The 258316-nt window shown below is 45.8% G+C and overlaps 3 protein-coding genes and 1 pseudogene across 4 annotated transcripts; 3 read left to right on the top strand and 1 right to left on the bottom strand.

Moving 5' to 3' along the window:
* The first annotated feature begins 24485 nt into the window (after window positions 1–24485).
* LOC146198756 (uncharacterized) lies at window positions 24486–67558 on the top strand. Of its 2 annotated transcripts, none has more exons than XM_084594257.1 (9): window positions 24486–24815; window positions 27394–27578; window positions 33752–33942; window positions 35736–35800; window positions 43076–43184; window positions 56641–56700; window positions 58446–58576; window positions 58983–59014; window positions 66185–67558. In XM_084594257.1, exons 1-9 carry the CDS (start codon window positions 24629–24631, stop codon window positions 66239–66241), a joined length of 1017 nt encoding a protein of 338 aa, XP_084450383.1. In that variant the 5' UTR covers window positions 24486–24628; the 3' UTR covers window positions 66242–67558. The 2 variants fall into 2 exon arrangements, with proteins under 2 accessions (XP_084450383.1, XP_084450382.1); XM_084594256.1 differs by having other exon boundaries at window positions 56638–56700.
* LOC146198757 (uncharacterized) lies at window positions 50119–55463 on the top strand (annotated as a pseudogene).
* A 9275-nt stretch (window positions 67559–76833) lies between the features above and the next one.
* Window positions 76834–196814, top strand: LOC146198754 (uncharacterized). Its single transcript, XM_084594255.1, has 7 exons — window positions 76834–77245; window positions 183270–183504; window positions 189621–189694; window positions 190728–190933; window positions 192101–192205; window positions 193137–193272; window positions 194655–196814. The coding sequence occupies exons 1-7, from the start codon at window positions 77008–77010 to the stop codon at window positions 194822–194824; spliced, it is 1164 nt and encodes a 387-aa protein (XP_084450381.1). The 5' UTR covers window positions 76834–77007; the 3' UTR covers window positions 194825–196814.
* Window positions 125422–151553, bottom strand: LOC146198755 (uncharacterized). Its single transcript, XM_084594254.1, has 11 exons — window positions 151373–151553; window positions 140933–141135; window positions 138816–139002; window positions 137406–137537; window positions 137074–137198; window positions 135427–135594; window positions 133193–133340; window positions 130840–131000; window positions 129320–129497; window positions 128246–128468; window positions 125422–125749 (listed from the first exon to the last, which is right to left on the bottom strand). The coding sequence occupies exons 1-11, from the start codon at window positions 151551–151553 to the stop codon at window positions 125590–125592; spliced, it is 1866 nt and encodes a 621-aa protein (XP_084450380.1). The 3' UTR covers window positions 125422–125589.
* Window positions 196815–258316: the final 61502 nt, after the last annotated feature.

Genomic DNA, 258316 nt, shown 5'->3' with positions numbered 1-258316 from the left:
CCGGCCTCGGCGGCCGCTTTTCGATGGAGGCGAAAAGCAAAGCGCCCGTGTGCTGAGAGATGTCAGTGCACGTTAAAGAACCCCAGATAGTCGAAATTTCCGGAGTCCTCCCCTACGGCGTCTCTCATAGCCTGGGTCGCTTTCGGACATTAAACCCCACAAACCAACCAAAGCCATGAGTACTCGCTCGAAAAGCCGATGTCGGATTTTCTGAGTATCGAGCCCGTTACCGCTATCGCGTTTAAAAATATGCGCAGCACGCATGCGTTCCTGATATGTGAACGTGCAGGCTTATCGCTAATTATACCGCAATTTATTTTTTACATGGAGGGCTCGACACGAACTCGCAAAGGGAAAACAAGACCTAAAAAATAGATGATACTATTACATTGTCATATCCCCAGATATGTGTTCGCCAACTGCCGTCTGCACAGACCCAAGGCCTGAGACCGTACCAATCACTGCGCCGACTCATACGTGTCTCGGGGGCTGAACTAAACCGATAACATAACCTCGAGTACGTGGATGTAATCACGGTGTGATGTACCCTGCCTTAAAATCAAAAGATTACGGTTGACCGGCAAATGATATGTTCACTTTGTGATAGACTGAAGCAAACTCAGGGAAAGTTTTAAGGAAAAGAAAAAAAAACGACAAAAATGTAGCAGTGATAGGAGGACTGCACCTGCCGTGCTCAACTCGCAAGACTTTACACTCATCCACCGCTTAAAAAACACCAGACACGATCGCCAGAGTTGCATAGAGGACAGCAAAGTAAAACAACACGCCGCAGTAGGCGCTTCACAGAAGCGCAATTAAATCTTCTATTCTAACACAATTATTGGCGTAACAAAAAAAGCGCTGAGTTAGGCGCGCAGGCCAGAAAACGTCCCGTATAATAACGACTCCCATCAATCACAAGAATCTGCCAGTGAAATTCTTATGGCCTTTTGCACAAAAGGTGCTCCCGATACGTGACCTGTGGGACACAAAGATGTGAACAAGGTGCTTGGCGGCAGGAAGCTGAGGTATAGCTTTCTGAATGTCACGCCCTTCACAGCGCGTATATAGGCTTTCACCATGTTTTAGAAGACGATCATAATAATCAAGTATATGCTTCGCGTTTCTTTAATTATCATAGATATCCAAACATGGTCAGGGTCGATTCTTTAGGGCCATTAGAGCTAGTTTTTCATTACTGAAGAAATTCGTCTCGGAAGAAGCAAACCGTTTGATCTTCAAGCTGACAGTTGCACTCGCCGGTTGTAAAGCTGCTTATGTGAGCCGAGACAATGGCTGATACAAACCTACGGCCTTATCATCTCTACTTTACCAGCATAAGAAAAAAAAACGCGAACAGCGAACTTCTCAGAGACCATCGCCGCACTACGTCTCCGCCGCTGTGGACAATTATTCACAGGACACCGGAAAGCATTGTCCCACTCGGAAGCTGTCTGTACATTTCACGTTGACGTTAGACATGCAGTCGACTCATTCTTTTGTGAATATTCTGATTCATCGGATGGAAACAATCCTTTTAGAGTCTTCTCGCGTCGCCTAGGCAACAAGGTCGAGTTGCACGCCGTTTCCACCGATGGTCATTTTGTTGGTTGGTAATATTGGGTGCAATTGTCAAGTGCCAAATGCGGTGTCTCACTGATCTGGCGTATGAGCGAACACCTCACGCCACTGATCGACGCTTTGTTTGTCCAGCCTACATCCGTCCCTCCTTTGTACCGCGTTTTGATAGAGTGCAACCATGCTCTATGCGCGTGCAGCCTCGGAGACAGCCTGATAGCAATAGCCGTTGTTTCGCCAAGCATCGAAATCACTCGCTCGCATGTGAGTAGGCGCGTGGGAACAGTGAGGCGCCAGCCAGGCCCCGTACGTGCCGTGAATGAAAAGCCGCTGGCGATGCGTCACAGCGGAAAGCTCGTGATTTTACTCCATAGGAACACCCGCCCGCTCTCTGCGGTGACAAACAAGCCGGGTAGAGCAGGACAACACGCGACCAGCGGCAGACCTCCGGAAGCGTGCATGGGCGTCGGGCACTTCGCGCTTGGCCTGTCAATCACTGTTCTCGCTCCTAAAGGTGTTGCAACGGCAGCTGGCAACCGACAAGACGGGCGCGGCTTCGAGCTGTGGGGATCTCCAGGAAACTTGAGCTTCACGTCGGAACTGCGTCGTGCAGCCGGACACATAAATCTTCCTCGTCCTGACATGCGCCATTGCAGCCACGTTGTTTCGTTTTCTTCACTGCCTTAAACAGCGTGTCAAGCCCTATAGTGTCCGCTAGCTTTGCTCCGGACGTTGCAAACAAACAAAAACGAAAGAAGTGCCGGCCGAGTGAACTGATTGCGACGCGGTGGGAGGATGCGCCGCTTAAGTGAGCTGCTGACGCCCAGGGCCTTTCCCGCGCGTGTGGCAGCCCTTAACGGCGCACCTTTGGAATGCGGACGCTCATTATTGCGGGCTTGTTTGGACTTTGCGTAGCTGAGGCATGCGGACACTGCCGATGCTGAAAGGGACTAAAGGTCCCTCCGTCGGGATTTTACGTTCACGCAGCCGCGAATCTGCGGCATAATCAAGTGACGTTCTTGCCACCGAGCTGTGCAGTGCCAAAAAGTGCACATTTACTCCGCGCGTGATTGCAAAACTAAAAAACGCGGGACTCGAAGTAGAAGCGCAAAGATCCAGAGAGGCAATTTAAACTTGGGACATGTTTGTAGAGGCCATGGATAGAGCTACGAAAGACATGGCTTGCCAATCGCTTCATAAAAACTCCAGGTGGTCAATGGGGGAATCCACGGCGAAACGAAATGGAGATTGTGTTATTTCAGATATCCTCATCTCACAGGTTTCTACCTCGTAGAAGTGGACATACTGTTTCTGATTTGCATTATAGTGGAAGCACAAACCAAACAAATAGAGCTAGACCTTAAAGATGTTCCTCACTCTTTTCTTCGATTAAAATGCATGTGAAAGGTTCATTTTGGCACTAAAAACGCCACAAAGGCCCCACGTTTCAGTCAGTAACCTGAAGGACAAACAAGAATGTTTTCTGAGCACCTAATTTTTGACCCGGTTCCACTCAATGTGCCGTGATTTATTATGCAGTTCTCTCTTAACTTGGCCATGCTTCGTCAGTATTCTCGTATCGGTGATCTCAGGTCTACAGAGAAAAAGTCGTTCTGAGCGACAGCCTTAATTTCCGGACATCGAAAGTGATCGCAACGAAGACAATTCATTCGCGAGCCGTGGATCGGAGACTGCCCGCTTTCATCTCTAAGCATATTTGGGACAGCACATATCACGGCGTCGCAACGACTCTAGACACTTAATAATTGAAATCAAAGATGATATCTGCTAACACTCCCGCATGCTCGAACTATCCTGAACCTTACGCTTATTTAGAACACAGCAAATTCTCCTGCTCTTTGCAATACAGTCCCCTTGTTTTCCCCACCCTTTTGCTTCAGCGTGGCAAACTTGGCTAGCCCCGGACCAGCTGATGAACGTTAACCTTGGTGGCCTTGACTCAAAACACACTCGACGCTTAATACTTCGTTTTGGTGAAGTTTTTCTTCCTCCTCGATATCTACTAATAAAGCAGGCTGACCGTTACTGTACCACTGATTCGCACGTACTACGTACTCGACATCGCCCTGTCTCCATGTATCAGCTTCTATCTCAGTCTTCTTGCTTTGCTTCGTTTTTTCTTTTTCTGTTCACACACATGCAGAACAACAAAAAAAAAATTGGCAGTGGCTTAGCTCTGGTTAAGCCTGGTAAATTGCGTTAGCAATGGCCGCATCTGGCCGCATGGCTATAGGCTTGTGGCGTAGCTTGTGTGGTTCGATAATTTGGCTATAGAGTAACACATGACGCACAAGGGTTACGATTGTTCTTCCGGAGATTCTCCAGCGCGCTGTCTTCGCTTGGTGGCATTGCGGCGTTCCTGAGCAGTCATGTGCTCATCAGTAGCCGACGAGGTGGAAGCCCTCGGAGAGCTAGAACGCAGTCGCCGAGCTTCATCTTGAGCACGACGCTTAGTACGACGTTCTTCACGTTCTTCCATTGTCTCTTGTGCACGTTGTCTCTGCCTTGCCGCAGCTTGTCGCTGACACCTCTCTTTAGCAGCCTGCATAGCAAAGTAAATATGGCGAGGCCGAAGCAGCGACGAACCATCTGTTCGGCGCGGCAGCGGCGCCGCTGCAGCGCGCGGCGCGCCGACGGTGTCGCCATCTGGCGGAGCGCGGCTGAAGCGGTTGCTGTTTAAGGTCAAACACGGCGACCGGCCGGGGATACGCGACGACTCCAAACCTGGCGCATTATTGCTGTCGCAATAAAAGCGCGCACACTGTTTTCCGAGTTGCATAAAATTTATCGGGCTGACTCATAAAACTGAACCGGGGACACGAAACCTCGGTCGGAATGCGCGCTCGAAAGAGAACTTCGCTTCTCTGGTTTCGAATCTAAATGCTCATTTTAAAGCAGTGCCCAGGTTTGGGCCTATCTGAAGCTCTCAGGACTGCCGATCAGGCCCTGCCGGAAAGAGCGCTGTTTCGCCTTGCTTGGCCTGATGTTAAGAGCTGGCTAGGTACGGAGTTAGGCCAGCACATATAGAGGCCTGCATACAAGAGCTCTGGATTCAGCACTGCGGGATGAAGTACACAAGTGGTGTTCTAAAAGCAAATATAGCGGCAAGGACCAAAGAGTTGCCGCGATGTAACCTAAGAAGAAAAAAAAACTGTCAACGTTTATTTGTGAAGATAACAGGCTTCGGTGTCTGCTATATTTGTTTTTCTAGATGTAAGAAACGGGCAAGTTTTATTGGTTTAATGACTGAAAAGCTGATCGGACAAGCGATGGCCAAAAAGAAAAAAGAAAGGTATAGTTTCAAACGACCGCCCTTTTTGATTACCGAGGTACTTGTAACAACACACACCTTGCAGCAGTAACGGAATAAAACTGAAAATAAAAACGATAAATTCCTCTGAACTAGAGAGATCACTTGATCGCAATTTCTCGACGCGCGAGCTCTTGTCTTTGCCCCCTGAGACCTTTTTCTAACCTGCGCATACTGTGCGAAAAACAACAATACAAAGTAGTTGATGGATTATCGTGACCTATTTGAATCTTCCTCCACGCAGGGTCAGAGAGGGCTTTGCGATGTTCTTGATTTCACTTTATTTCGAAGCGAAGTTGTCTGGGACTACAGTCCCAGTTGAGAATGAGAACCTGAACAGTCAATAGTTCACGACGTCCGTAATAAAAAATTACGAGGGACTAAAGGCGAAAGCCTGAGTGCCGCATTCTGCTACGCAGCTGATACTAATTGGGCAATTAGTTGGCTCGTTAATGAATAATTTAAATTGATTGCAAGGTAATTTATTATTGCAAATAAACCATTAGTTCAGTAATTATTTATTAATTAAACATTAAATAGTAATTGGTCATTGATTGACATATGGTCATATAAAGCACGCATTTGTGCATAATGTGGTGGTGCTCTGTGATTGGCCGATACCTTTATAACGTCATTCCGCCTCGGCCAATCAGAGCCGCCGCAAAAGCCGGACACTTTTTGTCCACGACAGCATGAGCCATTAAAGGCTTTCGCCATAATAACGGTGGTGTACGTGTCTCAGCCAACTTGGTCCGCTCCCAGCCTCATGCTTTGTCGTATTTCCTGGTTCCAGTGTGCCACGGAACACGGCGGACCTTCGAGGTCGGGAAAGGAGTTTCCCCGGTCGTCCTCTGTACATCGGTGGCCTAAGAGGGCAATGATAGACGCGAAGTGCTAAAATATATGTACACCAGTCCAATTCTTTAACAGTACCGCGCTACCGTTGACTGCCCGGCGCTGCTGTGCTGGAACACGTAGGAAATGACCAAGCAAGCGAGGGCAGGGGCATTCTCATAATTCCTGCGGCTGCAGTGCGCCTCCTTAGCAAGGCTGTTCCGATAAGTACGAAGCAACCCCGCCCACAATCGGCTGGAATGCATCGGCGCCACAAGAAGTTGTTACTACTTATTTTTATCCGCTGCATATGCGCAGATAATATATGTAAAAAACGCATATTTGCAATGAACGACTTAGCATACTCAATAACTATTTGCACTCGTTACTTTCGGAACAAATAATTGTTAAGGACATTAAATATCCACACATCAATTATTTCAAAAGAAACCTACTCGAGAAGTATCTGAAGAAGAAACTGGGGACAAGTGTATAGTTACTTGGAACGTTAAAGTTGTCACCAACCAAAGCCAGAAGCCCACAGCTTTAAAAACAAGTGCTCTCTGAACTCGGACATGAAACTTGATTCGAGAGGTTGCTTGCGACAGAGCAGAACAGCAGATGACACATCACTCGATCAGCAGAATGATTAATTACCCTCCTCCCCCAACTCCGGCTCGTTTCCTCTTCTGATTTCCATTTGCTTCAGCTTTGCGCCGCTGCAACTGGGCAGTCGATGGTTGCGCGATACTGTTAAAGAATTGGCAGGGTGTACACTTAATAGCTCGAACATATCGATGACAGCGTGCGAAAAATGATTAATTACAAAGAACTGTCCCACAGCACACCCAAACGAAATTAAGTGAAAAGCGACAGAAGAGCCTGGTGGTGGTGTTTATTTCACCGCAGATTGACTGACAATCATCCATCCACCTCTTGAAGACAAGACGAAAAACACTTGCGACAAATATCTGTGTGCTTGTTACAAAGCATCCTGTACTGTTGGGCTCAACTAGCCCAGCGGGCCGCGAGCTTACTTGACCGCCCCCAGCGTTTCCATTTCCTATCCAGCTCGCTTTGCTACCTGTTGCTCATATCTGTTGCTGTATAGCGATCGAAATGAATGGTATCTGCTAAACACCTCATATCGAAAAGCGCCTTCTCCTTGGAAATGGCAAGTGGGTAGCACACCATATGCAATTCATGATCCCTCAGAGAAAGGAAACATCTTCAACGACAGCTTCGCTTTGGAACCCCCTTCTGTACCAAATAAACCATACTAATTTGTGTAATACATTTCTGACAATAAAAACCTGAAAACCTGAAACCTGAAGGATAAAGTGTGTCTTTTCGTCTTTCAAGCGCCATGGTTCCGGTTAATCGTGTGACGTTTTCCTTGTGACAAAGGACTGACTTTCTTTTGTAAAATTAACTCCACAGAGAGCAATATACTTTCAAAGCACGTGCTATATTATTCGAAACCAAAGCAATGCAAAAAAAAAAAAAAAGATGCATATGTCGTTTACTTTGGGCTTACAACTACTTTTGTGCTTCATGGCAGGTGCTATTATTCAAGTTATATTTTTCTAAGATAAATAAAAAATGATTATATTCGCATATTGATGACAACCATTAATATTCAAAGCATAAAGTATAGTAAACTTTTATGTTTTTCGCATTGGTTACTCAACAGAAAACGCACAAAAATTGTTGCGTAAATAAGAAGTGCCCCGCCGATGTGGTGCACAGGTTAGGGCGCTCGACTGCTCTGCCCAAGGATGCGAGACCGAATTTCGGCGCGGGGGCCTCTTTTCAAGGTAGGCGAAAAGCAAGGCGCCCGTGTGCTGTGCGATGCCAGTGCATTTTAAAGAACCCCACGTGGCCGAAGTTGCCGGAGCCCTCCACTAAGGCGTCTCTCCTAGCCTGAGTCGTTTTGGGACGTTAAACCTCAATTCGAATCAGACCAAACAAAAGCTCCTTTCTATTATTTTTTTTTTTTGGTACCAGGAAATCTATCCTGCTCCTAAAACCCCCCTCCCGGAATAACCCAAACCCAAACCCAATCCCTGCGACCGCCACTGACCGCTAAAGAGCATAGCGATAGCGGTGTGTTCTGGATTCTTTGCGTACGGATAGAGGTGAAGAAAATGACTTCACAGGGAGTCCCTCCACAAGATTTTGGCCGATTCTGTCAGTTCCCATTCTTCTGTCATTCGGTACGAACGCCAGGTATTCTGTATCCCAGTCGTAAAAAAACTACAGAACTGGGTCAAAAATACGACAAAATATTCTGTAGTTCTGACGTTTCCGCAAAATTTGTGTCGAAAACGTCAGAAGTTTATGTAGTTCTGTAGTATTTTCCAGTTGCACTATGTAGTTCCGATGTTACTACAGAAATTCCTGTTGTCACACAGACTAACTACAAAAAACCGCAAGAAATTGTGTCGTGACAACAGAAATATTTCTGTAACGTTTTGCAACTGGGATATTTAATCCTTTAAGTCAGCGGTATAAAGCTACGCACAAACGGACAGCGGCGGCTTCTTGACGGAATGGAAGCCTTATTGCTAACTCATGACTGTTCAACACACACAATTTTTATATTCTGATTTGATATTATTGTGAGGGGACATATGCATTGAATCACATAAGGATTTTTAGTCTATTGTTTGACGCTATCGTCATGCGACCTCAGTATTTGCATAAAGAATTTAAAGCTTCCCTGTTTGTGTCTGTACGAGACTAAAAGATATGCCGCGGCGCGAAACTGTATTACACGTCGAACAATGACGCGCCGAAAGAGTGAAGTTGTAACACAAAAACAGTAAGAAAGAGACAAGTATAACACGTGTCGCACAAGTAACGCTAGTCCCACTTTAAATTTATGGGCGCTTGCAACTCCTATAGCCTTGAATGGAGCGCGTTTACGAAAGAGCGTGAGTTCACTGCACAGAAAACTGACTAAAACTCTGCGTTCCATTCTCCTGTTTGTAAGCCTGGCAGACTGGACGCGCCAGGTGTAAACAAAATTACTCAAAAGAGTTATACGGCACCTCCGTGCTCGCGGAGCGCTGTACTTTCCCGGAATGAATTATCCGTTAAACAATAAAACAATAGGGGCAGGTGAGGACAGCGCTTGTGCGGATGCATGCTCTACTGACCAAGAAAACTTCTATTCGTGTGAGACAGAGCAACCTTAGCGTGGCGTGGCGCTAGCAGAGACAAAGAGGGAGTAAGAGAGCGTGCCAGGCTGCGTTTTGTTCCGGAAATTACGACCGTGAGTGCGCACACACACTGCGAAGCTCATCCGGCCAGCTCACCTATATCGCCGCTTCAAAGCCGAAGGTCGTTCGCTCAAAGAGGCACAATTCAAATATACACGAGGCGACCCTGACCAGGCGTGCATTGCGATGACGCTGGGTACGCTTTCGGTAGCCGCCTTTTGTGCCACGATCTGGGAGTCGTGTTCTGAATACCATTCGAAGCTCAAAAAGCAAGCTTTGTTATACAGCGTCGGAGGACGAATTAAGTAAAGCGCTGGGAAATTCGCAGCGTTTTTCTTCGCCGCGTTCTTTTTTCTATTCTGTAGTCTGTCTAAAGTGCTCCACTATTCAACAAAAGAGAAAGAGTGTACTGTTTCCCGTTCACGCGTGCTTCCAATTTTTGTTTCCTTTTTCAGAAAGCTGGTTTTTGCTCCCGATAGTAAAAATCCTCTAATATTTCATAAGCGGCCAAGTTCAGCATGAAAACCTAGCAGCACTATGCAGCATATTGTTTTCATTGCTACTATACGACCCCGCCGTGGTGGTGAAGGGGTTAAGGTGCTCGACTACTGTGCCCAATGATGCTGGATCGAATTCCGGCCATGGCGGCTGTTTTTCAATGGAAGTGAAAAGCAAAGGCGTTCGAGCGCTGTGCGATGTCAGTGCACATTAAAGAACGCCGGGTGGTCAAAATTTCCTGAGCCCTCCAGTACAGAGCCTCTCATATTCTGAGTATGTTTGGAAAGCTAAACCCCATAAACCAACCAAACATTACTACTAGTGTCATTATTACCACCACAACGACAGCACAGCTACTTATTCTCTTACTAGAAAAAAAAAATGCACGGAGAAATAACTTCTAATAACCTACGCAGTTGTATTACAGCATTGCAGTCATCACGACAAAAGCCCCGGCCACAGCCAAAAAATTAAATAAGCAAAACAGTATCATTTACTCCGATTACAAACCAGGTCCTTCAATATTCCAGCGAAGTTTCAACTTTTAAAGCCAGAATAATTTTCAGCCATATGTAAATTTTCTCGGCAGAAAGCAGATCTGTACCGTGTGGTATGTGCGTTCCAGGCTAATAGTACTTTAGACACTATAGACAGAGCAGCCAACGTCGGAGGGATGGGAAGCAGCTTTGCCCAGCTCAGACAACGAGGACTAGCGAGTTTTCGGAGAAAGATCCAGGACGTCGACTTTAGCCAACGGAATCCTGGACTAAGAACCTTCGCGAGTATTGGAAATCGCTAGTCTCAAAATTCAGTTCGTCGATGTATGGGGGGGGGGGGGGGGGGGGGAACCTGGTGCCATTTTGGTCCCTTTGCGATTCAGAATGCAAAGTTTATCATTTTCCGTCTTGTGGAGCTGCAAGTATAGCGCCACGTAGACTGTATTGCCGATTACGAAAGATTGAACTAGCCTAAGCAGGTTTGCTCCTTTCATGATCACATGTTGGTTTGCGATCCGCTTCAGGAGTCTACGAGTTTGACTTGTGCTAGCCTCTAGCCTCTGAATTGCTTTCGAGTTCCTGCCGTTGGCCTGAATTCGTAATCCCAGAACTCTAATGCTTGCCACCGTTGGCGTGACGTTACCGTCGACCCTGAGCTTTATTCCCGAGTTATACGGTCCTTCCTGCTTTATACGCCGACGATGGAGCGATTGCATTGACGCGAGAACGAGCACTCCTGATTTCTCGGCGGAGCACCCTTTACTCGTCAAAGAACCCCAGATGGTCGAAATTCTCGGAGTCCTCCACCACGGCCCCTCTCGTAGCGCTAGTCGCTTTGGGAGGTGGAACCCCGTTAACAAAAACAAGGACCTTCCCGGAGTATTACAATTTCCCCTTAAAGAAGGAAGATATTGGAGGCAAAAAAGAAGCATCAAATGCAATAATTTTATCAACTGATCAGTCTATTCACTTTCATTTTAAAGTACACGTGATGAAATGAATAAAGGAATATGAGATGCTGCCTACAAAGAAATTGTGAAAGCCATCCTTTACAGAGAGAAAGAAGTACTGAATTAGCTGAAAAAGCAATTACTGTATGCTGTGAATTATAACTATACACAGAATTCTGATAAACATTGATGTAAATAACCAATACCGACATGCAAGCTTGCATTGTGCTAGGCATATCCCAGTTAAAAATAGTAAAATTTTTAAAATCACAGTTTTTCCTACGCTAATGAGGCCAACTGAGTGATGGAGTCATGGCCCAGACCGCGGTACGTTTTTCAACGAACCGACAGCGTCAACGGTCACATATTCACCCGAAAATCCGACGCCGGCATCGGCGTTGCGGGCGAAAAATAACAAGCATGGCGCTGACATCTGATAGCTGCGTATCTGTCATGGCCAATCACTGATTCCTGGATGGTTTGTGCGACTTAACGAGACCACATGATGTCAGAAAGTAGGGAACAGCTGCCAACTCGGCTTGCCCATTTGGGGTGGAGGGGAATCGACCTTTCAGTGTTGTTGATGCCGAGTCAAGCAAGCTACTCTTAGGCCACAAGGCACGTTCACACGGCTTGGTTAAAGCGGGGCTTTATATTCCGGCTGGTAGCCTATATACGTTATCGCGTAATACCCTTGAAGGCGGAGCTTAAGTGTCCGCCATAACTTTTTGTTATGCAACAGTCAATGTACTAATTGAGAAATTGCAGGTTTTGTTCGAAGACACCGTTCGGACATATTTACAACGAGATATCGTTTGCACACATATTTTGCCATCTTAAAAAGTCTGTAAGATGCGAAAGCTATCAAGTATTAGGCTTTGCTGATAGTGCTCAGCCTGTCACGTTCTGACGCCTTACAGACAGTGTCTGGGAGCGCTCATTCACCTTTTCTTGACGTGCAGCAACGCAGATTCAAAAGTCCAGGGGTGGGGATTATAGGTTGGATGAGAGGTAGCACGAAATCCACAGATCAGATCAAAGCTCCCTTTTCGATGGCGCCCGTGCGAAAGCACTGGTCGTCCATCTCTAAGGGCGCACTGCATGATAACATATAGGCTCCGCGGGGATCGATAAGATGCTCGATTAGCTTCTGAATGAAAAGATCTCACCATAGTGAAATGAAAGGGATGAAAATATCCCCAAGACAATACAGCGCAGCACTTTCACTGCGTACCCCACGCAGCAAACAACAAATAGCCGTAAGAAAGTTTTCAGCCATTTTTATTGCTGGCCAACACTGCCCAGACTACCTCAAAAATACAGCGCGTGATGCGGCCTTAGCAAACTTCGAAGTGATGCGAACACCGTGTATCATATAGTGCACATAATCAGGCATCAAATGTTAACGTCTGATACTCAGCATTTGTGCGCTCCAACTGGTCGTCCTCCTTTGCTTCGCTTAAAACACGTGATGCATGCTGGTCATTTGATCGTGGGCGCTGCAGTGGAGACGCGGGCAACGCGGAACCTGAGAGCTTGTCACTGTCGCCGTGCAATCGCTCATCAACTTCGTCCAGTTCGCCCTACTGACAATAAGGCATCCAATCATTCAGCTCTATGATTCCTTCTTATTGTTAGAAAAACGAGCAATGATTTGACTAGAACTATTATTTAAGAGATTGAGAAATGCATGACGCCTCTCCGAAAAAAGAGCACTATGAAATAATAAAAGCACGTCGGTTGTTATTGCCCGTTTCACCAGTCAGGCACAAAGTATACAAACTGTTTTACAACGTTGTAGCAGCGCAGGTTAAGTGCTGACTCACGCCGCTACCCTTGAAGACACTTTGTCCTCTACCGCTGCTGGTTAAACAACGTCGCCAAGTGACAATAACGAAGAGCCCTAAGCGCCCGTTTGCAATGTTCCTGCGCCGGTATGCATACATTGTCAAGCGCTGAAATACAAAATAGCAGTTATTCTCGGTTGGTTTGTCCCCGCTCTTCGAAAGAACACTGAACCCTCAAAACGTGGTGTTTCTGCAGAATGAATAATATCCCTGTCACACGGTCACTTTCGATCCTCATTGAACTCGATCTGCAATGAACTCAATGCAGATCGAGGTTGTCACACGGCAACTTTCAAGTGCAGCCGATCTCGAGCCTGCTTGAATCGAAGCTGCTCCCTCAATCGCCCTTGAGATTTCATGCACACTCGAAAGCGGTCGTCGACACCGTCGTCTTCAACAAGCTCTAAGATTAAAAACGAATGAATGCAATAGAACAGCAAAAAAATAACGTATAAATGTATTAAAAGGCATGATAGAACATTTTAAAACATTGTTAGAACATTCTTAGGACGTTATGCTAGTTTATATTGAGCTAATTGTATAATCTTTACACCACGCTCCACCGCCAGTGAAAGCAAAGATGGCGTCCTCTTCGACTGCGTCGGCGCTATAGTGCACTAGAATGCTCTATCGTCAGCGCGGAAACTGTGGAGCGAACTGCAGCACTCATCGACTGCTGGGAAGATAGATTGGGTAACCTGAGGCGTCAAAAGCGAAATGCTGCTGTGTACGCCGAAATCGCGCCGAAATTACCTCAATCTCGCGTTTCCTTTTGAGACTCAATGCGGCTGACGGCAGACGACAGAGACTACAGACCACCGTGCTTTGGCTGTCGGCACAACATTTTGCGTCACCTGAGGCACACGAAGCAAATTTCTCAATGCTCATTGAAAACGCCCGTTTAACACCGGATGCTTCAATCATTCTTAAAAGCCTGAATGCAGATCGAGTTCAATGAGGATCGGAAGTGTTCGCGTGACAGATGTGTAAGATGAAAATTAATTTAAATGTTGATAACAACCAAGCTGCAAGTTACAGCACAACCGAAAGACAATCGTAGAAAAATTCTGCCGGGCAGTTATTATATATCGACAAGTAGTAATTCGTTAGCTCATCATCATCATCATCATCAGCCTGATTATACCCACTGCAGGGCGAAGGCCTCTCCCATATTTCTCCACTTAACCCGGTTCTGTGCTAGCTGCATCCACTTGACCCCTGCGAACTTCTTAATCTCATCCGCCCACCTAACTTTCTGCAGCCCCCTGCTACGCTTTCCTTCCCTTGGAATCCAGTTTGTTACCCTCAGCGACCATCGGTTATCCTCTCTTCGCACTACATGTCCTGCCCATGTCCATTTCTTCTTCTTAATTTCCACTAGAATGTCGGTAACTTGAGTTATTTCTCTGACCCACTCTGCACGCTTTCTATCTCTTAATGTTACCCCTACCATTTTTCGTTCCATAGCCCTCTGGGTTGTCCTCAACTTAAGTAGAACTCTCTTGGTTAGCCTCCACGTTTCAGCCCCATAGGTGAGTACAGGCAAGATGCAACTGTTGTATACTTTCCTCTTGAGCGATACCGGTAAGCTGCTAGTCATAATCTGCGAGTGCTTGCCAAATGCGCTCCATCCCAATCTTATTCTTCTTGTTATTTCCTTTTAATGGTCCGGATCTGCGGTTACTACCTGTCCTAAGTAGACATATTCGCCTACTACTTCCATTATTTCGCTACCTAATGTAAACTGCTGTTCCTTCCCGAGGCTGTTGAACATTACCTTATAGTCTTCTGCATATTGATTTTAAAGCCTACCTTTCTACTTTTTCTGTCTAGGTCATCAACCATTATTTGCAGTTCATCCCCCGAGTTGCTTAGCAAGGCAATGTCATCAGCAAATCGCAGATTACTGAGGTATTCTCCATCTACCCTTATCCCTAACTGCTCCTATTCCAAGTCTCTGAATACTTCCTCTAAACAAGCTGTGAATAGTACGGGGGGATTGTGTCTCCTTGCCTAACACCTTTCTTTATGGGAATTTTGTTACTTTCTTTATGCAGAACTATGGTTGCTGTGCAGCCACTATATATATCTTCCAGCACTTTCACGTACGGCTCGTCTACCCCCTGATTTCGCAATGCCTGTATCACCGCCGAGGTTTCAACTGAGTAAAATGCTTTTTCGTAATCAATGAATGCTATGTATAAGGGCTGGTTATATTCCGAGCATTTTTCTATCACCTGATTGATGGTATGGATATGATCGATAGTAGAGTACCGTTTCCGAAACCCTGCTTGATCCTTTGCTTGATTGCAGTCTAAGGTTGTCCTGATTCTATTAGCGATTACCTTAGTAAATACCTTATACGTAACAGACAGTAAGCTGATTGGTCTGTAATTTTTAACGTCCTTAGAGTCCCCTTTCTTGTGAATGAGGATAATGTTTGCGTTCTTCCATGGTTCCGGTACCATCGATGACACCAGGCACTGCGTATACAGGGTGGCCAGTTTTTCTAGCACGATATCCCCCCCCCCCCCCCCGCCCCCCGTCCTTCAGCAAATCTGTAGTTATCTGATCCTCTCCAGCTGAATTCCCCCTTTTCATAGTTTCTAGTGCTTTCTTGACCTCGTCCTTCGTCACTGGTGGAACGTCTGACTGTTTTTCCCTACCGCAAATCTCAATACGGTCCTGACTGCTTTGGCTACTGTAGAGATCTGTATAGAACTCCTCGGCTACTTTGGCTATCTTGTCCATATTAGTGATGACGTTGCCCGCCTTGTCCCTTATCGCATACATCTGGTTTTTGCCTATGCCCAATTTCTTTTTTACCGCTTTAAGGCTTCCCCCATTTTTTACAGCATGCTCAATTTTCTCCATGTTATACTTCCTTATATCGGCCACCTTGCGCTTATTGATTAGCTTTGATATCTCGGCCAATTCGATCTGGTCTGTTGGATTGGAAGCTTTAATACTCTGGCGTTTCTTAATCAAATCTTTCGTCTCCTTAGACAGCTTACCGGTATCCTCTCTAACTATCCTACCGCCTACTTCTACCGCGCACTCAGTAATGATATCTCTGAAAGTATTGTTCCTTGCCTCTAGGGTAATGTCGCCATCCTCAGTTAGAGCTTAATACCTATTCTGTAGCGAGATCCTGAACTCTTCTGCCCTCCCCCTCACCGCTAATTCGTTGATGAGTTTCTTTCTTACTAATCTATTGCGTTCCTTCTTCAGATTTAGGCTAATTCGGGACCTCACCATCCTGTGGTCACTGCATCGCACTTTCCCGATTACCTCTACATCCTGCACAATGGCGGGGGTTGAACACATTATGAAGTCTATTTCATTTTTAGTCTCTCCGTTAGGACTTTTCCATGTCCATTTCCGGTTCTTCCGTTTGCTGAAGAAGGTATTCATGATTCGTAAGTTATTGCGCTCTGCAAACTCAACTAGTAACTCCCCCCTGCTATTCCTAGAACCAATGCCATAGTCACCTACTGCCTTGTCTCCTGCCTGTTTTTTCCCTACCTTGGCATTGAAGTCGCCCATTAGTACAATATACTGCGTCTTTACTTTTCGCATTGCCGATTCTACATATTCATAGAAGCTTTCAACTGTCTGGTCATCATAACTACATGTAGGTACATAGGCCTGTACAACCTTCAGTTTATACCGCTTATTAATCCTAATTACGATGCCTGCAACCCTCTCATTAATACTATAGAATTCATCTATATTACCCGTTATATACTTATTGACAAGGAAACCTACTCCTAGTTGTCGCTTCTCCGGTAAACCTCGATAACACAGTACATGCCCATCCTTCAGTACAGTATATGCCTCATTCGGCCTCCTAACCTCACTAAGCCCTATGACATCCCATTTCATGCCCTCTAGTTCCTCTAACAGCACTGCTAAACTAGCTTCACTAGCTAGGGTTCTAGCATTAAACGTTGCCAGGGTCAGTTTCTTATGGCGGCCTGTCCAGCGGAGCCAGGCTTTCTTAGCACCCCCTGCTGCGTCACAGGTCTGACCGCCGCCGTGGTCAGTTGTTCCGCAGCCGCTAGTGACTGAGGGCCGGGGTTTCGTTAGCTAAAACATAGATAAGCCCGGAGCCTTTCCATAGACAGCAGTGTCTTCATTTTCATATTTTGGATTCCCTATGAAAACTAAGAAAAGCGATAAAAAGGGCGAGGGAATACCTGCCTCAGCATATCTATCGCAGCCATGGTCGGGGCTGCTTATCACACCTTCTCTTGCATCTTTAACGATGAGCTAATAAAGAAGTGGGGTCCGTCATTTATGATGACCCGCCTGAACTCTGTAAACATACATCACGCGAAATGAGACTGCATAGCTAATAACCGGTCCTTAGCTACTGTCGTGGAGCAGCCTCCTCCCACTAAATATACGGAATATTTAGTATTGAAATAAAGGCATATTCTAACCTCAGAGCGTAGTATGGTGAAGCAAATAGAAATTAAATGATACTTTAAAACGCGTTGTTTTATAACTGTCTAATCAGAAGAGACTGAAACCGCGCTCAAAATTTCGTAACTGCAAGAACTTCACAGCCTTTGATAAAGGAATCTATTTTCTTTGCCAATCATATCGGAATTTCGCATTCTTAGTTATAGAGGTCTACAGTAAGCTTGAAGCATTCCCTGCCTTTAAAATGTGTGCGCTAGAGGGTCGTTTACTTCCTTTTTACTTCCTTATATAGGGCAAATTGTTTTGATGACAAAAGATTTGAATGACCGATAAAATCTTCATATGAAGAAGGATGGATAGCTGGGCGTGTTGGAATGGTGGTTACGAAAGATAGCAAAGCTATAAATGGGGCTAGTTGGTGGTTCATACTGGCGTACATGTGCGCTTAAACGAGTACACAAGTGACAACACAAAGTAACAAGCGCAAACTGTCAACTAGATTTTATTTTCGAGAAATGCATGTTAATATACCCTTGTTATCTGAGCATTGCAACTGCGCAGATGAAAGCAAAAAAAAAAAAGAAAACAGTACCAGAAAAATATAAGAAGGCTTCCACTTCTTTTGAAAGTGCAATGCTCAGATAATAAGGGTATATTAACATGCATTTCTCGAAAATAAAGACTGGTTGACAGTTTGCGTTGGTTTTGCATTGTCCTTTGTGTATTCGTTAAAGCGCGCCTATATGCGAGTGTTATGAAAGATACAGCACGAAAACAGACGAAACACGATAAGGAAGGAAGCCAAAAATCTTTTTTCTTTTCGCCCTTAGTCTGTTTTCCCACTATAGCATGAAGAATGAATCCTCATATGACCCTACCGGTACCCTTGAGGCTTACACAGCGACTCGGACTCTAGGCCCTGATAAAAAAGAAAAGATCTGAAAACATTCCTAACGTCCCTGCACTCATGTGTTTCTACTCGTGACTATAGCGGTGCAGAGAGGTGGGAGAGGCCTATCCCTTAATGGAACACTGCTCGAGCCTGGAGGCAGCAGATAGGGACGGGGAACGTTAGTGGCCATGGTAGGAATCACAGCGGGCCGCTGACGACTTACATTTACAAGCTGAACTCAGCCTCGTATAAAAGGCGCCGCAAAGCTGCCATCTCATGGCGGCTGGGAAGAAGTGGCTTTTGTCCGAAGTGTCTGGGAATCTGAGTTGATATCCGCTCACCAGTGTCCGTCGATTTCACGAGGACGGAAGGGGATCAAGAGTATCGCAGATGCTCCGGCGTCTCAACCGCTCTGCAATAGGAGCAGACAGGGGAAGGGCACCTCTTAGCTGTCGCCGCGGAAGGCCGCCCAGGAGCTTATTGTGCGGATTCGGAGCAGGAAGGACTGCATGCGGCTTGGTGTCCTCACCTGGAGGCGTTGGAATCGAGCGTCTGGTGTGATCCGGCAGTCAGGGTGCATTAGGGGTGACGGGTGATTACAGGATGACCCACCGGAAATGTAAAATTGTGGCCGCCTCTGGGGCATCGTTACCATGCGAAGCCTTAGCAAGCTTGTTGAATTTCTCGTTCACGGTAATCCCGCGACATGAGGGGAGCAAGTGTAGCGGCAAGAACCTCTCTGAGCCCGTGATAACCAGAATGGTGGACCGCAGCAGAGCCACGAGTACCTGCTTATCACAAGGTCGCTACAAGGTCTAGCAAGGAGCTGTTCATTGAAGATGGCGACAGGAAGAAAACAAGGACTGAAGGGCAGGAGGTCAGTGGCCTAGTGAACGCCCGATAACTGCACTGCCATAGAGCTGGCCAGGAAGGTAAGGAGGAGGAACCTGGACGTCCCAAGAAAAGGAATGCCAGGCTGCGTAGGCCTGCCCGGTGGACGGAGCCATCCGTAGGCACCAAAAGTCTACCCTTCAGGATCTCTTTCAGCAAGCAAGCCCCAGAGTGCGGCAGGGCGGAGATTACTCTCTGCTTTTTGCTATAATCTTGGATGCTCACATTGATCTTCAGGGAGGTTCTTAGGCAGCTGGGATGAAGGCGTTTTGCGGAGGTAGGTCAGAGTATTGATCCGTTGGGGGTGCTATGCAGCCCATCATACGCGGCGTACCATATTACTGGCGTGGCCCTAGTTGGACCGCCGCCCGTACAGTACCTTCATGCCTTGGTCGTGAACATCTGTTATTCGCGAGAATACGTCCCGGGACCGAATTCTATAAGCTTACATTTTCCATTTCACATTTAATTGGTCCTTTCACATTGTCAGTGTCATGCTTTTCAGTGATTTCAATGCAAAATTTCAAGCAATAACAATAGCAAATAACAAGACGTAAATAACAAGGCCGCGAATAACAAGGCGTGAAAATCTGTGCAAGCAGTACAGATACGCTTGCCAAAAGTATCGCCGCATACTCCAGAGATAAATTGCATAAATCATAATCAACTTCTACATCTCGCTCTCTGTTCCCGCATACTTTTGCACTTCATGATATCAGGTCCCCTTCTAGTGCGGCACGAAAGAACCTTCTAAGCGTCTTGGATAGTTTCAGCCTCTTTGACACAGAGTAAACGATCAGCGAGATACCAGATTTCTCTCTGAAATCTAAAACATCCTGGAATCTATGCCGTACAAATCATGCAATAAAGCGGATCAAATGACACACAAGGTCGTTCCTCAGGGCGCACTGAAGGCAGCCCACGGTCATCTGCATGTTTAGCGTGTTTCCATTTTCACTATGTTGCTCGTAAGCTGCACGCAGCTTGCGCATTAACTGTATTCCTCAGGGATGGGTGCGGATTTCTTGATCTCCATTGACGAATATCACAAGGCGCCACCTTGCCCTTGTCTAGATGTCCTTCTGGTTTGTTTTGGCTTGGCTTGTGGGGATTAAAGTCCCAAAGCAACTCAGGCTGTGAGAGACGCCGTACAGGACTCCGGCAATTTCGACCACATGGGGTTATTTAACGTGCACTGACATCGCACAGTACACGGGTTCTTTGCGTTTTGCCTCCACCGAAAAGCGGCTGCCGCGGCCAGAATTCGATCCCACATCCTTGGGAACAGTAGTCGAGCCTTTCTAGTTCCTGCAGCGTGTGGTTGGCGGATCGTTTGATGGTTACACTCGAGTTCGGCTCACTAGGTACACCGTCAGTGAAATGAAGAAAATGATCCATGCACCATAGAGCAGTCGCCTAGGCAGAGTATATATTTCAGTTGTTGGTTCAGGCACACTAGAGGAAAGCAGCGGTGCCAAAAGACGCATCGGTCTGTCACTGATGGTATTCGAGAATGATCGTGATTTACAGCTCCTACCGAAACCAAAGATGCGAGTACCAAGGGGCCGATAACGGCTGAGAGCCGTCTCCAAGATTCATCCCTTCACTTCCACAAGCGATTCGACACGGGTTACACTCGCGCGGGCATAAAACGTCGCATGGCTGATCTGCACGTACAGATAATCAGTAAGGTACATATGGCTCGTCCACATTAGCGCTAACGAACGCGGCATCAGCTCCGTGCAGAACGATCCCTCGAAACATCTCGTCGACGTTTTCCAAACCACGAACTACAATTGAAACATTTCTGCCTGTGAAAAAATTACTCAGCCTAAGGGAGTAACTTGCAGTAACTTGCCAGGGTCTTGGTATATTTGACATTCAGGCATGCCACGGTTAAAGACCGCCTTGAAAGCTTTTTCATGGCTCGGTAGTCCAACTCCAAGTTAGAAAAGGTTTCATTACACGGGCTTCAACCATTTTTGAAACATCCGAGGCATAAACAGCGCCCTAATGCATCCACCTTGCATGCTAAAAAAAAAAAAAAACAGTTTTAAGAAGGATCAATATTAGGTAACTCACGTGCCTGACGGGACAGTGAGTTCGACTGAGAGTTGTGACGGCTCGTGCACGTGCACGAGACTCATGGACACTGCTGACTATGCCCAACTCTGGGCATGCCCGTATTTGGTGTCACGGGACGAAAATAGCCATATATGGACAGCCACCGACTATTCCCGACCTGTGAAAGGGCGAAAGGGCAAAAGCCGCGGGGGAGCTAACAAAGGCAGCCGGTGACCGCGGAAACCGGTCAACCTGTGAACAGGAGGCACTACAATGGAGCGAAATGGCTTAAAAAGAATAGGTGAACGGGAGAGCGGGTACAGGATTGCAGGCAGCGGACGAGACGGTCGAAGAGAAGACGAGCAGGGCAGAAGACGGGCTGCGCCTTGACTTTCGAGCCCGGGGTCTAGCCGCCGTTCAAGTTCGGTCCCTGTCATCCTGCCTCCACGCCTCGTTGCTCATCTCCCCGACAGCTGGAAACAAGTAAGCAGCGGCAGCCCTCGGCATTCCACCATCTGGCCGTGACGAACACCCAGCCCTTCTTCGGGGCCCGAGCAGCACCACGCAGCGACGCAGCCCAGTGACGGCGAGTCATAAGCGAAACTGAACCTGTTGTTTTAATTAAATATGTTTAAACTATATCCCGAGTCTGTGCCTCCCTCCATCTCCTCATGCCCAGTGTGAACCCAAGACCACTTTAAGTAACTAGAGTCATCGCATGGGTGTCAGAAATCGGGTATTTACAGTGAAGAATACTATTGAAATCATGCCCTGGCGCTGTGCTCAGGACGAAGAAAAACGTGATATTCGTTAAATCATACTAGAAAAATTGAGTATGCGTGTGTGTGTGTTTGTATGGTCAACTCTTAATGTTCGGCGAACATTCTTTTGACGGCTCGTGCACGTGCACGAGGCCGCGGACGCCGGTCAGTGACTCATGGACACTGCTAACCGCGCCATACCGGCGTCTAGTAGCCCAACTTTAAGCATGCTCATATTTGGTGTCACGGGACGAAAATAGGCATATATGGACAAGCTGATTTATTTATAGGAAGGGAAAGGCGCGGTAACTGTCTCACTTGTTTTCTGTGGACACCACAACCGCGCCTTAAGGGAAGGGAGGAAGATGGGAGTGAAAGTGGAAAGAGAGAAAGAGGAGCCGTAGTGGAGGGCTACGGAGTAATTTCGACCACCTGGGGATCTTTAACGTGCGCTGACATCGCACAGCACATGACACCTCTTCGTTTCGCCTCCATCGAAACGCAGCCGCCGAGGTCGGGTTCGAACCCGGTACTCCGGCACAGTAGTCGGGCGTCTTACCACTGCACCACCCCGGCGGGGCATATATGGACAGCCACCTACTATTCCCGACCTGTGAAAGGGCGAAAGGGCAAAAGCCGCTGGGGAGCTAACAAAGGCCGCCGGTGCCACAAAAACCGCTCCTTTTGCCCTTTCACAGTTCGGGAATAGTCGATATCTGCCCATAGTCGATTGCTGCCCATATATAGCCATATATGGACAGCCACCTATTCTTCCCGACCTGTGAAAGGGCGAAAGGGCAAAAGTCGCTGGGGAGCTAACAAAGGCCGCCGGTGGCCACAAGAACCGGTCCTTTTGCCCTTTCACAGTTCAGGAATAGTTGATTTCTGCCCATAGTCAATTGCTGCCCATATATGGCTATTTTCGTCCCGTGACACCAAATATGGGCATGCCTAGAGTTGGGCCACTCGTACACGAGCACGAGCCATCCCAGAGCGAAGAAATACCCACACCATGTGACAGGGGGGAATTGCGCTGGCTGATATAATCGGCAGTGCAGTTTTCATATCTAATTTGGAATCGGTCTCAACTAGTACAATGTTTCGCCCCTAAGTGCTGTCAGTAGAATATAAGGGCCTATTCCATTTTGAACAGGCCATGCATGCTGTTCTTGTTTGGTTTAGCAGTCGAGCAAATGTTGTGGTCTTCATTCCATCTTTTGCTAAATGAGACGAGAATAATATTAGGCTTTTGCTCAAGGACTGCTAAGAAGCTCGTAATTTCGGTCATCATCCCACTGATAGTTTCAGCCATCAGCAAATTTAAAGCTAGCATCATTGCCAGATTGCATTATTGCGGACCTCGATATTCAATTGTTCGGCTCGTTGGTTTATTCAAAGGTCGAGGGAATGTCTGGACCGGGCATAGAGCCCAAATTCAGTGGCGTGCGATTGCTATTGCCATTTGTTTTGTTTTCTAAATGTAGATGATGCGCGAAAAGACCTGCCCTCTCTGGTTGTCTTGTAAGCATGGCAGTTGTTCACCAACAGGCCGGTACTCTCGCTAGCAGCGTTTCTTCACACGATGTTCCGACTTCAGTCTACCTCATAATCGTCCACATTCCCTTATGTTCTTTGAAACATCGGAATCTGGTACCAACCAACAAATGCTAACAGAGTCGATGCTACGTTGGTCCTGTGTGAGCGGCGGCGGCCACTACCGTCACCCTTATATCCAATTAGCGGCTGCTGTGTATGCATTGATTCATCAGCAAGGACTTAACAGAGAGGCAGAAGGCATTTTTCCGCCGACACCTTTCTACTAGTTCAAAACTGAAAGGCTAGCTTTTCAGAATTTCCGCTTTGTACAAAGTTGATAGATCTGCATGCCATTAGAAGCGCTACGTTTTAAGCATTGTTTGTTGTTACATCAGTTGTTTTAAAAGCAAGAAAGGTACTAAGAAACTGAATGAATTTCATCAAAGTGTCTTTCGTGAGCAGCTGAATTGTTCTGAAGCACTTTGTTGCGCATGGAATGACGAGCGCCCACTTCGCAACTGACGCATGCCGGCACACGTACATATTTTTTGAACACTATTTATATCCGGAGTCGCATCCGGCAATGAAGCACGTACAATTCTCAGACTTTTTCGTTGACGTTGATTGCATCTTTGTCAGCATGCAGCTCGCGTAAACAAGCAATATGCGCAGAAACTACACAAAAGCCCGCTTCTCTCCGTCGTCTGCTCCTGAAGCGCTAACGACGCTGCCGACAGCAGCGCTCCATTTTGCCCTAGCGGCATTCGGTCAGCAAATAAGTGGACAGATAAGAGGATCGCATCATTTGTTGCCACTGTTGCCATCATGTTCTTTGTGTTCTTTCAAAAAATATCTTGAAAGTTGCTGTAAGTTATGACACCATTTGGTCATTTAAAATACTAAGTTTTTATTTCTATACAGCTAAGCTTCAATGGCAATCACTAGTCGGAGTAGTAGCAGCACCACTAACAGCAAGAGAGTGGTAGTCACAGTGGTGGTACTTAAAAGTGCACTCTAAAATAAATATTTAGTAAAAATAAAACATGAAAAAAGTATAAAATATTTTTTGACTTCGATTTGTGGGCAAAGTGGCACTTAAAATTACTTTGATACAAAAGGGGACGCCAAAGTCACCAAGGCCTAGTCTAGTGCGCCTCGATGCCAAGGCCAATAGCTATCCATCTATCTAACTAGGAGGCGATTTCAAATTCTAGGTTGTCGGTTGTCGCCTATTATCACTGTCGAGCAGCTCGGGCTGTTGGTGCAGGGTTTTCTGAAACGTTCTTTTCGCTGCGCTATGAGTTCTGTGTCGTGTACCCTCTCAGAAGCGTCCTGCACGCTGCGTAATGACTGCTTTTTTCGTGACCGGCGACTGTTGCGTGCTGAGGCTGGCCGCCGCAATAAACGGTTGACGATTCTCAGTGCACGGAGGCACATTGACGCTTCCGTCGGTCAAGACGCAGCAGAGAGTAGCGAGGACGATGGTATGCTATTCATTCTTCGTCGTTCTGTGCCGGTTATTTGGTTCTTCAGAAGTCCATGTCTTAGCAGCTGTCCGGAAACGAAAGCTTGCAGCGCGAATTAAAAGTAAAGACGCGTCCTTTGTTACAGCTTTTTCCTGTTCAGTACACGTGTGCACGGTGCACGTGCATCGAGCCACCGCAACATCCATGCACCAGCCTGATAAAGTCTCTCGAATGTCGTGCTTCCAGCTCCATCGAAGGGAGGCAGGGGGCGTGTGTACACTGTAGCGTAAACTACGCCGTTGTTTTAGTGGCGCTATTTTCGGTCTTGCTTAAACCTCAGCGCGTTGTGCTAGAGCACGCCGCCTCTCCTCGAAGTGGTTTTATCATTTTCAGTTAAATGCTCGGGCACAAGTTTTCTCGATTGCAGTGCCTCAGTTCGATATTTACATTGTATTGTATTGAGTACTTGTTTATTATCCTTGCTCCAAACTGCTGCTTTGCTGAAATGCAGAACGGTGTGTACAACTCAACTACATGCTTTTCAAGCGCAATTGATGTTATAATTTGGGCCCGGGTTTGACACAATAAACTGGTATGCTTTAAGGAATTTAACATGAACATGGTAATGCATATTTGCTTAGAGAGCTTGCATTTGCTTTTGTAATATTAAATGGATGATCACGACACAATGCGTGCTAATTTTTTAAAATCATGATGAAGTTTGGTTTGTGTTGCACAAGTCTATGAATAGAACTAGCTTCTGGAGCAACATTTCTCTGAAATTCATAACAATTCTAACTAATTTAATTCTTGCACTAATACCAATGATCCCAGTTTTAGTATATTGTGGATGCTGTGTTACATGGTCTGGATTTGAGTTCGTTTGCAGCCCTGCTGTCAATCTTTTTGATGGGCTGTTTGTACTAGTGCACAAGCCTGGCGTCCTTTCTGTTCAACATGCACATGAGTTCATCCACAGCAGGTACACATTGTATGACCATCGGAAGCCTATACCAGCCTGTACAAAATGTATTCCTCTAATTACAGCTCAATTGAGTTTGACTTGACCACACAAAAGCAGAGCTTCAGCATAAGTGTCAGCCAATTATTGAGCGTTAAATGAACCACCTTTCCTTTAGTTGTGCTTCAGGGCTGGAATAATATAGAGATTCCAAAATCTATTCCATTCCCTTGTCAATGACGTCAAGATTGCGTATGAGGTGACGACTACATGAACTTCCGACATCCTGTGACGTTCTGCAATGCAACCTTATTATGCACAGATTCAAGTTTTAACCGGCCAATAGCAGAGAAAGCGATGGAATGGAATAGTTTTCGGGTGAAATAGAATCATTATATTATTCCACCCCAGAACAGTTAGAAGTTGACACAAGAAAGGTATGTCTTTCGTCTTGCTAACAATTCATCACATCAAGTACTCAAGCTACTGATTGTCACTTATTATGAATGCATAAAGCTCATATTGTGTGCATGAGGCACAACTACAGTACTTTGATCTACCTGATAGATTGATTCCCAGTGTTCACTTTGCTCTGAACCATACACTGCTGGCAGACATTGAAGGTTGTTTTTGCTTTCATGGTGAGGCTGCTCTTATAGTGGAGTTAATTGGCCCCTTGTTATTAGTGGGAATGTTAGCGTATACAAAGATGGCACCAGAAGACTGCTAGTGATTGTTTTTCTTTATTGGAGGAGGGAGGGGGGTCTAGGGTCTCTGCCAGATTTACAAAAATTCTTCTTGGCTCAGTTATGTCCAGGTGTAGTGTTACGATTCCTACAGCTGTAGTGAGCACTCAATGACGGCCAGCGTCATGCATCAGTGACGCCTATAATTGAATGCAACTCAAGAACTCAAGCAGGTGCCGCACAAAGGAGGCTTTTAAGCCAATGGCAGCGTCTGATTTTCATGATTTTATGGATGATCCCCTTTCATCTGGCGCACCTTGTGATGTTACACTAATAGACCATAGGGGATTATTCACCTTCACGAAAATTAGCTGGCTTCTTTTACTGAAGGGCCGCTTTCAAGGGGCATCTGCAGCTTCATTCTTGAGTTGTATCTCACAGTTGTAACTTTTTGGTTCAGGCAGCTTATATGAGGGTGATTGTTTAGCATTCTTACCTGTTCTTTCAGTTTCATCTGACCAGTAGCGTGCTCTGTTTGCTGCCAGAGAAATGCGGAAGCAACAATGTTCCTTACATCCTCCATGCATCCCTACTCTATACGAAACATTGCGTGTCACCACATCACTAAAAACAATGTCTCTGGCAGCAAACAATGCACACAGAAAATGTTGCTCAGTCACTGTGAAGAGACCTAATAGCCATACAAGCACTCCCTTTTTGAAGTACTGTGATGAGACAAAAAAGGCCAATGCTATCTACTTCTTACACACTGCAAAACATGTTGCCCAAAAGCTCATGTACAAAGGAATGAGAATTGCCTTTACGGTAATTCTGTTTTGGGTCTAATGACTACGAATTAAACTGGTGACAAGGTGCATTGTGGTAAGAATCAATCTGAACTACTGGTTACCTGGTGCTTTTACCTTTCTGTTTCAAACCTACTGTGCAGACACTCCATTCACTCGTCGCCTCAAACGTTGGAAAGAGCAGAAGAAACTACGAATGGCTGTCGCCACCAAGCAGAAAGTTCCTTTCCGGCCGCCAAGTCGGGAGCCCAGTCCACTACCGCTACCGTCGGACTATGCATCATTCCGCAAGCAACATACACGCTATTATGATAGCATCCGCCAGTCGGTAATGATCCTTCTTTACAGGTATAATATGTAACGCTAGATCATGGTGCATTCACATCACTACTAAATTGTATGTACTAGGTAATAGTATTTTTAAAAAACACTAGATAACTGATATTCGACATTCAAAATCACCGTAGGTGGATGATTTTGTCCCATTGTACTAGGCAGGCTAGTCCTCTAACGTTGAACTGCAGCCAAGCTAATGCACGGCTGCACTTTTCAGTGTGTCGCTGCATCTGCATTAGCTGCACACTGGAGCAAAGTAAAGTGGTGTGTCAATGTGCAGCCTCTTTAAAGTGCTGTTCATTACACTGCAGCATTTTGTTGGTATGCTGTGTGCGTTTTGCACTAACAGGTTGCTAAGACCTCTATTTTGCCCTCATTCAACTGCCGGCAAATGTGAAGGGAGACTGGGAGGATGCTTCCCATCAGCGAAGGTGTTGTTGTATTTGTATCGTGTTGTGGCACACACCACTTAAGCTGGAGTGTCTAACGACTTCAAAAGCCTGGAATGGTCACGAAAATTTTGCATATCTGGAAAAACAGGGGAAATGTTAATAGTACATTCAAAAAATTCGACCAAAAGAGGGAAATGCATTGGCTGAAATTGACACGATGGCCTGCATTGGCTTCAGTGGTGCGCCAAATGCGCATGATATGAAATGTGTCCGGAAGTTGGTGCTGGCGCAATCACTGTTTCTGAAGCTCTGGGGTTTAGAGATAACAGTGGCCGGGTGAATAAACCGGCGGTGGAAACTAGCAAAAAACGACTGGAAGATTGGTGGCTTAAAAGCAGAGAAGGGACATAATGTTAGTAATGTAGGAACAAAATTTAATAAATAGAATGATGGATTAGTTAACCAATCTAAATCAATAATTAAGATATAGGGAGAAAAATGAGCATGATAGCTACTGCTACCACCCCGTTTCAAAGGGGACGCTCCTATATTCCATCCATCCATTCCATCCATCCATCCATAGTCCATGCATGTTGATTTTGCTTTCCATGCATATCGGCATAAACGCCAGCGCCTGCAATAATCTTGGATGCATTTTTCTCATTGTTCACAAAGTAAGCTCTGCATATGCAGTTTGTTTTTTGCACTGGTTGCTGCACCTCTCACTATGTTTGAGCTGGCACAGATCAGGAAATGTGTATTAAGGTCAAAGTTAAGTCCCCACAGAGAGCCAGAACTAGTAGAGCATGGAATCTGCAGTTTCACTTCTCTCATGTCAGAGGTCATGACAGCCATGCAGCCCTAACATAGTATCAGAATTGCATATTCTGAGTATATTGCTGTGGAATGCTTGCTCCCCATGTCCTGTCGATTTCATAGGCTCTACACGAAAGTGGCCAAAGACGTCAGCTACTTGATGTCGTGTCTGCCCTCTCATCTCATCATATTTCTTAATCGATGACCATTCTGGCTTAGCCTTAATGAGAGTGCAGAAATTGGATTTTTTTTTTTTGTAAACATGATCTTGTGTTTGTCTTATATTAGTGCTGCTGGCGAAAGAGGCATCTAGGTAACCAAAGGGTGCCATGTTGAAAGCCTGAAAGAAGCTCTGGGTGCTCTGACTTGTGTACAACACTCGGACTGATTTAGAAAATTTTCCGAAAGCGATTATGAACTGGTCTGTTGCTTTGTGAAGGGGCGTGTAACTTCATCTGAAATTTCTGCTCTTGTGAGCCATTGAACGAGCACAACAGTTTGTAAGCATGATTTTCATTCCCCCATTCAAAGCTAACAGCTCAGATCAGTCCGGCATTCTTAGTGTGCTGAGGAGGAAAGTGCTGCCAGTATTGCTGTGTTGATTTTAATCAAAATGTGACAGCCTTGGCCTGACGTGCGAGGTCAGAGGGCTATGTATCCTTTAGAATGCCACATTAGTGGTGAGTGTTATTCAGTGTAGCAACTATGCCTTGAAGTGTCATAATGGGCGCGGATGATTTCATCTCGCTAATGGTCTGGCTTGCATCGTAGGCCAAGCTACCATTCGTTGTCCATCTTGCAAGCCATATCGTGTGTCACAATAATGGGCAATAACCAGAAATTGACATTGGAGAGCCTTAGTGGGAGACTAAACTTGGCATAGGTTTTGTACTTTACTCTAACCCTGGAATTGTGCAGGATGTGGAGGCCATCAGAAAGGCATGATGCAGTGAGACTAGGGTGGTAAGAATGGAAGAAACCAGTAACGAAGAAGCTCATCAAAGAATTAGCAGTAAGAGGGAAATAGAGGATTTCAGGATCTCACGGGAGAACAAACATTCAGCTTGAACTGAGGAAAATGCCTTTAGTGTAGAAACAGTGAATTATTACTTGTGCGATACCATTACTGGGTGCACAGTAGAAGTAGGCAATAGGATAGTTAGAGTGGGTACTGGTGAAATATTCAAGAAGATGAAAGATCTGATTGAAATGCCAAAGCATGAAAGCAGTGTCATTACCAATATGGATAATATTTCAAAGTAGGTGAGGAGTTCTATGCTTCTCTGTACTGCAGGCAAGGTAACCAGGACGGTAATGAGAATACAATTCATGCAGTGCAATCTGACGTTCTGTCAGTAATGAAGAAGTGTGTAAAGCTTTAGAAGCAGTGAAGAGGAAAGCAGCTAGGGCGCATTAGGTAACTAAGGATTTGTTGAAGAACGATGCAGAAGTTTTGCTTGAAAGACTGGTCACACTCTAAGCTCAATGCCTCATGACCTCAAGTATTCTGGAATCTTGGAATAACGCTAACATTATCTTAATCCATGAGAAGGTGGATGTCGGGGGCCTGAAAAATTGCTGATCAGCTAACTATTAGTTGCATGTGAGGGATTCAGTAAGGAAATTTGGTAACAGAATGAGGACAACCTTGACTTAAATCAGCCAAAGGAGCAGGCAGGCTTTCTGAAAAGCTTTACAGTTGATCATATCTACGCTATCAACCAGGTAAATCCGCTCAGAACGCAGCGAGCCTCTATACATAGCTTTTATAAATTACAAGATAGCATTGGAATTGGTTGAAATTTCATTAGTAATGCAGGCGTTGTGATATCGGGGTGTAGGTGAGCCATTTGTGAAAGTACAGGAAGATGTCTATAGTAGCTACACAACAACCATAGCCCTTCATAAAATGATAAAATCCCCATAAACAAACTGTGCTAGGCAAGGAAACACGATCTCTCCAGTGCTATGCACTACTTGCTTACAGGAAGTATTCAAAGACCTGTATTGCAGACAGAGATAAGGGTTAATGGAGAAATCCTCAGTAAGCTGATATTCACTGATGACATTGCCTTGCTAAGTGTTGAGGGGACGAATTGCAAAGGATGATTGACGCCCTGGAAAGGCAAAGCAGAAGGGTATTTCTAAAATTTAATATGCAGAAAACTACAAGTAATACTCTTGTTTGGGTGAGTTGGTTCATCTTTGAAAAGTTTATATGTTCTTCGTTCACTTCATGCTTCATCTTCCCTTTTATCCGTATCGTGGCCTTTTCTTGTATTTGATTACTGTATATCGAAGGGTATCAGTTTTTAGACGTTTGCTATCTGGCGGAACACTTGGCGGCGGGATGCTATGTGGGCAGTGCGTCTATTTTTATTTTTTCTTGTGTTTGCTCAGTGCCGGTATAAATGTATCGGCTTTTTCAAAATTAAAACCAGTTGGAAGTTGCGCTCCGTACATGTCGTTTATGTGCCTCGTTGTGTCCAGTCTTTTTTGCGCAAGTATACGTAACCTTTCAAAGATAACTACAGTAATGTTTGACAGCCGCCTCATAAGGGAATAGCTGTTTATGATAAGTAGCAAGTCACTGGGGGATAAGGGAATATGTCTACATAGGGCAGGTAGTGACCACAGAAAGTAAAATAAGTAGAAAAATGTGATTGGAGTGCATTTGGCAAGTACTCTCAGGTAATGAATGGCAGCTTTCCGGTATTCTTCAAGTGATAAGTGCAGTAGTGCCTCGTTAATACGACCCTCATTAATATGAGCAACTCAAGTTATGCACAGCTTTTCTAGGCTCCAAAAGTTTTCAATGTATTTATTACTCGTTAATATGGAAATGCTGTCTGGATAATGGGCAGTTGGGAAATGTGCAGAGCGCATCAGGCCCAATGTACTTTTGTCACATTTATGGAGACATTGATGAGAACAGACTATCTACTGCCCGGTCCATATGATTCATTTTGAATGCTTGTGAGTGCAGGCCAGTTGAGGAACGTAATTCAGTTTTGTAAATAACTCAAGTGATGACTCTCTTCTTTTAAGGCAAAAGCCTTTCTATGCTCATAGGTAATATCTCGCATCTGTGAGATGTGTCTGTGAGATTCCGCAAGGTGGGTCAGTGAAACACCAGAAACATGGCAATAGGTTCTGACATTAACATAATTTCCCCAGTAAGGATGTTGCAATAGGCTCTAATTGCATGATTGATGATAGGTTCTGTATTGCATTATTGGATGAGTGTCTGCGGCTGGAGCAAAGCAGAAAGCTAAATTTCAATTGCTTTCACCTGACTGTGTGGTGATGGCATGCATTGCTTGAACAGTTGTCATAGAAGTGAACTCATTTATTCATGATATGCCTATAACATATCATAGACAACTAAATTCATCAAGTTGCAACCCATTATTTCAGTCATTATGCTGTCTGGGGAAATAGGCTTGCGATCCACAAGTTGTCTGCTTTCTACTTCATTGGCCATTACTGTGCAGAATTCTGGCATGTTGTCGTTAACATTTTTTCTTCTTGACTCGTTATTATGGACAACTCGCTTCATTGACTGTTTTGTTCCGAGAACTATAGTGTCCATATTAATGAGGCATGACTATCTAACAGCTCGATCTTACCAGTACTCACATATGGGGCAGGAACATGAGGCTAATGAGAAGGGTTCAGCTTAAATTGAGAGCAGTGCAGAGTGCTATGAACAGAAAATCGTTTATGTAAAGTTCAAAAGCAGGAAGCATGCAGAGCAGATCAGGGAACAACCACGTGTTGTGGACATCCTTGTTGCAGTCTGAAGAAATGGCGATGGGCAGGGCCCGTAATGCAAAAGTAAGATAACAGATGGCCACTAAGGGTAGATATTTGGATTCCAAGGGGAGACAAGTGTAGCAGAGGGCAGCATAAAATTAGGTGGGCGGACGAGATTAAGAAGTTCATCGGGATCAACTGGAGGCAGCTAGCACATGACCAAGTTAATTGGAGGGATATTGGAGAGGCCTTTGCCGTGCAGTAGGCGTAATCAGGCTTATGATGTAGTCCCTTGTAGGCTTTTAAGCAGTCCAAGAGAAAGCTGCACCAATCCATTATTGAAAAGATATCTGGCCATATCAGCCTTTAGCAAGCAACTCCCTCTTTTTCTGTCTACACTGTGACTGGAACAGCACCTCTAGGTACTTCCAGAATGTGGTGTTTCATGACAATATTCAGTAGCACCCCTCTAATATGGGCATACTAAATTCATTGTGTCATATTTGATCGTATTGAAATCTGGATTTGGATTTTCTTGCGGTTTCTGGAATTTGGCAAAATGGTCCTTTTTTTTCTGAATGCAATCACACGTTATGTGACTACAGATTGAGGCACAATTTCCCTACCTCATTATATGATGGCAAGTGGGCATCAACGCATGATGAATGATGATGAAGAGTAACAAGATATTTCTGTGTAATAACTCTTATATTTTATGAAAATGCATTTCTGAATTGAAGCTCTTTCTGTTTATGTCTGAACTATTGAAGAATATTTGATATTATGCAATCTCACTTTCTAAACTGATCCACAGTCAAAATTGCTGTCATGTAGAAAGCGGTGCTCAGTATTAAAATAAGCTATCCTCATTAAAGAGCTCAAAGAGAAACGGCATGCTTCATTAGTCACAACTCAAATCTGGAATTCCTTCAGAAACAAAAAATGAAATAATGCAACATGCAAAACAAATTGGTTTTCAGTGCAACGTTTGCAGTTTCAGTGACATTTTTTTCCTTCAAATGGCCTTTCTGTACTGGCCATTGGCATTACTTGTTGATTTTCTATTTCTTCGGTGGTCAGGGAATTTTGACATGAATAGCCAGGGGACGCATTGAAAAGTTGAGGATCTTGAACACAGTTGCTTGCTAGACAAAATGAGTGTGACTGATCGGAAGTGGCTGGCTTTCTGCTGTTCATGCAGTTCAGTACAACGGCTTCTTCATCCATGACGTGTGGTGATCGGCACGCTGGGTGCAAGGCCTCCAAGGAGTCAGCTCGGCCCGCCTGGGATGACTCGACACAGGTGTCATTTGCACCCCCTGGTTTCCTGTTTCAGTGCCAACCGCTTAACGTGAAACGAATCGGCACTGCTGCTGCCAAGGCAACTGGAAGGTACTGAGTGTTTTACGTGTTCTTCTCGCTAGTGTGCTTTATTTCTGCGTTCTTTGATCTTTGAGTGTAGTTGCCATGGTACCTCTCCTACTGTGCACGACAATTTCCATTCATATCCTCCAGCTCAGTGACATTTACTTTGCAAGATTTCATGTGTTCTGACCCTCTCCAGTGTCTTAAGCAATGTACTGCATATATTATCGTAAAAATGCATTCTTTAAAAACGTAGCGAAGACAAATCGAAATGCAGCACATGACATAAGCGAAGAAAATGTGTAGAACTGTAATTGGTAATTAAAGACAGCTATATTTTTTTTAACTCCAAAAGAGCATTTGTACCTGGCCAGCAGTTTTTCAGCCAAGAGCTTCCTCTCTTTATGCTGCCCTGTTCTCCAGAAACTGTGCCATCGGCACTGCCTACTGTTGCAAGTGCCGTCGTTGTAGCAAGTAGCAAAGTGCATGTCTGGGAATGAGAATCCACAATGAGAGCTGCAGATAGGAGCCATTAACATTGTTGCATCATACCTGCTGTTACAAGCTTGTGTCCTTGTGTCCTCCGAATTATTTTGTGTTGTGGGGCAAACAGTGCGTTTGCTGCCATTGTGCATTTACGATTTATACGATTTATTTCATTGCATTCTTTTTCGAGTTTTTTGCATCCATTCGTTATTGCTAAACAGATTTTAGTGATATAAAATGTAAAACCACTTCCACTTGCACTCAGTACTTGACTTTGGTAGGGATGTTTCTGGTTAGCCTGATGTACTGCTGTGTTCCATGCAACTTCTTGAAGTGGACTTGCAGTAAACTCTCCTTAATTTGGCCTTCAAGGAACCAGGAGAAGTGGTCAAATTAACCAAAGTTTCGAATTATCAAATGGGCTTGAAAAGTCTGCCAAAAACCATTTGCATTACGGTAATTTTATCTAATGGACAGTTGTACGATGGTTGTCTGTATTTGCGGTGAAACACAAGTGGCTCCCCACTTCCGTGCACTCCTCTCTTGTTGCTTTTGCTTTGTGAGAAAAAAAAAATGGGGGACACTTAGGAACACCTAGGAGTATGAAGATGAAAGCTGCCGCCCACAATAGTTTGTCCACATCTTCCATGCCACTCACAGTGTTGCATTGTAAGTCTAAGCAGTTTGAAAACGTAAGGTAGTGTAAAACAGTCTGGGCCAATTATTTGTGGTGAATGAGCGACGCAACCTGTGGAAATTCTTCGTCTGCCACTGCTGCTAAACGTGCTGCATGAGCAGAAACTCAAAGCAACAGCTAGGCACTGCCTCTGCGAGGACCGTGCCATTTGCAACACCGCAGCCAAAGAGCGGCACCCAAATTTTGCTTTGTTGGATGTCGTAATCGTTCTCAGAATTCTTTAAGGGAATCTTCACTTGAGGTAACGAAATTCCATGTGTTTGACTGCAATGTTCAGCTACCTTACACATAAGTCAATGGTGCTTAACACACTACTTTTGCCAGCAAACTTGCATCTTCATTCATTGAACCTTGAGCATGCTTTTGCTCTGAACTGAATAAAAAGTAATGGCCTGGTTATCTCATAGATAGCCAATCGATCATTCCTACTTGCAGCTAAATCTGGCAAGATTTATCATTTTTAGTACCAAAGAGATGACCTGCAGATTATGTTGCTGCTCTAGTATCCCTTTGCTACCCTGGTATTTCATTTTGTATCTGCCCTCTTCTTCTTCATCTCTCTCCATAGTAGTGCATCAGCATGGAAAGCTAAAGGCTTTAATGGCAATCTGCTTATACTCAGTGTGGTTTCTTGCAGAACCAAGAAAAGTCGCAACAAGGTGGAGGGAGAGAAAGTGGAGCCAGAGAAAGCTCAGGAAGCAGGCAAGTTAATGATACTATATTTGGCAGGCATTGCACTTTAAGAGAGTTCGGTAGCCCCTCTGGTCTGATGAGACAGCCACTTTGTAGCATTTGGACTCTCTCATTGTGTTGGGTGTGGTGCCACTTAGCTCATGAAAGGGCACCTATTGGACATCACATTTTTGGTGGTTCGTTCGGTCAGACATTGATCGTCTGTTCTAGCCCTGGAAACACAGTAGAATCCACAGTACTCTAAAACAGCCATATAAGGACACTGTAGCCACAAGAACAGTCCTGATATCTACAAGATTGTGAGTCTGCAGAATTTTTAGCCTCGGCAAATCGCAGTGGCTTTTAAAAAATTTTGGGTAATGCCACATATTTTGGCTTTCGTCTCTTTGTCTAGCATGCATGCAAGAGAGAGCATGTAGATGTACTACGGCCGCCTGGAAGAAGGCCCACGTTCATTCATTAGCTTGCTAAGCCTTTACAGCGTCATTAGCAGCCTCAGAAATAAGTAGGTAAAATGAAAGGCCAGCATTGATGTGCACGGGGAAATGTGGGCATTGAGGTACATCTGGATTCAGCACTTTACATCTGCTTCATGATGCAGTAATTATCGACATAACTTGCAGGGATCGAGTTGACTTACCCTACCAGTTTCAGTGAAGCTGTTCTCTACACTGCAGACAGCTTTTGCATGCCCTTTGTCAGCCATTGGAATAACAGTGCTAAAGTTATGCAGCAAACATTGCCGGGAGCTGTTGATCTGCATGCCTGCTTTTTACATTTTTACATATGTGGGGAAACCGTCTCAGGCATAGGTCTGACATGGTTTTGTCAAGCTACTTATTTCAAACCCTCCGAGGCTGGCACTTGTCTTGCAAGCCATGTTTACGAACATGCGTAGCCGTGAGTGTTTGAAATTTTAGGTACAGTCTTTGTCAAAAATATACGGCCCAAGGGTTTCGCTTCTAAGCCCTGTAACGCAGCGCCTGGTCGCAATACTGGAATATGAATGTATGCAAGAGCAGGATGAGGACGAGCTTTGTCATCTATAAGATTTTGAATGCCAGTGTTGTGATACGAGCCCCGTTATGGGGCTTAGAAGGAAAACCCCTGGGCCGTATACTTTTGACAAAGACTGTACATACACGATCATTCGAGGAACCCTGACAAAATGGTACCCCCTTGTACTGGATGTACTAGGTAAGTGTAACTAAACTTAAGAAAAAAAAAAGGCAGAGTCCTAGTCCAGTGAAGCCAACTGAGGGCTGCTGGGGGTTGCATGGCCTAGTCTTTTTTTTTTTTCAGTCTCCAGATTTAGTTACTAATTAGTAAATACTATATAGTTAACTTTTTGTTATTGGCTTTGAGAAGAGAATTCCAATTGCAAAGTTGCAGAGTATCTTGAAAAACAGCTGCCTGCAGTGTTCGCACCAAGGTGGCATTTACACAGTGTTCTTTGTGGGCCTGAATGCTATCACATGAGCAGCTGGTGGCTTATATCTGTTGCTCAGTCTATGCGTCAAGCCCAATCGAGGATGTGTTCCTGAGGAAAGCAGGTTTCGTTCACTGAGACACATCCTGGGATGGTGAAGTAGCATCATTGTCACGGAAAAATCTTTTTATTGTCCGAGGTGTCTCCTAAAGCTGGTGAACGAAAGGGACCTGAAAATATTGTTTTTATTATTAAAAGTCAAGTTATTACATGTCTCTAAAGAAGCCGATTTTATTTTATCAGCACTTATACATTGGTCGCCATTTGCCAGTTTAGAACTTTCTATATTTTTTTTTTCTTCATTTTTTCCCCGTTTCATTAATTGCTTTGCTTTGTGCACCCTGCCGAGAACATTGAAAAATTTATACAAAATCGTAAAGAACTTGTTACACGATTTGCAGTGCAATGCAGTAGCAGTGGTGTCTCTTCACATATGGCTCTATCGCATTTTTGAGGATGCTTTACCACACGGACTGTGGTAAAGCTTGTGAATAGCTTGTGAATAGCTTGTGATTGCAGTGTAGTTTCTGCATGCTGGAAGAATGCGTATGTGCAGCGGCATTGTTATCGGCAACGGCTCATTAGGCCAAAGCGAGGAGGAGGAGGAAAAACATTTATTATGTAAACTTCCTTTTCTTCCTGAGTGGAGCCCTCAGTCCAGGGCTCCATGTGCCGCCTCAATGCTGCAGGCCCGCCAGAACAGCTGTCGCTGGTCTTGCGGTTTGGTGCAAGAAATAAATACACGTCAGTCCATAAGCCCATGGGCCACGGCAATCCTCTCGGCCCGCTCGATTAGCCGGCGTTGTTCGGCCAGCTTCGTGCGGGACAAGGCATCTTCCCAAGATGAGAGGGTGGGGTGAGGTACAGGTGGAATGCCGCCGGGTGGCTTTGGGCAGGCCCAAACAGAATGGTATAGTGTAGGTTGGTGTTGTTGGCAGGCGGGGCATTTATCTGGGTAGCGGGTGGGGAAGAACAAATGTTTGTGGTACAAATTTGTATACGTGTGAGTCTGAAATTGTCGCCATGCCACAGCTTCGGCCTTGGTGAGTGTTGGGTGCGGCGGTGGCAGAGTTCTTCTTTGTGTGCGGTAATATAGTGTAATGTGGGTGTAAGACTGTGGAACTGTGCTGGCGTCCTCTGTGTCTACTTCCCCCTCCGCTTCCGTTGACAGCGCCTGGAAGGTTGCTGCTCGGGCGAGCTCGTGCGAACGCTCGTTGCCAGGAAGGGAGGAGTGACCAGGAGTCCAAACAATTTTAAAAATGGGAAAGGTATGATAGTTTATAGGTGAGAGCACGCTTGAAGCCTCGAAAGATAATGTATCCTTCGCGAAGGCGCGACACGCAGCTTGTGAATCTGTGATTATTGTGTATGTCGGGACTGGTGGGATGTTTGTAACATGTGTCCATGTGGTGTATGAAGCCGTCGTGCTCGAGTTCCTGCCACGAACGGAGCCCGTAATCTTAATTGAGCCGTTGGCGTCCGTAACAGCTAGCGCCATAGCGTCTGTGCCCGATGGATATCTCGCCGCGTCGACATATAAAACAGTTTGGACACCTCTGCACTGGCGCAGGAGTGCCTTGACTCTAGCGGTCCTACGACCAGTGTGGAGTGCGGGGTCCATATTCTTTGGAACTGGCGCGACCCTGATCTTAGCTGCCAGTTTGGGCGAGATGGCATGGTACCTCTGTTGCAGTGGTGTTGTCGGCTCCGGGCAGCCTAGTCTACGGAGAACAGTCCGGCCCACTCTAGTGTCTCGAAGGCGCGTGAGTTGGCCATTCCTTTGGGCTTCTATCAGCTCTTCTGCGGTATTGTGGAGGCCAAGCTGAAGCAGGCGATGCGTCGAGGTGTACGGGGGAAGTCCGAGGGCTGTCTTTACTGCCGATCGTAGAAAGATGTTCAGATGATTGAGTTCAGTTCGATTGAACTTGTGATAAGGGGCGTGAAACGTCATACGGCTGATTAATAGCGCCTGCACGATTCGCATGGTATCTCTTTCCTTGAACCCCCCACGTCTGTTGGAAATACGGCGGATCAAGTGCGCCACCTGCGCAAATTGCTTCTTCAGCAGCTGTATAGTGTAGGTCGCTCTGCCGTTGCTCTGCAGATACAGGCCCAGTACCCTTAGTCGATCCACTCTAGGGATGGGAATTCCTTCGAGATGCAAGTCGATTTCCCGGTTGACTACTTGGGTCCTCGCTCGTGCACGAATCACAAGCAGTTCTGATTTCTCAGCCGCGCATGTAAGCCCGCACTCAGATGCGTACTGCTGTGTCATCTCAATTGCTTCTTGAAGGCTGTCTTAGATGTGGCCGTCAGAGCCTTTGGTGATCCATAACGTGATGTCGTCAGCATAGAGCGCATGATGCAGATCAGGAATTCTTGACAGCAGCAGAGGACGTCCTGCCATCGCCACGTTGAAAGCGAGGAGCACCAGCGCATGAGCTTGTACGCTTGTGAATTGGAATCGGAGAACAGACTAGCAAGGAATCCAGGCAACAGCATCACATCATCAGTCCACTCAGTCTATTGACCAGCCGTGGCTATCTCTACTTCCTTTTCAACGAACAGATGTGGCCTGCAGTCACCAAGCAGTCTTCAACTGCAATAACATTGACTACAGATGCGAGTGAGGGAAATATGCATCGGTGTTAAAAATGCTCGAACAGCATGATGTCATTTTGTATGAAAAACAGTTACGCACCAAGCAGCATCCGAAGTGGGGCCGATGTGGAAACCCTATCTTCACTGCGAGGTGGCATTAAGTTAGAAAAAGTGAGACTGTGTGACTGGACTAAGTATTTTGGAAATGTGGGTCTTCAGTTCATCGTCATCACTGCCATAGTGCACTCAAAGTGTGCGGGCACCACTATTTTATGCAATTTAAGTTCGGGAAGGTCTAGTTGGACTAACCGGTGACTTCATGAGATTCTTACCTCGACTTGACACCCCCTCCATCTCAATTAACTAGTGTGAGCCTGTCCATGATCAAAATCCCGTACATACTCGTATAAGGGCCATACCCTCAGCTTGGTGGCTGGTAACTAAAAATAGCTAGGAAAACTGTTTTATGCGTGCATAACTTCGGCCACATAAACATACTTATGGCAGCGAAGGAGTTCTCGTGTGCCGGACTACACACGATGCCTCAGCGATGTTAACGCGGCTTGTACGCTCGGCATTTGCCCCTGAAAGGACGAAATGTTATGCTGTGCAAAAGCTAGAAGGGGGTGCATGCACGTCACGTGCGCCCTGACAGGCAAGGGAATCTGAGTGATATGTTTCCATGCAGGGATAGGCTCAGACACCAGCGGAATACACACCGTACTAGCTCACCATTTGCCTGGTAGCGCCACGGCCACCTTCCAGCGGAAAATGAACACCCTCCTCTCGAAACATCAGGCTTATGCGGCCGCATACCTCGATGACATCGCCATTTTCTCTTCCTCGTGGGCTGAACACTTGCGTCACATCAAAGCCACAGCGAAGGCATTTTGCATCTAGTCAACACGTACTGATCAAATGTGTTACATTGCAATTAGCTCGTCATCTGACAATAACATACTATTAAAGTGGGCATGTAATTGATTTCTGCAAAAATCGGACAGCAATGCACAGAAATGCAGGCCAGGGAAAGGCCAACCCACACAGACAGCCGAAGGTCGAATGTGTGAAAAACCGCTGGCCAAGCACGCACAACTATGAGACCTTAGGAAGATCGTAACGCAAGATTACGTGACATTTGCTGGTAAAGTAATACAGGAGTTAAACAATTGCTAATAACAAGGTTTACTCTGGGTGGCTCGGCTTGATCACACTGGCATATGCCATATCATCCGTACTTTCAATGCTCTGTATCTGCAGAATTCGCTGTGGCTGTGCTAATTCATCATATAAATGCTTGTCGCCGCATTAAAAAATGGACGAATAATTGGGGCTGCGCTGTCATCTGAAAATTTTAACGAGAAAATGGCTCTCATGTGTAAGGGCCGCACCCCGTCAGAATACAAGAAAAAAAAAAGTGCGGCTCTTACACTAGTATATACTGTGTTGAGTATCTGATGCCATGGACTTGGATGGGCGTCCGTCAGTACTAAGCTGCTAGCTCAGATTGTCTGAACTTCTTAATGGGGTTCGTAGTGAGGTCTTACTGTAATGATGATTGCAGAACAACAAAATACTGCAGACAAAGCGAATGAATTCCAAACAGCCCTCAGTTGGCTTCACTGGGCCCAGCGTATGCGTGCGAAAGAAGTGTGCTAGCCGCTTCCTTGAAGCATTTAGACAAGAGGCCTCTGTCTGAGGAACTGCTGCTGGGTGCTTGGCAGGACAAGGGGAAGGGTGTCCAGGCAGTGCGTATTCTTTGCCGTTTTTTGTGCGCCAGCGGACTTGATTCGTGCTTGTAAAACAAGCTACTGTGTCTGTATATGTATTTCATATGCCTTCTCCCACATCGTCACCCATCATGACCTTCTTTCTTCTCTCCTTCCCCTTCCCCAGTGCAGAGTAGCAGGCCAGATATGAATTATTCCGGCCAACCTCTCTACCTTTTCCTTTCAATAAATCCATCTATCTATTCACTGGGACAGAACACAGTCTGATATAAAACCTTGGGGGCATTTCACTGAGACACCTGGTGAGACACCTAGCACATATAACAATACAACACTCAAGCTTCAAATGCAAGCAGTTTGTTTCCGATAACCAGAATGGGCCCATGGCAGATTGCCCCATTTGACTAACTTTGTTGGCTTATAGTGGTTATACTGCTTGCCACTGTGCATATCACTGTGACTACATGGGTTGATGCTGCTGATGTGTAAAACTGCAGAGCAATGCTGCAGCTGCGGTACGCACTTTTCTTCTTGGTGCAGCCGAGAAGCTGTCCAGGTGCAAGGTTCCGTGCTGTTGAAATTAGCTTGAGAAAATGATCCAAGCACACCTGCACCATGCTCTCGTAATAGAGTTGCTGAATGTTAATAATACTGTGATGGCTATATAGTTAGGCTGACTGTTTCAAATATACTATACCTACGTGGGGATTCATACTTGGCTCATAAATTTTTCTGTCCACCGCACGTATTCGTTGTTGACATAGGCCGCCATATTTAACACTTTATGGGGAGTGATAAAAAATGAACAATCTTCAGCCTTCGACATTTCTCGTGCATCGATCGCACACAGCACTCATTGGCTCAGCAGCTTCTTCTCCTCTGTTTGTTACTGCATTCGTAGGCAATGCAGTACTGTCTAGGTTACTTCTTAAACTTGCAAGAGAGACTGTTTAGTCACTCGCAGCGGTTAAAACACCCACTTATTGTGCATGGTGCAAAGGCAGTTCACAACATTTTGGCAGGCTAAGGAAAGATGGCGCTTGATGCCAGAGTTTGAGTTTTGGTGTGAGAATAATATATTCTGGTATAAAATAGTATGAAGTTTACCATACTTGTCTGCAGTGTTCAAGCATTGTGATGCAGATCAAATTAAGTCAAGCCTTAACGCAGCTGCTTTGCTAGGACAGTACACTTGTGTCTGTGTGATTCGCGCAACTTTTCACCTTGCTGGGACGCACTTATCAGCAAAATTCAGTACATGCCTTAAGTGAATTATTATCAGCAAAATACAGGACAGCTCGTGTGTTGACAAGTACGATATACTCTGTAGGCTTATGCAAGAACATGCTGACAAAAGCCAGGTGTGCAGCCAGGGGTAGTGACACTGATCATAATTAAAGCCCTTTCAGTGTTTCGGGGAGTTTTATATTGTTGATTTATTGTTTTATTCTTTTTGTTTCGCAGAAATGGCAACAGCAGCACCGAAGTCCAAGAAGCCATCACTCAAGCTGCCAGATTTCACATTTCTTTTTCAACCGTCTCGTTTCTCACTTCTGTTCTCCGACTTGGAAGAGTAAGCGCATTTTCTGCTCGGGCACCGACAGCAGCATGGTGTCAGGCGTTAGCACTGGTGTGCTGCTTGGCTGCAGTAGTGTTAGAGTATATTTTTTTTAGGTCTGCATTGGCATGCTGCCTTGCTTCAACGTGAACTTATGCTCTCGCATTCAACCAGAGATCAGCTTGGCATGCAGTTCGGTCACTTGCTGAATGCCTGTGCATGGTTTTTAGGGTTGCAACTTTGCTTGTGCATGTCTCTGTTCTTTTAATGCCAAGTTCCGGCCTGATTGTGGTTTTGGTTCGTAGGGCATGTTGATTGAACTTGCATCATTTCATCGTGGCAGTTACACTGTGCCAGAGAAGCTGTGGTATCACTTGTCAGCTGTCTCACTGTGTATGAGATTGCTGTAATTTAGGACTACTGTCTACCTTGAATTGCAGCAAACAGCATGTCAGATCAATTGCAATGGATACATATTTGCACTAAATCTTAATGACATTGTTTCAAAATGTTGTTTACATATTTTTGTAAATGTTGTTTACATTTACATATTACACTGTTCTTCATGCTGCTGTAGTGGTGGTGGCATTTAATAAAGCGTCTTGTGTTAACTGTGGCATATAGTTACTGGTGGCTCGGTAAAGTGGGTTTCCTTTCTCCAAAATCTAGGTTCGGTATGCTCATTATAGGTCAGCGGGAAGCTGTATGACAGCCCTGTTGCCCCTTTGAACAGAGTGCGGGGGAAGGCTGCATGCATTTATAGTTAATAGTCAGGCTTTCTAATGCAATAGCATTAAAAGCCCCATTCACTGAAAATCTGGCTTTGGCGTTGTGAGCGAAAAATCACGAGCATGGCGCTGACAGGCAGTAGCTAGCAGCTGACATGGCCATGCATTGACTGGACGTAGGGAATTGCCTGACGTTACATTTGGCAGGAGCTGCTAACTCGGGCCTGTACTTTCTTATGGAAGAGTTTTATCAGAATTGGCCTGCCAGGATATTCGAATTCAAGTTACCTCTAGGCTGCACAGGCATGTTCTTACGGCTTGGTTAAAATGGGGCTTTATGTGTGGGTTGGTAGCCTATGCTGATGTGTCGTTTAACCTTAAAGGCTGCACATAAGTGCCCCCTATAATTTTTTGCTTTATATGTACTTTGATACTACAGCAACTTGAGGTGCTTGTACTTGCCAAAGTTAGCATTTTTGTCGGCGTCCTGTTGCTGTACTCACAGGTACAGTTGCGAACAGAATAAAATGGACCACGCTTCAGGATTCAAATGCTTTTTTCCCGTCGTCTAATGGAAATAAATAAGCTTGCCCATCTCGTGGGAAAAGACAAAAGTAAATATTAAATGTATGTAAAAAGCATGTTATGTTTTGCTAAATAACGCGTCAAAAGATTCTGACCTCCAAAGCATGGTCCATATTCTTCTGTCCGCGACTGTACATCATGACTACATACTATATTAATTCAATAGCATATAAGGTCCCATGCAGCGGAGAAGCTGGCATAGTTGTCAGGCATATTGAAAAGTAGGGATTGGTTGAGAGGATTATGACATCAGATGGATTTGACAGTGATTAAAACATCAGATAAATTGCGATTAAGAGGCATTATGACATACAAGAATGCGAAACAGATTAATTTCACTGATAATAAAATTGGTGTAACCGGGTGGGACCCAAACCTGTGACCCTTACATCATGAGTGATGCGCACTACCCTTAAGCCATCGAAGCATGTTCATTTGTCTTGGTTAAAGAGAGAGGCCTTATGTGTCTCGTAGTACATGAAACGAAATTTCGAAAATGAGACATCCTGCCCTTTGGCCCTTGTAATACCCCAGCGACTTTTCAGTACATGACTGATTCTGTTTTGTGCAGCCTGAAGCGGAAAACATGTCTGTGATACTCAAACGACATTGTCGTATTCTCTCCTGATTTTAAGACACTCCTTTGTCTGCTCGGAGAATGGGTTGAAATGTCTAACCAAAGGCAGGCTCAAACTTAATACAGTAAAATCTCTTTGCAAGAGACATGGTTACAAGAGGCTCGGTTATACACGATTTTACAAAGGGGTGAAGGGTGCTGCCATATTGGGGAGCTGGGCTGCTCTCGTAGCACAGGAAAGTGTTGACAACTTCCCCCCTTAACAGCCCAGCCTAACCGGTTTCTCCAAAGTTCGTAAAATGGTCTATAAGAGACGCTTGAAAGTGGTTTGGTTGGTTTTCTTGTGCTCGCCGTGTTAGCAACTCCTCATACAAAAGGCACGGTTGCAAGAGGCTTTTGGTTACTAAGGACCACTTTGTGGGCACCTAGAGTAAATTCTTTTGAGAAGAGACACAACTCGGATACTCGCACAACGCGGCCGACATCATACTAACTCGTATGCTCTTCCCTTCTTGTTCCCTTGGCTGGATTCCATTTTGTTCTGCAAGTGGATGCTGCACATCACATGGTTGCTGGGCTATTGTCTCATTGCACTGAAATTTCCATCATTCTGCTTCCATAGTGGAAGTCACACTCCTGCACTGACTGTCCAGTTGAATTTGCGTTGGCTTGGATTTCCATCCTAGCTTTCGCAAACGCCGGTCGCTTTGTACACCGGTAGTCGACCGGTCGGGCTCTAAAGCTGTTGCCATTTACACGGGAAAGTCTGCTCGACAATTCATATGCATAATTGCGCGTCAAACAGAAACTCAAATGTTTAAAAATTGGGTTCAAGTGAGTTAAATAGTTACTTATACAAAAATGAAAACACGCATAATAGTCAATTACTATATTATGTTATGCTTACCTTAGAGTGCTTCAAAGGCATTGTGAGCAAAAAGAAGGCTTGCAAAGTGAAGTGGTTTACCTCCGAACTTCGGAAAGAAGCTAGTACAATCTATATTCACAAAAAGACACTGTTGTGGAGGGTTTCTTTAAGCCATTCTCAACAATTCCCTGTTAATGTGAGTGAATTTGTTTAAATGCACTTTTATGCTGGTGTGCAATAAACTGGCCTAATCCGACTCCTCAGTTATTTTAGAATTTTCGTTTTCAAGAGGCCTTGGTTATAAAAGAGAGAGAGAGAACTCTTTAACAAAAAGCAAAGAATTTAGCCGGTGTTTAGGATTCGCTGACATGCTACTCTGCATAGGAAAGGGAATTGGGAAGAGAAAGCGGTATTAGAAAGGTGTTGAAAATAAAAGAAACAAAAGTAGGGGGAGATAGAATGCAACCATAAAATGCATACTAATAAGGTTCATCGTCGAGTAATTTTGAACAATGAAGCGATGAAATGCATAGTCCTACTAATGGGCTTACAAAATTCACAGCGTGAAATATGCATGACAGTGACCAGCAAGCGCACCAAGTTCATAGCGTGAAAAATGCGTGAAACTATAGCTTGCCAAGAAGCCCAATGTCTTCTAAATATTAAACAGAAAGTCTATTGCTCGTCTTTGTTGCCTAGGGCAGGCTAAGGGACCTAAAATACTGTCCAATGCTAGAGGCACTGGGGAGAACTTCTCCCTGCGGTGTTCATAGGAAGCACGCTCGTCAGTATATGCAGGACACTCAAGCAAGGTATATTGTACGGTTCCAATCGCACCACAGTTGTCACAGTGCAAACTGCTCGTCTGACCAAAATGGTATCGCATGTCATTTATAAATGACAGTTCAAGTAAAGTCGTTGGTGGTGGTACAGAGTCTGCACATAGTGAGGTAATCTGGTAGGAAATCTCGATCTCAGATGTGGGTCTACTGAGTGAAGAAATTGGTAGTGAAGTGTTGACAAGCTCCAGAGCTGATACTTTTCTTTAAAAGCTAATCTTTTAGCCAGTTAGGGCGCATCAGATTTTGTGAAGGTGGTACGAATATACCTCTGATGTTGGTAACCTTTACGAGCTGCTTCATCTGCTTTTTCATTGGCCAGAATGCCACAGTGAGCTGGTATCCACTGATTTGTTATGCAGCGGCCTGCGGTAATAGCCAAATGATGTAGATATCCGATGTCAAGGGAAACAGGTTGCTGATTATTAGTTTTCTTGAGTGGGCTGGAGCGGATTTGCAAAGATGCTTTATAGTCTGTAAAGATAACCCAGCGACCATGGTTTTGGTGCAGGATATAGGAAATAGCCGATTTAGCACTGTGAAGCTGTGCTGTTGTAAGTGATGTCTTCCGCTGCAACTGGTAAGAAAGGACATGACTTGTTGAGGGCACGTAAAGGCCACAGGAAGAAGTTTCTTGAATAGTTGAACCATCAGGGAATATGTGGGTGTACTGCATATATTCCTCGGTTAAGTGGGCGAGAGTAGCTTGCAGTAACGCTGCCTGTGGCATTCGGCTGTTTATAATTACACCTGGAATAAACATCCTCAAGTTTAGAGGCGGGACTGTCCAGGTGGGAAATGTCAGAGGCTGTAGTTTGTTTGGCTGATTAATATTAGGCAGGGGCAGAAGCTGCACAGCTTGTCCAAAGCCAGAATTACGATGAGTTCGTTTGACACAGTATAAAAGTGCTGCTTCCCTTGGAGGACATATCGGAGATCGGAATGCATAGTTTTCTTTGCAGCAATCACATCCAGGGGCAAACATCCTGCTTCTGCTAGCGTTCGTGATGCAGAGAAACCCTTTGGGAGTCGATGGAATATCCGCAAGCAGTTGTTACTAAAATCTATCATGTATTCAGTCTATTGTCAACTTTCAGATTGCATGCACATCCTTGAGCCTATCAACATGCCAGAGGCAAAGACAGGCTACGTTAAACAAGCTGGCGACTTGGGCCACAAAAAATGGATTTGTTTTCCCCGCACAAAACTGTAGCTGTGCTCTCCTCACTTATAAATTCCTGCAGATACCTAAATGAAACCCCTTTCTTGTCTGTAAAAAAAAAAACAAATTTTTGGGAATGACATTCAACAAAAAAACTCTCCTTTTGTGCCACACATTAATGATCTCAAAAAGAACGCTTTGCAACCTCTGAATATACTGAAAGTGCTCTCAGATAAACACTAAGGATCTGACCGGACGTGCCTACTACTCATCTACCGCTCTCTAATATGCTATACTCTGAATGCATAGTGTGTGGTTGAGCAAGACCATCATACCTGAAGAAACTAAATCCAATACGTAACACAGGGCTCCGCCTTTCATACGAAGTCTACAGAACAGCTCCTTTCCTAGCCTGCTTGTATGAATGAATGAATTCCCTCTTGAAAGTAGAGGAACCACAATTACATTCGCATATATCTTTAAAATCGGATCCCTTCCAAAACACATCTGCTATTCAATATTAACACAGTTTACGTCTTGAACAATTTTCGCCAATAAACCTCATGCCACTAGGCCACTTCTCTTACGATTTGAACAAATGTGTCGAGATCTCGACATACTGCATTGTTTACCTGGCATTGCCAAAAGACATAAACCTCCATAGTATGATTTTCCAGCAGTCTGTGACCTCAACCTCACATGGTTCTGTATAACACAAACTCCAAGACATGTCACTCAATAATTCTACGAACTCAATGAAAAATACAGCACCTTCATAGTCTTCTGTATTGACGGTTCAAAAACAGCTGATTATCTTGGAAGCGCAGTGGTACAAGGAAGATGGGAGAAAATAATACGACTTCTGCAGTATGCATCCATCTTCATCGCCGAGTACTACGCCATCTCTGTCGCTGTAAAGAAAATAGTGAAAGAAAGTATTACAAACAGTATTATTTACACAGACTCCCTTAGCGTACTCACAGCCCTTCACTCCGATAATGCAGTCCCACCGCTGCTTAGGGACATCATACACATCATAGCAGCTGCCATTGCACATGGACTAAACATCAAATTCTGTTGGATCCCAAGTTACTTTGAAATCAAAGGAAATGAAGAGAGCAGATGTATGCGTGGCTCAAGCTCGAGAGAAACAAATAAAGAAAATAAATGAACCATTTAAAGTTTGCATAAAATAGCACATTGCAAGCAGAGAGATTAATGGCAATCCACTTGGAATAATGCCGTAAATAATGAACTTCACTTGATGAAGCCTGTGTTGGGAGAATGGAAATCATGTACTCACTAGGAATTTTATAAGAAACTAATTTTATGCCGCCTTCGTATAGGATGCACACAACTCTCATAACTTCCTACTCGCAAAACAAGACAAACTGATTCGTGATACATGCGGTGATGACCTCACTGTAAACCACGTCTTGTACTCATGTAAAAAATTTCAAACACTGAGGAGAAAACATTGCACAAAGTTCTACTACGAACACATACGTTTACACTCGTCATTAGTTGTAGGTGAAAATGCCATTGTTGACTTATCCTGCATTCTTTGTTTTTGGAAAGAAGCTAACATCATAACACAAACTATGGCTCAGAACAATTACAATCGATAAATACATCAAACTGGTATTTAACCTTGTGGTTGGCGCATGATAGCCTCTGTTACTTATCCCTGCAGGGGGCACCTGTTAAAGCAGGGGTTTGCGTGTACTGTGCGACACCACGGACCCCAGCACCCACGCTTAGCCGTGCGTGGCATCGCTGGGTCTGGGGAAAAGGGGATCCTGGTGGTTGAGCCGATGCCGAGTGCTTGGACCTTTAAGGCCCCTCGGCGGAGGCAACACACCACTTTGGCCCACGCTTCCCGTAGACGGCACCTCCAGGCTGACCCACCCGTGGGAAATCGGCAGTCGCCTTTCCCTATCCTCCCCTCCATCTTTTGGTTTCCTATCTTCTTTCTTATAACTGTCCTGTCTTCTCCTATCTTCAATTCTTCCTGCTTCCTGGCGGCAAGGGTTTACCTTGTGTGGCTAACCACCATGCGTTACGCCATATTTGGTTATAGTCAGGGTGTACGACTGGCGTGGGCAGGGCTATCTTCCAAGTTCCTGTCCCGTCCCCTTGTTGGACTCCGTGGTGGGTGGTTGCCACCCTGGCTGAAAAACATACTATTTTATGGCTTCTTCTAAACTTTCAACCGATCGCCTCCCTGCGAAGCGGGGGCGCACCGAGTTCACTGCTCAGTTTTTTGTGAAGACTGCAAACAGCTTTCCTCGATACCATGTAATTCATAGTGAGCACACTGGAAAAACTGCAAGACACGTCTCCCCATTCATTGTGTCAAGACTCTAACCGATGCCATAGGGCAAGGATACAAAATAAAGAAACTAGGAAATGGAGACCTTCTTTTGGAAGTGCTGTACCGCCACCAGTTCGAGAAACTCTCAGCAGTCACTGCATTTGGAGACACACCAATTGTTATAAGCCCGCACAGTTCATTGAACACCGTTCGTGGTGTCCTCTCAGACAATGACCTCAAATACATGACCGAAGAAGAGCTTCTGGAGGGACTGAAAGATCAAAACGTCACAAACGTCCACAGGATAAGAATCAGACGAGACAACAAGGAAATCGACACCAAACACTTTGTCCTCACCTTCGCTTTGAGCACACTTCCAGACTCGGTGCAGGTGGGGTACACAAAAATCAGCCTTAGACCCTACATCCCTAATTCGCGATGTTGCTTCAAGTGTCAAAAGTATGGTCACGGTGCACAGAGCTGCCGAGGCCGACCCACCTGTGCTAAATGTGCCGCTCATGAGCATGAAACTGAAGATTGCAATGTTCAACCACACCGTAGTGCAAACTGTGAGGGCGCCCATCCTGCCTACTCACGAAGCTGCTCAGTATGGAAAAGAGAAAAAGATATATTAACCCTCAAGGTCAAAGAAAACCTAACATTCAAAGAAGCGCGGACAAAGCTTAAGAATCAAAACCCAACATACTCCGTTGTGACGCAGCAGGCAGTAGCATCACAGCGGATTTCGGCGCCTGCCCAGGCCACGCACAGTGAGCCAGGAGCAGCGCCATCTGCGCCCTTGGCGGAAGCAGCTGCCGCTGCTCTGCCACCCGCAAAGCAGGCCGCTCGAACCTCTCGGTCAGCCGGCCCCAAGGCACCGCCACAAATGGGGAAGTCTAAAACAGACCTATCCATCCCCTGTACACAATCTTCCAGCACATCTGACGATGTGATGGATACAACCCCGCCTCCGCTGCAGCGGCGGCAGAACTCTCTGGAGCGTAAAAGAAGGGACAAAATCCCTATTACAGGTCCAAAGGACCAACCAACATGTTTTTTTTTAACTTTTTCACCGTTTTCTAAACATGTCATTCCTAATCCACTGGAATTGTCGTGGCCTTTTAAAAAACTACAATGACGTAACAGACCTTTTAAATTCACTGTCCCCTGTGGTCCTATGCCTACAAGAGACCAATCTGGGACCTCAACAAAAAAAAATCTTAAAAAAGCACAAAGTGTTTCTATGTGACAGAGAGCAAGCAGGTCGCCTCTCCGGAGGCGTTGCTATTGTTGTGCAGAGCAGTATTGCAACGCGAGAAGTCCATCTCAAAACTAATTTCGAAGCTGTTGCAGTTACTGTTGTTCATTATAAAACAATCACAATATGTTGTCTACCTTCAACCTCATGTCATTGTTACCCTTCACGATTTAGAGGAACTTTTACAACAGTTACCTGAACCATATATTTTAGTTGGAGATTTTAATGCACACTCCTCCTTTTGGGGGAGTGAGCAAACAGACAGTAGAGGACGTATTTTTGAAGATTTTTTGCTGTGCAACAACGTCTGCCTCCTGAATACAGGTAAACAAACATATTGCTCCCCAAGCTCAGGAAAAATGAGCTGCTTAGATCTATCATTTTGTTCACCATCAATCTTCACCGATTTTAAATGGGACGTTCTCGACAACCCATATGGAAGTGATCATTTACCTGTCATAATAAGTCTAACATCCTCGCCCTCCATCACTCTAACCAAACCACGGCGATGGAAACTTCACTTGGCAGATTGGAAACTTTTCCAGTCCAAAGCTGACCTCATAAAAGTATTTTCAGAAAATCTCAGCATAGATGAGCTGAATGAAGAGATTACAGCTTGTATTACTGCTGCAGCACACCTAGCTGTTCCACAGTCCTCTGGAACTGTACAGCCAAACCATAAAGTGTGGTATACACAAGAGTGCAAAGAGGCAAAAAGAAAACAAAATAGAGCTTGGGGAATATTCCGGAGATATCCCACACATGAGCACCTTATAACTTTTAAAAAGGCCAGGGCTAAAGCACGGTGCATTCACCGCGAAGCTGAAAAAGCCTCATGGCAAAATTATGTGTCATCAATAAATAGCTCAACCACATCTAAAAAAATGTGGGAGCAGGTTAATAAACTAGACGGCAAATACTATCCTTTCACGATTCCACTTTTAACAACTCCTGGTACACAAACGAGTGTAGAAGAACAAGCAAACATATTGGGGGAACATTTCGCTACAATCTCTAGTTCGGCACACTATACACATTCCTTTATAAAGTATAAAACAGCAGCTTAAAAACAGACTCCCAATAGCTGGAGGCACGAATGAACCTTTTAACTGTTTAATTACACTTGAAGAAATAACAAGAGTATTAAATGCCGGTAAACAAACTGCACCAGGACCAGATGGAATACATTATGAAATGCTTGCTCATTTGACTCCATTGTCAGTAGATGCATTATTGAAATATTTTAATAAAATATGGATATCTGGAACAATACCAGAAGCCTGGAAGACCACTCTTAAAGCCTGGGAAGCCCCCGGACTCCCCAGGCAGTTATAGGCCAATAGCCCTGACGAGCTGCCTTGCGAAAGCTTTTGAAAGCATTGTAAATACAAGGCTCATGTTTGTTCTTGAATCCCGGAAATTTCTTGATACCCATCAGTGCGGCTACAAAAAAACATGTTCAACTATTGATCACCTTGTCCGACTGGAAAATACTATCCGAGAAGCCTTTATCCATAAACAGCATTGCCTTGCTGTATTTTTTTACCTCGAAAAAGCCTATGACACCACGAGGAGGTTTGGGATCCTGCGTGATTTGGGAGAGCTTGGCATTCGCGGCAGGATGCTAAAATGTATAAGTGACTTTCTCTCTCAACTCTCATTTTAAGTACGTCTCGGTTCTACCCTTTCTAAAACCTTCATACAAGAAAATGGTGTGCCTCAAGGATGTATTTTAAGTACTACTCTGTTTATAGTAAAAATTAACAGTATAGCAAAAATAATCCCAAAATCCGTTATGTACTCTGTCTACGTAGACGACCTTCAGATTGCATGTACATCCTCCAATGTGTCAACATGTGAGAGGCAAATACAGCTCACAGTAAATAAACTGGCAACGTGGGCAGATAGGAAAGGCTTCAGGTTTTCTACTCAAAAGTCGGTAGTTGTTTTGTTCTCTCTCAGAAGAGGACTGCACATTGATCCCACCATCCACCTTAATGATGTTAAGCTACCTGTAAAGCACGAACATAAATTTCTAGGGCTAACTTTTGACAGAAAGCTTTCATTCCTTCCCCACATAAACAACCTAAAAAAGAAAGCTTCAAAATCTCTCAATATATTGAAAGTCCTTTCACATAAACACTGGGGATCTGACAGAACATGTCTTTTAAAAATTTACCGCTCTGTGGTTCGCTCATGTTTAGATTATGGCTGCATAATATATGGATCTGCAAGGCCGTCATATTTAAAACGACTGGACTCCGTACACAATTCAGGCTTGCGTATTTCAGCTCGTGCATACAGGACATCCCCCATAAACAGCTTATATGTAGAAACCAATGAACCATCACTTACAAGCCGAAGAAACATGCTCACATGCTCATACACTCTAAAGATCCGTTCACTGCCAAACCATATCTGTTACCCAATAGTTACAAAGTGCCAGTCTCGAACACTGTTCATAAACAAACCCCAAAAAATAAAACCACTTCTGCTCCGCTTTGAAGAGAAATGTCAAGTTTTAGACTTAATAGACTCATTACCTAATATTACCCGAAAACCTGATGCACTTCCACCATGGTACTGCCTGCCGTCTGTATGTGACTTCACATTAAACCAATTCCAGAAAAAAGAAACACCACATGAACACATATTGCAGGAATTTTTAGCCCTAAGTGAAAAGTACAGAGAATATGTGGCATTCTATACAGATGGTTCAAAATCTGCACAATACGTCGTAAGCGCAGTGGTCCAAAACAATTGGAATAGAACGGTACGGCTACCACACAGTGCATCCATTTTCACTGCCAAGTGTTATGCAGTCCTCATGGCCCTAGAAAAAATTGAAATTGAAAACATAGAGAATAGTGTCATTTACACTGATTCTTTGAGCATACTAACAGCATATAATCATAAAAATGCAGGGAAATCGCTTATTGGTGACATCATACACAGCATAAAAACAGCCACAACCCAGGGACATACTGTAAAGCTTTGCTGGGTTCCGAGTCACATAGGAATTGATGGAAACGAAAGCGCTGATATATGCGCTGCACAAGCTCGACATATAGAAATGAAGAAAGTGCACGTTCCCTACAAAGAAGCAGTCAAATTAATGCAGTCTAAGCTAAGAGACAGATGGCAGTCTAAATGGAATAATGAAGAAAATAATAAGCTACACCTAGTAAAACCTGTCATATCTGAATGGAAGTCATGCACACACCAAGAACGATTCACTGAAGTCATTTTATGTCGCCTCCGTATTGGACATACACACCTTACACATGGTTATATTCTTAGAAAAGAGGAAATACCAACATGCGACCTTTGCGGAGAAACAATCACAAATAATCACATTTTATATACTTGTACAAAGCTAGAAGAACTGAGAAAGAAGCATTTTACAATATTTTATTCAGAACATATTCCTCTTCACCCTAGCTTACTCATAGGAGAAAATGCTCTTGTTAATATATCATGCGTCTTTATGTTCTTAAAAGATGCCAACCTTCTTAACAAATTGTTTTTTTTTTTTAACCATATTCAATACATCTGCTGCATGGACAGCAGATCTCATCATGTGTTTGGCGCATGATAGCCTTAGATGCTTATGCGCCATAAAACACAACACAACACACAACAACCTCTTACTTATGCGCCACTAAACCCAACACAACAAAATATTTCAGATATTTGAGCCACAATCGAGCAAAGGCAAGTCTCCAATACTTCAGTGCACTCAGCTTCCTACACAGCTGCCACCATTGTCACTTTTGGGTGTTGCCCAGTCCTGAGCTCATTTTTCTTTCCTTTGCTTTTCTTACTCCATTTAACTCATCCAGGACATTTCCTTCCTCAATGTCCTGTGCCTCCTTCATTCCATGTCCATAGCCACCTTCTTTTTTGCACTTACTAGCCTTTGTGATGTGCCCAAGACTATTGGAAAACTACCTCTTCTTGTAGCAGCTCTTGAAGGGACACTGAAGAGAAAATGAAGTAATGAAACTTGTCTGTGGTATCTATAAAATATCGGTTCCCAATCATATCCTACATGAAAAGTTCTTGTAAGGTCGGTAAGAACCGATTCTTTCAATGGCAGAGCTTAAGTGCCCCTTAATTTTCTTTGCTCACTTTTGAAGGTTGCTTTTTCCACTTTATCAGTTATCATTCTTATCACACCAATCAAATATGATAGTCCTGATATCAAATTGCAACTTAAAAGGGGCCAAAAGCTTGTTTTTAATCGTTCTTTTCCAGCTCCTAATCATATGTATCCGGAAGTACAGATTCTTTCTTCAGTTATTCAGCTTTAAAGTTGTCTGACATATCGTCTATCATCAGATCACAAGGTGATTGAGTTGTTAATTGGAAAAATGAACCTACATAGATGAGGATTGGCCTTTTATTGATGAAACTGTTACCACAGCAGAGGTCAGATGCATTGCATTAGAGCAAACCTGTGCATTGCTCTCAAAAGTTTAAAGCAGTTCTCATCTCGCAGCCAAATACAAGTATTGCACGTTTAGCAGTTTGAAAGAGTCTTCAATTACATGTCATCTGGAGAAGTCTTCAAAAGTGTGCCCCTTGTTAAACGGTCTATATTTTTTTTATCAATTTCGACAGATTTGTTTCCTAAACTCTCAAAAACGTGTCCATTGAGTCAGAATGTATGCATTTTTGGCCTTACCTTCTAAAATAATTTTTTCAAATACCTACGTGTTTCTATGGACTAGGCCATAAAGAGGTATTGGGAGCCTCTTTAAGAATATTCGATGCTAACAGTACCAAGATATCAGTTACGGCAAAATGGATAACGAAATTTCGTTATGATAATTGAGTGAAGCGCAAAACAATGTTTCTGTGCCTTCACAGCTCTTGTTTTTCATGTACTTGTCTGATGTCGTAAGTTTAACATTAAAAAGTTCACATCTGAGATAAATTTTTCGCCACGCTTTTTTGGAGCCTTGTCAAAAAACTCAGGTCTGAGAAAAATTTTCAGAAGTTCCTGCTGATATATAGGTATCAACTCGCTGTGTAGTAGTAGTTTTCTTCTGATTACCAGCAATGTATGTGCTCGCCTGACCTCGCTCTCTTATTGCATTGTGCTTTTTGTTGAGGGTGCATTTGTTCCTTGCAGCAGGACTAAGGTGAACCAGGGAGCTTCCACGAAGAGTGCCCTTTCAAGTTTCGCCAATGAAAGGTGAGAAAAAGGTTTCAGTTATTTATTCCTCTAATGGAGCTCAACTCTACAATGAATGGAGCTAGTCACTGATAGCTTAACGTGACAGTTAACCTATAATTAGCCAGCATGCTGACTCCAATTGGACCCCAATTGTGTGTGTCATCACACTTGGTGTACAGTATGGTCCACTCTTAGAGTGAGTGCTTGAGTGTGCAGTGGCTGTATGTGAAGATCAAGTTGTACTTTTAAGAACTGCACATGGTGTTGTCCAGTCTTTATTGTATGTACCAACTAAACTAGACTAGCATAGAATGCTGCACTTATGAATTAAAGGGATGCAGCGCTGGCTACCGGTTCGTGAATATGAAGATTGACCCATATTCCCAATCGATTACACATATTTGAGTTGACAGGAAAAATACTGCTACCACATTGCATTCAAGCTCACAGTGTTCTGTTCTCTTCTGCTTGTTCTGCAGCTCTCAGGACGCTTGTGGTTCTCTAGAATATTTTTGCTCTTCACATCGGCTTCATCAGATGACATTGCATAGTCCTACAAAAGGTGTTGCAGTGCAGAAAGTGGCTTTGCCAACACATTTCTTGTTGCTGATCACTCCTCCAACGTCGGCCTCAAGTTTTATTGCATGATGCAGGTTCTTTTTAATAAACTTTTAAAGCTTTATTTTGTTCCTGCCCTTCTGCTGCAAAAACTACATGAGGCCCATTGTCACTTCTGCCAATGCATTGTTGTACACTATTGCACTTTTAGTAAACAGGCATTTATCTAATATTCCCATCACTTGATGATCACTCAAAAGCGTGTCCTTGCGGGATAAAAGCTTAAATGGCTGCTGCAGTAGCATCGTGCTCTGTTGAGCCTTAGCTGACATCCTGCTTTAACTGCGTTTCTTTCTTGTCAAGCTGCTATCAGCTAGTGATTGTGAAGAGCTGAGACCTGGGCCACAGCTAAAATATTACAGCTAATATAATGTGAAAGTATTGCTTTAGTAAGGCTGCAATGAGTATTAGACAGAAGAAAATTTTAGCTCATGCAGAATTTTCAACAAAAAAAAAATAATAATATTGTACACACGAATTAACAAGCAGCACAGCATGATATATGAAAGCTGGATAGGATGAAAGGGTTACCCTTATGAAGCAAAGAAGGAGAGCAGCACATGAAGAAAGGAGGAAACTTAAGTTGAGGTTGTCCCAGTGGGAAAATGTCCTAGAGGGAAAAAAAATGATCCCAGGTTGAACTTGTGACATCACAAGCAAGTAGCCAATGATCTATTAGACTCGATTAGCAAAGCTGGTTAAAGGGAAAGGCTGTCGGGAATGATGAAAAGTCGGGTGGAGAGGTGAGATGAGAAGTTTGTAGGGAATAATGTGCCTGCACCTTTTTAGGATTTAGGGATGCAAAATGGAGGGCTTTAGGAAAGGCCTCTGTCCTACAGTAGATGTAAATGAGCTAGTGATGACTCTAGTGATGGTGATCATTTTAACAAAGGGCCCGAAGCTGCCTTAATGTTCGTGGTGAAACTGTGTTGTTTGTTGCTGTGATGCTATGGCAGTTATGAGCGTCATTCTTTAGTGCATTGCTATTTTTTGGTAGTTTTGATAACCTGAGAACTGTTTGTATTTTTTTTTTTTTTTACAGTTTGGAATTTTTTTTTACTGGCAACCTTGAACAACATTAAACATCTCATTGCTAAGGTATAGGTATTTAATTGTTCATTTGTGTCTGGTCTTTTTCTCTTCAGATCCGCCGCCCAGAGAATCACCAGGCTTGGTAGCTCCAAACAAAGGCATCTAGCTCTCAAAGAGAACACACCAGCTGCTAAGCCTGAGCATTCCTTGACAAAGGCAAATGTTGGTTTCATCAAAAAACAAGGTGAGCATGTTCTACACGTGTTCTCGCAAAAAATGTTTTTCTCGGCCCAATTTTTGTTTTGTTTTTCTGGCTTTAAACACTTTTCGTAGTCTCAATGACTTCAAATTAACAAGATTTCACTGTATTAGTGTACAAAATAGTTTTTTACTTTTAGTACTACAAGGTTCTCTCAGTTTCTTTTTCTTTTTAATGCTTTATAGTATTTAGAAGAACAGCTAATTATTCTGATGGGGGTGAAAACAATCTTTTTTTTTTTTGGTTTTGGTTTGGAAAAGTTTTGGTTTCTAGCCTGAACTGACTGGTTCTGATATTCATAACTATTGAGAAATATTCAAAACTACTATTAGAAAATGTTTAGTTCCTAACCAAAAATTTGATATTCACACACCTCAACTTTTTATTGCAGCTATCCGTGGCGCCGTCTACAAAGACAAGGAGGTAAGTTGTAACATGTATTTTTTTGCGTGCATACATACATACCCTATTTATTTACATAATGATTATATTCGGTATTACAGATGTAAGGACAATTTTTCAACCCCTGCATAATAAGCAGTGCAGAATCTTTATTTAAGTGTTCTTAGGAGGGACATGTTGCTAAGAAGCATTTCGGCATTGAGAGCATTTACGTTAAGCAAGGTATGGGCAAGGTGCACAAATACTGCTGCTCGATTTTTTGCGGGGGTGCCTTATAACACAGTACAGCCATGCTGGCAACATGAGCACCCCGATGGTCTGGTTTTGCATTGTCCAGCAGGTATTAATAAGCATAGCTATTTCTGTGTAGAATTCGCAGTGATTGATACATTTATGCTCATCATGAAAGAACTGCTTTCACCATCTGCCTGCAATCAACACAGTTATCTCACATTTGTAAATGAAGGTACTGTTATTCTCATCTATACCTCTGGCAGTGAATTGAGCCACATGCCGGTAGATATATTTGCGTTCATGAGCACTTTCCTAAACTATCAGCCAAACTGTCCTTGGGGGCCTATTTACCAAATAGCATCATACACTCACACTTCTGCCTTGATGCCTATATAAAAATTGTTTTTCCCACCCACTTGCCTTATTATCCTATGCACTCGAATCTAAGTCGGCCTCATTTCTAAGCTGATACTCGAATGATGGCATGCCATTTTTTCCTCTTTCACTGATTTGTAGTTGTGTATATTTAAGCTGGGCATATTGATCCTAGACACGTCAATAGAATCTACGCTATATAAGTGAAAAGCGACACGCACAGGGATACAGGCACTTCAAAACGGCAGCACACAATTCACTTACCAGAACATAATGCCCCTTCCTCGTTAGTTGAGATTCAGCACTTGGCCAAAGCCAGCACTAAGTCTTACATGTGGGATGGGACCTGTAGACGGCACAAGGTCGGTGATGAGCATACCCCTCTTGCTCCCCTGATGATACTGGCTGAGTCATGGCCATTGCCACTGATTGTGGCATTGCTATATCATCTGTAGATAGTTCGCCTGTTGGCTGCTTGTCTGGCAAGCAGTCCTCACACAGATAAACCAAACTTGCACCGGTGCCCCGCCATGGGGGTGCAGTGGTTAGGGCACTCGACTACTGTGTTCAAGAATGCGGGATCAAATCCCGGTTATCGTGGCCGCTTTTCGATGGAGGCGAATAGCAAGGCACCCGTGTACTGTGCGATGACAGGGCACGCTAAAGAACCTTAGGTGGTCGAAATTTTCGGAGCCCTCCACAACGGCATCACTTATAGGCCGAGTCGCTTTGGGACGTTAAACCCCACAAACAAACCAAACCACCGACGGGGGGCTCTTGCTCTGGAGAGAGAGAGAGATATATTTTAATGGCAACAGATGTCTGCCTGGTGGTAAGCCTAGCATGCTACTCCTGATGATGGTTGAGGGATGAGGGTGACAGATTGTGGGAGGGGAAGGGGAAATAAATGAGAAAAAAAAGAGAATCGGTGTCGCACACTTTCACACGCACATAAGCACACACAGATGAGTTTTAAAGGGTATTGATCAACCCTGTGTCCTTAAGAAAAGTTAACTTTCACACGCACATAATCACACACAGATGAGTTTTAAAGGGTATTAATCAACCCTGTGTCCTTCAGAAAAGTTAGTAAGGCCTTGGTAGCCCTCGCAGCAGACGATCCGTCGCACCAAGGACCCAGGACATGTTCAAGGCGCAAGGTTGTTTCTTTAGGTAAGCTTAAATTATTGCGCAGTGTCCTGCGATGTGCAGTAAACATGGCCCAGCTGTTTCCCAGGCTAGTGGAGGAGCGAGTACTGGTACCCATTTAGAAAAATGGTCCAACACAGCATATGAGGCGATAACATCGGTGGCGTCTGGCGATCTGAGGGGAACAGATCTAGAAGCGGCTTGCTGATTATGTGGATCTAAAACGGGCAGCCGAATTCATAATCCTGGAAATATTTTTACATCTGCATCTACTGCTAGCGCTTATTTATCAATCTGAGTAAGATTCCACTCTATGGTAGACAATGTCTTTGAATAGAAGGCTATTGGTGCTTCACTGCCATACGTGATTTTATGGCTCAACACAACTCCTATTCCATACAGAGAAGCATCACAAGCCAGGATGAAGGATTTCTTTTCATTGAAATAAGTTAATATCTGGCTGTATGACAGGAGTTTCCTCACATTATCAAGGGCTCTGTTGTACCTGGCCCCCGACCTGTGTAACTTTCTTGTTCAATAGCCAGTTTAGAAGTTCTGCAGTAGTTGTCTTGGGCGGCAGAAAAGCATGGTAAAGTTGAAAGGCATGGTGCATCTACAATGGATTGAGTTTTTTTCATGCATTGAATGAATTCTCTCGGTACCTTGAAACCTTACAAACCCTACTTATCACCCCGGGTTTTCTCTCTTGACCTTGAGCCCTACATCTTGAATCTTTCAGACTTCACTTAGGCAACTGAGCAGTTCTTCATGTGAGGCTCTAGTAATAATCACATAATCAAAGCAAGCTATAACACCAGGTGGCCTTCTTAAGGCTCTTTGTGATACTGGAAAATTCCTGTTTCAAGTCTGTGGACGTGAAGGCCTCCCCAATGAGTTACGATGGTCTGAGATTCCGCCTCTTCGGTCACTGACACGTGCTGGTATGCCTGTGCCAAGTCAAGCTTTGCAAAGGTGATACCAATTGGAAGGATATGCCAGTTGGTAGCTCACCACTTCTACTGGATATGCATGTCGCTGCAACACCTTGTTAACCGTACCCTTGCAGTCTGCACAGATATGAACCTCCTCATTAGTCTTCAAGTGGCCTGACGCTGTGTTACAGTGGTTACGGTGCTCGGCTGCTGTGTCCAAGGATGCAGGATCGAATCTCGGCCTTGGCGGCCGCTTTTCAATGGAGGCGAAAAGCTAGTCACTTGTGTGCTGTGCGACGTCAAAATTTCCGGAACCCTTCACTACGGTGTCTCTCATAGCCTCAGTCGCTTTGGGACGTTAAACCCCTTAAACCAAACTAAACAAGACCTTCAAGAGGGTGACAACAGGGGTTTTCGATTTTGCAAGAACAGCACTATATAAGCTTGCCCAGCTCTCATTGATCTTTGGGCAGATAGTAAAGGACACTCTTCTTGCCTTCAACTGCACAGGTATGATCTCACTATTGAGCGAAAACTGCTTAAGTGGTCCTTCGGAGTATCCCAGTGCTCCATGGAACACAAAACGGTCACGAAGCATGGCTTGGAGGAAGGTGAAATTGCATTTCTGCACAGTGGTACAAAGGGCTACGAGGTAGACTGCGCAGGCTCCCCCTATACCCGCTCACAGCGGTGGAACTCATATCACCTCGCAGGCTTCGGTGGTTTCAGAGCTAGGTGCTGCTTAACTCTTTCCCTACCGCGCTCATTGAGCACTTCGCGTGCCGATTTTGAACCCTTCCGCGTCGCTCATGGACACGCTATACCATCTAGTTGTGCAGTCGAATAACTGAAGTTTCGATTTTGATGCTGTTCACATTTTTCCCGCGAAGCGAGTATTTTTGACCACGCTCCAAACACGCGGCAGTGTCTCAGTCGCATGCGAGAATGGCAGCATCTATGTCGACTATGCGCTTTGAATGTCGCAAATCTGACGACTACGACTGTATACGATCGATTTTATCGATGACCCAAGCAGAAGTGACTCAGAAGATGCTGCCTTATCGTCAGAATTCAGTTCTGACCCCGATGACGATGGAAACCAGCCAGGAACATTGGCGGTCACATTTTGTTGGCCCATTTTGCATTCGTCTGGGACCGCTCTGGTTGTTTTGTTTGTGTTGCTGGTATCATTTATCACATTCCCAGGGTGTCAACATCATTTGGGCACGATATCTTGCCTCCCACAATACAGGGAATGGTGTTCTGGCCAAGAAGGGAACCGGGCATCCATTTCAGCATGATGCTCTGCAACGGCCCTCGTTGATTGCTCATTATGCATCAAAAACACTATTCAATACTGAACTTTTATTGTCTCACAGGGTGTGGCCAATATAATGCTGTACATTTCTTATATCTCGAAAAAATTTTAAAATTTTTGTCGTTTCATTTACAAGTGCATTTCGTCAAGTTTTGTTCAACTTTTTTCTTGGTTGGTTCTTAGGAAGGGAAAGGCGCAGTATCTGTCACACTTGCTCTGTGGACACCTGAACCGCACCGTAAGGGAAGGGATGAAGGTGGGAGTGAAAGTGGATAGAGAGAAAGGGGGGTCGTAGTGGAGGGCTACGGAGTAATTTTGACCACCTGGGGATCTTTAACGTGCGCTGACATCGCACAGCACACGGACGCCACTTCGTTTCGCCTCCATCGAAACGCAGCCGCCGAGGCCGGGATTCGATCCCGGGAACTCCGGCACAGTAGTCGGGCGTCTTACCACTGCACCACCCCGGCGGGGCTCAACTTTTTTCTAAAATCTGGTTTTTGGGAAATTATATTGTGTGTTACAACCCACAACTTTATATTCAAAGTTGCATGTCTAAAAAGGGAATCTATTTAGCTTTCTTTTCATGTATTGCATAAAATTTTAGACATGATAGTTTTTACAGAAAAAAAACATCTACTGAAACCTACAGAAAACGGCCAATTTGCCTACGGTAGGGAAAGAGTTAAGCACGCTGAGTATTGTTTCGAGCGGCATATCCTTGAGCTGGGCCGGTGTTGTGAGAGCTTTGGCCAACTGGACGATGGCGGAGTTGCAACGGCTAAGGAAATTGACCACCTGTCACCAGCACCTGTGATACCTGGTGCACCCAGGAAGGATTTGAACCACTGAGCACAATCTTCCCTGTCCTTGAGGTGGGAGAAGTTAAGAGCATCCATGCAGACCTCAGTGGCCATGCTGAGTGGGTGGGTATCGGAGCTCTGTCAGCTTTCCTTAGAGGCTGCAGTGTTGTTGTCAGGTAAGGACACTATCCTCATCATCAGTGTTGGGTCAGGTTCATCAATTTTGGACACACTGTGTTCGTCGACATTTATTGCAAAACAACGTCAGTGCAAGCTGCACTACAAGTGCAGGTACATGGGCACTTCAGAATGGCAGCACACAATAGGTTCGCACGGCCATGGTTGCCACACTTGTCTGCTGCTGGCACCACTGCAGGGGCACACTATACAAAAAATCCACTTATTAGTAACATAAAGTGTATTCTTGTTTATAAACCTTTGATTCTGATCTGAACTAAGACTAGTACCTCTGCCATAATTTTGAAAATACTATAGACCTAGATCCTAATAAATAGGATATTGTAGCTTATGAGAAAGCACCAAGAGACCTTGCAACAAATATAGAATAATGTATGTATGGTGATAACATCGTTTATTTTCCTTTGCATTTGAATGCTGCTTGCATGTACAGTACGTAAGGCCATGAAGTGTGCAAGCATTAAATAGTTTCACATAGGAGATCCCAGCGAGGATGGATGTGGGAAGGCGGGACATCACATCACCAGCTGTGCAAACTTGCCCTCTGCTACGGGCTGGCACATTCACATGGGCGACAGGGAGTTGCCGAGAGCAGTATTGCTGATCCAAGCCATACGCAGCACGATAGGAAGGGCGGAAAAAAAAACATAACATAAACAAACTCGTTCGAAGGAGAAGGGATGCACAGAAGAAAGGACGCATGACCAGGGTGAGGCAGATGTTATCTGCTTGGACCTTGTCACGCATCTTCTTTCTCCTCCCTCGTGGGAGTGTTCATGCAGGCCGGCTGAGATGTCCCTTTCTCTATAGACAGCGGCCAGTGGCGCAAAACCAGAAGCTGCGATGCTTTGCGGCCTCTCGAAGGCGTGACGTGAGCACAGTCGCCCTTGCTTAGAGAGGGATTCCATTTCCCGTATGAATACCGCTTTACTGGGAGACGTGCAAACATAAGTCAAATGCATAGTCCCTCTCGCTGGCCACACTCCATTGTGCATAATCCTCTGTGCCATCCAGTGTGCTGCTAATGCTGCATTTGCTAAAATTGATACTGGCTGCCTGTGCGTTTTCGCATTTATCATCTTTTATTGAATGGTATGATGGACTGCCATCACATACCTGCACACACCACATACTTTCACACAGCATGTTACTAGTTCTGTCGAGAAAGTACGAGGACTACGGTAACAAATAAGAAAACTTTGCTAGGACTGTTTATTATCCGCCCAATGTAAAGGGGCAAGCCTTAGAATCAAATCCAATATGTAAAATGATGATGTCACAGATGATGAACATTTGTTTCACATTTGGTTTTCTCATGTGGGCCCTTTTTGGGGCAAGGAGAGGCACTGGTGTACCACTTCATTCTTTGCCTTTCTGTGTCTTAATCTTACTCTGAACGCTCATATTTGATCACTGCTTGTCATACTGTTGAAAAAAAATCTGGATTGAACTACACGTTTCAACAATCCGCCACAAATCGCCTCATAAGTTTCCTTCTGTTGTTTGGAGCCTTTGCAGAAAACCTCTGAAACCAATTTAGTACAAACTTTCATCAGCTTCAAATCATCTGACACAGTTTAAGTCACAGTGAATTTCTGTAAATTCATTATTCACAATCATCTTCACACTTGCATGTGATCAGAGATCAAAAGATTTTTCACTTTCACCACTTTTTCCTTGTTTGGCTTGTTGACGGAAGTTCTGCGCATTGCTCGCCCTTCGACATCCTTGATTTCTTCCTTTGAAATCTTATGCCCCTCGAAAAATTGTTTTTTGATGTGTTGTTCTCTCCGCAGGCTTCACATATCATGCCGGAAGACTCGGCACTGGGTTATTTCAGTTTCGTGCAGAGCTTTATTGCAAATGCTGCTGTTCTGTTTTGTGCTGCACCATGATTCCTGGTGACACAACAAAAAGAACAGCTCACCTTATTCACAGTCCACACTGCTAAGACTCTGGGGCACCACAGGGAGGCCACCCTGCATTCTGTTCTGTTTGCTAGAAAAAAAATAATTTACAATAAGTTTTAGGCAGGCTTGCATGTTGTGTTCATATGGAAATTTATTAGTGGTTGTTTTCACTTTTATGTTTCGTTGGAAGTCCAGTGCAGTGTCATTAGCTCAAGTTTTTTTGTGTGTACTATTTACTGCTTTATACAGCATTGCGTGGCATTCTTTTGCAGAATAACAAGAGTGGCTACAACCTCAGGCGAGCGAAGGCTACTTCTACTTGCCACTAGGACCACCACTGCGTCGTGCCATGGGATGTTCCCAAGAGGCTTACAGTTGCATGCAGTAAGAAGCAATTCTTCGTCAGTGCAAGCTTGCTGCAAGCTTCAGACATTGTACTTTATTTCTGTCCTGACTGGTTCAACAATATCTGTTTCATGTATCGTTTCTTTCTTAGGCACCTGTCACATTTTTTTCTGAGGCTAAGTATTGGCAACTAACTGGGTGAAAATGGGTTTATTATTTTTATTCATCAAAATACTCCTGCTTGCTACTTTTCAGGTAAGCTTTAATGATCTTGTGATGCAAAAGGCATCCCTTTGTTTTAACTGCCGACAGCATCATTTGCAGTTTAGCTTTCCAACTGCGGCTGAACATAACAGCTAGAGGTGGCATCCCAGTTATCCGGCATTTTTTTGTTTGATTTGGATTATGTGCTCTGCTCTAGTGAGCTTTTTTTTTTGTCTTGTGCAACGACGATGCTGCACGGTTTCAAAGCAGTCTGCAGGATGTACACATTGCTTTCAACTGTCCGCTTGTCACTTAGCTGGTTTTTCACTGGTAATATTACCGACTTGGTTCTTGTTGAGGGCTATTATGCACGGCCCTCGCAGGTGCGGTAAACAATAGAGTTCATTGTTTAAAGCACCCAGGAAATGTGCCCCGCACAGAAGCATGTATCACTTCATTTGCAGGCCCACTCTTGTTGATACATTACAAGCGGTTTTACAGCATTTTCAGGTAATTAAAGCACTCATCACTATTGCATATGTTTACAATTGCTCTGTAGCACTGACCGCATGGAATTGAAGTCAGCTCTGTTTGCCTGGAAGACAGAATTAATGTGTGAATGAGACATTGTGCAGAGAACTCATAAATGCAGGCAAAACTCCCACACAGAACACCCATATAGACTGACAACTGTTAATTGAGGTAACTGATGCAATACTTGTACAGCAAAATGTGCCAAGGGGTATGGCCGTCAGAGGCACACTAACAGGAGGTGTATCTTCTGGCTTACATTTTGAATTGTCAGTACAGTTCTTGTTAAACCGTACCAATGGCCTGTTTTCCTTGAGCATAATTTCTTTTATTTGTTTTCGTGGTACATAATTTTGTATTGATTGTTCAGAAATGACCAGATAAGCACAATCAGATGAGCTAATTTATCTCATGATTATTACAGTATTTCAGTCATCTTTTAGGCCATATGTAAAGATCTGCATTCTTTGCATCTGTATACACTCATCCGTTTACTTGTAATTGTTCATTTCATTCACTGTATTGTAGCCTCATATGCAAATGATTAAAGTTCATCACATAAGGTGCACTGTCTGTTGGTATCTCTTTGGCTTTATAAAATGATATGCTGGAACATGGCAAATTCCTTCACACTATGCTGAACATTATTTACAGCCTCACTTAGTATAGCCTGATCTGTTCTGTGTTTTAATTTTTATTCTGTGAGTACTGTGATCACTCCACGGATGATATCATGAATGTGTATGGATTTTGCCTGGTCGTGTCTGGTGACCAGGAGGGGTTCTGTGTATGCACATCTGTACAGCATTGTATGTTGAAGCATGACTGATGTGCTAGCCTCAAATTCCTAATGCCACTGGCATACTGTGTGAAATGCTATTTTGCAGAGGCATCTGCACTTTTTTTTTTCTTTAGCTTTTGAAAATACCACTATTAATATTTGAAGCATCGCTGAGCAACAGAAATGCTATTGAGAGAATAGCTCGTCTGTATAATTAATAATGACTTTATGTAAATCTATAATTAGTAATGATAATTAATTATATGTACTAATTTTAATAACTATAATTTTATGGGCAGTATATAGACTGGTAAAGAAATTTTGGGCTACAAATTTTTATACAGCTGTTATTCCTGTCAACAGTGGCAGCTGCCTGTGTGAAGATAGTTGCGTTTGGGCTGGCCACTTCTGCAGTGCCTTACATTTAGCACTCTCCAGTGAAATGCACTTTGTTGCTTCATTCCAGCCAAAATATAGGCAGAAAGCCATATCGAGAACATTAGGCCCATATACTATACATTTAATTGTGTTGTAGGCTCAACAATGCTTCCTTTTCACATTTTAGGTGCAAAATAGTAGCTGTGATTATTTGAGCACTGAAGTGCAACATGCTTACTTTGAGTGCATGTTTGTACTGCTCTCTGAGCATGTGAATCTTAAAAAAGTAGACATTTGCTGTCCGTTTATACAAATGCAAAGTACAGTAATACCAACTTGGAAGGACTGTGTTAAATTATTTTTCCATAAGTGCCCCCCAGAAAGTTTACAGCATGCTAGGTTGTTCAATAAAAGTTGCAAAAAAACAATGAATGAAATGGCCTTTCAGCGAATCTAATTGCTGGTATAATATTTGATAGCCTGCTTGAAATGAACTGAAAATAAGGGCATTAAACAGTTAATTTCATATTATCCTACTTGAAGAAGGTCCTAGCCAATAGTTTTTTTCTCCTGCTTTTTTCTCTTTCCTTTGCTTCGACCTATGTATGTTTTTTTTTTTTCCAATATCTGCTTTCTGTTCTGCTCTGAGCACCTAGAAGATACCCAGCTGGGCAGCTGAGCATCTCTCATGTTGCTCCTTCACACATTGTGCCTGTTACCAACTCTACAAATGGACTCTATGCACTTGTTCATTCTCCACAGGGAATAAGTGTTCAACACCAATATTTGCGCAATCGGGGGTAACAAATATAAGTCCAAGGGAGGGAAATCTTTGCAGGGAGCGGCAGAAAATTAGATAGGTGGATGATAAGTTCTCAGGGGGTCAAGTGCATGCAGTTCGCACAGAACCATGTAAATTGGAGAATATGGGAGAGGCATTTGCCCTGCAGTAGGTATAGTTAGGCGAGTGCCCCCATACATAATACGCCATGCATATAAACCATCTGGGCGAGTGTGGGAGAGGTCTGGGAACTTAGTTTTGAGCAAATTCACCAGGTAGCATGACAACCCAGTAAAGGAACCATTTTAACCAACTGGAATCTCAATTGGACTCAGTGGGTTTTAGTTGGAACTTTTTCCAAATGGGCAGTCAAACTGGACTCTCCGATGTGTTCCAATTGGAATTTATTCCATCGGGAACCCATTGGAAACTCCATTTGGAAGTCACATTCTAAATGGATAGTCCATTTGGAATTCTCATTCCATTTGGTTCCAATTGGATATGCCAAGACTGCAATTTGTAAATAACTATAGTATTAATCAGTTCATGTTCCACATGAATACTCAGTTGGATGAATCTTTGCCATATAGTGCAGTTGGTCAAACCCATTGAATCCAATGGGTCTTTCCGATTGGTCTGTCCAACTGCACAAAGTGTGTCCATGGGAACATTTGCATATTTCTTCACAGAAAGAAAGCATAATATGCTATTAATAATAAAAACTATCAGTGGCTTAGCCTGCTAAACCAAATTCATCATCTACACTATCAGTGCAAAAATTAGATGAAATAACTGCACTTGAATAGTAAGTAAGAGTCACTGGTCCCAGCATGATGGTAGGATGAGTGGTGTATGTAATTTTGTGTTATATGTTACTGTGAAACTGTATATTGTGTTTCTTGTGTGAGATGTATGCTTGCCTGTACCCCTTAATTTTCATCAAGCATGTAATTATCAGTTTCTACATGCATAGTAAACATGCAAGTTGTCAGTGTTCCTTTTGTCCCAGTTGGCATATCACATTGAACCCCTTGTGTGCAATAAGTGTGGCCCAGTTTAGTTCAGTCGTTCAGTCGTGTCCGACTCTTCGTGTCCGACTCTTCGTGACCCTATAGACCATGTCATGCCACGCTTTCCGGTCTCTCACTATCTTCCTAACATCACATAACTTCATCTGCAGTGCCTCGAGGATGCCATCTAACCATCGCGTTCGCTGCCTACCCTTTCTCCGGCGACCCTCAGCCTTTCCCAACATCAAATCTTTCTCCAGCGACTCCTCTCTTCTCATCAGATGGCCAAAGTAGCTGAGCTTTAACTTTAGAATTTGACCCTCCAATGAGCAGTCAGGGTTTATGGTCGACAATATCGACTGATTTGATCTTCTGGCAGTCCAAGGAACTCTCAAGAGTCTTCGCCAGCACCACAATTCAAACGCATCAATTCTTCGGCGGTCAGCCTTTTTCACAGTCCAACTCTCGCATCCCTTGGATCCCCAGCCGAGCGCATTAAACAACCGCACCACGCCTGGGATTGTGAAACGCACGTCTAATTCTCCTTGTCTACCTTGAGGATGATGCTAATGATAGCAATGATGCTGCAATTAGTAATAATGGCAATGAGGACATTAACAAAAATAATGACGGTGCATTTAGTTGATATAATAATGAGAGCAAATGTAATGCACCGTATGCACCAACAATGCTTAGACTTTCGCATTTCTGCAGTGTAGGTTCCATGGTGCTCTCAGAATTTTAGTCACCCTGCTGTAGCACTTGGCGACAAGCTGCTGTAATTATAATCCCTACCTCAGCCTCCAGCTGTTGCAGAGCGACTGACCAATGGGATGCAAGGGAAGTTAAAGGGCACTAAAAGGGTGCGTGCCCCCGAAGGTAAGCAAACCCGATTATACTGCAGGAATAGCTTGTGATCCCCTTGCAAAAAAATTTGGTCTAGCATATTTACAGCGCTACCAATTTAAACGGGCGATTAAAAATGAGATGGCATTTTCCCTCTAAAGTCATACAAAAGCCTGAGCGAGAAAAAAAAATGACGACGATTACGGTACTTTCTAATGCGAAATTTGAGCGCAGCTCGTCAGCTTTTTCAGCTTTTCTATAGATTTAGGCAACAAATTCGAGCAAGACATATATGTACAATTACAGACAACTGGTTACGAGGGACAATGGCGACGACGACGCGAAATCCAGGAACAGGCGCCAAAGAGCTTAATGCTGGAACGATGCCATTCGAGACATATTTTGAAAAGCGAAGTTTTTTTTTTTTTACCGTGGTGAACTAGGTGTATATAAGCAAGCTACATCAAAATATGATGCTTTTCTCTGTGAGTGTGTGGATTCTCGGTTACTGCACATGTTACCCTGCAGTTCGATGTGGGCGCTCGCATTATTCATGAATTATCTTTGCAGTGCGCACCATTTGTGGTCGCGTCTTCCACTTGAGCTGTAAAGCGTGCCTTTCATAATTGTTTCACACGAATGTAAAGGCGAAGTGTTGGTCACTTGTTTCTGTGGACACCTGAATCGCGCCGGAAGGGGAGGAAGGAAGGGGAGAGTGAAAGTCCACTTGAGCTCTGAAGCGTGCCTTTCAAAGTTGGTTCACATGAATGGAAAGGCGCAGTATCTGTCACACTTGTTTCTGTGGACACCTGAATCGCGCCGTAAGGGGAGGAAGGAAGGTGCGAGTGAAAGTCCACTTGAGCTGTGAAGCGTGCCTTTCATAATTGGTTCACATGAATGGAAAGGCGCAGTATCTGTCTCACTCGTTTTCTGTGGACACAGCAACCGCGCCGTAAGGGAAGGAAGGAAGGTGGGAGTGAAAGTGGAGCTGGTTACGAGGGACGACGCCGCCGCGAAACCCAGGAACGGGCGCCAAAGAGCTGCGCTCTAAAACAGCCTACGAACCTATCAAAGGGGGTAAATTAACGTCGCGGCCCAACGGACCGTTTGAGCGTCCCAATGGAGACGCATCGACGAGCAGCGCGTACGTGGGCAAGCCCAGAGCAATTTGAACAGGTGGCATCGAAACTGTCTACACAGAATCCGCTTAAATGTGTCATACACAAACTACTTCCTACATAATATTAGCATAGCGAGCAGGCCTCTGTGCTCTACATGTGATGTGTGTGAAAATTTTGAACATTTGGTAACCTCCTGTCAACGGTTTACTGCACATCGCAGGACACTGCGCAATAATTTAAGCTTACCTAAAGAAACAACCTTGCGCCTTGAACATGTCCTGGGTCCTTGGTGCGACGGATCGTCTGCTGCGAGGGCTACCAAGGCCTTACTAACTTTTCTGAAGGACACAGGGTTGATTAATACCCTTTAAAACTCATCTGTGTGTGATTATGTGCGTGTGAAAGTTAACTTTTCTTAAGGACACAGGGTTGATCAATACCCTTTAAAACTCATCTGTGTGTGCTTATGTGCGTGTGAAAGTGTGCGACACCGATTCTCTTTTTTTTTCTCATTTATTTCCCCTTCCCCTCCCACAATCTGTCACCCTCATCCCTCAACCATCATCAGGAGTAGCATGCTAGGCTTACCACCAGGCAGACATCTGTTGCCATTAAAATATATCTCTCTCTCTCTCCAGAGCAAGAGCCCCCCGTCGGTGGTTTGGTTTGATTTGCGGGGTTTAATGTCCAAAAGCGACTCAGGCTATGATTGATGCCGCAGTGGAGGGCGCCGGAAATTTCGATTACTTGGTGTTCTCGAACGTGCGCTGCATCGCACAGCACACGGTCGCTTTGGTTTTCGCCTCCATCGAAAAGCGGATGGGATGCGATCCCGCATCCTTGGGCACAGTAACCACTGCACCATCATAGAGAAACATATTTCTCTATGGCACCACCCCGGCGGGGCACACCCGTCGGTGGTGGTTGTTGTTGCGACGTAGGAGCCACCACTGATTGATTGATTTATATGAAAGGAAAGGCGCGATAACTGTCTCACTTGTTTTCTGTGGACACCTCAACCGCGCCGTAAGGGAAAGGAGGAAGGTGGGAGTGATAGTGGAAAGAGAGAAAGAGGAGCCGTAGTGGAGGGCTGCGGAGTAATTTCGACCACTTGGGGATCTTTAACGTACGCTGACATCGCACAGCACACGGACGCCTCTTCGTTTCGCCTCCATCGAAACGCAGCCGCCGAGGTCGGGTTCGAACAGTAGACGGGCGTATAGCAGCCACCACTAGTCTCGTGCGGACAGAGGAAAAATGAGAGGAGAAATAAATAAATTGCCCCGCTGGGGTGGCGCACTGGTTACGGCGCTCGGCTACTGTTCCCAAGGATGCGGGATGGAATGCCGGCCTCTGTGGCCGCTTTTCGATGGAGGCGGAAAGCAAGGCGCCCTGTGCGATGTCAGTGCACGTTAAAGAACCCCAGGAGCTAGAAATTTCCGGAGCCCTCCACTACGGCGTCTCTCATAGCCTGAGTTGCTTTGGATGTTAAACCCCACAAACCAAACCAAAAAGAAATAAATTGAGCGAGAGAGTCAGAAAGACGCGTGTCGCGGCACCCGTCGTCCAGCACCAAAGCGGCGGCGGGTGCAATGACGGCCTGTATAACAGGGGCAAACGCCGGTAGCCAACGATCGAGCTCCCACCGTGGCAGAGCCTGATTCGTAGCTCCGTAGTATGGTCTCTGGGAAGAATTGCTAGTCTTCCGTCCCCGCGCTCCTCCCTATGGAATGGGGTGTCCGCTCTCGTAATGTCTCGGCGGCTGGGTTTCGATGGAGGCGAAACGAAGAGGCGTCCGTGTGCTGTGCGATGTCAGCGCACGTTAAAGATCCCCAGGTGGTCGAAATTACTCCGCTCCGTAGCCCTCCACTACGGCTCCTCTTTCTCTCTTTTCACTTGCAATCCAACCTTCCTCCCTTCCCTTACGGCGCGGATGAGGTGTCCACAGAAAACAAGTGAGACAGTTACCGCGCCTTTCTCTTCCTATAAATCAATCAATCAACCTCGTAATGCATGCGGCGGTGGCGCTGCACGCAGTCGCGATGCGGCTGCTTCCCTGTAGATATAGTGCCGCAGCCGGCGTTGTTCTTCCCCGGCAATGCTGCGGGCGGTCGTACGTAGTTGCCGGTTTCGTGCGTGTTTTATTTTACTTGTCGCGACGGGAGCGCTTGAAACCATGCTTCCGGTGCGCATATTTCTCAAGCTTATTACAGTCGACAACAAGGCGAATATTGGATACATATAGTCCTTTCCGCAGACAGCCCAGCAGAAAAAAAAAAAAAAAAAAATCATGTTCGATCAACTGCAGCGTGCCGTCTGCTGTAAACAGATTTCTTGGAAAATTAAAAGTATACCTGACGACATGAACGGCGAGCGCATCCACTTTAGAGAACGAAAAACTGTCTGTGCGTGTAGTAGCGACGAAAACAGGGAGGTTGAAGAACTGGGAGGGGAGTGGGGAAGAAAGCTGACGCCAGGTAGAAAGGAAACAAATTGAGAGGTCAGGGATGCACATATATGTGGGCATTTAGAAAAACTGCCGCAAAGATGAAGAAGAGGTACACAGATAAGAATGGGAAAAAAAAAAAGCAAAGAGATAAGCAAAAAAGGAGGAGGGCCAAAGAAGCGTAATTCAGAAAAGAGGAAGTTAAGTATCTAACGCAGAGCTATGAGCACACATACAGTATTAAAACAAAACGCTGCAGTCAGATATAGGGGTAAGTGGGGTTTCCAAATTGTAGATATTGGGGCTTTAATTGGCGGCGGAGGGGGTCAATTTGCAAATAGCACACCAACATAAGAAATTCCTTTCCTTCGTTAGAATGCTTGGACGTTTTTAGCCAAGTCATCCTTGCAATTCTGACTGGGTAATGAGCTTGTGAGATGAAGCATATAGCTGATTGTTCGGAATAGGGGTGCGGAAGGGGAAATTGAAAAGAGGGGTTCAGTGCCTCTCACCCCTGCGTACTATATTAGATAATTGTGCTCCTACTGTCGCCCCCGTCAATTCGGGGATGAAAGGCGGGTAGAAGCACAATTGCCTATTGTAGTGCGCGTGATCCTGATCGGAATGGGGTGCCTTTCACAGTGCTGCAAACATATTTTAAGACGAAGTATAGTCTGAGGTGAGCGCGGACAAAAGCTATACTTCCTTTCTTGTTCCGCCTAGTCCGTGGCATCAGATCAATGAGCAGTTTTCAATGATGAGTGACGGGGTTTGGTTAATAGTGAAGAGAAATGTGTTCGCAAATGTATACGCTGTAATCACGCGTACACTGCATCTACACCCCGAAGATAATGGGAAAAGAAAAACTGCTCCTGCGCATCTCTTTCAGAGCCTCGTGCAGTGTAGGAAAGCAAAAAAAAAAAAAAAAAAAAAAAACCGAAGTCAATGCTGCATCCACATTTAGAACGTTTAGGTGATAAATTCATAATTAACAGCAGTGTCCAAATGTAGCCTTTTCAGGTAATCTAAAACACTATTCATGTGCGAAAATTATTAAGAAAAACAGAGGCTGACGAAAGCGCACAGTTGAAAGCGACCGTTAGCCGTGCTGGCTGAGCCGTGCGGCCGGCTCACCCGCGCGCGCACCCGCCGACCGACCGCATCCCGACTGCGTACAGCGCCACCGCTTCATGCACTACGGAGGCGACCCCTCCGCGGGCTCGAGACGGAAGGCTAGCAAGTCTTTCCGTACCATACCCTAAGGCCGGGAGGAGCCACATCCCGCCCCCTTCGGTTTATTACGATGACATCACGGTTGTCCATGACTTTGAGCATGTCATCACATCCTCCTTTTTGAGCATCAGATATCATTGCACATTTCAGGGCACGAACTACTCCAGAGGGAAATTTTGCTGCAACCAGGTAACAGACAGCTCAGTTCTGCTAAGAAAACAATCTGTACGGCTCAGACTGAGCGCACACGCAAAATATCATCATATCCGCAGTAACGAGAGGATGAACCACTCTGCCCTACCTAATCACTGTGACTCCAGTCGAAGGCGCCTGTGGTTCGGCGTTTGACTCGGCCGGCGTGGGTTCGTATCCCACTTCTCATACCAGTTCGTAGCAGAGTCTGGCCGCAATCAGCTTGAACGTTGCAACGGAGTGCAGACCCTGGTGCGTGGGTAAGCCCAAAGCGAGAGCCAAAGTATTCTAGTTCACTATAGTGGGACTGTAGGAAGAAGGAAAAGAAAATGTACTGGCCTGCTACTGGCTCTGGAGCTGAGCTACCTCCACTGCCTCGTGCGGACGGAAGAGAGAAGAAAGAAAAGGAAGAGGGAAGAAAGACGCACGTCGCAACAGCCGTCGTCCCCCACCGAAGCGGTGGCGGGTGCAATGACGGCCTACATTGCAGACAAATATATACACAGGAACGATGGCGTCACTGTTGTCATGTAACTTGCATGCAGATGCTCATGTCAGCATAAATTGTAAATTTGTTTATAGGAAAAGAAATGCAGTATCTGTCACATTGCATGCTATTTCTAGAATGATAGGTCGCAAATGGGACGTACGTTTCCTGTTGGCTGCATCGGGCTAATTTCGAAATTATCCTGAAGTACAGTAGCCTATTAAGGTGTACTACGTGTTCTTTTGCATCTAACCGATTGTAATTTTTTCTTTCTTTCAGGTTTGAAAACAGGAAATCAGTCTGTGGTCTAAATTGAGTTCAAATGTGGCGCCAGAAAGGAAATTGATGCGGCGCTTCTCACGTTTGCTTTTATATCGAGTGTTTGTTGTAACCATCCTGTAAACGTTTTAATAAACGAGCTCAAAAATGTAATTCACGAGTGAGTTTTTACTTACATTCAAGATAAATGTGTTTGCAAACGACACTGAGTGCGCTGCTCAACAGCTATCACATCCGTTTCGCTTTCGGTTTCGTCTGCGCCTCTTTCGCCGGTAGCTCGCTTTGTGTTGTTCATTTCGTACGCGACAGGAGGCGCGCGGCGCGTTCGCTCGCCAGCGTTGCTCGTTCGGTCGTCTGCAATTTTGGGCGTGAAAGCGGGACCCCGCGCGCGAACCCGTGGTTCGAAGACCTCCGTAGTTGTAACCCTCGCGTGCTTTGGACGTGCCGCTCCCAGTGCCGTCATGTTTTTCGTCGTAGTGATCTTCCTCTGGGCCGTTCTCGGCTCCGGCAACGGCGAGGCCCTCACACAGACTTACGAGAAGGGTTTCGACAAGAGTGCTTGCCAGACTCTGTGCCCCGTTCCGGGCTGCCCTAGAAACACGTCGGTCGACTCGGAACTGAAACTCTCCGAGCGTGGCTTTCCCCTCATCAGAAACTTTGACTTTCCGCCCAAGATGCGCCGTTACACGCCGTTCAGAGGTGAGAGACGCGCTCACAGCGCTCCCTCTTTAAAACGTGTTGCTTTTTCCATATAATGTGCCCGAGCACAAGTGTACCCAGCAATGGGCGTGTTTTTTTTTTTTTTTTATGCGTTCAGTTAGTGTCCGGAATTCAGGGAGTTTGTTTGGAGCTCTAAGCTTGCCGTAGCTGTGGTCATGGGTGTTCTTTTGGCGCGCACATTTTAGTCTCCATCGAAACATGTAGTGCGATTCGGGAACATTGTCGTGGCGAGCGCGGCGCCTGTTAAGCATCAGTGCCGTATTCATATGCTTGATGCTCGGACAGAAACATTAGTCAGTAGATTCCCCGACACTGCTTTGGTCACGGAGCTATTGCCCACTGCTCGTTGTCGTTATCCGTCCGTTTAAACTTTGGCGTTGTTTACTAGGTGTCTTGTGCAGATTAGACGCCGTGCGGCGCCTAAAACGCTCGAGCGGCGAGCGGCAGATTGTGCGCACGGCGCCAGCAAGCTGCGAGGAGGGCGGTGCCTGCTGCCGGCGTTTGGGAGGGGAAATCTCGCGCTCGTGAATTGCGTGCGATCGCGCCGTTTTCGTGGCGTCTGCTGCACGCGCGGCGTGGATGCTTGACCACTCGTGGCGAGCGAGCGGTTTGTCTGGCGACGATTGTTTCGCCGTTGTAAACTTTCGACGACGTGCTAAAACCTCGGCCCTCGATGAGTTAGGCATACAACGTTAATTTTGACAACGTGAGCGTGATCGCACCGTAGATGCCTGTACTTAAAAATGCTCTCAGGAGAAATTGACGGTGGCGTTTATCGAACGTTCGCCACATTTTAATAACTAAGATGGTAGCTTAATTAATTCACTGAAAACAGAAAATCTTATTACTTAGAATAGGTTGAAAGAAAGCGACATGCAGGTGCAGCTGCAACCACCTGTTTTCACACGGTGGGTGACGTCATTGTACTTAGTCTTTTGAAGAAAATCCATGAGGCCGGGCTACATCTCTTTTTCACTTCCCAGCGGTGATATCTGGGTCCTTTTCGGTCTTGAAGTCGAAAAAAAAAAAGAAAAAAAAAACGTTCTCAAGCCATTTTTGCAGTGATAAAATCGTCTAATGTGCTGTCGAATTAATGCTTTTCGGTGGAGGCGAAAAGCAAGGCGTCCGTGTGCTGTGCGATGTCAGCGCACGTTAAAGAACCCCAGGTGGTCGAAATTTCCGGAGTCCTCCACTACGGCGTCTCTCATAGCCTGAGTTGCTTTGGGACGTTAAACCCCACAAACAAACAAACAAATAAACAAACATATCAAGAAGATTTAAACGCAAGAAATTCACGAAGTAGCGTCTTTTTGATTGCGTTTTCGTTGACTACTTGACGCGATAGAACATGTGGTTGGTTGGTTGGTTCATAGGAAGGGAAAGGCGCAGTATCTGTCACACTTGCTCTGTAGACACCTGAACCGCGCCGTAAGGGAAGGGATGAAGGTGGCAGTGAAAGTGGATAGAGAGAAGGGGGGCCGTAGTGGAGGGCTACAGAGTAATTTCGACCACCTGGGGATCTTTAACGTGCGCTGACATCGCACAGCACACGGACGCCACTTCGTTTCGCCTCCATCGAAACGCAGCCGCCGAGGCCGGGATTCGATCCCGGGAACTCCGGCACAGTGGTCGGGCGTCTTACCACTGCACCACCCCGGCGGGGCAGAACATGTGGAGAGATTTTTCAAAATTCTGCTGCACGTGGCCCCCCAAAAAAAAAAAAGAAAACTGAAATTTTATTTTGCCTAGAAATCCATATTTACCTGTCCGCGCGGCAAACGCCTCGCAAAAAACTCGGCGAACTGCGTTAAAATGAATACCGAGTGGCACCTTTGTGAGCAGAACTATAGGTGCAAAACGAAACGGCAATGCTATTTCCTAGAGGTTGCAAATAATAATGGCCAAAACGCGCAGTGGGTGCAACAGAATGTTGTCGCGCTCAACAGAAATTTTCTTGAAGAATATGCTCCAGGTCGGTAAACGGGACTGCGAGGCAGAAAGGGTTGGGCGGAAACGAAAGGCGGGCAGCTGCCCCGCCTTGGTGGTGCAGTGGTAATACGCCCGACTACTGTCCGGAATACCCGTTTCGGTGGAGGCGAAACGAAGAGGCGTCCGTGTGCTGTGTGATGTCAACGCACGTTAAAGATCCCCAGGTGGTCGAAATTACTCCGTAGCCCTCCACTATGGCTCTTCTTTCACTCTTTCCCCTTTAACTCCCACCTTCCTCCCTTCCTTTACGACGCGGTTCAGGTGTCCACAAACTCGTGTGACAGATACTGCGCCTTTCCCTTCCTGTGAACGAATTATTATTATTATTATTATTCAGCTGCCTGTCTTGAAGTGGCATCCCGAACGCTCATTCGGACAGGAGATGAGCTCTAGACACGGAGAGAAACATCGAAAGGATACGCTGGGAATGGGACTGCAAACCGCATGCGCTTTGGAATATGAAGTCGCGATTCACCAAAATGAACTGAAATGATTGGAAACACATAAAATCGAGTCATGGCATGCTATTGCGTGTCCCTAAAGGAAGGAATTCGTCGTATACCCACTTTCTTTCCAACCTGATACCTTTATTCGCACAAGGGCGGACACGCCCGAGAGAGTGCGTGTTATCCGCTGATGCCGCCGTAGAAAACGTTTAGTCGGCTTTCGACAAGACGAAAAGCAGAAACCGAAAACTTTGTACGTCACTGTTTGTGAAGAACCGATATCACAGATGGCGATGGTGATTATGATGATAATTCGATTTTAATGACGCAAAGGTGGCTTGACCAAAGAGTACCCGTGGTTAACGCGATTTTGGCCTGCAGCAAGTGAAGTATAAAAGGTCAAGTTTCCCAAGCACTTCGCCCCACAGAATGCACCAAGCGAGCTAGAGAGCTCGTACCTATCGAGAAAAAAAAAGTATCACAAAGGTTTGGCTTAGTTTGGTTTGGTTTAGGTGTTTAACGTTCCATAGCGACTCAGGCTATGGACGCTGTAGTAGAGGGCTCTGGTTGCTTCGATCATCGGTCTTTAACGTGCACTGACATCGCACAGCACACGGGCGCCGTTTCGCCTTCGTCGAAAAGCGGTTGCCGCGAGCGGGATTCGACCCCAAAGGCAGGAAAGTCCAAATAGCTGCTTTGTTCATAAGGGTTTGGTACGTGTAGGCTTTCTGGAGTGAGCTCTGCATAATGATAAGTCATAAGGAAGCTGTATTCTTTTTTTTCCTCCCCAGTAGAGTCTCTCTAGCCAGATATACCTGTTTCCACGAAGCATGCTATTCAACCGGCTGTGATTTTTCGCGAGGTGGTGAAAATATCTGCTGGTGAGCGCCGCGTTCATGCGTGTACGTTCGATAATATACGGCTTTTAAATTGCGGGGCGCCTGTCTCGGAAGTATTGATCTCAGCTTTGGGTCAAAGGGTGTTGGGGGAGGGAGGAAAGGGGGGGGGGGGGGACTGATAATCGCGAAGAGGCTGATTCGAAAGCTGTCGTCGTTCTCGGCTGCTGTTAAAGCCTCCGTTTTTAAGGAAACAATTTTGTTTACAATGTTCTTTTCGTTCAGCTTTGCACGTCTATAGGTATAGCCGCGTTCAAAGATGCGTGTCGTTTGTTTGCGAGTTTACCTCAGGGGCGTATTTGCAAATTCTGCTCACTTCAGAGCCGCTGCGGTGGAAATCAGCAGCTTATGCATCGTCACGCATCTGAGCCTCAGCATTAGGGAGGCCTTTGCTGCGTAGCCGTCATGTTTGTGTAAAAAAAAAAAAGAAAGAAAGCCTCCGGTCAATGCGATTCGAGCCTCTTAAGGTTACTGAGGAATAAGAGATGCGAGGATAGCCATAGGAGTGTCAGGTTGGCTACCCCGCATTTGGCGAAAGGGAAGATATTTGGAAAGTAGAGAGACGGGAACGAGAGTGATGAGGATGAAAAACGTCACCAGATACTTAAACAGTACTGTACTGACAGTGGTCTTGTTCATGCTGGTCTTATACATTCTACTGTTGATTATATTTTGTGAATTTTTTTTTCACCATAATTTTCCACAGTTAGCTTAATCTTGTACAAGGGCGCGTGTTGCCATCTACTAAGAGAGAAATATAGTTTTTTTTTTATTGCAGAAAAGGGCACATAGGTTGGCTTGAGTTATGTTTGCTTAACCTTTAACGTTGCCCCCAGGGATGAGACCTTGATGGGCGACGACGGGTACACAAGATAAATGCGAATATCTGCAGTGCTTGCACATTCTCACTGTGTCGGACACAGCCGCAAGTCGAAAGGTGCGCTACGGAAAACAACAAAAAAAGGTATTTCCCCGCTGGACTGCGTGTATAGGGGTTACCATGCCACGAACCAAGCCCCCAAAAGTCCGGTTATACTTTCTTTCCTTTTACAGAAACAATCGCTGTATATAAATGACGGAGTTTTTCCGAGGAAAACGGAATCGGAGTCGTGGCATCGGATTTAGGAGGCCCTCGCACTCACCCGAACGCCTAGTCATCATTTACCGCGCTCTGCCGGATCAAAGACACTTTATTGCTTCATCTCATACTTCTATTAAAGGTCTCAAATCTCTCATCGCACAGTTCTGACTACTAAGCGCTCACAGCAGTCTTGGTAAAGAGTTCCCCGAAGCCGCGGAATATATTGTCACGATGTTGGTGACCGGGGCTAGCTTAACTAAGCCGGTACAGGCGAAATTCCACGATCCAAATTCTAGGTATCTCCTGCAAGTGCGGAGCCGGCTCACTTCGTATTTTGCTCCGAGCGCCACTTCAACGTCTTTCGCTCCGAGCTCCCCCTGGCAATATGCTTGCGGTGCGTAGCATGTACCTTTGCGAAAGGCGAGCGTTTGCCGCTTCTCTTCCGCGTTTTGATGGCGGCCGACTCGGTCGGGTTCGAACCCGGGTACTCCGGCACAGTAGTCGGGCGTCTTACCACTGCACCACCCCGGCGGGGCTGAACGCGCCGTAAGAACGGGGGGAACGTGGGAGAAAGAAAGAGGCGCCGTAGTGGGGGGGTCTCCGGAGTAATTTAGACCACCTGGAGATGTTCCTTTGTTTTGCATTCGCAGGATGATTTTTTTTTTTTTGTATGCTGCGGTGGCTCTGCCGTATGAGATACCGGGTGTGGAGGCATAGTGAGTGAGTGAGAGAGAGAGAGAGAGAGAGAGAGAGAGAGAGAGAGAGAGAGAGAGAGAGAGAGAGAGAGAGATAAAACAAAAAACCCCAAGGTTAAGGGCTCCCTCCTGGGCTGTGTGTGAAATAACTAAATTATTATGTCGTATAGAAGTTGCGCCTTGTATCCGCGTGCAAAACAGCTGCAGTTCCTCTGCAATGGTGGTTATCTGGAGTAAAACCATGCGAGACGGCGGGTCACACATACATAACGCACATGCGTGCATGTACACGCATTGCTCAACAAACTGCCCTCACTTACCTTTGCCGGTGCAGGTGCATATAAATGTTGCGCCAGGTTGGGTAAGGGTCAGAGGACGCCAGAAAGAGCGGATGTACAGCTGGGCTGTAAAGCTGAACGGCGGCATATTATTTTCTGCTGCGGTTTAAAGCTACCAGTTTTCCCATCCTACTCCAAACCTACTCTCGTGCTTATATTGAAGACCAACGTGCATGTAATATTTCGGGTGTCCCAGCTAAACTGTAACTAAATTAAAGAAAACTGACTGTTTCATAGGAGTGAAACGAACTCAAAGCTGTTGTGGGTTGTGTGGCTTTGTCTGCAGTGTTTGGTTTTCTTTCTGTAAAGTTGGCAAATTAGTTCAGACTAACTATAAATATCAGCTTCGGGAAGGAAGCTCAGTATGAAAGTTGCAGATCACCTTCAATTACAGCCTGCTGGAATGTCTGTAGAAAGGTGCCGTATGCGTAGGTTTTCTTACCTTCAGCAAAAACATGCGCACGTAATTCAAAATCTGCCACTCTGCAGTAGTGCTATGCTTGAGCGCACCACGGCTCGCTTTGAAATAGGGAGAGAAAAGTAAACACTATCGCAGTTGGGCACGCCTTCTTTGACAGGGCTTTCCCTTTACACTGGGCACGGAATATGTGAAATGAGCGGATTTGGTTTCTGAAGTCCTATCAGGTGCGCTCAGTAGCAGCGGGCTAATATTAAATTTCGAACCCTTTACTTTAGTGTAAAAAAAAGAAAAAAGAATAAAGCTACGTAAGCGGAATTTTGTTAATGCAAAAGCATTTTGGGTGTTATGAAGGGGGGTAGCTGTCACGGTTGTCAGATGACAAAACGGGATGAGGGGAATGTTCTCTCTCACCTTGTAGGGGAAAGGTGTCAGAGACAAAAGGCTCGGGTATGAAAGATATAATAGAAGTCGTTTTTGTTTTTTTTTTTTTACTTAGTGAGCGGAGTAGAAAAGGGGCAAACTATCGCACTTCCTCTGTATCGAACTGTTCGCCCTGAATTTTTCAATTTGATCTTCAAATTTCAAATTGATCTTTATTTTTGCCCGAAACTGCAGTAACTGGTTGGCTCCGGAAGGTTCCGGAAATTTTGACCACCTGCGGTTCTTTAACGTGCACCGACATCGCACAGCACACGGGCGCCTTGCCTTCCGCCTTCTTCTCAAGGCGGCCGTCGCTTCTGGGATCTAATTCCGCCTCCCTGGGCATAGTAGTAGAGCGCCCTAACCACTGCAACACCGTGGTGGGGCATGCAGTAACTGGAAAGGTTCTTAAGTAGCCTTACCGAATCAGCTAAGAGCAATAAGAAAAACATTGTAGACCACGCCACGCTGCCTTCAGCTTCACTGAGTTGGTTCCAGTGGTTATATAGGACACTTTAACGTGGTAGTTTCACCACTGGGATGAAAGCACGCGCCGCCTACGAGTATGAAATGTCGTGACCTGTTTTTACATATTTCCTAATGCCCTGTGGCAGTAAGCAACACGCTATATAAAAAAAAAATGCGCGTGGAGGATCCCGGAAAAAAAAAAATTGCGCGGTCGTTTGAAAACGGTGAAGAAAAAGAAAGTGTTTACAGAAGAAAATAGCTGATTAGTGATGGGTGGGGGTTAAAAGTTTATTGCCCCTGTAGAGTTATGAGGTTGCTCTGAGGTCTGGTTGAGGGCCCTTACCTTCACACACAGAAATAAGTTTTGTAAGGCGAAAACCTTACTAGTCTCATTACGTATGTGAGAAAAGTTGGCGGCGTCTGTAGTGTACTCGCAGATGGTCTGAAAGATACACGACGCCTCCTTATGACGCACAAGCTACGACGTCATCTCGTGACACAGACAAATATACGATTCCATTCAAACGGCCGTGTACATGTCTCGTCTATATACTCAGCACTGGCGGACCTCCATGTGGCTCCAGTTTTCCCGATACTTGTTTCAAAATTTTGATGCAACTGTTTGTCATGCAGCGTTCCGGCTTATGTCATGTCACTTCTCGCTGCATATAGCATACATCTACTTGTTGATCTGGCGGTTAAGTCGCACCAGAGATTCGGACCATCGACATATATGTATCTCCAATTGTATGCCTTCGAACCGAAGTTACGGCGAATACGCCTCCCAGGTGCCGTGTGAAGCACGGCAGTCTACACCGAATACGCAGTAGCACTAATCGATTGCAGTACCAGCAGAAAAACTATGACATATGTCAAAAACCTTACCCGGAAACATTTCACTCGCAGCTTTCGCATTCCTACGCGTGAGCAGTTTAAGTGCCTCTGCGATTTTTTTTTCCCATGAGTCCACATCTCGCAAACTTTTGTACATCACCCTATACATGTTCAAGGAGAGCATACGGACGGCACTTCATTCACAATTAATATTTTTTCATGTTATCCTGACTGGAGCCGAGGAGTCGTCGTTGTCCCACTTTCTTCAGAACTCCGCTACACAATTTCACCCACACGCCGCTAATTGACGTGCGACGTTGGGAATTGCATTAAAAGCTTTTTGTTGCTATTCCTAGTTCACACGGCCACAGATCGTACAGAAAATTCAACCGGAATTAATAGCAGCGTTGAAAACGTTAAACTGGATTTTATATGTAGCCGCAAGAACTGGCACAAGTAGACTCTGTGCGGGCAAGGCAGTGCGTGAAAACGTACACTGTTCTCTTCATCAAACTTTTTACGTGGTAATAAGTATGTGCTTTTGTACACGTTTCTGTCCGTTTGAGTTTCATCATTTTTACGCAGAGCTTTGAAATCATGTTTTAGCTGTGCGGTCAGAATTTCGGAACAAGAACTTAATCTGCCTTCAGTTTTCTGCTAGTTCAACAGCGTTCCATTTTGGGCTTGTTTGTGCATGATCATAGTGAGACTAGCGCAGCAGAGGACGAGGACACGGGATAGAAACGAAGAACACGAGCGCTAACTTCGAACTTTTTTTTTTTCTTCTCTCACGCGCAGCACATTATCGGTGCCTTAGAAATGCACGAGATACGCGTTAGCATTTTGTCTGTATTTATGTGTGATAAAAATTTTCGTTTAGCAGGCACCGATGCTGTTAGCACCAGAACTTTTGCATCACACCAGTTGGGATTGATTGAATAACTTTATTTGATGAGGGTATTCTTCGCGGTTGCTCCTTTTTGTGGAGCCTTCAGCGCTGGTTGATGTCCCTATTTCAGGGCTCCACTTGCTTCCGCCGCCCGTAGATCACGCTGTATCAGACCTGGTCTTCAGAGAGGTCGCTGGCCAGCATTGCATCCCATTGCTCCGCACTAAGGTTTTGTGACTTGTACCACGTCAATCTTTTGGCACGCCGATGCTATGTGATACATCGTGGGTTTTCCCCCCCACACCACGGGCACACGTGCGGGTATGCCGTGGCAAACTCCGCTTCAGGAAGGGACTATAGTTTTTGTATACATTTTTCGGTTGCCTATGAGTTGTCGCGCCATCTAGAAGCGGTTAATAGAAGCTTTCTGCTTTTGCCGTCATTGCCTTTTGGAAATCACTTTTTTCTTTCTTTCTTTTTTTTTTTTTTGCATCTTAATTAACTCTGCAGCTGTTATCTCTAAGAATTTTTGCTACTGCATGTCTTCAACCAATTTCTTTTCCACATGGTTGCGCATTTATCAACAATCGGAAAGTTTGCCACTTAGACGCAGTTTCCTTTAACGGCCGCGGGCGCCGCCACTATTCGTATAAACCCGTACTTTGACCAATCAAAACCGCTGTTTTCTGACACATGGGTCCTATGGGAAGTTTCGCAACTGGTAGTATTGAAGAGCTCCGGTTAGCAGAAATGATGGCGTCACTTCTGCCATATAAATATGCTGCTGCTGCATGGGAGAAATAAAATTTTTTGGAAGTTATTGCTCGTGCTGTCAATTTCTGTCTTGTGTCCTCGTCCCCTACAGCCTACAGTCATGCTATGCATTCCTCAGTTGCGTATCGACCGACCTCCAATGAAGTCGTGAGCGAAGTGGGTCAGAGGAGTCTTCGTCAACAATGACAGCAGCGAGAGTACACGCGTGCATTGTCCTTGCATCGAAGATGGGACAGCTGATAGCTGCAAGCACGCGCGCGCTCAACCTTTTCTATTCCACCTAACTTTTTTGCCTCTCGCTGCGCCGATAGGCGTGCGCTGGTCTGTGCATAATAAAGCGCCGAAGTTACGACACGAAAAAAATAGACCCTTCCCCCCCCCCCCCCCCCCCCTTGTTTTTTCTACTGCGCACGCCTACGCCTGCGCTAGAGACCATAATTGGCACGTTTACGACACCTCTACTTTTCCCGGAGAAGGGTTGTCGCCCGCGAAAATAAACTGTGAATTGCGATTCGTTTGAAATTTTAAACGGCTAACGTGTTTAACAACTCCTTCCTGGCTTTGAGGGTGCTGAATCCGTGATGGGCGAGCGAGCCTCTAAGCATCGCTCGGCTAGCGCTAAGCAGAGGGTGCCATTGCCATCGACAGCAAGTTGCAGGAACATACGCGCTCGCTATTGTGTCTGCGATGCGTGCTCCAGTGGCCTGCATATCTGCATGCGTTGCACGCGCACCCGGCGGAAAAGGAGGCGTCTCCGTTTCCGATGGACGCAATGGCGTCGTTTCCTTCTTTTCTTCCTTGTCTCGTATGTGTTCCGTGTTTTTTTCGCTCTGCTTGCGCGTACGTTACTCCTTCTGCTGAGCTTGAGCCTGACTCGAAGAACTAACTGTTCATATCGCTCTCTGCATAGGCGCATTTCTTGCTGATGAGAGGCGTATGTGCATAGAGGCAGCGTTTCTACTGCGCGCTGATGCATACGCTTATTGACACCGTAAGCAATCGTTTCTAGTTACTGTCGAAGATCTGACCGGTACATGATTGTGGCCCCCTGCCCATTGTAGGCGTATTGAGCAAATTTCAGCTGCCCTTTTTATGCGAAATTATGTTATATAGTTCGTCCGCAGCGAAACTCGGCGTTGTCCTGAAACTCCGCGACGTCGCAGCCATATATGACCTCGCGTGGGAGTCACCCGCTCACAGTAATCGTGACATCAAGCGTGGGAGGAAAGTGATTAAAATGTGACACGCAGTACCAACTCAGCACCGGCGCATGTCGTTTATAACATTATAACATGACTGGTTTTACTTACGAATAACCTTTAAGTTACATGCGGGATTCGAACCAGTGACCCTCGGGTTGCGGGCAAGCACGCTCCCGATTAGGCTACATTATAGTCACGGTTGTAAGGCTTGGGAACGATCGGGGGCTCGTACCTATGTCGTTTGTTTAATGAACCTCGCAGCACAACTCAGCATGAGCAATTATATGCTTTCGCCTTCACAGCGCAGTAGTAGTCTTGAGTGCCTTCCGTAAATTTTCGTGTCCGGCAGTAACGTCGACGGTGGGGGACGCATGGCGGGGACCCACCGTCTGGGTCTGTAAACCCCGTGGGAGGCGGCAGCGATCGCCGCACTACTGTGAGGATGTCTGAGACGAGAGAGGCCTCCCTGAGACATCGGATCTGTTGTACTTTGGTCAAACTCATAGAATTCCATAGTGGAAGGCCGTGAAAAGTAAAATGCTTTTTAATCGTACGCGATGTTCCTCTGGCACGCGAGAGAGTGTGTCTCCCTAATTGCTACCGACACAGAGGTTTTTTGTTTTGGAAAACCCAGCTCCTCGCGAGGGGTTTACGGTGGCTGGGCTCTGCGACGACTCCTCTTGACAGTGCGTTTGAAGTCAACCGCATGGTGGTCGTCGCGGGCAGCCGCAAAAAAGGGAGAGGAGGCGGGTTGTAATCACCGAGTCTAAAGCCCCAATGTTTGCTGTACCGGCGATTGATTGATTGAAATACGTATGTATTAAAAGCCCTGTGAGTCACTGTGCACTTTTGCTTCTGGCATCTGACTAGGCCCGGGTATCTCACCCTAAGCCCAATTCTTGGTTAGGGACCTGGTCAGGCCGTTATTGAACACTTTCTTCTCGGCAGGTGAAGAGCAAGCGAGGCAAGAAAACAGGGATGTTTGCACGCCGTTAAAAGGCGACTAGTTTATTTAAGCATCTTTTTCGAACTAAACCATTGTGAACGCGAGATGGACGGAGTGGACGCGGTGAGCGTGGCCGGCCCGCGCGGAACCGCACGAATGGCAAAGCCTTACTATTCCTACCCTGGCCAGGCAGGTCTGTAAGGAGGCAACGATCAAGAAAATCAGGTGGAACTCGCTGTTCCTAGCCTCTTCCGACAATACGTGCAAACCACGCCTGCATACCGACTATCCTTTCCATTAAGGCCTATCCGTTACTTGTCAGGGGAGGTCAGGGCAGTCTCCCCGGACCCGTTCCCACAGTTGCTGTAGTGGCATTCTGCCTTTTCATTTATCCTCGCTTTTGGGTGATCAAAATAAGTTTGCCCCCAGGTACCCAATATTTATCTTGACGATTGGTTTAAAGACTGTGGTATAGGTACATGCGAGCCATTTTATTTTTATATATTCTGCAAGCCTCAATATTATAATTTGTCCTTAAATACACACAAGACGGTTTTTAGAAGGCATTGTTCAATAAAAGGCTATGCATACTACGTGCACACTCCCCAGTCTCTTTCAGCTTCACACTTCGCGCGTTCTGCAGTCGTTCTCGGGTTTTAAAGGTGTAGCACTTGGGACTGACCTCCTCAACTGGATGTTTCGTCCCCAGGAACGTTAAAGTGAAATGACAGCAGCACAGTAATTTGCCAAGGCTGCGCACCCGTCCTTTTGGTGTGGCAAGAGCCAACTTCCTGCTCGTTGATTAAAAAAAAAAAAAAAAAAAAACAAAAAAAAAACAAGAAATGCAGTGTGCAAGCTTGCTCGACCGGTCATTAACAGCCAACGCCATTCGCTGTGCCACGCGCCTGTAGCGCGGAACGACCGCCCGAAGTTAAAACCGCCGGGTATGAACGCTTTTACCAGAGTCCTTCAAATGCTTCTACGTATTTGCTTCCTCGTCTGGGAGCGCCTGCGGCTTCCGCTCGTTAAACTCCAATTTGTCGCTCGGTTCTCGCTTCGTTTACGGTCTGAGCGTGCGTGCGTGGAACCCAAAGTTCACACTCTTATATATACCGTCGAAACTGTACACGGAGTGTGTGCGCTATTCATTACAGTCGGATAAATTTCATTCGCCTTTCGGTGGTGCGGCCGGTTCCGAAAACGTTTCTCTTCTCTTGCCCTGCGTAATGGCAACTTCGGAAGCGAGCGCCTGCACAGTAATTACTCTAGCGAAGTTGGAGTTTCCCGTTGAGCGTACACGCGGCCACTTATATTGGACCTCTCTCGCGGGCTTGGTCGTGGACGTTATTCGAGCTGTCCCATCGTTGTGGCGATCTATATACGCGATAACTCTGGCGGTACGCCGTCGCCGTTCCATCTGTCGAAGGGTTCGTTGCCGTTTTTAGGGCCCGGGTATTTTCTTTCACCTTCCACCCCCGCATTTATTTTTATGCTGTCCGGGTGCGGCTTGTGCGAGCGTCGCTAGTGGTGCTGCGCTTGCTTTACGTCGAGTTTGTTGGTCCTCCTCCGCGCGGAAATTTCTGTTCTGCGCTGCCCCAATTTAAGCCTCTTCAGCTTGTTCAAAAGACAGTCAGAAGGAGAGAGTGTAAGACGAAAATGCGCCATTCATCAGATGTGCCGCTGCGTTTTGCCTTGCTTCTTTTTAAGAGGCATGCGCTCCGAACTGTTTTGCATTCTCGTGGTTTCTAATATCGACGTCACGCACCGAAACAGAAAGGAACTTGTTAAGGCCTTCTGAGTGCGGTCGTGTGGAACAGAATTTCCCATGAGCTGCGCCAGCGCCGAGCTGAATATTGCGTTATGTGACGCTTTTTCCCGAGCTTGCTGAACGCTGCAGATAATTGACAAAATGCGGTTCTCCGCCTCGTGGCCGAAGCTTAATTGGACGGCTATCTCTCTCTGAGCAGATGATGACCGCGCAGCCTGCCTAATGACCATCGATTGCGGTTGTGCGTCGTTTGCCGTGCTAGCCTACGTAAGAGAACGCCTACTGCGCCGTTACGAACTATATAGCTGCATTATTTAGCTCTGACTGCACTGCACAGGCGCACTTAACCTCGGCGAGAAATTTCCGGCGTCCTTTTGAGCGGGTGTCTTACATGCATGCTATGCTTGAACATTGTGGCTATAAAGACCGGAGACATTGAGCCTTCGTCATTTAACGCTTTGCATTCTCCTAGTTCGTCTTCAAGGTATGATACCTCGGAAGATATACATATAACTTGCACAAGAACACTGCACTATTTTTAGAATGGCGGCCATTTAGATATTTTTGTACCAAAATTAATGGTTCTCAATTTGTGGACAACGGTCGGAAGAGGTGATTCGTATACCCTTATTAGGGCAATGGTCCCATATGTGCGGAATGAAATTCTTGATATTCGTTTGCAGGCAGAAAGAAAGGAGGAAGTGGCGGAAGTAGAGCGGTTTTCTATAATGGAAAATATTTCTCGCCTCGAGCCTGGCCAGGGTATTTTGCAAGCCTTGCAGAACTTTCCATCGGGTGAGAGAGAGAGCTCCTCCCCAGGCTGTTCTAAACCGTTTCCGCTCTACAGAAAGGTCTATATAGATGGTAGGTCGCCTCAATGAAAGTATATAGGGCACTCGAACATCAGGCTGGCCTGAGCGTCCAAGGGAAGGTCGGTGAAAGTGGCACGCGATGCTGGATGACAGCTGAAGACGCCACGGTTCGACGGGAGTGCTTAGCTGCAGGTGCATTGATGACGAGTCAATCATCGACGCTCAGTTCGCGTGAACACAACGGTCATGGGCATGCAGTGTATGTTGCTGCCTATGCCTGACCTGAATAGAGAGCGTTCGATGTGATGCACTGCCGTGTGCCCACCAAGCATGCTTAGAGCTAATAAAGACAGCGGGAAAACGTTCACTCAGAGCTGGCGAAGCAGCAGCAACAAATATTAAATCAAGAGAGACGATGACGACAGTGCACCAACTCGGCGATACGTGTGCGTTCCCAAGATCTTCTTTCTTGCGGTGTAAATTTTGTCAATTGCGCATCCTGACGTACTATGTCATCGCAGCTAAGACTTCTAATTGATCTTTTTCTTCGCACCAGAGCAAGTCAGTGGTTTATCTGATGCACGCTTTACTAGTAGAGTGTTCCGACCACATGGGCGTCTTTTTCATTTTGTCTCTCGAAATGTGGCCGCTTGCAGCCGGGATCTAATCTCGCTAGCTCAGGCTTAGTGACAAAACGCCATAACTAATTAGCCATTGCGGCCGGTCGCAGAGTTGTATTAGACGAATCCAATTAGTCCAGAGTCAAACGTGAGCACCCAGATGATGTGAAGCTGCCTTGGATGAAATTACGGTGCAGCCGACTTAAGTGCACATATTATTGGCGATATGCAGTAGACATCACTGAATTAAGATCACTTGGGTCGGAATATGTGCGGTGTAATGAAAGAATTTTATTCTGTAATTCATGTCCGGTTCTCTAGTTCAAGTGTGTGCGTTGAGGCCGTAGCTCGGCTCGGTGTGGTGGTTATGCTACGCTTAAACGTCGTGGACCACCACAGTTCAGCACGAGCAGCGGCTCAGCTATATACCTCCCCTTGTCATAGGATACGCAGAGTAATGGAAATTGGCGCTGTAGGTGATTCGGAGACAGAAGGGCGAATTAACAGATCCGGTTTGTGCGTATATATTCAGGATACGCGCCACATACCCGACAAGGTGGGGTGACCATATCGGTTGGGCATGTTTACTGAGTTCGCATATTCGCGAACGTTGGTTCGGGTGAAAGTGCTATCCGATACGGCGCGTGTGCACCCTGAAGCCGCGTCGATGTTCGCTATACTGGCGCTGCACACTCGTGACAGTCGTGACCAGAGCATGAACCTGCCCATGCACCCTATAGCTTCAGCTGCTCATTTGCGAACTGAGCCATAAAATGTTTGCATATGCGAACCTAATCTTCTCTCCAGCTGCCACGAGGCGCTGCGAGCGCCTGATGATGATCGCGTCCGTTGCGCTTAACTCGCCATTAAATAACCTCGAAATCGGGCATGCGTGGTAACGTCAGCATTTCGGCGCGTGCATCTTGCAGCGAACGCATCATGCATGCGAGCGCAAAGTTCTCCTGATGCTTGCGGCGGGAGAATGGCGCGGAATCCGGCAGCATGTTATGTGCCCAAGTTTAATTCAGAAAAAAGAAATGATTTATATGAACATTCCGCCACTAAACTGTGGACGGTATTCTCCGGGAAAAAACGACCAAATTCCTCCAAAGACCATTACATTACAACGAAGAACTCTCCTTCCCGGTTTTCTATTTTTGTTTTTTATTTCCACTGCTCATATTCCGCAAACGTGTAAGCATCGGGCTGTGCTGTAGGAATTCATTACTACACCAGCGTCATAAGTTTCTAGCAGCTGGCTACTGAGCAGATGCCCTCTTGCGAACGGACACTGCATCTGTTGAGTGGTACACTGGCCCTTATTTTTATTATTATTATTTTCAGTAGAATATCTGTCTTTGTGCTATGCAGCTTACGTATGTCAGCGGCGGAACAGCTTTGTTCCCATCCCGCGCCTTTCGCGAATATGTCGGGAGAGGCAAAGGCCGCGGTCAGCCAACTTCGAATTTCAGACGAGCGGGGTTTTTGACGGAGTGCTAACACCACCGGCTAATCCCTTGGGCAAACGGTTCGGAAAGCTGCCGCTTGTCCTTTTGCGTCGCGTCAAGCCCGTTTGTTCTGGAGGGCGAAGTGCTGGGGATACATCCTGTCAAGACCGCATGTCTTCTTCTTCTTTTTTTTATCCGTGCCCGGCTGCGCTGTCTCACAAAATCCCTTTGGATCCGGGATATCAGGACCTGTCATTCCTCCTCGGCTTATTTCTTTCCCTCTCCCCTGGTCTTATCTTCGTTGTCGACGGCGGGAGCAGCGTCCTATTCATGGTTCAACGCTCTTCAAGTCGTCTGATGTTGCGCGTCAACGGACCCGCGTGATAATCTGTGCTTTCGTTTCTGGCATCGCGTTCAAGTGCGAACAAGAGGTACAAAAAGCGCGGTTGATTTAAGCATCCGCAACCCAATCCTGGCCCTCGGGGCACAGGAAGCCGGCGTGTGTTGCCTCCGGATGCCGGAGGAGTAAAGCTCAGGTTTCACTCATGCAACTTTTGGATTTTGTTTTGCATACTTTGTTTTCATTTCACTACCCGGCAGTGTAAACGTGTACTATGTGGCGTGTGCCATACATAAGGTCCGGATGAGAAGCCAACGCACTTGTTCGTTGAGGGCTACACGATAGAGCGCGACATTTTCTCGCGCACAGCGCAGGTCTCCTCGTGGGAGCGGTCGGACGGGGTTGGTGATTACAGGAAATGGTGCGCACGACAGGGGATTCTCTATTTTCGCCGGCGTCGCTGGCGCGTCCATACACCATTGATGCGCTGCCGTCTGGCCGGAAGTGTGTGTCTGCGCGTCCACTGCCGTGCGGAACGCGAGGCATGCAACGCGTTGCCGTGGAGATAGAGCTCTCTCACCGGTCGCTTGGGGGTGCTTCAGGCTAGATGGCCTTCCCGCGTGCCTGTCTGCATGACACCTGCCGTAGACGCGTGCATAGTGCAAACATGAGCGTGTCTAGACGGTGGTGGTGGGGGCAGTGGTGGGGGCACGTGAAGGGAGAGGGGGAGAGGTGCATATGGCTTCGCTTTAACGGACCCGCAGCTGCACCTGAGAGGTAGGAAAATGAAATAATTTATGGATGGCGGAGGGATAGTTCGGCGGTTATTGTCGCAATGCCTGCATGACGACAGACGGGTTGTTTCGATGGACCGCGTGGTCAGCGATATTTCCGGCATAACGTATGTTAAACTGCAGCTCTTTGTATACCACGGTGACTCCACCGTCAATGTACTTTCACTTTCTCCGCCCCTTCGTCTCACAAAATACATTACCCTTTTCGCACTTTGCCCCTTCCTAGAGATGTCTTCTTTGCAAGGATAATGTAAATAATGATACACATTCAAAAGGAGGAGGAAACAACAACAAGCAGGAGGAGGAAACAACTTTATTGAACGCATTACTACGCGTCAAGGATGTCCTGGGCCAGGTTCACCAAGGCCAACTGATTTTTCACCTGGTCAGATGCTAACCAAGCCCGCCACATCATTTTGTGGAGGTGTATCGCGGAGAATGACATTGCCACATTGTCTTCACTTTGGTCTACTTCCTTACCGCGGAGTGTTGCTAATTGTTCCTACACTAATATGAAACTTTTTTTTTTTTTTCGCACGTTCTGCTTACTTTCGGTTTTTCCTTTGCAGTAAGTGTCGTATAGAATACCCGATTCCACTGGCGTGTCGTTGCGCACGGTGCGGTGCGTACGTGACAGTTGCGCGATTCTCAGCTGGGAGCATGTATACAAGAGAGGGCATTTGCTGCGGCTTTAAAAACAAGGCGACGACAGCAGATGCATTGTTTCCATTCTGCATGCTGGTCTGAACTCGTTCCTTTGTTTCGCTCCCCTCTTTGTCCGTCTACGCGTGTGAATACGTCGTATACGCCGTGCTCTGCGGTCGCTCCGTTGGCTGCTGCTGCGTCCCCGTCGAGGCCGTCACGGCGTGAAACTGCCTCTCGCTCTCTGGCGCTAGCACTCCGCCCGACACCCTGTCTGGGTGGTGGCTGGCGTTTGTATGCAGAACTGTGGCACAGACGTGTTGCCAAACAAAAGGCCGCGTCGTTGCGACGGCAGCTACGAAAACATCTGTCAGGAGCTCTGAATGGACCACGAATCTTGTTCCCCATTGTTTGAACTTGAAGAATATGCTAAAACGACGGCGGTCCTTTGAGCTTAGCGATGGTAGATAATAATAATGAAGAAAAACGACGCGGACGAATTAAATTTTCTTTGGAAAAAGCGAGTACATTGTTTGCCGTCGAAAACAATAGCCTTATGGACATGATGCAATGAAATGTTTTTCAAACAACTTGTGACGCAGAAGTTTCTTGACGTTCAAACAACCAGCACGATTGTGCTTCGGTTTTAGAGAGAGGCTTTGCTGCGGTGTTTAGGAAAGGGTTGTCGTTAGCGCGCTTAACATTCCGACTTCGAGCTTTCCACTTGTGTACGATCATCGGCTTGTTCTGCTGTGAACCTTTTTTCCTTCTGCGACATATTGGGCATTGTCTGTTCGCTTGTTTACCCTGTGTGCGTCCCTAATCAGTATATAAGCAGGGCAACTTCCTCATTTTTTTATTTAATCTGGGGCAGACCAGCCCTTATTTGTCGCTTACTGACGTCACAGACTCTCTTTACTGGGCCACATCGACTGCTATGGCTGTAGTAAATAACAGAGTACCTTCTGGCCTCTATATCCGTGCTCACTGTTTGCCAAAGCAAGTGGTACTCGTTCAGATACTGCTTTATGCCTTAAAATTACGAGGCAACGAGCTTGCAGGTGCAGCAAGCAACGCTACATAAACTGTCAGGACGATTAGCTTATATACGATGTAAAACGCGTTACACAACACAAAGGGAGGGAGGGGAGAAAGAGGGGGGGGGGGGGGGGAGGATGTTGACATCCGCTTTTCTTATTTTCCTCTGCTGATATCTGCCTCGCGCTGCGGAAAGCGCTATCGCTAGACTCGTTAAACTCTGCGGGGACACGTAGATGGGCGAATGGCGAGTGGATACATGTCACAGGATCAGCGCATGCACAGTTCTGCAGAGACGAAATGAAAGAAATAAGAAGGCTTCGCCTCGTTTTGAAACTAGCATACCAGTGGCGCTGTCAATGAGCTTGCGTATTCAATTAAGGGTTAAATTTTTTTCACTCTCTGTGAGAAAGCTGTATTTGTTTCGAGTTGGTGCGTCAGTTGCTGTCCGTTCCAGGAAATTCACGTAAGACACAAATGAAGAAGGCAGAAGAAGCAGCTTTAATCATGAATGGAGAGAAGTGGTGTCTTCGATGTCATGGGTGAATTCCTTAGTTCGAATTCACTGTGGCGTTGGCGGTTAACCGTACTCTCGACATCAGCTCGTGCGGTTTGTCATTCTGTGAAGAAGGCTGGCGAGAGTGGGCTTTAGCCGACTGTTCCTATGAAATAGTTAAATATAATTTGTGTGTGTTTACTCTGAACACCACAGGCGTTCTTGCAATCTGCGTGCCTCCATTCATACGCGCCTAGATAATATAGACCGAACCTGTGCTATGCGTCTGAGTGCCGTGACTGCTGCGGTGTCTCGACACGCCTTCTTTTCGAGCTGTTCAGCACGAAAACCACAGTGAGGAAGAAATTGTGTGTATGTGACGCGCAGTGTGCGCTATCGTCAGCATCCTATCACGCCTTGGTCGAAGTACGTTGTAGCCGAAATAGTAGTGTAATGGGCGGCATCCGACACTATACGCGATAACGTCTGTCGTGTGATAGTTCGATCGTTTGCCGCACAGGTAAGTAACCACTTACTGCAAAGTCTGGTTTCAACTTGTGAGGCTAATAACGTTCCAAGGCGCCATCGGCTGTGAGCATACCGGCTCAGGAAATTTCTACCAGCTGGTACTCTTTAACGTGCACTGACATCGCACAGTATACGGGCGCGCCTTGATTTTCGTCCCCATCGAAGCGCGGCAGCAGTGTCCGGGATCGAACCCGCGTCCTCTGAATCAGCTTTCGAGCGCAATAACCAGAGAGCCACCGCTGCAAATAGGCGCTTGCTTCAAGACCTGACGGCGCAGCAGCTGGCAGCGGACTGCCGTTGTACGAAGGAAGTGGTTTCCGCTGTGCATTCTCGTTGTCGGGAGCAGCAACATGTGGCACCCCAATCGCTCCAGTGGGCGGGATTAGGGACCATCCTCCTTTCCTTGTGTCGATCTGCCCGCCTGGGATCGAAGTGGGTGCGGACCTGCGGCTGACGCGCTTCGATCCCTTGGTGGACCATTACCCGTGTGGGTCCGCCCCCGTGTACAGGGTTTCATTCGGCCTTCGGGAAGAAGGGAGCGCTGGTATTCCGCGCGCCTGTGACTGCGACGGCGATCTTTGTGCCGGGAGTCCAGCACATCGTTTAAGCGCGCAATCCGCTCAAATGGGTATTTTTCGCCCCAGCGCTGTAGGAAACGGGCTCTGGGAAGTTTCTATCAATATGTCTGGGAATTTCGGGGAAAAAAAAAAAAAGTGTCTGATAGGCCCGCTTGTTTTTATTTTATTTGAGACTGCGGGTGCGACACTGTTTCGCAGTTCTTGGTCTCTCTTTTTTTTTTTTTTTTTTTTTGCCGGGCATTAATCTGAACTTCGGTGACACTGAAATAACAGCGCATCGATTTTTACAAATGCTTCAGATGCCTGGCGCCCTTTCAACAGCGCTCTTCTGTGTTGTCTGCGCCCTGGCAGCCCACTCGTGTGTTTTGGCGTTTTGTCACTTGCAGGAGCAATTGTACTCATGGGATATGCACGCGAAAAACGCAAAAAAAAAAAAAAACCTGAAGTTGAAATTCCAATCATTTCTCTTGAGCACCCATTCAACATTTTCTATCTTTCAGAAGCAAAATTCCAGTGCGAGCAAAAAGGTTCGCCCAGGAATTTATATTGGAGCGCCGCCTATGAACCTTGACATGATTTCCTTATCTTAGATGAAGGCTATGCTAACAGAGCAGCGTTAAAGACGCTGCTCTTGCATGCCTCTGGAAGAGGGTAGTTGGCTCCACAAGGGCTCCACGAGGATCCACAATGGCATAGACGAGAGCCATTAAGGCGGTCACGTCGTACTCTTGAAGACAGATCTTAGGTGCCCCCCCTCCCCCCCCCCCCCCCCCCCCCCCCCCTTTTTTTAACTTTTTGAAACTCTCACTTTAAATCCACTCCTCAGAGTGAGTGATCCCTTACACGTTTATTCAAATATGCGCATATGCTCGCCCTTTGCTGCTGAATGCAGGATATTGCCTCGGCCGCTGCGTTTCTGGGGTGCGGCTGCAGTGATAGAAACTGAGTGCTAAGTGCGCATCAGAGATTCCCGGTAGCGTTCGAGATTATAATTCGGACTCTTAAGCGGCGCCTCACGTCCCAAGCGCAGCTTTGAACGGTAAAAATCTGTCGTCTTATGGCAAAAGAAAATTACCGTCCTCAATGGTCATTTATGACCGGAAGTCCGTAGCACGGCGTCGGGCAGCACTTCTGCTTCCCGTCGGTTTAAGTTTATGGGGCGGCAATGAAACGGGGAAAGAGTTTCGGAAATGAATGCTTTCAGCTGACAGAGTCGTCGTCTTTTTGTGCTGCTTTCATTCCCTAGCTGTCTGCTTCCGGGAGTGTCTGGAAACCGTACAACTACTCCAGTCTGGCCGGAACTGGCTGCCTAACAGCAGGCGTGTCCTTTGCTAGCAGGTCGCAGCAGGCGAGTCAATAGGCGCCGACCTCACTGTTGCTCTTTTACTGGAGAGATAGGCGTGCGCGTGGACAGCGCCCGTGCAACGGTCAGCGTGGTGGGTCTTTCAGCTGTTGCGTGCTCGTGCTCGCTCAGCTGTGCAGAAAGACCGTTGTGGGCGGCCGCTTTGCTAGCCGTTCCGGTCCGGCTGTGAACGGGTACCTTGTAGACGTGTACTGCAGTCGGGTTGCGGTTGGTTGACCAGTCCGGCAGCGCATTCGCTGAAACATTACCGTGCCATACATGGCGGCACCGCTGCCGTGGTCCTTGTTGGCGTGAAAGCATTGTTCACCACCTGTGGGGCGTTTCTTCTTTTTCTGTTTCTGCATGTGCAATAGCAATTAGACTTGAAGCCCGCATGTTGTGCTCTTGCGCTCTGTTTGGCTTGTTTGTAGGAAACAAAACTTGGCTAAAGGGGACATGCTATCCTAAACAGTTCATAACATATCCAACGCCATTAAATCCAGCAATAACGCTGTGGGAGGCATTGTAGTTTCGAACTGTAGTTGATATGCGCAGGTCTTCTAACGTGTGTTTGCTAGTTGGTTCTTCGCGAGTGCAAGGGGCCCGCAGTTCGCCATGAACAGAAAATGCACTGCGGGAAGGAAACGGCTCACTTCAAAGGGTAGGTGATGGGAACTGTGAAATACAGATAAACCGTCGCGGAAGCCGTGCAGACATCGTTTATAGCATTTAGGGCCTAAGGTGATGTAGCTTCTCTCTGTCTCTCCCGTGTGAACTATATGAGGGCTTCCGCTTTGCAGCGTTCACTTTCTGACCACTGCTGCGGCCTAGTAGTTTGATCATCCGCCTCGTATACCGGAGGTGCGGGGTTCGACACCCGGTGCCGCCAGCGGTGATACAGTGGGTACAAGTTTTGCTCTGGCTTGACGTTCGATTTTTCTGGTTTTGAACGCTTGCGATATAGGTTTTCGACGCTGTATATCTTGTGAATCCACCATCGCCATGATCATCACTGCCGACATCACCATCATCATCGAACTCGTCGTTTACTCTGTGTAATGTTTACTCCAAGTATGCAGCATTTCTGTTACAGCCGATCGTTCACGAATTGAACCTCAGCGTGTTTAGTGCGTGAGAAAGCAACCTGTACAAATGCCCGTATCACAGTACAGCACATTAGCCTTTTAGCCAACGTGGCGTATCGATCGTCACTCGCTAAACGAACGCAGCCTTCGGCGTCTTCGGTCTGGCTTCTTCGATTAGCGTCGCTCGAAATTGTCAGCGCGCGGCCGTGTGCCGTGAGCGTCGTGCGCCTAATTATTTGTTCATCGATTCCCAGACGTCCGGACGAAACTTGCGCCTTATGAAAAACTACCAGAGAGGCAGATGGTGCGCACATTTTAATTTGCATCCGCAGTCGCCGCGGCTAAAGCTAGGCCTCTATAGCACGGCGCGGGTTCCTTGTCCATTTATCAGCGTGGGATTATGAGATATAAGTTTGAATTTACTCTGCCCCAGATGCGAAGCGACCTGGGCCATATGCCGCCTTGTTTTCGTTTGTTTAACTCCTTTGTTTGCTTGCCGACCGTCTTTGTGCGATTAATTTCGAGATATTGTGCGCGCACAATGGAAAGAAACTCTGCGGATGGCGAATGGTCACGGCCGGTGCAAATGGAGGCAGTCTCTTGCTCTTTTCTTTTGCGGTGGGTCGATTCGCGTTGCGCTGAAAAAGCTCCTCTTTCGCGCCACTCGTTGTCCACGTAAAGCTTTGTCAAAGAAAAAATCGGTACGCAGTTCGCAGTACAAGCTTCGCGTGACTTGTAGTCTGTGTCGATGTTGTTCATCCTGCTGAGTTTCTTCTCAATACAGCGTGTTACACTTCTGTGTTTTTGCCTACCGGTACAGGGCATTCACCCCTTGTGCACTGTTTTGCTTCGATCGTTCGTTTCCACGTTAAAAAAGATAAATAAAAGAAATAAAGGGGGAAAACATGTCTATTCGTTTGTTGTACGCTATAGTCTATCGTGTCAGCGCGTGCTTTGTTGCTGCCGTCACCATGCGGGGCTTATTGAATTACATATATTTGTATTTTTCGTTATGTCGTATCAGCGAAACATGGGCTGTAAAGCGAGCTTTCAGAGCTTAATTAGAGTCGATGCTCTTCTTATTGAGATATGCATATAACACCATTCAGGTTTCCAAACCATAGTTCCGCATGAAGAAAGTTATGCAACACCAATTAAAAAAAGTGTTAGACAAGGAGAAACGATCTCCCCAGTGCTGTTTACAGCTTGCTTAGAGGGTGTATTCAAAGAGATGGAGTGGGAGCACTTAGGCCTCTGGGTTGATGGCGAATATCTCAGTATAATCTGCGATTCGCTAATGACATTGTCTTGCTAAGTAATTAGGAGGACCAATTGCAACTAAATGTTAATGATCTAGACAGGAGAAGCAGGAAAGTAGGCTTAAATATTAATATGAAGAAGACTAAGGTAATGCTGAACTTCATTTCATTTAATGCTTTTCTTTTACTTATCTTTTTTTTAGCGTGGAAACGAACGATCGAAGCAAAACAGTGCACAGAGGGTGAATGCCCTGTACTGGTGGGCAAAAACACAGACGTGAAAGGAACAGCAGTTTAAAATAGGTAGCGAAGCGCTGAAGTGATAGGCGAATATGTTTATACTTGGGGCAGGTAGTAACCGCAGACCAGGACCACGGAAGGGGACTAACTATAGGTGAATAAGAATGGGATGGAGCTTATATGGCAAGTACTCTCAGATTATGACTACAAGCTTACCGGCATCACTCAAGAGGAAAGTGTATAACAGTTGCATCCTACCGGTACTCACCTATGGGGCTGAAACATGGCGGTTAACGAAAAGGGTTCTATTTAAGTTGAGGAAAGCGAAGATGGATATGGAATGGAAAATGGTAGGTGTGACGTTAAGAGATAGGAAGCGTGCAGAGTGGGTCAGAAAGATAACTCAAGTCACTGACATTCTAGTAGAAATGAAGAAGGAATGGCACAGGCAGGACATGTAGTGCGAAGAGAGGATAACCGATGGTCGCTTAGGGTAACAAACTGGATTCCAAGGGAAGGAAAGCGTAGCAGGGGGCGGCAGAAAAGTAGGTGGGTGGATGAGGTTAAGAAGTTCGCGGGGGTCAAGTGGATGCAGCTAGCGTATGTGGATTAATTGGAAGGAAATGGAAGAGGCCTTCGCCATGAAGTGGGTATAGTACAGCTGATGATGATGATGGTTCAGGTTTCTGCGATAAATTCTTGACATTAAATAGGACAGAGAATAGGCGAAATGGATAGATTCTGGTCGCTTTATACATGCGTTAGTTATGCGCATTCAAGATAACTTATTTTTAGAACCTAGATAATGTGTAATAAATCAGTGAAATGAAATTCCGCACTATACGACGGGTATGACCATCCGCGTCTCCTGAACGGATACAACTGTGGTATTATTTCAGATAGTGGTTTTAGACTCTGTTTATGATTCGCAGCTGTTGCTATAGAAGTCGGTACCTTGGTTCATACGAAAAAGTTTGGCGGTTACGAGGCGTACGTGTGGGGCACTGATATATTGCTGAGTGCTTGGAAGTTTCCTGCGCGTTTTGAGCATGAAACTAACTACTCTGCCGCGCGTATGTTCGGTGAGAAGTTCATAATTAAAAAAAATAATTCAAGGGCGATGTTTAGACGCAGTTGCTATGACACCGTGCAATAACAACACTGCTGTGTCTTGCAACAAGCCATAGCGGAAAGTGATTCCCTGATGTCGTTTTTACACTCGTTTGATGAATGCAAAGATGAGCTCATTAGTTATTCCCCTGACGCGAACTGCATCTACGGTCAACACCACCAAGATTTGAGCTGTGGTATCTCATCACTCAGCAGGTCGTTCCCCCTGATAAGTTCACTGATGCGACGTCCATTTTTTTCTTTTCTCTTCCTTATCCTCACTGTGTGTACATTGTGTTTGGAGCCAGCTCGTTTGGAAGATAAACAAGAAGCTCCAACTAGAAACCTGGAACTGAGAACTGTGCTTAATTCTTTGAGGAGCACCGTCGTACATGTGCCAGCGTTTAAAGGTGGAAAGCCCACGTAGTCTTCTCTGCATGAGCCGACTAGCTCCCTTTCCTCATGCCTCCTACGCCTCTCCCCCCCCCCCCCCCCCCCTTCTCGTCCTGCCTTCCTATGTCTCCTCATTTCAATATTTTCATACTCCTGCCTTGACCGGCAGCTCAGATGGACCTGGCACATCCGCTTCCTGCCCTGAGCTGCGATACTCTTGCCGGGCACTATCGGGATCCCCTCCTGTAATAATAAGGCCAGCACTGCACTCGCGGAAGCTTCAAAAGAGCTAGCCGCCATTGCTAAGTGGGGCTGCTTCATGTGGGTGGCTCTCGCTTGGAACCGACCCAATGGTTTTTAGAGAGCAGCAGGGGACACTGTGTGCGTGAGAGGGAAGAAGAGCAAAAAGTTGCTGCCATTAATTCAGTTAGTTACTCATGAGCGTGAATAATCAGTCTGAAGCAGTAATCGGGCTGCACTCAGGCAGGACGTGGCTAAAGAAGAACAAAGGGGCACAAGAGAACGAAGACGAGACATTAACCGACAGGATGAATGCCATAGTGTTTCGTGCTCATTGTCTTGCTCCAGTTTCATTGTCTTCAGCCGTCTCGTAACGTTGAATGGGATTGAACCAATTCTTGCTCACGCAGGGTTTTGCGATATCATTTTGCACTGCGCTATCACTGCAGTAACGTACACGCTGTATGCATGTGAAAATTATTGAGATAACCTCGACGAGTTTAGAACTCAGGAAAAAGGAACATTTTTTTAGGTGGAGGCATTGGCGGAATAATGCATCCCGAGGGTTTGAGGCTAACCATTTGTAACGTGAAACAGCTCACACTCCAACCTAAACTGCGGAGTCGCCGGTGTCCAGGACCCTAATATTAAGTTCATCTTGGAACAGCTCATGACCCGCACGAAAAATGTTAGCAGTACTTTACAAGTCATATTCCTCAATCACTATATAGAAACTTCTTCTTCCAACTTCTTCCAACTTCCAACTTCTTCACGGCCACTTCAAAATAACCAATTCACAATACTTACACCCGCCTTTCAAACACTCGTCTAGAACTAACCATAGTAAAGCACTTCGTCAACCAGTCAGCCGTGTAAATATCCACAAGTACTCCCTGTTTCCAGATGCTACATCATATTGGAATAAATTACCTGAAGATGCGGTGAAGTGTACGTCCGTGGAAATGTTTCTTAATTATATCGAAAAAATTGACTTTTCTGTTTAATTCTCTCCTACACTTTCTTTGTGTGTGGATCAGAGAACATCTCTGTATTTTTTGTTTTTACTCTGTTTGAGCACAGTGATGCATTGTAAACACTCCTGCATGGGCCCGAAAAGGGCCTGCAGTATGTTCAAATAAATAAATAAATAAATAAATAAATAAATATAAATCGAAAGAAGCTCAGTATCTGCGGAGGCTCAAAACATTCGTAGGTGCACGAAACCTCGCTCTACAATCAGTGTGTATGCTTTATGAAGGCATGAAGGGCTTTGCTTCCAGTATCGCCAAAAGCGGCCCACATCGGGACATACAACTGCCTCGATGCACTCCCCGTGTAACTCGCTTGTTGCGGTACTCACTGCCTGCAATTCTATTAAGTCGTTCGTCGAGATGCCAGTTAGGCAGGTGCGATGTATGTTTCCATAGCCTTTATATTCTACAGACGCTTCAAAATTGGCGCCGCGAAAGGTTTTCGTGGATGATCCTGCTTTCGGGGTCAACGTCCTTTTTCGGGAAATTGCCGGCAGTTTACCTTCACATTGCTGTGCACCAGCAGCGCGCTGAAGTGGATACCTCGCGACCTTTCTTGGTCACTAACATGTCGCCTTATGGAGTTGAAGAGAAATCATTCCGCGCGGAATTAACCGTTGCGGTCACGGAGACCCTCTTCGCGGGTTAACGGCGGCGAAAGAGCAGCCATTAACGCTGCAGTACGGCCCCTCCCGACGTCGAGCCGGGGTGCGCCATTATCGTAGCCACAGAGCCGCAGGGCCGGGCGAAGCGAGGTCCGCGCTTGAAAGCGAAAGCTGGGGGTGACGTCACGGCTTCTGTTTGTTTACCTGGGTGCCCGGCGCGGCGGCCAAGCCGGAATAAAAGGAAGCCCGCACGCCTTGGATCGATCTCAGCTCCGCGCCGGTGCTTCTAGCGGCTTTCCCACTCTGCTCTCGTGCCCTCTCTGTGTGCAACGATTATTCTTTTGCTGAGCCTGCGCGCCGGCTTTCTCCTGAGAGGGAAGCTCCTGATTTCGCGCTGCGTTTTTATGTGCGCTGTTTGAGATGATCTCAGCCGGAGCGGAGGAAAGGGATGGAGAGAGTGGTGTTTTGCCAGCCGACTCCTGGTGCCCTGCGCATGCTTATTCAACGTGGTTGCATGGGAGAGGGTAGAGGGAGCGAGGCTGTTCAGCTTATACGCCACTGAAGATACAAAAATAAATTATTAAAAAAGAAGGAATGCATTTTCTTGCATCCCCCGGGCGCACAGGATCCTGGAAATGAGAGCTGCAGGCCTGTATTGTGTGTGAGGCCGCTGGGAAGTCCATCCAAAATTGCCTTCAGGCTGGCTGCGAGGGAATTCAGTTTACGTGGGCTTTTCTGTGGGTACGATTGCTTGACGCAATAGCGCGCAGGTTCTCTTGTCCATAGCAAATCCCTGCGTAGTTGGCGTTGTTTTATCGAGAAATCCTCGATTTTCGAAACGATCGTTGCATGACACGGATGTGACTAAAGCATCTGATAAATTGTGATTATGCGGCCGAAACATGACTCTAACGTCGTTATGGCGTTTAAGGATGTAAAACGAATTGATTGCGCTTAGAGAAAATTTGGTGTGAGGTGGGAGTCGAACCCGGCAACTTCAGGCCTCGAGTCAGGCACGCTATCGCTATGCCATCGATGCAATTTTTTTTTTGCTTTATTGCCTGCTTTATCATAAATGCAGTACCGCCAGCACGTTGCTTTCCGGAGCCTGGCTTCGGAGCAGCAAGCCCGAGTAATTCGTCTGGCGACGCTTTGCAAAAGACGTTCCCCTGCGGGGCTCCCTCTCCCTTGGAGGCCCCCTATGGTCTTCCTGAGGGAGCGAAGGGACCTCTAGATCGACGGCAATAAAGTTATCTTGAACTTGAACTTGTTCGATCTGGTTTACGGAGTTGTCTGGTGTCTGGCGGTAAATACAAATAACTAGAGAGATACTGTCGGCGAAGGGATATGAAAAGGGGACGCCGAGACTTCAAGGGACCCTCCAAGCCTGTAGCGCCATGCGCTTAAAGGGAAGCTGAAATAGTCTTTGCGCTAGCACATAAAATAGCTCCCCTTTGTGGTGATGCAGTGATTAGGGTGCTCGACTACTATTCCCAAGAATGCGGGATTGAATCACTGTCGCGGCGGCTATTTTTCGTTGGAGGCGAAAAGATAGACATCCGTATGTTGTATGATATCAGTGCACGTTGAAGAACACCAGTTGGTCGACATTTTCGGAGCCCTTCATTACGGCGTCTCTCATAATTGTTTCACAGGAAAGGAAAGACGCAGTATCTGTCCCACTTGTTCTGTGGAAACCACAACCGGTGCAGTAAGGGAAGGGAGGAAAGTGGGAGTGAAAGCGAAAAGAGAGAAAGGGGTGCCGTAGGGGATGACAGCCGCCGGTGGTCGGGATAGAAATCATTTCTCATAGCCTGAGCCGCTTTGGGGCGTTAAAATCCATAAACGAAACGAAACCAAACCATTTAATATAGCGATGCAATAGCAAATAAAAACCGCGACAAACTGGGCTTTTCCTCAGTGCGTCGGAGGAGTGCAGAGAAACTCTTTGGGACGTCAATTTTGCCGAATTTTTACAATTCAGCTTGTGAGCGCATAAACTGTCATGCGTTATCCGATGCTGCAAAACAGCGCTTTATAAGCCGTTCATTAGGTGACGTTGGTTTTCTTCATTCAAGCAACCGTTTCTTCGCTTAAAAAGTACCGTCGCTACAGACCTTTGCAACGAGGGTATCCTGGACTAGACATGACAGAATTACTGTCGAGGACGAATTATATTACATCACTAATTTCCTTGCTGAAAATCGCAAAAATTTCAATAAACTATTTTACTAATTTTGCTTCCAAGAAGTAATGACATTGCTTTGCATTTAAGTCTGCAGAGTAATGCAGGTACTTGTAAATTACTGTCTAGTTTACATCTGTGGAAAAATATGTAAACCAAGTAAACAAAACAAAACCTTCTCCACAGACGTGACGCGTGCACACATTCTGTTGTCTTCTCAACAAATTTCATTCCAGGCAGCTAATCCCTCCCTCTTTCGTATAGTGCGCTCTATTACCGAAATAAGGCAACGGCAACAAACTTGAAAACAGAAACATGTCGACAGCTCGTGACTTTCATTACACTCAAGGCAGAAACAAGAGGCGCACCAGGCGTCTCGCTGGCCCGGAGCTCTACTGTTTGAAGCTCCTTGAAGCAGGTTATCTATTGCTTATCCCAGGAATCGACTTTGGCACCTTGCGCTCAGTAATGTTCGCGCCGTGGACAATCCCGCCTTCCCTCCCCACCACAATCCACCCTTGCCCCGTGGCGACAAGTGCAACCAGGCCATGAACCAGCCACCACGGCGCCCTAGTAAACGCAACAAGGTGTGCCACTACGCGCTCCTAACTCGTTTAGAACTCAGACCATCTTGCACCGTCTGTCTCTTGGGCGGCCCCTTGAAGCTTTATTAACATCTTGCTACTTGTTGCGGCTACTCATAGGATAGCCGCAGTAAATGGTCCGGCAACACGGACTCCAAAGCTCTCAGACGCGTAGTTCTACTAAATGCTTTCTTTTTAGCCAATCCGTTGCGTTGGCCAACGCTTCCCACGCTCCATTACTGCTTTTCTGGCACCCTACCGTACTGTCTATCGAAAGAGCAGTGGAGCGCTTTAGTAAAAGTAATTTCGAAATTATTTAATTTTGCTGCGAAATTACTGCTTTGAAGTTAATCACGTTAGGAAATTACCAGATCAGGAAAGTAATTCACTCCCTTTCAAATTACCTGGAAGGTAAATAAATTATATCAATTAAATTACTATAATTCAATTATTTCCAGATTTGTTTTGGAAGTGGAAGCGTTTTTCAACAGCCTAGGAAGGATGACTTTTGACATCCTCCTCACCCGACGCAAAGGTGTATAAATAACGTCATCGTTGCGACACCAGATGCTGTGCACTGCGGAGAAGTCTGAATGCCTGTGCGACTTTATTTGCGATTCATCATCAGCCTGTCTATACCCACTGCAGGGCGAAGGCCTCTCCTATATTCCTTCAATTAACCCGGTCCTGTGCTAACTGCATCAACGTGATCCCTGCGAACTTCTTAACCTCATCTGCCCACCTAATTTTCTGCCGCCTCCTGCTACGCTTTCCTTCCCTTGGAATCCAGTTTGTTACTCTAAGCACTACATGTTCTGTGCATGCCCATTTCTTCTTCTCGATTTCCACTAGAATGTCAGTAACTTGAGTTATTTCTCTGATCAACTCTGCACGCTGCCTATCTCTTAACGTTATCCCTACCATGTTTCGTTTTTCCATTTTTTTCCCAGGATTCCGCGATTACAACAATTTAAATGCTAGCACAAAAAAGTATTTGTGTTGTTTACCTGCAAGTTGCGTAAATTCTTTCCCTCTAAGCTTCAAGAGCTTAAGCGCCGTCGATTTTTTTCCCTGTTTCCTTGCAATACGATAGTGGCTTTTCGGCAGCGGACATTGAAGCGATTTTTCGCAACGTGGATACCTGAATTCTTGGTCACATGATACGCTGTCTATGTTTATACTCTTTCGTTTATATATATGCCCTCATGCAGCGCCGTGTGTTAGCTTTCCCGCCGCTCCGCCAATCTAAAGGCGCTGCGTTTCCTTGCAGGACTTCATGCTCTCTGAAGGCTGCATTCTTGTCTGCTTTCTTGTTGTACGAGTATAAAGGAGAAACCGAAAATAAATTCCGGACAGACTGGATATTGCCATGACACGACCCAGGGGCCTCCGCATCCTTGGTATGTCGTGAGGCCAGCGGGAGCAGGATGATATAATATTAGTGGCCGGCGGGCCGTACGAGAACAATTCTTACCGCTGCAGTGTCGTTTTTGTCATGTTCTACGTCGCAGTCTTACTGCGAAGCGCCGTCTGTTATCTTACCCGATGGTGGAATAGATGCAGTGAAGAGGGAAATTGATGACGCGACGGTATGCTTGTTTCAGAACGGGAGCCCCCGTAGAATCCTACGCTTTTTAACCAGATTATCATTTCCCCCTATCTTGTTTCAGGCTCACCTGATTAACATTTTATTAGATAGAAGCTAAACCAGATCACCAGGTGCGCGAAGCGAAGGGTTGACCTGATAAATGACATGTAGAGAGCTGCATCCTGGCTCATTCGGCGTTGGCTTACAAAGATGGTATATTTGCCAGATATAGCTCGTTGTCTATAAACGGCATTCTAACTACGGAATCCCCAATACTTTTCTTGAGAAATCTTGAGGTGCGATGGAACTGAGTTTCCGATTACGAGGCAAAACGACGGCAGCGGATTTAAGCGCTGCAAGCGCCGGAAAACCTCCCTAAGACTGCTGTTAATTGAAGACTTGTACCACGCAAACAGCCCATCGTTGCGCTAAGGAGATGTGCTGATATAGCCCCAACGCCCGCTTTATTTTTCGATTTTGCGCTTGCGTGTGGAGGCTTGCACGGAAATTACATCCGACTATGTTTGACATTTGACTCGACCACCAAGCAACGCTGGAGGGTGCACTAGTTGTTGCCATTGGAGTGATAACCTCTTTGTCTATCGAGGGCTACTTCAATGGCTGCCGCATTGTTGGGAAGACACACTCGAAATAAGCAAATCGGGGACGTGAATGATAATGGCTGTAACGTTTACATTAGATAGTATTGCCAGGCACTGTGTGCTGGTTGAAAGTGAAGACGTCGGCACGGAGGGTGGTGAAGGTGAGAGCTAAGATGCTGTCCGGATCCAGGTTTTTTATCGCCCAGCCTGAACTTCATTTTCTGCATGCCGGCTTCGTGAACAATGTCGGAGTGGGCCGTTGGCCTCGCCTTGCTTCACTGTTTTAACTGCCATCGCCGATCATAGTCAACATCATTGTTATATAACCTTCCCGACAATCTTATAGACAACTCTGAGCATCGCGTTCCCTTCTGGCGCCTGCATCTTTTATTTTCTTATTTCAGCTAAAATATTGTTATACTAGGTATGTGCTTTAATTTGCTATCGAATTAACGATCCTTTTGTGTCCCTTTCACCTTGACTATGGCTGACCTTTCAAAGCAAAGAAGCCGAGTGGGCATATGGGTATAACGTGTAGACCGAGTATGGTGCTAGTACGACGCTAAGTGATATTTATTATCTCGAAAGTTATTTTTTTTTTCAGCGCCGAATTAAACATCCGGGAAAAAACGCGACAACTTGCACTCTACGTCACTGCTCACGGCAACTGCAAAAACGGAGTGCATGTAGGGCACGTTTGCTACCTGCCCGTGTTCGATGATGAATGCCCTGCCCGCACAAAGCTCCAGGAAGTATTGAATAAACGATAATGGCCGCGTCACAGCTTTTGACCTTGAGAAATCTTGACACGAGCCAATAACGAAAGCCCTCCCTGTACTTTAATCATGCAGCGCCATCTTAATTCGATGCATCGTCATTACTTACTTCATTCTGTATACTGAATTCGCCTACGCAAATGCATAATGACGTACCTTCCAAGTTAATGAACGCTTATCTCCCCGCGTACCTTATCAAGGATGGCGCAACCAAAGTGCACGGTATGCGTTTAACCTCTGGGCATGGCACAAGAAGGCTCCGCTCAGAGTGTGGAGCGCTCATAAGGGTTGGTTGCCCATTTGGCCTTCCTTAGCGATGTACCGGGCTGCTAGGAAAACTCGGCCGGAAACGAGCTAGCCCATCGGGGTGCACCTTTCATTCGAGGCCACCTTAACTTTGTACTGGCAAGCGGAGAAGGCGGGGGCCACAACGGAAATTGGATAAGTGCCCCGCCTGCGCATGCTTGAGCCGTTCTCGTGTAAGTACTCCCGTCTCTCAGGAGATTGAGGTGAGGTAGGGGAAGGTTGTTCAGGAGAAGCTGAGAGGGAAGCTCGGGGAAAGAGGAGGGGGGGGGGGGGGATGCCGCAAGCCTTATGGGTGGTGCTGGCATTTGCTCGAGTACGCGTGGCATGGTCGTTGGGGCGGGATGGCTGCTTGTCGCTGAGGTTTATCCGAATTATCCATGGTAGGTGTTCCCATGCGCTCATCTGGGGAGAAGCGAACGCGGAGCCCTTGGTACTGCGCCCACGGGGTCAGCTCTGCGGCTGCAGGGAGCCACAATGCTTTCAGTGGATGACAAACAAGTTTCGCTCAGGAAGATGCACTTTCGTAACTTGCGAACTATGAAGGTGTGGAGACGGCGCGTTTCTTCCAGGGTACCCGTGTGGCCCATTCTGCGTATTAAGCTTGACCGAGGAAAAGCTGTCCTGTACAGTAGCATGGTTCAATAGGTGTAATGCATATTCTATTCGATGAGTGGCAAGCACGTGTTTAATATTTTTAGTATAGAAACTACTGCGAGGGTATCTTGCAATGCGGCGCATTGACGGCGTTGATAAGAGACCTAAACACAGTAAAATGACCGCTACCGCAGTGAGTGTTGATAGCGTGCTAAAATAATTAGTGTTAGTGAATCGTTTTCAGCGGGGTCTCTGTTTGCTCTTGGGGAGCACAGCAGCTGCTGTGCATAGCGTAGCGGCGTTGTGAGGAACCGCTCAGCTCAATATAGGCAGAAACTCTCTTCCTGCATGTAGAGAGCAAGTCTCCCCGGAGGACCGAAATCCCGCTCATGTAAAACTTGCCATGCACGCTAAATATGTTATCTTCCGATCTTCTGAAGCGTGCCCGTTGATCAGATACTGTCGTTGAGATGTTGGAGCCAATGTTTTTGAATGGACAATGCATTAAAATATTTGCCTATCCTGTCTTCTGAAACTTGATGGCCTTGAGAGAGAGAGAGAGATAGATAGATAGAAAGAGAGAGAGAGAGAGAGAGAGAGAGAGAGAGAGAGAGAGAGAGAGAGAGAGAGAGAGAGAGAGAGAGAGATTTTAATGGCAATAGGAGATGTCTGCCTGGTGGTAAGCCTAGCATGCTACTCCTGAGGAGGGTTGAGGGATGAGGGTGACAGAGTGTGGGAGGGGAAGGGGAAATAAATGAGAAAAAAAGAGAATCGGTGTCGCACACTTTCACACGCACATAAGCACACACAGATGAGTTTTAAAGGGTATTGATCAACCTTGTGTCCTTAAGAAAAGTTAACTTTCACACGCACATAATCACACACAGATGAGCTTTAAAGGGTATTAATCAACCCTGTGTCCTTCAGAAAAGTTAGTAAGGCCTTGGTAGCTCGCGCAGCAGACGATCCGTCGCACCAAGGACCCAGGACATGTTCAAGGCGCAAGGTTGTTTCTTTAGGTAAGCTTAAAATTATTGCGCAGTGTCCTGCGATGTGCAGTAAACCGTTGACAGGAGGTTACCAAATGTTCAAAATTTTCACACACATCACATGTAGAGCACAGAGGCCTGCTCGCTATGCCTATTTTATGTAGGAAGTAGTTTGTGTATGACACATTTAAGCGGATTCTGTGTAGACAGTTTCGATGCCACCTGTTCAAATTGTGAGGAATTCGAAAGACGCAAGTGGGATCTATTCGGTGTAGAGGTCGATATTGATGGTTCGGGTCACACCACAGAGAGCGTTGCAATCGCCATGATTCAGTTGCTACAAGTCTTGCTGCATCTCTTCGTGAGAATGGTATTGAAATTGTCATTGTGGAATCTTTTAGTTCTTTTGCAGCGGCGTCTGCGAGGTCGTTGCCTGCGATGCTCATCATCAAGAATTCAGGAAGAGCTCGTCATTGACATAAATAAGCTACGCACAGAGGCCTATGACCTGAGTCACAGCATTGTGCTACAGTGGTTACCTGCTCATTGATGGCCTTGAGGAGATAGCGAAGTGACATTGTGTGTAGCTGGCGGTGTTCCGACCGTCGGGAACAAGAATTGTGGTGCGGCTCGAATAGGACTTTGGTCTAGTTGAATGATGCTACGTTACGAAACTTTCATGGTGTTGTGCTTATTTTTTGGGGCAATTTTGTATAAGCTGCAAGCTGTGTAATCACCTGGATAATAAGTTCTCCAGGTATTGCAAAATGCACACTGGGGTAGCGCGTCTGTGCTGATGAAAGAAAGCGACGGCGGGCTTTTCCGCTCAGGTAGTCTGTATGAGGAGAAGCCCAACCTCTGTTGCTTAAGATGTCGAGCGGGAGGCTGCGCCTCGTGCAGGTTTCTATAGTTGCCTTTTCTCCAGCAGCTGCATATTTCTAGTGACAGTCTGTCTGCATCTCGTCTTTCCATGTTTATCATTTTACTCAAGGCGACGACGCGTCAAGCTTCTGTAGCTGACTGCAACTATTTTGAAGCGCTAATCATGCACGAAGCTAACATTATGGTTTGAAATGATGCTTCAATTTTGTGTATAGATGTTAGGCGTGCTCAAGTCTGTATGTTACGAGAAACCTCGCACGAGGGCCCAACATTCATCTACATCGAAGTAAAACGAATAGCAGCCTGCAGGTAGCAGTGTAGCTTGCTTTAATAGCATGTGCGAATTTCCGACGCTAGAGAAGACAGGTTTCTGTAGGTCAAGCATAAAAAAAAAGCAACATGTCCCTGTTCTTTTTTTTCTTTCTGTGCTGCTATTTGACCCATGATATGCAAGCTGCCGTTAAGCGTCCGTTATAGCCACTCACAAAAGATATGCCTCGTCAGGATATCTTCGCATTTCAGGTAACGCAGCTTTGTGTTCTTTTTTTTTTTTTTTTGTTCCTTCATTCTCAATGCGGTCATGACACTGCCTTCAGTTTTGTCAGTGTTATGCATCTCTCCCGTGGAGTCTAGGTGCCGTCGTCCATATACCCGACTTCTTCCTTCATCCGGTTTCTGGTGCAACCCGGTACTCTCGCCTGGGTGCCTTTAGCTTCCTCATCAAGAGCGTGCACGGCGTGTAGATGTCGCTTTTCCGATTCCACTGCTTTTGCCGCCGCTTCTCTCCGTGCACGAAGTCGGGGAGGAGGCGACGGGGTCGCCCTCTACGTCTGCGGTGTCGTGTCTGCCGCACGCTGTTAATCGCCGACAACGAGGTGCGTGGCCAGTCGTGCGAGGAACGCACCCTGTCTGCTGCTTTCTCGCTTTCTCTCCCTCTTCGTGGCTCTGGTTAAAGAGAGCTGCCAGCCGCCTCCATGGCCGGCGCTTCGCCCAGACTGGCCGCCCTCCCTACCATCCCGTGGAACGAGGGTCAATCATCTGCGCGCCCCTCGCCAGAGGACAATGCCTTCGCCGAGCCCCGCCCGGGCGCTCGTCGGCGTTCTCGTCGTCGGCTATGTTCTTTGGCACCCTTTCTCTCCTATTTCTCCTCCCAGGGCTGCCATCACGTCGTGTAGTGTCGCGGCGTAGAGAGCAGGCGCTTGTGCATGAACCATGAACGGAGAGTGCTATGAACCTAGCTTTGAGGCGCGCTCTAGCGGCAAACGGACGACGTGGAAGCCAGGGTGCCCGCTTATTTTATTCAAGAAACTTTAATATTTCGTCTCGCCAGAGTTGGGCCATTCTTCTATATACACTTTCGTGGTTGCTTTGTCTTTGCTCTCGTTCCTATATTGCGGAAGGTTTTTGTGTTCTTTTTCTCAGGTCTTTCCGGTAAAAGCTGGTGCTGTGGAGTCGTTGGAGAGCCGCTGAAGAGTTCTGGGTGAGATGAGTCAAGCCCCGCTGATCTGATGCTTGACTTGCCAATATGAAGATTTGGTCGTTTGCATGGAATATGACACGTGTAGCAGCGGCGTGTTATAACTATGTGCCCCGTGAAGAGTTTCAAGCAGTCACAATAATAACAATGAGGGTTTTCTTGCTCGCGGTGATATTATGGTAGGGCTTAAAAGACCACGATGACGTTTCTGGAGAGAGGAACGCGCACTTGGCGCCGGTCGTGAAAGCGTCGAGCGTTACAGGTTATTTCCTTTTTTTTTTTTTTTTGGACGTAAGACGGATTACCTCGAAAAATTCAACTAGAATGACCTTCTATGCATTTTTACGTCGCCATCGGCAAGCATAGCGATGTCTGCCGATATCATCTCCGACTTCGTCTCGCTCTCTAGACCGGACTTCGTTAGTGCAGAAATAGCCTTTATCTTGCCCACCACATTTACCTTATATCACACATAGGCATCAGCAGTAAGGTTTTCATGAACGCACCTGAAAGTTGCTTTTTTGTTTGTTTTCGAGTGGAGCATTGTAACGAAACGAAACTCCCGCACCTCGGATTAGGCGTGAGCGCCGAACTCAGCATTCGAATAGTACAAATGACATCTAAGTTTTCCTGGAAGCAATTGCCGAGAAGAGAAGATTGTGGTGTTAGCTGATTGAGCGGCGTACTAATAACGATGCCAACACGCCATCGACACCTGCGTGTTGTGTCGCAAGTGAAAGAAGTAATAAAAACATCTTGAAGTGTCGCGCGACCTGGCAGATATGCTCAACGGTCTGCAGACTTCGCACGTTCGATGGCCTCGAACGTGCGTCGGCTTAGAAACTCTGCAGCTGACGACATCACAAGCACAAAAAAAAAAAAAAAAAAAAAGACCTTGCTCTATTCATATGACTCTCTTCTTTGTGAAGAAAGTCTGTTATTTTCATCTTTTTTTCTTTCTCTTCGGGCTCGTAGACGAAAGAGATTATTCGTTCGGTGTCCTCAGTCCGCCGCCTTGTTACACGCGAGTCGCGCCATCGATTTTCCGTCGAGTCTTCCTTTTTCTCGGCTCCTTGTAATCAATCCTGTGTTTCTTTTTCTCGACGGACGGGCGTAAATTCAGCGGCCACGTAGGCTGCGGTGCGGCCGATACTTTTATCGGCCTCCTTGCGTGCGGCGAAGCGGCGGCTGTCGTCTCGACTCACGGCACACACGATTCACCTTTCGGCTCGAGGGGCGATCGATAGCGCGCTCCGGGCTCGTTATGCGCCATGGTCTTCGGGCTCGTGATAAGCAGGGAACACAGACATGGGAACATCGTGGTTCCGTGCTGCTCTGCGAGAAGCTCCGAGTACCCCATGGCTCCGAGTAACTTCTCTTGAAACTGCCGCTCATTGAGTTATCCTGTACATCGTTTGCGAAGCGCTAGTGGCATGCGCGTAGGTGGTTGCTGAAGTTAGTGTACTAATTACAACGCCGTATTTTCGTGCGAACATACTAATATAAAATCAAATAAATAGAAAAGGAAGTGCTCAAGTCACCGGGCAAAAGCCGGTGTGCTTCCGTTTTCGTCTTCTGGAGCCCTGTTGCTCCTGTTTACAATTATAGCTCTGCAATATTGCGCGGACGGCTCATGACGTGTCCGCAAAACAATATTTCAATCCTTATTATTGCCTATCGCACTATAGTCCACTGCGCCCCATGATATACTCTCCCGCTACGCAAGAATTAATGGGAGTAACTCTCGGTCAGCACATGGCTTTCCCGGGAGTTTGAGCGTGCCTGATTTGTCAAGCTTAGTTGCCGAGCATAGCACTCGCGTGGCATGGATGAAATATTTACTGTTCTCATTTCCCATCCTCGTCCATTTCACAATCGTTGTTCCTTCTCCTGCAGTTTCGCTTCATGCTTTCTATGCTCGACGTTCTTCTGCAGAATCGTCCGCGTGCGTCATTACGATTGTAGCGCAACCGTTGACTCATCTTGTATTAGGGTGTTGCGTGAGTCGGTATCTTGCAACAGTGCGTCTGCAGCGTGCTTACCTACTTTTCCCTTTGAATCCTTGTCTGCCAGGATTTCGCAAAACCTTTAAATACCTGATCGATCGAAGAAGCTCCTAATACAGGCTGGCCATAACGCTCTGTACATCGACGTGTTCGAACGCTAGGCCCACTGTTGCCCACTTAACTTGGTTAGATACGCGCCGACGTGCTTCTAAATGCGGTTTTGAACGCAATAGGTTGTACTCACTCATCCTTTCAGCTACACAAGTCATCGTTACCTTTCGTTCAGACATACTGGGTACTGGTGTGTATCTTGACATTTGCCATTATTCACTGTGCGAACGTTTGTGTTTCTCCTTTTTTTTTTCTTTTTCATCTGAAAGCTTCTCCCAACCGAGTGAAAGACACAACAGGGCAACGTAGGAGTGAGTCCACGCTCGCTGGACTGCCTGTGCAGTTGTCAGTGTGAAGTGTTCTCATATTTTGGGCATTCGCCACCCGCTTACGGATGCGATTAGCGGTTTCACCGAAGTGAGCAAAATTGCCGAGTATTTACGTTTGCAGCGTAACGCACAAATGTCGCCGTGCTGATGGCTGTATTTTGCTGTAATGTCCAGTGCGTATACCTCCAGAGACTTTGTGGCAACTTGGACTACATCAACGGTCACAGCAGGCGCCGCGTCGCTTGCCTCGCATTGGTCACGCCACGGTGAATATACGAACTTCACATGAATGTGAACGACCGGTCACGTGACCAGCTCTTGGTGTTTTAGGTTTGAATCCTGAGCTCCGTATAAGAGTTTTTTTTTTTTCAATGAAAAAAAGGAAAAAAAGAGGTAATGCGCTATCTTACTTGCTGTCTTATGAAAAAATGGCAGTTTTATTGATTAAGGAAAAGACATGCAGGCAGCGGTCGGTGTGCTGTTCCCACTGAGACGATCAAATAAGGCGCCGAGGCGCATCGCGCGAGCTCAGTTAGTATTACGCTCGTCTCCTGGGTAGGTGTAGCCTATCTGCGGCGACCACAGCTTTTATGCTGGAGAAAAGCAGTTCCTTCCGTGGACCCTTGTTCCGGTTCAGTAGGTCAGTCGATCATTTCTTGGTAGGCTGTATTCGTTGTTTTGCCTAACGGTGTACCAGGTCACAGCCAACCACTCTTGGTGCTATCTTTAACTAACCGAGCGAAGCACGCCGTTTGCATTTGCGCTCTCTAATAACGGGGAGTACTGAACCACTTGTCGTCTGGCCTGGCCTTACTAATACTTACTGCAAGATAAGGTTTAATTTATACGTCGAGGACAGCGTCGAGGTCGGCAAGGAAGCGCACGATGGTCAAACCAGCATGATGATCTGCGTGATCACAATTCCACCGACTGCTCCCTCTTCATCAGTGTCCAGCCAAAAGGTCTCATCTTCCTCTTCACATTAATAATAAACCAGCAGAAAAAAACGTGGAACCAATAGGAAAGAGGAAACAGAGAACGACAACTGGGCAGATAGATTAACCGGACATCGTAGCGTGTTGTTTCCTGTCACGCGTGCTTCCTTCTGTTTCCTTCTGGTTTATTCGTAACCACCTTTTGCCCTATTAGCACAGCCATGCCATTGTTCCAGTCATTTGACCTGAACGATGACCCCTCCTTTCGGACGCGCCCTTAATGACCAAATTCCCGGCACTCAGTGGAACGGGTAGACGGCCAGACAGCCCTGTACGCAGCTGTGTCCTCCCGGAAGGGAATCGCGAAGCACGACGTCTACAGGGCCTGGCATTCGGTGGCGTCGTCGTCTTCGTCGTCGGCATGCACCCAGGCGTGTAATAGAGTCCCAGCGGGAGCGGGGACTGAGCCAGGCGGGATTTCTCCCAACAGGCGAGGCGGGTGCGTCGAGCGCCAAGCTATTCGGGGCGTCCGGACAAACACACACTCGCGTACACACAGGGAGAGTTACGACCCCGTACGAGTGATTCGAAGGGTCTCGCTACCGCGGTGCAGTGAGACCGTTTGGCAGTGCAGCTGATGGAACCTACAGTGGAATCAATGTACAAGTGGCCGCTCCATTTCAGATGTCTGAACTCTGCCTTTCATGTGGCGTTCAATCGCTACGCTATGGGTTTAGACAGCTCTGATGTTTGAAGCGTATAGCTGTTTAAAAGTTCTTAGCTGCGGAGGGCCAGCTTTCACTGGTGGAAGGCAGCGAGGAGTGTTGGACATCACTGTCAGTTACGTCATTTCTGGCATTAATTTATTGGTGCTACTGCTCGTCCTTGCCATGTATAACTTTCGACAAGGTACAAGCAGATCAATTAAGGGGAAGTGAGGGTGCTCGTTATAATACATGAAGGAAAGAAGCCAACAGTCGGCGAGGCCAAGGAAAGCGTAGGGGATGTCACTTTATGTTTTTTTTTTAATGTTTACTTGAATAATCAAAGAAATTATAATGTAATCTTGTTTAGGGGAAGATAATTAAACACAAAGTAGCAGAAAAAACAACGTGCCGATGGTGGGAACCGAACCCACGACCTCCGAATATCGCGTCCGGTGCTCTTCCAACTGAGCTACATCGGCCGCTGTCCCCCCTGCTACTTGCTTGGGTATTTATGTTGTCTGTATACGAACCTTGAGAGTGTTCACCAGCGCCACCCTCAACCATAGCGGCGGACGTAGAACGTCCTTTGTTACCGCCAGCGACACGTAGAACGTGATCAAGAGCGAGGGCGAAAGCTGTGCTAGAACCTTCTTACGCTACCTATGGCTTCAAGACTGCCAGAACCGAGACCCCCGTAAGCTACAAGCAGATCAATTAAGGGGAAATGAGGGTGCTCGTTATAATACATGAAGGAAAGAAGCCACATGCGAAATTTACTCCCACCGTGGTCTTTATGAATATTAAAAGCAGCGTCCGACTGTTTTATTTTATTTCAAATACTACGGAATATGCATGTTCATAGCAGGAGAGGCGCGCTGACAATAAGTTTACACTGCTGTTATTGCTGCTTATACAACGCCATGGCATTAATTCAAAAGCGGGCATTTTTCTTTTTTCTTTAGAGACACTGACTGAGGAAGATTGGCAACACCAATATCATTTCAAGTCCGAGTTTTAGCCCGTTCGAAAACTCTCGCCCCCAGTGACTGAGCATGCACAATAAACAAAATAAAACCTTGTGACATTGCTTAGATCATTGAACACGTTATAATCAAACTGATGAAGCTGCATGGCGGCGGCTGTTGACACTAACAATAAGCATTACAATTGTTCGCAAGAATACAATTTCTTCATGAGAATAGATCTGGTTCATAGTTTTATATTGGAACTTTATTCAGTAGGTCAGTAGTAAAGGGCACATTCAGAAATTCTGGACAAGCCCATTTTTCCAGCGGAAGACATCTACGATCCTAAATTTTGGTGAAATCGTAAGCCTTCATCATAACAATTAGTTTCTCCGTAGATTTCACTTCCCACCTTTTTATCGTCAAAAATGCACCCATTGTTTTTATATATATTTTGAGTCTTCACTCGACGCGAGTGCAGGAAAATCATTCAAAGCAAGTGTTTGCTACGCATGATAAGAGTAGACCGTTCCAATCACTGTGTTCTTAAGGGTATCTTACAATATTCCAAGTTGCCTCACAATTTATGCAACCCTACTGATTTTATATGAAGTCTCAACCACTCGGGGAGAGAGCAGAAAAAGCTTGAAGCAAGATTTCGATACCCATCGGAAGGGTAGACCACACCACTCATCATAGTTGGTGGAAACATGTTATAATATCCCACGATTGAAAGTGATTTCGAAGAAAGCTGGACTCATTGTAATATTTAATGGAAGAAAAGGGTAAGAGGAAGTACTACGGCTCGCCTATACCTTCATGCTATTTGCTGCTTTTTCGGGCTGCACATTTCCGAACTGCTTGATAGGACCTCATTTCGAGAGTCGCATCCTAACAGGTATATATAAAGCAACACCAGTCGCTTGTTACGTGCGTCCAGCCTTTTTGCAAGTTCGGTTTAGGCGTTTTAAACGACGCGTCAGCGTGACCACCCTTGTTAGGAAGTTCGTGCTTTCTCGTCAGAGATTTTCACCTTTTTATAAGTAGATATCTTAAAGGCAGTGAGCGATGACAGCAAATGAAGAGGCGATGCCGTGGTGACAGCGATGAAATAAATCGCGGGCCTTGCGGAAGATGTGCGGTGCGAAGATTTGGTCAGACCGGAAGTGTTTGTAACTGCTGTATACGGCTTTGTGCCTCCGATAACATGGCCCGCCCGAGAATGGGAGGAGTCTTTGTTTTACAACTGTCCTTTCTGAGTAGGTGCGGGCTGGCGTTTTGCGTCTGCATACGTTTTCTGCGCTGTTACCGCAGCGGGCCGTATCCCCCATTTATCAATGCTAAGGCAGCGGCAGTGGGAGCGCGCCACAGCGAAAAGATAAACGACACAACGGGGCCAGCACCCCATTCGTCCCTTCTATGTGAAACAAACTGCTGCTCGATCTCAGACCCGTGTATTATGCTGCCACACTTTGCTGCCTTTGCCGGGCTGCATATTTCCGTATACTTGTATAGAACCGCGGTGTTAGCCCAGCAATCTTCGCGGATAATCATGACGGAGAGCTTCGGTGGGATGTTGAATGACGGCCGTAAAAGATGTTTCCTCTGTGCGTGACCGATGGCACAAGAGTGTGTGTGTGCTGTCTAGTGAAGATGGTTTGCTCTGCACTCTTTGCTCTTCCGGGGAACCCTGCTTCACGGACGGCTCGTCGTTTTCGCCTCTTTCCGGTCGGCTTCCGCTTGGACAGGAATATTCGTTGCCGCTACACAATTCCGCACAATTCGATTGCCTCACCGGAACGTTATTTTTACTTCACCACCTCACCTTCCCCCGCTCTCTGATATTTTTTTCCTTATAATTTTCTCAGTGGTTTGCATGCGAGACTCTGCAAACAGGTTGTAGCCTTGCAGAGCTGTTTTTATCAAGTGCAGGGCTGTTGACCGAAAATTTTCGGCTGAGAGAAATTCATCGCGTCCTCTAAGACAGAGACTATATATGTGTTGCAGTCATGCAGGCTTACTTTAAGTTCTTCCGATTTGTTGAAAAATGTGCTCGAAGAAAAATATCCCTTCGGTGGAATATACATAGTGGACGCTTGTAATTACGCTAGACATTACAAACGCTTTTGCTAGTGAAGGTTTGAAACGAAAAATAGAGCCAGTCTCTGATACTACCCTTTTCACCCCCACAATTATACGACGAACGGCAAATGCACCGCTTATAGCAAATAGTCTGTGGCGAGCATTTTTGACTTTACGCGGCATGGGCTAAATTCAAAACTGTTTTTGCAACGGAATACACTGAATCAAGGTTTTTGGTATGGTAAAATTTAATGATTATATGGCGGGAATGAAATGTATCTCGGTGAAACGTAAAATGTGAATGCTCCAATCTTCTTGGGAAATTACTTTTCGCGCTTACCAGTGGCACTTGAACGAGAACGGCAGGCTTATGCGGATTTCTTTATTCGTTTTGCAAAGTGCTGACGTACGGGTACGTTTCTCACTATGCTTCACTATTTAGGATATTCTTTGTTACGAGCCTCTGGCTGTCAGCTTTGGCAGCGCGCTCGGGGCCTCGTTCCACTCCAGTTGGTGTTCACGGCCTCTACGAGGAGAGAAGACTACACATCCAGCGGCATGGCTGAGTTCCCCACCGCCACTGGACGCACGAGTCGCGCTATGCCCATCTCGAATCGCGTGCTCATGCACCATCGATTGACCGCCCGAGTACTTGAAAGCGCGGAGCCTCTATAACGTTGCCTAGGCACGTGAGGGGCCCCTCCCTTTTCACGCAGCACACTCGGAGCATACGCTAATATTGTGACGGCATTCGGAGGTCTTCCCATCGTTTTCGGGAGCACTGTGGGGCTCTATCTCAGGCTTAGCCCCTGTGCTCAATATTTCACCCGTCCACTTTGTGCACATTTCAATCGCCCGTACATTGCCCATAAAGCTCCCTTGCGGTAATAAACTTGAAAGTTCAACTTTTTTTTTAACATTTAGTGGCCTGGCTGGCGGGCTGCGTGGGTGGTGGAACGGTAAGGGCGAACCGGATGCGGTGGGCGGTTAAAGCAAATAGCGCTTTATATTATATGAGGCCGCGCCGCCGTTGAGTCTCCATATAACGGCGATACAGAGGGGTCGTGTGTCATGTGGCCCTTACGTGCACACCGCTCGATCATGCTGCGTTTAAACGGGAATCCTTTATATTTTTTCCCCTTCCGCCGCGTATTTTTCCAGCTAGGGAAAGAAAATAACTAGCCAAACGTATTCGACCCATGCGAGCTCCATATGAGCACCTTCACGACGGATTTTTTTTTTTTTATTGTAGAACTTTTGCTGCTATACATCGTGCATTTCGCCGCAGGGGGTTACTGTTTCCTTAGCGTCGGGAGCGAGTGCTTTTTTTTTTTTTAAAATTGTTATTATGATCGTTTTCACGGGCAAGGAGAAATGCAGCGGTGCTCCGGGAAAGGGGTCTTTTCCTTCTCTCGGTGGTTGGCGCGACTGCCGAGTGGCAAGCTCGGCTCAACCTGCTCTGGGTTTCGAAATCTGTTGATTTCTTTATATATTAGCGTATCTTAGTCCAGCGTGATTTTTGGTGGCTTACGTAAGACCCATATGATTACGAAGAAAAAATGTATCTAATCGGATTACGAGGAAGGAACAAGGTAAAAAAAAAAAAAAAAACTGCTACGCTAGCTCCGCTCCTCCAGTGCATTGCCCTGAACTTGCGTTATGCTAAGTCTGCAGTGCAGTTCTACTCTGGCATTAGAAATTTTTCGCGCATTGAATAAAGTAACAAGCCACTTTAGGCGCAACCTGATTGCATTGTATGTTAAATGTGATTACATGCGTATAGACAAGGGAAGTTCATGCAGTGGATGGAGAAGTGTGAGGAAGGTTTCTCAAGGTTGTATCTGAATCCCGCAATTCAGCACACTCTGCTACCAGATAGTTCATTAAGAAGCGTTACATAGGAATCGCAACAAATGTGAAGAAAAATCAGATTACCGACCAACTCGATCGTCAACTTAAACATGTGCAAGTATTGGCACGAAAAGATAGAGTGTTCTTTGAATGAGTTCTTCAAGTTGACTTGTATCCAATGTGCGATCGACATGCAAAGCTGTTAAAGTACTACCGCCTTGCCAACTTTAAACTCTAAATTCAACTGTCCAGCATCATGCTTCTCCATTCCCTAGTGTATTTACAACAATACGCGCTTGTTTCTAGCTCGGCGTAAATTTCCTCTGAGCAAAATTAGGCCGCGCGAGCGAAAGCAGCGCCAAATAGGGTTTCAAGTGCGGCGGGAACCTTGCCAAAACAGTATTGCGCTGAACATAAGGCACGTGTTATGCAAATAAGATTGTAAAACTCGGGGGGCGCTTAAGTAGCTCCAAGAGTTAAGGTGACGGCATTGCTAACTATGCGGTACATGCGGTGGCCGCATAGAGCTCCTAAACTGCTACTCAGAGCGAGCGTTTTTCATTGACACAAAGAAGAACGGTTTGAGTCCTCGTTCGACAATTTTTCCTTTCAGCGCAATTGCTTGTATTTCTTCACAGGCTCACCGTAACGGTGGCGGAAGGACGCTGGTGTAGACCAATGAGCAATTGTCTAGTGACGTCAGGGATATTTTATTTACTTTGTGATCATGCGGGGTGTTTGGATTACCGCGGTAGGTCATGTAGTTGTGACGTCACATCACCCTAGACCAATAAGAATTTCGTTCCGGCTCAGAGACTGGGTTTCTGACGAACATGCGCTCGATCGCGGTAACGCGAGCATTCAGCGCAGCCGACGACTGCTTCCGGACCGCCATTGAAATTGGGGCCGGTTGCCCAATCTAGCACTGCTTTCATGTGCAGACTTGTGGTTAGATGAAGGCCTTCTGCAATATGGCAGCAGCCACGTGAAGACGGACAATTTAGAACGAAAAGTACATATCCATGAATTTAGTTTTTCATTATAAACGTGATAATGAGTGCTTTATCAACGCTCGGTATAATACTCATTTTTTTTTTAAAGGCGTTAGCCTGGTCGAGAGAGACCAAAAGACCGCTCACCCTCTCCCCGAGCGCGTACAGGGAGGAAACAAACTTTGTTGGTGTTAATTTTGTGCTGTTCGCTACGCCTTCGTCAGACACTGTTGCGCGCTTCATTCTTTTCGTCCTCCCTCTCTCACAAGGGCGAGAAAATCCGCTCGTAGACGTCGCGCAAAATTATAGACTATGGTCCATAACCCTTCGCACCGTTCACATCCTTTGGAATGAGCGAGTCATGCAGACGCAAGACATGTGGCAAGTTTTATTCGACACAAAACTTGAACAGGACGGACTGTTTCAGACAGCAGGAAGTCGGCCGAACGGAACATTTTTTTTTGACCGTCCTGATGTTCAGCTTTTATGAAAGCAATCCCGTACGCTGCGTGACGATGCTGGAACGTTGGAAGGATTGTGCGTTGTTCATCGCGGATGCAGAGACTGTATGCTGAGCTGCCAAGTCGCCCCACGCTAGCCGCTTCTCAGCCGTTGCCGTCCTCCGTTGTCCTCTATGATCATGGCCGCCGCCTTGCTGCCGATCATCATGGTTGGTGCGTTCGTGTGAGCGGCCGTAATCTCCGGCATCACGGAGGTATCGGCCACTCGTAGACCTGTCACGCCACCTCGGACCCTGCGCAAGCACCGCAGTTGCCAGCGTGCCCAGTTTAGATGATCTCTGCATGCTGTTGCTGCTGTTGGCTGCGCCACATGCTGTTTATAGACAAGCTTGCCCTGTTTGGCCGGCTGGAATTTGTTTCTGTTTGCAATTTTCATTGCGTTGTGTCTTTGACTAAATTCTACGGATTTCCACGCTATAAAGAGAAATGCGCGACAAACCTCGGCCAAACTCAGTGAGCCTTTGTATGAAGCGGCCAAGAGCAAATAGCGCGTCATTGTCTCTCACTGCGAGCATACCGCACAAACACCAGTCTACGACCGCGTCACCTAAAAAAAGCTGGCACCAAGCGGAAATCTGCGTGGCTCAAGGAACGCTTTCCAGGGCAGAATTGTTTCAGCGAGTGTCTACAGTTTACTACCAAACTAACTAGCAGTCTAAATTTGAGCACCTTTCGTACGTGACGATGCTTGCACACCGTGACAACTCCCTGTGGCTACGAATACGGAAATAGGTAAGCCGAGATTACTAGTGCCTCCTCACAAATTGATGATCGGCGGTACTTCAGATTGGCATGGGTGATGAATATAAAAACTAAATAATCTCATTGTACATTTTTATTCCGAATTTGACCAAAACTGCCGTATAACCTATTTGAGAGGACATTTAGTCGGCCCACGCCCAAAATTTGTCCTACCAGGACCGCCAAAAGTCGACTGTATCCAAATTTGACCAAAATTGATATCCTACCTGTCTATGGTGAATTTAGTGGTGCCTTTGAAGTTTATAAGTGGCCCACCCTATTTGGCCCACCATACCTGCAAAATTGGACTTCGTCTGAATTTTACTAAACTTGGTGTCCGACCTAATTTGATAGTGATTTCCGGATTTGGACGGGCCACCCTGATGATTTATCTGGTACTCTGACGCATTCTCTGCACGTGGGAGCAATGTGACCTGGCGAAAGGAGAGGTAGGAAGCGCATTGCGCAAACTGTGTTTGTAATAACACGCCAAAGCAGAAGACTGTTCGCTCCTGTCGACAACGCCGCAAATATGTGGCCGTTCATGATGGTAACAAGACCGCCACGGAGGTCGTAACCATTTCGTGCTTACATCTGTTATAGATTACGGGAGAGGTAGTAATTTGTTTTTACCCTCCGCTTGGACAGGATCCCTTGGATGTGTGACAGTACACACACACACACACACACACACACACACACACACACACACACACACACACACACACACACACACACACACACACACACACACACACACACACACACACACACACACACACACACACACACACACACACACACACACACACACACACACACACACACACACACACACACACACACACACACACACACACACACACACACACACACACACACACACACACACACACACACACACACACACACACACACACACACACACACACACACACACACACACACACACACACACACACACACACACACACACACACACACACACACACACACACACACACACACACACACACACACACACACACACACACACACACACACACACACACACACACACACACACACACACACACACACACACACACACACACACACACACACACACACACACACACACACACACACACACACACACACACACACACACACACACACACACACACACACACACACACACACACACACACACACACACACACACACACACACACACACACACACACACACACACACACACACACACACACACACACACACACACACACACACACACACACACACACACACACACACACACACACACACACACACACACACACACACACACACACACACACACACACACACACACACACACACACACACACACACACACGCACGCACGCACGCACGCACGCACGCACGCACGCACGCGCACGCACGCGCACACACGCACACACGCACACACGCACACACGCACACACGCACACACGCACACACACACACACACACACACACACACACACACACATATAAGAATCAAGTGAGGCAACATGAAAGTTTTATCATCTTCATATTGTCAGCGTTTCAAGCCTGGATAGGTTTTTTTTAATTTTGTCAGTTACAGCTCTTTGAGGATTGAAAACGACGTCACGGTGTGTTTTTAATTGTGGGATTCGCGGTACTTGCAGCAACGAATTAGTTCGTCGATGATAGTTTTGCATGTTAGGTCTTGGTCTTGCATGCGTCTTCTACAGTGATGATCAACAATTGCTTTGCCAGCTGATGGCCAATATATACGGTTTTCATAGACAGTGGTCGATTACTGTGACGGGAGTTAGGCGCAGGGGGGGGGGGGGGGGGGGAGCATTGTCGATTTGTGCATATTCATATATTCATTCTGGGTTTCCCTGCTATACGCTGGAAAATACTCTTGTGAATGTGTCGATTTTAACGCGTGAGGACTGTCGTGCATTTCGCAAAAGAATCTGTCTGCGCTACTCCACCTGAGGCGCTCGTCCAGGACCGCCTCTGGATGGGAGCCCATGGGCACCGTGCAGCACAGATGCCAGCCTGTGTGCGCAAGGTGCCGGAAGAGGCACTCGATGTACTTCAGGCTCCACAGGGGGCCCGCCTTGGCACACGGAGGGAACGTCACGTCCCAGGCCTTGGCGCCAATGCTGCTCATGGCGTCGGTACTGAGCATCTGGTCGATGAACATCTTTGTACCTGCGCGCGAGAGAGATCAGGCATGAACTAACGCATTACTCTACGCTCAGGCTGAGCCAGTTGCGAGGACGTACCGCACTTGAGTGCTGCAGGCTCATTTGCACCACAATGGGGACTTTTCGCTTGCCTGGGTGTTTTTCTAGAATTTCTTTTATCCAAATGCGGGTTCAGTCCCCGGACACTGAAGCTGTGATATGGGGCTCAGTAACAGAATACCATGGCCGCTGAGGCTCCTCAGCAATTATATTGATTTTTGCAACCTTTTATAGTTGTTTGTTTCTGTCTCGTCTGTATGGGTACATCACATGACATCAACATCAGTGTGCAACACAGTGCTGTAAAGAACACAACACGCAACGCGCTAGTAAAGAAAGCAGTTGATTTGGGGAAGAGGAACTTAATCTCGCAGCGCTAACGGGCAGGGATAATAAATGCGCGAAGGATGCTGAATAAGTTTTGTACATGGGCTTGATTCGAAGAATGTTTCTTACAAATAGAAGGATGTACTCGCCTCTTTACCTTACCCCATTTCTTTTTATTATATCGTGCCAGGTGTCTGCATGCCGTGGGTGTAGGCAGTTTTTGACGGCTCCAAAGGAACACTTCATCAGGAATGTTTTGTATAGCATGAATATATTTGTCATCAGATCTTCCCATAAGAAAAAAGCAAGTAATCCGGTGGTGCGGGTTTGGGGATATTGGGTGGCTTAGACAAACAGCCACCAGGAACCTTTTGTCTCCCTGCCCCTCCTGCCTGTCATCTACTGCAGTAAACCGCAAAATAAAAATTATTTATTGTTTTGCCTTACTGCTGTCAAATCTGTGGGTGAAACACGAAAAGTGCAGCTTGCCTTGAGCGGCCGCCTTGATGTCGTCAGGGTGCTCCAAGATGCGCGGGTCAATGTTCGGGTGTTCGTTGGGATCGGTGGAACGCAGCGAGAGGTATCCCCGGGATCTCGGCTTGTTTAGGATCACTACTTGCCGGAACCCGGGCTGGCCGTCTTTGGGCCCGAGAAAGCTGTCATAGGCCTAAGAAGGGGCGAGATTTCGGAGGTCAGCACTGATCATACGTCACCTGAAAAAAAAAAAAAAAATGTGGGGTCACATGACCTCCGCCTTTAAGGGCGACACGACCTACACGACAGCGTAGGCATATATAGCGCCCCGCTTCAACCAGGTTGTATGGATGTGGCTGCATGGCATAGGTGTAGCACGCGTGACCTAGCATCCTAGAGCACACAATAACCTGAGTTGGCCGCTCCTCCCAACTTTCTGATGTCACGTGGTCTCGTTACGTAGCACGAACCATCGAAGAATCAGTGTTCAGCCATGTCAGCTGCCAGCTATACCCCCTGCCAGCGCCATGACCGTGATATCTTGCTCACAAAGCCGGTGCTAGATTTTCTGGCTAACGAGGCCCTTATAATGCTATGGCGTTGAAAGAAAACCGATGCTTTCTTCTTTCTTGTTTTACGTCACTTCTGCGGGACATAAAGATTCGTGATAGTGTATGTTGTCTCCAAGTCCGCCCTCCGCGGCTGTTCTTCCTTTTTTGTTTTGTCAGATTGAAACACAGAGTGGACTTTTGGATTGTACATAGCGGGCGTCCGCAAAAGAGCACCTCCTATGTGCATGAGAACTGCATCTTCGTTTGCAAACCTCAGTTAGCTGGCATGTACATTATTCTACGAAACCTTCTATATTGTGTACAAAGAGTTGATCAAGGACAGTTTTATTCGTGGAGTAGCTTAGTATCTTGAGGCACACGATGCGAAGAGATATGAGTGCGATTATATGCACAGAGACTGACATACGCTTGAGGTGACACGTGACATGACGGCTTCAATCTACGCTTCACTTGCTTGCAGTTTTTTTGTGTGCGATTATATGCATAGAGACTGACATACGCTTGAGGTGACACGTGACATGACGGCTTCAAGCTCCAGTATAAAACCTGGAACTATACTTTCTACGCGCGCTCTCTTGAAAGACCTTCTCCGTTAGGTACGAAGTAATAATTTTTGGGCATCATAACACTTTTTTTAGATTGAAAGGTTCCCACAGGATGCAAAAACCTACGTACGCTCACATCTGACCGCACCTAGTGCAGTCATAGTTTGGAGCGCCAAGAACTGGCATCCCAGAGGCAGCCGGCTCCATAGTACTTGCCTTTGGCTGTGGCCGGTAGCAATGTGTATAACAGTTTCCTTTCATCTAAGTCTTATAGCCTGCATTTGCATTGATAACTTTGTCATCGCTAACTTGAATAAAATTCCATAAGCATATCAGGCCTTCATTCTAAGCACGGAGTTCAAAGAACAACTTCGTAAGCTCCCAATTTGAATATTAGCCTCGCCAACGTGCATATTACTTGCGGTAATACACCAAGCTCCAGCAGAGAGGCCCTGACAAGCTCGCTGGCCGGCGATGTCGAAATGGGCGCCAGCTCGACGTCCGGGATGTCCGAGTACTTGGCGTAGTCGGTGTGCAGGAACTGCAGAACCTCGGTGCTCGCCGGAATCGATATCGTCCCTGAAGAGAGCATTAGTCGTGTCATAAGAGTGCCAGGAATAGCGCGTGTGCTGGCCGCATCGCCAGCGCTTTTTTTTTTTTTTCAGATTTGTGTCGCTATCACTAACTGAAAGAGCGGAGAAATGCCATTTACTGAGGTTGAGTGAAACAGACTAGCGACAGGTATATAATTCGAAACTTCAGTGCAAGAATTGCAAAGATAGTTTCTTTAGCAGCCGATATTTTGTCGATTAAAAGGACGTTTCTCGTCTCACCCCTCAACTCTAAGGCGCCACAAAAAATAGGTAGAACAGCTCGGGGACTGCGCCTGCCAGGAATGAGCTATCGGTTGACTTTTGTTTTGTTGACTTCCGATTATCGGACACGTTTCACTGAGCGTCAGTTTCCTTCATCCCGTGTATTAGTCGGCCACTGACTTTCTCTGCATTCACGTCTGCCTTGTCTGCAAGTTTGAAATGCGACTGCCACCGACAGAAAGGTGCGGCAGCGATGAATCGGCGCCACGTGCGCGAAGGCATTGGCCCCGCTGGCGCGCGCCCGAAGGACTTGCACAACTACACGAGCAGACGGCTTTCGAACATAACGGAAGCATAGGGAGCCTGCACGAAACGCTGAGAGCGCCATTTTCCTGTACAGTGCAGCAGTCGACCGTAGAACGGGCCGCGCAAATTGTGTCAAAGCGATGGTTTAATGCGGTCGTGGGCTCCACCGAAGCATACTAAAACGTAAAAGGTAAAGTTCGGACAATACGACTGCGAGTTTTTTAATATACCAAAGATACGATTGCACGAATGCGACAAGACCAGGAGCGATCGGAACGTCGTAGACGAGAATAGCTTGCACGCATTACCAGATGGCATTCACAGATGTCCGGACAAATACCAAGTGTGTCAGAACATTTTTGAGGAGCTGCTGATCAAAACGAACACTTCAAAGGCAGTCTACATGCGGCACGCACATACGTCAGCATCATATATGCGTGCCTATGCATATTTGCTGGTGCGTACGGGAGCAGTTTGAATTGCGCTGCACTGAAAGATAACACAGCGTATAACATGCCTAGAATGCCAGAGGTCAGCATTAGTAGACTATACATACATTTGATAAGCCAGCTCAGTGCAACAGCAAAAATAAAAAAAAGCATTACAATGAATTCGAAATGATCCAGAGAACATTTTTGTAGGCTAGTTGGTGCATTGATTTTGCTGGAGACAAAGCGCAGTGTTTTCAGTGTTTCTGTTGTCCTGTCTTCCCGCGCTTAGCCTCCAGCAAAAACCAAGTGTGTGCGCGTCATTTCGTGTCAGGATTGCAGTCATCGAAACGTTTAGACCACCGACCTGCAAAATGAACACGTGAAGCTAGAATGGTTAGCTCCTGCAGCAATCCGTGCCTCAATGTACATCATTCGAGGGGCACGCATAAGCCACTCTCGTCTGCGACGTTCCGATCGCTGGTCTTGTTGTCGCATTCGTGCAAGCGTACCTTTGGTATTTTGAAAAACCCGCAGTCGTCTTGTCCGGACTTCACCTTTTGCACTTTTGTCTGCGTTCGGCTATTATAGTCCAACACCGCACAGTAAATCATCGCTTTGGCACCACTTGCGCGCCCCGCTCCACAGTCGACTGCTGCACTGCACACGAAAATGGCGCTCTCAGCGTTTCGTGCCACCTCCCTATACCTAGGACTGCAGCGAATGACAGCTTTTGATGGTCGCTTTTCGCGCACACTAACATCACCGTAGTCGTGATGTTTATTTTGTTGGAAAATAGCTCAGAACTATCGTTGCACGCTGATGAATCGGCCCGCGAATTTCAAGAAAGCATGGTTTTTAAAACTGAATAATCAATCAGTACCTCTATTCCAAGGAGTTATACTTTGGGCGAATGCTCAAAAACATTCGTTGCACATATTGAACATATTTAGGTGGAATCTCTGAACCCATTTCCTAGTTCCTTTATTCACTGTGCCCCTCCGTGTATGCTATTTAGCATCGCTGCTGTGTGCTTTCTGTACCTCTCTCCATTATTTTTATCTTGACCCCTTTCTTAACTAAGACCTTTGACTGAAGCCTCCATGGTAAGGTGTGAGGGAAGGTTGGATTTATTTGAACATTTTCCACAAGCAATCTGTATGAGGTGTATGTCTTATGCATGCTCATACCTATCTAAGCATCCTGAATCTGGGTGACTTACCGCTTCTATTGCTGGCGTACTCCTGGATGTCGCCCAAGTCGAAAGGTGGGATGCCAGCTTCCACCTCAGTGCTAACGGGCACTGCGACTTGTAAATTCACGTGGTCTTGTAGGCCGCATCCAACGGGAAGGTCGGCGATCACTGGAATCTGCATCATATACGGCGATTGTCGTCAGAAAAGACGTACATACGCCTTCATTGAATTGTAATTATACTCATGAGCACCTGTTCTCCTCGCCCTCAAACAGACGCTGTTTTATAGTGCTCGCTGTATGAGGTATAGACCAACAACAATCTGTGGCATATGCGGGAGCGCTGCTGTCATCGGGGTGGGCCGGCTGGGAGTGAAAATAAGACAGCATTCATAGGAATACATGGGAACAAAATATTTCAACGCAGTGTTCTGATTTCGCAGTGCGCCTATGATATCGTTATTCGGCAAAGAGTAACCATGAACATCGTATAAAAAATTGTGAGATTAGTGTAAAATCGCATTATAGAAGCGAAAATATATTTAAAACACCGCGAAAGGCATGAGGGCACGAGTCGAGAACGCTACTCATATAAATACTTGCAAACAAAACTTACATTGTTCTCGTTTCTCTGAGTACCAGTAGCGACTGCCGGTTGTTAAAAGTTGTTTGAGTGCTTTGAAGAAATGCGTGACAAAGTATGTTACGTCATTCCGGGGGCAGTCTATATTTAAACGCCGCTAAAATATGTCTTGTGAAGCCGTACATACCGCTGACAGGCTCATTATCCGCTGGGTGCGTCTCGCAATCGTGACAGCTTCTGCGACATGCTGTCGCGTGGCCTCTGTCAAGTACCGACACTCAAATGATACAATTTTAAGCTGAAGGCAGTCCTCACTCACTAAGAGGCGAGCGGGAGCATACGACCAAAATTCCTCATCTGCCGACGGCTCCCGTTCGCGGAAGCCATGCGTATTCTGCTCTACCGTCTGCTACAGTGGACGTTCTCTTTCAGTCCCTTGGCGTGAGGTTTGAGAGATGCTTCTTGATTGTTATTTTTCCTTGGCAGCATACCTTGAACGACCGGTATTAGTAGGCGAATTGAGTGCATGGGACAGCATATCAGGCTCGAGAAACTTGCGCGTTCCGGAGGAAGCACCCAGCGAGTAGCGAGCCTGTCAGCGGTATGTATGGCTTCAGAAGGCATACTTTAGTGCCGTTAAAAAACAAAAAAATCAGATCGTCTCCGGAATGGCGAAAGATACTTTTTTCATACGTTTCTTCAAAGCACTCGGCAAGATTTACCGGCGGTAGCCTCCATTGGGACTCTTCGAAACGAGAAAAATATTACGATAAGTTTTATTTACATGCATTTCCATGACTATCTCTTTCGACTCGTATGCTTTCTTGTATTTCGCGGTGCTTTAACAAGTTGGAGTGGAGCACGCGGTGTTGCATGTTTCACTCGGTATACAAGATTTCCGAAGCGTTTGGTTTTCACCTTATCCATGGCACTCAAAAGATCTGCGCCGTTTTCATGTGGTTTCGTGACGTCACAAAATACGGCGAGAAATCGGTGCTTGGTCATGTCACCTACTTCTATGCCGCCTGCCAGTGGCCGGCTCGTGATTTTTCGCGCATAATGGCGACTAGCACCGACGTTGTATTTTCTTGAAAAGAATGCCTTTAAAGCTTTCACCTTATTAAAATGCGGATATAAGGGCCTGACGTATATTCTACGAGGGGCCATGCAGAAAATTGAGACCATGTGTTAACCGCATACGCTATGAGAGCTGAATAAGTTTTAGTAGCCACGTAGGATTTGAGAGCCCTTTCATCAACGAGATAGTTACTAAGCTTTGGAAGCCATGAAGCCTTCGGGAGTTCGTACTTTCGGGATTGGGCGGTATCTGGTCACGTGCTTCTTGTAGATGCTGGCGGGGTCAATGCGTTTGGTAAACATGAGAGCAAGTGGGCGACTTGTGCCCCATATTCCCGCATACGGCTATGCGTTACCTTGCTCCAAGACAGGGAAGAGGTGCGAGCGTTTTCTCTTGCTCGTCCATGAAGTTTATGCGCTTCGAAATGCTCTCTCTGACTTTTGAATCACCAGCCATACGTCCCATTGTCCCGTTCTTTCTAACATGAAAGACAAGCACAGATCCGTTCGAACATTGAGGACTCGGTCGCAAGTATAAACACCGCTGGGTGTTGCGCGATGAGTGCAACACTCAGACAACCATGCACATCCTCAATGCTTACCTTCAGCCGTTGAAGTTCCTTTGCGGGTCCTATACCGGAGAGTAGGAGGAGCTGGGCGGAACCTATGGTCCCGGCGGACAAGATCACTTCCCGCGTTGCCGACACGTTCTGTGGCGTGCCGTACCTGGTGAACGTCACTCCTACGGCATGCTTCCCTTCGAATTTCACCTGCAACACAAAGCCAGGAGAGAATGAGATATCCCCTGTGCGCGTACTGCCCCTTTGGCACGTTGCCATAGAGCGCGCGAAGAGTGAGCGCCGAAGTTATCGGCGGTCGCTGCCATTGCTTCGGCGCCTATGGTTGTACGAAGCGCTTTATTCAGTTAAACGGCGTAGGCATGCGCGTGGGTGTGGTATATTGTAGCGGAAAGCTCTGCGTTCCGCTTCTGCTCGAAGACAATGTGGTTGCGGTGTGGCCCACACGTTGGTCTTAACGGTAAGAGTTATATAATATTCGGGAGGTGATTGCTTCCGGAAACGCCATATCGCTCACGAAAATTTGTTTCTACAGTCTGTACACAGTCATGAGGAGTTGTGGCTAATATATATGGAGGGTATAAGGTCCATTGCAGGGCTTGCGAGATGTCTTTGTTCCGCACTGGGCGTAGCCAGGCTGCTGCTGTTGATAATTATGCGGAGTGGATAGCGGATAGGGAAGCAGGAAGGGAGCAAACGCGAGTTAATGGTAGCTGTGATCAAGACGACGAGGTAATGGAGACGGGACGGGAAAACCTTCAATAGTCTCTCAAGATTACTGTGTGGATTTCAAGAGTAGACAAGCATGGGTGGCAGTGTGTCTTATCGACAGATGAGGCTAGGAAGCTTCCAGACATAGCATGGTTGCGCCTGGCGCAAGAAAAATCTCAACTGATCTGCGGAAAATAATCCTATCCTTCAGTGGACGTAGCTGGGCAGACGAGGGCGGCGATGTGACGATCTATATGCAGCTTATGAAGTGAATTGGTTTGTTCAACAGCTTTTAACGTCTCATAGCTATCTCCAAGAAGTGGTTCATCACTCCAGTGGTGTAGTAAGGGCGATATTTACTCCTCCATGTGCAGGATTTGGGCGCCAGCTTAACCTATTTTTCAAGACGGACTAACTTGGGCGTTTTACAGGTAGTTTATCTACAGTAAGTTAAATAAGCTCCTACAATTCAACTGCCATTAACTGCTAGTCGTTCTAGTGGAAATAGGTGCTGAGATGGAAATAACATTTTCGAGTCTTGGTGATAGGCGGCAATTAATGCATACGAAGAATTAAAAGACTGTGAAAATGAACCTAACAGTGGTGGAACAAGCATGGAGCGGCGGTAGTTAATGAATACGCGGAATGAAAAAAACCGCGAAAATGAGCTTAGAAGTGGTGGGACAAGCAGGAAGCACTTCCGACGCAAGAGCTCACGTGAGCCAGGTGTCGAGTTAGTAATCTTACCGATTACTACGGTATGGAAACCTTATTATTTAGTCATTAACTGAGAAATATAACGTACCGAGCTGCCAGTTCGCAGTTATTATACATTCCCACGCAGCGCAAGATGATTTTGATAACTGATCGCTGATGTGCAATGGTCATCTCGAGAAGTATGGTCCACACAGCTCTCTGAGCCAAGTGGAAGGTGGCACTGTAAGCTTTCTGTCGACTTACCTTTGTGACTTGGCTGTAGGGTACCACGTGCAGATTTTTACGATTTCGAATTATGGGGTAGATGAAAGCCTTGCTTGCACTGATGCGCTCTCCAGCAGCCACGTTTGCCTGCAGCCGGGAGCAGCCTGGGTGGGAGATACGCACAGTTGGAGCCGGACATCGCTTTGCTTCTTACGAGGAAGGGGCGGAGCTGCCGTGAAAGCCGAAAAGGAAATGAAACAAGTACAAATTGTATGGGGCCGTACTGCTTAGGTATTGCGAGTTATTGAGAATACTTATCACCGTTCTCTAACAGACGTCATGTTGGACGCTCATTTTAGCGCTCAAGTCACCTTCTTGCGTAGGACCGTTGTAGTCGACGTAGGGGTAGCCGGCCTCGTTGCAGGCCTCCAGGTAGACTTGAGTAAATCGAGTGCTTGAGTTGGCATAGTCCACCGGTACCTCGCCCATTTTGCCGTGGTACTCTGCCAGTACAGTGGGGTAAAAAAAGACCATTGTTTATGCGCCGTCAACTGCAAGGGTCGTAGCGTCCTATATGTGCCGAGGGCGATGAAGATCTTTCTTCCGTAGACTGCAGTCAGACATTACATGTGATCGGGCATGTAATACATGAGTACGAACGTTAGTCACGCCATTCGCGCGAGTGGGCTTTCTGCGTGGCGGGCTAACATTCGATGCACAGAGCAGTGGTGTCGCGAGGATGGTGCGCGGAGTGCCGTCCGTACCGGGTGCAGCGCTCAGGGGGGTGCAGCTGGGCAGTGAGAGGGAGGGAGGGGCGGGGAGCGAAATTAATTTTTGTGTAAAGCCGCGGAAAGGCCCGCATTAGTGCTGCTGAGACACTGACTGGCAAGTGTGATCTTCTCGTAGAACGAATGAGTCTGTTGTGAGGAGTGCTTGGAAACACGTGCCTTAGTTTATGCCAGACACTCCACGCTATTTTAACGTTGGACCGGGCCCATGTACACGCGTGTACCCTGGAAACACCAGCATTAACCCGACACCCATCACCTCTTTTTGTGTATGTGCAGTTCTCTCTCATTTTCCAAGCGAGGACCACTGACAGTATCTCCGCGGCAGCCTTTTGTCTTGTTCATTTATCTCCTGTCTTTATCGTTCCTCAGCCCAGTCACACATCCGCCTCACACTTTCAAAACCCCAAAAGGCACGGAATGCCTGTTGCTCAGTGGAATGGTATGTCTGATCTCTGCCCTGCATCTAGTTGATGGCCGACAGTAAATTCAAAGATACAGCGTAACCGCTAAGACGTAAACGGTATGCTGTAACTTTGAAAATTATCGGTGCACAAATTTGTGAAAGTGTGCACCTCCGCACCGGCTGCGGGTGACCCTAGCAACGCCACTGGTACAGAGTATGCTTGTTGTCTGTAAATTTGACATTTTATAAGGTGCGGTGGTGGACAATGCTCCGAAACCTTTGTATTTGGCCTATAACATTATAAAATGGAAGACTAACGTTACCGATGCACTCCATTTACACCTCCGAAAATAAAGTGAGCGACATTATGATTAGCGCATCTTCATTCCCCGCAGCAGCATTTCTTCCAGAACATCGCAGACCTTCATCCCTTATCTCTTACACGTGCCCCAGTGTTGCGTTGTATTACGCGGTTTGAGCAGGGACAGTTGCTTACAGTAACCGGATTGCACCTCGCTCTCCGTAACACACAAGCAAACGTGGTGAGCAGGCACAGTAAGAAGGAAGTGAAATTGTTTCGTGCTCACCATCTGTTGGTCCTGCGCGGTAATCTTCGATGTCCTTGAAGTGTGGCAACACGTCCTCGTACGCCCAACCGGTCGCTCCGTAATCGTGGTCCCAGCGGTCGAAGTCGTGCGGGTTACCTCGCACGTAGAGCATGAAGTTTAACACGCTGGTGCCTCCGAGCACTTTGCCTCGCGGCAGTGGAAGCCGCTGCGTGGGATAGGAGACAAAGTGTGGTTTGCCTCGCTGGAAATGTATAGAGCCACCGGGTTGTACTACTGCGCTCTACGAGAGCACAATTTCAGACCGTTTGGTAGATCCTTTAGTTTCGATTTATGAGCGAAGCTGGTGCATTAAGCCGTTAAAATGAAGTTCCAGCTATTGTACTCATTTATGGACATACACATGGCTAATGCGTTAATTTGTAAGGAGACGCAGCGGTGGCGTAGAGGCAGGACCTTTGCCTCGCACTCAAAGGAAGCGGTATTTTAAATTGCCCAAAGAATAAAAATAAAAAAAAAAGTTCCGCATGTTCATGGAATTCTGTGCCCTACTTTGGGGTGCGACCTGACTTTGGCAACCGCAACCGAGAACGCAATCCTTCTCCAGAAAAAAATTTGGCCATCCTGATGTAGTAGTTTGGCTCTAGCTCCTAGATGAATACACGAGATGAACCCCTGGCCTCAGTATGTGGCCATCGGCTGCGAAGTAACTATCCACGGAGGCCGTCGAGCCTTTGACGCAGCGGTGGATATTAAGAATCTAGCTCCGGACAGGTTGCCATTGCGAAGAACCTGATAATGTTTTTGGCTAGAACGTAATCCAATGGGGCTAGTTTAGCAGTACTTTTTGATGAACTAGTGAGTTAAAATGGGATTTGAGTCTTAGGGATTTGTGACGTTGGGAAGACAAACGACGTATAAATGTACTATAGGGTGGGCAGATACTTTGATATCGTGCTTTAGCGGAGAGACGAGAGGTAGGTATAGGATTCGTGGTCAATAAGCATACAGCTGGCATATATATATATATATATATATATATATATATATATATATAATATATGCCAGCTGTATGCTTATTGACCATATATATACGAATCCTATATATATATATATATATATATATATATATATATATATATATATATATATATATATATTGAGAGAGAGAGAGAGATCAGCTCTGTACCATTAATGGCAGGATGACAGGTGTGGCGATTAAGCGTAACAAGAGGTATTAATTGAAGGTGGTACAAGCCTACATCTATTCATGATGACCAAGTAGTCAAATGTCTCTGCGAAGACGTGGAAATGGCTATGGGCAAAGTATAAACACAGTATACGGTGTTGATGGGCGACTTTAGTGCCAAGGTTGGCAAGATGCAGATTGGAGATGAGGAAGTGGATGGCAAAACCTATGCCGTAGCATAGACTCTAGAAAAATAGCGAAGAGAAGTTATTAGTAAACTTCGCAGAACGAAATCATTCACGTATTGTGAATACGTTCGTTTGCAAACGAAAAAGCAGGAAGCGGAGATAAAAAGCCTGAATGGGGAGACTGCAAGCGAAATCGATTTCATATTGTGCTAACCATGACATTGTGAAAGATGTGGAGGTCATCAGAACGCTGCGATGTATTGACCATAAAATATTAACAATAACCTTTCGCGTTCTCTGAAAACAATGCGTGCTTTGCTGATAATTTCTCCGGTGGGTCAGAGCGTTCAGTGACAACTCTCCTGCACACTTCTTCCGACTGCCTCACCATAACGTGCAGTTACCACTGCTTGGCAAATTGAATTTAAAAACTCTATTTCGCATGATGTTACCGGTAATTCTGTCGTGTCATTTCTTTTTCTGCTTCATTGCACTCACTGACCTCCATGGGTGCACTGTCAGGCTTTTAGAAGCGCCCTTTCGCTATATCTATAGATGCGTCCTTATCTCCTATACGTCGTTATGCGCCGCACCCTGTTAGCCTCCTAACTAAATGTCGTGCGAAAAGCAGATCCCGCGGTACGCCGGACTTTACTAGCTGCTGTTGCAACTGATTTCTATACCTAGCGAGGATCCCATACTTCTGATAATGTTCCGCATGCGACCCTCCGAAGGTTTTAGCTGTCGAGACGCGCACGTACCTGGTCCCTGAGCGAGAGCGCCGCGTTCTTCTGTGGTACGCTCTTGTAGTCCCAGTCATCGTGACCTCCGAGAGTGAATGGCGCCATGCCTGGTATCTGGCGGGAGGCCGTCTCCAAGCCACCGGCTTCGAGGAGCAGCACCGTGACGTTGGGGTCAGCCGACAGGCGGTTGGCGATCACGCAGCCTGCTGACCCGCCGCCCACTGCGTGGAAGAAATTGCAATATTGTACAAGTTATAGTGGAGTAATGAAATAAAACAGCGACAAGGAATGGGACGAAACACAGGGTTTGAAATAGGGAAAATCAACGACAAGTGCCTGCCTTCAGAAGGAACAGTTAGAAAAGTAAGAGAAGCGTCTTCGTCCTGTGCGGTGCTTTTGTTGAGTGTACTTGCGTGCTGTCATGTTTATGATTTTTTTGTCCCCTCTTTTTCACCTTCATTAGATGCGGCAGCATTATTGACACTGCTTGCTAGAAAATCTCGAGTCCGCGTTGACGTCAAGGGCAGTGCTGTCGTTGTGACCGAAGAATCACGAGAGAGTGGTGGTTGGAAGACGACATAGCTAGGAACTGGTTGGCCTACTGCACATTGCACGGTCGTCTATGGCCAAGTGTTACATGTTCTCAGCTGTCTTACTTAATTAGACGCCTCAGTGGGCTACGAAAGCGATTTTGTGAGCGTTCCCGTAACGAGCAGACGAGGAGCAAAGTTTTGAAAGCAATGCAAATAAATTTCCTAAATGATTCCAAGTATTAAAGTGAAGACGTTCTTGGCTGATGCTTAGTAGATCTATATATGGGGTCCTGCTTGGCGATGGTGCTTATCATTTTGGCCACGCAGCAGCTTCTGATTATCTCTGCGATCAGCGGTGGACATACAACCTGCCCTGTTTTCATGATGGTACTTTTCATTCCTGTGGGCTACCTTAATTCAACCTTAGCTTTCCTCAGAATGTCTGCACTTTCTTCGATCCAGTGCTGGAATTGCCAGACAGTCCCCCGTCGTGGTGGTGCAGTATTTACAGTGCTCGACTGCTGTCCCCAAGAATGCGGGGTCCCTGCTACGGCGGCCGCTTTTCGATGAAGGCAGAAAGCTAGGTGCCCCTGTGCTGTGCGATGTCAGTGCACGTTAAAGACTCCCAGGTGGTCAAAATTTCTGGAGCCCTTCACTACGGCGTCTTTCATAGCCTGAGTCGCTTTGGGATGACAATCCCCATAGACCAAACCATCCAAACAAACCAAACCAGTATAATACTGGGAAATATGATGTCTATTAATAAATTATAATTGGAATCAGATAAAACGTAATTATTCCAGCTTTCAGCCATGATACATTTTACGCGAAGTGTATATGGCTCATTAGGTTTAAAAGGCGCCGTCACCGTAATCCATAATTGATTGGTTTGGTTTGGTTTTGTGGGGTTTAACGTCCCAAAGCGACAAAGGCTATGAGAGACGCCGTAGTGGAGGACTCTGGAAATTTCGACCACCTGGGGTTCTTTAACGTGTATTGTACCTGTATGTACCTCAGTATGTACCTCTAATAAGTGTAGGTGTCCACTACGAAGTGAGACAGATAGTGCGTCTTCCTATCCCCAAAAACTAACTTAAACACTCAGCCCTGACCCCACCGGGGTGGGGCAGTGGTAAGACTCCCGACTACTGTGCTGGAGTTCCCGGGTTCGAACCCGACCACGGCGGCTACGTTTCAGTGGAGGCGAAACGAAGTGGCGTCCGCGTGCTGTGCGATGTCAGCACACGTTAAAGATCCCCAGGTGGTTGAAATTACTTCGTAGCCCTCCACTAAGGCTCCGCTTTCTCTCTTTCCGCTTTAACTTTCACCTTCCTCCCTTCCCTTACGGTGCTGTTCAGGTGTTCATAGAGCAAGTGGGACAGATACTGCACCTTTCCCTTCCTGTGAACCAATTATAATACTTAGCCTTGCCGCGGTGGTGCAGTGGTGAAATGCCTCACTACTATGCCTGAGTACCTGGATTGGATCCCGACCACGGCTGCTGCGTTTCGACGGAGGCGAAACGAAGAGGCGTCCGTATGCTGTGCCATGTCAGCGCACTTAAAGATCTCCAGGTGGTCGAAATTACTCCGTAGCCCTACACTACGGCTCCCTTTTCTCTCTTTCCACTTTCACTCCCGCCTTCCTCCCTTCCCCGACGGCGCGATACAGGTGTCCACAGCTACGTGTGACAAATATTGCGCCTTTCCCTTCCTGTGAACCAATTATTATTATTATTATTATTATTATTATTATTATTATTATTATTATTATTATTATTATTATTATTATTATTATTATTATTATTATTATTATTATTATACCATGTCCAGCTATGCCAGTTTATGCTTTCTTCATTAGACGAAATACATTAGCCGCAGAAAATCAGCAACTGAATGCGCGAATGCCTTTGGTTCACAGAATGTTAATATTATTATACCCTCCGTCGATTTTCGCTACACAAGGATAGTTTACAGAACTGCATGAGGTCAGCTTCCATGGTACTGGTATATCACCATTATACTACATCCAGTCCGCCGGAAACACCATACGCCGGAAAATGTTTCATTGCTCTCAGTTTCGGGGAAATTAATGAGCGAGATAAACGGCTGTGACGTCAGCTGCAACCAACACAGTCTCTGAATATATATCGCAATAAAATAATTTCTGCGACTAATGTGTGCACTGCACTGCCATCTGTGCATTGCAGACTTTGACACTCCTTCTGAGGTTCACGACACATGTGTTTCCTGCGTGCAATTCTTTATCAGGAGAGCTACGTGCAGATGCGTTTTGGCTACCATCTGGTTGTTTCGTAATGTGAAGACACAATCGGCACGCAACGCATGCTTGTGCCAGTATATTCCCGTTTGTCATCCACTTTTTTCCGCAGCAGTGACAGCTTCAATAATTCTTAGGCAGCACACGCACAGCTGGTGGCATATCGGTCTGGAGTCCTCTAGCGGTACTTCACGAAACCAGTAAAACAGTGTTTTAAATAATGCGCTCAGTTTTTCGGAAAATACGTGCGCTCGAATCAGGCTGCATGAATACGCTAGCTGCAGATGAATAAGCTGCGTGGTCCGAACAGAGCAGCTGCATTAATGTTTTCCTTTATTCCGCCGCATGTCATCAGGGTGCCGGGGGTCCTGGTATATAGTGACCGATAGTTCTAGTTAATGATAAATAATGATAGTCACCCTGTCGGATAAAACTACAGAAAAGTTTTTGTTGTTACGACAGAATTTCTGTGCGGTTTTTGACCTGTTGTGACAACAAAACATTCTGTAGTTACATAAGAAATTTTTGTAATTACAACAGAAAAGTGCTACAGAACTACAGACAACAGAAATATACTACGGAAAAAATACAGAACTACAGAAAAGTACTACAGAACTAGAGAAAAATCTGACGCTTACGACAGTACAGAATATTTTGTTTTATTTTCGACACCGTTCTGTAGTTTTTTTTTCCACTGATAATGAGAAAGGGTGTTAGGGATTGCTCTTTCACACAAAGAAATAGAGGAAAAGGGTCTGTCTGGAGAGAGAGAGACTCCTTCTCCTCTATCTTTCCTCTATTTTTTCCCTGTCCTCATCTTCCTTCCTCCCCTCGCGCGTCCTCAACTTCGGCATCTCTCTCCGCGCATCAGTCACTCCTCAGCCTTCACGGACAGCAGACGTGCACGCACGGTGCTCTCTGGACCTCAGCTACGAGCCGCTCGCCGCGTGGCTACTATGGTTTATTTATTATTATTATTATTTGGGGGGGGGGGGGGGGGAGGATACTGGTCGCACCTTATGTTGGCCAACTTTGTCGTCGTGAAGCGGCTTGTGCTTACCTCCGCGCCTTAAATGGCGCTCGCCTTCAAGCGAATTTCCCTCTCTCTTCTCGCTTTCTCTTCCCCTATGATCCCATCCCAGACCTTTCGGCCGCAGAGCAGTGTATTGTAAAGGGTCGCATTGTGCCTGTTTTCGCTCATTTCTGAACATGGTGTAAGGTGAGCTGCATCTCGCGTTTGCTTCGCGTCGCAATGGATAAAGCCGGGCCGTTTGGCACTGCGGCGCAGGTTCGCCGCGCTCAACGTGCTGAAGTACAACGGTTGAGCAGTGCTGCGCACATACTTCGCATTTGATTACCTTTGCAAATCGGCCGTAATTTTTTTCTTCTATAGTCAATTTACATAACATGATTAAATTTTATATCGAGGAAGGGCGCTTGCTGAAATATGCCCCAAATATGCAGAGGCTCAGCGTCCATTTTCGTACCGTGTCGACAGGAAAAACGAATGTTGTGCCCGTATACAGCAAAGGTAAACTAGGACAGATATTACTAATTTCTATATTTTTTAAATACTGGAGGCCAGTATCCTCACCGTGAAATGAGGGGCGTGCCTATAACTGCGCCGAGAAGAGCGAATTAATTGCATTGTAAAAAGCGAAATTATTGCCACGAACAAAGAACACATCAATTTCTCCCCAATAAAGTTTCCTCCTCCTCCTCCTCCTCCTCCTCCTCCTCCTCCTCCTCCTCCTCCTCCTCCTCCTCCTCCTCCTCCTCCTCCTCCTCCTCCTCCTCCTCCTCCTCCTCCTCCTCCTCCTCCACCACGTGCTTTGATTTAGTTTAAATCGAAACTAGCGAGAGTTTCATACCCCTGCTGTCGAAACGATCAGGTCCGACCAAATGAAATCGAAAATGAAGGATCGAATACCACTTCAGACAATTCATATTTGTTAGGTTCAGGAGAACAGAATCTGATAAGAACGCGAAGGATTGTTATCGGCACAAGCTGCAGGGATATCCGAACTATCATTGTACGCTTCACATATTAGTTAAACTCGACACCGGAATTTAGTAAATTTCTTTCGATGGAAATTCATTTTAGGTTCTCTTTTTCAATATTGTCGCTAATCGCTAAAGAAATTATACTGTGAATAAAGCGGTATAATTAGAATATTCATTGTATGCAATAAGGAGCATTGCTATGCTTTAAAGCGAGCAAGTAAACACTAATAACAGGCTTCTGCTTCAAGCGCAGATGTCAGTATTTTTTCTATTGCTCGCACTTCGACAATGGACAATAAACTAGTTAAAATGTATTGAATCAAGAATTAATTTATTTCGCTCTACAATTGTATATTCACAGCTGACCATGAAATGGTAGACGGATACACTGAGCAAAACAGCAATGCAGCGGTTGGTATTGTGTCTTGCCTGCCTCTGCTGCTTCGCCTACCGCTGCCAACTTGACGAACTAAATGCACTCTTTTGAATGATCTCTGTGCCAGAGACACAGCATTGCTTCGTCCGCAGCAAGGGGGGGGGGGGGGGGGGGGGGGGTTAATGATACCATCGGTTTATCTTCTGGGTTCAGATTTTAGAGAAGACTGGAAAGAGTGCATTTGGCTCAGTTTCTTCCGTGCATCAGCAGGATCTGGATCATTGTTCATTTGGCACAAGATTGGCGCGCAATTTGTGATCTTGGATGACGCCATTTCGGTGTCGAACCTTTCGCGAAACTGACAACTATAGATTATTTCATTTACACGAAAATTTGACTTAGTTTCGGTTTCTAGATTTGGCTAATTTCGAAAAAAACAACAGCTCTATATATGCATGATATACTGACTGACTTTCTTGTGGCGACTGACAACTATAGATTATTTCATTTACACGAAAATTTGACTTAGTTTCGGTTTCTGGATTTGGCTAATTTCGAAAAAAACAACAGCTTTATATATGCATGATATACTGACTGACTTTCTTGTGGCGACTATTTTCCCACTGTCCTCTACATCGAGACGCAAACGTTCGTTATGCAGCGCTTCGGGGGACGTGATACGCTATCTCGCTGCATATAGCATACATCTGATTGTTAAATATCGGGTTAGGGCGCGACAGAGAGTCGAACCAATGGCATATGTGCCTCCTATTGCATGCTTTCAAACTGACGTTTCGGCTAATACGGCTCCAACTTGCCACGCGGAGCATTGCAGTCTACGTGAAATACGCACGCGCGTACACCGAATAAAATAACGGCAGAAAGAACCTTATTATATGACGAAAACTTTTCTCTCACGGAACTATAAATATTTCGCATTCATTCGCGTAAGGAGTCTTAGCTATCTCTGCAAATTTTCCAGCCTATATTTTGCAAAAAAAAAAAAAAAATGAGAACGGTTTCAAATATGCCCAGCTTGTTGCTTGTCCTCCTCTCCATGCCCGCAGTTCTGTGAAATACATCTGCTACTAGTCTTATGATTTTAGTCACCGAACCTAACGCACGTGCATCACTACGCGGCCTCGCTTTTTTGTCGCTCGGGAGGGATGGCGCGTAACTTTATTTACTTTGTTCTTTCAAACAGACTTCCGGCCGGTGGCAGTAGGCACTCAAACCTGCCATAGTTTAGAGAGAGAGAGAAACAACTTTATTTGCCCCATATGTCGTGAATTAGGGCAGATGGGTCCTGCAGTGTGTGGCCTCCAGGTGGGGGCGCCTCCGCTGCGCGTATGTCCAAATTTGAGGACACCCTACTGCAACTCACTCCCATGATCGACCGGCTCATAGAGAGCTACGCTACAATGGCGGCACATATTCAAGCCCTTACGGCCCGCCTCGATGCCATCACCAGTCCACTACAGCTCTCCACCTCTCCGAAATCTGCAACCCTTCCAAATCCCGCTACCTATCCACCATCCGTTATTGTCGCCACGTCGGAAAGTGCAGCCTCGTGCACCCGTGCAGGAGGTATTTTAAAATCACCTATGGCGCTCTCGCAGCGCCCCGAACCATACGCCAAACGCGATGGCTAATTCCCCCATCATAGTCTGGCAATGGAACTGCGGGAGCTTCAAGGCAAAGCGGCGGGCCTTGGAGCACTCCCTGCAGGCCCAGCTGCGTACCCCTCACATAATAGCAGGCCAAGACAGAGAAGCAGGTCGCCTGGAAACCCCCCACACAACTCACCGCCACGTCTCCCGACTCCAACTCCAACTAGCTCAAGCGAATGTGAAAATTCAAACATTAGAATCTGCGCAAATGAACCCTAAGTTGCAATCGCGCTCCTCTGACGCAGTCAGTGATCCAAATATGGATACCAAGTTCTCCCCACTCTTCATTAGCAGACATCGATGCCAGAGTTTATTTCAGATTTCATGGCGAAAACATCGGCAAGTGGTCTACTTCGCACTTAAGTGCGTTCGACATCGCTCCCAGTGCAAAATAAGTGCAGCATAATTAACTATACAGCATTTTTTTACTTAGCTTCAATCGAGTTTATTTTACGTAATCGACAAGCCGGTGGGCGTGCAGAAACGTTCAGGTGGCTAAGTTCTGTGGTGCTTACGCACTATTAATATTATTTTGTCCATTGTCTCTGAATCCGCTTTTGACACGAAAAATTCCACCTCTGCTTGTCTGTCTGCGTCTATGTTCTCGTATTCTTTTTTTTTTTTTTACCTTATGCGTTTTTGCTTTGAGAATCCAGCAGCCATGGGAAGGGATGCCACACCACCGAGTGTATACGGAGGGGTTAATTGGGAACTATTCATGTGGTAAACTTTTCAGCTGCGCTTCAGGTGAATGGAAACGACCTCGATACTTGTATAAGACTTCTATTTAAATTATGCATACAATCCATGCGCCGATTCATTCGCTAGGGAGGTCGCGGACGCTAATGACTTTCTTGTTTAGCCAGCCGCTGAAAAAGTTCTTTCGGGCTCTGTTTTAACTGGAGCTTCATTCATTGTGTGCACTTCCTGTTACCAATCTCGCAGCGTTGCAGCCATTCCAACGACGGCCTTGGGCTGGCAAGCAGCTGCGAGGCGAATGACAACCTACGTTATTTAGCCGCGAAGCAAGGATATTCCGGCAATATGGCATGACACTTTGATAAGCACGGCACTATGCAGTCGGTTTTTTACCTTGATATGCAGGTGTTGCGGTAGGCTACGTCACACTGAAGGGCCGTTCTTCTAATGCATAGTCGTTGACAATGTACTCTTTACTTTTTTTACGCCATTAATTGTGGTGTCACAGAGAAAGAACGCGTTGTTCTATCGCTGTGATGCTATTTTTTGTGGCTTATGGATCTCGCGCAAATCATAAACGGAACGGTCGTCTTCCGCGTGGCGGATATTGTGCAAAGGGGCGATTAAATGAATATGGCTGCATTAGAAGCGGGCAGATGACCTCTCAAATCCATTCACCTTAACCACATCCCAGTTTTGCTTACCACACTAAATCGCATGTATCTTCAACAGGTTAGGTCTCGACGTGGTCACTCCTGGATTTCTAGGGGAAGTTGACGTACGTACTCTGACCTCGTTTCAGACTCACGGCCGATGTAAGACTAGGGACTAAGGCTTCTCAGCTCAAAATGAGCGGTACCACGGCCGGTCGCAGAACACACGATTATCTACATTTTCATGAGCGGCCTCACACCACTTTTCAAACAAAACCTAAGTCACGCGATTACCATGCATTGTAAGCGTCTAGGTGTAACTATTATAGATGTTCTATCGTCCTCGTGAAGAAAGACAGCGACGGCCTGCAGGCGCACGTTTCTCTACATGCAGAATAAAAGTAGAGATATTTAGGGTATTCGGAGTGCATCTGAATAAAGGATACGTCTACACAGGATTTTGTATTTTTAGGCTGGACTGCATAGCGGTGCGGGAAGCTTCGTGGCTGGTTATTGCCAAGAGAGCAATCGTAACTCGATAACATCCTGTGACCAGCTTCAGTTGCCTCAAATTTTGGCGACTTCTATTGCTAAGCGTCCAAGGATCCGCCTGCGGTTTCATCGTTTTGGTCATTGGTCAGAAAAGAAAAAGTTGCAGAATCGCAGCTGCTCGTTACTTCTTTTGGCCAGGTGAAGAGCGGATGCCACACAAATGGTTATGGTCAAGGCGGTTTTCTTTGCACGAAATCGGTTTCGTGTTCTCTTCGAAAATATCAGTCGTTATGAAGTTCAAATCTTCCAAATATATATATATGTATAATATTTACCGTACTTTAAATCAATGCCCATAATAAGTTTCTTTTAACAGTTGTAACGTTAAGAGCGACTGAAAGAGAGTATATATATATATATATATATATATATATATATATATATATATATATATATATATATATATATATATATATATATATATATATATATATATATATATATATATATATATATATATATATATATATATATATATATATATATATATATAATATTTACCGTACTTTACATCAATGCCCATAATAAGTTTCTTTTAACAGTTGTAACGTTAAGAGCGACTGAAAGAGAGTGGGTGCACGATCGCCGTGGTGAGCGTGTTTGAAAAACAAGCGTAGAAAACACAGGATGCCAGTCGCAGTAATTTGGCGCCAGTCTCAACGCAATCCTCACGCGGCTATGTTGCCAGTTCAATGGGGACTACCAGAATTCCCTGACATGTTCGGTTTCAGCAGCTTTGGCATTGAATGTTCTTGTGAGTGATAGGAATGTTTTTTTTTTCCTAAATACTTCTATCGTTTTTTTTTAATAAGTGAAATGAATTTATTGTTTACCACTCCATTCCCCGATTTATTTTTTTTGCCCTTCACAACTGTCAGCTCTCAACCACGTTGGTAGCTAGCGAAATATGCCGTTTACCACCCGTGATATCAACACCAGTGTGTACCATGACAAAGATGCAAAGCGCCCCTTGGATATTATTATTATTATTATTATCTTTTTTTTAATGTAAGCAGCTTTTCTTTTCTTTTATGTAGCGTTCTCAGGTTTAATCATTTTTTTTCAGTGCGCTAGTACCAAGATCGACACTTCTGTATTTTGCATTGCTTGTTTCTTTGTCCGGTCTTCTTAATTAGTATGCCTTTCGCTGGTGCTAGTTGGCGGGTGACATCACCGGGCGCTTATTTGGCGGTTCGTGGGATGTCACGTGACCACATGTCATGGCCGATTTGGTGGGCAGCAGTGTTGAGATGAAAATCACCTTCCCGGGACCTTTGGATCCCCTTTTAGACCACGCAGGCACGTTAAGGCGGCTTGGTGAAAGCGGGCCCTTATGTGCTTTTCACGTACTGTCGTAGCTTTCGACAATATGTCAATGAGTGTTTTTCAGATATTCACAAATGAAGGGATTTGTGGTAAGGCAGGTATTAAAGTTCACGTATACGCGAGCGAGGATCGCCTATAGGGGAGCCGCCGGCGGGTGCCATGGACACTGTGGCTTCGTATCCTTAACGGCAAAGCTAGCTTAAGTGTCCACCCAACTTTTTCCTTCCTTGGATGTCCCGAAAACTATTTTATGGGCTCCTACGTGGCTTTTCGATTGTCACGGATCACTTGGGGCGGGAGAGATCCCACTTAGGATCTCAATCTACTCTGTCACGGATCACTTTAGAACAAAATATGTTGCTCACCGATGACGTAGTCGTATCGCTGCCGCAACTCCCCCAGTTCGTAGTCCCTGAGCACCGGAAGGTCGGTGAAGGGCATGTGCACCACCAGGTTGACCATGGCCAAAAGCAGGCCCACGGTGTTCTGCGGAGCCGCACCGCGGCCCCACAGGGCGCAGGTAATGGCGTCCAGGTCACCGCTCATCTCGCACAGGCCTGGGTTGGCGAAGCGTATCGAGGCACGGGGTGATTTTCCAGGCCCGCACAGCGCTGCCTTTAGCTGCGATGAGAAATAGCGAGGAAAACGGGGGGAGGAGAGTATTTGCGGTGCAACTGCGTCGCTGTTTCGCAGCTGGTACACGGTGTTTCAACCTCTTTTCACCCGCAGTTCTGCCAACTACAAATCGAGCAGGCACGGGCTTGGAGAGAAGCATATTTTAATAGGTGCTACACATTGAGGTAAAAGACGCATAGACATTGCGCTGTATGCATTCGAGATAGGTGAGGAAAACAAGAAGAATTCTGACATATAGTTTACTACCTAGCCTCTTTCACTGCGGCCTAGGTCGACCCTCCAGTGTCCCTGCGACACAGATTTTTTTTTTATTTCCCACGACAGCAAGCGATCACTGTTCGCAAGGGCAGAACTTCACTGCGTTGCTTTTACGAGCGCATTGTAGTAAATGAGAACGAACGGACAGTATAGTTCGTAAATTACATGAGCGTACCGCCATTCCCTTGAAGCAGCCTGCGCTCTAGGCGTTAGGCTTAGGGCAAGCCATATATGTTGCCCCCTGTTTGTAGATTAGCCTGCTCTCAGGTAGTTTTTCTTTAAACATGTTTTAGGTTTCGGGTAAAATAAAAAAAAGTTAACAAGCGAATAAATAATGTTCACTGATCGTCGGGAGCCAGCAAAGTGCAGTTCTTTTTGGTGTCTTAGTATAGCTCCGTTTACATTGTCATCCTTCTGGAAAGGGTGCTTACGTCCTATGACTACAGAACTATAAGTGGAGGAAATACGAGAGGAAAGCCTCTCTGGCGCGTGCGTAACTGGGACGAGGCGATGTCTATATGCCACATCAAAGCTGTGCTTTTCACACCGCTGGGCGCTGCCAACATTATTAGGTGTCTTACCACGCTTCAACTACTTGCGTTGTGGTCCTCCTTCAGACCAACCAGTGAAACACGCGTGAACTTCAGAACCAGCACTGTCGAAATGCGTCTACGAGGTGAGCGTCTGTTCCCGCTATAGAAAGGCGACACGACACGATCGTATTATACTGGGCGAGGCTCTGCGTCACCGCTTCCCACTCTGCCCTGATCATTAACGAAAAATACCCTTTGGTATGGGTATCTGCTGTGACGGCGCTCTCATTTAACAACGGGACCGCATATTGCATTCTGTTATGTCCCTCGGCGCTGGAAAACGAGGACGTGAACACACAAATACTCCACTTGCTTCCATTTTTTTTTAAATATTTCTACAATGCACACGAACTTGCAGCTCGCTCTCCAGATGAATTCATGCAGTGAGTCACGCTGCTTCCGGTCGTCACTTTCTTGTTGCCTGCTAACCTGTGTGCGCGTGTGTTTGCACAAGTTTTCAATTTTACGCCGCATTCGCGGTGTCTCATTTAGTCTCATTTAGTGGCGAAGGGCTGCGTCAGTTACGATATCCTATTACTCGAGGTAAACAGCCCGTACAGGTGGCGCGGCGCCAACTTGACACTTAGAGGGGTAGGGCGGCTACAGGAAACTACATCCTATGATCGTCATCATCATCGTTATCGTCAACAACGATGGACTCAATGGACTCATGGCCTGATCCAGAACTTCGTGATCCCCCGATAGAAAGGGGAATGGCCGCATCAGCATCAGCATCAGCATAAATGGTGATAAAAATTGTCCCACAAGTGGGGGACTGATGAGTGGGGAGTCAACAAACACGGTAATTTGCCAGCAAGAAACTTCCTTCTCCAGTTCTCCTAAAGAAGCGACAGTGAGTCGTATTAATGAAATATTTAACTTTGGCCACATCGTTGCAAGGAACACCACAGTCAACGCCTATGACAAGCATCTGGCAAGACCACTACCGTTATGAAAGAGATAGAAGGCAATTAATAGTAACTATCTTGGCGTGAAAAACTTTTGCAGCAGTTTAACGTGGTCAAGTAGTTAGGGCGTCGTTCAGTTGAGTATCCGCGTAGTTCCTGCTCATTAAAAACGGGTGTTCATAAGCATGTTGATTGTTAGGTTGTATGGACGTATACAAACAACTATACCGTTCGTGTTCGCTTATTTCACAGCCTCGTACCGGTCAGATCGCAGACGCAGATCAGAACATAGGACTTTATTTTCCAATTTAAAGGGCCGTGGCTCAGCTGTAGCTATGATGCTATGAGTGTTCAAGGCGGAAATAGAATGCTGGCTGAGCTGGAAAGTCGCATGTCCCTTGACGACACAAAAATTCGCGGGACAGTTAGGTCGGTAACCGGAAACATTTAAACGGGAGCTTTACTGTCCTCGTCGTTCCAAGGTCACCAGCGCCGGAAATTTGACGTCAGGTGCGGCGCTCACTTCTTCTTCTGGTGTTGTTTCGCTTCTTCCTCTACTTTGTACACCTGCTGCTTCTTCTTCACACACATGGAAAATTTCATTCCTACCGGTACACATTTTACAACGCTGCCTGATGCAATGCCATACAGCCTTCCAGTCGCCTGCCTACCTTTTCCCTCCACCGCCACCGCTGCCCATCTGGCTCGCCCCCTGGGACTTCCCCCCTCAAAATGCCCTCAGCACATTCGTGCTTTCTCTACCCGGCTGTGGTGCCCTTTAGGTTTGCAGGCAGCCATAGAAGAGTCGTGTCCTGGAACCAGTGCTTTGCTTGTATTTCCTCGACGTTCGCAGACAGCCACGGAGGAGTTACACCACTGCAAATAGTGTCTGAACATGCAGCCGAGCTAAGCCGCAGCCATTTTCACCATCTTTTTGTGTGGATTCTTGTCACTGCAAAATACAGCTCCATATACCTCGAAGTCGAGTACCGCCTCTGGACCTTTTGAGCCTTCCAGATGTATTTGCCACTGTTGATTAAGAAAGCACTGTTAAAGCAATGCTTTGAAGACATTTTTATGATGTGAAGAGTGCAAAAACCGCTCAAAAGAAATTAGGAACAGCAAGTAGAGACGTTTCTGTATTCAGCGGATATTTATATTTTTAATGTAAAGCTTTGTTTCAATTCTATTTGAAGTTGGTGTACCGGCGATGTTTTTGCCGGCTAAGTACAGTTCGCCAGTTTATTGGCAAGGTAGGAGCGGGGCTAACAGAGAGGCAGGTGTTCTTCTCAGTTATAGGCCATACTCTATTATATTTTAGTGCATCCTGCTTAATGCACTAGCTGCAATGGCAGTGATATTTTTACTGTCTCTCCAATGATTTGGGGTCTGTCATAGTACCCGCTACCTCCATTCGTCACTCTGAATTGAGCTTCCACACCGCCGAACAAAGGGTGCCGTACCACGGAATCGTGAGTTATGTTGACACACGTTACGCTGCCTGAGACGCTGCAAGATGCGATTTTGCCCATAGCATAGCATAGTGTGCGCATAGTACATAAAAATGTGCTATGCGCACACTTTCTCTGTCTGCCTTCTCTACGCAGCATTTTCTGCTTTGCTGAAACAGGCTATGCTCCACGCGCTTTGCAAAAAAATAAAAATAAATAAAAAAAAAGGTCCGGAACGATAATAGCTTACCTCGGTATGCGCGGAGTTTTTAGAAGGCGCGATTTGCGCATGAGCGTGGTGAAAATGCTTTAATTAGGGCAAAATTTCATAGAGAGCCATCGCATGTTGCTTTTGACTTTTAAACTGGGCCGTAATAAACAGACATACTCTGTAGTGGCAGCTGTTATATGGAGACCTGATCCCATTTGCCTGATCCCATTTGCTGCTGCTGACAGTTGGACTCTATTCGCCCTCGTACCTTTCACTTGCACGCCTTTCACCTCAAGGTGCCGTTAAACTTTTACTACGAGTAAACCTTTAGCATTGATAAACGGTTGTCGTCACCAGATTTCAACACGAATAAATTTTTTGCACCAGGAGTCCTTTCGCAGCGCGAAACTTTTGCCAGTGGTCGATTCCTGACACCGGTAGACCTTCAGCGCACATGTAAGCATTTGGTATTAAGAAACTTTTTCCATCAGTGACCATTTGTCGTTTTGAAAAAAAAAAAAAAGGACGTTCAGCAAAAACATCCGTAACAGCTCAATGTTTAGTGATAAAAGTAGAGAAAAGTAGATGAAAGGTTGAAATCGGTAGATTTCGGCTTCGGTGAAGTGTTTCGCATCTGAAAAAAGTTAGGCGCTGGCAAATATTTGTTTCCGGCCAACAATTTGTTTTTCATTTTTGGACAAATATATATCTCTAGGACATTTAGCATCGATACAATTTGCACACGAGCAAGCTTTTGGGCTCGTAGACATCTTTGGCATCGGTGAACTCTTTGCATCAATAAATCTTTAGCGTTGGTAAACTTAAGGTTTGGTTTGGATTATGGGCTTTAGCGTCCCAAGGCGACTCAGGCTATGAGACACGCCATTGCAAAGAGGTCTGGAAATTTCGATGACTTGAGGTTCTTTAACGTGCACTGACATTGCACAGCACACGGGCGCTTTGCTTTTCGCCTTTATCGAAACACGCGACTAACTGCTGACACGATGCCTCGGATATCCCGTTTTTCGCGAAGCAGAAACGTTAACTGTGACTGCCTCAAGTACCCGATGTTAAAAACGATGAAATATTTTTTTAATTTATGCAGCAACTAGTCCTATGGTAGTTTAGGTCGCAAAGAAGTATCATCGCTCGAGAAAATTTGAGCGTCCTGATAAAACGCGCTCTTTGTGCCGGTGCTGAAACCGGAAACTCTTGAGAACATATCTCTACAGGTGACGCAGTTGGGGCCATTCTGAGACCCGCGCCCGTTGCGCTGCCTATTTTATAGTGCGCTGTACTTTTGGCATCGGTAAGATAAACGTTCGCTGGTATCGGTTAAGTTTCTTTTTGTGGAGCCAGTGACTCGTGTGAGAAATTTATAAAAGATTTGTAGCAATAGCGGTAGTGTTAGAAACTTCAATATGCCAGGACTTCACAGTTCGCCTGATGCCCCCTAGGGAACTCTCAAAAGATGATTTCAATGTGATTCCCACAGGAAGAATTTTGTAGAGTCATTGCAGTTGGAGAGCCGTGTAATAATTATCGACGGTGCTGGTAAAATGTTTCGCTTCTAACGTCTTTCCAGGAGCGGCTGCTGGACCTTTCGCTTTAATAACTGTCTGTGTATGATCGCACGGTAATAGCAAAGAGTATTGTGGAGTAGCCGGCATCAGTAAATTCTGACAGTGGCTTGGTAAGCAGTATCAACAGCAGCCACAACGAGTGTGCCGCTTTCTCCATGAGAAATTCTACTACGCTAACCGATGACCAGCGGATGCGCTATGCAACAGCATAACGCAATGAGGTTCCAAAAAAGAGAAGCTCTAGAATAACATAAGGACAGAGTCTGTTGTCATTGGCATACTTGTGTCAGGATCGAGGTAGCATACGTCGCCGTGAAGTTGTCTCTCTCTTTTTTTTTTTTTTTTGTCGGCTGGACAGTGTACTTTGATAACGCAGTGACATCTACGTCTGTCCCTCACTGTTTGCAGGCTTGCTTGGTTACGGCATCTGTGGTATCGTAGTATTAGACTAGCTCCAACCCGTTCTCGATCCATTTGGTAGCGTGTTGAGCCTCCGGGTAGAGGGAGGACTGTATACTCGAAATGAGGAAATGAAAGCAAACAGGTTTAATGCCACACTAACGAAAACTTAATTACATGCTGAAAAGGAGTTCGAAGCGCAAAACACCGGGCGCTAAGAGTTCATTGCGATGAGCGTATGGGTGAGATTTTCCCCAGGACAAGGGGCGTTCTTCCTCACCTATAGCATTGTTGTTATGAGACATGAGGTTGTCGTAATGTTTTCTCGATGACTCTAGCCAATCAAAAACGGGGCGCACATCTGTAAGATCGGTAGCCAAACACAACACTGCACATAATGCATTATGCACGGGCTGGCACAATAACGCTGCAGCAAATGAGGTCTCTGGTTATCTTGTGCCAGACCGTGAGAATGCTTAGGAGGCAACGAGCTCCGCTTCTTACTTCTGTAGAGCATGCCACGGCGATTGAGGCGGATTACTCTCATAAGCACAGTGGGACATGCGGCAGGGTGGGATGCCAATTGTTTAACACGACTTCTAAAAAATGAGCGCAATTGTTTTTATCGCCCGGTGCATTTCTTCTCTCGAACGGCTGCACCAGACACGTCCCGATGGTGTGTTGCCTTCACAGGGCGTTCCTCTCCGGTAAAGTCTCCCTCATCGACCTTCGGCTGGCGAGACGGTGCGCTGCCAGCCCACCAGCTGTACGATCGCAACATTACGTATATGTTTCTTTCAGGAGGCCGCTCTACAGTCAATCTCCGAAAGCGGCTGCAATTAGTGAGCATTTGACAACAGTATTCTCGTAGCGGTTTTTGTAGCGAGATTCGACTAACAGTGCTTTTGATAGTTTTATGCCGAGCATGACGATCCCGTTTCTTCGAGTTAGGTCCAATAAGTCACCCTGCAGAAAAAAAAAAAAAGAAAAGCGAAATTGTTTGTTTCTTCCTCTTTTAAAATTACGACAGGCCAGTATGCTTGCCCCAAGCAGGAGGAAATCCACATGTTCTGGGCGCAATAAAAAGAATGAAAACTGACAACCTTACTGTAGTTCAAGAAACGGTCTTGTTCACCAGAAAAATATATCGACAAAAATATATATAGAGAGGAGCGTATCCGCGAGCTGCTGTCCTCCACTGCACTACAATGCAGAATACAACAGTTTTTACTGCTCAACGAGCCTCACATGACAGAATATACCATGCCCATAAGAGAGCCGTGCGGAGCTGATTTCGTTTACAATTTCAGTGGTGCCAAATCATTGCGAAGGCTCTGGTCGACCTCTCGCTAGCGCGCTGCAGAGAACGCAGGGACCTGCCTAATTACTCCTCGTTTTGGGCGCACCCGCTGTGTGACAGCGCCGAACTAAAGAGCACGACATGAAACCAACGTTGACTTTTCACTTTGGTGCACGGAAGCTATCGTCTAGTGATCGCAGATCTAAATGTTGCTCAGAGGTCAGAGCTCTAGTCTACGTATCACGTGGACACAGGCTCAATTCTGGTCCTGGCAGTCGCATACGATGGAGGTGAAAGGCATGGCGCTGGAGTAGTGTGCGATGCCAGCTCTCCTTTAAGAGCCCCAGGTTGCCTTAGTTGATAAAAAACCGGCCGCTACGGCTTTCCTCGCATCCCGATGTTCAACTTCGAGTCGCTGAACCCTATAATTCTGAAGTAATTCAGAAATCAAGCGACTTCGAAGCCAAATAGCCGGGACTACAAATTCGCCAGTACATGAATATTAAGAGGCCCGTCCTTGTCAGCTGTGCAAATCCAACAGCCGTTTGCATTAGCGGCCAGTGTTTTCGCACTATTCGAGCTTAGGAGAGGACGAGCAGGAAAACGGCAAGGGCGGTGTGAAGGGAAAGAAGGAACAGGAAGTGTAGGTTGGATTGAGTCGTTTTGAAGACATGAAGGTATATAAGTGGCACTCGCGAGTACATATTTGAACTATTTCGCCTGCCTCGGTGTTTTCTTGCAATATCCGATAAAAAGAAACATACTGCACCTGGCCGCGAACAATATCCTCACTGAACATTTCTGTTCACTCCTATTGCAGAGAATCGTAATCGCGTTGTGAGCTTTTATTTTGTTTTTCGCTGTTAACCATATCAGAGATTTGTGAGATTAATTTAACTTTCGGCAAAAGTATTTTATTGTTGTTCAAACGCATGGCCCGACTCGAGGAATCTGCTGTTTTGTCTTGCGAGTTATCAACTAGACTGCAGTCTTATTGACACCCTTGGGCAGCATGGCGTCATTTTATTTCGGAGTGTAGGGGGGGGGGGGGGGGGTAGATTTAGAGCTCCCATACTGACCGGACAGCCCATGCAAACGCCGTGCTCAAGAAGGAGAGAGTGTTCTACTCCTGCATGGGCGTGTCATGTTGCCATAACTGACACCGGATACGACCGGGGGTTTCACTGTAACGAGAAAAAAATTGGACGAAGGATCCGGTGGCACAGCGTCCTCACGCTCCACTGACAACCCCTCATCTACGCGTCATCCCGAACGCACGGCCACTCGTGCGGCGCGTTGACGGCTAGCCCGCCGAGCACGTAGACTTACGCGGCACCCGAATCGGCTAGTTCTGAGTGGTCGCGTGGCGAAGCGGACACCGTCGCGCCACAGCCGCGAATCACGCGACTGGGCTCCTTTCTCTGGCGCCATTTCGCTGTGGGGCGCAGCTATTCTGGGGCTGCACGATCGTGGTGTGGCTTCTGGAGCGCTCGATAACGGGTAAGAAAAATTTAGGACGCGATAGGACGAAATAGTTTTGAGTAGAAGCCGTATTACCGTGATTTCCTAGGGGCATTTTTTTTTCTTGGTTTTGCTCATCGCTGTTCAGTTTTCGCGCGTGGTAGTGCCGCTGTTAGCAGAAAGCACTTGAGGCTTCCGAAAGTGCGGAGCCTTTCTCGTATTCCCGTATTTTTTCCTTTCAGTGGCGCGCCGTACCGCATCGCCGCATGCGGCTTTAAAGTGCGGACAATTATAAATCGCTAACCGGATGAGACGATAATTCACATCGACACGCCGCACGTTGGTTTCGCAGATGGGCTAACAGCCACCGAAGCACAGTCGCTCAACGCGGCTCAGTTTTTTTTTTTTTTTTTTTTTCATTTCGGGCGCTGTATCATATAAGGTGCGCCTGGTGCGAGTCTCGCGGGCGCGCACGATGATTCGCCGCTTGAATTTGTCAGTGCAAATTAGGGACTTAATGGTCCGCCGGACAGCTTTGTGCGTACGTTCATGGGAGCGGGGTCTCCTTAACCTGTCGTCACATAGCACTGTGAACTACACGCGCTTAGTAGTCTACGGTGAACTCGACTTTATGTGCTCGCGTCTTTAGAAAAAGTTATTTTTATTCATTTTTTTTTTATCGGGGGAAGAGAGGAGGAATGGGAGAGCAGAAAAGTGATGGAGAATAATAATAATAAAAAAAGGATGGCAGCCAGCAATTCAGCGCATTGAAACAGTTCAGGGAGACGTGTGCGGCTTGGGAGCGGGGCACTGTCAAGTGCTGGGGGGCCGCAGGCTGTTGTGCCACTTTGCTCCATTGGATTTTGACGGCTCCCACCCACCTCTCTCTTCCTCTTTTGCTCCGTCTCCCTCGCACGCTTATTTCCCTCACTGGTGCTCGCCTGCCGTCTTTGGACGGGAAAGCGAGTGGTGGGTGTAGCCGTGCCTCACGACCAGCACTCGTAGGGGCACCCCTCTTCTGAAAACAACAAAATGGCGAACGATGCTCGACTGTCTGAAGTGCGGTCTCTACGGGATACGCTTGAGCGTAGTTCGCACGCTCAGCACAAACTGCTGGGTCGTGCTTATAGCTGTGCGTGACGAGTTTTATCGGCACGTGGCTGGCGAGCACCTGGAACGAATCGCCCGATTCGCGCGCTTCCATTGTTTACGCGCACGTTCCAATTTGCGCGGAAACGAAAGGGGGCAAACGGATGAGAGGAATTCAAAAAAAAAAAAAAAACTGGTACTGGGGTGTGCCGTTATAGGTTGCATTTGTGGGTCGCTGTTTTTTTGTCTTATTTATGTATATAATTTTTTTTTTTTACATCAGCTGGTCTCGAATTACCTTCGCCACCTGCGTCTACGTGTCTAGTTCGGCGTGGCTGTGTGCTTATTGGGGACGGCGGATGTTGAGTTAAAGAAAGATTCAAGGTAGTAATATTCACGCCTCTGTGTAGGCTTCCGTCCTCCAAGTGTGTAGCGTAATCCTCAAATGACCCATTTTCGCGGGGCAAACATTTAAAAACACGTTCCTTTACTATGCTCTGAGATACGTTACTTTGCCACACAGCTCGGGGGTCTGTTCCTTTTGGTTGTTTCAGCACTGTCAAAAGGTTACATATCTGATCATGGTGCCAGCGAAATGATCAAACCTTACACGATAGAACTGTTTTCATTCACTTACGAAACGCCGTGAGCATCGATATGATGAATGTTTTCGCGCCTTCCAATATGATCTGACTGCAGCTGCTCAGTTTTGTGCGCTAATAATTGACGCTGTAGCACTTAGCGAGTCAATAAGCACAACTCCCATTACTTCATGCTCTCTAGACTGAAAGTCTTCTAAATCTTGTCGTAAACTGTTTTTGTGAGCTACACTTAGTGCGACTTGCCAGATTGCAAAGTCAAATACCCTATAAATACTGTTACAGGTCGTTAAGTGATCTTGCTAATTTCTTTTTGCGCGTACATAAAACTTCTAACGCGTCGAAAGTAGCACAGAATTACCTTTTTAACCCAAACGTCCACGAAAGCGCTCTTAACAGATCAATGCAAGCGTGGCGGTTTTAGCTTTGTCCGAATTCTGTCCCGCTCCTGCCGCCTCTCACATTCACAGTCATTCTGTGTCATTCTTCTTCACTCAGTTGATTCCGATGTATACCAAGTGCGGCTGTACGCTACGTATTCTACAATGACTTCTTGGTGATGGAAAGTCGGGTAGATCTTAACGCACTTGTTCCATCAGCATGAATAAGCAAGTTCTTTCACTCACGCAGGGATGAAAGTTTGTGCTAGCTGTCCATGCAACAAGTACCAAGGAACTGCAAAGGCCCACTCTTAGCGTCGGGAGCGTTTCAGAACTCCTACTAGCTTAATCGGCAGTAACTGCGTCTGTGCCGTATCAATATGATGCCACTCCTGTAGGCATAGCGGCTCCGCTACATCGTGCACTGTCGGAAAATGCCTTCTTTTGTGGCATTTACATTTCCTGGCATTTCCTGATTGATAGCATTAGTTATGTAACGCGAATTACCGCGGTATACTCGAAGTGGCTTAGCCGCCTGGCAACGCGACTCATTTAAGCGGATGAATTCAATCCCTCCCCGAGAGCCGGTCTCCTGGCTACATCTACCGCGGCGTACAAGTCTGCGTAAGCCAGATAGGCACGGTCACTTGCTGTTTTACGATGGCTGGATATGGAAAGTGGGGAGCAGGGGCTGCGAGGCGTACCAGTCAGCTCCGCACGCGGTGTGTACCGGCATATTGCCTGCGGCGCCTTCTTGCCTTCTTCCAAGCCATGCCGCGTAATGAATGCACCCGCGGGCAAATTACGTCTAGAGCCCTATCACGAACAAACTAACCGGCTGGGGACGCAGTCCCTCCCGTTCGTCCCCATCGCAATCGGCCGCGCTTTTGTCTGGGGGCACGCAAGCGGCGTTCACGTGAAAAATGACGCTTATCCCCTACTCCCCTACTGGGCTGCTCTGCTTTCTTTCATGTATATTTACAATTGTCCCAACTCAGAGTAAGGGGGAGTGGCCCATCGCCCTTTCTCTTCTTTCGGATGTTTCTTCCTAGCGCCTTCCCCTTTTCCCCCACTGAAGTTTTTTTTTTTTTTTTTTTTTTTTTTCTCTCATAGTTCGTGCCGTTGTTTTATCTCTTGCTCTTCGTATCCACTTTTCTGTTACCTTTCGAATCATCCTCCTCTTTTCGGCCATCACAGCTAAAACTGCTGATGATCCCGAAGCTCGTTTCTGCGGAATCATGCTGGAGGAGGCAAGACGTTGTCAAGGGATGTGTTTTCAGGAAGAAAAAAAAAACGTATACACACTAAGGGAACCAGGGAGCGTCCTTCGTCCTCTGTCCCCAAGTTCCCCAAGCACCGCATTAGAAGGGGAATCTGAGTAGGATGGCAACGCCTGCGCGTGATGAAAAACCATATTTGCAGCAGCGGGAGCCCCTCTCACCCTCACCGGCGCAGCCTCTCCGCACAACCCTCTCAGTTTCTCCTTTCCTGTACCCTGCTCATGTCTTCGGGCCTGGCGTCCTCCCTGAATTACTCCCATTCTTTCGTTTGTTAGTCGCGGGTTAGCCGCGTGATTTCTTCTGTATTTTTATCGTTCCAGAGTCTGGGATCCCCGTCAGGGACCGCGCGCTGTCGGACGGGAGAGGGAGGCGTAGTTGTGCGGGACGAGCGAGGAAACCCAGCACGTCGTCGTCGCAAATGAAGTGACGTTGACATGTAACGCAAAACTGTAAATAGCATGGCTCCTAGTCTGTATGGCCTCGGGCGCACGCATGGGGACGAATGAATAACGGAGTAGTAGCACGCTTCGCTGTTTGGGCGGGAGCGCACCACGCTCGTGGTATTGATCAGTCGGCACGGCATGCGTCCTGTGTTTATCCCGATACGCGAGTGGTCTGCGTAGTGTGTTTCGAAGGTGAAATTTGCGCTGCTCGTTGACCGTATCTGTCTTTCAGTATACGACGGAAACATTATTTACAACCGCCAAACTGTTTTTGTTCTGATCATTATCGTCATTTATTGGACTACTTAAAAACTATGGAGGGAGTGGTACACAAATAAAAGGGGGGGAGGGGGGTGATTAAAGAGAAAGTAACACTGACAGGTGGCCAAACAAAGGACAAATTGAATCAGAAAAACGCGATAGGAAAGTACAGCGTTAGGCACCCTTTGAATCTTATGGGATAGCTCTCGATGACAGATTCTGGCAGCTGGTTTAGTTTCTCTATACCGCGGATGGCGAACATTTACTGAGGGCGATGTAGCTGATCCGTGTGAAAGGGAAAATAAAAGCGGGAAACAAGATCCACTTGAGTGTTGCATTATTCGTGTATGTCAAGCAAAGGTGGAACGCTCGACAGATGGTTGATTCAATTTGCATTTAAAATGCATGCGCCTGCGAAGAGAGACGAAATGAGATTAGCCGACAAGGGGAACTGCCTCACTTCCGGCGCATGCAGCGTTTGTTCTGACTCTTTGTGGGTACGCATAAGATATATAGGAAGGCTTCTACAGTATTGTGCTGTTTAACTTTTTTATGCGATTCAACGCACAACGTGACATTTTTGAGCACATTCTTATCATTTGGTGTACATTTAGACAAACGGTAATAGCTGCTTGTAATATCGTTTATCAATATAGTACGGCGCAGGGTACGCTTTCCCCATTTCCCGCTTTATATGGAGCGTACATTTGTATCAAATGCCCAGTTTCTCTACGCACCGCGCTAAATTATTAAATTTGTACACAATTTATGCAGGAGTGGTAGTCATATTAGGGTGGAAATGCGCATACCACCGGGCTTGTGCTCCAACATTAGAAGCTTTTACTGCCCTCACCAGTGTAAATGGAGAAACAAATAAAGCGCACCCGCATTCCTACTGTCTGTGTACTTTGGGCTGAATGCTCTCCCCAGGGGCTACACGCATGGGGCGGATTGTTTCGTGTCTCTAATGAGGCGAAGCGAGGCCCTCCGGTGCTCTGCGGTGCGCACGTTTTGTGCTTGAAAGCTGATGGACGCCCTTCTTTATGTCTTGTAGCCTGGTGGGAGTGTCTGCCGAGGTAATCATTGGCCTGAAGGTGGCTAGTGTTTATGCCTACTGGCTTGTGTCGCCCGTGAAGCTGCACGTTGGTGCTTATGCATGCGGTTATTTCACGGTTCCATGGTGAACACTTACGCTCTCCACATCTGTCGCTTCCAGGATCTTTCACGATTTATAACTGAGCTTGAGTTGCCCGACTGAGTATATTCGAACCCATATTGCTGCAATGGCCGGAATGACTTGAAAGTGTACGTCCATATTGCTGAAAATCAGGGCCGGCTTTCACGATACAGTCCGAGCTAAGTCCAGACGTAAACGGTATCTTTATAGTAAGACCAGACTTCTTTAAGACGACTCGGGTTCCGAACGCTTCGGTTCGGCTCGTGTTCACCAGAGTGGCTTCCCTGAACGCCCTCAGCAACCACTTGAGGCATTTTACCTCGTAACGCAACCTTAAGCTGCAAAAAGCAATGGCACAGATTTTACGCAGCGCAAGACTGACGGAATGTTTACATCTTACAGCGAGCACAGGGCCAGTGCATTCCTGTATTTATCTAATTTCTTTACTTAGATACTTGGCCTCCTTGTGTCTTAACTAAGATGGAACTAGAGTCGTAATCGTGCAAGCGACTTATTCAAGTCAGGACTGAAGCCCAGTCTCGACTCCATTCTTAAGCGGCCATGCTAGCAGCCTGTTTTTTAGACTCGGTTAAGTCTGTACTTAGCTACGACAGTCTTCAGATCGCATCGTGCAGGCGGGCCCAGATGTCGTACTTTGGCGCACGCCTTCATCTTGGCAAACGTCGCGCTAGGCAAGACGGTGAAAGGAGATAGGCAGGGTGACGGAAATGTAATACTTTATTCATTTCATACTGCGGTCAGCGTGTTTCTAAGATGATGAGCGTCAAGGATATAATGAGCAAAATGATGAAATGAAGGGGTTCGGGAGCTCTTGTTGTTGGTTTCTTCTGCGTGAGCTTAGGACGCCCATAACTCGATCGTCCATGAGATTGCTTAGGTTTAACTTAGTGGAATTGCAACGTTCAAGACTTCAACGTGTCCATCCGGCTATTAGGTACCTTGAGAATGTAATGCTAACAAACCATGTTTATCTGTATGATGAGTTTGATGGCCGATGTCTTATCTTGTCACATCGTTTCACTTTGAATCTCGTCTCTCTGAGGTATACAGCAACACTGCACTTCCAGGCAAGTGTTGCTCAGGTCTCATTACTCATACAGCAACACTGCGCTTCTAGAAAGGTGTTGCTCAGGTCTCATTACTCGCGCTCTCGAGTTTCGAGCCATTGTCCTGTTGCAGCAACCGTAGCTGCTGGGAGAAGCTGTCGTTCTCAGTAGCGCACACGACTCCTTTGATTAATAGCCCGACAAGCATACCTAACGAAATATTCACAGGCTACTCGCGTGACGTAACAGCAATTTATCTCACGTAGCGTACGTTTGCCTAAACTGACGCATGGTATAGAGCTAACCGACTTGTGCGCATGGTCACCAGGAGCGCAGTAATTTGCTAAAGGAACGGCAATCACACTTCGTATCGCGCAGACGGGTCTGCGAGCGTGATGTCGTATCCCTTAAAAAATGAACGTCTTTCATTTAATTTTTGGACCCTTCCCGCGAGATCGCACGTCGACCACGTTTCTTGCAGATGTTGCGGGAAAGGTGAGAAATTACAAGTAGAAAAGGCGCAGTCAACGCCTTTCTGCCTTTAAGAAACGCTACAGTTTTGGCTGCCGGTGTCGGTGCTTTTCATGCCCTTTATCTGAAGACCGTTTATTCCCCTCTCTTGATTTTCCAAGTGTGCGGCTATTTTGATGGTTTCGTATCACGTACGCCGGCTGAAATTTCACGTGGTTCCCTTTTGAAGAAACGGTCGAGCGTAGTATGTGCACGGGGGACACTTTGCTCAGCAGCTTTCACGAGCGAATGAATTTCCGTTGCGCTTGCGCTGCGCTCTCTGCTTTTGGTGTTCGTGGGGAAGTCTTGCTCGCATTCAGTGCGCGTGTCAGAGCGGAGAACTGTTGCTTAACCTTTGCGCGGTGACCGTGTGGTGCGTGAGTCGATGCCAGCAGACGCCTTACAAAGAAACGCTGTCACTGTATACAAAACTGCTCAGACTGTGCGCGTGTTCTTTTACACCAACTATCGTCTGAAAATGCTAAACTTTTGTGTGGCCGTCGAAATAATTTTTCAGCACTACATCCTGTCGTGCAGCCAATTGTTCTCTTGGAACGTGAAACGTGAGTAATCAGTCAATGCTTTGTGGCACAGGCTGGGGCAGTTTTATTTTTCAGTGCATTATGGCGGAAGCTCTACTCTCCGGGCAGCAAACTAGGACGTAGTAATTTGATGGTGATTTAGCTAATACGCGTTTAGTGCTTTCCCACTGACAAAAGAAAAAAGAAATCGATCGCAGCATATTCTGACCGGTCGGGTTCGAATCTGGGAACTCGGGTTCAATAGCCTAGCGTTTTAGCCACCTAGCTACCGCTGTATGTACTAATAAACGGGTTTAGGCAGGCTTAAACGCCCGCCATACTTGGAAGTGTCACCGTGCATGTCTCTTTAGTTAAATTTCCGCCGAAACGCGGCCGTCAGGGCTGGAAATCGCTTTGTCTAGCTGGTACTCCACCAGCAGTACTCTACAGCCAGTGGTCTTCTGCGCCGGGTGTGGTAGAGAAGAGTCATCGTGATTGCAAAGACGGTTTTGAGCGCTGTAATGTTGTTGTTTGTCTGTATTCTTGGAGCACTGTAGCACACACAGGTAATCGTCAGCGGTACTAGATTCATTACAGCGCGGCTGTTTTTCTGGGAAAATGTATCTAAAAAAAAAAAAAAAAAGGAAACCAGAGAACGCTCTATCGCTTTCTCTCCCGATGTGTTCAGCCAGAACGTCCTCTGGAACGAAAGCAATTCCTGGCCAGCGCTCCAAACAATGTTAGCCCGAAAAAGAAAAACTACACTTCACTATCACATATACGATCGATTTCTCTGGCACCTACAGTGTCTGTGAGGGACGACTTGTACCAGCTTTGGCCGTTTACTTGTCTTGATTCCTTTTTTTCTTTGGTTGCCTTTTCCTTCGGGTGTGCTACTCGCAAAAGAAATATCCCCAGGAAAGGTGCGTGCTCCTTTCTTTTTTGTTCCTATTTCTTCTAGCCTTTGTGACCCGTGACAGCGTCGCGCGTTCCAAACCTCCACTTTAGGGAATGTTTCTCCCGTGTTGTGTGCGCTTTATTTCTGGCTTCCGGTGGCTCAGTGCTTGCAGTACTCCGGGGCCTGAATAATATATGGCGAAGGCACAGGTCGTACCATTGGTCGTTTCGGCGGTGGAATATTGCAGTTCCCCTGCTTACTGGACCCATAGATCAAGCTCTGTAATTCCCGCTGGTTGCTTTCTACCACGCACGCGGTTCTCCGTTCTTATCGTCTCCAATATAGCGATCTTCCCTAAAGGCAACAGCAGTGTTTCTTGAGCCGCGGTTTTAATGCTATGCACCGAAATGATCGTTGCAAGGCAAGTAGATTTCTTTCTTTCTTTTTTTTTGTATGGAGTTAGCAATTATATTCGCATGCAAGAAAAAATTAAACGTGTCAGGCGCAAATTAGACTCTTGTAGTCAATAGTCACGCTAGCATGTCCAAGGAGACTTTCCGCGATGTCTTGGAAATCAGTCTAAAGCGTTAGATGGAAAGGGAGCGAGGGGGGGGGGAAGGGGGGTGCTAGGTTTACCGAAGCAGCACCCAGACGTTATAATAGGGTTATTTATTTGTTTGAGTCAGACGTTAATACATTTTACTTAATGTCATTTTTTTCTAACGTTGCAGGAAAAGTATCTACACACGTAGTTATAACTTTATTCTAGCATTATAATAAAATTTGTATAGGAATTCAACAGCCTAAATTAATGTTAAAAAGCAAAACTGAGAGACCACACCTCGCAGTTATTATATTAAGTGCAGGCACGCTAGGTGCTTGAGTCAACTTTGCGTGAAGCATGCTACAAGAGCGACAATAGCACAGTACAGCATAACGCACAACTATATATAAAGCACGTCGCGCTCAAGCACTCACCTGATGCTGTTAACCCAGGCTTATCCTTATATGTGCTACCCATGAGCACTGCCCTGAAATGTCTTAGCGGTAATTTTTAAATAAGTGCAGTTTTTAAACAATTATTCTTAAAGTATATGTATGATTTGTGGCTGGCATGGTGTAATGAGGTTTTATTACAAAGTTCTGCTCGTTAAAGTATCTCATTACGCTCAAAATACGGGAAAAGGCCCCGAAACAGTGGTAAATAAAGTAATTGAAGGAAGCTTCTGTTCCTGAATTGAAAGAACGTTTTTTAAGTTTGTAGAACGTTTTCGTAATGTTATAAATTAGTACTCCATTGACATTACTCAAACATACTTACAGTGTTAATAAAGAGTTTTGTCTTCATTTTATTAAAGCATGGGTACTGTTTCGACACTGAATCTGAATCTTTGTATTCATACAACAAGCTTCATGTCTTATGCATTTACATGTTATAGCTGTGCTTGTTTTAGTGCTAATTATCAGTTTTATATGGGAAATTACATAAATGTTTCAAACATAAAATCATTTATTTGCTAAGTTTAAATATGTCCTACAAATATTTTGTTGCTAACAGTAATGTTTAGTAATATCTCAAACGTTGTGTTAACGTTCGGAAGACAATAACATTAAATGTTACATTGTAACGTTAGACTTACATGTTACAGAACAAATGACGTTATTTCAATAACCGTAACAAATAAATAGCATTATTGGAACATTTGCTGATACCTGAGTAGCGGCGTGATGTAGAATGCTGTTTCAACCGACATAATTAGGCGTTGGAACAGCGTGCATTGGAGGTTGTCGCAACCAATTTTCATGCCACTGAAGCTAATGTACACGTAAAACGCGTGGCGTAGCATAGTGAATGTAAAGCTGAATCGAATGCGTCTTGTCGTTGCTGTCTGAGACGCAGCTTTTTTTTTCTTTGCTTCTAGTGACCTTGGTACGTGCCAGTGGTCTATAAAAGGTTGGCCAGACGGGTTGCTCATTCCCGTGTTGTGGGGAAGCCGATGGGCCGTGAAAAAACGCTGGCATGCACGCCTCTGTCCGCGGTTCCGCTTTGCTGATGCGGGGCTACGCTTCAATGGCGAGCGCCACGAAAACGACCACAGCGTGCTCTGCCCCGGTGGACAGAATGATCAGAAATGAGGAGAGATAAACCGAACCCGGTGCTTGAGCGCGCGCTAGCCTGCGCCCGTCCCAGTGGTGGAGATGGTGGCAGTGAGTGGGGAGCGGAATTCGAACACCGCGACGTGACCGATTTACGCTCGTCGAGGATAATGGGGTGACGGTCACGCTCTCCCGGCTCCCTCCGACTAAACAGCACCGTGTTGTATGGCGCTGAATCACCATGGTAAAACACACGATTTGGGTCGCCGAGGGCTGAGACGAATGGATTTAGGTAGTACGTGGCTTGCGAGTTGAAAAAGGAATCACCGTTTTCACCCCGCAAAGGTCAGGCGTGCCCCGATTTTAATGGCCCTTGTAGTGGTGACAACTCGTTTGAGGGGGGCGGGGGTGAGGCGGCTGCCTTGTCTTTCGAAGGCCAGGCGGAATTCATTATACAGTCTATCCTCGAACGTCCTCTTTGTGCGCTGTTCGTGCACGTATAATGCCTTTGGAGTTCATTTGCATTTGCTTAGCGGGTGTTCAGCATGCGCTCGATTCATTTTCTTGGTCTTACTTTCAATTAATTGTTCCACTTATTATTTTCTGGGAGGCCTGGCGGTAAAGAAAGCTTATTACGGGACAAACTAGCATTCTGGTTCCAACGAAAGCCGGCAGTCAGCTGTTATTACTTGTACCGATTATGTTCCTGAACACGCATACTATTGACAGCTCTCATTCAATGACATGGTGCGTTAGATAGTCAGCCTGTTCGCTGTTCACTTTTTGACTGCAGTGCACTCTTGCTTGATGTACTTTAATCAATAACTCGCACCGCATGTTGCATTCTGCTTGCGGCCTCGTTCAATTTTAACGTTTTCGAAGGATGTATCGCATGGAGTAGGAGTGGCTTTGTCGAAAACGAGCGCATAATCTGGGTCATCCCTTGGTTGTTTTGCAAACTGATTTTCAATCGATTGCCGCCATATAGGTCAATCGGGAATTGTATTCGGAGATAAGTCGACATATTATACTTGGAGGAAAAGTAGATTTCTGTAAAGACAGTTTAGCAACTGCAACTAATACAGCTAAAAAGATGGAGGATAGCAGCTGGTGCCTGGCGGGGGGGGGGGGGGGGGGGGGGGGGCAGTCGTATTTAGCAACGCAGAGCCATTGATTTTCAGCGACGCTAAGGTTACTGAGAAGCAGAAATATTGACTCGGAGAAAGCTCCACTTCAGGCTGACGCGGTGTGTAAACATAGCAATCTTCAAGATAGGCGGCTTATTGCTTCTGCGCTGCCGGTGCTTTCGGCGTAGTCTGTTTTTCTTTTCTTTTTTGCAACAGAAATGAGTACTGAAGCGATGATATCGACGCCTAATGTTTACGCTTGTGCAGAGAGGTCGCCGAGGAAACGGAGTAACGTTTCTTTTTCTTTTTGTTTTGTTTAGACCGGATGCGGCCGGAAGGGTGACAGCGCAGCACCTATAAATACCAGAATTGATTTTAGAAATATTATTACACGCTTTTTTGTTACATTGTTTTGGCGATGAAATGGTAAAGGTCAGTGGCGAGCTCTGAATTTAGGCCTAAATGTAGTGTTCAGTCCTTTGGAGGTATCTTTTTAACGGACATGACAGCTTGACACTTTATAGCGAAGTACATTCCGACGTGCAGCTTGCTTGCTGCTTGCTTGAGCCTTGTTTCATATTGTATTTAAGTGTTAGCAGCTAGACGCTTCCTACTCTTAGATTCCCATTCTTCAATCTACGCAGTCTTTGTTCGTGGTTAAGCGTGCCCAGTTTTAATTGTATCTATCGTGGATAATGCGCACTGTATTCCCACCGTAAGTCTTATGTCCAATCGCAAATTTTGAGTCAACACTTGCGCAGCGATGTTTTCTATTGGTGCGTAGCCATTCAGTGAACGCCCTGATCTGAAGGAGGTTAATCTGGCTCCACTTTTAAGCTGTCTTTTTTTTTTTTTTCACGGTTGATGCATTTATTCCCTGCGTGAGGCACCTTATGTTCGTTACGTAGACGCAGCACGGACACAATTAAGCTTCACACTTTTTTTTAACTTTTTTTTTTTCTGTCGCATTAAACGGAATTGGCTGCCCCGCGGTTGGTGACTTTTCGTCACATTTAAATGATATTCGAATCACATATGGAGTTTTCCTTTGCAGGATTTTCAGCGGTATTGTCATGTGAGCGTACGTGGTTTTGTGGCAGAGCCGTACGTGGTCGTACAACTTCCTAACCTGAGCATCTGAAATCGCACCTCAGGCTCTGCACAGTATAGTCAACAACGCAGGCCTTGGACCTCAGGACAGCAATCTCTAACACTTAGGCATCGTTAATCAGGAGACGAGGCTCGCGGTTCTGCGCTAGTCATCACGAGGACCCCAACGTTTCCTCAAAAAATGAACACGTCATTAGGGTAGCCATTTGCAGAGTCGTTAGGACCGCTGGAGTCACGAAGCGTCATTGCTCAGTAGCTCACACGTATTCCTGTCCTGTTGTGTCGTCCTTACAGCCTTCATAACAATAACCAAGTGTTTCTTGGTCTTTTGTACTCATTCGAGCGTTCGCCGCTCGCACATGGTTCTTTGGGCACCTTTGAATTGTGTCTCGACCGTTTTTAATCGCTTCTTGGTTCCTTTTCATCTTTAAAGGGGAAGTAATCGATATCGCTTCACGGTCTCGATGTGAGCACTGATAGGCGGACATTATGATGTTACTATGGGTCCGTACGTCCGACAATTTTAATTTTGGCTGCTTGTTTTATTAATGTGCTCATCACGTGACATGTTTCTCGTTGCACTGACCTATCCGCCATATATTAACGACATAATAGGCAGTCGTTCGGTAAATCGTGAGAATAATTCGCAGTTTTCGGTTAGTGGCACCGACAGCACCGCCGATCGAGTTTTGCAGAGTAAGGTGTTGGAAGGCTGTGCGAGCTTTGTCTCTAGGCGCAAAACAGGCGATTCGGAATTTATCATTTTACCATGGTGCAAGAAGCTGCTAGGTGACAGGGTGTAATTTCAAAAACTGTTCATTACACCATCCAGGTGGAGGAAGTACATAGGAGGTCACCTTTGTTTGTAGCATTAACATGTAACCCACCAGTTGCGGCGTTATTGGACGTATTTGCAGGGACGTGTGTCTCCCGAGCGCTCTACACAAGGGTAGCGTCGACTGTACAGTCAGTGTCACCCTTATATGGGTGACCGTGTGGAGGCAGTGCGTATGGGCTGCAAAACTGAAACTACAAGGGCAGTCCCTGTTTTCTGGTCCAAGTACTTATCCGTACATTGCTTGCGGGTCTGAACGGCACTACTCGCACACAAGTATTACCTTTAGAACGTAGCAGCTGCAAAAATACCTCGCAATTTTTTTAGACAAACAAGTGTGCCGCTTGAGCGCTCTACACAACTGTGACGCAGGCTGTACACTTGTTCACAATCGGCAGAGTATTTCAGCAGTGAGGAGAGGATGGCATAAATAACATAAAAAACAAGAAACTCAACCTTCCATAAACCTCGAATGCGCTACTGAGTCATATTCTGCTGCTTAAACGGCTTCGCCAGAAGTGGGCGCCGAGCCTTCCATTTTCAAAGTGGGCTTTTCTGGAGTAGTCAGCGGAGTGGTAATAAAGAGGGTTCTATTTAATAGGCATTTGAAACGCACTGTCTTCGGGATTCGATAAAAGCATAATGCAGATTTGTGGTGGAATTCATGATATGCAAATTAGCCGTCTAGGCACGCCCTTTGTTCCCATTCAAGCACAAGGAACAGTACAAAAAAGGCCGTCAGTAATGATACCTCTGTGCGTTCTTTTCATTACGCCGCTTGTAAGCTACCACTTGGCAGCAGAGATGATGTAGCGCGTAGAATCCTCTTTTGTTATTGGCGCCTCAGCGTAGGCGTTTGTTTTTTATTCATTTATTTACCTACCCGTTTGTGTCACATGTTCTAGTTTAGGAAGACCTGGCGAATACAAGCAACAAGGAAGCTATGTCAGTGCACAGGGATACTTCTAGACGTTTCGGGCACGCGGTGAGCCAACCAAGCACGCAAAAACAATCGCACACCAAGTAAACACACGCGGCCACTGCAGGCATATGTGAACTCGGACGAGAACACGGGTGGGAGAGGAGGCTACGAACACGTGCTCGAACTCAAAGGAGAATGCATCGTAACAAAGACACCCAAATACGCATTACAAAACTATAAAAGCAACACTTTCAAGGGGTCTCATTTTAGTCGTCTCGCGAAGGTAGTAGTGCATCGATAAAAGGATATAGTCTGTCCCTCTCGTGGTTTCTTTTTTCTATATATGTTTGCTTCAGAGTTCAACGTGCTTGCGTTATCGGGGTTTTCCCGGTCGCATCGCGCCTTTTCTAGGTCCGCCTTTATTCTGCGTGAAAGGACAAGCCATCAGCCTGTCCGCCTTGCAGTTCCGCAGTTCCCTGTTTAGATTGGCGTCCTACTCAGATTGGTTTTATTTTATTTTCATCGCACCGGTTTTATTACAGGAGCTCCCCTGAGAAACCTGGCGTCGATCGGAATATTTCTGCCTTGTTCCTGAATTTATTATGTCCCAATTGAGCTAGCCATTTCTTCACGGTGTGTACGGACGGACGAAAAAAGGAATGTGAAGGTGGCAGTGTAGCCTTCGAATCCATCTGGGATATTAAAAATAAAATAGACGACACGCAAAGATGATAACGAGGACCCACGGTATTCCGGACTGTCGTTGCGGTGATGTTCCAGAGATGTCGGGACGAGATTCTCGCGTCGTGCATCGCGTCTCGAAAGAGGGAGGCAGTGGCGGTAAGTGGGAAATGACGGGTGGAATAAGGGACATAAAGCTGAATTCCCGATGCGTGTGGCGAAGGAGAGACGCGTGCCTGGTGCCAGCCCTTTGGGGCTGGCACGCGAGCGGTAGGCGTACGATGTCCGCGCGGGGCCTGTCTAGGCGCAATCGTATCTTGGCCCGCCAGGGACGGGGCCAGATCGATGGGTTGTTGCGCTCTCGGGGACACGGTCGGGGCTCATCTCATGGGAGCCCGTGGCGGAGAGGTGTGCGTGCGCGGGATACAGACTAAGCAGAAAATGAATCCGCCGTTCTGATAAAGAGCCACCCGCGGCAACGGCAGGATAGAGACACAAAAGGGGAAAAGAATTAGGAAGAACTCGCCACTCTTGTCCAGCTGTTGTAACTTCGAAAGAGATCGATGTGCGAGGAAGGCCGCTTTATCGGCAGGCAGAAAAATATTGGTCGCAATGTCTGCTACAGATTTGAAGCTTCGTCAGGGTGGACGTGAGAGAACAGTCTGTGTCTATATTCACTCCATTTTCCAATTTATTCTATTGAAAGCCACTCATGAAGGTGTTACATAAGGCACAGAATCGGTAAGAAAATGTGGAGTAACGATATTACATTTGTTGTAGGCATATATCAGGTTATATAAATTTTCAGCCAATGTTGATGGGAGGGTGATGTCGAAGATATGCGAGGAGAAGGCTTTATGATTTTTCCTGAACGTGGAAAAGGAGGTTGGTTGAAAAATTAACAGTTAGGGCACGTGGACGGAAAATTTGAAACAAGTGGCTGATGCAGCATCAGTGAGATATGTGTGAAGCTGGTATGATGTAAGGTGCGGGACTAAGTCATGGGGGAGAGATAGCACTTGGAGTACGCTGAAAGAGTGGCTATGTGCCGACGCACAACATAAGGCGATTTTGCAGATTTAGTTTTATGACTGAATCACTGACGTCGAGAGAATAAGAAGAATGAATGAATCTTGCAGCGGGAATTTTGTTCTGCTTCTATATAAATATATGAATAAACTGGCAACGTTTTTATATGCAGACACTTATTCATATTCTAGCTGGCGTCGAACAAGTGACTTAGAAGCGAGGCACGTCACGTCTTGGGGGCGAGATGTTGGCAACGTTTTAGAACTAACTTTCAGTAATTTGTTGGCTGATTATGACACATTAGAAACAGGTGCGTTCCGGGATAGGTCGTTAGATATTGTGACACATCTATATTTCAGAAATGGTATAGAGTCTGGTGGCTCGTTAGCGATTATGTACTGAAAGGCAGGACGTTTTTGGCGATGTTTAATGGATATAAACTTGTTTTCTCTAGGAAAAATAGTCATCAGATAGTCTTCACTCACTGCTTGGTGTGGTTAGTCATGTTGGAGGGCTTTTTGATCAGCAGTGTTACAGAACAGTAGACCACTAAGTCGTCAGTAAACATTCGATTTTGGAAATATGCATGCTGTTGAAGGTCGTTATTATATATCAAAAACAAACGAGCGGCAAGAACAGAGCCTTGCGGGCTTTTGATGTTAGAGGAAAAAGATTGGAAGACTGATTGTTTAGAATGACCATCTGAAAGCGATTATTTCTGAAGGTTTTGTCCACATTATTAAGTTCAGATATCAGTTTGACCAAAATAGTTTTCGCATAAGCGTAGATGAGTAAAATACATTTTCGTAATGCGCCAAAATAGCGCTAGCTTCAAAGTAAGTATCCAACTCAGCATTTAAATCATGCAGGAACATGGCTCCCTGTGTTTCGCAAGATCGCAAGAGAACCCTTTGGGAAAACAATTACTGACTTCTGATAAATCCATAATAACTAAGTAATTGACGTAGTTATTAAGAAATATTAAAAAGAGCACAATAAACTCCTTGCGCAGTCCGTCTTTTCGTCGGTTTTATTGTATATGTTTTTGATGCATCTTCGTTTTATTTGTGTAGCTTGGTCGTGGTACTGTTGAGGGTCTGTATAATCAGCGCAGACTATGATTCCAAAGCACTATGAGGAAAGAAAAGATCGTATAGGATGTTCGTGTTTTTAAACACGTTATTACGTTCCTTATAGAGCATTAGTCTAGCAGGCTTTCCTTGATAGCGTGCTTCTTAATGCGATAACTGATCAAAAGTACCCGACTGCAGAGGGATAACGTATATAGCTTTTGCGTATGAACCGATTTGCAGAAGTTAGCGTTGCGGCTTTTGCGTACATAGCATGAAAACATGGCGCCGCTCTCTTTCAAACGAGATCCGCTCGCTTCAGCTGAATAAGAAGTCGTTGAGGTCATATTTGGCACCTTTCCCGATACGCACTGGTGTTCGTGCCTTTCACTATGACTGGCCTTGCTTCGATGCCAGGTTGGGGCTGCTTTTTTGCAGGGTTTTGGCGATGCACTCTCCATTTCAGCTATGCTACCGTTTGCAGCTACCCAGAACGTGTGCACAACTGGTATGGACGTAGCAGAAACGGTTTGAACCTTTGTAACGGTGTTTTATGCATTTGCAAGAATCAAATGCGGCACTATATATTAATTGCACAAAAAAAAAAAAAAACATTCCCAGCTTTGCATGACATCTCATGGAAGGTATACTAGCTCCAGCGGTTTGTACAACTATACATGGCGCTACCAGGTTTACGCTTTTTGTTGCGCGTAATATTAGTTCCCGAGGCATTGCGAGGCTTTTTGGTGATTAAAATGGGTGGTAATACGTTAATTGGCTCTGAAGGACCAGCACCACCAATGGGCCATTCGCCTGCATGTTAAGTAGACCACGTATAACAGTTTCGAAACGTTAAAATAACATTTTATTTGGGGATAAGTTGCGTGCTGCACGCTAAAGTAATGTTCCTTATTTTCGATGTTTCTAAAAGCGCGTGCTTTGGTCACGGCACAGAATTAAAAAGTACGATGCACCTAGGGAATTCGTGCCGTGAGTCTGTATGCCTGCATCCTTTTTTTTTTTTTATCCTTGTTTGAAGTATACACATTTATGCTTTACAGACTAAAGCGGCCGTGCATGTGCTACCTTTGCTCCTGTTTCCGTGGGCACTGCATACTTGTTCTAGTCTTCGGCGGATTTTCGACGTTGTTGCTTTGTTTTTCACAGTGTTACATCGTAAACATTGAGCCGTCGTACTATCGCATCTGTTGGAGCGCTGTCGGCGGTCAAATATTCGTATCAGCGTGTCAACTGTTCACGCCTCCTTTATATCGTATCTGGCATCATTCTATCGCAGACAGGCAGTGAGTGAATCGGCGAGCGGAACACTGGCGCCTGCATGACACATGATTGAAATGAAATATGTCAAGACCGTTTTCGGCGCACCTTTCATCGTTTGTATCCAATTCGACGACGCTCCGAAGCATTTGACATCGCCGCCTTGTAATATTGACTTCCTCGGCGCGGACTCTTCCTCCTCGAGCTCGGTTGTAGCAGAAACGGTAGGACGAAGACACGAAACGAAAAAAAAAACAAAAAAAAAAAACAGTCAGATGTGAATGAAGCTGAATCAAGAAGAACTCGTGAATTTAAGATCAATGGTTATTGTTCGGAATGATTTCGCCTTTCTAGAGACGCGCAAGGAGAGTGATGTATATAATCGGAGCTGAGGTGTTGTGGCGACAGATCTGCCTTTTCACTGATTTCGTCAGTGTAACATCATCGAATCAAAGTTTATTTTATCTCAATTTTGTCTGCGCGAACTTATCTCAATTTTGTCTGCGCGAACTTTAGTACTGGAGCGAAACCTTTCGACAGAGATCCGCCTGGTGAGAAAGACTGCGACGCTCCGACCAGTCTCAGGAAGGGAGCGGACGTGGCGGGGCCAAGTCGGCATTTCCTTTTATGGTTGACCGGGTAGAAGCAAGAGGCGAACTTTAAAAAAAAAAAAAAAACACTCACCTTTCTTCTTTTCAACCAGCCAGCCCTAAAGGAGGTTTTTATACTGAACACATGTGGAATGTTTGGTTCTTTCCGATATAGAAAAAAGTGTGCCATACAATTTCAGAAATATTGCGCGATATCAAGTAAGAACCCAGTAGTCCCAGTAGGATAGGTACATCATTTACTTCCTCCGAACGAAGTACTGAACTCAGCAGCTTCGTGCACGTCTGAATGTCCGTTCCTTTCGATGTCTTCGTTCTACATTTTATGAGGCAACCAGCTTTGATGTATGAACCAACTAGCTCATTTAGGCACCCTTTTAACTGATCTTCCCCTACGTGCATCAGGCGAGCGCTCAGAGAGCGCGCTGTCACGTTTTTATTTTCTTGAAGAAGCCTTAGGTTTCAGGCAAATAATCTGGATTGAGTAGAATGATTTTGTAACAACTGACAATTTTAAAAAGGAATCCAGAAGCGCCATCTGGGTGGTAAAGAAGCTGTTACTCAACGGCCGCTTGGCTCTCATGATTCTTTCTTATCGCCTCTGTGACCTGCTGGTATTGTGGCGCCGCTACGAATAGCAGTTCTACTGCTATGCTGCAACGCTTGATGTACTCAGACATTGGTCTAATTTGCTTTTATTTAAATCAGCAAACCTCTTCCCGTTAAGATAATCACCCGTTTTATATTCTGCTGCAATGGACAGTTCTTCGAAAACTTAGAAGGACTACATCCTGCTGGTTAAACTCCTTTTTTCGTCCGACAAGAAACAAAATGACGAAGAGTTCTGATAAAGTTTTGTATCATGCGAAAGCTGTGTTTTAATACAGAGTTTGATCTGCTGTCGCTTAGCGTTGCGAAATTGGCTGAATGAGAGGCACATTTGTCACTGAATGAATCTCGTTTCATAGCGAGGTGCCTCTCACTCTCCGCTGCGGGATCGTCCGCCTCACATCTATCCTCGTCTTCCTCGCTGTCTTCACTGCTCCATAATTTAATTATTGCATGCGCTGCGAAGGGAAAGAACTTAAGGTGAATTCCTGCCCTATATTCCTTGTGAGGAAAAAAGTCTATACACTGCCGTCCACAATGCAGTTACATGAGGCTGCAGCGAAATTAAAGCCCCAGATAGACTGGGCAATGTTGCAGGTGTCAACTGAGCTAGTGAGGCGTCTGTGGAGATTGCGATAAGCGCTGGTGCATTTGCGCTCAACTATTTCACTTGACTCACATTATTCCCATGCACACTGCGGTTACGGTCGTTTCATTAATTATCGAGGTATACACATCGAATAAGTGTGCACTGGTCTCTTTGTCTTCAGAAAGGAAAAGTTACAACCTGTCTTTGCTTTTGGACCGCTTTGGAGACAGAACGATGAGGGGAAAGCTTCGATACTGAATACTGAACACAGGACCAACATTTGTTCGATTAGATGAATGGTGGATGCAGAAATGCTTTTATGCAAGAGCCGTCGCGGAAGTTTGCGTTAAATTTGTTGCACAAGATAAAAAGAAAAAAATAAAGCAGAGTGTTATAGCCTGTTCAGTTGTTTGAGCATTAAGTTTTATGTACATAGAAAAAAACTGCAAAAATAAAAATAGAAAGGCTTTATTTTGTACTTCTGCATCTTCGCCACCAGCATAGTTCAGCCAATTTTTAAAACCTTGCTTGTCATATCGATCAATCTTAAGCTTTTAGAAAATTGGAAGTTTCTCAAAGAACCTATCAACAAAATGCTATAGTTATGCGCACAGTAAAATACCGTTATTTACTCAAATTTAAACTCAGCAGGAAGCCATTAAATGTCTGTTTTTGTTATCGACGGTTCCAAGTCCTAGGAGTTGCAGCAACTTATAAAATATTGGTGACGGCAGTGCTACCTAATGAATAAGCTCCACCGCTTTGTCGTCACCTCTAAATTGTTACTTTCTATTTTACCTTACCTATACTGTTCGACGTTGCAAGCTTAAAACAAGCACCCAACTTATGTAATAACTTTTCCATTAGCATTGTAATAACACCATTTTTCTAACAGCAGACATTTTAATAAAGTAATATTGAAGTTATGAGGATTAGTTTGAGGCTGCGCACTTTACTAGTAAAGGAGCTTCATCGATGCGCTGTGTTGTGAATTACGATTCATCCACCTAACTTATGTATAATGCTTCTTTCTAATACTTACAAGCTGGAGAAGCTTTCTTCTAATTCTTATATAAAGCTTACTTTCGTGTAAATTAATTCATAAGGTACCTAGATTCAAAATACTTCAGTATTCTGAAGGTTTAGAAGTGGCAAGAAAAAACTACATTAATTTAGCCATAACTAAGCGCAAGTTTTACGTCCGGAAGCAAAAAGAGGGCTTTGACACTAAATGGGCTCAGTTAAGCCTATTAGGCTTAGCTAAGCATAAACAAGCTCACTTAGGCTTAGGAAGGCGTAAGTATGTCAATGTGTGTTCGATACATTCAGACTATTTTCTAACCTGTGCTCCACACATGAATAATAATTGTTAATTAATCATAACCAGCTCTGAATTTTCCTTGATCGTAGTCGTGATAATGGTAGCCATGGTTACTCGTAGTAATGTATGGTCACGTATGGGAAATCTATAGACTATGGGAAATCTATCTGTTGCTATAGCAACACTCGGTTAGGTGCACTGAATTCCATTGCGCTTGGTTATAAGCGCTTTCGCACTAAATCTAAAGGCGTTGGTGCCGTACTACGCGGACCTACATTTCATGGATGCTTCCCGCGTTCGATCAAGAAGTGAAATTGGTTGCTGCACGCTAGCATTTTCCGGAAGGAGCGTATACAGCGGGTACATTCTGCTTGTGCATAGAGTTCCGTACTTCCGGCCTCCCGTCCGGGCTGCAAGAAACGGTCCGTTGTCGGCGGAACAAATAGGGGCCCGTATATTGAAAGTAATTTTTCTGGCCCAATGGAACCGGTAAACCTTCTTCAGTCTACAAAAGACTACGCGACTTCGGTTTGGGTTGTTTGATTTCAAAGAAATATGCTACATTTTGTGCGGAATGTTTGTCACCTGCCAGACGAGGCCGATCGATATTTGACCGTGTCCGCACGAGCCTTCGCTCACTCGATGGATGTCCTTTTATGAAAAAGCGTTCTACTGACGAGATGTTTTGCTAGCGTTTTTAGTATGTTGCAGAAACCGGGTCGTAAAATTTTCGAAATGCGCAGAGACCGGAAGGACACTAAGGAAGGGGATTTAAGATTGACCTGTGGCACGAAAAAAACTTTTTGCACAGAGGCATAGCACACGCCCTAATATAGGTCGCACACATGCAATGCTTGGAGCTGAAATGAATTGAAAAGCACGAATTTCTCTTGTACATGCTGTTTCCCGATTTTGTTTGGAATATTTGGAGTTTCTCACAGCTTAATTTCGCCCAGCTCATCCCTCGAGAGAGACATATTTGTCTTTAATCCCATAACAGGAGTTTATGAGAGCGGAGACGTACCAACGTTTAAAAGGGCGAACCTACATGTAGCCCCTCCATCTAGCATTATATAGGCCTAAAAAAAATTGCCCTTAAGTTGTGGAAGCTGGAACGGAGAAAAAGAAAACGTGTCGAGAACAAGTATGAGCAGCTGACTGCCGAAGTCGGGGGCTTGTACTCTGAATATTGGGAAGCATTCGACTGAGGATATTTATTGGATGACATCCATTTGAGTTTTGCTTGTCTGATGCTATCGAAAACGAAATCAGTGGCGGTGAAACATTTCCGTGTGTGCTGTAGGACCACGTAGTTCATGAGGGAATAAAGATGTATTCGTACAAGCCGGCTGTGTATACTTATGTTCGGTCAGGACATAATTCACAGCGGCAGCTCAACTAAGTGCGAAAATCAGTCCCTTTGTGCCGCGGCGCTTCCATCACCACAGCACATGGAGGAAGACGAGGACCCGGTTGAGGTGGCCACTGATATAATCTGGTAACTTACGACTGTATGCCAATGAGAATTCATGAGATAAGAGACACAAATTATGAGATTAGTCATAATGCGCGTAACGAAGTACAGGTGCGGACATAACTAAACGGAGCATGCTTTTTAATTCAAGTTAAAATAACGCCTTTTGCGCAGGAGATAAGAAAACAATACCTGTCCAAGTGAAAGGGCACTGGCGTCTACTACCGGTTTGCACGTACCACGACTGCCAGTTTCAGTTATGCAACGCGTGAAAAATAGTAGAAGGAAAAAGGGTGCTTCGTTTACTTTTGTCCGGACCGGTACATGAACCCTCAAGTGGAGCACCACAATTACGGGCTTACAGACTGGAGGATGACTATAATCGACGCACTGTGCAGCCGCAACATTGTACCTCTTTCACCTGACCGCGGGTTTAACTATGCTTAAACCTGCCTAACCATTATTTTTCTCTTTTTCTTTCTCGCAGTGAACATGAGTTCCCCGGACGTGGCGGTGAACGCGCTCATCCTGGTATTCCGTTCGGCGGCCGGCGACACCGACGAACCGCAGGGCTACTTTGACAAGTGGTCCGACTCCCTGCGGGCGCTGCAGTGCGAAGGCGGCCCGCCGAACGCGCTCACAAACCGCGACTTTTCCGGGAAGCAGGAACTCTGGTTCACCTGGATGCCGCCCGACCTGCCGGACATCGACGTCGCCCTCAAGTACGCCTCTTTGTCCCTCACGGGACGTCGTATCGTATTGCGCTGACAAACCGAACACACATGTTGACATTACGAGTGATGTTATGCGATCACAAGGCCACTTTCAGCACTTTTGAGAGCGGTCTTCGATGGCGCACTGACCGTCGGTCGGAACAAGGCGCTCAGTGGGCGCTCGCCAGGGGGTGTCGTTATGAGTTACTTTTGATTTGAGTAAATGCTCGATTTCTACTTGTTGCAGCGTATGCTTAACACTATTTATATATTCAAAATACCTTACAGGCCCCAATTATGGGCATTGAGCAAGGGGGTCAACAAATGTATACATATTGAATGTTGAATGTATACATGAATATTAGACACCAACGAAACACAGAGGCAATGAAGTCAAATGACAGCTCAAAAACGATTAAAAAATGCAGTGTATAATACAAAAACTTAACATGCGAAAATACAGCATAGAAGCAAAAAAAAAAAAAAAGAAAACGTAGCCATCAAATGCAACCTAAAAAACATGTTATAAAAAACAGCGGAGGAAATGTAAGTCAGAATGGCAAACTGCACAAGCACCAGAAAAAAAAAACTCACAAAAAAAAAAAACTGCGTGAGAATTGAACGGAATCAGCGATAACCACGTGCACTTTTGATAATAGTGTTGTGATGAATAATGGCGGAACAACGAGTCACGAAATGTTAGCTATGGAAACAATAAAGCCAGAAGGATCATTCCAAAGTGATATGGCCCGAGGCAGCGCAGATGAGTTGAATGCCCGGGTAGTACCGCTGCCTCGCATGAAACTAAGTTGGTTACGTGACCGTCGAGATCTTCGTGAAGGAGCAGTCAGTGGAAGGGGACACGGGAGGGTACTGTACACATATCTATGAAGTAAGCAAGGAAGAGAGACTGAGCGGCGAATACATAATTATTCAAGGTTAAGGTACACGTTTTATTTGTGTTATGCTTGCGCTGCGGTCATAGTTTCTGGTTTTAAATCTTGCGGCACGATTCTGAATAGCTTCAATCATGTTAGTTAAGTACTGTTGATGAGGGCTCCGAACAGATGGCGCAAGCTCGAGTTGCGGACGCATAAGCCAATCTTCGGATGTTAGAAGGTGATTTCCCTAGATTACGACGTAGATATCCTAGCGTTTTAGAAGTCTTAGCGCAGACAGCTGTGATGTGAGAAGACCAGTTGAGGTTTGCTGCAAGGTGAACGCCGAGGTATTTGTATGTTCAGGCACGGGTTATCGTAGCGTTGTTAAGCTGGTAATTAAAGGAAGTATTAGGCCGCCTACGTCTGGATGAAATTATTTGAATTTGAAATTATTTGATAAGTTCCTTCAAAACGTGAGGGCATGTGTTTAGGGGCGGAGCTGACTACTATTTAAATCTTATATTAATGTACTTTATTTATCGCAACCTCTGCCCATTATTGAAAAGCTGTACGGAGATGGGGGAGTGTGGGGTAGCTTTAAAATTCGGTCATAATTCCCACGTGAACGCTGCCATAGGAAACATAGCCGGGTGTGGGATCGAGTGAGCTTTCACTTGTTCAAAGCCCCTTTCGCGTGACCCTTCGAACGGTGCTTCGGTGCTTTCAAAGACATCTGGTGAATGTTAGAAGCTTCAGAGCGCACTCCGTAGCAGATGTCTCTCGTTACGCAAAGCGGCCTGTAAGTGTTTGCAAGCCGCTTGTGTGGAGCGGCCGTAGGCTGCCGCAGAAAAGACGCCTCTCGACGGAGGAATTCGAAATGTGACCTTATCAACAAGTACAGAATCCGCAGCATTCTGTTCAGCAAAATGGGCCCGAGAAAGACCTTCGAAATAGCTCTTTATTATTTAAAAAAGAAAAGAGTGTGCAGTTGCTGAAGCGAGAATGTATTCCCATTTCCCACTTTCTCTCGCAAATTGTTTCGCCTCAGTAAAAAGAGGACGAAGAGCGCGACGTGTTTGCCAGCGAAAAACAAAAAAACAAAATCATGAATTGTGAATGACGTTAACGGGCTTATCTTGCGAAAGAGTCTCAGGCTTGTATTGTTTTTATGTGACTTTGCATATATTTGCAGTGTTTCTTGCTCGCGGTGGGAAAAATATACAGTACAGAAGGGGGCTGGGCAAGAGAAATAACGGCAGAAACTGCCACGCTGCCGAGCTTTCGCGTTCGCAGTGAAGCGTGCGAGCATAAAATATGCCTGTGCGTGAAAAAGGTGAGTGACCCGATGAAAGTTTTATTGCTCATGGCTTCGCTGCCAGTTTTCCCCATTGCCGCGCGCTCACTCTGGGCTGACGGTATCTGTCCTTTGGGACCTGCAGCGGCGCAGCTAGTGCCGCTCTGTTTTTGTTCTAAAAGTGTCTCGTTCGGTCTTGTACTTTTTACCTGAGAGCCAAACGGCACAGGCGGGCTTGGCTGGTAGCTAACAACATGAGAAAAAAAAATTGAAGCAGACAGGTCGTTCATCGAAATGAGGCCCTTGTTTACCACGATTATTTGGCTGGCTGCATTTTCTGTAACTGCTCCTACAACATTAACGCTTAGCACCATTGGGACGACGCAACTTGGAGCTTTGGGGATTCATTGGTTTGCATTTTTTCTCGCGTGCTGAGTACTCAGGTTGACTTGGAAGGTCTTGTTGTTAGACATGAAATAATTTTAGCTTCCGTTGTCGGTTAGCTTGAGGCGACGTCCAATAAAAACCGAGAGCCGTCGTCTGGGCACCGAAACGGGAACATCCGGGCAGCGAATGAGGAGTAACGATACTCACAGACGAGTTCTTTGTCTTCGTATTGGACCGGCATACAAACGCTAGGTTCTGCCCAAACAAGTTACGAAAAAATTTTTTTTTCGGATTTCTTCTCAACGTTCTTTGAGATATCACTAAAGGTGTGCATTTAAAATACGCCGAATTTTAATCTATATTTCTAATAACACCACGCAAGAGCCAGATACATGGCATCATACGCTCCATTATCGTCCCCTGGCTGCCAGAGACCTTTGAGAGGGTACCGCTCCAAGGGGAGAGAGGCGCTTCGCGGGACAACTCCTCCCACGCCGTCCGCAAGGATGGCGCCACGTTCTCATGCCGGTAGCAGTTATAAGCTCACGTCTACTCTCAATTAGGGGAGAGGAAGCAATTTTTATTTTGTACCTCAGGACGACATTAGGCAAGAACTTGGTTAGTTTTTTTTTCTTTTTTTTTTTCTTTCAGTGTCCATATACTCTTGACGACACCACGTGCTTGATAGCGTCTGTTCGTACGCACGATGCCGTTGGCATCGTGAACTGGCTTCGACAATACTGCAGCTGCACTTTTCCGTATGCTATATTTTAGCGTGAACTGTGGGAATGGGTTGTGTGAATCAACGAACGAGAGTCTGGCATTGTTACAGCCAGTCACCTAGGTAGCTGATGTTTGTGATGGGGTCTTGTTTTTTTTTTTTTTTTTTTTTTTTTTTTGCACGGCAAGAAGCTAGCCTTCTATAGATACGTCGCTACCTCCAGTAATGAAAACGCGTCTCTGTTTCCATATGTTTGCTTTTGAAACCAGTTATACAGTTTTTAGAATCGTGCTTCAATGAATAAAGAGTATTAACAAGCACGGAAGAGCAGAGCCAATGTAGCTCTGTACATGTACTGTGCGTAGAAGTATTCGATACGCATTCTATTCTGTTCTATATCTACTAGAGGTTTTGCTGCCCTGTTTTGTTTTAGAAACGCCGTGTTTTATTCGACTCGAGTTTCAGAAAAGTTCTGTTCGCGAACCGCTATTGGTAGCACTAATTGAGCGCAGACCATTTGACTGGAACAACCTTTATGAATCTTATCAGCCGCTGGGGCGGGCATATATCTATCTATAGTTAAAAAGCTCATGGTGGCGATACATGATCGATACCTGGTCGTTAGTTATACGTGTATTATTTCGTCTTGTGCCTTTCCCATGCAAATCATTCTTGTGACTTGACATTCGTGTTCATTATGTATCATTGTAAAAGTTCCAGACCTCAGTCGAAGCGTTGCATGCTACATAATTCAGTGTCTCTTACTGACAAAGTGAAAGTTTTGACTGGTTGGTTCAGCTTTATCGTTACAGCGCAACGAGGATGTAGAAACACAGGGACATAAGGCTCTGAAATCACAAGGGAAGTTACTGAGACTTTGCTGAAGATTAGATGCATAGTGGGGTAAGCAGTCTCGAGCGAAAATACGCTAAAACACTAGATAACACGACCCTGAATGGGACAACGATGACAAATGAGCAGTTTGGCTTTAAATGCGTTTATTTTATTTTTTTTTTGTTTCAGGAAACAAAGTTTCTCCTCAGATAGCGCTACCGAGGCCGTGCTGGCTCTTGTATTGATGTTCGTAGTTCTTTAGAGCATGTATTATAGCCTTCGTCTGTTTTTCCCGGCCTCGTGACACGATGTATGGGGCAAGACGTGAAAAAACAACAAAAAAAAAGGAAGAAAAACAAAAACATGCCGCGTCGTGTTTAGGCGGACCGATATTTTGTCACAAAGCCTAGAAAAGACGATGAGGGAAATAACAGAATCCCTCAAAATGCATGAACGTCAACAGCGCCATCCAAAAAGGAACTTTGTTTCCTTAAACAATGGTTAAAGGTCGAAATGCTTATGTGTCCTTGTTCCCACGTTCAGGGTACATGTTATTTTGTGTGTTGTGTAATCTTACGTGAGAGGGCTTAACCCTCTCAGCATATCTCTGCACCCCAATTCTTGGCCGATCCCCCCGTGTGGGTATGTGCCATCACATTAGAGGAGAACAACAACAACAACAAGGGTAGAGGGGAAGCCTTATTTCGCAAGCCGAGCCAACGTTTCGGCAAGTGAATTTGTCATTGTCTGGGCCAGGCGAAGATAATTCTCGTTCATAACCATTTGTTTATGTAAGCTGTGGCAAAGTCCCTATAAATCACTTCTTGAGTTCAGTATCCTGTCTCTGTCCTTCCTTTTGTACGTCTTTGTTTATGGATTATAGGGTTTAGCGTTCAAAATGGGCCCACGCACGCTATGAATGTCGTTGAGTGCTGCAGGAATGTCGACCACCTGGGGCTCTCTTAACATGCACTGACATCTTATAACACCGGGGACCTTCCTTGGCTTTGATCCTTTGTCTTTGGGTTCAGCAGCCGAGCGCCCTGATCACTGAGCCACCGCGGCGTGGTTATAATACGAAAGTTGCGAGTTTTTCTTGGGATGAGCGGTGACTTGGTGGTTTTGGCATAAACGATACTTTTCCTAAAGGCGGTGGTCACCTTAGTTTTCTCATGTTATTTTTCTTTTTTTTGCTACTCAACAAGCATGGTGACTTTATGTATCATGTGTTTTACTCAAACCGGCTACTGAAATCTATAAGTCTTTACGTAAGGTGGCTGACACGATTTAACGCGAGGTTAACAATTTTGTGAGTGAAGCGGAGTATTGGAATTAACGTGTCGGTAACGTTTGCGGCTTAAAAAATTAACTCTTTCCGGTTGATTCCATTTCAAAATAAGGGCACGAAATGACAGACGCTAAAATCGATTGTCGCTGAAATGAAATATCACTTGGAGCCCCGCCTGGGTAATGCAGTGGATAGGGCGCTCGATTGTTATGCCCGAGGATGCGGGATCGAGTCCCGGTAGCTGCGGCTGCGCTTCGATGGAGGTGAGACGGAGTGGAGTCCGTGTGCTGTCCGATGTCAGTGCACGTTCAAGAAGCCCAGGTGGTCGAAATTTCCGGAGTCCACCACTATGGCGTTCTTAAAACCTAAGTCGCTTTGGGATGTTAACCCGCTAAAAGCAAAACCGAACCGGTATGTCACATGGGAGCCCAGACTCGGTGGAAGCAATCAGAAATGAGAACAAGACCTACATATGCAAGTTATTTTATATTATGGTACGATGAATCATAAGCCCGCGGAGCTGCCCTTATTACGGTGCCAAAAACAGAGAAGGGAAAATCGCTCTTTCGTTGCTTTTCGTCCTGTGCCGGCCATATTTTTTTTTTTATAAATATTGAACTACTTTGACCCGTTACGCTTCGCCGGCTAGCGCACTTGGCCAGCTGTTGAGTGGATGACTTATCTCTGTATGCCGCTATATTCTTGTCCTGATATACGTAGGGGCACTTTCGTGGTGAACAACGAGTACTGGTACGACCTCGAGATCGCCAGCGGCTTCCAAGTCGATGAATTCCGTAAGTGGACCTTTTGCGCACGCTTTCTATCTTTGAATGTCGATACTGCGATATTATGTCGCATGGTCTTGACTTGACACTGTGCCGGTTAAGTTTGCAGTCTGTTCTTATCTCTGTATAGACAGAGCCACTTGTGTAGAGTACATGGATTTTCCCTTCTCCTGGACGTAGATGTGCTGCTGCTTGTTCCACGACTTTACTGCTTGCAGTGCGTACAGCACTCAAACCCACAGCGAAACGTGGAAAACGGGATTCATCTGCAATTTGACGCCAGCGTTTTCCGAAAACATTGCACTGGTTGGTGCCAGACAAAAATATGCTGTAGGAAGTATCAGTCTTTTTTTTTTTTTCAGTGAAATGGCATAAGCTCTTCCCTGCAGCATGAAATATTCCAACGGATTAAATACATACCGGAGAGTATGTCCAGTTTAACTGTCAGCTTCGTAAAGAGTTTAGCAAATATGCGTGCTAACGCGCTCGCTAATCTGCGCCTTGCTTTGTGAAGTGATGTAGTGGAACAGACAGAAACAATACAGTGTTGTGAAATAACATAAATACCCTATTACGCATGTGACTAGTAATGAAGTGCTGTCGCTCTTGCCAGTCGGAACTCGCGTATCGTCCCGAGAAGTGAAAAACAAAATGCTCGGATTTCATGGGAGATTCAGTAATCGTAATTGTAAAAAAAAGCGCAAACGACAGAGAAGTACGTGGTGCAGAAGTATTCAGCACTAGCATACACGGCATCTGAATACGCAGCATCAGGATAAAACACCACCAGGATACACAACACTAGGGTACACAGCACCAGGGTACGGAGGTACGCAGTTTCAAGGTACGCGATGGAGAAATGGCCACCACTGAGGTGCCCAGCGTGGAGGCACGCAGCAGAGCTACACAGCAGAGACACACACACAGCACATTTTGAAATGGGCCACAGCTGGTCTGCACGATCACCTTTTTAGTCGAGATTGTTCGAGATTAGCCGTTTGCGTGCAAAAGCTGCTGAACACGTAATATATGGTGTTCGCAGCGGTGTCCATGGAGGGCTGCGGGCAGGCGAAGAGTTGCGTGACATTGTCCCGCACGCGTACCAAGTGCGAGAAGGCCAGCCGGTGCGATCTGACCGTCACTTATTCACTGAGCGCCGACAATCGTACGCTGGAGGTCACCATGGGCGGCTTGGCGTCCATGGCGGGTCGCTACCTGGCCATTGCCTTCACCAACGACACGGACACTGTGAGTAAATGGCGTGCTTGCTGGCGTTGCGTGATTCATTGCGTGTATCCTGCCGAAGCCTCGGAACGACTTTTGCTGGTTCTACGACGGCATTCAGTCTCATTACAATAGAAGCAATGGATAGAAATTCGGCGGGTGATTTCAACCGCTTTTACCACCTGATATGGCTGTTCCGAGCTAGTTCTGAGCAGATTTTCAAACTGTTGTTGAATGATGAGGAGAGGGGAGGGGGGGGGGGGGGGGGGGCTGTTCGCACAATAAAATAAAGGTGCTTTCTTGGTTCAGCAGCATTGGCGTACTGAGAAATGCTGGTTAGCCAGCGTGTAGCCATGCCACGCATCAAGTCAGTGCAACGCGCCAAACTAAGATGTCTAAACATGGCGAAGTCATCAGTGGCAGCGTGGTGACGCCAAGCCAAATCTACTTGAAGCGGAAACAATGAATTAACAATACTATATTCACCCTATAAAAGGTCTCGATGATTGTGACACTATACAATGCAGTTGTAAACGTTCAATGAGTGTTTTGTGCATTTTCTTCGTCGAAAAACAAAAAGTGGGAGGGGCTAATTAGCTGGTTGCAAGACAGGCAACGTAAAACGACAGCGATTAAATCTTCAAGCGTTGTGCAGGCTATTCACTGTAGTATGGAAGGGAATGGTCAGCAGGCACACAAGGAAACATTTCTTGTTGCTTTTAAAATAATCTATGCCCGTGGCAATATTCGTCTAGAGTAGCTAGCTATTACGTAAAGAAGATACAGTGCTTGTTTCTCTCGTTCTTATGGATAATCATTGCTTGAATGTAAATAATGTTTTCCTTTTCATATTGGAACTTCTGTGCATTTAGATAGGCATTTTGCTGGCAATGGGTCAAACTCTGTCTAAGCGATGCTCTCCGCCGTCCCTACTTTCCCGTTTGCGGGGGTCGCAATTTGCACGTCAAGTGTTATTACGTATGCCAGAAATAACTATTCCTGTGTTTAGTGTATTCATTCGTAAGCGTTGGCTTGCATTATGTCTTGCCGCAGCCAATTAGGCCACGAAATATCTCATTTCTACGGAAGTTGTATATAGACCGAGAGTTGTACGCTTACCAAAGTCGGTGCCAGTTGACTAGGTCAATCTGAGGTGCCTGCTAAAAAAGTGAGCTTGAAATCCTCTTGCAGCTCAAAGGCTCCAGCATCTTCGCTTGCATCCGGACCGAGCGGCTGGCTGAGGTGCGACATTTTACGCTGCGAGACGAGAAAGTCATGCCTGTCGAGACCAACCAGGTGAGACTGCGTGCTAACCAGTACTTCGTCGATTGCCTGTTCCATTTCTGATAGTTTAATTACTTGTTTGTTATTTCATCAATCTTTGCATATATGTGCAACATATCTTTGTTAAAGACGCATATGTCAAAAGAAGCAATATCATCGTTGGTGGTGCCTAGAGGCTTGATGCATAGTGTAATTCCTCTTCCTCCCTCATTCGTGTTAGTCACGCATTTTGGCCTCAGCTCTTTTTCTTTGGCTCTAGTAAAATTGCACTGTTCATATTTTGTCACCATTAGAGCCACAGGCGAAGATAAATAATATATGTTTAATTGCGCAGTTATAAAGCAAGGCTACCTTAATTATATCTTATCAATAGTACATATCCTTCTCACTGAGACAACAGGGGAGAAAAGAAGAGCTGAGGTACTCGGCTATGCATAGTCTCTGTTCCTTACTTAGAAAGCGTATTGCCTCAACTCTGTCTTGCTTGTATAGCACGCGTGCTTTTCTTCGACAAATATTTCCAAAATGCATGTCTTCGGTAATCTCGCTTTCGAAACAGTATGCTCTTAAACGTAGCGTCTATCATGTGAAGCTAGAGGAATATGCCATTTTTTTTCCGCGGCGGCATTGACAGCTGCCTTTTTTACTTTTGTGTTCTGCACCAACCTTTTTAGCTGATCGAAGCATCGAAATTCACTGAATCTTGTATTTTGGTACAGGTAATAAGTCGGATTTCAATGTTTGGCTCGTGCCGGTTAGCCTAGAAACAAGTAGTTCATTATTCTTAAATCCTCGTGGGATGGGCACAAGCTCTTTATGAGGGGTAGACCTCGAAGCGACCTTTACATGCTTTACACGTCATTTATTGTTCCTCATTCTCCCAAATTTGCATTTAAGTGATATAAGGTTCATTTTCTTTTTTTCGGTTTGTATGCTGACGCAGGTATTGGACAACACGCTGTTCGAGCAAGACGGCGAACGCGTATGGTGCCGCTTCGAGACGCCCGTGCGCAGCCCTGGTGTAGACCTCACCATGCCGTTCTTCCAGTACTACTTCTGGGGCCAGGCAAACCTGACGTGTGAGTTCCTGTCAAGCCGAAAACAGTATAAAAGGAGAACGACTTTCAGGCTCCCTTCTCTGCCGCGGGAAACTGACAACTATTGCTCTACCCGACGTCCTTATCAATCACTGAAAGCCATGCCGAGCCATAAGGTTATTACCATGGACTGGGGCTACAGGGATTAAATGAGCATCAGACATCAGAGATAGGGCATGCGCGAACGTACCGGTTCATACGTACCGGTATCGGTACGTATGAACCGGAATTTACATGGAAATCGGCACCTGAAATCGCCACGAGGAATGAATTTGCACCGAGATGAACGAGGAGTAGAAATGAGAAAGAGTGAGGGAAGTTGGCATATGAAATTGTCCCGGGCAACGGAAAAGGGCGCGGGAGAGATGATACTGGGAACTGGCATGTGAAATGAACAGGTTAGACAAGGGGTATGCACGGTTAACGAGTGCAGAAAAGGAAAACATAGGAAATATTTATTCCTGTGCGTTATGAGCGACCACGACGCCTTTACCCCGGAAAAATTACGCTGAACGATTGCCATGCCAGAAACAAAATGTTTCTGACATCTTTCGTACAAGTTTCGTTCGTGACATCTTTTTTTTTTTTATAGTTATGAGAGTTTTGAAGCTACTAATTTTGGGAGTAGTGTGTCGATTTTGTGAGCTGCACATTGCTACGAATAGCTGTGGCTGAGGTAATTAACATTTTGGTGGGAACAATTTTGAAGTGAATGCACTGCCCAATGGATGTTGTCTTGAAGTAATGTTTCACGCAAACATAGCCATGCACTGAATAAGATGCGAAAGAAGGTTCTTTTCAGTTACACTTTTGCATTCTCGATACATATCCTTCAGATTATCTTTTCTCAATTTTATTTCACCGATCCACTTGAGTGGAGCTCTCTGTTAGCTATTTTTGTTTAAAACCAGAACTTGGATATGTCATGAAAACCTCTGTATAAACCTGTAGACATCTAAGATTGCGATGAAAGCTAATGTTCTTACATGAGTAGCGAAACGGGGCAGCGCAAATGCTGGGCATGCAGTCGCGTATGCAGCCTGCGATGTTGGTTTGATTATTAAACTTTATATAAGAGAGGATAACCGGAAACTTTTCCGCGAGGGTTTGTGAACGAGATCAGAAATATACATCGCATGTTCCTAGCTTTATTGGCATACAAAATGGTCGCTTTCTCGTAGCTCTATTAATTGCACTATGAGATTTCATCGCAGTGGGGATGTTAATAGAAAATTGTCCTCCTGGAGCGGCATCCTTTCTTTTACTTCCACCAATGCTGCATTACTGAAGGAGGCAGTGTTATCACAGACCATCTTTCTCGCTCTCTCTCTACCTCTCCGCTCTTTCAACCTTCGCGGGAACAGCTGGGCAGATCGAGATGAACCCGCCGTTCAAGATGTCCAAGGAGCCCATCCAAGTGGGCGTTCCCCAGCACAGCAGACTCACCAGCGCCTCATCCAGGGAGAGCGCGCCGGTGCTGGCTGTCCTCGCGGCGGGTCTTCTGGCCGTGGCTCTGCTGCGGCCCACTTCCTAATGCACACGCCGCGCCCGAAATTCTTCGCGTTCCTCGCGATTTTCGCCGCGGAATCGCGATCTGTGGCAGACAATTATCCGCACATTGCACTGTATGTGGCACTTTACACTTGGTGCCAATCTCGGCTGGCCCAATCCTCGCCATGGTGGCGCACATGCTGTGGCAGGGCGCGACTGGCCGAGTTGGCAGTTTTATAAACCGTAGCTGCAGGAAGGGAAATGCCGTGCTGGGAACTCCATAGTTGCTTTTTGGCGGGGGTCTCTTAGTGAGTCACTCTTGAGCCTGGCTGCGAGCTTATAACAAACGGCGCGCAGGTATGCGGCAAGGCCTAAGCTTTCAAAGCGGCTCACTCAGCCAGCTCGTGGCAGGACTTAATCGTGGCGTGCAACTTACGAACATTCTAAAATTATGACGAGACATTCCATGCGTTTCTGAGAACGACGAAACGACGAATAATCTCTGGCAGAGAACCTCTCTACGGTGTAAGAAGATATGTGTAAATCGTTAACCATAATGTGAAAAGGATCTGCTGGACGGCGCCTCAGGGCAGTCGCGCGGCAAGGACAAGTGACAGACATCGCGTTATCTGAGAGGCATTTATGTGTTAGCGACTCCGCGGTGCTAGTCTATCCTCTTGCGACGGTCCTCAGGCGCCCTTCAACATAATCTATCTCCTAGTTTGGGCGACTCATCGAATAACTTCTTAGAGGAGTTATTCGGCCTGTCTGTTGTGTATCGTCCATGAAAATTAAATTCACATCCAACTAGTCCGTAAACATACGTTACTGATTGACAGAAAGGACCTGTCACAGGCCTACGAACAGTGCTTTGACCAGCATGAGTGAACTATAGGACATGAAGCATCTGCAGCAATGGGATAGATTTTTACTGGTCAGCGATCGTTTTCTTTGAAAGTAATTTCCGTAACAGCAACTGAACACTGCGAACTATTAGTAAGTCTAACCTTCCTTGTCGCAGTTAAAAATTACGAACAGATATCTATTACGTAGTGGTTTTGTTTTTAGTATGTCTATCAATTTTCAGTGGAAACTTGTACAATTCGAAAAAAAAAAAAAGAAAACGTCACGTTGTTTCATTCTTTGTATGAGATGCACTAAGAAATCTAGAACAAAAGGAAACACATGACAGACGCGGCTGGTCTCTCTGTACGGATATTATCCTGTGTAGATGAAGCGTGCACAACTCGGCAGCGTCAACTACGGTGTGCCGGGTTTTTCTTGAATTCTTCGCAACAGGTTGGCGAGTCGGTAAGTATCCATCTGAGTAGAACTTGGAAAAGGCGGAAATAAAGAACAAAAAAAAAAAAAAAAGCCATATAGAAAAAAAAAATGCTGTACTCACATGGATTCTTTCTGCTCGATATGTGCGTATGAGTATGTTGTCCGTGCCGCCGTCGCTACGTCACGTCGTACGACCACGGTTTGCATATTTAGAGAGTGCACACAGCTTTGAGCACGAAAACAAAGTGTGACAGGCATCGTAGAAAGAGAAACGTTTTGTTATTATCCACAAGATTACATTCACATTCGCAGTTGCATCCAATTCTGTGAATGTTTCTGGGCAGCACCAATTTTTTGCACGTTTTCTATTTGTTAAAAAAAAATCTATGTTTTTGTGGTTCTTTTTTTTTATCCTAACGTACTTTCTAACAAATAATGCCACTTTGATGTTCTCATTCTGTACCTTATCCAGATGTATTGTATATTATAGCTGATCCATTGACTTATTGCGTTGACACATGAAAAATTCACTTCATGATTTGGCTAGTCACATTGTTACCGTTTGCTTACGCCGAAGTCTCACTTCGTAGGCTCGCTTCTGAAACGGAGGCTTTCGCAGCGGTTCAGCTTTCGCAGAGGCAAGCTTTTGCTATTTTACGCATTCCTGAGGCTTCACAGCACGCAACACGTTTTTCTCTCACTAGCAGGGCCTATCCACAGAGTCGGGGCTTGCGCCGTCGCTTATACAACATACCCACATCACTGCCTACACAAGCGTGCTCATATCTAGTGTCAGCACATGAAGAGTTTGCACCCAGAAGGGCACGTTGTTCTAGTCTGGCAGCATTCCTAGTAGGCATTGTAACTCACTGTTATTCGAAAATGCTAATATGAAGCAGTGGAGCCTCTGTGTTGTTGGAAGTTAGGGAAAGGCAACGCACGACGTTTCTGAGCGGGTTTCTTCGACGGATGAAAGCAACGAGGAAGAAAGGGGCTGCATAATTTCTGCGACGACAAGAAATCGACTGCATACGGATATCCTCGTCAGATCAAACCAAGCATAAAATGCATGCATTCATTTTGTACTCGTCCGCGCGAGAAATACCAAGTTTCGACCAGTAGTCAGCCTTTGATAGAGCGACATTGTATTGACAAACACTTCAAACGTTTTATTGTTCAGCATACTTTTTATTATTATTGTTATTATTATTTTTATTATTGCAACATGAGCGGCCGTCTATATTTTGGACTTGGGGAGACTGTGAATATATAAATATATATATATATATATATATATATATATATATATATATATATATATATATATATATTGTTATTTGGGCATGCCTTGGGTCACTCTAGCCATTGTATGCGTTTATGGACATGCAGTGTAAATTGATCGCTCGGGGAACGCAAACGTTTCTACGGGGCGTTGCGCCCTATTCTGCGAGGCTAGAGCGAACAAAAAATTTAGAGATAAGACGGATATTTTGATTGCGCTTAGCACAGTCTTGATGAATGAGGCGAAGTAATCTGCTTTGTACTACACTATTTCGTCCTGAATTCTGCGATGGCCGTTTTCTGCACAGCCTCTGAGGAAGACAGATATATAACATTTATTGCCGCCACTCAAGACAGCTCTGCAGAGGAGTCTTCCTCCGTAGCTTGTCTATCCGTCGGCCGGAATACAGAAGGTCGCCGCAGCAGGACGTCCGCCTCTCAGGAAAATACTTTTCTTTTAATTCCTCGTTGGGTATTCCCTATTTCGCGTCACACGTACATTTTAGTTTCGTTTCGCTCTTTTTTTCTTCGTCTACAGTGCTGTCTCTCTTTTCGCATGGATATTTCCTCATAAACACGCTTTTTTTTTTTTTTTTTTTTGCGCACGCCGTGTGTTGCGGTTGCTTCAACAACCCAGCTGGTGGAGCCCACAATTTAGACGCTCTATGAAGTAACTCAAGTGTGCTTTAGCAGTATGCTTCCTATGGTGCATACGTCTTTTTTTTTTTTTTTTGCGTTTTGTTGCAAGCCTCCGTGTAGCTAATACGATGTATAGCGACTTCGCATTGCCGTCAGGCGGTGCATGCGCAGTGGCTACCTCGTCCGCTGTCGTGCTAGGAACGCGGCGTCCTGGCCGCCGGTTCATGCAGCGGAATGACCCGTATAGGAGCGCGCCTTCGACCATCCCGTGCTCTGCTCTAAATGCACAGGGCCCAATAGATTCCAATGCATGGATCCTGATTCATGGGTCCCCAGTCATTCTACCCGCCCATCCCGCAGTTCCGGCTGCGCAGCTTCGAAGGGTGGTTTGCTCATCTCGATGCCGCCATAACACTCAGTGGCGTCGTAGTCTAGCCTTTGAAGCACACCATTCTCTCCCATGCGCTTTCGACCGAGCCGCGGTGTCTGTTAAACGGGCCGGTCATCACGCTGCAAGGAGACGCGGACGCGAGGGCGGACGAGGCAAGCAGGACGTATACGCCATGTTTAATCTCTTCTTTATTCTCTGCTGCGCGAGCGTACTCTCAACTGCCGGCTCCAGCGCTTTCCGCAAGAAAGGCGGCGCAGAACCGGTGGTGGCAATGCGACGTAGGTAGACAAAGAGCTTGAGGCAAATTACCGTTATATTTTCGAAAGAAGTTAGGCACAGCGCGCAGTTAGCAGAGGGCGTGCATGTCTTTTGCGGGACACGCGCAGCGCACAACAGCAGTCGGTCTATTAAAGTAATTTATGCAACCCACATTTTTTTTTTCACCCGTGTGAGTACCAAGACCTGTGACATGCAGTCTAATAGCGAATTTAAGTTGTATTCCTTGTAATTGCGTTTATTTTATTAATCGGTAGTTGGCCGCGATAACTTTTCGTCGTGTGCGAACGAGTACACGAGCTCTTCAGGCAGGTGCCAACATCCTTACACGGAACTTGCCTGGAATGAAAACCTTCTTTAACCCTTTATCAAGATCTTGAGTGATCGGATAGATTGCAATGAATTGCCGGTTTCATATTCCTTTCAGGCACTGCGGTGGCGCCTTTTAGGCTTTGGGGTAGTGCTGCCACTGTGGTTAGGGAAATCAATGGCGAGTTTAGTGAATTACTTTGAAGGGCCTTGGAACAAGACTTTTAGTTTTCGGAACTTTGAATTCAGTTCAGTTATTGTGAGGGCATCCAAGAATTTTCTCATTGTTGGTGCGGCAGCTTTTTTTCCCCATTGCTCGTCGGTCGCTTCTTCCAGGTTTGTTTACCCATGCTTTCTAGCGCGTACTAAATGAAACTTACTGCCACGTATCCTCAGTCGGTTGACGCGTCTCTTGGGAGACGCGCTGGAAGAGACTCGGGAAGACTGACGATGCGGGCACAGAAACGCAATTATGGCTAGCGCTATGCCTTCACACCATATGCAGTTTCGCCTCGGTTCTAGAAATAGCGGCGCGTTTTTGAACGGTGTATAAGGATCCAGTGACACTTTAATGTAACTATGACCATCTCATATGTACTTATTTCTTTTTCTGGGTGTTTCTATCTATCGATCAGTACTTTTTGCGTACGTTATTTTACTTGGCTTAATGGTAGCACCGCTTTGCGCACTCTACATGCAACGCTTAGCACTAGAACCAATGCTACTGGGAGGAGCCGTTGTTAATCTTCACACCTTTACTTTGTTACGGACATTGACTTCGATACTGCATCTGTTGCTAAAACTTTGTTTGCACAGTAAACGCGCAAACGAAACAAAAATGAAGAAGAGGTAAATGAATTTACGTATTTTAATGTTTGGGCTCGAGCGTCAGCACGTTCGAGGCGCGTATGGCATAGATGTGTGCAAATGCTGCAGGACTCTTTCATATGGGATATATCACTTCTGTTTTTGTTGTGTTCAGAGTGGTTTATAAGGTAGTTCCAAATGTACGCATTATGTTGCGATTGTCGTTGAATCACATACAATTATAACATCGGGTATTTTTTTTTGGAGAGCCCATCCCGTTAATGTCATTTACGCAACTAGTCATAGAAGGCGATTGATGGCTGCCCTTACTTTCACGTTTGTCAGCACTTGCGTTTAGGCTACTTTTAAATAAATATGAGCATGCGCGTTTAGTTACACATGCAGAATGCCAATGGTGTATGAAGTTGAGCCATTCTCAACTTTCTTCTTCCGCTGTTTGGTACCAATATTGCGAACGAGGAAATTGGGCTAGTTTGTTCTACATACTTTTAATTCAGCGCGCTGAGACGAGGAACCGAGGGGAGCGGGTGGCCTTTAAAAGAATAATAGTGATGCAATAAGCAGAAACCATTAATAAAGATCACTCGCTCACAGCTCGTTGTTAGCGAGTTCACAGATGGATTTGGTCCAAATTCGAGCACAGCGCCATAATAATAAACAGTCACATTCAATTTCGGTGTCTGGAGACAAACGGTCGCTAGTGAATGCTTTGTGGTAACGGTCTCCGCTCATTGTCTCTTCTTCAGTTTCTCGATATGTCCCCGTCGTAGCGCGCTGAATGAAGAGAACAATATTTCACATTTTGCATCTTTCGTTCGCGTGTCCTGGAGCAAATGCGCTTTGGCATTTGACGTCATGTTAGCTGTACGTGGCGTAATAGAATTCCCCTTTATGACAGCTTGAGCTTTTGGCTGCATGTACCATTGCGCTACGTTAGCGTATTCCGTTAGCTCCCGTAGCACTCGACTGTGAAAGAAAAAGCTTGTGTACCGTTCTCTCACTGTGCAAATGTGTGTGTGTGTGTGTGTGTACACAAAATGTGGCTCTTTAAGTTAGTTTCTGCTTCTGATAAACATATCAGAGTGCACTGGCTGGGTGTTATTGTGTAAATAAACGTTAGAAGCGTCTTTCTGTGCGTCAGTTATTTTGCGCATGCAGCCACGGTATGCGTACCGTTCTCAGTTTTTTTTTTAATCAGAAAAACTTTTTTTCCTCGTGTGCGGCGTCATTGGAGCCTGTTGGCGTGTGTGGGCAGAGCCTGTCATCTGAACGTGCCCGCACGAACTGTCAGCAAGACAACTGGTTTTAGACATAGAAGGTAGACGGTTCGGGTTCAGAAGTATGATCAAGGGTTTGAGTTCTAGTAAATGTTGTATGTTCGTGTATTCGAGTCAGAAAACATTGAGTTCAAGCCCCAAAAAGGCCTTGGTTCAGGTACGTTCAAGTGTTTGAGTACCTGTAAACGCTGTGGGCTTGAGTCCCAAAGAAGGTCGTGGGTTTAAGTATGTTCAAGGGTTTGAGTTCCTGTAAACGCCGTGCGTTCGAGTCCCAAAGAACGTCGTGGGTTCTAGTCCTCGGGGCATCAAAGAAATGCTTTCGCATTACTGCACTGAAGCAGACTTAAGTGCACCGCTGGCGTCTTTTTACGCACCACGCTCTGATGGTGCTTATGTTGTACAAAAGAAAGCTTTGTAAAGAGATGTGCATCCTACCGGATGTATTTTGTGGTTGTCTTTATGTTTACAGGCGCACTACGAATTCAACAACGCACGAGGCAGAAGTGTGCATGATGGGCTACAAATAAAGAAATGGCATCAAGTACCGTACAGATCGAAACACAGAGAAACACAGGGCTCCACGCTGTGATAAGTTCAAACAAACAGTTGTATTTAATGTTCTCCACTAGCCTTTGAGTCTTGTCAAACTTCACTGCAGGTGATCAGCTAGACATACCAACTTGTGAAACAGCCACTCGAAAGGGTCAGTGAACAAGAGTTGAAGCTGAGGATAAGGAAGAATTATTAATTGGACGTCAGAGATCTCAGAAAGATTTACATGCAAGGTAATCTGATCTGTGCGACCGGGCTTTAAGGTCTAGAAACAAAGGCCTTCATTTAGTGGAAGGACATTCATGTGCTGCGATGTGTAAGTACATGGGATAATGGTCGGACATTGTTCCGATACTTCCACTGCGCCATGCTTCAATCCGTATGCGACTTCGGGACGTTGAACTTCCTTGTATGCTTTTGCTGCTGAAACAAAATAATATGAAAAACCGAATAAAAGCAAAAGGAATGATAAAGAAAATTTGGAGTATTATTAGGCCTAGTCAACAACAACAAAAAATGCGAGCATATAGAGGAGCTCGTGCTGTTTAATGCATCAGTGTATTTAAAATTTCATTTAAAGAGCAGGCCAGGCATTTTGCAACATCATTCGCATATGTCGTAAGGAACGCTTAACCAGCGAAATCGGGGAGGCATACTCGCGTTGTAAACATTAATAACCGTTTAATTGTGCACCTGTGTACTGCATAACAAGGAGCTTGGCAGAACGCTTAACGCCGTTCAAACGTGCAGAAAATCACTGGTAGTGCTGTAAGAAAATAATACCATAACCTCCACAGTCTTTTGGGCGACACTCGCATAAATTCTTCATTGGAATTCTTCTATGATAGAGAAAGTGGCGCGTGGAATGGCGCACGCAGCAAGAGAAATGACATTTTGCAACGATGAAGCCGCTTTTAAGAACAATAGTACGCGCATCCAATATCCAATTATCATCTAGCTCATTTCTTAAAGCCTGTTTACGGCAGCAATTGCAATTCCTGACAAATATTTGTGGAGGACCAAGGAGAAGTAGTCGAATATATATATATATATATATATATATATATATATATATATATATATATAGACACGGTTTGCTTGTTACTAATGGGCCTGAGTTAAATTCAGACAGGATGTCACACAATTTCCCGATTATCTATTTTATTCCAACAGTTTCGGACGGTGGACCGTCCTTCTTCAAGGTATATATATACATATAGCTGAATATATATATATATATATATATATATATATATATATATATATATATATATATATATATATATATATATATATATATATATATATATATATATATATATATATATATATTCATATATTCATCTGTCCGTCTGTAATCATCAGGAGCCCAACTACGTCCACTTTCGCGTTGATCTCCAATTCGGTCCTGCGCCAGATGAGCCAATCATATCCCTCTACGCTGCCAAACTTCTTTTGGGTACTCAACTGCCTACTTATCCCTGCTTGTCTGCTTTCTCATGAATCCCGTCAATCAGCTTGAGGGAACACTTCAAAGTTATCTTCACATGAGGTAATTTACGGACCACCCGAGCTACAAGGTGGCGGCCTGTCATATTCAAGAAATCGCTGAAAACGCCAAGCTATTCTGGTCCTCGACGCATGTACAGCAGTTACACAACGTTCTCGGGGTTATGATAAGGTAAGGACACAAGGGTAAGTTTTATGAACGTTATTTTACACGAGCTTTCGATGCGTCGTAAAAGCTTGCTTATCAAGGTGAGGTCACACAAAATTCTGGGCTCGGAGTCAAGTTCCAAGGAACACGGTCTTTAAAGTTGTCGCTGCACACATTGCTAGCAAGACCCGGAATATAGTGTGAATATTTAATCCCGACTTGACTGTAAAACTGCATATTAAAAAATTCAAGATTTGCATTAGTTCCGTTCCGCCGTTATCGGAAAGGAACCCTCATGCTCGGGACCAAGTTTGGTCTTGAATATAAAGGCTAAAAAACACAACTTAGGAGGGTGTTTATGAACGAGTGTTGCCACATTTTGTGTGTCACGCTGATGCAGAGGGAAAAAAAAAAAAGCCACGTGAAGCATCTCGTGTGGTGTACAAAAATTTACAAATATTGCAGCTTTTACGCTATCGGTATATCGCTTTATTGAAGTCGAAATGAATCTAACGCGATTTTTTTGCCGCACGTCTCGTCGCCTGCGCCCTGTTACGGCTCCGAATCACTCGTCGCGCTTCATCGTCCCATCTGTCATTTCTATACATACTTAGCAAGGACATTTGGCTTTGTGGAAATACCAAGGGGGATCACGAGGATGGTGTGAGTGAACCCATTTTTCATAAAATTCACTTACGTCCTTGCTTCCCAAAGCATCAAGCTTTTACTTGACGAAACTTTAGCCAAGAGTTGGGTGGGTACGAATGCGCTCTTCCACTGCTGTTGTGATCAGCTGCTGGACTATATACGCCGGCAGAGGGCGCAAGGTGGCTCTCAAGCTGCAACAATGCAGCTTTTTGCCTTGCGTCCTTTCTCTTTTGTTACTTACGTAACCTTGTGAGAGTTAATAAAAATATCATTCATTTCGGCTGGCTTAGAACTGCACAGCAAGCAATACTTCCGGAACGTAGCACGCGTGGAAGAGTTTGCGGCCGCCGTCAAACGAGCCGCTTACCGGAGAGACGCAGAACGCGGCAACAGCTTTCCGAACTCGGATGAATTCGCCGCTCAGTTTTCCGCCCGTTCACTCCGTGCCAGAGAAAGTTCACTCCGTGCCAGAGAAAGTAAACGCCTCGGAACGCCTCGGAACTGTCGCGAGCAGTTGCGGGCCCATACATCATCGTCCCCGCATGCGAGCATATAGCGGCCACGAGGAACGAGGAAGAGAAGCATGTTTTTCACAGTCTCGGCAAACTTTTGGCATCTAGCTAGATCAAAGAATATGCAATTGTTTCATTTTGTGTGCTGCAGTTTCTGAGGCAGTCTATTTCACCGAGTAAGAAAAAAAATGCAACTTTCGCTTGCGTTGCCTGGGGATTCTTCGCGTCTTTGTTTACCCGCAGCGCGGTATCAGGAGAATTGCCGGCGGAAAAACATCTCACGGACAACCACGGGATGTTTGTACCTTCACATATGTTCAAATGTGAATCCACGAAAGCACATTCTGATCCCTTTTCCACCGCATGTACACTCTCATGGTCGTCACACTATTGCGTTGTGAAGTTGTATGCAGTGCATTTGGAACCCTAGAAGATCTGAACGCATTTCGCGCAATATAGTACAGGCCCCGTATACCAAAAAAGCTCGGCGTCGTCGAGGTCTCCAACCAATACGATGTTCTGGGCAGAGGAGCCTTAAAATCAGGCAGAAAAATTCAGGAGAATACCCGAATGAAGCCAAAATGAGGGTGGAGTTTCTAAAATACGGATAAACATAAATATCGAAAATAAATTGTAGCTAACCAGAGCTGGTTAACTATCAAGCTCTGTGCTTGCGAGCTGAACACTACAAATAATCCATGCATGGTCGTTGGACCAGGCAACGCTTCCATCGAGCGGCCGTGGTTCACAGGTATATGAGGGGACCTAGCGGAATCTTTGTGATCTTCGACCCAGTGGCGTATCTAGAAGACATATATTGATGCTATAACTGTAATTAAGAGCACGCTGATTAGGTGTTAGTAATTACGCACGCAGTAGCGCTGCCAACGGAAGTAGATGCCGCTGTGAAAAAATAAAAATTAGAGAGGTTCAACGCTGCTGAACCGAATGTGGAGCGAAATGTTTGGCTGCGGCAACTGCCAAGTTATCACCAGCGATTTATTTCCCTTCTTCTTCTTATTCTTGTCGTTGTTTCTCACGAACAGTGGCGAAACTGGTTACTAGGTTGCTCTTCCAGACACTGGCGAAATGCTCAAGGGTAACGTAGTGTAGCTTTCGCTACAAAATTATGGTTCACACTTAAGCTCCGTCTTTAAGGGTATAATGCGGTAGCGTAGGCTGCCAGCCTACATGCAAAGCTCTGTTTTAACTAAGTCGTATGAACGTATCTGCGTTGCATAGGGGTAACGTGAATTCAAATGTCATGGCAGGCTTACTCTAATATCACCCTCCTACATGAAAGGAGAGGCCCGAGTTTGCGCTCTTTCAGGCACCGACGAAATGCTCAATGGTATAGCATAGTGTAGCTTTCGCTACAAAGAAAAATAAATGTGTAGACTAAAGAAAATTGTTGCATGAGTCAATTGCATGATAAACAGGTGGTAACGAACGACAAGCTGGAAAAGCAACGACGAGGACCATTAAATATATCGCGTTCCACGCTTCAAGTGGACCTGAAGCGTCTGCCATCTGTTTTTTTTTTTTTTTTTTTTTTTTTTTTTTTTTTCGGGCAGGTCTTTTGTGATCATTGTGAAAGGCTGCAGCTCCGATCGCGAGCGTGGTTGCTGTGCCTATGCAGCATGGTCACGTTTTACGGTTTGGGAGCAGCACTGACGTGTCCACTCGTAGCGACCTTTGTATATTTGTAGCTGAATTCCAAGTCTAGTTTCTCACGTTTCAATATAGCCCAAGGCCAAAGACTGTTTGACGAAGCTCGAGGGATGTGGCTGTAACGAGGTTTTAAGTATGAACAATGTGGTCGGAAAGACTACCGCTGACGCATAGTTTGTATATTTATTCCTATTGCTTTCCTCCAAGGTCTCCCCAGACCTCTCAAATTTTATCCCATGTTTTAGGCACTTAAATGTGAACGCCTTTCTAGACTAATGAGTGAAAATCTGTGCGCTGGAGCTGTGCGCGTGATCTGTACGTCGCATCTGTGCGCTGATGTGTCACTCGCAAAAAGCGGACGTGTGAGGAGGGAGATTAGCAATGAAAACCATTTGTGGTGATTGGAATGAATAAAAGTTTTATATAGACATTGATAAAGCTAATGACGTGCTAATTACTAATAATGATGATTAATAATGACTAAATTACTTATAATGACCAATATGTCAGGCTATGTTTGTAATGACCGCAACTGTTTGGAAATGAGTAAAAATGCTTAGCTATATGTGATAACGACTGTAGTGACCTGGCATGACTCATAATCTCTATGAATCAACCAGCATGTCAAACGACGGCTTGAAATGACCGCAACTGATTGGTAATAACTACTATGACCAGGCATGACTCATCATGACTACGAAACAACTAATATGTCAAACGACGACTTGGAATGACCGCAACTGTTTGGAAGTGTGTACAAGTGCTTAGCTATTAGTGTTTATGACTGCAATGAGTAAGCATGGCTTATGATGACAAAGAAACTAAGCTATCACCGCTCTGACCTTGAGAGACGTCTAAGAGACCCTATAAGTATTTAGGTTGCACGGTATTATGCTTTAGAATTTGGAGAAAGCACTGCATAATCCTATACCGGGAGTCGTGCCCTATTTGAAGACGCCATGTGCGTGACCCACTTGTGACTTACGCCGCGGGAAGTGGGCGCCTTTCGCGGGTGGCCTCGTTTATGCTTCCCTACTGTAATGGCTGCACGCGATTGCGTGCGCATGTGCGCGCCGAGCCTTTCAGTGCCAGCGCATGCCACGAGGCATTGTACGTGCCACGCTATCCGACCATAAGGCTTCCTTTATCGCGGCGAATGTCTTCACTGTTCGATGTTCCGACGTGGATAAACACCCCTAGAACGCCCGCGATTGCGAATCGCAAACCTTTGGCTGTGTTGCATTGCCCCTTAAAGCAAGATAACAGCTGCGTGGGTACCTCGGCGCTGTCAAGCGCAGTCCAGGTATTCGTCGGCCCACGGCTTAAATGTTTGCAAGGCAAACATACCTTGCAAGCGCGTACTATAGTACGGGATGTGCACTAAGAAACGCCATTTGCAATAAGCTGCTTCTGTTCTTGCTATACTTCTTATCGGAGAAGGCACTAATCACACCCTGGGAGGAAAGCGTTTAATGTTGAATGGAACGAAAACGCCGAAGCCGTAAGTCCGCAGTAAAATGTATTGTGCCTTTTATGATAAAGGGAGACTGTGCCGCTATACAATAGAACCCATGGCACGATTCTGACACCATTTTGCTACATCGATAAATACTTATATTTAAGCCCCGCAGCGGTGGCGCAATGGTTAGTACTCTAGACTGCTGTACGCAATGATGCAGAATCGGATACCGGCAGCGGCGGTTGCTTTTTGATGGAGGCAAAAGCAAGGCGCCCGTGTGCTTTGCGATGTCAGTGCACGTTAAAGGACCCCATGCGTGGGGTCCAAATTTTCGGAGCCCTCCACTACAGTGTCTCCATTGCCTTAGTCGCTTTGGGACGTGAAATCCGATAAACGAAATTATACTTGTGTATCAAGCTGACAATTTTATTTTAAGAAGGTTGCGGTGCAGAAGTTCTACTTTGCGAGGTCTAACCAGCTCACTATTCGCTGATTCGTCAATCTAACAGGCGCCGCCAATTTGGTCTCTAAGACCTTTCAGGACCTTCCACGACCGTTGGATCCCGAGTTAGAAATGCTGCGCCTAGGTCATGTAGGCATGTTCGTATATGGCGTGATTAAAACGGATAATTATTTATATGTTGTTCCTGGCAACTAGGACAGCATACATCGTGGTCCTCGTCACGAGCTTGCGTTTGGCAGGTGATGACGTGAAGACAGTGACAATGTCACTGAATTCTGCCATCTGCCAAGATAGAATACGTCAAACTAGTGTTTTTCGGACGTTATGCTAGGTTTAACCACGTTAAACGCCTGCATTTTTTCATTACCATGGCGGAGAGATGTGGAAGACAATATGGTACAAAATAAAAATGAAAAGTCAGTGCTGAGTCGGTTAGACGCAAAAAGTAGTTCCTTATATTCTGATAGCCAATTTAGAGATGAGCGGCCGTTGAGGGTTGCACTGAATGGTGTAAATACAACGTTTTTGATGTTATTTTTGAATACAACACTTTGGAGGAAGACCCGTTTACCACTTAGCAATGGCCTGTTCAGACTTAGATTCAGCATTCGCCCCAGTGCAGTTCATCCAAGCCTGGTATGTAGTCCTTGAGTGCAAGATCGGCATCCAAAGCACTCGCACGAACACAAAGGCGTGTTGTCATCGCCACTCAAAAGTCGACGAGGTCACAGAGAGTTGAACTTTCGAGCCCGGAGTTCAGCCCGAGCCTCATTCGTGCAGCGCTGTTTCCGGCATACGGCAGCCCGTGCCCTCCTAATGACCGCACCGGGCTCACCGCTCGTTAGTAGCTATAGCATTAGGCTCTAACCCAGATATATTAGCGTAAACAGGGCGCACGTTAGTCTGCGGGCACTCAGCTTTCATTTTGTGATTTATATAGTGTCCTCTGGCCCAAACCAACGTGGGTCTCACGCTCTTTAGAACTTGGCTTTCAGAGCATTCGCGTCGTTGTTGGTTCCATATTCTGCGGAGGCTAATTACTTTCGTTGGCGTGCGGTAATGACCCTGCGAAAAGCCTTTCATTGCTCTTTGTGTATGATTTCCATCCGTGAAGGCATCAGTACTCGCAGATTTAGTACCCACCTATAGTAAACACCTTCTAGCTGTCTGCAAACGTTCTGCAGACGTTTACACCAAGCCTTCCAAGTACAGTAGAGGAATGCTGCGTAGCGCTAGTTATTTTTTCAGCGTAGTGTAATTATGGGCTGACTTAAATGAGCACTGACCACTTTATACGAAGTGGGTGTGATTCAACGAAAGTTATGAAATCCAGCAGGAGTTATCGGTAGTTTATTTCTGTATTGGACCAGCGGGAGGGTATAAAAGCTGAATTATCGGCGTATTAACAGAGTCGCTTTTGTTATAGTGATCGTAAACGTTATATAATTCCTGCACCAATGATCTGATGCCCCTGCTCAGTGGATGGGTTGACAGCCGAATACATACGCGTTTTGATCACCCGCTCCCGTTTCTGGTTAACACGCTCGAATAAGATGTTTAAACTCTCCGACGAAGCGATGACCTTTAACGATACATTTGTCTGCCGCTTTCACTGATACCAAATACAAGATTATCCTTCCCGAGCTAATTGCTGGGTTTAAACATGCATAGGAATAACGAATGTGTAAAACGTTTAAGATGACATGAATGAGAACAGAGGGACGCGAACAGCTTTTCTGGAGGCGCGTGAAAAGGATTACTTGGTGCTCCGCTATATATACGGCCGCCAAGTCTGAATGAAGGCGGGCACTCCAGGAAAGATGGGAAGGGGGAGGAGGGGAGTGGTTGCGGGTTGTGGGGACAAGTATTGGAATGTCTTCTGAACTGCTTTGATTTTAGGGCGTTTAGGAGAGTCCGTAACATTAACGTGGATTGGCTGAAGAAGTGAATGTGCGGTGCAAAATAATTCTCGAAACATTTGGCGGAAGATGTGAAAGAGGGCGAAAATAACCAAGGACCAGCAGACAAAAGCACGCGATTTTAAAGAGCCGCTCGTTCATCCCGAAAGGGGGGATTAGCGTAACCTTCTTTGAAGAAAATGATGTTCACTTGGGTGAAGGAGGTGAAAAGTTTAGTGCGAAGCACTGAATGTCTTTGAGAGAAGTGCCCATTTTTCAGTTATAATGCTTCTGTGAGCATTTATCTGACCCCTGCATTGAGGGTATTCTGTAGTCAAAGGTTTCCTCTGGACAGCCTCGCTGAACCTTCAAGATGTGGGATGGGCGCATTTTCACGTTGATGTGCCACACATGACCACCGTTGAGTAGCACGGGGGGGGGGGGGGGGGGGGGGTCACGCTCACTCTTTTCTGTCTCCTTTATGCCGTCCTTATGTTCGAGGAGAAGAGAAAGACAGCATGGTGCTCCGCTGACGTTTGACTCGACTCTCTGAACGTTTATTGTAGTGCGATAAAAGTACAAGCCTGGTCAATAAAAGCAATTCATTTTCCCCTAAAACTTCGGTGACTGGTGGGAGATGGCGTCAGTAGACCGGAAGTGTTCTCATTGGCTTGAGAGCATACTATGTTGGCCCTAGGGAAGTTAGGTAACCGGACAGACAGTGACAATTGTAAGTTTCGATGCGTCTTCCCTGCTTCCGTGTCACGAAGTTTAGACACCTTCGAGGCAACGTTTATACTAGTTGGATGACCCGAAGAGTCGTCTAGTAGTGGGGATATAGATGTGTAGACGCTTGAAATCAAAACCATGAAACCATGTCCCAATACTCCAGCCGAAGACATCAAGCTGCTATTGCTGTCGCAGTTGCCAACACTTAATGCGGTGGCGTGTCTTGGGGATTTTTATTCTTCTTTTCGGGGACCCAGAACATTGAGGAAAGGCGGGGAGGCAACTTCACCCGAGAAAGCGCCAGGCCTCTACTGCAGTAGAGGTATAATGACTCTACTGTGCACGTCTTTTCATCTGCCGAAACCAGGCTTCCGGTCTTCGAAGTCCTTGCTGCTGCCGTCAGTGAGCCGGTCGCTAATGATGTTCCCTGCGCAGACCTCGTCGGAGTCGTCCACTCTCTATGTCGTCTGACAATTTCGGTGCAGTGGTACGAAAGTTGCCCGCTTAAACCTGCGAACGGGTTGATAGCGCGAAATGGTAAAAACTATTCTACATTCGTATTCCACATTCGTGTGCCCCGCCGTGGTTGTGCAGCGGTTAGGGCGCTCGACTACTGTGCCTAAGGATGCGGGGTCGAATCCTTGCTACGGCGGCCGCTTTTCGATGGAGGGGAAAAGCAAGGCGCCCGTATGCTGTATGGTGTCAGTGCACGTTAAAGAACCTCAGGTGGGCGAACGTTTCGGAGAATTCCGCTACGGCGTCTCCCATAGCCTGAGTCACTTTTGGACGTTAAACCTAACATACTATACTAAATTAAATAAAAAACTCGTATTCGGTCTCATGAAGTTCAAGCTTCACGCGTTTAACGAGAGACGAAGCTCACCCCCATCTTCATCCTCTGTTTCTCTCCCGGGCAAGGGAGGGCCTAAGAAAAGTCTGAAACTAATTGAATGGCTCGCGCGTCTCGACACTATGTTTACGCGTGGCGACTTCGACCGCCGTAACGACTGTCCATTGCGGTGGCGGCATCAGCTAAGTAGGAAGAAGGACATGGCCTTCGGCTTCGGCTATAGAAAAGAAAAAGATGAAGGCAGGACGAGGGAAGAGTCTTTGCAAACGATTGGAGCTTCAGTTTACAGGTGACAGCAAGATCACTCAGAGCTATTTTTGCATGGCTTTTTGATTGCTGTCTGCCAGGAATTGTAGCTTCGGGCAAAATGGTTGTCAGAAACGAGCACCCTCTTCAGACGTTACATTTCAATTGCTCTCGCAACGAAAAATTTCGCTAAACTAGAAATCGTTTACCGATATGAAAGTATTTTTTGACAACTACTTATGTAAATTTATACGGAGCAATGAAAAGTGAACTCTGAGTGTCAGGCTTCCTCAAAAAATGTATTTGAAAAAAGATGGTGCCGCTTGAAAACTTCTACGTGGATATTTCCAAGTAGTTATAAGATATTGCAAACAATCTAAAAATGGTAATACTCGTGTATTCTGTTTACAGCTTCTTGCTCGCTAATAAAAAAATGGTAAACCATGACACCATTTTTGTGGGCTCCTGCTCCAGTAATAAACTGAAATAAACGGGACATTGAAGGTACACCTTTATTAGGCGCGTTTAAATAGCACACACGCCTAATTGGGTTGAACGAGAACATCTTCGGCGGAACTCCGCCTGGTTGGGTACTTGAACCAAAGTATTTATTAGAACCCGACGTTTCGGGACCAACTCGGTCCCTTCCTCAGGGGCAACTCATCAGGGGCAACTCAAGTACTTGTTCATTTCTTGCAGGAGATGATTTCGAGAATTGCGAATTTGCCTTTAATCTTGCACTATAGGTACGTAAGATAAGAGAAAACTTTAATATTGACTACAACATAGTTCCCACTTGCCAATCTTGCTTTTTTAACAAGGTAAATAGCCGGAACATCGGTTAAAGGACAGCTTGTTCCACGCGGCGTAACAAGCTGAACACATGTCACGCCAGCATCGAGGCCGCGATCGCCTGTCTCGTACGCCGAGACCGGAAAACATCCGGCGTTGCAGCTGTATACATTGATGTTGGCAGCTATACATGAAAAATCAGCTGCCTTGCGCATGCGCGAGTGAGCGGACAGTTTATAACCTACAGTACGCTGCATTACCCTTCTCCTATGCTGAAGCAAGTGCGAGCATTAGTTTCATCAGCGCTCTTACTGCTCAGTTTTCCAGCCAGAAGAATTCCGCTCCCGTTCGCCTGGATTGCAAAAGAAAAAAGATGGCATGTCAGGGCACGGGGATCCGATAATTCCTTACGTAAGCAAGCTGGTGCCCCCGCACTTTGTAGGTCGCCTATTTTGAAGAAAGGGTGAGCGCTGTATACGCTTACGCTGACGCTTTTTTCGCTGTAAGCTCCCGAAAAGAAAAAAAAAAAAGCTTTATATCTAATCCGTTCCTTTCATTTTGTCTGCAGGCTTATATTCAGGTTGTCTTTACTCCCTCGTTTTGTGTCTTGGTGAGGTGAACGTTGGGAGGGCTGCTGTCAACGTACAAAAATATGCGGGAGGGCTAGGGATGCGGTTAAGGATAGGGGGGGGGGGGGGGGGGGGGAGCGAGATGAGGGTGAACGCATTTGTCGCTGTGATGTCATCATGCTAACGTTTCTTGTCAGAGAGAGCGAGATGAGGGTGAGCGCATTTGTCGCTGTGATGTCATCATGCTAACGTTTCCTGTCAGAGAGAGCGAGATGAGGGTGAGCGTATTTGTTGCGGTGATGTCATCATGCTAACGTTTCCTGTCAGAGAGTGCGTGCCTGCTTAGTTCGAGGTCACGTATTCAATTTCTGCCTCAAAAACTACGTTAAGATTGTAAATTGGAGAACGTCCTTTTGCAGAATTCGGCACCCACCTAATAATTTCCGGATTAAAGAATTCAGTACGGACTCCTCCCTTACTCCAGCATCAGAACCCTATTTGTCGCACTGGCCAATCATAATGCATTACCCAATTCATCTACTTGATGCCTATTACGCCCGAGCCGCAGCAGCAATGTGCGGTGGCCTCAGAGGACGATGCGAAAAGGAAGAATCCTTTCGTACGGCACGTGACCAGATGTTTTGCCTTCAGTCATGAAACTACTCTTTCAGACATAGTCAAGCCTACAGCTAGCTTCACTCCATTGCACTGTGCGTTCTGGTGGCAAGCAGTCCAAGCAGCCATGTCAGTATGCGACAACTGTTGAAGTTCAGTACGCACACCTGATTGAATAAGAGGGCAAGTTGGTTTATACATATATCTGTTAGAATTAAATAAAAAAAATATGATACGAGTGAGTCACCAATCTATAGTTTGTAGCAGGGGGCGAGCAAGAAAGGGGGAAAGGATACTGTTATCTGTTTGCAAAATACGCGATTTTTGAACTGAGAACCTTGAAATCCTCAACCTCGATAACAATGGCGACATGGGTCAACGTAGACGAAGAGTGGGTTAAATGGTTATGCACAGCGCTGTTTTTCAGGCTTCTCAAGAGGTACAGGTGGCTGAAAAGGCTAACTTGAACTCTGATTCTAATGCTTTCTAAATATGATAAAACAAATCGGATTTCCTCTTGTCATTTATGCTTTGTTTCAAGTTGGAAATGTTAAGCGCTAAGGTTATCGAGGGAGAGTCCACGAGGTGAGTGATGAAGGCGGCAATGTAAAGCAAATGAAAACGACTGCACAAGGCCTCGAAAGAGAAAAGAGATATATGCTAGCAAACACTGTCTTGGACGACGTCTCACAAAATAGTGGTCAATAATACAAATGGCAGCTAGCAACACCAAGTTCAATTTTGAGTCACACAATGCGAGCCTGAACGCTCGCGCTGAGAGGGTTGTAAAAAACGAAATTCTGTATTGAAACGAAGACTGCACAAACTCTTGCATGATGATAGTTCCAGCGCGCTTATCAAACCTCATGCGATGGCAGTTGAGAAATACAGTGAACAAAAGATTCTTCGAATCGTCAGGGGCTGCACAGAAAGAGTGTGCGTGGGATTGAGTGAGGTAGGTATTTTTGTCAGAAATAAAATAATAAACGTTTTGTCGCATGCAGCTCTCCCAATAGCCACGAATTGTGCAAAACTTCTACGCCTTACTGGAGGACACATAGGTTATACCCATACAGTTAATGATCTTTCTATGCGTGCAAGGCTAGCAGGTGCACGTATGTGAGTCCCAGATGCGTCATAAGCTCATGGATTCGTTTCCTGGAACGTGGACCGTATCTTTGGCTTTTACACGTAGACCTTGTTGCTACAGCTGTTTTAAGTTCGAAGCCTCTGTTGAATGCGTGTATTTCGCAAAACGAAGGCGCGTGCGTTCGATCGAACCGGGTGGTGCAACCGCGCGTTCCCTTGCAGAACGCTGCTCAGATCGATCTTGGGCTGCATTTGAACTTGCTGCTCATTGAACTACGGCGCGTGCACTTACAGCCGAATGTTGGGGTATAATGAGCCTGGGTGGGCAAGGGGAAGGCACACTTCTCGTAAATCTGACACATGTGAAATGAAATTTTGTTCTGCGCTGCTACATTCGCCGTCGCCAGAAATATAGGCCTGCCCAGTGAAACACCCTTGAAGAAAAGAAATATTGGTAAGAAAGAGAGAGGAAGAGAAATAAATAAAGAAAAGGCAATAAGGAACCCTAGCTAACCTTTAGTTTGACGGTAGCACTAAAAGGCAGCAAATTACAAAACAGTAGACTGCATAACGACTCACGAGAAATGGGAAATACAAAATTTTACGACTACAAAACAGTTTACTCAGAAATAGCACATAGGAAGGACAGGTCCGCGCAGTGCGGTGCAACCTTGTAGGACATGGTTTCGAGCCCAAAATAGATAATACAAAGGAAAACGAAAATGAGTCATAATATTGTAAAAAAAAAAAATGATCTTGTGTGGTAATCCAACCATAACATGATCATAAGTTATTTTTGACTTCATACAAGACGCAGACGAATGGCTTTTTTTTGTCACATTTGTGTGCTGTGAGCTTCCTGCGTCTGCTTTCAGGTGTGCGGTTGCGCATTTCGCGGTGAACAGGTGCTGTTTGTTTCCATTCAGCTAATCACAGTTGTTTGCAAATGGATTCAATGTCATAGATAAGGAGATGGGGATGCAGCCTTTCCCCGACAAACCGTCTGCCTAATTTTTTTTTTAATGCCTTTTCGTATTGAGCGCGGTTCGTGTCTCCCATACTGCTTTTGACAAAACGCTGTTCCAGATATTGGTTCTGTATCACAAACCAGAGATTAGGGGCTCACCAACGCGCAAGTTCAATCTTACTCCACCTTTCAGTGTCTGCAGTAAAAAGCGCCTACACCTAGAATCAGTCCGATGCTACATATGAGCGGCTGCGAGCCTTTCGATGAGTTTACTGGTTCCACTGTCTTTCATAATGGATCAGCCTGAATTGTCAGGCCAGAATTTACATTTCTATCATAATCGTTACCGCAAATGCTGAAGCATATTTTTTTCAGCAAGAATATTTTGCGTGACTACAGTGCCTCACCACCGCGAGGGGGCAGTGCTTATAGGGCGTTTGCTTGCTGTGCCCAAAGAATGCGGGACCAAATGGCGGCCGCTTTTCGCTGAAGCCTAAAGGCAAGGCGCCCGTGTACTGTGCGATGTCAGCGCACGTTAAACAACGCCAGGTGTTCTAAATTTCCGGAGTATCTCAACTAGGGCATCTCTCATAGCCTGAGTCGTTTTAGGACGTTAAACTCCATAAACTAAGCCAAATCAGAGTGGTTTACGAAGAAACCTGCTTTCAGAGGTGAAATTTTGCCGTACTTCTTCGGCAAAAGTGTATTGCCACCGATACTGATTTTTTTTTTTTGCCATTGAGAATAAGGGCGCACCCGAGCCTAACACGAATAGCCTTGATCATCGCAAATTACAATTCCTTCCTAAGCTAATTGATGTGACGAAACAAGAAACGTATTAGACTACTATTTCGTGGCCCTAGGTTGCGTTAAAGAAGGTAAACAGGTGGTAACAGATTCCGAAGGACGGAATGCAAAAAAAAAAAAAAAATAGTTGTAGAAGCTCAACTGTCCTTCAACCAAGTTTCAAGAGCGTAAGCAGTCACTTACAGCCGAATTCGTTGCTGCCGCTTCGGCTTTCACAAGTTTTCACTCTTCTTGACAACGGGCTAGTCTGGCTTCTCATTGTTAGGGGACCTCGGCAGCCTATTGGGCACGGCTACTTTCTCTACCTTTAGCGAGAGTGGCTTGCCGCAGAGATACGTTGAATTAATGGGCCCTTCGCTATGCTTTTCTGCTCATACGGCACAACTGGATTCCCTCGTCAACAACATCACATGGTTAACCTGTCGGGCCTGGCACATCACGCACTGCCTTAAGAAGGGATTGTTCACCGCTCTTTCCTGTCCCTTCTTCTTTTAGCCTTCGGACTACTTTATTTGCGCCGATTTGTTCCTTTTTTCCCCTGTGCTGTTTTCTCGCCGCTCCGTTTGTCGTGTGCTGTTCTGACATATGCTGTTTGCCGTGCGCGTTTGTTTTATGGAAATTGTAGAATTTAGGGGGCATCATGTTCTGCTTTTGCGCTTTGTCATGAGAATAAACTATGACCTCCCAGAAGTAATTGTAGATAAGAAACATTTTGCTTGACCACGATAATATCTTCCGGCCTCTGCTGCTGTGAAATTGTACAGAACAGACAAGACCCCTACGTGCTCTGTTTTCATGGTCGTACTTGTTCCCTGCCCGCTTTCTTTATGTCAGTATTATTTTGAGGCGTTTGCGCTTACTTATGCAGCATAAACATCTCCTTAAAGGAAAACTCCGCTTTCAGTCAAGCAGTCACGTTACACTGCAGGGTTAAGCTGTGTGGAGCTTGAATAAGTTCGAAAAGACCAGTTTTCTATTCATACTGCGCACCAAAATAGAACATGGATACATAAATTTACTGTGCCGTTTGTTTTTACTAGGCTGTCTAGAGGACGGTACCCTACTTTTATCAACGGTAATTTGCAAGAGTTTTCAATGAGGACAGAAAGCGAAAAAGAAACAAGCAATTTAGTGCATCCATAATAAACCTTACTCTTAAGTGGCCTGGAACATACAAACAAATGGCCTGAGATAACATTGGAAGTCAGCCCGTGCACCCATCCCGTGCTCTCCCAAACCGTGTCCTCCGGGGATCTTGAAACGCCGGCCGAACCGATTGTTACACGATTCGTCGTTTTGCTCTGTGCACGTTGCTATCTAAATTTGGCTCACAGCTTTCTTTTCGGATATAACAAAGGATCATACCGGATATAGCGAACGTGGATATGCATCATGTGATCCGGATGTGAACGAATTTGGTTACAACATTGCTAAATCTGTTTATGCAACAACAAAAACAAAGATTCCTACAGCTAACGCTTGATAAACGATCGTTGTCTCAGCGTCGGCTGATTCTTCTGCAAGCGCTTTCCGGTATATATCAAGACTGTCATGGTTGAGCCTGATGATTTGAAGCTCCATACACAGAAATTATAGAACGTCGAAGCTGTGCACGATTAGCCCTCAACTTTACTGTCGTTTTATCGCAGGCTAACATGTAACTGGCCTCAACTAGCGCAGCTCACGCAGTTAAACTGAGAGTCGTACCTACTGTTCAACATGGCAGACACATCTGTTGGGGAACCTTATTCTCTCTCTTATTCTCTCCGATGATGTTACTCTTACTTGGGAGTCACCATTCTCCCCTTTATAATCTGCATTTAAACGAAGTGGTATATGAAGGAGTTAAGGTGTGCCACCGTTTTTTCTTACTTTTTTTTTTTATTTTGGGCTACCACCCTGCTCGTGTTTACCAGCAGTGGTGCAACTGGGCTCCGGACATCCCGGAGGACGTCATGCCATGTAGCGCTCGGCAACTACATTACCGTCGTTTGGTATGCATTCGCGAGACCCAGGAGAACAGGCGTTCGGTTATAGCGAGGATATCAGAGGTTTCGCGTGGCTTCTACATGTATTTCATTACTTGAAGCTCGCAGTCGTTGGCGAGAAGAGGTGCTTATTCTCTCCGCACTTATCCCGATGTATTTATTCCCTCCGCACCACCTCTTCCGCGGTTGTTTAGCCTCGGCGCCTGTCTTGGTGGGAATTTTCTACCAATCTCGCCTGGTGGACACGCTTCAATATTTTGCGCAAAAGAAAATGATGGAGACAAAGAGAGTAAAAGAGGGCGACAGGATTGGCTGTGCATATAGGTGTCCCAACGTACCTGGTTGTCGTAAACACGCGTATGATAGTTTTCTTTATATGAAGCCAGCCACAAATGTTAGCCGCAAAAGGGAACACAAAGAAACCACCTGAAGTGCATTTGAACTGTAACAATGCATGTATTCAAGCTCACTTTGAATGGGCTGCCCTTGCCATTTCCACCGACCCTCCTTTCTGTATGCTTAAGGGGTGAACCAGAACGCATAGAAAATTAATAAAATTTCAAAATGCAGAGTTTGCTCAACACAGTGAGCTAGGCTGCCTGCTGGTTAAGTCTGTTTTCACCAGTATTCTACTCATGTCGCGCAATTCCTAATGCAGTAATTTGGTTGTTTCTATAAATTCATGAAGCCTGTGTCATGTTCCCACTAATTTTCGCATGCTACTTTGATACATCTGATCATTTTTCATTCTTCTTCATTGTTGCTGTCATTTTATTTCTCACTCCACAATGCCTGCGCCATACCTTATCTTGCTGTACCATGTTGGTCTTTATGAGTGACATAGAGGCATACATTGTTGCTGTAATTTTATTTCCCACTCCACAATGCCTGTGCCATATCTTATCTTGCTGTACCGTGTTGGTCTTTATGAGTGACATGCAAGCATACATGTCTGCAGCGCTAAACACACATGCGTATGTATACGTGCCCTACTTTCATTTTTCCTCGTCGGTTATCATTATAGCCGACGTCGTCAACTGAAGTGGGAACTATAGTAAATTTCATCACATACAAAACAAATGCTTTCCCTCTTTCTTTATTCCTCACCGACTACGTCATAACAAGGCACATGCGCACTTCCTGAGACCGCGCCGTTCCTCTTTCTCAGTCTTGACGTGCTCGCTCCGCTTGCTCGTTATCGCTTACTGCCCCGTCGGCTTGCGAACGTGAGGGCCAAGATGTTCGTTTCTCACTCTCTCAGTCTTGTACGATCTGTGTTTGTCTCACTGGGCAGAAAGGCTTCGTGCTCTCTTTCGCTCTCGCATCGGTTGCTCCAACAGAAACGAGTTTTCTCTCTTCGGCACTCGTCCGCGTCTCGGTTCCCTCGCCATCAATTTACAACTTCATTGCCAGCGTCTTTCGAATTACGCTTTTCAGACTGAGAGTACGAACCGGCGAGCCTTAACAGGGGAAATGGCGAACACAAACTCTTTCCTTTAATCTTCCCGCTGCGTGGCTGTCTTGTATACTGCGCATAGCGGGAAGACCTTGTGTTTACTTCAGTCCGTATACACATTACGTCTCGTGCAGGTGTAGCCCGCTTAACCACGGAACCGTGTTTCCTTCCCTAATGCACTGCCATTCGGCACTCTGTTTAGAGTGATGCAGGCTCATTGAATGAGGGCTGCAATGGCCATCTTCGGAAATTAGATAAGTACCCAGCCGAAGTCCCCTATCCCACGCGTAGTACGTGTGCCGTTTCTATATACGGTCTCTTAAGTCAGTCGCGGAGAACGTAGCCGCGTAGGCACTGAGTGAATTGGATGGCAATAGGGCTGACGGCGGTGATTCAGTCGGCGCTCCGCTAGGTCGTACAACTTACTAAAAGTGCCGGCTATCCAATGTGGATAGGTTCATATTTTCCTGCACATATATACGTGTATGCAGCGGTCATTAAGGTTTTTGCTGATATAGTCAGCAAGGCACTCACATTTCGGGTTTAGAAACTGCAGCGATTCAACCGTCAAATGATGCAATTCCATAGAAGGACAGTTTTGCTAGCTTCGAAGGAAGGGTTTGAGTGGAAAGTCGATGCAGTGAGAAAAACAACAGCGGTCATCTTTGAAGTGGCTAAGACAACTGTGCGTAAACGGTTTGTAGACGTCAGTATTATGCAATAGGTGTTCCGAAAGCAACTTGTTCTGTTGTAGGTGCTCGCCTGATGAGAGGCTGGGTGGCTTCTGCTGCTACGACGACGCAATGAATAAACCATTTAAGCGTGGGAATAATGTTGCTATATATTCAGTGCAAGCGTTTGCTTCACAGGTGTGTAACGGGGAAACTACCGGTGATTCTTGGAAGTAGGACTCGTATAGCAATGAGATTACAGAAAGAAATGGCAGATTTTTTATAACATTATCTACAACCTCAAAACAACAGGACTAATCGAAAGTAGTTCTCAGAACCTTATCATCAAAATGAGAACGCTGAATCACAACAGTGACTATTATTGCCGCCTTATATGGATTTCATTGATGCCAAGGGCGGCAATAAACCGCGCAAAGTAATTCGCACACGGAGACTTACAATCGGTTTTACAGATACCATGCATGGTTCCACTGCGAAAAAGCCCAACCTCGGTGTTTTTCAACTTCTTGCGGTGGAGTTGCGCCTTAGGCAACACTGACCGGCATTTCTTTAAAATACCATTTGCGACCGTCTCGGTTATGGAATCACTCTAAGATCGTAGTAGTAGTAGAAGGAAGGCGGACGAAGAGGGGATAGAATTGTGGGGAGATGCTGGCGAGAAATAAAAACAAATGTGGGACTTGTTTATGTTTGGCGGCATACCGCTTTAGATGGCAAGGAAACGTCACTTGGTGGAAAAGGTTCAGATTGCCGTTTTCGCAACTTTTTCATTTTTTGGAGATTTTTTTCCTGACGAAGCATTGGTACGTTTTTAATTTTATATTTTCTCTATTTGTTTGTATATCGCCGATTGGATTATATTTGTGAAGACATGACAGACGGACGTACGCTCTTGTCGCCTGTTGTGCAAGTATTATCTCAGTGTGGTAAAAAACATCTACGAGCACGTGAGGCATGGCTGCACGTCGTCGAAAGAACCCGGACGAAACTGCCTTTCTTTCAGCGCGTCTTTTGGTTTGGCATGGTTTGGTTTGTGAGTTTAAGCGGTAATTTTTTCGGAAAAGGAATTGTGTGAAGGTTCCGGAAATTTCGACCATCTGGGGTTACTTGACGTGCATTGATATCGCGTAGTACGCAGCAGTCACAGTAGTCACTAGGACACAGTAGTCGAGCGCCCTAACAATGCACTGCAGCACAGCGGCGGCTCGCGCTGCCTCTTTTGCTTCAGCTTTCCGCTGCTTTGCGCAAATACTGACAGCGGTCTGGGACAGGTACATTAGCCTTGGCTGCTACAGGTAGAAGCACTTTGAAAATACATTTAGCGTTGGAAACAACATTTAATCCAGGGATGTACGATTTCCGTCCGTTGTCGGCCATCATACCGCACTAGCAGACTTGGCGACGCCATCACTCGCCAATGATTGTAATCCAGCTGAGCGTTGAGTAACCTACCTTGCTGAACAGTTAGTGTTATGTTGTTGTAAAGTGTATCAAAGGTTGCACGTGCGGCAGACAGCTAGACTGATGTATTGCTTTCAACACTATGATCAAAGTGGGCGGGGTCTGCAGAGGACAAAAATGAGTGAAAGAGACCGCCGAAGCTATACTCTCCTCCCAGAGAAAAATGCTTCTGTATTCCGAACTCTAGGGCCCTATGCAAAACACATTCAGCTGCGTAGCAGTGTTCTCGGTGTCAGGGAGTAGTTTTGATCTCCGACAAGTGTGATGGTTGTTGCTTTCTGCTTTTTTCGTTTCTCTCCCACCTCCTTTATCGTGTACTTCAAGGGTTCACGGCATTTACAGGTCACTGACGTCAGCCAGGAATCATTATTTGAAACCAGCACTGGTCCCTTGTCTGGGTTCATCTAAACAACGTTGAGGCACAACTGCTGGGCTTTGCCCACCCATTTGCCGTTGCTTCGTGCTTCAGAATCTGAGAGCCTACGGTTGTCAAGTCGAAACCAGTCACCGCCGTAGTGGTGGTACAGTAACAGCAGAAGATGAAGCCGAAAATATGTGAAGATGCTCGAAAAATTGTTTGGAATTCTACACAGTGTCATATCGTTTATGCTTTATATATAGCGGATTGTTCAGCAGATTTGCATTGGAAAAGGTAGCATTGTTAATACTTTAAAATTGCTCAGTGTTTCCAAGCTCCCTTACGTAACGAAGTGATTCTACTGAAACTTGGCAGCCGCTTTAGCTATCGTGGACTACATGTCATCATTCGTAAATGACCACACATCATTCAAATTGAGCGCAAACAAATGCTTTGAGCTTTCTTTAGAGCAATGTTATTTTACCAATCAGATTTACAGCACTTGTTTAATTACTTGGTTGAAGAGGCTTCTGTATTTATGGCTATTCTGATGTGAAACAAAGCTGGCATACTTGAAGCGAAGGAGCGAATGGGACGACCTGTACGAAATGGTAATCAAACCGATAAACTGGTAAACGGAATGCAAAAGCTTTGTTATTTCTTAATACTTTCTTTCGGTAATATTTACATTATTCGTGAACTTTAAAGTGCAGCGCAGCACGGAAACGAGTATCTTGATTACGTTTTCTTACTCCTGCGGTGATGTGGAAACCGGCGTTTAATCACTATATTCGCTGCCTCTGCCAACAGGTTCTGAAACGCGTCACTGCAGCAAATAAGAAGTCAAGAAAGATCCGCGCTTGCCATCCTGTTTATTCGATGCAATATATCCGTCAAAAGTTTCTTGATCACCAGCTTTGAAAAGCGGTTTAATTTCCCGGCAACCTGGGCGCGCCACCGGTTATTCAAAATGCACTGCAAAATTCACACACTGAGAATCATGTTGCAATTTGCGCTCCAAACTGCTCGCAAAAGATGGGGAAGAAAGCTTTTTTTTTTTTTTTCCATCCTAAGAGTAGTGTGTTCCGAAAGCATTTCGGGTGTTGAATTTCTTCCCTGTCACATGTATAGCGGACGTCCTACGTTTGCTTCTCTCTGACCCCAGCAGAACACGCTTAATAAATAAAGAGGAATCATCTTGAGAACGTGGACAACAGTTCTATCTTAACGGCACTTATTTTGGATTCTTCTTGCGTTCAAGTATGCCCTTCGCGCAGCGACGCGCAATTGATTTTTCCCAAGACATTTTAGGAAATCATAGCATCAGCTCTCTGAATGCCTTTTTTATTTCTCTTCTCTGACCTGATTGCGATTTTAATGAAAGCGAGGCTGCTTTGTGCTCTGTTTGCGAACCTGCTGTCATGCGTGAGCGGCAGCTGCAGCAATCAGGCGCGGTCGGAGTCGGTCGTTTCCTCCGTTTACGGCGAGCGCGCCTTGTTATTCCGGACGATCGATGGGGCGCGCCCGGTTCTCGCAGAGAGCTTCGCCTTTTCGGGCTCAAGATGAGTGCACATAGTGGTCCAGATGGATAACTTTGGCTCGCTCCTCACGCACAACCTTTTCTACTGCATATAAACTTTCTGATAATGACTGCTAGGTTTTTCGTGTTTCATAGATCACCGGATCGTTATTCGGGCTACTTGTATGCTCGGGCAAGTCCGCTCAATATTCCGGGCTATGCGAATGGCGGCGACCTTTTCTGCTTTTAATGTACAGAAGAAAAAAAAAACAGCTGACATAGTTTAGGTTGTGGCAGAACTGCCCACGTCATCGATTCAACACACAACGGATTCATGCTACTCTAACAGCACGAGCATGATTTACCAACATGCCCAAGCGTCCACCATGACGTGTTGACCTGCATGATGGTTGGTTCACTCGTTACGAGCGCACACGTAGTAGGAAAGCGCGAATTCTGTTTCAGAAAAGCCAATCCGAGCACCTTTCGGGCTCATCTGACGTTTTCGGTTATGCGGAGTTCTCAGTATCTGGCTGAACAGTGTATTTCAACCAGGGAAAATTCTAATGAATTTGGACGCTGTGGAGACTACGACCTAAGCTAAATAGGCGTTCTTTCTTTGTTTTTAACGCTGATGCCAGGAGTAGGAAATTTGTGCGCAGTGTTTGCAACCGTTTGGTTCTTGCGGATGCTGACCAGCACTTACTCGGTCGACTGGCGCCTGATTCTTCGAGATGAAGATTTTTTTGTACGTGGCCTTTGTTAACTCAGAATACGCTGTCTCTGAGTATGACATACATTGCTGCACGTTCTTGGGTGGTTCTCGAAGATAATACGTGTAGGTTTCGTCAGGCCTCCAGAAAGCTTTTTGCGTGATCCCGCGGCATTGTGTACGGGATGTTGAAATAAAATTGATTCTAATTTTGAAATTGACCCGTTTAGTCTTGTGATGGGACAATAGCAAGCAACTCCGTAAAGCTCAATTTACAAAACAATACGTGACAAGACATAGTCAGGAAAGTACGTGGCTTTTCCTGCGCGTATATTTTGCACATTGTTCTTTAAAAACATGCCTTCCAAATAGTTGCCCGGGAAGTGTTAAAATGGATCGAATTATTTAATGTGTCAGCTTTAGAACCACCTTCAGAAGAAATCGGTGTTGGCGTATGTCAGGTTGTGATTTTCTATCTGCTACCTGTCAGGGTTGGTAATCCCAAGAGTCGCCTTACTCCTGACACGGTAGGCATAAATTGGAGAGGAAAACACCCCGTTCACTTGTAGAGGAGAAATGTGAAGATAGCCCTTACGAGAGATCCCCCCCCCCTTTCCCGAAAAAAAAACAAAAACAAATCGAATGACAGCAAAATTGATAAAGACAAATAATGAATAATACATGGCAAACACTATCTAGTGTTTAAAATTATCCAACACAGGCTCATATTTTGCAAGGTAGTCTTTAAAAAAACGGTGCATTAGACCTCAGCACAAGCTGCGCAGGTTACATTATACGCTAGGGTGGATATCACTGGCCTGACAGAATACAGCAGAAAAACGATTATTGGCGAAAAGTGTTTGATCAATTTTGTTATCTTTGCCTTTAAGGTGCTAGAAGAAACTATAGAGTTGATGAAAGTCAAAGTCACAGACGAGCCCACTTTTTTAAATTTCATAATCGTCATCGTGGCTTGAGGTATCCAACGTTAAAGGAAAGCCTTCAAAAGCTCTTAAATTTGGCTTTTTCATCCTACATGGTACTAAAATGGCACTGCTCGTGCTTTTTTTAATGTGATTGCGTATACAGCTTGTTCTGCCGTATAGCCGCCGCCGCCGCTGTAGATGGCGGTGAGGGAAAAATTTCGAGCGGTCGACTGTGTCTCGTTGTCACAACGATATGACGTCGGGCGGGATTTTCAAACACCTAACATTCAAATAAAGGTAACCAATTAGGGGAGGATCTATATGAAACATAAATTTGTGACGAGGTTCTTGTCTCTATTAGGGTTCGAATCCAAGCAGCTCTGCGTGCAAGGCAACTGGCATGCAATACATAGGCCACGAAAGGGCTTTTTTATTTCCTACACTGTGCTTATTACAGTGGTTATGCACATAAGGAGCTATATATGCAGCCTATCACAAAGCATTAGGATATCTCTTTCGAGATAGTGTAGTGAAGCCGTGAAGTGCCTTGGGTGCAAAACTGTCTTAGAGGAGCTCCTAGGAAACGCTTTTTGGGCGCATGACTTGCGCTTGGGAGCACGCAGATGCTACAAAAATAGTAATATAAAAGGTTAGATAATTTAACACTGAAAGTTTTCTTACGAATTCGAAAATTTGAATGTTTTACTTTGTAGAAATGAAGGTAAATAACTTGAATGTAAATAGGGCGTTTAAGGCTTTATCGCCTACTCTTAAAGTGTAGCTTAAGTCTCCTCTTTCTTTTTTTTTTCTTTTGGCTGCTGCTATGCTGCTGTTTTGCTGGGCTGACAAGGTAAGTTGAATATCAAGCTTCGCACCAGACTCGGGATTTTAAGTTTGGACGCGAGGTAGGGCTTTCGCACTAGAGGCGCTTTTGACAGTTGTCTTTTCTACGCTACATATTAATTAAATGGCGCCGCTTGATTGAAGGAAACGCTGAGCTTACGTCGTGTATGACGTAGAGGACGTTTACGTGATTCCTGTGCCGATACCACACATCGAGATTCCATTTTAGCAACGCGCATTGCAGCAAAGAAACCTGACCTGAGCTTGCCATGGAAAGCGGATTGTTACATTTCATATCTCGAACAATGGTTCTGACTAGGAGACCTTATAAGTCACAATCAATGTTGGAGGCCTTCAGTTTCGCAATGTAACGCTACATCACAATAAAAATAATTAAAAAGTTGAATAGTTAATTTGCTAATTAGCCATCATTCTATAGCACTCTACCGTGCAAATAATTTCCGTCTTGCCGTACAGTCTCTGTGCTGAGGCCGCACCTGCGCATCATTCACAACATTTGAAAGAAAAAAAAAACTGAATTGGATAGTTTTAAACACACAGTATAAGAAAATATGAGGTGAGGCAAAATATGCCAAGTATAACAGATGGAAATAGCAACAAAGAGAAGACGTCATGTCATCGCATAAGAATAATTATGCACCCCAGTAAGATTTTTCACCTTGGACGGGGCAATTCGGAAGGTTCTTCATCAACTTGCTTGTCTAACGTTCATCTACGGTTTTTTATTTGTTGTCACTTGCAGTGTCAGATTTATTTGCTATTTTGTGTTTAATATTTATTGAATACTGAAAACCTTAAGCGATGTAAACAGGAAGACTAAAAGTACACAAGGGCAACAACAAACAATAAGAGCGACTCTAATAGCCTAAATCGCTTTGGGACTTAAAACCCCAGAAACGAAACCAAACCAAACCAAACCAAAACCAAACAAAAGCAAACCAAAAAACAGTAAGACAGCAAAACAACATTGAGCAAATTGAAGCTGAGCAAATTGAAGCATCACTATTGAAGCGTCAGTAATTGTCCCATCCCGCAATCGTGCACAGAAGAAATAAAAAAACCTTATTGACATACAGTGGGGCGGCAGACAGGGTGGCCCCATGTATTGAAGAGTGAACCTTGTAATGCTTTGAGATAGTGATGCAAGTGCCTGAGGAGCTAAGCAAGAAAGCTGCTACTCGAGCCGAAATTCTCATTGTGGGTGGTGGGTTCACGTGGGCGAACCGCCAAATCAGCATGCTATGCCATTGATGAACAGCAAGGCTTCCACGGCTCTTCTGACAATGACGGCAGTGTTGCAAAACTCTGCCGATATTGAAATGGGTGCTGAATAAGGTCATCATTAACGGAAGGGGTAAACTAGATCCGAAATGGAGACTTTAGAAGTGGCACATATGCGAAAACTTGGGATTGGCCCGTGTGTATGTGGGCCATCCGTGGCTCTTTTGGATAACGAGATCCAGTTTTTGATCAACCTGAGATGCACGTGTTATCGCGCGTTTTGCGCTTTATCGGTGGTTATCTCACCCACCTTTGACGAGAGGTCATCTTGGCTTGTTCCTTTGGTGTTTTTTTTTTTTTTTTTCGGCACGGAGATCCCCATTTTGCTGATTTGGGCGTTTTTACCGTAAACCTCAGTTGCTAGTTACCACTCATCCTTTTTACTCCTCGCATTCGTCCTGTTTGCATTCGCAGTTCTTATCCCCCACAGCAACGCCTCTCTTCATAGTGAGAAAAATCGGGCTTCACGTTCAAGTAGTAATGAGTATGTCTTGGGCATAACACCAGAAGGTGCCATCTGGAGCGCGTTCTTTAGCCTTCGGCAGCTCGGCTGCCGGAAAGAGTACCGTCCGCGAGTTTTGAAATTGTTATTGATTTCTCACGATCACAATAGCGGTCTAGCTCGTCATCGTATATCGCAGGGTGGGATCCCGGATGATAAGCGCACTGGCAGCGGCGTTAGCGGCTTAAATGGCGAGAATTGGGCCTAGTTGGTTATTCATAGTGGTTCACCGCGCTAACACCTAGAACGGCGAGAAACACAACACAGAGCGCGAACTTACAACTGGTCTTTAATGGAAGAAACGGAAATCATTTTATACACAGAAACGTGATCGTCATCAGTTTTCCGCTTCCTTCCCTGGGAGTACCTAATGAGTCTGCGCCCACACGATGAACCTAGGCCGAGGTTTTGCGTCGAGAACAACACTTTATAGCAAATAGCGAGCCAGTGTACCCACGTCACCGCGCATATCCAATAGCTTTCACAGGCGAATCGCGAATCGGCGATTACAGTTGTTCATTTGGGGTCAGAAACCGCGAGAGCAGTTGTGGCTTCGTCGGCCCGATGGGCACCTTACCTTTGGCTTGGGAATAGATCCCATTGAGCTGTGCGTTTTGGCACGACTGCCGCCCAAACGGGTCGGACTAACCACGTTCACGCAGTTGACGCCTGAGCCCGATGCACGGTAAAGTTCGAGCTAAGTGCAGACTGAAGTCGAGCCTTTAATAAGATCGGACTTGTTCAGGGATGCCTTAACGTAGTATAGGGACAGCGTGCTGTTTCTGGAGTGCAGCGGCCGCGCTCCAGTTGCGCGACGACCTTCTTGGAGGTCCGGATTCATTTTACGCAGGACAGGGTCCCCCCAACAATCTGTACCGAGTTTGCAGTATTCCACAAGATTGGTTTCGGGCAAAACCAAATGCTAGCTCTTGGCTGCGAATTAGCGAGGCAAGAAATTCAAGAGGCAGTTTTGTAGCGAAAGCTACATTAGGCTAGTAGAAGCGCATAGGCTAGTAGAAGCGCAAAATACATACTTCCCAGAACAACTAAGATGTTGGTATACAATTCAATATTCAACTCACAGTTAAACTACTGCCAGTTAGTGTGGGGTACTACAGCATTCACTAACGTTGAACGTATTCACTTAATGCAAAAAGAAAGATATCTCCGAAATACATATAATTTACCGTTCCGACACCACGTGCAGCTTTCTTTTCTTGTTCCAGAGTCAAATAGCACATAATATTTATAAATATCGCCTTAGTGACACTTATAAATCAGAAATCAGGAATAATGTAACAAATCTTAGGAATTTAGCATAACTAAGGAAAAAAGAATCAGTCCATCTAACGAGACGTCCATCAGTGCCAACACCTCGACTAAATATTGCTAGGGAATGCCTTCAATACATTCTTCCATCTCTTCTAAATAGGTTTATCCACATTAACTTCGACTTGTTTTCTTTTTCACGACGAGAACTACATAATTTGTTTTTGAATAACGTGGTTTAAGTTTCATTACGTATCAATATTGCTGTTTCGTGTGTTCTCTGGTGTTTCCTTGATGTGCTTGTTTTTAAAATTGTATAAACTCTAGCGTAGCCTCCCTGCTAATCATTAGGATTGTATACTCGTCAAGCTACCCAAGGGCAGCTTTTTTCTACGATTCCTCCATCTGTATTGTTAGATGGAAAATAAATTTTGATTTGATTGGATTGGATTTCGCGGAACAGGGCAGAGGCAACTACTGTACATGCACCGTTACCATAACAACTAGTTGCGCCAGAGCCACAGCTATGCGGCGCGGGTTGTCGCTCCACCTGAAGCTGTTGCGCCGAGTCCGCCGCGCGTGACGTCATCATTTCATTATGCGCTCACTGTGCATGCGTTAAGTCGCGTTGCGCAGCTGGGATATAAGCGGGGTGATCCGTTCGCTCCTCAGATGTGCACCACGGAAGAAGGACATCAGCCGTGCTCGTCAAGGCAGCAGTATAGGCTGCAGGAAATTCCAATAGCCGTCGCATGGTACAAGGCCGGCCGACACAGTGAAAACGAGACGAGAAAGGCTAAGCGGATGGCCGAGACGGCCGAAAAATTAGAAAAATATCTCCCGAAGAGACGCCGCCAAGCCGCTCAACGGTGTCGCTAACAAAATATCAGGAGGCGGAACTGCATAAGGGTGAAGACATGGCTACTCGGCGGTTAAGAACCAGAAAAAATACTATGTCTGGTATCCACAAAATATATTGACTCGTCCCGCTCTACCAAGCGAGAGCGGGGCAGTGAATTGCTGGCGTTCGGTTCTGCAGCCGTAGCATCCTCTGTCTCGCGCTCGGCCAGCGCAAGCTGGAGTGTTTTGACGTCTTCAGCTCGACCACCATGACGCGTAGAAGTGCACTACACGCCGTCTCCTCTCCTCTAGCGAAGAAGCCGTGAGATGGAGACGAATGGCGAAGAGTGTGTGGTAGAGGGGCGAACCACACGTAGGGAGAAGGACCGGCGCGGTCGGAAAGTGCTGCGACAGTACAGGCGGTGATGGTGTCAGAGTCTATGTAGGCAGGTTTGAGTCGACCCGACCGACGGAAACAGTATATTTGCGACTGTTGACGACCAGCTCAAAGTACTTGGGGCCACGCTGGGGCACCTTGTACAGTCCATCATACGAGGCCGTAAAAACGGGCGCACAACATCGTGACGCACAAAAATGTGCGTACAGCTCTGAAGATCGGAGCTCACGCAGACTTGATGAGAAGACTAGCTTTGCCCTGGAGGCACGGGAGTGAGCATAGTACTGCGCATGCGGCAGACATAGTCAGAAATATGCGCTGGCGCGGTTGGGGAGGGGTCGTAGAATTCGCCAGGGACTCGAAGAGTGGTTCGAAACTTAAGCTCCGCTGCGGAAGTGGTCTGTCCGACTGTCTGCCAGTTCCTCTGTTGCGCCTGCGTTTGAGGCGGAATTTGTGGACAACCACTTTGGTTACATGTGTAGTGTGTGTGTGCGGCAGAATATGGCACAACGACTTGACATCGGCCCGTGTGTTCATGTACAGGGTTATCCACTTCTAGCTATAACACGGTTACTGCTTTCAAAGCAACATTGCGCCCGATGCAGGCACATATCGATGCAAAACGATGCAAGCACAGAAGGGCCCGGGCGTGTTGCTTCACATGGCCTGCCACTAAGCTCTATTGCGTGGCCGGGTCGGACGCAATGACGCTTTGAAAGCAGTGACCGTGTTATAGCTAGAAGTGGACGAGGCTGTACGTAACTCTGAAGTTAGCGTTTCCTGTGTGTACTGCTGAGACTCTACGTTTAAGGAGCCTGTGCGCGACATGTAAAGCTTCGTTGGTTATGGAGAAGGTCTCCATATACAGTATGCGCCATGGGTATCGGTATCCGCTTTTGCTAAGTATAATCTGGTCTAGCTAAGCTAAGCCACCAGCAACTTTTTCCATGTAATTTATAATGCTTCAGTTCTATGAGTCTTTATCAGGTGAGTTGGGGAATCGGACAATGAACACTTAGAACACGAATAAGTAAATCTCGTTGCTTTGCTCTGGGTTCGTTCAAGTTGATTAAAGTTATTTTAGTGTGTGGGTCCCATGCCAGGAATACAAGTTATAGTTTAGGTCTGACAAGTGCGATAAGCGGTTTTTGAGGTGCTCACTGCTTTTTGAAGTTTCTTTGAGGAAATGAAGTGTAAGAAAAGCAGATGAACAAATGTTTTCATTATCAATATTACAAACTAAGCTATTGGTCAACGTTACGCCTAAACACGTTAAGTAAGTGAATTCCGTCTTCGCTGCTGCCCTAACGGTAAGGCAGTATTCCACTTGTATAAGAGTAGAATCTTTTGCGGGTAATGCATAGGAAGTTACGTTCTTCCGGGTTAAGAACCTTCCTCCAGTAACTGCGGAATATAAGATGATGCAGTTACTGGGCGCCATCACTGAAGCAATCAGACGGCACAAAATGCATTCACTTGCCAATAATTGTATCTGTGCACCCACCCTCGCACACTGTGTTCCCAGTATCATTGAGATAAACAAAAAAAAAAAAAAAGTAACGGAGCGAAGACGCTGCGCTGTGGTATGACAGAAAAAGCATGCCCCCGCATTTGTACACACACTTTCGTCCATTCATAATCAAATTACCACTCGGTCTTCCCATCGTCGCTGCCAGAGGGGTATGCCGTGTAATGGCGCACCGGTTGCTAAAGATAAAGAAAAAAATAAAAGACCATGCTGGCTCTCGGCGAAGCGGTCGACGAGTCATTCGTGGCGCCCCTGAGTCGATATGATTCAAGCGCAGCCAACCCCTCATTGATAGAGTGGTGCACTTTCTCGCCGAGGCGGGACGTTTCGGCGCGGCTGCGATCGATCTGCTCTTCCTCGACTTGCAATGGAGGCACAAGTTCCACGGTAGAGCCAAGGCGCGTTTTACACCTCAAAGCACTTCCTCCCCGCCCTTGCATTCGCGGCGCGCTTTGCTCCGGTGTGTGGCAAGCTGCACCTTTGCTGTGCTTTGCAGCTATCATCAGAGAGTAAAAGTTGGTTCTTTTGTTGGATAAGACCCCTGCTTCTTAGAAGGCACACTATCCGAACTGATGTGTCGATGTGAATGATAAGAAATGGGCATGGCTGTTAACTACGATCGCACATTTCGTACGAAGTCTGTCATATGCTAACCTGGCATTTGTTTATTAAAAGTCATTATTCATTCACATTGTCTGCGTCTTAACTCTGTTCAGAAGGGTAACAAAGCGCGTGCATTAATACACAGGAATTCTCGATTCTAGATTGTCGATTTCAAAAATGTCGAGAACTGATGAATATTATAATAAAGGAGACACAATTAGTTACAAAAACGATTAAGAATAGTTGCATTAAATAGTGCGTCTATTTTCAAATTTTTATATGCTCGCTCATCTTCTAAAAAAAGAAAAGGTGATCGTTCAAAGCTGTAGGCAAAAGTGTCTTCTCTTGCGCCTGTTTCTTCACTCCGAAAGAGGTTTTAGTTTCAGCGTTCGAAAACTAAGCGTTCTCACGGAGAACAGTCCCGTCGATGACAGCCCAGAACGAAATGTGAGCTCTTTATCTGCGCACGCAACGCTTCGTCATTTTCACTAACAGCGCAATATCATGTTAGCTAATTCAACTGCTCAGGATTTTCGATTAAAAAAGACAACATCCGCTACGGCGTGTGAATCTGGTTTTGCTAACCACTAAACGTTCCTGTTAAAGTGCTGATTTTCAAATGAAATGAGAGTGTGTGACGGTGGCTGTTTACTTTAAAAACAGAAATTGATATTCGTCTGTGCACAGGCTAAAAAGTCCTTTATACTAGTACTCTGGCAAGTGAACTAAACTCCTTAAGCGGGGTACCCAAAATGCACAGCCCTATGGTTAGAACCACATCTACACATCAGCTAATGTGAACGGCAACTCCGTGACGTTGAGTACGGACAATACTAATATTTATTAGAATAGCCGCCGATTCATGCTTCACTTTGCGCAGAAGCAATTTCGCGTTTGATAGCTCTAGCTTACCCAGTCTTAGCCAGATATTTGTGGTTTAGCTAAGGACCCAGGAATTCACTATAAGATATTGCATGAAATGGGTTCTCGCACGCACTTTGGAAGGTAATATAATATAATATAATATAATATAATATAATATAATATAATATAATATAATATAATATAATATAATATAATATAATATAATATAATATAATATAATATAATATAATATAATATAATATAATATAATATAATATAATATAATATAATATAATATAATATAATATAATATAATATAATATAATATAATATAATATAATTTAATATAATATAATACAAATGCACAATTGCATTTATATTATATGGAATCGCATTGTCTTCTTCGTTTCTGAGCCCTCTAGTTCGCACAAGAGCTTTAACGTCTCCGTGAAGCTGTCACAAATCTGTTGGCAAAGCGTTGAGCAAGACCACCATTCTATTTTTGAATTTGTTGTACTTTATCTTCGTTTCATTTTTGTGAAGACAACTCTGAATTGTGTAAGCCATGATTGGCCAACATAGCGTCAGAAAAAAGAAATTCAATACCTTCAGGGCTGTTTTGTTCAAGGGGTAGTGAGCTAATATATTTGTCATTTTTCATCGCCGGGGTGGCTATGTAGTTATGGTTACTAACACTGCAGAGCCGGGTTCAATACAGGCCGTGATGCATGCCACCATATAATCAGTGACCAAATTGAAGTGGTCTGTATTATTCGAAGCCCTCCATTACGGCGTGTCTCAGAGCCTGAATCGCTTTGGAACGTTGAACCCCACTAACCATACAAAACATTTCGGCTATTTGTCTAATGAATTATGTGCAATATTAAGAACACAGTCAGAGGGAAAAGTATTACTTGCCGTGTAATTGTTAGGGACACACTTCCAACTGCTTAACGGGTTGAGTTTTTCTTTTTATTTTTGAGAACAATCTACTCTAGACCTAAAGGTAATCCGTGACGAAATTACAGTTGTAATCAAGAAAATACGATAATTCTTGTCACCAGATTTCTACCTGCTCTCTCAAGCGATACGTGGACGTTCGCCGATTGCAGAATAATAAATAACAGAGTTACTAAATGAAAATGAACCTACCTGAGAAAGAGGAGATGGTGAGTAATGCTTTCTTCGTTGTGCTCGGGCAATTCTGGCCAGGAGTAGGATGTCCTCTACTGCAGCCAAATGCTGCACTTCGTTGGTCGTTCGGGTGATACACGTTGATCGTTGTGAAAAGAGCGACAAGAGTGCAAATACAACAGGACCGATGGGAACCGCTGAACAGCACGGTAGGCGGGTAAGTGCCCGAAGTGAAGTGTGTCACTGCACTAAACGTTGAACAGTTCGCATTGGGAGCAGACCCGTGGCAACAGTCGTTTCCACCTGGTACACTGGGATCTGGATACGCACATGTCCTCAGGACTTGTCGCTGCTAGGAGAGTATTCCATGCATATGTATTGGACTGGCATGGTGAAAGCTTCTGCAAGCTAAAATTACTAACCGGTTTTCGCTTTTCACCGGACTCTGCTTCCAATGCGCTTTCAAGAGTCTGTATGCTGGAACACCACAAAGTTTAGCCGCGATGGCCTTGAAGGCAAGGAGGCGCGCCAGTTGTAGTTTTTCTTAAAATCCCAATGACTCATGGTTTCATGTCATGAAGTATAAAAACAAGAAGTCTAAAGCCAGAAAAGAAAGAATGGAGCACAAGGAAATATAAGGAAAGAAGGCGGGAAAAAGAAACAGCGGTCAGAAAAACAAAGCAGGAAAAAAAGAAAAACTCTCGTAGACAGTTGCCGAGTGCTTTTGACCCCGCTAAGTGCACAACAGATGGGAATCCTTTTGTATACGATTAAAGCACGTGAACAGTGCAGTAGCGGGCTGTTGCTTCTCCCTCTGCTGCATTTCATGCACACTTTTGTTTTGGAGTGAGTCATTTGCCTCTGGGTTTTCCCCAACTGTGAGAGCAAGAACAAATGATACATTGAGAAAGAAAATGCTTCGAATGACAGCGGCAGAGCTTTGCGAGGCGCAGATGCGTAGATGTGGCTCCTCTTGTGGCACTCTGCACTTAACTTCGTGATTCTCGTGTTTAAATGTGGAAAATCAGGGTCAAAGTTCTCGCTCATGTTGGTGTGAGTTGCGCGAGTTTTGGAAGCAATAAAAAATGGCCTGCTTGGGCGAGAAGCGGCATTCTGCCCCTGTACCAGTTCTCAGTGCCGATAGTTTGAAGTCTTACTTTTGATATGCAATGTATTTAGTGTAGAATACGTTGATTGGGGTAGGATACGATAGCTCTAGACGTGGGTTACATGAGATGGAATCACATTTAATGCTTTATTCTGCGCTGAATCCATGCTCTTTTGAAGACTTGTGTTGAAGAAGGCATTATTCTTCAAGCGCAAGCTTTCACCAACATTTTTCAGACGCATGGCTAACTACTAGCTGAACCATACCTATTGTTATACTGACGCTCTTTCCTCGCGTTATTTGCATGTACTTATATTAAATGTCTTTCTGCATTTTTCATTCCATGAACGTTGCCGAACAGACGTTTAAAATAAAACCTTGTCCTAATATAATAGATGAATGAACCGTAATTTCCTGAACTTAGTGAAACATCCCTTTGCCTGAGTGCACAGTCTGCTTAATTGACGACCATGTGCTAAAGGCGCGCTTGGGATTGGTCCACATCATTAAAGAAATTGCAGCCCGACCATAAGGTCTTCGTTGAGAGTTTAAAAACCGCCATTTGTCGCAAAATAATTCATCGAATAACTGTGCAATCTAGTTTTGACACTGTTTTTTGACAACGGGCCATGCAGACAGCCGAAAGATGAAAAACGCTCTGTGCATTGTCTGCTTGTGCATGAAGAGTGACAATGTCAAGTGTTGTATCTTCAAGCCTTTTTTTTTTTTTTCTGCTGATGAACTGTGCTTATAATCACCAACAATTTGTCTAGCCTTCTTGCACAGACGATCAAAGGGCGGCGTACGAGACGTTACGTTGTTAAGGGCTAGGTGTGGGCGAAGCACAATCGCCCAGTCCGTGCACGGGAGCCTCCTGATAGCGGCACGGATGTTGCGCCCGTTATCTGTCACGATGTACTTTTCACAGCTGTCGGCTATCCCCTACTCGCTGCACATCTTGTCCAGCATAGATGCGATGTTTTCACTGTTACTGTTAGCCATATGATGCGTGTTAAGCATGCACCGCATTATTTGAAAATTAGGAGTCGGCAAGGGAAGTTCGTGTAGCTCTCGTTCGCTCGCGATGTTCACATGTCGCTGGTAAAGGCAACAGCTGAAGTTCCACCTTCAAAATCGTTGTTGAGCTCCATTTTCACCTTCTTCCACGCGTCGTCTTACATGCGCAGGACGAGCACCCGCGAAAGCGTAGAGCGCGACGGTAGGCGATAATTTGGAACAGCAGCTGCCAAAAACTCTTTAAACACGCGGTTTTCAGCGACACTGTAGGGCTGCAAATCAAGTGCCACCATGGCAGCGTTCTTGCTATCTAGTGCTTGCATCTTCTTTGCTGAAAGCGGCTCTGTCGAGCGCACAAAGTCGGTCATGGTTCGTTGACCTTTCTCTGGTACACCTGCTGTCATCTTCCGATACTCTTTCTCCTCGGCCGCATGCAGTTTCAAATAACTGACAAGCGGGGTTGTTGTACAACAACCAGCAGCAACAACCAGTTCGCAGGTCGAGCCAACGTTTCGGCAAGTGTACCTGTCTTCGTCTTCGAAGACAAGTCCTTGTAAGCCATTCTTCGCGGATGGCTGTCCACCACCTTCATCCGCTACAATAAAAGTCGGACGCGCAGCCACGGAGAAGCTTACAAGCACAGGTCCGCTACAGCATGACTCTGGGCACCGCCATGTTGTTGTTGTTGTGGTTGTTCTCCTCTAATTTGATGGCACATACCCACACAGGGGGATCGGCCAAGAATTGGGGTGCAGAGATATTAGATTTTTATATGTATTACTACATCGCAAAAATAAATAGAAATAAATGCTAGGGAATAGAAAAGGGAACGTAAATATGAAAAACCAAAATAAAAAACAGTAAATACTAACGCACCCAGTTGGAGAATACTAAGATTTATATGTACAGATTAAAATACAAAGCATATTAGCAAGGTAGACGTTTTGTTTCCATTAAGAAGTTTTTAATGGCATTAAAAACAGGCCTGTGGCTGTACCCTAGCATGGTGGCACCGAACGATAACAAAGTTTGACTGCTCAAATTAAGACCCAGCTGTTGTAACGGCTTCTCTAAATATCGTTTTCTCATCATGGTAAAACGGCGGCAAAATATCAAGAAATTATCTATTGTTTCCGGTTCCCCGCAGAATGCGCACAGGAGAAAGCGCCAAACCAGACCTGTGCATATAGAAATTTAAGGGCGGAATACGACAGCGTATCCTGGTTAAAGAGACCTCAGTCTGCCTTGATTGACATGATTTCCTATTCCCGGAATACTTGAGATGCAGGTAGTCATCCGATGATAAAACAGATCCAGACTGCGTGCTTAATAAGGCACGCCTCCGAAATCGTGTTGCTGTTATGTACGCTGTTGCCATGTTGCTATGTCTATGTCGATAGTACTTGCGGACCGAAAGGAATGCCTGTGCTCGCAATAGATTATTTGGCTGAATACGAATATTCGCGTCGGATCGATTATTCGAAACAACACGAATACTTGGTTTTCGAATCGAATATGAATACTAAAAATATAATATTCGAATATATTAGTTGATTTCGAATATTCGCACACCCTAGAAAGACATTGCATAAGCCATGTTCAGGCGTGATGTTCTCACATTGCACGCGTCCACAATAAATGCAAGCCGAAAAACTCGCGCGAGCCTAATTAGAGCATCAGTGTTTAAGGCGACGATAGCTCATGATGTTGGGCATTCGCTTCAAGCTAGATTAGCTTTGGACGACCAAGGGCGGAAATGACGCTTTAGTCAGCGCCGTGCATTCTTAAAAACACATTTTTAACAAAGTGAAGTAACCCATGCTACGGCTTCTGGCTCGGATCGACCATTAGGGAGACCCTAGGGCTATAGGGAATGGCTTCCTTCATGGAATGCGGATTACCTCACTCGTTAAATTCCAATTAATCGCAGCTTCGCCCTTTCTTTTTTATTTCGCGCCCCAAAGGACTGCATGTGTCACAGACCCGGAACATGTAAATTAAAAAAAATGATCACGAAGATATATTTTGCAGTATTTTAGCAAGCTCTCTTTTAGTATCTCATGTTAACGATATTTTGGCAAGAGGAATTCTGTTCTCTGCGAGGTTTGCTCGGGTTCTTCGCCGTTTGTATGCATGCAAGCCTGTTTGCGTGCTTGTGTGTGTGTAGAAGAGATCCGGAAAGGATTGTGTGCGTGCTCACCAAGTCGCTATGCAATTTGTGAAAATATTCTTACGCTAATCGCACGCAGGATGATGGTTGTGTTCACGCCATGGATGCCAAAATTGTTATTGGTATTCGTGCAAATCGTAGTTGTAAACCTCACGGTCTACTGTTCTAATAACCGCTCGTTCACTAGCTGGGCATTCATCGGCGGGGAAGTGCATCTGCTCCCATTTTCGGGACAATGAATTCCACTTCCATGAGCAATATTTCTTACTGTTGCAATCCAAATCGGACCGCGCGAGTTGTGGCGTCTGAAAAAAGAGTTATAATCGTGCCTCACGGTGTTGCTGCGTTAATCAAGTTCATACTTAACAGTTTGGTTGGGCCCTACATAAGTCTCCGAACACTTTAGCTAGCAACCCAGGTCTATATTAAAATTCTTGTAGGCCGTGATTGTCTGTAAGTTTTCTGATTTCCTATTCGCGTGGTCCTTCAGCGAGTTAACCATTACGCTTAGCACTTTGGTCCTGTGTTTCGTTCGCATAAATTACGCCAACACTCAAGTTAGAGAACATCGTAAACGATTCTTCTCTTACGAGAGAGGACAGGTCATTCATGTCTCTAATACGTGGCTGTTCTTCTCTTGCTGCGCACAGTTCGTCGGATATAGTCTGGGCACTGGCTGTCTGGATGAGTCACGAGGATACCGCGGAAGTGTTTTTATACACTACTTCATAGACCAACAACGATACCGTATTTACCTCAGTGAAGGCGTCAGAAGGACCTTTGACATAGTTAGTGTTGAAAATAAATTAAGCCAGTATCTGCACCAACAATGCAGAAGTAATCGCATAACCGTCTGTAGGATACCATTTTCAGGGTTGTCGACTTTCATTATAACGTACCCCAGTATTTAAATCGCCTGTCAGTCAGCGGCCGATGGCTCAATTGCTAAGTTTACCCTCTTCGCTTCCGCCAACAAAAATAAGTTCAACGTCGGTGGCCCCATTGTATTCCGAGCTCACTCCCCTCTCTCTAGTCTCCTCGCCATCGAGGTTTCGGAGAGCCCATCGTAGCTTACTCTCGTCTGACGTGTACAAACGAGCCTGTCAGCAGCGTGTCGTAGGGTAATCCCGTGAGTAAACGATTCAAGACGGACACATGCAGCAGCCTCCTACTTAGTGCAGATCCCGCGGGGCTGCGGGGGATGCGGGTGCAGACGGCAGAGATCTCTCTTTGCGAGGCGCCATTCTTCCTACTCCCGCCAGGACTGCTTTCCACCCTCTTTTGTGTGCGCCCGAACCATGGCTCAACGTACTAGCTAAGGTTGAGGCGCATGGTCCTCGTGAGGCGACAAATGGCTGGCTAGGACACGAAGATTGGTCACCATCTTCTAGTTTGACACTTGTGGGGGCAGCGCATCAAGTCATTCAATACTCAAGGAACGTAGCAATATTTTGTGGAGTTGCCACACTTCAAGAAAAGCCATACTACCGTATTGACAAACTGCCCATGTGAATTCGCGCAGAAGAAACTGAATGCTCGCACCCTTCTGTTGTCACCATGAGCGTTTTTTCTCTTATCGTTTGTCATATTAAGGGCAGGGCGCAATAATTGGTGATAAGAGTTAACGGAGAGTGCCTCAGTAATTTGTGATTCACCATGCTGAGTGACGCAGAAGGCGAAATGCAGAAAGTGACTAATTACTTAGAGGGAACGCAACGGTCATTCTGAAAATTAGTGTGCAAAATAAAAGTAATGTTCGATAGTATCCTGAACAGAATAACTACTTACTATGGGTGGCGAGGTATTGGAAGTGCCAGGGGAGCACGTCTACATTGGACAGGTATACTGACTGCAGTGCAAAGCATTGAACTCTTTGCCGGCTATTGACGCTATGCGCGTCTTAAAGGAATCGTCTTCGTGCCGCGACAGGATACCCCCTGACAGTATTTCCCATGCCTCAACGCTCCGCATTCTCAAGGATCTTCCAACAACATATGCTAGTTTGCCACATTTCTCTTCTGCCCTGCTGTGACTAATATCTCCCATTATCCGTGCGACCTTCAGCCAATGTGGCAAGCGTGACTAGCATCGGCCTAGTGATTGGGCGAGCTGGGTTTTGTAACTGTTGTGCAGCATATCCTGTACCTTGTGTAGCGCTTCTCAGTAACGCTTTTTTTTTTATCTCTATCTCTATTTCAAGGACTGTCATCGCCACATAAAGCTAAACCGGGGTACAACAAACACAACGGCTGCGCAGTCTGGCAATTTCTATGTGGTCACATGAGACGCACCCTTAGCACACATAGCCATTTCCTCGTCGACAAGCTAACTATAGCAATCTATTTACAGTCCCGACTTCGAGGACTCTAATCCAAGCTTTTTAGGCCATATTGCAAATCTAGACGACCTATGCAAGAGCATCCGAATATATTGTGGTTTCAGAAAATGTCAAAAAATAGTGAAGTACTGCGCGCCTCGCAAAGCCAAGGCGGGGTAACATGTTCAAATAAATAAATAAATAAATAAATAAATAAATAAATAAATAAATAAATAAATAAATAAATAAATAAATAAATAAATAAATAAATAAATAAATAAATAAATAAATAAATAAATAAATAAATAAATAAATAAATAAATAAATAATGATATCGACAGGACTGCGCCCTTTATTTTGAGCCGAGAATCGCCTATTCTTGTTGGACGTGCACATTACTTCTCTGTTGGTGCATGTAAGCTGTCGGGTCGCCTGTGTGAGTAAGGCACTTATACTTTTCATACCTAGCTACTTACTGCGACAACTGTGCTGCCCTTGCGCACGGACAGACAAGTTTTTACATTACTCTACAACAAAGAAAAAAACAGAGCGACAGGCGTCTCTAATTTATTCGTCATTCCTTACCCGCCACTTTTATATCCACTTTATATCAGGGTATCAAACCGGTTTCTTTTACCGGTTAACCTCCCTACCTTTCCTCCTCCACCACCTCCTGTAGCCGAAAAAAAAAGAAAGAGGAGGCGCGGAAAAGCCCTTTTTCTCTTAGCAGGCTCGAAACCATTAGCGAGGAAAGTAAAGATAACAAGCAGCAAGTAAAGAACAGAGCGACTAAGGGGGAAAAAATATGCTTGGCAAGGAAAGTATATATGGCGTCGCAGCGGAACGACTGGAATTTCAACGCTGTGCGGTCGATAGCGATCTATTACAATATTCGGCACGGGCCTCGGGTTTCTGTGCTGTTGTACACCTCTGCTCCCTCAGTATTGGTCGGTTATAAAAAGTTTCCCCGTTCTTTGGCCGCCTTCGAATTTCTGTTCCAGAAACTTAGACTGAGCGAAAGGAAACAATCGGTCCCTGATGTGCGCTGAGTTCCGGTTAAACGCGTTCCAAGCTGTTTCGTTGGCCCGGGGCGGTGGTATTCGGGACATCATATGGAGCTTGCTGGCGGGTCCGTTCATTTGTTGCCTAGTGACGGCGCGTGGAAGAATTTTTTTCAGAATTACGTCTCATTTCGTCGAGAATGCTGGAGAGTTCTCAGCATTCCCGCGTAAAGTCCTGCACTGTAGCGACAATGGAGGCAGGCGCTCCTCCACCGAAAGGAGAATGGCGGCTTTCTTTTTTTTTTTTTTTCCCGCGTTCTTTCGGCAAATGCCTGACTCAGCGTATGGCTCAGTGGCTGTTACCATCTCGAAAGCGATTTGATAGGATATTCAGTTCGCCGCTACGTTGCCGATGCTTTTTTTTTTTTTTTCTCCTAAATTATGCCACTGATATAGGTGTACGTCGTAAGTACGTATGTGTTAAATGTGAACTTGGAGCAGTGTTAGAGCACTGGTGCTACAGGCTACACTGTTTCGATACACTTTTCTTGCGCATCCGATGTTTAGAAGGACAAAAGAGCTGTTCTAGTGCATCCAGTATTTCAGTTTGAGAGGGTTCCTCTTCGGCACCAAGGCCTAACACATGACTCGCGATGTGAAACTTGTGTACGGCGACGATTGACGCAGTGGTACAACGGTAGTGTTCACGTTGGTCAACTCAAAATAATTAAACCAAATACCAAGTTGGCTATTATCTTGAGGCAACCAGTTTTTAAATCAAATCCATAAGTTTGATTTGGGGTCTGCAACGTCCCAAAACAACTCAGGCTATGAGAGGCGTCGTAGTGGAGGGCTGCGGTAATTTCGACCACCTGGGGTTCTTTAACTTTCTATGATATCGCGCAGCACATGAGCGCCTAGCATTTCGCCTGCATCCAAAAGCGGCCGTTGTGGCTGCATCCCGCATCCTTGGGCACTGCGGTCGAGCGCCCTAACCACTGCGCCAACAAAGCGCGGGCCGAACATCCATGAGTGTAACTCGGTACGGCGTAATGAATGCTACACTGATCGTTCTCTGAAAATGTCACCCGGATGCTTTGGCCTGATTCCGGATTAGCCGGCTGTTTCGGGCCCGCCTGTGCTTTTTGAGATTTTTTTTTTTTTTTTTGTCTAGCTGCTTTCGACTGCTGCAGGCTTTGTTACGGGATGCTCAGGCCTGAAGGTCTTACTGCAATGTAAACAAAAGGGCGCACAAAGAGCGCTCAATCCAAATTTCTTTGTGAACTATCGCCTATAAAGAAACCTGGTGTGAAATGTTGCAATATTAGATTTAATTTTTTTATATCACTTTTCCAATACGCGTAAAGGATGAGAAAAAAAAAAGGCACTTTTTCTTATTACTGGGTTGGTATCTGGTTTCCAATAAACCGGCCTGAAGCAACCGCGGGGATGCTAAATCCCTTTTACTCCACAGCGCTCAGCGGACTGCTGAGCGAAGCCACCACTTTCCCTTTTATCATCAGCATTCAATCTGGCAAGGGATTACGGCAGTGGGGAAAAACCGCTTCCTCTGCCTAGCGGTCGTGTTTTGCTCTTTTTTTCCAATACGACGCCGCCTAACCGTACGGGCTTACGGCACCTAGGCTTAGGGACGTTCAACTTAATGGGGGCGCATCCGCGGACAGCGCCGTGGGGGGCCAAAGCTGAGAAGTGTCTTGTGGTCGCGCTGAAGCCGCATCTGCATCCTTCGCATTCAGAGCTTAGAGCCCCAGCACTAACTGCTGTAGAAGCGAATGGAGGCGGAGTAGCGGCTTCCGTTTGTTTACCTGCAGGGTGTGGTAAGAGCGCGTTGGGAGACGCCGCTGAATCCCTATCGATCGCGCACCTCCTTTCAGCTTTTCCTTCTCGCTGTCTTTGTTCACGGCGGTTACTCGCTTACGACGCTGCCCTCGTTGAGGAAACTCGCTACTTCTTTGAGATTACCCACAGCTGCGGTCGGACTTGAGAAAAAAAGTCACTGAGAGCACCTCAATATAGATTCGCGCTGCAGATCTCAATTATCGACATTTTTTTTTTCTTTTTTTGTGGGGGATTAGAACAAAATTTGAAACAGGAGACACTTAAGCTCCATATTAAGGATAGGATGCAATAGCGGTAATAGCTTTATTTAGAGAGACAGACACGGTTATTTTACTTTTGTTGTTTGCCACCAAACAAACAAGGCCTCTCTCCCCAACTAGCGTGCCTTGATAGACTAAGAGTGGTATGTTTGACTCTCGATCCAGGGGACCAGGGCTGGGCTTCAACCTCGTTCCAATTTCCATTTTCAGCGCAATTAATATGCGTTGCATTCTTACATGTCACAATGACGTTGCAGTCGCGTTCTTTCCTTGTGATCATTATGTATTCGATGTTGTATGAAATTTAAATTGCGTGTGACCTCATGATACCCTCGAACAATCCTGAATTTCTCGACATTCCCGTTTGGACGTGAGCTTAATGTTCTCGCGTACTCGTGTATAACTTGCCGCTTTTACACCTGTCCTCAGTGTTGAGGATGGCAGGTAGTTTGGGAAGCATGATTATATGTCGGTTTGTGAATTCAAGATAGAGCTTGTCAACTTTGGTGAAAGCAGCAATGGAGAGACAGTCGCGTGGCAAAACCGCGTACGTCAATCGCTACATAACGCTCGTTGTCTCCTGTTTCTGCCCCTGAATAAATGTCAGTGGCTCTCTGTACTGCTGCCTAGGAATGCGCATTCTTGCTGCGACCCTTGAACACTGATAATAGAGTTTCGTGCAAGCGGTCACGCTGGTATAAGCAACAATTCACTTCGGTTTGAGCTAAAGACGGTCCGAGTTTTGACTTGTTTTTGCATTCCTCATGAGGACTGCAACAGCCTCAAAAGCATTGTCATTGTTACTTCTGGACGGTAAAGGAATCAGGGTTTGATTACTTAGCTTTGTGCGCGGGGTTCAAGTTTCGATCTCTAATGCCGATATACCGGTTTTCTTGGTGGACCAAATTTCGGCTTTGCTGGGGCAAGAAATCTTAGAAAAAATTCCTCTTTGACCTGACTTCGTAAGTAAGAAAGTGCGTTAGCCACGGTAATTTAAAAAAAAAAAAAAAGTGGTTCTTACGACATTTGGCTTGTCGCTATCATCTGTTGTTGGTGGCGTCATCCTGCCTGGATACTGACAGAGGAGGTGATGTAGTGTGGACAGGAAGGGGATCCTAATGAGCTACAGTTGTAGAAGAAGAAAGTGTGCTTAACAAATGGATAACAAAGGTAAACACAATGTACATGTTCTTGTGCCCATCACGGACCGTGGGTACGCGCCTGTAGTTTTAGCCGAATCTTTAGAGAGCCACTCAAAGCTGCAGCAGGGCGAAATACTCATCTCTGGATGTTTTCTTCAGCACTCGTGCTCCAAGCTCTTGTCATCTGTCTGCAGCCGGGTCTTGGGTTAGTTTGGTCTATTTATTTTTTCTCTCCAGGAAAAGCACACTACCAGCTTCGTTTTAGGTGTTCCTCCTTGCATTTGCTTTGCATTTGGGGACAGCCGGAAAGCTTTCTACTCTTCTTAGTTTATTTGCGAGCTTACCCAGCACTGATAGCACGGTTGGCGGGCGGCATTCACGAAAAAGGGCGGCCAGCAGGGCGTAATCTAAGCCCTCTTTCTTCACTGCTTCGGGTGAGAGAAATCACTGCACGGACTGCTAGGCATTACAGCGTGCCGTGAAGCCTTCTTAACAGAAGAAGTAGTCTGGAAGCGCTCGAAAGCGAGCGCAGCCGTGCCGGGTGACCCTCTTCCGTTCGGAGTGCAACACGGGGCGATATAGCGAGGACTTGAAGGGCCGCGGCGGAAATGAGATTGGCAACCCCGTCTACGTGCACGAGCACCCTTCCTATTCAGTCCTGTGCACTCGTCGAGCCGCGAACTTGCTGGGGGAGGTACGTCCGCTGAAGTTGCCGGCGGAAGAGGAGAGCCCGAGTAAGGACGACGGGGACTGAAGTCTTACGTGGCCGCGTATATGAGAGGGTGACCTGTGCCGCTTGTTTCCAGCAGTACTGTGGCACTTGTGTGTGACGCACTCCCCCCCCCCCCCCCCCCCCTTTTCTGGGAAGTACTTAAGATCCCGGGAGAAGCAAAATGCTGAATCGCATCCCCCTCACTATAGCGCCTAAACTCTGTCTATGCGATACTGTGAAGTGCTATGGACTAGATCACGGCCCTCATAGAGATAGGCTATGCCTCATAGGCATAAGTGTGTCGTTCAATACGCGCATCTATCTTATTGGGCATGTGTGCACTAGTTGTATTTAGAAGCGGTTGTTTCATGTTGGGTAAGTTCATTAGAAACCTACGTTCGCAGGCTGATATGCCGGCGTTTGTACATGAGCGTAATAAAAGCCCCACAAGCTTGTTGTAATAACACGATAGTGTAAGAATTAAAACCCACTGAAAATGTATTCATGCCGCGTGTACGTTCAGTGTGTCTGCATTTTTTTTTTTTTTTTTTTTTTTTAGCGTGCGCGGCTACGAACGGAGCTCGCCACAAGCGGTGCGTGTCGCTTATTCCTGAATCACAAATTTCACAGTACACCAACGTCCCATGTTGTATCAATGCGCTTTTAACTGCGATTTTTGCTATCAAGAAGCCTAAAATGCTACCTGAAATGGAAGAAAGGCCATAAAAAGAACTGTAAATTATTAACTTTGGGGTAATTGCTAAAAAAATTCCACGAAAAAATTTTGGATAAGCTTAAAGAACAATATGCACGTAAAAAGCGTTTGAACCTACAATCGAAAATGCAAAGCAGTCTACTGGATAAAAGTCAAATGACTTTCGTGGTGTAAATTAAATTGCTTTGTGTAGCTAAAAAGTACAAGGAACAGTTTGACTCCATCTGCTGCGTTCAAAAGTGTGCTTTGTCGATTGCTGCAGAGAAGCGACATATTCTCGGAGGCTATTTGCATTCTTTTCCTTTTTCACAGATAATATTTTTCTCTCTAGGTGTAGCAGTTTACTTCAGCTGCTTTATGTTTGCAGTCCTGAAATGCGCGTACACCGCATCCGGAAGTTATAAATGACGAATAGCGGAAGAGGATGTACACTGATGGGAGAAAAATCAGTCGAGCATCGCAAGGACGGCATCGCTGGGAAATCTGACAGCGCATTCGTATGCTTCAGTGAGATGTAAAAGTTATAGCGAGCAGGAAATTTCTCTGCTTGCAACTCTTGTGTGAAACACATTCATAAAGTGTCAAACTGAAAGTTAAATGTTCGCGCCACTCATTCGCTATTTTTGCAGTCGTGCATGCTGGCGCTGTGCCAGACGCTAAACAGCTCTCCACATTTATTACAGTATTGTCATAGTCTTTGTTGATCTCATTATGTCTCGCTATTTTTCTTGACCGCACGCGCCTAGAGTCTTGGTGGGGATGAAGTGTGCGCTTTGCGACACTTTGCACTACCTCTAATTGAAAAAATTGCTTTATCTAGCATTGAATTTAATGTGATTCCTCACATGACCCTTGCACTATCGTGTGACGTCAGAACTAGCAAGCTACCCTGTCACGGGTGTAAAGGTGCGATTTGATTTCACGGAGGGGGGGGGGGGGGGGGGGGGGTGACGTCAGACTCCCGACAGTCCGTATTTAGCGTACCAGCAGCGGCTTTCTCGTAAGGGGAATCGAACGATGTTGTGTTAATACTGTCCGATATGCATGCGGACAAGCTGCAAGTAAATGTATTCAAGGCAGGTATTAATGCTCTTCGTCATGAAGTTTAATGCAGGACGAAGACATTATAAGTGAAACATCACTTGAACGAACCTCGGGGGACCTCAGGAAAAAGTTAGTTAAAGTGAAAGTTCGCTGAACTGAAATAGGTGTGCGGAAGCTTGTTTCCATTAGCTCGAAGAAACATCGGGAGTTCCAGTCATATCTCACCCCATTTATTTGTCACTGCGCTCATTTACAGCGAAGAATGCAGTAACATTTTGCAGCCTTTTTAAACGTAGAGCGGCTGTGGTCTTGGACTCAGTCACTGAGAGTAAGCTTCCGTAAACCTTGTTCTGGGACTACGGTCTGCTGGTAAGCAAAGGCCTTATTTTTCTTCAAGCAGATTGTTGCTCTAGCAGATCATGGTTAACCAGCATGCATACGTACGCCTTTCTAGGCGCTAAAAGACCTAGTAGGACTGAGGCTCTGGCTATGGCTGGCTATGACTGGCTGCAACTCAGGAGCCAAATAAGCGTGCAAAGCCAGCTATGCACTCTACTGATCAGAAGCTTGTTTAGTTAGTGAATTCTGTTTAAAGCTAAATGATGGTCACTCTTCGTCGCGCGGTAATGAAATCTGGTTCTCAATGTAAAAAAGAAAGAAAAAAACCCCAAAAGTGGGAGTTGTGCTTGTTGAAGTGCTCAGTATGATATGGGAGACATAGGACGAAGCCGTGGGAAAGGTTCGTAGAACTGAAATCAGCAATAATGAAATTTCATTAAAATGAAGGGCGCTTGTTCAGCGTTCAAAATAGCTTCGGTGGGGGGATTTAATAAAGTGCATAAAGCTGAATACTTCGTTTAAATGACGTTCGTTCAAGTGGTATTCTATTATAGCTCTCTTTGGCGTTAGCCACCGCCACCTTATACACTTAGACTATAACGCGATGATGTACATAAATAAGGACACACCCGCATATACACGAACAACGCGTGTATTTCGCAGGAAAAGGACGTTACTGCTATAAGTAAGAAAGACCTTCTGAAGCTGCAGAGAAGCAGCTGAAACTGCTCCTTAAGTGCGTGACGTGCTAGCGTTAAATGCCCCTTTCACTCGCTTTTCTTCATGAGCAGTCGCTGTTTTTCATCTAAGTTACCACTTACAAAACTGAGCAGTGGTTTAGCCCTGCTAAACCTAAGCAACCAAAGCGAAAGTAACGGCACGCTTGGCTCGATCCGCCTCTATCCGTGTATCTGCGTCAGCCTCTGGGCTAGCTACGTCCACTATATGATCGGATCCGGCCTGTGTTTTTCGGAACCTCTGATACGCAGACAGTTCACGGGGCGTCTTGACTGTGTCATCCATGACGACTGCTGTCGTTAAATTGTTTACAACTGTTGCAGTATGTTTGCACCGCCTAAGAGCATTCAACCGGCATTTAAGCCGACATTTAAAGGTCCCTGGTTTGTTCCCGGGTTTCGGCACCAACAGATATGGCGGAATCAGAAAATGCAATTTGTCATCTGGCCTATGCCATGCACTTATGGAAGTATATCTGGCCAAGCTCATGTGCGTGCATGCTATCTCGGCTCAAAGCGGCGCGTCGTCTTTATTTGCAACAACAGAGGCTGTCTAGACAGAGCGAGCGCCACGGATCACGTGACTAGACAGAGGCGAGCGCGCGGTTACCCCGGTTTCGGCGGTGGGTCGGTGACGGTGGCTGAGTGACGTAATATAACTACCACATGGTTTCTCCTCTGTTCCAGGTCAAACACGCGCACACGGCTAAGAAGCTACGGAGGGGAGTAGTTAAAGTTTGCGCTTTTAATGAAGTTCAATTTAGTCGACACCACACGCACATCACCTTGGCCTACGTGGCAAGTCGGTAGCGTGCGTGGCTGGCGACATCAAAGTCGTGGGTTTGAATCTCGGCTAAAAAAAGAGAAGTTTCCGTTACGTAAAATGTGTTACTTCATAAAAGAGGATTTTAGCAGGGCGCAGGTGTACTAACGTAGACGTATACCGATTTACCGGACCCCTTCCACGCAGGCGAAGTGGCCGCGATTGTCTTCACCGCTGCCAATGCGTATGCGGAGGAGACTTCCGGTAAACCGGTATGCGCCTACTTTAGTACGTTTGCGCTCTGCTAAATCTCTCTAATGTTAGCCGTTTCAGGCAGGTGTCGACTCTATTTCCTATTACAGGCCGTCTTTGTAATTAATTTTATTCCAGACAGTGACGTCCTGCGAGCCGTGAGATTCTCGACATGAAGACGCGCCCGGACGACGCCAGGTCTAGCGGTAAACAGGAGCCCTAACACTACTGCGATAAAAGCAAGTGAAGAAACGATAATACCAGAGAGCGCAACGGGGGGCCCCCATCTGTCGAGGTGCGGTGGGCAACCTGCGAAAGAGCGGCGCCAGCGACAAGCCGAAGGGGACGAGCCTCGAACTGTTTTTCTCGGTCAAGGTTCATGCTAGGAAAACTGTTCAGCAGCCAGAGTGAGAAAACGTCAGCGCCAAGCAGCCGTCGACGCCGCGCGAGGTTTTGCAACCAATGATGAGTCTCGCTGAACAATTTATTTAATGCAGCAAAGTTAAGCCAAGAATTTTCCTCTAAGAAATCTGATTATTCGACATCCCAGAATGTTGATCTAGTAATTTCGACTCACCTTGTTCAACTGCTTCTTGGCCTTTTTACGATGAAAATATAGGCAGCCATTTCTTTTTTTTTTTTTTTTTTTTTTTTGTTGCCGTAGTAACACCTTCAAAGAGAGACAGCAGCCTTTACTGCAGGAGGCAGAGATGCAACGAAATCGGCAGGGCAGACTAGGCGAAAATTCAGGCTAAGCAATTACTTATGAGAATTCTCCAGAAAGAAGCATACAGGACGTCCAAGTCTATAGGTATCTGTGACTGTCCGTTTCGGAAAAAAACAAACAGAAAACATTTCAATTTTAAATGCAAACCTACTCTGGAGAATAACATACTTCGAAGATCATTTCAGCTACATCAATTATTCGAAGCCTGCGATGCTGATACGACGTGTGCATATAGTGAAGGCAGAAGGAAGAGACAAGCTGGCCACTAGTTAATATCGTCACAGGACGCGCGTTTCATTTCATATCCCCCACTGCCTTCATTTTCTAGGCCTTTCATAAATCATACTCAGGTCCTAATTAAAGCTGGCGCTCCCATAGCAACCTGTACTAAATTCTGTGGCTTCGGTGAGAGCCCGACACCGGCCCCGTCATCTCCCGTTTCCTCATCAAAAGTGCACGGCCTGTCCATGTCGACGGGAAATCGTACGGTTCCCGAGTACCGGTCGCTCTGCGCTTGTGGCGGTTGACGGGGATGGGGTTTCCCTTGATTGCGGTGCAAGTCGTCCGCCTTTCCTCCTCTTACATCGTCGCGTCTGGCGCGTTTCATGGCCGACAACAGAGACGGCTGGTCTCCACTCGTGCGGAAACATGCCTTTCTCTCCGTACCCATTTGCGCTCGCCGGCGCCAACGCTGATGCGTCAGCGACATCAGCATGCAGCCGCTGTTTCTGGAAACGAGGGTCAATAAACGCAGGAGGACAATGCCTCTGCCCTGGCCAGTGCTTATGACGGTGGTGGCTGCGGCGGCAGCTCGGCTTTGAGAACCAGTATTCCATGTTCGTATATTGAGAAAAGACCTGTCGAGAATGACGAGGCACCTACGTGTGCTCAGCGAAAGCTATATATGCTCATGTATGTATCGCGTAAAACCTAGTTGCTGTCCAGCGGTAGTCCCTTGTGTTTCGCCGCCTTTGTGTCTGTTCTTAAACCGATAAGAAAATAATTCTAGGAAATGAGTAGGTTAGGTTTCGGGCAGGCAGACGCAGATTGGTCAAGCTTGCAAGAAGCTGAAACCTGCAGGTGAATTTTGGTTTGGTTTGGTTTGGTTTGTGGGGTTTAACGTCCCAAAGCAACTCAGGCTATGAGAGACGCCGTAGTGGAGGACTCCGGAAATTTCGACCACCTGGGGTTCTTTAACGTGCACTGACAACGCACAGCACACGGGCGCCTTTGCTTTTCGCCTCCAACGAAAAGCTGCCGCCGAGGCCGGGATTCGAGCCGCGTCCTTGGGAACATTGAAAGCAGAAAGCGCTTTTCGAAGGTATTTGATTCTGACGCAGTACAGCAACGAGACAAGTTCTGTGTTATCTCACCGTTCTCAATCTAGCTGCTCTCATCGGAATATACCGAAATTGCCTTTGGGCAAGCGGCAAAGAGACACATACAGGAGCAGCAAGTACACTCAAGTCTGGGCGAAATGACGGCTTGAAAATAAAAAATAAGTAAAAAAAGTGTGGTCCGAGGCGAGTTAAAGTGCACTGAACTCGTTGTGAAAGAAAAACAGGCACTCCCTAAGTCCCCGCGATTGCTCTGTGCCAATCGTATTCCCCAGCGTCCCAACAAATCTCTTCGGACGTATTGCCACAGCGATGAACGGCCTTTACTCGCTGCTTTCATTGCCGGAAAGCTCTCGAGTTCAATTTTCTTCTCTGCGACACGCAGCGCGATCGACAACTCTCTCATCCTTTTCCTCCCGTGCCTCGCAATCACCATCCAGTGTTTCTGGTCTAGGAACCTATGGGGATAAGATGCACAAGTCGTGTCCGGTTTCATCTTCCTTCACGCCTCTTTGGCAGCCTGGCAGCGCATGAAGCAGCATCAGCATCAGGAGCAAAAAATGCAGCCGTCTCAGGGCAGCAGAGGTAATTGGCCGGTTCTATTCAGGCCGTTGAAGGCGCGATTGGTGAGGCGTAGGGATCGATGCTGCTCCGAATTAACTCGTCAGTCATCGCAGTCCACAGCCAACAGAAAAGTCGTCTTTGTAAACAGCGATTGGTGTCCCTCGCCATTTTCGAATATTATCTAATTGTCACAAGAAAACAACTCATGAAACGGTTTATATTCTGTTGCATAGCAGGAGCATTGGTAGACGGCCTAGTATTGATAACACAGCGATAGAAAGGACATGAATGAAGGAAAGCTGTACGTCTGTATCTCAGTACGCTCTGTAAATTTGCTTTACAAGCGAAATACTGGTATAATGTTTGCAGCGCTATTCACAGTTTTATATAACAAGCTAAAATATTGGAATTTACGCAATCAACAGGATTGCAAAGCGCTCGATGGGAAGACAGAATCCGCTGTTTTCTTTTTTGCATCATGAAGAAACTGCTTGTCAGCCTGAGCATTCTTTCAGGTATGCTTTTTTTTTTCTCTTAAAAATTGTCACTTTGTTGCTCTGGAATTAAAATTTGCTGCTTACCGTTGGATTGCTATTGTTCTAATAAAATTCGAAGTTGCAGTTAAAGCCTTCCCCTCTCCCCTCCCCCCCCCCCCTCCAAAAAAAATAAATAAAATAAATAGTCATGACTCAACCGGCATGCACGTTCACTGCCATGGTTTTCAAACATAAGAACTTCAAATAATGGACATGCGCGCGAGCCGGCAAGATCCCAATCTGTGTCAGCGAGTCAGTAGTGGTCCGGAATACACTACCTAAGGAAAACCTCTGAACATTGCTTAATCTAATTTTACTTCGCACGAAGAAGAATTCCACAGATAACCAATGTTGTTTAAAGCTTCTTTGATTTCTGACATTGTTCTGAGGCGCTCTCGCGTAAAGAATAAATTAATAATTTCAAGCTATTGAGTTATTTTCGCATATTGACTTTTTTCGCATATAGGTTTCACACGAAAGTTCACTCACTCCCTGAAAATATCCGCCCACTGAGACGTCGGTAAGCGGCAAATCACTCGTAATCTATCTCGGGCACTCTGTTAGCGGATGCTCTTATCTCCACCATAGACCTAGTCGCGCGTAGTCTGCGCTGCGCCGCCTTTGTGAGGACGTGCTCGAGCGCGTAATAGTGTCCCGCGGTGTAAGGAGGAAGGCTGCGTCCCTTTCCTTCTTGCGCCCGAATGATTCCCGGCGCCACCGTATCGATTGGACGCACACACACTCAGACACAGCAGCTCTCTCTTAGCGAATCCGTACGACGACCTCTTGCTTCTCTCCCCCTCCCTCCTCTTCTCTGCCCATCAGCGACGACCGGCGCGACGTTTCGGTCGCGCCGCAGTGTGCTTTCCTCCTCTCCTATCCAGTTAAAGGGAACTGGGAATCCCAGCTTTAGAGCTCCAGGCTCCTCCCGCAGTGTTCCGGGGCCGCGCTTCTTCAACCTCGGTGCAGACTCGCCATGCGCCGGCCATACGACGCCGCTGTCAGCGCAGCATAGAGAAACATGTTACGTAAAGAGCGGTTATAGTATAAAACTTCTGGAGTGGAGGCGGTGCGTGAAAAGTGAAGCCGGCGTCCGCCACCTTGCAAAGGGCAAGAAGGAGGTATCGCCAATGGGCCCTTCCATATATAACGTCCCATTTGCGGCTCTACGCTACTTTGCACTTGTCTGGATATCTTCACGCTCTTTTGGATTGCTTGGGATAAAACTTAAGCTAAAGAGCTCTGAAAATAAAAGAAGTGTATATTAATGAGCAGCATTATTGGATCCTATGGCACAGCGCATTTATACAGTGTGTATAAATGTGCTGTGTTGATTACGTCGAGTATAAAAGCCTCAAGTGTTATGTCGTTGAATAGCTTATGGCGAGTATAATTGCACTAGACTTATTGTAAGTCTTAATTGCCATCAATAATAAAATAAAATAAATAAAAATAAATAAATTACTTCTTTGTAATAAATTCAACTTTCCGCTACAGCTTCAAGTCATATATCATTAAATAGCTTGTATCGAGAACGAGATATTGCACTATACGATTTGCTGGTATTAGCTAATGACCTTTAATTAGGTGATTTCATTAACAATTGAACTTTATTTAGGCAACGTCAAGGCATATATCGTTTAAAAAGTTTCTACAAGTAGAATTTAAAATCAAATGGTAAACAACGCAAAACGATGTAAAACCGAAATAACACGGGTCTCACTCGGTTAAAATAAACGCGTGGTACTTTGAAGCGAAACTGTCTCAATGTTTACAGATTCACAGCACGTAAGGAGTGCTAAGGACTCCCGGTATTTTTTAATATTTTGTGACCGCTTGAAGAAATCAACATCTGGCGTTGGCATGTGCGTCGCCTCGGTTAGCTATTGGCAGAAACATCTGAAATAAGACACGATCATTCGTTTCTTTCCAGCACTTCATAATTTCTGTATCATAATCATAATACTTTTGCAGCTTGAAACATTTTTATTAAAAGGCGGTCATTTTTTCTCCCAGTGCTACCAATAGAGTTTGAAAGATGTCGCACTAGTTCTAGAGGTCGCAGTGTTAATATAGTTTTCGAATGCTATACTATCATTAAAGTAAGAGACTTAGTTGATTCAGCGTTGGTAAAGCAGGCAACGAATGCCGCTCATTTGGACAGAAACTTTTTATACTGTCAGCGAAGCATACGTGCCGCAATGCAGATTTAAGGGCATCTCGAAACAGTGTTCGTCAAGTGCATGCTTTAATTTTGAAACTCAATTTACAGATGTGCTATGTGCGCCGCAGCGCGAGTGTTTTTTGCTCCAAGAAGCAGTGAAAAAATCTAGAGAACATTATAATAGCTCGGCCCCAATTGCATCCACTCTTATCACAATGTAAGGCGTATGAAACAAGAAATTGGCAGCCTAAACAATAGATGTTGACGACAAGATGATTTCATTAGGATTTTCTTAAATTCAGATGCGCGCAAGTGCTCGCGAAACGCGCGCTATGCACTTGCGCTGGCCGGCGCCGCGTTTGTTTTGCCCCTTGCAATATGGCCACCGCTGTCTTGGCCGGCTTCACCCGCTCGCATTGGCGTCCATGGGGGACCGCCACTCCAGAAGTTCTACATAACCTCCCTGGGACACTCTCCCGTAGGGCCCTGCGGCCGAGCTACTACACTGCTGCCAGCAATCCGAGCGGCTGGTCGGACCGCTAATTTCGCCCTCCGAGATTTTAGGCGTGTGCTTTAGCTCTGTTTCAGTTTCAGTTCTGATAGCGGTGCTTTCGATTCTGATTTACCTTTGACTGCTAAAATATTCAACTAAGTCATATTTAGTGGAGAGCAAGTGCTTAAATACTTCTTTCTATAATTGCAATACATACAGACGTAATAAAGTGGCGGATCGAAGCGTCTTTACTCTAAATACCGCCAAGCTTGTACCAAAACCTAAGAGCAGCTGACTTAATTCATGCAAGTTGGAATAATGGGATCGGAGCTGTTCTTGTAAATTTTTGACATTATAGAGTCACATTTCTCAGTGGCACACAATAGGAGGCAGTGGTTCTATACAAAAAAATTTATTTTTCTTGTTTACATATTAATTGCACAGAAAGAATACTGGATAGCACACTTTATAAAATGCAGGATACTACGATGAATATCAAGAAAGAAGGTATGGCAAAACACGTGGTACAGTGTCACAAAGAGAAGGAAACTGCGCATGCCCGGCGCGTGTTTTTTCTCTAAAGCATCACCCGCGAGAACAATACAAAAACGGTTGGGAAAGGCTAGACATAAGCAAAGAGTAAGAATGGGTGTAGAGCCCGTGTGGAATTTCTATACAACACCAGCCTTCAGCAGTACGCTGTTCAGAAATTTAAACACAACACACTGAATACATAGTAGCATCAGAATAGTATGACCGCGATTAAAACTGCCCGTCGCCCGTTATAAATTAGCGTTATAAACTTACTTCAAGACTGGTCAAGAAACTGTAGCGCTGTGTTATGTACAAGATAGAGTAGAAGGCTCATCTGGGGTGATAAAGGCGATGAATAATACACCACCGCTTTGACTATGTGCATAAGAATAGCCCAATGATGACGTGGGCTGTTGGCTTGCTTAACAGTAAAATAGTCAGCAAATGGCACAAGTGTGCTTCCTGATAAAGAAAAGAATAAAATAGAGAAATGTTGGTATCAATTCTTAATTACGGCACGAAGCTTGGCAGATTGGTTTTTGTGTCCTCTTTCGCTCATGCTAGCGGCGTTTAATGATTCCGAAAACTTTGTCTGGAGGTACAGGGGCTGAAAGTACTTCTTTCTTTAGATGTTCTCTGCAATGTATGTTCGTGTTACAACCATCTTGTCATATTTATCTGGTGGTAACGTTTACTGGCCATAACGGACCGACCTTCCCTTCCCCTTTCCACGAGGAGGAGAAGGACGTCTGGTGGCGAAAACATGCGTTTGCGTCTTACGAGCGCTAAAAATTGTGTCTTCACTATGAGCCGGAGCTTTGCTTTTCTGTTGTAGTTTCTAGTATTGAGATGACAAAACAAAAGGAAACGGTGCAGCAAGCTGGCTCTCCTAAGAAACAGTCTCATTTGAGCAATTTTCAGAACGCCTGTGCATTTCTTTCTACCTCATCGCTAACTAAGGATCGCAGCGTCTCCGAACTTCATGTGTCCACTTCACCTCGCGAATACACCTTATTGTTTCGTGCAGTTCACGAAGCAACAAAGTTTCTCGATAGTGGAGCGAAACAGTGCAAAAAGTACGAGAATACGATAGGAGCAACATGCTCACGTCCCGTCCTTTATGCCGTGCAGAACCCATTGCTAAAAATGCATCAAAAGCGCAGGGAGCAACGTCAGCTGAATAACCGTGCACTGTCCATACATGTGAGCACGCTTGATTAAAAACTTCCTTCAGGAACGTAATGGGCCTCGGCTAATACCTTTGTTGCATTTGAGATCGTCAGAATTTTTGAAGTACATGTGTAATTGAACTACACACTTATATTTCAACAACGCGAATTTCAGCAGGTTAAGACTTAATTAAATAAATAGGGTTAAATAACACTGGTCTTATGTCAATCTTTTTTTCTTTGTCTCTTGTATGAGCTGTAGTGCTCCTTGAAAACATAAACCAGCTAGCCCGTGATCCAGTTCTCTCAAACCATCTGTCCAGCGACTGCGTTGTAGATAATAAAAATATTTACGCCAAAAAAGGCTTAGT

The sequence above is a fragment of the Amblyomma maculatum genome, chromosome 2 (assembly GCF_055883805.1).
Source record: "Amblyomma maculatum isolate TAMU_Amacu chromosome 2, ASM5588380v1, whole genome shotgun sequence".
NCBI lineage: Eukaryota > Metazoa > Arthropoda > Arachnida > Ixodida > Ixodidae > Amblyomma > Amblyomma maculatum.
The sequence above is the reverse complement of the archived record's forward strand: the minus strand, read 5'-3'. Positions and strand labels throughout refer to the sequence as shown.

Coding starts and splice junctions, on each gene's coding strand:
- LOC146198755 (XM_084594254.1), bottom strand. CDS start 151,553: ATGAGCGGTGACCTGGACGCCATTACCTGCGCCCTGTGGGGCCGCGGT. Junction 133,341..135,426: donor AGGAACTTCAACGGCTGAAG/GTAAGCATTGAG, acceptor TATATGATGCAG/ATTCCAGTGATCGCCGACCT. Junction 129,498..130,839: donor AGCTTGGTGTATTACCGCAA/GTAATATGCACG, acceptor GCCCCTTCTTAG/GCCTATGACAGCTTTCTCGG.
- LOC146198756 (XM_084594256.1), top strand. CDS start 24,629: ATGAGTTCTGTGTCGTGTACCCTCTCAGAAGCGTCCTGCACGCTGCGT. Junction 27,579..33,751: donor ATGATAGCATCCGCCAGTCG/GTAATGATCCTT, acceptor CTGTTCATGCAG/TTCAGTACAACGGCTTCTTC. Junction 58,577..58,982: donor TGGTTTCATCAAAAAACAAG/GTGAGCATGTTC, acceptor TTTTTATTGCAG/CTATCCGTGGCGCCGTCTAC.
- LOC146198754 (XM_084594255.1), top strand. CDS start 77,008: ATGTTTTTCGTCGTAGTGATCTTCCTCTGGGCCGTTCTCGGCTCCGGC. Junction 77,246..183,269: donor CCGTTACACGCCGTTCAGAG/GTGAGAGACGCG, acceptor TCTTTCTCGCAG/TGAACATGAGTTCCCCGGAC. Junction 193,273..194,654: donor GGGCCAGGCAAACCTGACGT/GTGAGTTCCTGT, acceptor TCGCGGGAACAG/CTGGGCAGATCGAGATGAAC.